The sequence below is a fragment of the Rhipicephalus microplus genome, chromosome 7 (genome assembly GCF_043290135.1).
Source record: "Rhipicephalus microplus isolate Deutch F79 chromosome 7, USDA_Rmic, whole genome shotgun sequence".
In the NCBI taxonomy this organism is placed as follows: domain Eukaryota; kingdom Metazoa; phylum Arthropoda; class Arachnida; order Ixodida; family Ixodidae; genus Rhipicephalus; species Rhipicephalus microplus.
The window spans coordinates 156,019,706-156,308,063 of NC_134706.1; the positions used below are offsets into that span (position 1 = coordinate 156,019,706).

General features: G+C 44.6%; 2 protein-coding genes across 8 annotated transcripts; one reads left to right on the plus strand and one right to left on the minus strand.

Moving 5' to 3' along the window:
* Positions 1-19,577: 19,577 nt before the first annotated feature.
* LOC119179631 (pseudouridine-5'-phosphatase) lies at positions 19,578-122,281 on the minus strand. Of its 2 annotated transcripts, none has more exons than XM_075868335.1 (9): positions 122,184-122,281; positions 120,824-120,999; positions 69,385-69,491; positions 66,781-66,893; positions 51,587-51,641; positions 46,337-46,450; positions 38,753-38,944; positions 33,321-33,553; positions 19,578-19,848 (listed from the first exon to the last, which is right to left on the minus strand). In XM_075868335.1, exons 3-9 carry the CDS (start codon positions 69,443-69,445, stop codon positions 19,603-19,605), a joined length of 1,014 nt encoding a protein of 337 aa, XP_075724450.1. In that variant the 5' UTR covers positions 69,446-69,491; positions 120,824-120,999; positions 122,184-122,281; the 3' UTR covers positions 19,578-19,602. The 2 variants fall into 2 exon arrangements, with proteins under 2 accessions (XP_075724450.1, XP_075724449.1); XM_075868334.1 differs by having other exon boundaries at positions 38,753-38,971.
* Positions 122,282-122,695: 414 nt separating this feature from the next.
* LOC119179633 (uncharacterized) lies at positions 122,696-230,994 on the plus strand. 6 transcript variants are annotated; one of them, XR_012885099.1, is made up of 6 exons: positions 122,696-122,787; positions 123,813-123,872; positions 137,882-138,095; positions 148,191-148,279; positions 224,236-224,324; positions 230,770-230,994. XR_012885099.1 is itself a non-coding variant. In XM_075869860.1 (3 exons), the coding sequence occupies exons 1-3, from the start codon at positions 160,838-160,840 to the stop codon at positions 230,892-230,894; spliced, it is 207 nt and encodes a 68-aa protein (XP_075725975.1). In that variant the 5' UTR covers positions 160,802-160,837; the 3' UTR covers positions 230,895-230,994. The 6 variants fall into 6 exon arrangements, 1 of the variants encoding a protein (XP_075725975.1); XR_012885100.1 differs by having other exon boundaries at positions 123,816-123,872; XR_005110832.2 differs by lacking the exons at positions 137,882-138,095; positions 148,191-148,279; positions 224,236-224,324; positions 230,770-230,994 and adding an exon at positions 130,591-130,803.
* Positions 230,995-288,358: the final 57,364 nt, after the last annotated feature.

Here is a 288,358-nt window from a genome sequence, read left to right on the forward strand (position 1 = left end):
CCTCGTTTTTAAATAGGTGTACCGTATGGTCCACTGTTACAGGAAACAAGCGAGCTCATGGGCAGTGAGCCATGTGGTGCTAACTGACAGCGGGGCTTGTGAATGGGACGCATGCGCATAGAATCGGGGTGCGCCCAGTTTTGTCTGCCATTTCTCCGCCTGTACGCATGACAGCATTGGAAAGCGTATCCGTATTTTAGCTGCGCAATTCATCTAGCCCAGTGCCTCCTGCTTCAGGGATTTCCTGTGAGCACAAAAAATGCATGATTTTAATCGTTGCTGCAGTGTTTTGCAAGTTGTCACCGTAAAGCACATCATATTTTTCGCATAATGCTCACTGCAACTGGCAAGTTTCGATTAACTCAAAATGCTGTTCAGGTCGGATGTAGCAAACATTTTAAGCTCGTTCTCGTGACCATGAAATATTGGTTTATTAAATAATGGAAGGCAGAGTTGTTATCAGTTAATTTACAGTGTGAAAATGAAAAGTGCGAAGGACCGTGCCTCGCAAGTAAGCCCCGAGAGCATGAGCAGAGAAGTAGCAGATGAGGATGCGCATGCGCTGCATTTCCGAATCTCACCAGCACTAGCGCTTGACGAACTGCTGGCCTTGCGCTAGCGTGTTCCTTCTGAAACAGGACTTTGGCCCTGTAAGCAAGTTCTTGAAGGGCATGAGTAAAACGTAGAATGGGCCCCCTAAACGCACCCATCCTTGGACAATTGGGCTTATGAATTAGTGCCCTTTTCAAAATACAACTATTCTGAGCACTAAATTGTGACAGAACAGTGCATGGAGTTTAAAAATGGGAAAAAAGTCTTTAAATGTCCCCTTTATACATAGTGTTCTTGTGATGTCACTTCTGCCGTTGTCGCCCTCTCCCGCCATGCCCGGGTAACTCTCTGGGTATTTACGGCAGTTCACGTGCTGCAGTGCGTTTTGTTGGGGGCTCGTCATCTGTTGCTGTGAACGATGTGGAAGCATTGTGGTTTTTTGTTGTCTTATTTAACGACTTCATTGGATCAGGAAGGCCTTGCTCGTTCACTCGATACAAGACCAGATAATCAAGATGTGCGACACATACATCAGCCACGGCATACACCGGCTGCCCGCCACAACATATGAGGGCCTATTATCTTGCTTTCACTACAAATTGCCTGGCCCAAAAACAAGTGAAAGCTCAAAATCTCTCGAGCCGCAATTTTAAGAGTGGATGTGCGAAGCGCAGCAGCTCCCATCGAAAACTAGTCGTGCAGAGCTAGGCAAGTTTACAAGAGATATAATATTATGAATATATTGTCGCGGCCCACGCCAACGAAGTAGCAATGCCCCCCCCCCCCCCCCCTAAGTGTTTTAAACACTGCTGATGTTGAGCTTGAGCCTCTTTGATTGCAATTTGTGGAAATAGTTGAGGAAAATATTATACAAGGCAGATAGCGACATTGCGTGGTGTGTGCCGCGGTAATGCCAGTAATCACTTTATTTTTCGCGTATGCTTTAACACACTTTTCACTTTGTATTTTGCTTTTGTTGTAGGCTAATGTACAGTGGAGTCACTGAACATGATATACCGTGTATAGAAATAATTGGCTAATTAAAAAAATCCTGACGCCCAACTTGAACCGATCGGCTATACTTCAAAGTGAACTAATATTGTTTCCCTTTCTTTACAGTTTGTTTCAATGCAATACCAAATCTCCGCGATCGCCATCACGATTTTAACCGCCTTCCTCGCCATCATGATTTTAACTGCGGACAAGTTTGTATGTACAGTATCTTGGTAAGCTATATCTGTTTGCAGGTATATACTTGGCTATGGCACTTACTTGTAATGAAGTTGCACCTGAAGATGCAAATATTGCAAAGTTTCTTCAAGTAGCTTTTCTTAATCTGCACCAGCCAAATACGCTGGTACTTTTAGGAAAATCGCAATGTGTGTTCTCAATTTTAGGTAATAACTTTCAGCGAAGAAACACCCTTGCTCTGCTCCTTTTTCGTAGACTACTAAATCAACTTGCCTCACTAGCAGCTCATAATTTCTCAAACTTGCATCGTGAGGCAAAACTAAACGGGTGCAAGCACGAGGAGACAACATGGCAGTTGTAGGCGATAGATTCGGTTGGTGCCCGGATATGTCGGTGGCGCATTTGGGAAGTGACGAAAAGGCACTGCGAGATGCACGTGCACACTTTATGTAGTTGGTGTATTGGACAGCAAACTTTTTTACTTATCTGGGCAGTTTTACCAAAGGAAGCTTCATCATATGGCGTGATAAATGAAGCGAATCCACAGTTTGAACCACATCATTGTCTCGCTGTGCTTTTGTACTTTTTTTAGTTCACAAAAGTTCTTTGTACATATAAGTGACAACTTGCCAGTAATAAGGCAGCACTCGTTTCTTTACCATGTGATCATCTCCGGTGTGCTGCTGCCTCAATATTTCAAATTCTAAGCATTTACATCATTGTATGCTAACTTTTCCTTCAAAGTGAGACAAGCCACATGTTTATCGTAGATCAAGAAGCATGCCAGTTTCACGTACTTGTAAGGTAAACTTCAGAAATGCACAGTTGATCGAAAATATTAGTTTAATGGTGCATCTACATAGCAGAGCACCTGTGGCACCAATTAAATCATTTTGCATAGCTTCCACGTATTCATTGTACATCTAAGACTACCAATTATTGTGCTGTTCCACATTGTCCATGTAGCTATTAGGCACAGAATAGATCACTGTTGCATGTGGCAGTACTTTGTATGGTACACTAGACAAGGTCTAACGAGCTGTCAGCTGCAGTGTGTTCAAGAAAAATCTATGCTATTTTGTACAGACAGTGCTATCACATTTCATCAGTGTGCAGTTTTATCGAATATCATTAAATATACCAATACATTCTTATTTACATTAGGCATATTGCAGAGAGCAATTAAAAACCTTTGTAGCATAATGTGAAAGATGTCAGTTTTTTTCATTTTTAGCACTCTATACACTATAATTTCTCTTTTTCATTCATGTAAACTATAAGCTACCATTTTTCAGTGTATGTTGCCATCTGTGGTTACAACATAACATGTAAGGCACTTGGTACCTCGTCTCATTATTCATAAACATTGAATTTTTTCTTGAAGTTTGAGGCGTCTTCTTTATTAGAGCTGCTCTGGACTTGACATGTAGTTCGTTATCAGTGAATGAACAAAATTGACGCGGTATCTTGGCTACAAACTTTACCACTTTGATTACAGCATGCCAAAGCTTTTTGCTGTCGTGACGTTTCCCGAAGAACAAGATAAAGTGGCCGTTGTGCCACTCTCGTGGCTAACGGAAGACTGGGCCCAGTGCCACTGGCCTCCAAAGAGAAGGGGTGTTCGGGTCGAAGAATTGGTTCGAGACCGGGTGGACCCAACTGCAGCCTGGCAAAAGTACCCAGTTTGTCTTGTGGCTCGTTGCAGTAAGTGAAGTTTCTGAGTTTTTTGTGTTTACCTTGGGCACATCAGACTAATTATAAAAAAATGAAAAACTTTTCACTTAGGAAAAACCGAAATTTGGGCACAATAACATGTGCCACCTTCCTTGTCCCTTAGTTTTCTTTGTTTTATTGTTGTGTTTCCTCTTCACACACCAAATTAGGCATGCCACTTTATCTCAGTATCTCTTCCCATTTTTTTTAATATAGAGCCCTTCAGGTGGTAAGGCTGTTGTATGCTGTCACTGTTGCTTGGCCTGACACCTGCAAATCTACATACAGCATATTGAGCACATGCTCACGCTTAAAAGAAGTCTTCTTCTTCTTCTCTGAGTGTTTTAACAGTGATATTAAGGTGGGACATTACTACTATGGCTAGGTGCAGCGATAATATTCTGTCTAACAAAGAAATGAGCCCTTAAGCGTACACCTCTTTCTTATCGCTCCACAAACTTGACATGGCAAACCATGTGTGAAAATTACGAGATGAAGCCGGCAAAAATAATAAGAAAAGGAACAAAAGGATACAAAGTAAAAGAAATAGAAACACAAAGATAAATACAGAAAAAAAGTGAGGAAAAGGTAGAGGAGGAAAAAAACCAAAGAGAAAAAAAAAGGCTCCACACTTCCTTCAGGCTTAGCAGCAGCAGGGCTAAGCTGCCTTAATTCTTTTCTCACCTCATTTTTCTATTTGCCCTTTCCTTCGCCCCTCTTGTTTCAGGAGGGCATAGAAAGCATAATATAAAGCTGCTATGGTAGGCACTTATGAAAAGAGACTGCAAGTTCGGCACAGTGACAACCACTGTTCATGGATATTTCACTAGGTACATAGTCACCTAACACTTTTACTTTCTTTGAGGCTCTAGCCGACGCCAGCTGAAGAACGGGGACCAACATTGCCAATTAGTCGTACATATCCCCCGAGACTGGCATGCACCATGCGTCTGTGTAATGCACATCCTTCTCATTCTGGCGCATGCAACTTACTCTATGAAAATTTTCGTGATGATGAATCCACGCTTTGAAAAAATACTGGGCTTGAATTCTTCAGAATATATATGAATTGGTTAAAAATTAATTTAGACACCTTGTGGCACCGACGTTCGGCATAGCAATAGCCACGTGGGAACAGAAGGCTCAAAACAAACAAATTATTTGGGTGACTGAACTGATGCCACTGTCATGAAGTCGGAGCTTCTGAGACTCTTGATCTTTTTTGTTGACACCATGCACATGGTCTACCAAATGGCCACCTATTATAGCAAGCAAGATGTTGCCATCAAGCAGTCTCTCTGCTTGACATGTCTACATGAGCTAGATTCAAACAGTCTATAAGAATTGTCTAATTGTGTTCGTTAAATAAAAGTATAAAGTACTTCAAATCGCACTTGAGGACTTTAAAAGGGTCGTTGTAAGGTGTTTGTAATGGAGCATGAGTAACATCGTAGTGGATGAAGATGCGGCTGGTATAAGCTGTCTTGGAATCATGACGAAGTGGCGGTACTGCGGCAGTAGCCATAGTAGTTCGCAGGCAATCGGCATAGCAGTATACTTCAATTGTACTTTACTTCAATTCTGAAGTAAACAATTCGCAAGGTACACAAACTGCAGTGCCAAAAACTAGCTCTGCAGACGAGCGCTGCGTGTTTTCTTTCAACGCTGTGTGAAGACCTAGTAAAACGAAAGGCAGGTGCTCGGTCCATGGAGTTCTTGAGAATTGTGCTCGTGACGCTTTTAGTTGTGCTGATATTTTGGGGGTGAAGTTGCTGCTGAAAATGTGTTGCTCTGGGTGTTTATTGGAGAGTGAGAGCGCATTGTGATAATCTGCTGTGGCAACTTCCGAATAGTTGCCTTGCACGGACAAACTATGTCTTAGCTTTAACTTGTCACCACTTGCTAGGTTTTCCGCCCGCTTTGCAATACTGTGATCTATCCTTACCTTGGTTGCAGTGCAACACAAAACAAAAGCAACAGGGAGTGAATTGACAGCACGGCACTGTGTTGTCGCTTTTCTTCCTGTTGTCCTCATCTTGAGCTTTGCTGTAATTTAAGTTAAAAAGTAATTGCAACCAACTGGCCCAGCACGCCGTCTACAGTTGAACCCCGCTACAATGAACACCGCTACACTGAGTACTAGCTTAGTTAATTTGTACAAATTGTTCGTGTTTCTAAACAGGTCACTTTTTCATTGATAGTATACACACATATTAAGATATGTACTGCAACATGACACTTCCATGGGTCATGAAACTGACTGCTAACAATATTTACGACTGATTACTTTTAAAGCATGTAGAAACATTTAGAACTGTTAAGGAGAGATGTGGGTCAAAAAACAAGAGTTTTCTAAAAAAATTACAACTTTTGTTCTCACCTGTTAAGAATAGAACCTTTACTGTACCGAAAGAAGATATATATGTCGATACTCAACCAAAAATGCTTTAAAATTGTGTCTAAAGAGCACAAGTTAGTTGTTAAAAAGTTGTTAGTGTGCAGTCTTTGAGCACCTTACCCCTGATAATGCGCCACCGCTCGCCATTGTAGATCGCATGAGGCAAAGAGCCAAGCCTCACTCTTCAAATAACTACTGTTTTCTTCACTGCTTCAGTGCAAGAAATAAACAGAAGCATGCTTTTACCCAGTTTTCTTTAATGCCGCGACTGGCTTTTATATTGTGTATTATGGATCGGAGATAACCACTGTGTGTAATGTAGAGCCTACTTGCGCGGTTCATGTCTCGTCAAGCAGCACAGTTGAAAGCTTTTCTTGTGTGTTTATCTCTGTTATGGACCCGGAAAGGTGTAGCTCAAGTGATAGCTGTGCTGCCAGTGGAAAAGCTGTTGTGGCAGCGCACCCTGTAGGAATGGGCTATGAGCAGTTGGTCCGATTTGCGGCAATTTTTGGCTTGAACTTTGGCCAATGCATCATGAGTCATTTACAGCCACCAGCTGGAAAGCCCGTGATTTGGCAATATACGTCGTCTGTGGCAGTCTTGCGAGGTCGAAAGGGCTCACAGTGAGAGACATTGGTGGGGATCACATTGTCGTTATGTATGATGGTATGTGGCACAAATGCGGCCACGAGAGCCACAAAGGTATCGGTATTGTTGTGTACCTCGACACTGGATTTTGTTTAGATTTCAAAGCCCTGTTGAAATTCTGCATAGCTTGCAGTGCACAAGGCTTTGCCAGATAGTGTTTGGGAAGCGTTTCATGGCTTTGTTTGTGAGCGAAGTGTGTGAGGAGTCTGCTCGAAAGAGCTTTGAGGGATAAGCTTATGGTGCTGGCGCATTTTAGTGGCAGTTGTCACTACAAGAAATATTATTGTTTTTGTGTCGAAATTTCATTCCATTTAATTGCATATTTAATAAATAAACAATCAGTTTTAACCGACTCGTTTTTCACAAAATAAATGTTGCCATTTTTTGCAATGTGCCCCTCTTTTTTCGGGTACTTCTGGTGCTTGGATTTCCATACAGTTCACCAAATCTGTTCCAAAGTACGAGAAATGCGGTTATCTTATTTCAATTTGAGTATTTTTTTATAGTAAAGAAATTAGTTCTATGTAAACTTTTACTAGGGTAGAATAAACAGAGACTTGCTATGTTGTAATTTTTCACGTCTATTACATATTTTGTATACACTTTCTAATTGGCTTTCTGCATTCTATACTTTATTTAAAATATTATGAACTATCAGTTAGTGGTGGAAAGAGGAGGGTGGGAGGCTAGAGGTTTTTGCTTTGTCACGTTGCGGGACTCAAAGTATGCAGCTTGCGAAAAAACTAATTATATCTTTAAAATCTCCATAAAAAGTTCTGCAAACAGCTCAAGTTTCATTGCTTTAAAACGGTTGTTTTGGTGTCATTCATCAGTTTCTGATCATAGCTGTGCCAGTTTGTTTTCAATATTTTTCAGGGTTGCAAATTTATTTCTAGGGACATTTGTCCTTCTGAGAATTAGACGGGCACTCTTTTAACTAGTTGCGTGACCCTATGTTGCCTTTATTATGATTTGCTCTAAAAAATCTTTCGTTCGCAGGCACTCTTGAGAATGATGAGCGCCGTGCCACTGGTGCACAGTACGGCCTAGCGGCAGACACAACGGAGCAATCAGGTAATTGCTTACATTCATTCTTTGCTTACATAAAATTGTAAGCTCGTGCCTGCTTACCATGCCTGGTAAAGAAGGTGAAACAAGTTTGGAAGAGATGATGACCACTTCGATAATTGAGCTAGCTAGGAGGTTAACCTGAAGGAACCATTCGGATCTAATTGGCAAGCTGAAGTGTAAACCAAAAACAATGTTTATGAATAATACAGTGCCTAAATTTCCAGGCTATTTGGAACCTGTGGTCATATAGTACCTTCCAATTCTTGATGCCCCAAAATGTGGTAGTGCTCATTGAGTCCAAGTAAAAAAATGAGGCTTCCATTACTACAGCATTTTATTTTTAAGGATACGTTATAAGCTTATTTTGCCACTTCATGCAACCTTAAAAGGTCCACTTATCTGTTTCATATTTAACTGTCGTTTAAAATAGATGTACATGCATAAACATTCTTTTTTAGGCAATGAAGACCACAATGAACTGGAGGCGGGATGAGGGGGGGGGGACTGCAGCAGATGAACGTAGGGTGTGTGTTTAATATGTGGAAAAAAATCAAAATTTTGGTGACTGAAATGGGCCTGACTTAGTGAGTGCGTTCATGACGAGAGTAAACACGGTTATTAATTTTTCAAATCTCTTTTGAAAGCCACGAAAGATCTGTATGTGGTGCGGCCTAACAGAAGGTCCATGAAGGCAAATTATGAATTCGTCGTTGTACGAAGGCCTAATTTTTCATGCGCACCATAAATAGTGTTCAAAATTTGATTGCATATGTTGTTTTCATCCTCGCTGTATTCCGTGCTGTTTATGATTTTAAAAAAAAAGTAGCACGCTGAGAAGTGGTGCTGCTTTTGGGCAACAGTTGAAAATGGCAGGATGCATGATTGCGGAATACTGCCATTTACACTCAAATGACTCTTGTGGTCACCTCCCACTGTTTGCAGCATGTTTTGTGTGTACACAGCTGTATATTTTCTAGCTAGAAAAATTTTATTTTAGGTGTTTCACGCCATTTTTCATGTAACTAGTCCACGATTACACACACTGATCAGCAGGCTTTCAATTGCGCTGAAGGACACAGGTGCCATAAAAATTCATAGTCGATTCTTTCAAGAAACCGCATGTAAAGGCTGAAGCTTCATGTGTACATACACACACACACACCATATTGTTTTTTGCACTTTATGAAAGCTGCCAAGGTCTCATGTGCCTCCAAGCGTAACCTGTCTTATTCATTCTCCATCACCGCAAAGGTTTTGTGAGTTTCAAATAAAAGTACTTTGCGCATGGCCACGTTTGGGTAATTTTTTGTGTAGGTGTTATTTGAGCAGCCTACAGTGTTTACTTTTTAAGCCTGTACGAATATGTTGCATTATAAGGATGCAGAATGTGTGTGGCTGTACAATATAGATGAAGTGTAAAAATTAAGTGTGTCAATTGTAGTGTTCTTGCAACCAATCTTACCCCCGTATTCTAGAACGTCCCTCCACTCAACGCTTCACCTTCACTTGAGATGGCCGATGGGAGCGCCGTCTCTAGGCAGAGAAAGTCGCTGCATGTCAGCAATAATCTGCTTTGATTCTCGAGTAGCGCAGCGTCGCTTTCAAACGAGCAGCAGCACAGTGCTCAACTCTGTCAAGTGAAGGGTGAAAGTCGAGTCGAGGAGCGTTTATGAATATGGGGGTTAGTTTTGTTGTCTTGTTAACCTGCCATTAACACTGGATTGATGCTACTTGCTCTAGCTGTACAGTGCTCTCCAAGGCACAAGGAGGCACCGCAGGGGGAAGGCTCGGAGCAAACCACGCGTGAGTTTCCTTTCATTGTTACACTATGCACGTATTAAGTGATGGACTTTAATGTATGCTATTTGTATTGTGCAAGTTTTTGGGGACATACAACTTCCAACACTTGTACGTTCTGACGAAAGTCACGCAAGAATGAGAGAAGAAGCTTGTGCAAAAATCATGCAAGAGTGTAAGAAGCTTGTGCAGAAGTCTGTGAAATGAAGTTTTGAAAATTTGTGGCAATGTGTCATTGTACAGTGGTCAACAGTCTTGCTCAGCATGCTTGACTGCAGGGCTCCCGGCTGCACAGGCGCATCTACGAAGTGCTTGATGCCTGATGGGCTATATGTCAGCCTGCACAGTCCGTATTAGCGCACCTGCTGGGAATTTTCTCTCTTTGCTTATCGTCCGGGCTTCAACACTGTTATGGCATTCAGAAGTGCTGTAGGCGATGCAGCACCACAGAAAAAAAATTATTGACCATCTCCCCGAAGAGAATCATGATGGGATGGGAAGCAGAAGTGGTATATCTGATGTTGACTTGGCTGAAACAGGCGTCAAGGCGGGCGCTGAAAGAAGAGGTTGAAGTGAAACTGTGTAACCTTTACTCGAGTAAACGTTTCTTTGAAACGCAAAGACACGGGAGGCGGTTTGGAGTTTCATCGCAGATAAAGGAGCCGAAAGAGTGTTTCCACTCAATGGGCGGTTGAGCATTGCGGGTGGTGGAGAGGGTGAATCGATAGAAAAGTCTGTTGCGAGTGGGTGGAGAAGCAACACCACCTGGGTTTTGTAGGGTTGAGAGCTGGGCTAGTTGGTGAGACATCATTTAACCATATGGTGTAGTAGCGCGAATTTGACGGGGACGAAGAGGACAAGAAAACACGACACTCGCTACACTCGCAACTAATTTTTATTTCAGAAGCAGCCCTTCATATATAACCCAAGACCCTAGCGACACAGAAAAGAACTACGAACACTGAATCATTGCCAACAGAAGCTTTTGCGCAGACTCACACGATAGTACACGGCAGTTAAGCTTAGACACTTTTAGAAGACATAACTAAAACAGCCCTGGGTAACATCAAATCAAAAAAACCAAAAAAACAAAAGATTATGCGGGAATTCACACGTGTTTGAAACAAAATTTTTGAAACGACAAGAAGGAGAGTATGACACATGCAAACACTGATCTCAATTAAGTCCTTCGAGGTAGCTGGCTTCTCGGTTACTTAACGAAACCGATGACTGACTAATGCATCCTTCTTTTCTTTTTTTAATGTGAAAGGCTTCGACAATTTCTCTGGTTAGTTTGTTTCCATGACGGAAGACTACGGTTGTGTCACTGTACAGTGGTGAGCAGCCACACTGGGAACAGTGTCTCTTTATGTGAGAATGAATGTCAGTTCCTAATGATTGCTTGTGTTCTAAAAGTCGGGTGTTCAAACAACGACCCGTCTGGCCGATGTATACCTTTCCACACGTTAGCGGCAACAATACACGACTGATAGGCTACACTTAACAAACTTTGTTGTGTGATTTACCGTACAACTACCAGCATTAGTGTTTACTGCTATGGAAACTTTACGGTCTAGTTTGGAACATATTTTACTAAGCTTGTTGGGCGCCGAAAAAACTAATTCTAGGACATAGCGATTACCTACGTTTTTTAGGTTATGGGCAATCTTGTGCGCATATGGAACTGACACTATCTTCTTCCTGTTTTCATTACTTGTCATTTTTTATGAAAGTTGTTGCGTACGTGACTAATCAGCTTGTTAGTTAATTGTTAATTGTTAATTGAGATCAGTGTTTGCATGTGTCATACTCTCCTTCTTGTCGTTTCAAAAATTTTGTTTCAAACACGTGTGAATTCCCGCATAATCTTTTGTTTTTTGTTTTTTTTGATTTGATGTTACCCAGGGCTGTTTTAGTTATGTCTTCTAAAAGTGTCTAAGCTTAACTGCCGTGTACTATCGTTTGAGTCTGCGCAAAAGCTTCTGTTGGCAATGATTCAGTGTTCGTAGTTCTTTCCTGTGTCGCTAGGGTTTTGGGTTATACATGAAGTGCTGCTTCTGAAATAAAAATTAGTTGCGAGTGTAGCGAGTGTCGTGTTTTCTTGTCCTCTTCGTCCACGTCAAATTTGCGCTACTACACCATATGGTTAAATGACCACCTGGGTTTGTTGGGAGCTGCTGCGGGTGAGGGAGAGAGTGATGTCAATGTGCAGCTGTGGCTTGACCTACTTGGCATCGTTCCAACAACTGCGGCTGGGCCACGCAGTGGGGCGCTTTAGCATGCAGACACGGATGGACAGGTTACACAGGCTGCTTCGCATCTAAAGAAAAAATGTGGAGTCACTAGACTTAGTGCCCTATGCAAGAAATCCTGCAAAGGTTATCTTCAGTCTGTAGTGTTTGCAGGTTTGCATAGGATGCGGGCCAAGGGGATTTCTCGTGTTTTCATTTCCTTTATTTGTGGTTTTGCTACACCGTCGGTGGCACCTCTGATGGCCTAAACAGTTGTAGCCATGACAAAAAACAAAGAGAGAATCTATGTGGCGTTCTTTATATATTGACAATGCAGCTCCGAGTGCAATGCTCTGGTATTTTAGAGAAGTATGTTAATGTCTGTTCCTATTCTTGAAATGCCCCCCTTAAGTATTTGAGTAGAATAAAAGCTGGGAAAATTCATATTGAGCCATTTATTATTTGCACGGTGACATCTTTGCAGGCAAGTTGAAAATAAAGTATTTTCATTAGTTGTGACATGATAAACTTAACTGTACCAAAGCATGACCAGTTGTATACTGCTGCTGTGCATAAAAACTTATTGTTCCTGCTGTAGTTGCAAGACAGCCAGTAAAGTTGGTATTACACTGAGAGCGATGTACCGAGAAACGCATCGGGGAGTGATTCTTCTCTATTAGATGAGGCATCTCTTATCAGCAGGGTACTACATATGCATTTTCTTATCAACCTGTATTTTACTGTAGGCGCACTGGTGCCTCTTATCCCCGTTTGTCTGTTACATCAGTGTCTCTTGTAAAAGGGATCAACTGTGCTACCATTTTTTTTTCGAATGTAATGAGTTCTTTTTCCAGATTATTGTTGTTTTAAGGTGGAGCCTCACATTTCAATCAAATACGGAAGATTCCATTTTTCCTTCTAGATGCTATGAAGTCACTCCTTGTGTTACAATGGAGTGAACACTGTTATGAGAAAAGCTGCATTATGGAGTTAACTAACTCTATGTTGACTTAACACACAGAATCGGTGAAAACTACACTTCATTCCAGCTGCATTAGAAATAATATTCATCTTCATACCTCTGTTTCTTTTGTTTGTTTGTTGGCTGGAGCTTTGGGGTATAGGGTGGCCAGAGGGCACTGTGTAGTCTTTCTTGATCTTCCCGATTTTGTCAACATTAATTGATAGGCGTATAGGGAAGCCAGCATGCTGAAACAGCGGTGCAAGCATGCAAGATGTCCACCATTGCATGCTGTCAGTCGCTGTGAGCAACCTACTGCATACAATTACCTGTGAGTGGTGAACTAATGGTGCACTATGTGTGCCTCCTGGAAAGCTGCAATGGTAAAGTGCCACAATCGTATAGTAACATTGATAAAATCGCAATTTTTGTTGAATAAATTTGCAACAGAATCAATGGAGTTATGGATAAATTTGTGTATCTGCCTGGTTCATCAAAGCTACAGAGTCAAATGCGGTATATACTCGCATATTATGTGTGCTTTTTTTTGTCGATCCGGTTGACCGTAATTTTTTTGTTCGTACTCGATTCTAACGCGCATGCGATTTATGAACTCGCTTAACCGAAAAAAAGGGGCGCGTTAGATTCGAGTAATTACGGTAAGATGCAGACAAGGAAGCGCGATGCCAACACAGTGCTGTGTGTGTCGCCCTTCATGTGTGTGTGTCCCCATTCCTTGTTCCAGTCTTCTATTGTGTTGTGTTCCCTCCGATATTTAACCAACACACCCAAGCTTCTATGCTAAGTCTTATTCAACGCACTCTTCTGCTGGCTCCCATACTGAATATTGCATGTTGAAGAACTCCACGCTGAAGTGCTTGGCGGTTGCACGGTTTCAGTTTTCTTCGGTAAGCTTTATAACAGCAATCTGCCACATATATAATTATTGTAGCCTATCACAAAGGAACGGTAAAAACGCAATGGACAAATGGCGAAACCGAAAAAAAAGAAAATGAGTGCGAAAACCTGCCTCATCTTGTTGATGTGACGGGTCCTTGCACGTGTCCAACATCTGTGCTGTGTCTCGGGAATACATTCTTGCCGTCGAAGAGGTGGGAAGATAGGAGGCAAACTTTTAAGCATTTCGGACTACACATAAACAGGTTTCGGTTTTCAAGTTCGATATTCTAGGAAAAGCATAAAAGTTTATGGAAGAAGGGACCTTGCACTCAGCCAATTTTGCGTAAGACTGCACTCGCCTGCTCGACAAGAGATGTGCCTGACCAGAGCATCATGAAGTCAAATGTGTCTGTGTGTGTGCTGGCAGGGTGGCTCGGGCTGGTTGGGGAAGGCAAAGTATGCGAGCAAAAAGTTTCTTGTAGTAAAGCAGGCTGGCTAGTTATACTGGTGAGCAAATTATGTGAGGATGCAAATTGTGCGAGTAAATATAGTATGTACTCTTGTATGTTTCAGCTCTGTTGCTACGGATCCTGCGGGTCCAACTTGGCATCCGAGAGCAACAAAGAGAGGTTCTGCAGGAGGTGTGAGAGCTGAAGCACGAGGTACGGCTCTTGTCCGTGCCTCACCACCCCCAGCCAGCACAGCCCCCTGGTGACCTTCCCCAGCTGCCTGCTGGTACAATTAGAGAAGTGGAGGCAGCAGAGGCAGCTGTGCAGAGTGAAGCTGTGGCTGCGGCTTTGGTCTGCATTCCTTGATTTTTAATATGCCTATGTAACATGCAAAAATTTAGTACTGCTTTAAGATACTGTGTTTCGGGAAACAAACTAGTCAGGTAATCTAATGAGCCACTGTACTACAGTCGAATATGAATTATTCTTACTCAAAGAGGCCAGAAAAATTGTTCAAATTAAAAGAAGTTCAAAATAATGAAAGTTACCTAAATGAGCGGAGGGCTCACCATGCAGTGGTGCATCTGCATGGGGAAGTTTTATTCACAAATTACAGGACATCCGTCAATACTTGAAGTAATCAATACATGTCTGTACACGTTGGCCTTGCAACGAGTCAACCAGATTTGCGTGCAGTTTGCAAAGCATTTGTACTTCGGCTTCAGTATTCTCCTGGCAAAAGAAGTTGCGCGCGGCAATGTCCAGTGCTTACACTCTTCGAAGACCACAACTGTGTTTCCACTGTTACGATCTGGTGGTAGTGGTTAGAAGATGAGAAAAGGCACCTAATTTCTGCAACCCGGTCGGGAGCACGGCGCAGTGCCGCAGTACGATCTGCGCTGCAGCCGGAGCGTGGCCAGCACATGATGAGAAAGGAGGAGCGTCTCCACTTGGAGAAAAGCAGATCGGCATTCGAGAGAGAAACACTCCGCGGCAGCTTTTTTTTCTCTCTTCATGCGCGGTGTTGAAAGGAGAAGGGTTTCTACATAGCAGGAACGAAAAACAGGAAAGCGTGACACCGGCGCGTTGCAGATCGGCATGAGAGAGAGCCAACTCTCTGTGACAGCTTTTTTTCCCTCGTTCTCTTCGTGCGTGGTGTTAACAGAAGGGTCTCTACGTGGCAGGGACGAAAAAAGCCGCAGCGTGGCACAGGAATGTCGCAGATTGGCATTTAACAAACATTCCACCGCAGTCCTTTCTTTCCTTTTCTTCATTTTCTTCAAGCACAGTGATGAGGCGTCTGAAGTGCCACCGCAGGATTGGGCGGGTGCTGAGAGAATTTTCGGAGCGCGGTATAGCTTTGATAGGACCACAGCGTCAGTTCGAATTAAGTGTGTAGGAATTAATGAGATTCGACTGTATTTACTATAGTCTGTGAAGTCCGAGTGAACTGTCCTAAGCTAGCAGACGATGTAGGCGGCATCGTGTTTTCGATGGGCAGTGACTAGCAATAGCCTGCTTAAAACAGACATTTAGTAATTTTGTTCATTTATCACCCTATTTCGTGTCTGCTGCGGCTCTCTCTACTTCGAGCAACAGTTCACCCTGCCTTGTGTTAGCTGACTTCTTACTTTTTTTAAAATCTAACATGCGCCCCATTTTGCAGGGTGAAGAAAAATGCACCTTTGTTTATTGTGATGAGATTTCTATAGCGACATGCCTCTTTGTTGGCTATCACAGAAAAATATAAACAGCAAATGGTGCGACCATCTAGTTCGACCTTTATTTTTCTATCAGTTTCATCTATGACCAAGATTTGGTCGCTCTAATGTTGCCTCTTAGTACGCCTTGATCATGTTCATTTATCTTGTTGCGCTCTGCTTACAATGCATTGATTAAAAACATGTCCAAGCTTCTTTTTGAAGTCCACATATTTTATCGTTTTTCACCTGTAGAAGCTACTCCTGGTCAACATTCAGGCAAAGACATTGTAACCTCGAAGAAAAGTGTATTGGAATTGGAGCACTCTGCAAAGTAATTATACTATTTCATAGCTAGAATCAATATTTATTAAGGGTTATAACAGTGTTGTATTTGATTTCATAACAGCAAAACTATGCATATCAGCGATGGACTCTGAAAGCTTCTCACACTGAGTGAGAGAGGGCTGATGTGGAAACCATTTTAGGTCAAGTGAGTTGAAGTTAGCGTAAAAACAATGAAATGTTTTGATGCCCAAAAATTCAAGTTGTTGTTTTCAGTTTCCTCTTGCAGATTTTTATCATGAAAACATTTCGATGTGCTGTTGCATTTACCCCATCTATGCTTCTTGCATTTTTTTAGAGCGCAAGCACCTCCTGCAGATTGGGGGAGATGGCCTCCGAGAAATTGGTGTGAATGCCATAAAGGCTGTATTGGCACATGACGTGCAAGTGCTGTAGAGCTTTCATGGCAGAAAAGGAAAAAGGGCCTTTGTGAACCTGAGGCTCTGTGGATTAGTGACAGGTTAGACTTGTTCATTGTTTTATGTGTGTGTACCCTTGTGTATTCTCTGTACTGCAGTGCTTCATGTGTACTATGGTATTTCTGTTCTTGTATGCAGATGTCATCTGCCAAAAAGCAGGGTGCGACCATGCGGAGGCCCTCAACTTTATTAAGAGGTGGCTGCCAGGGTCTAGTGACCGCTGTGGGGGCAGGAAGCGGCGCTTCAGAGAAGCCTTTGTTGTGGAGCAGCCCGATGATCCCCACTCTCAGAGTGGAGATTATCGGCTGCTCGCGGCAGGTGGCTTCCTGCCCAGCCACAGCGGCCAGAGCCTTGACAGCACCACTGCCATTGTGCCCCCAACACAACCTGACCTGCAGTAGAGCGGGCCCTTTTTAGTTGTGTATATAATTTTTTCAATGTATATATTTTTGTTAAACCTAATAAATAAAAAAACAAAAAATAAATGGTCTGAAGACTGTCGGTGGTGCACTGTTCAGCTAGCTTATGCTGAGTCAGAAGCACCATCACCATGTTTTAGTTACAAGAAAAAATGCTCTAAACTGTATGAATATTCTCGATTATCATGTGGGGGACATATGTGGGGATTGCATGTGGGGGACATATGCTTTCAGATTTTACTTCCTAAGGACTTTTTTCGATATGCTGCACCAAATACTAGTACCAAATAAAGCACTCGCTATTGCAAAAGATGGATTGGTAAGTAAATAAACTACACTTTTAGTGTTAGCAAAGGGAATGAGGTATAAAAGATGAAATAGATCGAGTAACTGCTTTCAGTTCTCAGCATTCAATTTTCTGTTGCCCCAAGTATACAGGGCTGCAAAGCTACAAGAGCGGGTCATCGAGGCATATTGTTTAATCTTCCGGTAAGAAAAAGTCTCTACTAATAATGGTTACATAATGGAAAGCCAATCAGTAGCCAATATTCGTCGTGCAGGATACATCGGTGTAATAACGGCATTTGATTGGCTGCAATGTAGCCCTGGATTGGTCCAAGTCGGTCATACATCGGTAGCCAATATTCGTCGTGCAGCAAACATTGGCATAAAAATGGCATGTGATCGGCTCAAATATGGCCCAATGTTGGCCGACCATTGGCAGCTTTGTCGGCAATACGATGGGCCTTCTTCGGCCCAATGTTGGTTGTATACTGGCTAAAACATCGGTAAAACGTCGGCCCATCATTGGCTTGAACGTCGGCCTGACATTGGAAGAAGTTGCACTTCCGACGTCGGCCCGACATCGGTGCCGATGTTAGCCGATGTTGGTCCAAGATTGGTCCAACGGCGGCGTGCTGTCTGGGTGGTAGCATGGTTGTTGTTGGAATACTTGATTTCTGCATTTATTTTCCCGAATGCCAATTTATAAGTTTGCGTCCAATAGGATATTTTAATCAACGAGAACGCCGCTGACGCGACAGATACATTTTGAGTGACTCAGAATTCATAACCGAAAATTTGCGAAGCCTATTGTCGTTATGCATGCACTGAGATATACAGGGACTCACGTGCGACACGTACCGGCATTCCTCGTAGCATTGTATATGGGCTTGCATCAAATGTGGCTGTGGAAAAAATGTCATTACGTTCGTGCCAGACAAGCCACGATATTGCGACCATTGGCAGCTTTGTCGGCAATACGATGGGCCTTCTTCGGCCCAATGTTGGTTGTATACTGGCTAAAACATCGGTAAAACGTCGGCCCATCATTGGCTTGAACGTCGGCCTGACATTGGAAGAAGTTTCGTTCTTGTCCAGGCGACGGAGACTAGATAGATAGATGTATAGAATGATATATATATATATATATATATATATATATATATATATATATATATATATATATATATATATATATATATATATATATATATATATATATATGTATATATATATGGATAAATAGATAAATGAATAGATAGATAGATAGATAGATAGATAGATAGATAGATAGATAGGGTGAACTTGCAATTAGACTTCTTGCAAACGTTTTGCGTTCAGTAGAGGAACTGATGCGCTGCCCGTACCACCTACTTTCTAGCGTGGGTAGCTCGACTGTATCTCGAGCCTCGAAGGCAGACAGCACTGGCCTGCACAGCTGTCATATTCAGCTGAGTTCATGTAATTGAACCAAGGAAAAAAAAAGATGGGTCATACGACTTGCTTACGCGGCCTGTAGCTGCCGGCATAAAATTGCAAAGTACCAAAGTATTTGTTTCGTTCTTGTTAGTAGAAAGCTGCGTGTTTCAAGTAGTGAACTCGTAGAACACATTTTCTAACCGTGGTTGAAAAAGAAGCTGTGACTTGCAAGTTCGCCTTGGTGGAACTTTGCCTAAGCTGCTTGGCTGCTGACCCGGAGTTCTTGGTTGCGATCTTGGCCGCGGCAGTTGCAGTTCAATAGAGATGAACTGGTTGAGGCCAGTGTACTGTGCGATGTCAGTGCATCAGATGGCCGAATTTCTAGAGCTCTTCACTAAGGCGTATCTCATTATGACATGCTGGTTTAGGGACTTAAAACCCAAGAAAATATTATAATATGTGATTTGCATAGTGTGGTGGCAGATGCTACAGTACTTATTATCTGGCCGGCCTTTGTTGTTATGACTTCAGTAAACGCTGTAGCCCATCGGAAACCTATCAGGTACCTCATTTGACAGAGTGTCGAGGAAGCGCTATACAAACAATTTCCAGTCTTTCAAAGAATGACCTATTCTGATAGCTGTGTTACGCAGCGGTGCAGTTCAGGTGGCCTTTTGTTTTCATGTCCCCCTCCCTCCTTTTTCTTCTAGGTGAGCATACGAAAGTGCTAGCGTAGTGTTGCCGCTGAAATATATACTGGTAGAGTTCATAGCACTCAGGGAAGCGTTCATCTTATAAGAATGTTTTTTCTAAGCAAAACGAGCACAACACCAATGAGTTATGGCTAATAGCTAGGTTAAATAAATATCGCTGGCAGCGTCATAGAAGTGCACCGGCCAGTTGGCGCTAACATGCTTTTGTCGTTAAGGAACATTGCCTAGTCGTGGCAGCCGATAAGCGCCGACACCTTTCCTTCACCATAGTTACAAACTGACGGTAGCTTTTTTTGCTGAATATGATTGACTACTACCCCGATGCTACAAGCACGTATCTAAGCAATGTACCTCTGGACAAAAAACATGTTTAGGGTTCTGTTTACCGCTAAGTTTATTGGCTTGGCGCTCGAGTGGCGCTAAGAAAATATGAGTGATTTCTTTTTTTCTGATCCTGTGCAGGAATTTCGAAACCTGGAAGGTCAAAGAGCTCGGGCTCAAAGTCGAGCAGTGAAGAAAGAGAAGTTGTAGCCAGACGCCGCTTCTCTTCATCGATGCGAGGATCGGGAACCATAACGACCTGCATGCCGGCAGCGATGGCAGCCTTGACGCCCATCACTGAGTCCTCAAACACAAGGACCTGCACGAACAGGGTGCGCCCCGACGGGCAGGTTTCCTTTCACTCATTTGTAAATTCATTTTGCGCTAGAGGTACTTTCGAGCGAAGCTACTTGATGATATCAAGGTAACGCAGGCAATAAAAAACAAATTATTTGAATTAGCACGTACGGTGAAATCGTGATGCTTACAGAGATAAAACGGTACTGCTTACTGAGATATACGCGCTTTTAAAGCAGACCTTGCGTTGCTTTTTTTTTTGCCATTTTATGGCAGATACTGCAGTAACTTTTCCAGTTATGAGAATTGCTCTCCACCGTCCGTTTCGCCTAAATTGACAAAATGAACTGCTTTGAACTAGATATATGCACGCATCTCAATAACGAAAACCGTCTCACTGCGATATGATACGTTTAACGAGGTTAAACCCGCCACATAGAGAACTCATGGTCTCTATAAGTTCACATATGAAGTGATTTATAGTCATCTGTGTTTCTTTTTTTTTTCAATAATGACTTAAAAGTAAACGCCGCATACGTCACCTAAAGCGCGAAAATCGACCATTTGTGACAAAAGATATAAAAGCCTTGATGATATGGTTTAGTCATAATATTTGTTATGACGTTACGAATGCTTCCGATCTGGGAGTCATAGCAAAACTACGTTCAGTGGAGAAACCTGTCGTTGGAAGGCAGGAGAGTCAGTATGATTGACTTAGCACAAGAATAAAAAGTGTATATGGCTTTGATACGTAAACACCATTGACGAAAGACTCTTAGGGAAAGCTCCAGCAAAGTGGGGCCAAAATCTCTGAGTAACTTCGTTATTTATGAACTGAGGATCAAAGTTGACAAAAACACTTTCTTTGTTTCACTTCACTCTTTCGTTGTATTCACTCGTCATTGTTTTAATGTGTCTTACGCTAATGCTTTTCCTCGCTTTTAATGAAGAGCAGAACGTTAATTATTGAGAAAATAAGATACACCAGAGCTGATAACAGCACTGAATACAATCAACTTCTTGAATTGTAGGCACAAAAAAAGACAAAGAAAACAACGGGCTCAATTGTGCACAAGCTTGTCGTTGTTTACCCGAATGGCTCAAGTACACAGAATGAGCGAGATGCTTGCTTGAAAAAATAATCAAAAAACAATGTTGGAGCTCTTCGCCTGAAGCTAGTGAAAACTTTTGCAGTGTTAGCGCAAGAATATGTGGAGCCTCCTCGTTCTGCAGATTATCACAAGCCATGGATACCATGTCATCCCTCTTCCGTCCTCTGATGAATGCTCCTTTGGTATTTCGCGCATTGGAGCCAACGCTTAGCAGCTTACGAACACGCTTGCAGCAGGTGTTTGTCTCATCAATAACCCAATGATTGTGAACCTGCCGAAGTGATGCATACCATAAGTTTTGGACATATTCGTTTCAGTATGAGACACATGAGACATCTCAGAGATTTGGAAAGCTACCCGGGTAGTGCACATTTTATTATCCTGCAAAGGTAATACAGATTATGCGTCGTATTTCTATGCTTTCCCCAACACCGGGTGTAATGAAGATCAGGAAAATATTCGTTCATAGTCGCCCAAATTAGTATTTGGAACAGAAAAGAAAGGTTCTTATATAAAGAGAGAAAGGTCTATAGCATAGTGTAATAGACCTTGGAAGCCACAGCGAACATCACTGAGAAGATGGCCCTTCTACTCTTGCTGTATTAATGGACAAATCCGAGGCTTATGACCAAGTTTTACTAATTTCTGATATTATACAGCACCGCTTCATGGTATTTCCGGGGAATAATATTCGTTTCATGCACAAATTTCTGAGGAACGAATTCTTCATGTTTGCCTCGGATACTCTGTTAGTAAAAAGAGGAGCATCGCTTCTCTGCTATTCAGTGTCGCTCGTGCTTGTCTTTCAAGTGCAGTTTGACGTCGGCGCTTGTATTTGAAAGTGTACATCTTCGCATACAACATCTGCATCTGTGTATCGGGGTACAGCCACAAACAGTTAGAACAGATAGCCCCAAGGTGAATATTATCAGATCAGATCTACTTGTCAACAATCGATCTGGCAGCAGAGACATCCTGTTTTGTTGTTTTTATCTACGCTACGATGAAAGGTGACGCGCTTGCAGTTAAACTTGGACAGTAAGGTGACACGAAAGGCCACAAGTGCCCCTTTGCTGGGGGTGACTTTGGACAACAGACCTTCATGCAGGGAAGCTGCTGACCACCTTTTAGAAACAAGCCTAAAGTGACATCTGACCCTGCATTGATTTGGTGGTGTGCACTGGGCCAATCCTTTCAAGTGCATGCTGGTAATGCATAGCACCCTAGGAAACATCCGGGTAATTTATAAAGTACCGCTTATGTCACAGAGGCCCGTTGTAAACAATTTTATCGTGTACACTGCAAATATATCCGCTTATCTTTTGGGTTTTCGAAGCGAGCCTCAAACAAGAGAGTCGTGCATAAGGCCCAGTCTGCCACTATGTATTGTGGCATCCCAAGCTCTACATACACAACTCCTACGACTGTGTTAATTAGGAGAGAAGCACATAACAGATCACTCAGAAACAGTAAGCAATTTATCTATTTGTAGCGTTAATTGGATTAGATAACGGACATTCTGAAATCCCCCGAAACTGGAGGACCGTTAAGCTTGTACTTAAGAGTAGGATGAGATAGCGATATTCAGACTTCAGTGCAAACTTCAACCATTTAGAGCATACTTTTTATTGTATAATGTTATTCGAGAAGCTTATATTGTTGAATACCAGAATTTACGAGATAAAGTTGAAAGTGGCCTGTGTCAGTGAAGATTTTGCTCATGGGTGTATTCTGTGTATGTGTGGGATGCTTTAAATTGTGCGCGTCTAATCTTTTCAACCCTCCTATGAATCTGCTCCAAGGTCTAAAAAGAGTAGGTGCAGTAACGTGTGTGCCGGTATTTCTGGGTTGCCCGTTTTAAATCATAACGACATTGTGATAAATACACAATCTGACACCCTGATGACAATGTGCGCTTTACCACGCAATGATACTGGGATAGTACATGTTGTATTGTGAAGCGTGTATACAGAACGCGTGTGATAGTAAAGCATGAAAGTTACTTTTACTGAATTCCCAAGAAGATGAAGTTAGTTTCAGCGTGTTTCTTAGCTTAAGTTAAGCTGTCTGGTGGAACACCTGCCCGCCATGCCAAAAACCTAGGTTCGATCCTCACTCAGACGCGGAAAGTAATATTATTATTTGTCTTATAGCCATCTTTCTCTAGTTTTGCTGATGCACAAGATGATAATTTTTCATTCCCAACCAATGACGCCCTGATGACAATGTGCGCTTTACCACGCAATGATACTGGGATAGTACATGTTGTATTGTGAAGCGTGTATACAGAACGCGTGTGATAGTAAAGCATGAAAGTTACTTTTACTGAATTCCCAAGAAGATGAAGTTAGTTTCAGCGTGTTTCTTAGCTTAAGTTAAGCTGTCTGGTGGAACACCTGCCCGCCATGCCAAAAACCTAGGTTCGATCCTCACTCAGACGCGGAAAGTAATATTATTATTTGTCTTATTGCCATCTTTCTCTAGTTTTGCTGATGCACAAGATGATAATTTTTCATTCCCAACCAATGACGCCAAAACCAACTCCGACGCCGGAATATCTGTGAAACGAGTTTTTTTTAATGCTATCACTTTAAAACAAGGCAACAAAGTAACCTGGCTTAGAGGCCCGAAGATTTTCTTTGCGACATTAGTATTCTAGCGCTCCAACCTAAGTGGTCAACAATTTTTACGGAAGTGAGCTGCCTGGTACTTGAGCATCTGAGATGAAGCATTCCAACTTCCTTGACGTATACTTGGACTCTTCCGTCAATATCAATATTAGCAGCTGTGCTGCAGAATATTGAATGCAATCTAAAGAAGCTTCATGAACTGGCCGCTTGGGCAACCTAATATTATTAACATTTGCAGGGAACACAGCCATTGCGGCTGCTCTTCGCGAACTGAAGGATGAAGCCGTCTATCTAGCTGTAATTCACTCGGACTGTGAGTGGGCAATTCTTATACTTTCTTGATGGACTCCCACAAACAATACTGCCACTAGCCTAGCATCACTGAAAGACGCTACCAAAAAAGGCATCAACACACCTTCGCAGTCGATACTTTTGCATGTTTATGTAAGCGAAAGCAAATGAGCAGATGCCATATCCAACACAACACTTTCAGTACAACCGACAGTTAGAGCTCATATGAACCAGCAACTACCAAATAGACAATCCCATGCCATTTTTGTTCTCTATGGAATTCTACCAATCAACCCTGTGTCACCACAGGCCGTAGTAGGGTCAAGCCAACTTTGCTACGCAGAACAAAAACACGATCGGCCTACACTCCTGCATTTATTTAGACTGAGGGGCACTCCACCCCTCTGTGCAGTGAATGCCATGATGTCACCAATATTCATTATTATCGCCCTTCATGAAAGCGTTTTTGATATGAAGGAGAGACATTGATAGACAGTATGGAGAAAGGAGAGTTCTACGACGAATGCAGTGAAGAAATTGTGTGTCCAGCAGATATCAGGCTGATCTGAAAGCAAGTGACTAATACCCCTGTCACACGGGCACTTAAAAGTCTTTTAAGTAAGCGGTCTTTTTCCGAAAAGGAGTTCCTGACAGCAGACACATGGCACAGAGCGAACTCCTTTTCAGAAGCGGTCTTTTTCGTAAACGGAGTTCGTCGATCTCTTTTACGGCTCCGAATGAGTAGCCTTGAAACCAGTGGGCGCCAGCAATTTTCGAGTGGTGGGAAAAAAGAGCGAATGCTTATTTTTCTGTCACCAAAACTTTTTGTAAAAACAAGTTTCATATCCTGCAGAAGGTTTAATGACCTCTTTTAATGGTTATTTCCTTTTCTACTCTCGTGAGCAGCTACAACGCGTCGGCAATATCACGTGGTGACGCTCGGTCTCGCGCCGCACCATTTTGCACAAGCGAGGAAAGCGTGGAATTCATGTGTTTGCCCGTCATTCAAGTGGTCAAGCTTGTATAGGGCATTGCCGACTCGCTTCTCAGGAGTGATGGTTTCACGCATGCTGGTGCACTGTCTTTCGAGCTCACTGCGCAAGCTCTCCACAATAAAACAAAAGGTGGACGGGTACCCTCGAAAAGATTGCTTGAATTTATGCTCACCGAGGTGAGGTACAGTTCCCCCGAACCACCTCTCGTTTCGTCTGAAGGCCCAGATTGATCGATCCCAGGCCTTCTCCGACAGCTCCAGTGCGCACAGCAAGGAATAGCTGAACAGCAGTTGCTGCTTGATCCTCTCCTTGGCGGCTTTTGCAGCGTCTGTCTCGCTTTCCAGAGCGAGAAGGCAGGCCGTGAGGCTTGCGATCCTCGCTTTTTCTTCCGTATGGTCGCCAATAACGTGTCGAGAGCAGTCGACAGCAGCGAAAAACAAATACGGTAAATAAAAGCCCAGTGGTGCCAGACGGACTTGTGCACGTCGCTAGTTATGGGAATGCTTCCTTAACTAGTGCAACAAACTTTCACATTGGTGTTTCTTCATCTCTTCTTCTTAAATTTATTTGAAAAAATGAGCAGTGCAACAAGTCTTTAATTTGTACATCGTGATACATCGTTTAAGTTTCATTGCTTCTCTTTTAACTGCTGGCGCCACGCTTTCGCTAGCGTCTTCGAACGAAAACACTAAAAGGAGATCGTTGCTGCCGTGTGTATGCGCCGAACGCCTCTTTGTTAAACGTCTTTCAACTGCGTAAAAAGACCGCTTACCTAAAAGACTTTTTGCGCGCCCTTGTGACACAGGTATAACATACTTTCAGGTTTTTGGCGATAGACGGCATTAAGTAATCTTTTGTGAGCCGATCAACATGGGAGTCGCACAGGTGCAGAAAGTGCCGGCCAGGTCTGCCAGCCTGATTGCACTTGTGGCGAAATCCCCCCCACCATCCCCACCTTAGTCTCACCTTTCATGCTCTTCCTTTGTTGCTCCATCACCTTCACTTTGTTTTGTTCCTTTACCCTTTACTGTACTACCTTCCTCCCCTTTTTTCTCACTCTTGCTGTGCTATCCATATGCTATGGTTACGACAGTTTTTACCCCTTAAAAAGGCCCTGAAAAACTTTTAGAAGTAACCATAGAAGGAATCCGCTGGAAGAGCTTATTGCCTCATGATTTCAATGCAACAAAAATTTTATTATTCCGCCCAGTGCGAGTGGAGTAAAAATGGGTGGCCGCTGCTGCCGTTGGGATCTTTCTTCTCTCGTCCTAACGAAAGCGCTGGAAGCTAAGCAGGGAGGGATGGCCGGGCTCCAAAAAAAACATCACGCAAGCCACGCGATCTTGTGCACTTTTTCTTTTTTTCTTCAAATGCGCGGCTTTATCTCTGTGATCGCGCGTGCACGCGGGAACAAGAAGCGGCCTCCCACGGCAATTTTTGTAACGAGCGAGCACGCCGTGTTCAAATTAGCCAATAGCTGACAGATGGGCTTGCTGCGTGTGATTTTTTGGTATATTGCGTGATTTGTCGCGGGAAGAGAAAGCAATTTTTAGCTGATTTTGATAATTTGTTGTGAATTCCAGGCCACATGCTGCGCTATAATATTTGGCTCACTAGTTGTTGGGAGCCTCTACCACCAATCGGCAGCGTTTACTGACCATGCTCAAAAAGAGTTGCAGGCCCTGTTTAATGTGACCTCTCCACCTGGCAACGCTGTGAAGATCGCTGCAGATGAACCAGTCTAAAGTTGAGCAATTATTTTTTTGTAAATTGCTTCCAGCACGTGTCATCCTAGGCTACCCTATGACGGCCACACAATTTTTGAGCGACCAAGATAAGCGAGAGCGACGTGCAACAGCATTAGCTGTCGCGGAGCGCCATTCGCCACATCAGGTTCAGAGAAAAGCAGGAAGCAATGCTTGTAGCACTGAAGTGAGTGTGACAACATGCGGCAACATGGCGGCACTCCTGATCCTCTTTTCAGTAGCAATTAGCTCTTGGTGCTTGTTATTAGAACTTGCTTCAAGGAATGCAATCAAGACAAGGATTTTTAGAAGGTGTTTGTAGTCTACTTGGCCAAGTTCGTAGATATCACGACCATGCCTTCACTTGCTGCTAGCCATGTCACCTGATTCCCGAGAAAGCGCTTCGAATGATGACATGGTCTTCCTAAAAAGGTGATCTCCAACCGGTCGACCCCTTTTCGCAGTAATGAGCTCCACACTTATCTACAGGAAGCATCAGCGCAGCATCACTTTGGTCGGCATACCATCTACTAGCGAACTGACTGAAAAAAGGTCAAACGAAACTGCCCAAGCCTAACTGCACCATACTGTAAGGATAGCAGATAAGGTAAAGCTGACTGGGATGATTATCTTCAAGCACCCGCGTACGCAGTGGAGACGATGGCACGTATCTCTGCAAGAATTTTCCCCTACGAGATCGTCTACGGTCAGCTTCTTTAACCGAATGCTACGTTTAGTTTGGACACTCCCATGAAAGTTGAGCGTTCCGTCGCACGCCAGACACGTTGTCGCAATATCCGTATGGACGCGCGTTGGAGAATTGTACATGCTTAACAGTCAAAAAAGCGGTGCTATGACCGACGCCACCGTCAAGCGCCAAAATATAGTGTAGGCGACGAGGTGTACCTGCATCGAAGTGCATCACCGTCTTAAAATGAACTGCGCCCTAAGTACAAAGACCCTTTCATTATTTCTGAGTGCTTGGGAGCGAGCACTCTGCGAGTATAGTCTGCGGCTTCTGTTAGGCGCACAGACAAAAACAAAATGAAATTACTTTGTGGTTCATACGTTATGGATGAAGAACCGCATACGTCGGCAAACGTGAGATTGCTTTGAGATTTTCTTACACGTATAAATCAGCTGCAGCGTGTCTTAGTGCATAGATGACAAGGCACCATTTCAACTGAAGCGCATACCTAGCAATAGGTCGAAGACGATGAGGCAGAAAATCAAACAGCCTGCCCAAGAACGGTTGATATTTTCCTTTTTGATTAGACTTCCAGATTAAACCAATATTCATAGCAGAATTATTTGCTATTATACTGGCACTACGAAAACTTCCTTTGGGCAAATCAGAAGCAGTCGTATTTACAGCTTCTTTTTCAGTATGTGCTGCTTTGTCTTCGGGAGCCAACCTAACACTCATGCACGTGTTTCCACAACTCATACCGACAAACTTGCAAAAACTGCAGCTGTTATGGGTACCAGACCATCGTGGCATATATCTCAATGAGATGGCGGATGCACTAGCTGCAGTATCTCTTAGCGGTCCCCTTATCCCGATTTTGACTGATACGACTTACGCGACAGCAATACGGTTGAGAAACCTCTTTTTGCATGCATTCGACTTCTACTCATTGTATAAATTTCAGAATTTCACACATCTAAGATGATGCTGAAATAGACAGTGGTGCACCACATGGCCATTGGAAGTTACTTATACCAGATTGCGTTGTAGACTTCCGCTACTAAATTATTATTTGCATAAAGTTGGTCTGAAGGCGTCACCTTTATGTCAAGTTTGCGAAGAAATTGAAACGATAGATCATTTCTTTTTATTTTGTCGCCGATATTCTTATCAGCGGAAAAGATACCTGGTAGCTCCGCTTGAAGGAATAAAATTAGGAATAATTGTGGCAGTAATTTTATCGCTTGGCAGCTATAAATTTGCTTACAGCCACAGGGACGTCTGCTCTGAGCTATTATATATATATATATATATATATATATATATATATATATATATATATATATATATGCTGTTGTGACAAAAATACGGGCTCGCTAGATAGAGACGACGAAGAAGACGTTTGTTGTGGCATAGGCTCGTGCTGCTGCAGCTGCTGCTGAAACCGCTGGCTGCTGTCTCGCTGCTGTTCAGCCCATTAAATTGTGGCATCACCCCGGCGTGGCGTCTAACAGTATTCTTACATTTGGTGGAGAGTGCTGGTTGTCTCAAACTGGAACTCCGTTCCTGGACTCTACCTCAACCCCCCGCTTCGCCAATGCCTGACGACATGACCCAGCCACCTGCAGTCATAATCCCATCCGTCACCTGTTCCGGAATGCCATGACAGCGAGATTCAGTAATTTTCAACGTGACCGACGATCAAGACGCTGAAGACTGGCTGTCCTAGTATGAAGCGGTAAGCGCCCACAATAAGTGGGATGACACCGACAAGCTTGCTTACCTTCATTTCTATCTGGCGGGTGTGGCAGAACTGTGGTTTATTAACCACAAAGCGGAAACACCCTCTTGGTCAACCTTCAAGACGCGCTTTGCAGAAGTCTTTGGCCGACCCGCTGTTCGCAAGTTCCGCGCCGAACAGCGCTGTGCGCGGCCGCGCACAGCGCTCTGGCGAGACCTTTACCTCGTATATTGAGGATATTCTGGACCTCTGCCGTCGTATCGATTCCCACATGTCGGACAGTGACAAAATACGGCAGATCATGAAAGGTATCGAGGACGACGCCTTCCACATGCTCATTGCAAAAAACCCGCAGACCATCGCCCAGCTTATTCAACACTGTCAGAGGTTCGATGAGCTGCGGAGAGAGCGCATTTATACTCGTCGTCCAAACCTCGACACGAGCTCTACATCTGCGTTAACCATTGGCGCTGTTTCATCAGAACAAAGCACCTTAATGAAGCAAATTCAGCACTTCGTGCGATAAGAATTAGCGCGCCAATTGTCTTTTCCGGCCAGTGCGCACACACTGACCCCAACGCTCCGCAAGACAATCGAAGAGCAAGTTTCTGATGCCCTGTCTCCTACATACCATCCTTCGCCTATCTCCGCCCCTCTCACTTACGCTGAGGCCGCCAGACGATCGCCGCCGTCGCTACCAAACGCCATGGATCTTGCTAGACAGTCGTCCCATCTACGCTGCAAGTCCCCCTGTCCGTCCCCACCCACCTCTTGTTCGCCACCCAGCACTACCATCATCTTACCATTGGCGCACTCTGGACAACAAGCCGATTTGCTACTTCTGCCATCTTCCCGGTCATGTAGCACGCTACTGCCGCCGTCGGGGTTATAACCCAACTGCTGGTGAGGCGACTTACGGCTATCGTCCAGAGCCACCACAGTCGTTTTCGTTCCCCCCCCCACGTCGGAACAGTCGCCGCCACGTCGCCACGGCTTCGACAGGGATCGGTCGCCCTCACCACGGCGCCGTTCGATTTCTCCTATGCTTCCTCGATCACACCCCCCAAACGAAAAACTGACCATCGCAGTTCCCGAGGCAGGAGCTGGGCATATATCGAAACTTTCAAGGCCTCCGTTCCTACTTGCTAATGAAATAACTGTGCATATTAATAGCGTACTGGTGCAAGCGCTCGTTCATACTGGTGCTGCCGTGTCTGTGCTAAGTGGTGAACTGTGCCGCAAGTTGAAGAAGCTTACACTGCCATTTTCCGATGTCTCTCTCCGCACGGCCTCTGTGCATCACATCCAACCTTCTGCGGCGTGCACAGCTCGACTGGTCACTAAAATATTTTGTATGTAGTAGAATTCGCTGTGTTTTCCCCATGTTCGGATGATATCTTCTTAGGCTGGGACTTCCTCTGCGCTTATCATGCCGTCGTTCACTGTGCGCGTGCCGAACTAGAGTTGTTGACGATGTCTGAACTGCCTTTGTGGGAAGCGCCGACGTCTGAAAGAGCTTTCAAGCCGTTATCTTCCCGAGTCTCCGTGGCCGCGGACACTCTCATTCCTCCCCTATCCTGTGTTCTTGTGCCACTCTTCTGCGATGACGCGCCCTCTGTCACCGCCCTCTTGCGGAAAAGAACTATTCAGTCACCGAGAAAGAATGCCTTGCCATTGTTTGGGCAATCACGAAATTCCGACCTTACGTATATGGCCGCCCATTTGACGTCGTGACTGATCACCACGCATTGTGTTGGTTCTTGTCATTAAAAGACCCATCTGGTCGCCTAGCTCGCTGGGCACTACGTCTCCAAGATTACGACATTCATGTAATTTATCGGTCAGGCCGCAAGCATTCGGACGCCGACGCTCTTTCTCGCTCGCCACTTCCCCACGATTATGTTACAGCGTCTGTTTCCCGCTACGAATGTTCTTCACTTGAACATGTCGACATGTCCTCTGAGGAACACCAGGATCCATGGATTGCGTCTCTCTTAAAGTACCTGTCTCAGACGTCTCCAAGTATCGACAACCGTTTACTTCGACGAACTGCTCGCCATTTTACCATCCGTGACGGTCTTCTGTACCGGCGAAACTACCTATCTGATGGCCTCAAATGGTTGCTGGTGATACCTCGCCACTTACGTTCTGACGTCTGTGCCTCCTTCCACGCGGATGCGCAATGCGCCCACGCAGATGTAGTGAAGACGTATGCTCGCCTACAAATTCGATATTACTGGCGCGCAATGTACTGCTTTGTTAAGCAGTACGTCCGTTCAAGCACCTTTTTCCAACGCCGGAAGAGCTCCCCTCGCACAACCACAGGAGCACTGCAGCCACTGCCGTGTCCTTCTCGGCCTTTCGGCCGCATCGGAATCGACTTGTGCGGTCCTCTCCCATACACACCGATCGGAAACCACTGGGTCATTGTAGCCGTGGACCACCCTACGCGTTACGCCGAAACTTCGGCACTTCCCGAGGCCACTGCGCGTGAAGTCGGCTTGTTCATTCTGCACAAACTCGTCCTCCAGCATGGTGCGCCCAGTGAGCTTCTTAGTGACCGTAGGCGTTCGTTCTTGTCGGAAGCTGTAGAAGCACTCCTACGTGAATGCAACATCGTGCATCGAACAACGACCGCATATCACCCCCAAACCAACGGGATGACCGAGCGATTTAATCGTACGTTGGGGGGCATGCTCTCCAGGTATTCGTTACGTACGCTTACAACAGCGCAATTCAATCTACAACTGGATTCTCCCCGTTCTTTCTTCATTATGGTCGGGAACCTTCACCGTTCTTGGACACTATCCTTCTATACTGCCCAGATTCTTCAGAATCGACGACTTTGGCCTAAGCCTCCACATATGCCGAAGAATGTAGGCAACTCGCACGTGCGCTTACTACGCACGATCAAGCTCTCCAGAAGGACTCCCATGACCAACGCTCATCTCCATCGTCATACGCGCCTGGAACAATCGTGTGGCTCCACGTGCCATCGTCTGCCCCAGGCCTTTGCTCAAAGTTCACACCCAAGTATGACGGTTCGTACAGGATCTTGCGCCAGACATCACCAGTCAACTACATGGTTGAACCTATTCAGCCACCTACAGATCAACGGCGCCGTGGGCGTGAAACTGTGCACGTCGACCGTCTAAAACTTCACTACGACCCACCAGTCGTCTCTGTGCCATAGGTCGCCAGGATGGCTCCTTTTGCACTGGGGAGTCAATGTAGTGACAAAAATACGGTCTTGCTAGAGACGACGAAGAAGACGTTTGTTGTGGCAGAGGCCCGTGCTGCTGCAGCTGCTGCTGAAACCGCTGGCTGCTGTCTCGCTGCTGTTCGGCCCATTAAACGGTTGCATCACAGCGGTGTGGCGTCTAACAGTATTCCTACAATATATATCATTCGTTGTAGACCCACAATTACCTCTGTCTCAAAAAATTGCATCTGATAGCCTGCATCGATCCCTGCTCCGATATACTCCTTTTTCAACATTTTGGGTTTTCTTTGTATATATATATATATATATATATATATATATATATATATATATTTCAGTCCAAAATTACTTTGTGTTTGTGAAACCATAAGCCTTCTACACAAAGGTCCTGCTGCCCGGTTCTTGGCCAATCCTCCTTTGTGGGTGTGCACCAGAGTAACAAGAATCATCATCATCATATGTGTCTCTGTCTCGTTCTCGTACATATCCATCAATTCTACAATTTATAGACTAGCCTATTTATACTCGCAGCTTACGCAGACAGTGAGGCAGCGGCCGTATTTTGTCGTAAATCACGTTATCGACAGTGTATATGGACGGTTTGGTAGCTAGTTTCAATATAACCTGGTCGCGTGAATTTGTAAAGTGCGTCGTATTGCCGCAACATGCGCTTCCAGGAACCTCACGAGGTCGCAGCACGTAGTACTGCCGCCGTTAAACCAAAGATTGCCTACAAAAAAAGTTGGCTTCCTTATTTCAAAAAGAGAGGCTGCTTTTATGGCTTCCTTATTTCACACAAGCCAATGTTAAACTTGGCATGTTGTTATCAGTGTGTCTTCATTTCATTTTCATTTTTTTGAAGTGCGCCGCCTTGGTCACCCTAGATGCATTTTCGCAATAATGTAATTTTCTCGCTGATGCTATTCGCGATGTGCTGAACAAGTGGTTAGTACCGTCGCGACACGACAACATGACTGAGCAAGTTTCACGCTGTCAATCGTTACTATCGCCCGATAATCGCCTGCATGTGGTTGAGCCTTGAGAAACTACGGGTATTTTTTCATGTTACCTTCTGCGGCGGTGGCATCTCGTCGAACCTGGACGCGGTGACGAGAAATATATCTGGGTGCGGCTTGCCCCGCCTCACATCGGGGTCTCCTCCCGAGCAGACCACGTGGTGGAACAGGGCCAGGAATTCACGGTGTCTTGACATCTTCAGAGTGAATGAGGCCGGCTTGGAACTGGTTGCAATGGCGATGGGGATGTCATGCGCGCAAAGGTGACGCACGAGCTTGTCAGCACCTGCAATTCGTATAGGTGTGGGCTTTTGCAAAGTTGCCAATATGGTATATTCACATGTATAAGACAATTATGTGGATCAGATTGAGCATTGTAAATATCAGCAAAATAAGCTTTTGTTTTGTAAATTCATCGACATCTTTGTGGTCTTCAGTATCTTGCATCCACACTCCCTCATCACGAGGTCATGGCCCTCTATCATCTCTCCGAGGGTTTTTCCAATTCCTCATCCTAACCTTACTCGATAGCAATTCTCCAAACCAGGATTCTTCAAACGGGGTTTTTTCCTTCGCGGGAAAGGTTGAATTGTTTTCTGCCCAACATTGAACCGCATTGCCTGAACTACGGAGAGGTGTACTGCTCATCAACTCATACATGCTGGTAATGTTTTGCGTTACGTGAACCAGAATTTAACAAAGCAGATGATTGCAAGGAAGGCCTACATAGTGGCGACTTCTAGGTTAAACTTCGCGCTCTCCAGGGGTTCTACGAGATTGCGTAAGGCCACATTCTTCTGGCCTTTTCGTTGCAATGCTCTGCGACTGCAAAATATTGCCCCTAAAAGTGGGCATCGCAGTTCCTCAAGACCTCAGTAAAGTCATCTGTCAGTCTATGCTTTTACTGTCGCCATTTATTTCTACATCTATCTTTGAGTTTAATTTTTTATTAGCAATATCTAGCAGCAAATTAGCCAAAGGATGTACAGTGGATGTTATTTTAAGTAAATTTAATGTGGATGTGAAAAAACTATGCATGAAAAGTTAACTTGTACTGGACTGCGATCAAACTTGCACCCTTTGAATAAATCGTCCGATGCTCTGCCAACTGAGCTACCATAGCGACTACCTCTCCGTTCAATGTATGGGGCATATATGTAAAATAAACGTGTGAGCGCCAGTCATCGCCATCAGTAGCCATGACGCCGAGTGTGGCATACTCTTTATCTGCCAGTTTGCCGTCACGTACCACGTGAACATATTACGGGCGAGCGAAAAATCAATAATCCCTCATGTACTATATACTTCGAGGCACAAAGTCTGCCAGAACAAGTTTCTCGCAAATGAATGGAGGAAAACAGTATAGATTTTAGGGCTCGATTTTTTAATTAGACCCAAGAGCAACGACATCTAATAGATAATAACACCAATAAACGTGTTGGAGATGTTATTAGTAGTGATAACTTGCTTCTTGACGTGTTCAAAACGGAGATTTGTAGTGCCGGAGCCACTAAGTCTTTTGCGTACGCACGCTCTTGAGCTTCTTCGTCCTCTGAGCCATATTCAAGGAAAACACAAACGAACTCATGCGATTAGATGTGCAAGGCACTGCGAGCGCACTGCACTAATTATATTGCACGACGTACCATCTATTACACCCTATTCAATCCTTTTTGGTGGGTATTTCTTAGTAAATTATGTCCAGACTGTGGTATGCACCACATTACGTCAGACTTCAGAATGCTGCCGCATGACCACCGTTTATAGACACACTGATTCTCGCATGAGAAAGATAGCTGAAGCCGTCGCTATGTGCAAAAATTTTGGCGCGTTCGTCAACGCATAACCGATTGCGTTACTTGGTTGCGAGTATTCGGACATGACGCAATGATATTATAAGTTTTGGGTTTCCTCACGTGCATTTGTTGCGTGCGCATGTTTTGTTTTTATTCTTTATTTACACTCACGCTAAAGAGCCATTCAGGCATTACAGTAGGAGGAAGGAGGTTACACTGAGAATTTGAAAATCATACATTTTAAGGACATTGGCGGTGGAAGAAAGAAATTTAAGCATGCTTACTATAGAGATGTAGTAACGTATGCTGTTATCCATGCATATAATTGACCTAAAGATAATGCAACCTAGACGAAGAGGAAAAGAAGCATAAAAATATACTATACAAGCATAAAAATACAAGATATATGTGACAGAAACTAAACTTTGCTTGAAGTTCGACTGCAGGTGAAGTAGAATGAGATGTCAAAGAGCTGACGCAAAAGCTTCGTTATCTAGTATGCTGATTGTGTCAGCAGGTAGAAATTTCCATTCAGAAACAGTTGGGGGAAATGGTGCTTTTAAAAAGATTAGTCGTGCAGCTACACTTTTTAACCTTGAGCTCACGATCTAATCACGTTGATATAAAATTAGGCTGTAGAATGCATTGATTGCGGTCTATTCCAATGTGCCCAAGATATATATTGTGAAAAAGCTTCACGCGCCACATTTGCCTTCTTTTTTCTTGAAGCTATAATTTAAATGTTTCCTTTGTAGGGGTAATGCTAAGATTTCTTTCAGAGCCAGGATAACATACCTTCAACCTATGTTCTGAACTGGCTCAAGCTTGTCGCAATCGACACTTGTGGAAGGGTCTCATACAGTGCAACTCTACCCTAAAATTATTCTGACGTAGCTGTTGTAAAAGAGATCGTGGGTCTGTTGATGAAACTGATTTGTGTTACGCCGAAATTAACCTAACATCCTACATCATTTACTGTGAAGAAATCGACATGTCTGCGCCAACACATAGATGATGTAGGAATTACGCAGAAGCACTTATACTTAGAAACAGTTTGTAACGGAGAACCAGACATATTTTAAAGTTCTGGTGCCATACGTTGTTTTGTGAAACGCATATGAACAGTTTTCTGCTCGTTTATTTGCATATGTATTCACGGCACCAATTTTCAATTTTTGCAACATCGTTTTGTAAAATAACGGTATCATCAACGCTTGTAGCTTCCCTGTATAGAATTATATCATCAGCGAAGCGTCTGAGGTAAGATGCGATGATGTCAAGAAAATTATTTATGAATAATAAAAAGAGCACTAGGCCCAAGACTGAGCCCGGAGGGACACCAGATGCTACGCTAGCCCTATCCTATTCTGCACCATTTACAACTACGTACTAATTACGCAAAGACAAGTATTCCCGATTCCATGTTATCACCTGTAAATAAATAATAAACCCACGTAGCTCGCCTAAAAGCAGCCCACGTTCTACAAGGTCGATCGGTTTCCTTAATTCAACAAGTATCGATTCAACACAAGAGCATTCATGTAATGCACTACACACTTCATGAAGAAACTCTATTATTGAGGCACGCAGTAAAGCCATTATCTAAAACGATGCTGTTTTAGATTAGGAAGATTTTGATTGATTATATGTGTCATTACATTGTTGCACAGGATGCAATCTATTATTTTGCAGGCTGTACTTGTCAGGGATATAAAGAATTTCGAGGACAGTAATAGCTCAAGGATATTGACACGTGTTTCGAGTGCAGCTACTGCATCCGCTGCCATCACTCCAGTATCTCTCTTTATTAGGTCTACTGCTGGGGGAGGAGTACTGGTGACCAAGTGGGAAAGTTTGACCTCGGCTGGTACAAATCTTTTCTACAACACTTTGGTGAGTGCATGTAGGCTTGCGTTACCGTAACACTTGCGTTACCTTGCGACACAGAAGTGTGCGACAAAATTTGTGTGGGGCGTATAAGTGAATTTGTGGATCCTCGTACAGGTGCTACAACGGCACAAAGAATAAAACCTATAAACTTACAGATGCGAATGAGAAGTCATGTTTTACATTCAAGGCTAATAAATGTTTTCGTTGACTTCATTTTTGTCATCCGTTAGCGTCAATTTCGCTAATGTCACACCCGTGGCGTCGATACCTTAGCGATGTTTTGATGAAGCATTGAATAAATCACTTCTTTGTTATAAATTAAACATGAAATTTCATAAATTCTTTTATGACAGAAAAAGTACTGCAGTACACACACACACACGAAACAGGTTATGAACTGCACACAGTATAAAAGTTTACAACTTCTTTGTTTCTATTATTACCTTCACACCCTAAAAAGGCATTTTCACAAATTTAAGCATACACCACTTATCCCGTAACCATCAGCATCAATAAATATCAGTAGGAATTGTAGGCTACCGCCAAGGTAATCACACACCGCGAATTTCCTCAGTGCGCATGAGGTGAGCATACGTACACAGTAGCTCATACCTCATTCCATAGAAAAAGACCACGTTGTAGGCGTGCTTTCACTGGAAAACGTTACACCGATGAGGTGGTACGTATATCTACGGTGACTACAACGTCAGTTCAGTACAGATAACTAAATTCCCGTTTTGCATCATTACACGAATTATATTCAGCAAATACGTGTCCAGTTACGAGGTACCGGTAGAATTTTCAAGCTGGCAGATATCTTTATCTACACCCACCTAATAATTTAGCTTCATGTTAACTTCTACAGAGGGTTAGCTATCATGCGGTACTCTGAGATATCACCCACAAATGCTTCGATTTACCAAAGCACACTTAGTGAAGGTTGTTTTATGCCAGTTCAAGTGGGCCATTTAGGTACATTCATAGGCAGTATGCTTTGAAACCATGAGTTACACATCAAGGTATCTGATGCTAAACTGCCTGATAGAATGAACTTGTAGCAGAGAAGAAATAGTGACAGAAAATGACCGTGCTCTTTCAAAGATGTAGAAGATAAAAATTGCAAATAAAGTTCACATAGAAGAGTGCCTTACAAGAAAATTTAAGTAAAACAAAGATAAGGCTAATTTCTCGCAATGAACGCGCAGAAGCTTTTTGAGAAGATGTTGTGGGTGACTACTAGCCAAAATACTTTCTGCTGAGACGCGGCTAACTATGTTCAGTGAACCCAAGCCGACCGGCATATATGTTCTTGCAAGTTGCAACACGCTTGCGTCACTTAGATTAGGCAAAGCCCTCGTGACCTATAATGCACTGCCCACAAGTACACATACCTCGCCCACTTGACGCAGGTGTCGGGTAATACATTTAGCCATATGCAAACCAAAAGGCCCCATGCCAAATGAACAGCTCACCACCACATTTTAGCAATTTTTTCATTGAAAAAGATGTGTTATCTTTGCCTGAAATCTGTTTAGGGGCGCGATGCGCCTTACGTGGAATGCTTCATAACAATTTATGAATAAATTTTCAGTTGAACAGATAATTAGTGTATTTCTCGATGCCACGAATCACAGCAATGCCAGCTATTTTCATAATCTAGTGCACTTTCTCAGGTAGTGTGGCATACTTGGAAGTGCAAACTTAAATGTAGGTTCTTCCGTTCTCACGTAGAGTATTCTCTACTACACCACTTACGGCAATTCGATTGCATTACAGAGCCTATGGAACATTGAACTTACCAGGCATAAGCTGGGCTTCGGGGAACGTCTCTTCAAATATGTGGTCCAGTGCCGCCATGTACTCGTGCGTTGTCAGGGGCAGGCCGAGGAAGTCGATGGTAGTGCGCGCTGCGTCGGCTTCGGGCGTTCCCATCACCCGCTTCTTCAGTTCCCAGGTAAACATTTTGCCATACCGCGATGCCACCGTCTCCGCTGCACGAGTGTACAAATTCTCCGTGTCTTCCAGGGTGACGCCAAGCGTGGTCAATGAAAGCAGAAGAGTGAAGACCCCGTTAACCAGTTGACTGCGTGGGTTTTGCGGCGACGTTCATCACTCTCAAAACTCTCGTCTTCTCACAACCCGAAAGGGCTTAGTTGACAACAAAACGAGCATTCAAAAAGTAACGAAGACTAAGTAGTTAGCGCTCATAAGTGATCACACAGGAGCCTACGAACATTGAAGTTACTGCTAAGTAGCTTCACTATGTATATACTAACATACCGCTGGTACTTATTATTCATTCCAGCTCCTTGTTATATTAAGTCTCGCAAATCTTTTGTAATGACACTATGAGAGCCTTTATCACAGCTTTTTGGTGCATGCTATGGTCATACTGAACAAATAAAAGTGCACATACGCACGCGCAACACACACGCAAAAAACACACTTGAAGACGTGCATGGTTGGCGGACGTTCATGTTTTTGTTTTTTTGCCCTTCGTAGGATGAGACAAGGACGATACACGAACTGCAGGATAGGCGTTGGGCAAACCTACAGCAATGATTTGCGCACCACCTGTCCTGAAGATTTTATATCGTTCTCGTCTCGTCATCCGCAGCACTCCAAAAAACCTAAATAGGCTGCCACTTAAAAAATTCTGAAAAATAAAAACAAGAAGACAAGCCAAGCGGCCCCTTAAATTGAATTACGCAGCGTTAACCCAGAAATAGACAAAGCAGAAGCGCAGGCTCACTCAACACAACCTAGGCATTCTAACAATCAATTTATCTTTTTTAGACTACGTAGAATGCGCCAGACGTATAGCTAAAACAACTTGTTACTTTATTTTCTTTTGTCTGGTACGCTTTCATAGACTGTCTTTTGCCTAAAATATTCATCTCTTTGAAGCGCGGCTCACATTTGCAGTCTTTAGACTCCGTGGTTTAGTTTACGCTCTCTGGTGTGCTGAATTACGTTTCAATGTCATTCTCGTTGAGTCTGGTATTTGGTTGATAAATTACGTCTCTACGCCAATGCCATCAAGGCCAGCAAACAGTTCTGTTAACACAAACACACACAAATCACATCAACTTCCAACCTAATTTCTGTTCTGCACATATCACATTAGCAAAGGAGGAAAAGGAAAACCTTTCCTCCTATTAGTTCATTACCCTTTTTATGATTCCAAAGTCACCATGCTTACCGCAATAACACGCCTGATAATCGCGAAAACGCACAATAAAATGTAAGTGGTGACATAGCCTTGGTACTCTCAGCAATCGTCGTCACGTCTTATCATTTGCTAACCTCTACATGAATTTACGTCGTACCTAATCGATTACAATGAAGTATCCTCTGATCGTGTCAGAGCCTTGACCAACCAAGTTCCACTGAAAATTGTGTGGGCAAATCTCGCCCTAATAATAAAGACTTGGTTTGAAATTCGTGACGTTAAACAAAGATATCTTGGCGCGAAATTACAAAATTGCACTTCAACCTTCATCATGGTATCGCGATTCTTCTCAAGTGTAAAAAAATCAAGGATTTACTTGTTTTTTGTTAACTGCAACCCTAGAAATGCTGGCGGAGTTATCATGTTAGTGAAGAATGACAATAAATGTGTTATTGTGGAAGAATGTTCCAGAACCACTAATGCTTTTGAGGTTCTCGTTGTCGAAAATGGCGCTAAAGTGTACAACATTATGTACCGTCCATCTCACGTGAGTGTGTGGAATTTCTACACATTTTAGAGGTATTTTAATGATGATGCTAGCACTGTCATTCTAGAAGGTGACATAAATATAGATTGCTTGCAAAAATCAACAATTAATGATCATCTTTTTTATTTTATTCTTGGACGCGAACAGGTTTATTATTGCAATCAGTTGACCTACAGCAGTACAACCAGCTTCTTTGACATTACTAGACGTCTTTGTTACGAATATTTCACCCCAGCATCGCAGTTCTGGCGTCATCAGTTCTGTGAGCGATCAGCTACCCATTTATCTACTATCGGCGCAAATAAAGCCCTCCACTACGTCACGACACCCGTTCACTAAGTCTTGAAAACAGATAAACTCTCGCACTTTGAAAGCCTTCGTTATCATACGTTTTGAACAGAATGGAGCCAAGTATTAGAAGCTGCTGAACCAGAGGCAGCGTGTAATAGGTTCGTGAATGTTTTAAGGCAGTGCATGAACAATATTTTCAACGCAAATCACGAAAACGAGCTCGGAAAGCTCGCAAGCCATGGGTCACAGGGCAACACCTTATGAGTATGGAAGAAAAAGACCAACTGTATCATATGTTTATGAAAATAAGAGCTTTTACAAATTTACTTTCTTTTAGGGCCTTAGGAACCAGCTGAACAAACAGCCCCAAGCAGCGAAACAAAATGATTAAAGCAATAACTTTTCCCCTGAAGTGCTCAAAAACCAACACCTTATGTGGAAACAATTGAACAGTGTGCTGCACTGTGACCCCAAGAAGAATCTACTTCATTTTATTTTATTATTTTATATGATACTTCAAAGGCCCTAAATGAAGTGGTTTTGCATGAGGGGTGGGCAAATCTACATTATCAGGTCTTTAATAATGCGTTTGAACGTGGTTGAGTCAGATTGAAGCACTGCTTTTCTGGAAAGCCCATTCCAGTCACCCGATGTCAGGTTGAAGAAGGAGAACGCATGGGAGACAGTGAGATCTTGAGAGGGGGATACGGTCTTTTCGTGGTTGGTCCGGCTTGAGTGGCGATGTGCGTGAACAATGAGTTCGACTTGGGGTGATTTGTAAGAGAACTTGTGAAAGAGAGAAAGGTGGGTGACTCGACACCGTGATCCAAGATTAGATTTGTGGGGTTTAACGTCCCAAAACCACCATATGATTATGAGAGACGCCGTAGTGGAGGGCTCCGGAAATTTTGACCACCTGGGGTTCTTTAACGTGCACCCAAATCTGAGTACACGGGCCTACAACATTTCCGCCTCCATCGGAAATGCAGCCGCCGCAGCCGGGATTTGAACCCGCGACCTGCGGGTCAGCAGCCGAGTACCTTAGCCACTAGACCACCGCGGCGGGGCAACACCGTGATCCAAGGCTCGGAAGGTTTGCTTGGGATTTGAAAATTTGATCAACTGGAGTTATAGAACTAGTCCAAAAAAATGAAACATATCTGTATGAATTCAATCATGGTGTTGTGGCTATGTTGCTAAATGTTGCTTATGACAAACGCATATTACAAAATTTGGCCTGACAAGAAAGCAGTAGGTTAAACGTTTGACTGAGGAGGTTGCTAATCGGATATTACGTGGCAAGAAACCAAGAACACGATTAGCAGAATTGCGCCCAGACGCGGTGGTATAGTGGCTAACGTACTCGGCTGCTAACCTGCAGGTCGTGGGGTATGATCCCGGCTGCGGCAGCTGCATTTCCGATAAAGGCAGAAATGTTGTAGGCACATGTGCTCTGATTTGGGTGAACGCTAAAGAACCCCAGATGGTCGAAATTTCAAGAGCCCTCCACTACGGCGTCTCTCATGTGCATACGGGGGTTTTGGGACGTTAAACCTTACACAACTAACGATTAGCAGAAAATGTTTTTCTGGTTTTGGGGCTGGGCCAAGATAGAATAAAAGTGAGGTTAATTTGTAAATACTTGTAGATATTAAGAGCAGATAATAGAGTTACATACGATATAATTACGAACAGGGTATGACTTCTTTCATGAAAAGTGAGAAGGTGGGTTTTTGTTGCGTTTACTGACATAAACCACTCGTGACACCGATGTTCAATTTTACTGAGGTGAGATTGTAAGCATAAAACATCATGATTAATTTTAAAAGGCCGGTATAGTACGCAATCGTCTGAAGACAATTGAAATCCGGAAGAAATGTTACTTGGAAGATATGTAATGTAAATGAAAAAGGGGAGGAGCCCGAGAATGTGCCATGAGGGAGCCCGGATGTAACGGGTACGAGAGCAGAAAAGTGTTCGTTGACGTATTTATTTGTTGGCTTTTGCACATAAAATCACGTATCCAATAAAAACCAATATGATGGAGGTTTAGATAAGACATTTTCTAGAACAGGTGGGTGTGAGGTACTTCTCAAAAGCTTTTTTCAAAATAAAAATAGCGCGTCATTGGTAGCGCGTCATCATTACTATCAAGGGCGAAGCGTTAACAGATGCGCGCTTGGCAAATTCCTTTAACGACTTTTTAACATCACTTGCGAATAATAATCACGATCCAAATAGCATTTAGTATTTAACAGCACAGATAAAAAAAGCGCATCCTTCTATCCAACTACAACGCCAAAAATAAACATCTGTTTTGTAACTAAAAAACGGTACGTGTACGGGTGTTCACGAATTGCAGATCTGACCTGAGGAATTTCTGACCAACATTATAACGCCAATTCTAGAACACGTCATTAAGCTTATGTTTCTGTTGGCACATTTGACGAACAACTACATATGTCAAAGGTAACTGTTATGTTAACAGACGGTGACATTAATGATTTCTTCAATTATTTCACAATGTTTATATATCCAGTTTTTTATTTGCTTTGAGAAATTGATGTATCAACGAATATATCTTTTCAAGCGACGTATTACATCATTACGCCTCGCCAGTTTTGTTTCTGGAAGGATTGTTTAACTGAGACGGCTGTTTTGAGACAAAAGAAGCCAATTTTAGAGTGTTTCGAGAGTCATCTTCGTACACTAGGCCTAATAATTCACTATTCGAAAGCATTTGACTTAATTAAACACTATTCTTTGTTCGTAGAACTGCAGCATTGTGGTTTTAGAGGGACTTTCCTGAAACTGATAATTTTTTTTTACTTTGTTCATCACCGCTACCAAGCCACCGTTAATGATTTTGCATCAGAATTCAAACAAGTTAAGGCTGGTGTACCTCAGGGTATCATTTTGGGCTCATTGCTTTTTAATATATATGTGAGTGAGATAGTAAATATTTGTGCTAATACAAAATTTATCATCTACGCTGATGAGACAAGTATTTTTATCTCAGGACGTCGTGACTTTCACACATCCCAGAAAAAAGAAACGTCGTCCTAAACGAAGTTCACACTAAGAGTATCACCATTTCTTTGAACAGAAAGGCAGCAAAAACAAAAGTTGTTATATTTCGGCCTCAGAAGAAAACACTGAACACCACAAACTGTCTTAAGTTAGGTACCTCAACTACAGAATTGTCACGCGATGCTAGAAGCCAGTGAGTCATTTTTGAAGAACATGTAACGTAGAGAGAACAAGTGAATGGCACACTGAATAAACAAAAAAAAACTGCGGAAACATCGTCCAAGTTTTGTTACGTCGTGCCACAGAATATGAAGTTGTTAGTTTACAAATCATTGTTTTCGTCAAACTTATCGTCACTTAGTCTGGCACACGACCACGCAATACCAGTGTTCAGAATTTACAAAAACTCTAAAATAAAGTCATTCGAAAATTGTTATTGCCGCATGTGTTGGCCACATGAAACCAATTTTCAAGGCTCTGAACTTATTTTCAGTAAAAGAGCTCTATCACGCAATTCGAAACAAGCGCTACAAGATGGGTATGAAAAATATTGACACCTTTTCCACAAAATTTTCATGGCCAACATTTGCGGAGTTTGAAGGTTTGTGAAGACTGAAGGTTACACAGAACTTGAACCAATTACGGAACTCAGATGCGCGCACAGAAGTTACGGCTACTACTCAATAATTCCAAGCAACATATGTAACACTTGAATTTACATGATTCACATCTCCGTGATGATAAACGCATTTAGTAATGTCTCCCCCCAACCATTTCCTCATTGTGTACATTTTTAAGTTTTCTTAGCTAATTTATTTATGTTGTTACAGTGACGATAACTGCCATGTGCCCATTTTCGCCTTACTGTATACTCTGTACGCCATGTTTCTCAAGCCCGGGGGTGCAAACCCTGTCAAGCCTGATCTATGGCTTTTTTGTCTGTACCCAACAAGCTCCATTTCCCACCAAGCTTTCAATAATGTCTTTGAAGCTAAGATAAATTCTGATTGATTGATTGATGTTCTCCTCAAGCTATGACGCTGAAATGAATTACGTTAGAGTTTAAAGAGTAAGAATTTGATCATAAGCCCTAACGCTGTTTCTCTGAACAGTCACCTTAAATTATTAACAACAAATAATGTCACCATGACAACAAGCCTAGAGCCACAAGCTTTCATAGTGTGAAGAAACATTGCAAATTATAATAATAACCCAGCAAGATTTTCAAGGTTATAATTGAATTATGACTTTACCCTTGGGGTTTATTGCCTCATGCATCATAATTTCTTCTCGCCCTTTGTGCTACGAGATAAGGCAAGCACAACAGGACAGATAGACGGCTACCTGTAGCATGCTATCTGTTTTGTTGTTCTGCTCTCAGCATCATTTTTTATTGCGAAGGGCAAGCGGAAATTACGGAAACCCACCAACTCGTCTGAATCACTGGTCTGCTGGTCGCAAAATATTTTTATTCGGTAATGCAGCAGTTGAGTTACAAAAATTTTTTCCGTGCTAAATCCAAGCGATATTTCATTCTAGTGGTTACGACGGTTACTCTGGAAGCTAGGAAACATTAATTCGGGAAGCAGAGAAATTGGTTGTGTTGTATGACACTGTGGCCAGAATCTACGCCAGCGCACATAATGATATTGATGGTCATGTTTTTTTTTTTTTACTTCCTCAACCAGTTCGCACGTACGGCCAGATGGTGACGAGTGCAGCGCAAGTACATAGCGGCTGGCCGTGGCACACTTGTGCAGAAAAAAAACCTTCTTGCCTGTCCATGTTGTTTCCTCGTACCATTTTCGCGCTGTAACTACAATATAACTACAAAATACACACACGTTACGGCACGTATTCTCTAAAGAAAACGTAGACGCAGCAGAGCAAGTTCGAAAACATCTCACATGGATGATTGCTCGTGGTTTAGAGCATGCTACCTCTTACACAGATTGCAGCCGCGTGGGAAAGCTTCATTTACAGAAGCCACCGTCATCTTTATCGATTAACTTGTATTAATCCATCTTTTCAACTTCTTGAGTAACATCATACAAAGAAGGTAATGAACTAAATGGTTGAAGTACGCTCTAGGTGCAGGTATCGCTACCGCTTTTAACTCTTAAAAGGTAAGCTTAAGAATCGCCCAACCTTTCTTGCCGCCAGAGGAGCTAGCAATATTCCACTGTTATTAAGAAAAAATTTTAATTATTTCCTCAGTCAAGTACAAGTGATCTAGCTTGCAGGTTCACTGGGGCACTGAATGTTGGTAGGCAGTGTTTTTTGGCTACGAAAACGTACTGCATAGCTAGTTTAACATACAACACCCCATTCGCTCTGGCTCACCTAAAAGAAGACCATCCATGTCAAAAATCACGTGAGTCACTGGCTTGAACCTGGATGCTGTGGTTGATCTCGTCTTCGCGCCAGCGGTGCTTCCCAAACGAAGCAGACCTGTGCCTGGAATCAGTGCAGTATGAGCACAAAACTGTGAATATCAGCACTCAACTTATGTCGCTTTATTTACTAATGATGATAAATAAATGCTGATTTATAGCAAAAGAGTTGCCCAAAAAAGAATTTTTGTTCCTATCTTACACGCCATATTTCTAAGAAACTTCACACAGGTGACCGAACCAGCTGTTACACTTCACGAATGTTTGTTTTGTGCTAGCTCTACGCATACAAGTCCTTCACTAATATAAACCAAGTGGGTTGAGGAAAGCTAATAAGACGTTCATTAATCTAAAACTTTTTTTCATAAAATTGTGCTTTTTATCAGTATGTCTTCTCTACAATAAATGTGCGCCGAGTGAAGTTCCTGACGCGCCCTACGAATGTCATACACTTTCAATTCTAAATTTTACTCGGCCAGCTACACTCTGAAACGACCAGGTACACTAAAGGTTGGATCATAAACTAAGCTATTTTACATTTCTGTGTGTTGGTAACGCTTTTTCATGAAAAAAACACGCGACTGATTTACATATTTACATGAGGCATGCACACTAGTCGTCGAGACGCGCCGTTACACAAGGCACACTCGTCCATAACGAGGGCCAGAGAGAGAGCGTTCACATTACACAGGAAACGCCTCACAGGAAACGCCTCACAAACATATGCGTAGGCTGCAATGCTGCGTCCCAAGCAAGAGATAGGAATGCTTGGTTAAATAACTGCATGTATAAACGATTGAAGTCCTGATTGCAAAATTTCATTCCACTACTATTGAAAAAGAGCAGGCTGCTCCTACCGGTGCAGCGTAACAGCTAACAATCAAGGTTTGTTCGGGTTTGGTGCGTCTTTGCTTAGTATCATTGTTACACGACTATGTTTATGTCGAAAAATAATGCTGCACGCTCGCCATTATGGCTACTGATGGCGCCGATTCGCACTGAATTGTTTAGATGTCCCTATATACCACGATAGGAGAACAAAGGAAAGAGGGTTATGACCACCACCATAGCTCGTTCCCTTTTCTGTAGGTCGTTTCCTTCTTTGTAGTAGTAGTAGTATGCAGCCACCTCTAGATTACGAATAGGTCGATAGATGGCGTTTTGCCTGCGTGTCTTTGAAAATATTATCACTGCAAGGCATCATAGATTTTCGTTCAGTTCACTATGTTCTATAGTTGAAGGACTGAAAAACAGACAGACGGATAGACCGACAGAGTCAGATGGAGGTAAGCACAAACGGATGGACGCAAGAAGGGACGGTCGTATGAAAGCGCGGACGGACAAACAAAGATTGATGGACGCGCGGATAGACAGGCGGACGGAAAGAAACATGCACGAACTGATGGAAGCATGGATGAACGGATGCACGGATGATCAGACCGCCAGAAAGATTGACTGACAGACGGATGGAAGCACGAACGGACAGACGGATGGAAATACGAACAGACGAACCGCCGGAAGCACGCAAGAACAGAACCACGGATGAACCAAGGAGGTTCTATACTATGTCTTCTGAAGTGGAGGCGCACCCCGATAAGAGACGCCGGTCGCCGCCATATTGGAAAAGGAAATACTCGGAAGCAGACGACAAAGTGCGCTTTGTAGCTCCGCCCTCGCAGTGGCCTTTGGAGACTGTGAGATGCTTTTGTAAAGCAGTTAAAGATTTTACAAGGCCATGGTGACTTCGTGCGTCACCTATGGCTGCGCAAATCGCATAAAGAAGACGCCTGAGATCACTTTTTACGTATAAGTATTCTGGCTTCATACATCGACAATCGCCTGTTTTTTCGCGTATTCTGTTAATTAGAAACAATACCAAAGGCACGCATGTGTGCAATACATGCGGACAGCTGTATGGAAGGTAAATTGAAGCTTCAATTGCTCGCTGACAGGACGTTGTTCATGAGTTTAAAGTTTATGGATGAAGCACTTGCGGTCTATGGCTGCACGTATAAAATATTGAAACGCGTAGGACGTCTGAATGCTCTTTTAATTCCAAGTTTTCTGGTGTTGTCTTACAAGGCGAGACTGATGGCTTGCATGCATAGTTTTTTGGCGAGTGAATATTGAATTCGGTGCATGTTTATCAAGGTATTCGCAAACGCAGAGAAGAATTCTATATATGCCGTGATTATCCGTGTTACAGGTTTTGAAAGACAGTGCACTGCGTTCTGCCGGGGAACGTGCTGTTCGAAGGAATAGTTGGAGGGCTACGGTGTGACTACCTCTGTTGTATTCACTTCGAAGAATGCTGCTTCGGCAAAACGGGGCAGACAACAGAGTGCGGCCTGGCAGTGCACTTTCGATTTTTCCTGCTTTCCGAGCGCATCTGCAAAAACCTGTTATTTTCTACCTCCTCGACATAGCTTCAATAAAATCTTGGGACCAAAGTAAGCAATTGCGTCTAAAACAAGATAAGACACCTTTGAAAAAAATTCTATCTTGCCAACGAAACCGAAAACCGAAACAACGATAGACGAAGTTGCCAAAATGATCTAGTGAGTGCCGTTATATCAAACATCGAGCTACCTCGTTTCTAAGCTCTCAAGGCTGCGCTTGCCATGACAACCCACGTCACCAATGTATGTTGATAAATATAATGCATAACTAACGCCACTGCAATCGTTTTTATAAATGGTTCATTGGGGGTACGTCTCCTGGAGTTTTGACGGTTAAACGTGACATTGGTGCTTCCGTTTTGGTTCCGCCTGTATATTGGTTGGAAAGTTAGAATTCGATAAATCTAAAAAAACTGATGACTTCCAGTTTACTTAATTACCAATTTTTTTCTAACTTTTGCTATAAATTATTTCAACTTCCTTATATATCTTCTCTAGTAATCTGCCAACACACACACAAGCACATATAAGAAAGAGGCGAGCAAATGACCCTTTCCCTCTTATCCTGAGTATCTGCAGGTACATTTCTTAAAACACCCAATATATAATTTAACCCTCTTGTACCGCAATAGTGCGCCAGCAAGCTGGAAATGCAAATCATCTCTCGACAACAGAATAATCTGAAAGCGCGCATCTGACAATGGGTGCATGAAATAATTTGTTTCATAAACAAGAAGTGGCATTTATTTGTTGGTGTAAACCAAAAGTGGTTTCCATCTCATTCTTTTTTATCGTTGAACTGCAAACCGACGCGCACAACACGCGTATTTCGTTGCGGTCTTTGACGGTTCCACCCTGTTTTTCCTCTAGCAATATGGCCACTGGCGGCTTCACATGCTCCCGTTGGCGGTGGCCGGGACTGCCACTCTAGAGGTTCTATAGGACCACCTTGGAATGGACGGAAGGATGCATGGATGAATGGACGCAAGTATGAAGGACGGACGAAAAAAAGCATGAACGAACTTTTCTTTATATTAAGATAAGTTTCCAACTTTATTGTGCGTAAGAGAAAAAGATGAGTCCTGAAATTCTGAAACTTCCGTTTTTGCTTTCTCCTTATTTCACGATGCATGCACTCATACCATTTTAAAGATGATAGTCTTTCTTGCGGACCACGAAGCAAAACTTTTTGTCGGTCTGTCTGTCTGTTGTCTGTGTGTGCGTCTGTCTGTCTGTTCAGTTGTCTGTTTGTTCACCCGTAACAGTACCGGGCACGTTGAACGGCACTAGCGGATACCCCAAACGGCTGACCCCATCCACAGTGCCCACCAATGTTGCCCGAGATTCAGTGTTCATACTTGTGCAATTGTCAATTAAAAAGCAATTAGCGCGCATATCTGAGCCAGCATAACAACACGTATATATTCTGCATGTCTGTCTTGCAACGCTTGCACGACCTTGCAACACTTGCACGAAAAGCCGAGTGTTTTCAAAGTTTTGCTAATACGAGACGGTGGTGGAACCTACCCGTCGTCTTGCTTTCTACACCTTATCACCTCTGAGATGAGCGCGCACACCTATCTCAAAGCCACGCACTTCCTTTTCCAAAAAAAAAAAAACTGCTAGATAGTGCTCATGTCTCACGTGTGACGTGACTTGGTGCACTCGTTCACCTCCGTTGCACGCTCAAGGCACGCTAACGCAGCGCCTCCAGAATACCATTAACCGATTTTCTTGCGCAGAACATCAAATAAACGTTTTGTTCAATCTCTCCGACGACATTTGCAGATTAGCATGTAGATACGGGGCCAATTTTTTATTCTCTTCAGCTTTGTTATCTTTCCTTGAAGCTCGTATAGAATAGTTTTGTAACTGCGTGTCCTTTAGTCGGTCAATATAAAGAAAACAGGGCTGCTTTGCAATCTAAGAATGAAACACACAGCTACAGCTCCCGATGTTGTGTGTTTTCTTTTCCATGTCTAAACCAGCACTGCTTTCTGGAAGCTACGCAACAAATAGCTTGTTTCAAGCCCTTCAGTCTTATTTAGTCGATATTTATTACAATTTTGAATAACAAAGCCTTTAGTTGTTCAAGCATTGACATTCTTTAGCCCACTGTCTTTTTACATACGTAGTATATGAGGGTTCTGTTAAGAGGGATGGGCCCCAAAGACAGGTGTACAAGTACTGCTACCCATTGCTATGTTGTTCTTAATTTAAACTAACTATACGGCTTACGCCCCCAAGCCATAAAGTTAAGTACTGCAATATGTGTTGAAAGGTTGAATTTCACTCGCGCCTTGATGGTAGCCACCGATCAACTTCTCCTTCTGGTTGTATGCTCATGAAAGCGCCCCCTTCCTATTATGTCACTCTATGTGGCTTACTGTGCACCCCCCCCCCACTAAGTCACAGCGCCCCTTTTTTTTGATATGTGAATGCACGGGGCCGCGTCAGTGACTCTCATCTTAAGTCACCGGATGGGAGGCCGTGCCTCCCCCCCCCCCTTGTGCGCACACCTGTGGTGCAAATATGGCGGGCTTAGCACGTAACTGGGAGCATGCCGGAGTGCGAAAAGTAGCATATGACCTGATTTAACCCAGCTCTAACGTAAGAGAAAGGACGTCAGTTTCATCGCGATGAATTGAAAGCTACAGAACCATGACTTGCGTATCGCATTTTCATTTTCATATATATTTAGTAGAACACATATATGGCGCATTTTAATGCGTTATTTTTCTGTGGCATTCAAAACAAAACAAAGCATTTCTTCGGAGCTACTTTCAGAGAGTGCAACTTACCTGCGTTAAACATGTTCACGAGTGGTCCGTTAACTTCAGTCATAGTTGTATCGTGCTGAAAAAAATAGCAATATAACAATTGCAGAGTGCGCTTCATGCTTACAGGAAAAAAAGATAATGTTTGTGAGTATTGACTTTTCTTCTATGATACCTTTACATTCGATGGTTCTTTAGCATTGAAGATTCTGCTGCAGCTAACGTCAGCTGCTTTTGTGACGCGAAATTGGGTATCGTTAGTTCGGCAGACCACAAAATAGGTGCGAACAATGTGATGATTCTTAGTGACACTGTGTAAGTACCACAAATAAAGTTGCTGTCAGCAGTGTTACGTTATTGCCGTCAATTCTCCGCTTGCGCGCTTCTCACAAATCTTCCTTTGTGTCTCGCGTCACTGGGTTCACTGTTTACATTAACTCAACCTAATTTCGCAGTTTTGCTTCCATTAGACGTCCTAAGTTATGTAAGAACGCATCGTGAGTAAGTGCTGAGAAGTAAGTCAGTGTCTCGATTATTGCAGTGTCCTTCTGTTGCAATTTATTCGTCACTATACTAAACGTACATAATTCCCAGTTCTTGTAAATATGGTATCTTGTACAAACCCTACCGCTTTTTTACTCCAATTCAAATCTCCGCCATTAATGTGTGTTTCCCTGCTCACTTTATAGCCTAGCTTCTTTGATATTATTGCCCCGCCGCGTTGGTCTAGTGGCTAAGGTACTCGGCTACTGACCCGCAGGTCGCAGTTTCGTATCCCGGCTGCGGCGGCTGCATTTACGATGGAGCCGGAAATGTTGTAGGCCCGTCTGCTCAGATTTGGGTGCACGTTAAAGAACCCCAGGTGGTCGAAATTACCAGAGCCCTCCACTACGGCGTCTCTCATAATCATATAGTGGTTTCGGGACGTTAAACCCCACATAGCAATCAATCATCAATCTTCGACATTATTTTCGATTTATAAGTTACTAAGTGTTCACTCATCTGACCTGCTTTAGTATTGTAGTGCCATCATCATCACCATCATTTTCTTGATCACCGCGCCGTGCCTCTCGCGCAGCTGATGCTAGCTCGAGCTGCGCGAGAATTAGAACGGGCTTCTGGCCTGGCGGTTTGGGGCGTGGACAGCCACCGCGGCTCCGCTTCAGGCGTGGAATAAAGTGGCGAGAGAACGACACGACCACGTTGGCCGCCGTCTCGTTTTCCTCTCCCGCTACATTGGTGACCCGGAGAACACGCCCTTCGCCGAGCGGCCCGCGGCCATGTTCCCGCAACTCTGCCCGCCAGTGCCGCCGTTCCAATCGACCTACCCCAAGGTATGGTTCATGCAACTCGATGCCGTTCTGGCGTTCAATGGCGTCACGGACCAGCCGCTGATGCACGCCATTCTTCAAGACGCCCTTCCGGTAGAGTTGCGTCATCTCTCTGGCACTTCAACCTCCAGCCAGCAGCCTTACGATGACCTCTGCTCGGCGGTGCTTGCCAGACATGGCCTCACATACCGTCCGCTTCCGTTTACCCGCACCAGGCAGGTTTCCCAGGCGTCGCAGAGCAAGGTACGAACCGGTCCGCAGCCCTCCATTGACCGCTACCTCGGTACCCCGGCTTCGACTACTTCTACACCTGATCCGGTCGCAGAAACATCCACTCCTGCACCTGATCACGACCACAAGGTAGAAGACTCCCCCACTGCGACTGACCTTCCCTCCGAGAGGTACATTCCCTCAGAGCCCCCGGGCGGAGCTTCATCACACGTGCCTGCCACCTGCACGTCTTCCGTGAAATCTACGGCACGTCACACCATGACCCTACCCGACTCCACGACGGCTACCTGGTCGCACGCCTCGGAGTCTGGCGCTGACGTCCATCCGCCTGCTATTCACCTCCCGGTCACGGAACCTTCACCACCCCCAATGTACGAAAGAAACTCTCTACCAGCCACAACGCTCTGTGCGTCCTGCCAGCAGCGACCAGCATCGTCCTCGCTGTTTCCCGCAGCTGAGGTTGAGGCCGCCAGCCATCAACCACGGCCAGGCTTCCAAGACGCTGCGACTGTGACTGACGCGCTTGAGGACGACGTGCCCGGTCAGTTTCGGACGGGGCTCACCAGGCATGCAGCGCCTGTGGTGGGGCAGTCTGGGGGGTGTTGGCTGGAGGCGGCCATCAATTGTGCAGACCTGCACGCCGGCCCTCCGGACTGCACGCGGACTGCCGGAGGTCATTGCACGAGCACAGGTGTTCCGTCCAGTGCTCCGGGCGAGCCCACGCTGGCTGGGTTCCACCACCGCCATTCCCCGGAGCCTTTGCCTCCGGACGGCAACGGCCAGACGTGTGTCCACAATGCCAGCTCGTGTGTCACAACCGCGACAGCACTCATGCCTCATGCGTGTCTGCCACCCGTTGCCCTACGTCGGCGATGACGGCGTGCTTGGCGTCACACATTGCGGCAACTTTTGGGCAGCCCTGCTGCGCAGCCACGGGTTGCGGTCACGGCCCTGAAGACGGCGCAGGCGCCTACTCGGCCTGTCCGACGCGGTGTCCCACCACTGGTCGTGTGCCCGACTGCCCACCGCGCACTTGGTGGTATTGTTGGGACACGTTCCTGCGGGCGTCGGCACGTCTGTCTATGCCGGCACGTCAGACGCCGTTCAACTTTGAGGTCTGTGTTGCGTCGACCCCAACGTCAGGACCCGCACTGCCGGCCCTCTGCTGACGTTGGCAGCATGACCTCGCGACACACGGTCCACTCTCGGCCTGTCCTGCCAGGTCACCGTGAGACCCGCTTGTCGGCTACCACAGCGACCCGGCACTTCCTCCTTCGTCCCTTGCGCTTCTCCCAGAGTCGCCCACCAGAGACCCGCTGCTTACCGATGGCCCATCAACGTTGACAACCTAGACTTTCCAAATGAACAGTTTATGGATTGTCGTTCATGTATATAGCTTTTGTCACTATTTTTTCTTTTTTTTCCGTATGCCTTCGAATAGCCCAAAGCGCTAGGGGGGGGAGCCCTGTAGTGCCATCATCATCACCATCATTTTCTTGATCACCGCGCCGCGCCTCTCGCGCAGCTGATGCTAGCTCGAGCTGCGCGAGAATTAGAACGGGCTTCTGGCCTGGCGGTTTGGGACGTGGACAGCCACCGCGGCTCCGCTTCAGGCGTGGAATAAAGTGGCGAGAGAACGACACGACCACGTTGGCCGCCGTCTCGTTTTCCTCTCCCGCTACAGTATTTTAAAAACATCAAGTACAATTGCGAGCAAAACAAAAGGGAACACTGAATGTCTTTCTTAAGGAATGACTAAACAAGAAGCGCAATAGTCACTTCAAAGGAGTGTGTTCCTGCTTTGCACAACTCATGGCATCAGCACTGCGCTTTGCAAATGCGTTCTGCAGCTAGGATCTTCTGAATAGGACTTTAGGGTTTTCTTTTATATTGTTCAAAAGTGTGCACTGGCACTACAGTAAATGTGGAATCACTGTTTCAAAGACTTAAATAAGGGCTCATCTGTCTCAGATGCGTTTTCGTTTTACTTTTTCTTACTATTGGAATACGCCTAAACATGGGTGGGGATCGCTAGGTGGCATCGAGGAGCGCGGGCGTGAGAACGTTGGCTCCCGCTTTTCTAAATGTTTTCGGTCATTTCTTTGCTCCAATATCACTTGGCTTTGTGCTTATTCAGTGGTTTTGTGCTTTGTCAGTGTGCTTTGTGCTTATTCAGTGTGCTTATTCAGTGGTTTCAGTGGAGTTGCCATTTTTGGCGGTGAGTGAACTCTCAGAGATATTTTTGGACTTCACCAGTTGCGACGCGGCGAGCGTCCTCGCTAACCCTAACCACACGTAGGCTGGGCGAGCAGGTTGCCATTACACGTAGCTAAGCGCTCGGTCAGACGCAGCAGCTACTGGATCAACCTCCGTACGTCACAGCCGACAACAAGGCACTGAAAATGCCTTCCACGATAACAGTGGAGGGAATGGAAGTAAGCGTGGATATCTTCGACGGACCAGGATGGGCCACTGCCATGGGACGCCGAAGACAGACGACTCCGCCGAACGAGGTGCTGGCCACTGGGACAGTCAAGCACAACAACCAGCCGAAGCACCCCAGGGGCTTCAACGAGTCACTCGGCACTACACCGTGTGGTATCCGCTTCCAGGCTACCCCGCCTACCCAAGTACAAGATCAGGATAATTATGAGACCCAGAGGAGGATTGGACGTAGCCAGAGTCGACCTCGTTTTGCTGGCGAGAGCCGTCATCAAGGCCGCCCAGATCACCGACGAACAAGCACGAGAGGACACGATCTGCCCCAACAATATGCAAAACATCATTGTTATTTCTACGCCGTACCAAAATAATGCTACATCATACGTGAACGTGCAGAAACTGCACACAAAGCAAGGCTCGTTCAAAGTTGCCGCATACGTGGCTGCGCCTAATAATACATGCAAGGGCGTCATCAAGAACATTGACTTCTCCCTTGACGACGCGAGGCTCAAACGCCTGATTGTGCACGACCGAAAACCCACTGCCATCGAGGCAAGACGCATTAAAAAGACCAAAGTCGTCGCAATCCTCTTTGACGGGTTGCGTGTTCCGAGCACAGTGATATGCGGAACCGCCATGGTTACCTGATCGCTCTACAGGCGACAGGTCGATGTTTGCAGAACGTGCGGAGGAATCAGCCATCGCGTCGATGTTTGCTGGCACACAAACGCAACGAGCAAGAAATGTCACAACTGCGGTGAAACGCTACAAGAAGATGGCGTGCATCACTGCAAGCCGAAATGCAAGCTTTGCGATGGCAATCACCCCACCGGAGATCCCGAATACAAAAGATGCTTCCACATTCTATGCATAGTGAGAAGGAGAAGAAGACGCAGAAAACAAGAGTGGCAAGCACAACAACGTCAAGACGCACCAACATCTGTCACGTTCAAGGAAACTTGCCACAACCAGGTGCCGGGACGAGAGAACGCCTCGAGCGTCCATCACCGTTCTCCATCCAGGGGGAGATCCCGATCCGGAGGGCGTTCCCGATTCAGAAGGCGTTTTCGATTCAGAAACCGTTCTCGTTCCGGAGGGCGCTCCTCGACCTTGTCGAGATTCGACAACCGCCTGTCCTCTCGGGAGTGCTCAAGAGCCCGCTCGACAACGAGACCAAGAGCCACGCAGCAGCAGCAGCCGAACAATGGCTCCTGGGCCAGCAGGGTTGCATGTGAATCACGAAGCACAAGTAGCCAGCCCAAAGGTAAGGCACAGCCAGAGCATGCTCCCGATTCTCGTATTGTAGTGCTTGAACAAGAAATCAGGGCCCCCAAGAAGGAACTTGAAGAGCTCCGGGCCTCAATTGCTAGAATAGAGAGCTGCCACGGAATTGAACTATCGAGCTCACCAGCACCACCGACAACACGCTCACAACAAACGATCCACACCACACAGAAACGCAAAGCCGTAGACAGTGACAGCGACACGACAGACGAGATCGAGATGGTCTCGATCGATAAACAAGCCCCACTGACAAATGTCGAGTCCGCGACAACTAAGCTCAACGACAAAATTGATACGTTGGCGAATAAGCTTGCCAAGTTTATGGAAACTTTTAAGACTTATACTGACAAAGCTGACCAGAGGTTCATGAGCCTGGAGAAGATGGCAGCCAACCCACCGGTGGCAGGTGCTCCTCCGAACCTAAGCGCGGAAAAACAAGCGGTTACGGCAAGCGTTCCGAGCATAACATCTAGAGCTAAAATCCGACCAGTCAGAGCACGCAATCTTGCGGAAATAACGAGCCGTCACGCACACAAACTACCTAGTCAAAATGGCCGCTAACCATAACAAGAAAAAGATCAGGCAGTTGAACTGTACCTCACTTCAGAAACGCAAAGCAGAACTAACACAACAATTGCTAGCCTGTAAAAAAAGCCGCATATAATATTGCTACAGGAATGCGGAGAAAGCTAAACTGCTAAAAGCATTGGTATATAATGGTACAAGGTAGACAGGCCGACCATGCACCCTTAGCAGAACAAGACGCGAGGAGTGGCTACCTTCATCTGGAAGGTCATAATGTTCGCTGAAAGGGACGCCCCCGTATACAAAAAAGGCCTGGAAACGGTCCTGGTGGAAATCTTACCCCACAGGGCTGTTAAAAGAATCATCTTTGTGCTCAATATTTACAGTCCTCTATTATATAAGAAAAGAGATTTCAACAGACTGCTTACCACGGCGGTGAAAATGACGCGTGACAAGCCGCTCATAGAAGCGGGCGATTTTAACGCCAGGAGCACCGAAAGCGGATCCTTAAAAAGTGAAGGCAAAGGCAACAAGTTAGCAGGAAGCGCGAATGCGCTGGACCTGCAGCTGATAAAAAACCTTGCCCTTCCTTCAAGAAGAGGTAATTCGGTACAGCGGGACACAAGGCTGGACCTAACCTTCACCAAGAACGTCAGAGCTACCTTGGATAACCAAGCCGAAGACCAATGTATCGACCACTGCATCTTGAAAATTACCGTTGAGAACGAGGCGAAAGCGCCAAGAAAATTCAAAATCACAGACTGGGACCAGTTCCGTAAAATACGGGAGCAGAAGGGCAATACAGAAATATCATATGAAGCCCTCCTAAATGGACTAAAAATGGCAGCGAATAAGGCAACCAAAGAAGTCGAGACTGATGAATCCATCCAAGTCACGGACTCTCACCTGGCCAGTTTGCTGCAAAGAAAGCATGACCTAAAAGAAGCTTGGCGTAAAAACAAGCTCAACAGACACTCACGCACAAATATCGCGGACCTTAGCCGCGAAATCAAATCCGACGCTGAAACGCTGTCTGCCCAGCAGTGGAACAACACATGTGACGAAGCAGATGGCAAAATGAGGAGAAGAAGCAAATGGGGGCTGCTCAAACACCTTATGGTGGACAGTGACAAACCCACCAGAGGCGGCACACAGCTGCAAATTGAACGATTGGTGCACAAGCACACCCAGGGTAGTGGTGGATCCCAAGCTCTCCTCAAAACGCTGGGCCAAAAAATATCTCCCACTGGAAAGCAAAGTAGTAGCCTGGGAAAACAAAAATCCCTCATATGGAGGTCGACGGCAAGAAAAGCTAGAAGAACCATTCAGCGAAGCTAAAATACGGTACGCTCTACAGCAACTCAATGACATATCGGCGCCAGGGCCATATGGCATCGACCATAAACTGCTACTGAATTTAGACAATAAAGCATTTGTAATCATTACTAAGAAGATAAATGAGGCATGGGAAACGGGTACCGTGCCTAAAGAATGGCGTTGTGCCAAGGTTTTGCTTATCCTGAAACCTGAAAAAACCCTGAGCATCGATAACTTAAGGCCCATATTACTGACATCTTGCGTTGCAAAAGTAGCTGAGCATGCAATACTAAACTGCATCACGGACCACATTGAGAACAATGGGCTCTTTCAACACAACATTATTTGGCTTCCGCAGGGCACTGTCAACACAGGATGCCATGTTGATGTTAAGACAACACATCACATGGCCTCCTCCACACGTTTGGGCGTGTGGAGGAGGCCATAACATATGTTATGGCCTCCTCCACACGCCCAAAGCCATATTAACCTTGGACCTCACCAAGGCCTTTGACACCATAAAACATGAACACACACTGGGTGAAACATCGCACATGAATTAGGGGAGAAACTCTACAACTACATTAAAGGCTTTCTGGCGAACCGAACCGCCACCATACGCATAGGAGAGCAATGTGGCGAACCCGAATGACTCGGAAATATTGGCACCCCACGAAGATCAATGCTCTCGCCATTGATCTTTAATGTGGCAATGCACAGGTTGTCGGAAAAGCTCGCTCATATCCCATGCGTCCACCATGCCACATACGCGGATGATAATACCATAAGGGTCCCATGTGGCCACTCATATGGTGCCTTGGAAGGAATCCTTCAACAAGCACTGACTACAACTGAAGAATTTCTCAAGCCAACTGGACTCGCACTGTCCCCCACTAAATCTACTCTAACGCTCTTTCACCCTCGACGAAAATCGGGCGAAGAGGAGCAGCAAGTAGTGCGCAAAGCTGAGAACAACCAAACAAAACCGCAAGTATATAGGGTCAAGGTACTAGGGCTAACGTTAAGCGCCAAGGAGGGCCTCAACAAAGAAGCACTCAAGTGCCTTGAAAAAAGCACGAACAATTTTTCAAGAGGCACTGCTAAAATCGCCAACAAGAGAGCAGGCCTACCAGAAGACAATATCGTGAAGGCGTATCACGCCTTTCTCGTAAGTCACGTAGCATACGCGTTCCCGTTTCTGAAACTTACGAACGCTGAAATCAAAAAGGTCGACTCCATGCTCCGCAAGGGACTGAAAACGGTACTCGGCTTGCCTGATAGCACGAGCGACGAGAAACTCGAGCAACTCGGTCTGCACAACACAGCCGAAGAAATTTTTGGGGCTCAGAGAGTGGCACAGATCACACGCCTGTCGTTGACGCAGGCAGGCCCTCTCATCCTACGAGACGCAGGCATTTGCCCAATTTTTCAACCAGAGAAAAGAACACAACTTGGTAATGACATGAGGAAACACATTAGGGTTGAGCCAATCCCCCGCAACGTTCACCCGACGTTCAACAAAGGGTGAAGGAAGGACAGTGCAAGGGCGCTCATAAACAAGGCAAAAGAACACAACTCGCACGCGCTATTCGTAGATGCCGCCCGCTACTATGGCAGGGAGGCGTTTGCCATAGTGGTGTTTGATATAGATGGAAACCTCATAAACGTGGCAACCGTCCGAAAAACGCCATGACCACGAAGCAGAGGAAATGGCGATTGTGCTAGCCTTGCAAAGCTGCCAAGCCTACTCCACAATATACACAGACTCTAAGACGGCGGCACCAACGTTCGCGGCTGGCCATGTAGCTACAAGAACTGAAAAACTCACCGTCACCGCAATAAGAGAGTACGAGAACAAAGAAACACTTGTTAAAGAAGATAAAGCTCAGATCTACGTACCCTGGTTCCCAGCCAACATGGGACAGTTACCGGGACTCTACCACTGCAATCCCAACGAAGAGGCCAACCCCCTGGCGCGTGAGCTCACATGCCGCACCGCGCACTCCGACTTCTCGATGGATGAGCGGTACGAGAACCACTACAGCCAGGACGAAGCACTCACATACCACGATATCACTTCACATTACCGGGGACAAAGACGTGCCTTTTCAGCACCGCACCCAAAACTTAACAAAGCACAATCTCTGACTCTAAGAAGATTGCAAACACGTATGTACATAACACCATCCACCTCACGCAGAGTCGAACCCGACACACCACTCACACGCTCCCTTTGCAACCATTCCTAATGCAATTTCGAACACATGCCCTGGCTCTGCCCTAACCACAGTGCAGCACAACTGTGTACCCAAGAGACTTGGCAGGAAGCCCTCAAGAGCAGTGAATACAAGCAGCAACTACAGGCGGTCCAGAGGGCCCGGGATATCGCTACAAGCCTTCGGCTGCCAGCGCCATCCTGGGCGGAGCCTCCAGGTTGAATTAAGGGTCGGAATGGCCCTTTCTCAGCCTCCTCAGGATATGTTTTAAATAAAGTCAATCTCTCTCTAAACATAAGTATTTATTTTCGGCAAACATCAATACCATAAAAGCGAAACGCATTTAAGCAGATTTTGTTTTTGATGCCGTGACAGTGGTCCTTGTTTATTGATCTATATTTTTATGCAGCACGTAAAAAAAACTGTATAAGAAGCAAAACTCACAGGCTGTATTTTTTCTTCTTTCAAAGTTACAGATAGCTTACTAACACGGGTCTTTCACACTCGTCATAATTTTGTAAATATAACGTGTTTTTGTATTGGAAGATCTTAGCGCTTTACAGCGCATTACATTTGGCAAGTTAGAATGGGCAGATGCCATCTCCTGCCATTGCAAGCATCGATCTACATCCTATAGTAAATATATAGGCTTGCCGTATGAGTCTTCTTTGTTATTTGCTTGTTCTCTAGGGTTCGAATCAGGGTCCACTGGGTGCCAGCCCGGTATTCTGCCACTTAGCCACACCAGGGCTTGGGACTTGTTGGCAAACATGCCTTAGGCAGGCTTGACGTCGAGAAAGCAATCGCGGTAATACGACTTAAAAAAAGTTTTTAAACAGCGAAAGAGCAACCGGTCGTCGCACAATGCGAATAGCGTAACGACTAGGTCGCGCAGTGCTCAAACCCATTACAATAGCGTGTTCTTGTTCCCCCATTAACTGTGCCGCATACCCACTTCAGCCATAATTCCTCATAGTCGTCAGCTACTGCATGGACAATCGGCAGAAAATTCTTTGCAAGTGTTTAGCGGATACCACGCTTCTAAAAATGACGAAAACTAGTGTAGCAAATGCCAGCCTATTACCCAGAAAATTACCACCATGAGACCAAGCTTCAGTAGAAGACGTGTATGAGCCAACCGTGTCGTAAATTCCGACCTGAAGAAGCCAGTAGACACCGGTAACACAAGGCCATGATCACTTCGGTGTAAGCAACGTTGATGTGGTTCGTTGGCTCATAATTTTCGAGGTGTCAGCAAGCGCTGTGTATGCGATCTAATTGTCATGCTAGCGAATGTTATAATTTATTGTTATCATTAGCATTATATTTCAGTGTGCTTTAGGACACAGGTTCCAAAAATTACCAAGGAACACGCTCACATTACAAATCTGTGGCTTTTTCGTCATTTATTTGGTCATCAGCTTGCTGCAAAGAGAAATTCAGAATGTTTGAGCAGATGATAGCCGATGACTAATTGACATGTTTTAAAGATGTGTTGGCCCTGTGATGAAAAAAAAACACAGCATATCCACGAATTGAATTATGATGAATGGCGCAAAGCGTCTTTTAGTCGTTCAGCGGATGTTCCAAGGACTAAACGTGACAAATATGTTCCTACTAAACAACTAAGCTTACTACTACTACTACAACTACTATTACTACTACTACCACTACTACTATATACATTGGGGACGCACGACCTATGAATTAAGGAGCTTCGCACCTAAAACGTCAATACAAGATATCCGACCCCGATCAGTTATGTGACAAATAAGAAGGAAGTGCTAACTGTGTGTTGAACCAGTTAGTGTTCGGCAATGTGACAAACATCGAGACAAAAGTAGAAGGAGCGTAGTACACGAGAAATGGCGAAGAAGCAGCACTTCTTAAGCAACGTTGAACACCTACACCACATGAATGCAATGTCTCCTTGATAAACCACCTCATGTCGTTTATCCAAATGCGTACCCGTTAGCCACAACCTCTGCGGTGAACTCAAAGTAGCGAGCCCTCCTGTAAACATGTCTGTGTGTTCTTTGACACCGACTTCTTCAGGATCCATCATTTTTAGCGACCTGAGTTGCACTCTATTTTATATGCAGAACCAGTTTTTCAGAGCTAGCGTCATGGTTTGCGGTGATTATAACTTTCCAGGCATCAATTTGGTCGATATCAATGAACCTTCGTGTCATTCCAGATTTTTTAGATGTCGTTCTTTCTTTCAAATTTGCTCAATCTGTTCGAATGCCAACTCGTAGCAGTAACACTCTCGATGTCGTCCTCAGTGAAATCCTGAGCTTACGCAATCATTATTTTCCATTCATGGCATTAGCGATCATAATTCAGCAATTTTCAACCTTGAAAGTGCCATTTCTTCGCGACAGCATTCAGCAAAGTACATTCGTGATTACAAGAAAGCAAAATCCTTTAGAATCATTCAATTATTTGCAGTATTTATTGAACACTTTGAACAATCGATTCGTAACAGGTCTACCGATGAAAAGTGCTCCTTGTATGAAAAATAGTCTCCTTATTAGTATGAGATGTAGCTTCAGTCTGCATTCATGGTGATGCCGGAAATGCATGGTTTACAAAATCAATAGCAAAATTCTACAACAAGAAAAGGCGACTATTCAAGGAAGCAAAGCAATCCTCTTCTGCATCTTAACAGGAAAAATACGTAGAATGTCTGAATGAATATACTAAATTGCTGAGGAGCACTAAACGCCGCTTCTATACCACAGGCTTACTTGATATCCCCCGAACTAATACAAAATGTTTTGGACTTCCTTAACTCTGGACCACAGTGGCTTGCATAAAAACTCTTTAGTAAATCAAAAGGGTTCTTTTGTTGGGAAGGATTTTCGTTCAAACGTTATGAATACCCACTTCACCTCAGTTTTCAGTTACGATGCGGTAGAAAATAGTCCCATACTGCACAATCCAAATTTTCCTCTTATGCTTCCAGGTAGCATGACATGGACAACACGTTGCTGAAAGTATCATTTTTGTCCTGCTGCAGTTGCCACGCAGGACGCATCGCTTTCTAAATTACCAGGCAGTGGCCTTGTGCGTTTTCTTGTTAATTTCTCATTTATTCTAGTAGCTTTTCAAGATGAAGCATTTCTAAGCGAGTTTAGACGACTTACCATATCTGTCTATCTATCCACCAACAACATTTAGCTATCCGGGCCGTTTGAATCATGGGAGCTACATTGAAATTTGTTTCGCATAATATGACTCTATGGCTAGCACAACTGACTAGTTATAGGATGAGAGTCTGGAAATGTATGTTATGAATGTGAAGTCTTTGTTTTCATGGTCTTGCTGCTGCTCTTGCGGTGGTTTCGTTCATGTGTTATATAGGTAAACTGGTATGGTATCACATGAATGCATGATTATTGTAAGTGATAGGCCCTGATGTGTAAATCACAACAGCATGTCATGGAAGTCAAGATTACACGTCGTGCTCAAGGTACACTCGCGGTCTTTTTGCTAGCTTCACCTATATAATATTTGGTATTACGGCACGTCAATAGATTTTGAACGCAAATTACACGTCCAAACATTTTATTAGTGGTATGCGCGTCATGTAACATGATTACATGCTACGCTCACAGAATGCTTGTGGCCAGTTTGCTTGGTTCACATATACCGGATTTGGTATTACGTGCCATGAATAAACGACGAAAGCAAATGGCAGGCGCGAACATTATAATCATGACATGGAAGTCGTGTACTGCATAACATACGTGCGCCTCGTAACATTGTGCCGACATAAAATTCACATATCAACATTCCTCACTTATGCTTTGTATATCATCGATTAACACTGCACGTTGGATATGCCGAATTTTTGTACAGCGAATAGCTGTTATCAAATCTGACAAGAGCCGGGTGCTTTCTGCGTACCAGAGGACTACTGCCACTCTAGTTCGTAATCAGCACCTCAGGGCCAGTCATCTCGTTTTCTGGCGCACCTCTGCTCTCCGTGGTCGTCATTCAGTGGCCGCACGAACACATCTATGCTTCAAGCTCAGACGATGTTGCCCTTATGCAGTGCACACCAGGGGTTTCAAATTGATGCATCTCTGGTGTTGGAAGCAAGATTTTCGAAGACGTTCTGGCTACTCAAGTTTAAGCCCTCTACAACAAGCTCTGGCATTATTGTAATAATTATTATTTCATTAGTTGGCCTGCAATGTAGGCATCCACTCTTCAGCACCATATACACAGAAGGAACGCGAACTCTGTTCAACGTAGTCAACGTGGAGAACCTTAGTCTGAGTGGCTCTAGGCTTATGGTGCTCCTCACAAATCTTTAGACAGTGAAGATTCCACAAAGACAAAGAAGATCAAAATGAATGCCCCTAATGGTCTCTTTAAAACGCTATTGTTCATAGTTTGCTCTACGCTGTTTGAGAACGTGTGTCAGTGGTGTGACAGCACATCAACTCTCTTCCACATCGCATTGGGTATCAACTGAAAACAGCCAGTTTATCGAAATGCGTGAACCCGAGCATAAACTTTAATAGCCTCGATTGACCTCCCTTAAGTGGAAGACACGTTAGTGCTCAGGCTTATATGAGCATTTCATGTTCGTGGACCACATTCGCTGAGCGCAGAAGGCCAGTGGATTCCTGAACCTGGCGCACCAACCAATTATCTCGTCAATTCAGTTTAACCACTGTTCATGAATTACCGATGTTACTTTCTCCTTCCTCTTTAAAAAGGGCGTCTTTATGCAGGAAGAAAACAAGATGCGATAAAAATATTTTTTAGCCATTACCTGTTCTTATATTACCATTACCTAATGTTTTTGATGGATGCGCCAATTCTGGAAGGCCACGTACGTAGATTTAGGTGCAAAATATTGAAGTCCAAGATGACAAAACTTCTGGTGCTCTCAATCAAGATGTCTGTCGTAATTATATCGTGGTTTTCATAGTTGAACCGCAGCAAACATTATTGGGTGAAAAGAAGATTACCCATTGGAACCGTTCAGTGGACTACTGAAACGTAAACAAGATTAGAAAGAAGTGTGCTTCCGGCCGCGATTCGATCACGCCCTCGAATTCCGGCATGTTTACGGTACCCTTTTATTGACATTCAATTGAACTATTGAAAGTTGCTACCAACCCGTTGTATATACAAAAGACAGCCTTTGTAATGGTTGTCAGCTTTTACCAGTTGCAAGCTACGCCCTGTGGTACGTGCGATGCATTAGCTACATTCACGAGACCTGTATACTATTGCCTTCCTGGAATCAGAGGGGCTTCCTGTATGTGCTACTTGTGTTTATTTAACTTTGAACAGCTACATAAAAGGACCCTATGTAGTTCTCTATGCGTTTGTCTTAGTCTAACTTCTCCAAGTTCATCCACGTGTTATTTCAGTCAGAGTCACGTTAAATCCTTTGGTTATACTGGCATTGTCTCCGTCGTACAGCATGCTCCAAAAAATATTGCAAATGTCACAAGCTTGCCTGGCCTAAAAAATACGCAATACATTCGCCCGTTCGGTGAGTCATCACTGCTAACACTCAGCTGCTTATTAGAGATCTAGGAATTATGACTAGATCAGTGACAGACTTCCTCAAAGAAGGCGCCAATTTTAACTGGGGTCACTCAAAAGCTGTCCTATCTCTCAAGCTCGTCATCTGCTCGCCGATTTCAATATGTTGACTAATTCAGACCTTTCAGCGCGTACCAAAGTCATTAATATTGTTACAAAAATGCAGTGTGTCGGTCTAACTGTAATGCTTGCAATATTACGTGGTAAATGAGTTAACTGTCTGCTGTCTTCTCTCAGTGATGTTTATTTATGAAGCTCGCATATCTCTCTCTATTGAGTTGTGAATTTTCGCCCTTACCTGCACGGCCGACCATGTAAGTGTATCCAACCACCACGCACTTTGTTGGCTTAACTTTCTGAGAGATCGTTCAGGTCGTCTCGTCGAATGAGCACTCCACCTGTAAAATAATCCTGCCAAGCAGTGTATAATACCCATCTCAGCCTGGATGTTTTACTTTCATTAAAATGAAATTGCATTCGCATCTGATGCAGCTGACGGACAAACGCAGCGATGTTTACATCAGTAAAAGGAAAATCTTCAGCGGCTCATTGAGTTTCAGAAAGTTATTGTTTTTTTTACTCAAGCTGACTGCGTTCTCACTGTCTTGAAAACAGAGTCAACTGAAAGATAGAGTGCCCTTAATTTTACTAGCATAAGAGCAATGATATCATGCATTTGCCGAGTTTTTAGACATGAGTTACTACAGCAACAAAAAATAAAAAAACACACTCTGCGTCGAGCTGTCACAAATAAATCTATTAACCTTCAGCTCATTGACGTCTAATTTGGTTGCTCGGACGCAAGGACAAATGCGTTTACTTTATTGCGCTACCCAGTCTAGTTGTTGCGTCCCGCTTCATCCTGCACCTAATGACAAAATCTTTTCTATTTGATATTAGGCTTTGCTTGCCCATCTATGAACACAGGACATCAACTGTTCTACTACTGCAATGAGCGCCGTTGTTTAGTGTTGCTTGATCAGCCATATTCCTTGTGATTACTCTATTGCCTGTTATTGCTGGGTACACTTTAATATATTTCAAAGAAGCAAATTTTACAATGCAAGCGTTCTTGGTGCACGTTTACACTGAAAATAGACACTCTACATATGTATATATTTTTCATGAATTTTACGGTTAGTTTCTCATTAAAGTATTTAACACCACCTAAAAGAGCAATTTAGGCATGCTGACAAAGTGTCGAACGGCTTCGCTGCTTCGAACGCCAACCTTTGTTAAGAACCATATCAAAAGAGCTAGAGTGTGCTTAAAATAAATGAAATGAAAAGTGCCTCGTGACAATATGTTCCTCAAAATTATAATCAAAGATTGTTTACCATGCAGTGGAAAATTTTGAAATTTCGACAACGCTCATTTCACAGACGAAAGTATAAAAACAAACATTGTAACTGAAATATCACTCTGAAAACTCCCTCACAAGCAAGTTAAAACTATTCAAGGCACGAAAGTTACGTGAGTATGAATATATGTATGCATGGTGAAAAGGCGATTGTGGCGAACCCTATTTATGAGTGCTCCCTACATTTTCAGGGATGTTTTACCATAAGCAGAAATGATGATCAACTTGTTGAATAATTTTTTAAATGCGCTGAAAGTATATTATATTGTTGTGCTGTAGTATTTTCTCTTATACATTTCTTTTATATTTTGCAGTATGGAACCTCAAATGATGTATATTTAACTTTTTTATCAAGTAGAGAAGTGTCTCAGTTTGAGTAACATTACACGTTTGTAGTAGCCTAGTTCGCATCATCCCTGTTGCCTTTTTTTGAAACGCATCTCGTAGGTTACTCAGTATTTTTTGTACAATAAAGGTTCCGCTTCCCGTGTTGGTCTGCAGATGAGCTCTGCTGCATTGAAAAATGGTTAAATGAATGAAGAGAAACTCACAGCCTTGGTAACAGTTGCGTCACCATGCTCTCACTTTTTATCTTACGAAATATGAACATTACCCAAATGAATGCATTCTCAATAGCATTTTAGAATGCTCTCTTGCCCGAGCCTTGCGACTTCTGAACGTGCAGATAGTCCAACAGTAACTCTGCGGCCAGCAATTTGTACTTGGCGGTAACTGACACTGATTATCAGCCTAAGTCATCAGCCATAATGTCGTTTTCCATGCTCTGATAGTGCATGGGAGATTTTGTCCTATCCATAGTGTATTAGCGCGTTTTCAGGCATTTTTCGAAGTTTACAAATATTACCAAACTGGAATGCAACACAGTCCTCTTACAAAAATTTACATACAACAGCTGGTACTATCATTTGTCTAAAGGACCTTTCATGCAGATGTGATGGCGCCGCTCTGTTTGCTGGAGAGGACATACGCTATTCTTAGGTTGCAGTCGTTACACTGGCAAAAGCCTTCCAAATACCACGACCACAGGGAGCGCGTTATCAATTTTTGTTAGCCCTTCACGGTTCAGCGCTAACGCACGATGATCCAGCGCCATGACCTCCTAAAGAAGTACCCAACGCCACACAGGTGCCTTCGTAGGTAAGCTAGTTCCGCTCTGCAACTGGTAGGACTCGAACGAAGTTGGAACATGTCCTCGGAGTGCAGAAATACCTGAGCGAACATGCACCTTGGTGTGCATAGGAAACATTAATGTATTATTAAGGGTGTGTTGCAAGGGGAGGGGGGATTTTCAAACATGCACGTTGCAAAGAATTTTCGTTTTCCCCGAGAATACCAATATAAGCTATGCGGTCATGTCCTGCGTGTTCTATTCTAGACAAGCAGCTTGGCTATAATGAATTCCGATGACTCAATATTCACCGGCTATAACTTCGGCTAAGCACACAAGCACAGTTAACATTTCACAGAATGAACGTGCGGAGACCATTGTTTGGGTATTCAAGTGCTGCTCTTTGTGCTCACCATAGTTTTCGTTGAAACCTTGAAGTTTTTCTGGTGCCTCTGCTCCCCGTTTCGCGGTCATTTTCGCGGGGCCTTCGAGGGGACCACCTGGTCCGCAGTCATCTTAGCTGAGCACCACAAAGAAGAAAGAAACTTCAGTCAGTGACGCCGAGGACACAGAGCTGTATTCGGCCGCCTCTGAAGGCAACTTATCTGATGATGATTACACTTCTGCTCGGTGCAAGAGGGCAAATAGGAAGATCATCAACGCAGCTTCGCCCACTCCTGCGAATACAGCTACTATGAAGTTAAGGCATGAGCATTGGCCACACGTCACCACCTTCGTTCCAGAATAGTCCTCAGGAAACCTGCGATTGCTGAACAGGCAAGGACTCTTCGTTTTTTTGATGGTCTTGATTGAAGCGCCTACTTGAATCAAGGCCATCACAGTAAATACGTGAAAACGTATATTTACTATGAACGTATACTACGTGAATGTGCTAGGACCACTTAAGCAAGGGACTGAGCTAGACGGCACCAAAGTGCGCCCTTTTACACCAATTTTACAACACATCTAAAGCCAGTGCGATATAGGATGTAGAGATGGCGATTCCCAGAGCAGAGTTGTCTATCGACATGAAACCGGCAAACGAGGGTACTGTCATCACTCAGGTGATGACAGTGCCTTTTGAAGTAACGCTGTGTGACACTGGTCTTCAATGGTAATTGCTAATCATTGCATGGTAAAGTCGGACATTTTGAACATTTTTTTCTGCCACTGTACAAAATTCATTTCATTGTCACCGGTGTTTAAGGTAGGTGACATAAAGCGCGTAAGACCGAACTCGCTAACGTGCCTCCGGTGCCTCCAGAAGATACCTTCAATCCACATTTCTTGAATTCTTCAACTTTATTGGCTCACACCTTTGCTCATCGAAAGACTGCTCCTGAATGAAGAACAAGCGCGTGGTGCTTAAGCAAATAGTCAAAGACAATTAGACCCACAGCGAGCCTGCAGAAACAAATCAGCGTCGTCGGCGCCTTCCTTGGACTTCAAAACCTGCGCAAGCTTGAAACGGCATCGTCCGCTCTACTGCGGCCCCATTGTTTCAAGCCGCAAAAAGGACCGACTAATTGAAAGAAGACTGTTAAGAGTAATATCTCTACAGAAGAATGGCCAATTCTTCCAAGTCGTCTCCTAGTCGTGAAGTCGCAGAAGACCACGTCAACTCTGGGGTCTTCAGCGACCGCTGATGACACAAATAAAGCAGATCGCAAAGTCATTACCGTGATTCGTTCTCTTACGTACGCCGTCCGAGATATCTTGTCGGACATAGGGGCAACGTCTGCTTTAAGTGCTCTCAAAGTACTGAGCGACCTGAGCCCAATATTTGAATCGATCGAGTAGAAGTATGGCTAACGATCACCATCACTTCCGAAAAGAAATTAAGGCAGCATCCATCATTCAGTCGAACGCTAAAAGACTGACACCGCATCTTTCGGACTTTCGTCAGTTAGTGCGCGTCAAGCTGTTCCCAGTCATGATCTTTTGTGAGCCCATGGTTTGTGCGTGCTCTCCTCTCCCTCACTTTCTCCTTCTTTGAAACTCCCTCGCCCCGCAACTGTGGTCTAGTGGCTAAGGTACCCGGCTGCTGACCCGCAGGTCACGGGATGAAATCCCGGTTGTGGCGGCTGCATTTCCGATGGAGGCGGAAATGTTGTAGGCTGGTGTACTCAGATTTGGGTGCACGTTAAAGAACCCCAGGTGATCGAGATTTCCTGAGCCCTCCACTACGGCGTCTCTTATAATCATAAGTGGTTTTGGGACTTTAAACCCCACAAATCAATCAATCATGAAACTCTCTTGTTGGGTGTCGTTCCGGTCGTTCTACTCTGGTTTCCATCCTAGTTTTCTCATTCCTTTCTTTCACAGAATGAATTTTGGTGGAGGTTTGTAAGATCAATCACACGACAGCAACTTTCGTGGGTGTCCTGGAGATTGTTTATATTTATTTATTTATTTGAAATAGTGGAAATCAGCTTTTTTGGCTGAAGCAGGATGGGCTCCACGTACAACGCAAAATTGAACGTAAGAACAATGTAGTGGTTGAACACAAGAAAAAACGAACGATAAAACTAACATGTGGTAGGAACATATATGATGGGGTCATTTCAAGTGAAACGTCCCAGCCCGAAATTCGACCAGAAGCGATTCCGCTAAAAACATTGAGCGGAAAAGTGACTTTTTGAGATTAGTTTTAGTGGAGCAATTTTATTCAAAAAAGTTGCGTGTCACGTGATCACCTTTCGAATGTGCCGGCGAAAAGGAAAACGTTAGGCGAGAATAAATTATGCGTACGCGAAATTCAAATAAGGTATGGCGACTTGTTGGGTTTTGAAAAAGCCTTATGTTGTCTTTGTTTTTACGTGACGTCACAACCAAAACATGTTACTTCTACGGCTTAAGTGAGCTTAGCAAAGAAGCAAGAAAACACACAGATTCAGGTTGTTTCTAAAAAAACGCAATGTTTCAGCTACCAAACCTTTTTGTGCGTTTTTAGCAGTTCACGTACTATCTTCTAAAAAATTTTCAAACGCCTTTGGGCACACGTTTAGTGAGAAAAATCTTGCAAAAATGAAAAAGGTGACTTTTGTGGGAAATTCAACCGTAAAGTTAGCTTCGAGGCCTTCATGCTCAAAATACACAAAAGAGTTTATTATGAAATCCAATGCCTTTTCATTTGATATTGCAAAGTTGATTCCTGTATATACTGTTGAAAACAAAAAAAATATTTTTGATGTGTACAACGAACGTGAGCGATGCGATGCGCGCTAGTACAGTGTGCACATATGCGCTGCTGCCAGTCTCCTTGTCGTATTCTCGTCTGCTACTTTTCTCGTCGTCTGCTGCTAAGCAGACGGCAGTAAGAGTAAATACACACAAAAAACATTTGAAGCCCCTTTTATATCGCTTTTGAGTTGTAAATTTGTTGAAACGTCCAACTTCGTTTTGGGGAGTTTTGTTTTGTTCTGCTTAGACATCTGTTTTCTCATTTGACAGAGAAGCGAAGTTTATTGAACGGGCAAGTCGACACACACAGGGAACAGTAGGCGAGGTAATCGTTGGGCTGCTAAGAACTTTTTCAGCAGACTTCCAGCTCAAAAGTGTCCGATATATTGTAGTAGGCGACAAGACTAAGGAGCACAACTTGATAATAGATGACCAAATGCTAAGTCCTAAGAAAAGCCTCTACGAGCCTATACCCTCGTAATCGAAAGGCAAAAAAAATGATGCCAGATCGAACTGGTAGTTTATGCGGGCACAAAAATTCAGCAAGATTGCTCCCACGAATCTTAATTCACTGTGTTTGTACGCTTGGATCATCCTGGAAAATTCATCCCATATATAAAGTATGCAAATTTTTGAAATTATTTATGTTTCCTTGCATATTCGTTTAGAGTTCGGTATGTGACCTTACAATATAAGCACTCTTGGAGCCTTTGCTACCATGAGCTGGACCAGAACTTGTGGACTTCTTTGGCACTTCACGTGGCAAAAGTGCATGCGATGATGTCGGTAGCACAATAAGACGTCTTGCAGCAAAAGAAGGCCTACCGAAGCCGTATGGTGGTCAGATTCAAACACTATAAAATATGATTCTGTGGTCTAAAACAATGAAAACGAAGCAATCTGTAACAACGGCATTGGTGTGGAAGACATACTCACCTTCACGTTAATCGAATTGGATCAAGTACTCTGCGAAGCACCAAAGAGACGTTACACAGTATCTTTGCAAACTTCAACATTAGATTTTGTTTCAGTGCAGATACGGTTCCATAACAGCTATTGTGCAATAGTGAAGGCTAGTTTTGGAGCCAGCGATTGTACAAAGATGACAGCAAAAACGTTATGAATGTGCGTGTCAGTACAAGCTTCTAAGAAAATTATGCGCCCAGTTGTGGGATTTGATCATTTTAAACCCTCGGCAACAGTACCCAATCAATAAACTGGAACGCATTGAAGAATTGGCAGCAAGACAGTTGCAGTCCGGAGCAGCCCTGCTAACAAGGGCACGACTAGAAACACTTAATTGGCAGGTGAAAGCATCCAAAGTTGAAATTTCTTTATCAGGCAGTAAGTTCTATTTGGTCTCCTCATTGTATTTGCTCCCACCTGGAAGCTATTCTCGTCGCACCAAACACTGCCTTGTATTTCTGGCCTATAACTGGCGAGCTTTTTTGGTAAGTATTCAAGTCTTGTGCGAATAATAGCTTAACGAAATGGCTTTACTCCATAAGATTTCAGGGGTGTTGATAGGTTGGCTACTTTTGAACAAAATCCGGAGTTGTATTTATCGTGAATACATTTTGCCAGTGTTCATTTTGCATACTGTGGAGTAGTGTATTGTATCTCACGATGACAAATTTAACTTTATTGCATGTGCTGAACCCATTTTGTCGCAGCCCGTATGACTTTGTAGTATTCAAAATAAATTTACCAATATTGCTTCAGTTGAGGTACACATGCTTTGGGACATTGTCTGTAGTGTCGGAGCGTGGCAATGTAGAACTTACTTAGCAACAAGTCCAATTTAGGGTTTCAAGAATTTTTTTGTGAAGTTATTAGACCGTGCCTGCTTCAACAATTTAGTTTCCTCACGATCAGTTGAGTACACAGTTGAGTACACATGCTTGGTTGAAACCATGAATAAAAGCACGGACGGACGAATGCACAGATGAAGAGACGGACAGATGGATTGATATATGCATAGATGAATGGAGGATGAAAGCATGGATGGACACAAGCGCGGATGGTTGGCTACATGGATGGACTAACGCACGGAAGGATGGAAACATGGATGGGCGGACGGAAGCACGGGTAGACGAATGGGCGGACAGAAGCACAGATGGATGAATGGATGGAAGGATGCATGGACGGATGCTTCACCCCACACATCATCCTTAACTCCGTGAATATACTGTGATTTTTTGTTTGATGTGACGAGTACGAATCAGTCTACTCTATCACCTTGATATGATTTGTCTTCGTTCACCTCTTACTCTACAATTAAACAGCTGTGCTATGCTAAGAGCTGCTTGACACATATCTGTTTCTGTGTCTGGAGAAATGCCGAGTCTTCCAGTTTTATCATTTTTGTGGATAACATCGATATAACCAGTCAAGTGTGGTTTTCTGCCGGCATGCGAAGGTGATAGCGTCACACACGCGTCCGCCAGGCCCAACTACGCCTACGGCAGCCGCCTCCAGAAAGCGCTACTGCACCAAGAGTGGCATAAAGTATTTCGTCAGCTGTGCTGAGCCCGGTGGCAATACCTTTGAGCTAGTGAGTAGCTGCAAATTAAGAGACGGTTTATGAGCACAGCACTTGATTCGAGTGTATCCATCACAAGATATTCGCGCAGTATGGAAACATTCATTTTCCTTTTTGTGACAATTCGTTCCACTGACAATATCAGGTGACTTGACAGGCAAGCTGTGTCTGCACAGATGGAAGCACTGGTGCCAAACAAAAGCAAAGCCGTCGAAGCGAACACGCGAAAGAATGTTTTAGCCACCGATGGCGTTAACCACGCGGCTACACTGGATATAGTGCCCAAGGTTACTGAGGCCAACGGCATGCAAGTCCACTCTCACGTACCGCAGGGAAAAGGCAGCACTGCAGTAATTTTTACTGTTAACTAGATGACTTTCAACACAGACTTGCCAATCCTGATCAAGCCCACTGCAGAAGGCATTGTCATCGCAAGTGCTTTTCATATCATCACGTCACGTTGCGTGAAGATCACAATCTTTGTGATACCTTTCCGCCACACATGAATGTGGGGCCCTTTCGGCAAGCAGTTCTTCTTTTCATGCGGAGGCCGCATCATTGCTGAAAGTGTATGAAGTTGGGTGACGTCGGCAGCCTGTGCAAGAACCCCACCGTTTGTGTCCAATGTACTGGACCCATACAACAAAAACGTGTCAGTCTCCTATGGTGAAATATTTGAATTGTGAAGGGTCTCAAGATGCATCTTCGAAGGACTCTCCCTGTAATATAAGGAAAATGGCAATACTGAAGAAAAGGGTTCGAGATCACTTGCCTTTAGGAGAAGTGGCTGCATCTATAACCGATGAAGATAACGTCACCTACGATGCTTCGAGACATCCAAGGCAGGGTTGCCTCGTGAACATTGCCTAAAGTCTGCGCTTCTGTCTCTCAGAAGAGGTGCAGTCCGGTAGAAGGGTAAAGAAGCCGCTAACATTAACACAGGTGACGCCTGGGTGGGATTCTTTAGCCTACACGCAACTGGAGAGTGTCATCATACTAGTGCAGTAAAGCACTACTCGTGCAATTCCTTTTAAACAACAGCTGAGGATAAATAAATCCTTGCCATGGTCTGCTCGCTCTTGGGCAATATTCGTGCGTTCGCAATGAGGGTACAAACACCAATGGCTTAAAATGCACTGCAGCTGCTTGATATGATCAGCACCGTTCTAGCATACCTTCAGAAGTACGCTGCTTAACAAGATTACCAGCAGAATCATGGCTTGTCAACGGCAACAGCGACTGTTCGCCGAAGATAACCGATCAATGAACTGTAAGAGGCGGGAGGCCCCGAATATCGGATTTTTGGCAGAGATTTTTTAAGGACCGCTTACCGATAATGGTACTCTGTGGGCCAATCTTACTTGCTATAAGAATGTTAGCTTGCGAGTCTTTCGTTTCAATAGCGAATGGAAGGAGCTGAAAGTTTATTGTTTACATTCGCAAGGACCCTACCTATTTCACCTATGCTAATCTGTCACATGACGAAAAGCCGTTTGTGTGCATTACTGCCAAGAGAAGGAGGTTGTCATTTACACGTAATTGCGCATAAATGTCACCTGCAAGCCCACTCGATTTTAAAAGACTAACGGACACAGCAGATATGCCAGTCCCTTATGTTATAATAGATCTCCATGCACTTCATCCGATATGGCGAAGCTTGAGGATTGGGACAAGGTATAGCAGCTCCTTCAACGTGACGCTGGTGTCGCGTTGCCTAAGTTCAAAAGTATGGTAGTTTACCAATATCAAAACTCGCAGTATTGATCTCATTCCTGCTTATGTGAGTATTGATGGCTAAATGACTTTGTCCTCGCTAGTCTCCCTGTATAGTGACTGGGCACTTTATGAATATCAAGTTGAGGACACGTGCACAAATGATTACTCGTGTAAATTAGAAGAAGCAATCGTAGATCTATTGCATAAATGTACGCGCCACTTCACAAACTCACCAACGCGTATGGAGTTCGGCATGAATTAGAAAGGGGTCAAGCTCTACGTAGATGTTCTGAGCGAAGGTGCAGACCTACCAAGTCGATTCTTATTCTCAGGGTAGCTATGAGAACTCATAAAAAGATAAAGCGCAGACTATACTAGCTGCAGGATCAAAGATGAAAAAACTTTGCGAGTCATGAGACCAACGCAAGCCACTGTTTCATGCATGAGAACTTTACAGAGTCTTCGCTTATGCACCCTGCCATATTCTTCCTTCAAGGCTTTTGCATTCTGTCAAAACCACCGTGAAATGGACGTTGCAGAAGATTTTTGTACGAACATTCTCAGTGCGACAGTTATAATCTCTGATAAGCTTCTAGGTGTTATCTCCCGTCTACAATATATAAGTATAATGATTTTGTGGGGTTCAATGTCCCGAAACCACCATATGAATATATAAGTATGGATGCTACACGTTCTTAGCAAGAGTTAGAAGCTACCATCACACTGTGTAGGCACTTTTTTTTACCAGAGCCCTATGGATTATTTTATATGTATCTGCTTCACCTAGTCCAAGCAGCTAGACGACAATGTCTATACCGATTTAATCAATTCAAAAATAGTTTGACTTCAGCGAGTTGATAACGGGACAGGCTTCAGCAAAATTTAGACAAAGACCATAGGAGACACAGAACACAGACGACTGCTGTCTGTGTTGTGTGTGTTTCCTATGGTTTTTGTCTAAAGCGAACTGAAGCCTATCCAACTTTTTAATCGATCATGAGAAGACGGCGTCGTGCCTAAAGAATGGAAACGCAGTCCTCTTGGCATACTGACATCATACCATCCTCTAGCTTTCGGCAGCTGTATTGGAAAACTGATTGAGCGCATGATTCTCACATGCTTAGAATAATTCCATGAACAGCGCAATATTTAGCCCGGGTACATGTCTGGATTTCGAAGGGGTAGTTCATCGATCGACAATGGCACTTATCTGGTGTCATTAATACGCAGCAGATATTCAGAAAATCACTAGCACTTGCGTGCTTTCTTGATGAAAAACAATGCGTGTAACCACGTTTCCTATTGAATTATACAAAACATGCTACTGTCAAATGAACTGGAAGTCGAAAGTTTCGATGGATTCGAAGCTACTAGACAGGAAGATCCTTTTTGTATGTACTGAAGATGGCCCGACCTCCGACCACTACACGTGCCGTGCCATTCTGCAACACGGTTTTCTAAGCCCGGTTTTTTTTCAACCTTTCCCTGCATGAGCTGGTGAAAGCTCCGCTGAGATCAGTCAGTGTTTTGATATACGCTAATGACATCTGTGCTTGGGCATCAACAGTAAAGCACCTACGGGTTAGAGCAAGGAGGCAGAAAGCAGTCTCGTAAGCATGTGACTAATTTTGAAAGCAAGGTCCCACAATATCAACAGGCAAATCTGCACTGGTGGCCTTCACGCGAAAAGCGACGATCACTTACCCGATATGCAGTATTGGCCAGCCAGTCTCTTGGAAGTGAAGTCATCGTTTTTGTGTCATCGTTACCCACGATCTATCTTGGAGCACTGTCGTGACCGTATTGAAAGAGAAACTCGTATTTATTGTCCGCGTCCTGAAATTTGTCGCTGCGAAAAGATGGCGTCCATCATTGACGTTCATACCACAGTTATACCAAGCACTTTTTTATATGTGTACTGTGCCACAGGCTCTTTTCTGCTTAATAAAACATGCAAGTCAAACATTCGAGCACCTGAAAGCGTTCAAGCACAGGACCTACGTGTTTGTCATGGCCTACCATGAACAACATAACAGCAGGAACACTTATAATGGCTCAGGACCATCCAGTTGAGACCTACATCAACACCAACGTGCTGAGATGAAAGTATATATTCGGCACATTTCATAGATTGCATCCACCTCTCTGGCGCTCTTGCCAAAAAAACGGCCCTCGGCATCGTTCTCTAATGTCGTGAGCTCCCACTGCACTGTTACTATCCGGTATCACACCCTCGGTGCGTTCATTGCGCGTTTTGTGGTGCCTACGACATCTCTACGTGCGCCTTGTAATCCCAGGAACAGGAACGAGAAAAGTTATTTTTACCTTGGCCTTCAAACAAGTAGCTCTCGAATATTTTCATTGAAATCGCTCTTCTAACAGAATTCTCGTATACGCGGATGGATTTGTCACCCAGACTACCTTTCCGCGTCACCGTCATGCCATCATGACACATTCTCAAAAGTTTCAAACTATGTTACGTGAGCACATCGAGGCATTTGGAGATTGTTGCCCTGGAAGTTGCTATCTGTTATATCAAGCAACAACCGACTAATCGACAAGCAGTATTTTCCGACTCGAAGGTGGCTCTTCAATGCCTTTCGTCAGCTCTACGTCGTGGTGCGTACGAACAACTTGCGCGGGAAATCAGAGAAACGCTGCCCTATGTGACCGAAAAAGGACCGAACGTTCGACAGAATGCCAAGTCATTCTCTGAATATGACCGAGTCATTCTCTGAATATGACCAAGTCATTCAGAGAATGACGAAGTCATTCTCTGAATACCTAGTCATTCTCTGGCTTTCTCCTCCCCAATGAAACTGCCAGAAATGCACAAGTACAATGGAGCCTTTTTTCATAAGTCAATCTAGTGTTGACACGGCCGAACGCTTAAGCAAGCTGAAAAAGACATGGCATTCCAGAGGCAGCAAACATTACAGTTCGAACATCATCGACTCTATTTTCTCTACCCGTATCTACGACTGCAGCTACACTCTGGCCTTTCCAGAGAGGTAGGTACAGTATTGTGCCAACTGCGTCTAAAATCTTGAATGAGTAGGCCTTGACCAAAGCCTACTCATTCAAGATTGGGATTACCGACTGCACGGAGTGCAAGAATGTGCCGTTTATGAGACTATTCAACACCTACTGTGTTACTGCCTGGCATACGCAAACGAGATGCTTTTCCTCCACGCTGTTATAAATCAACTTGAAGGAAGTGATTTCACTCTCAAAAAGGTATCAAAAATCATGGCGCTGCTCATCACAGTTCCGAAAGGCAATTTTTTTGTTGCACTTCCTCAAGAACACTTGTCTGTTTTATCGTTTGTGGGACAAACGTGAAAGTGTTACGCGTCGGCACAGTCAGTGACTTTTTTATCTTCTTTAAACTTCGTTCCCCCTCTCCGTTCCTCCGTGCAGAGTAGCCTACCGGGGCACTGCCCTTGTTAACCTGCCCGACTTTTTTCTCGCTCCCTGTGGCGCATACCAATCAAGTTTTCAGATGACTATGCGCCGTTTTACTCCAGCTTGAATAGCTTCACCTTTAGCAAAAGGGCCAAAAATTATTGAAAAGTTCAAGCTTTGCAAAGCAGTACTTGGAGAAAAGGAAACAAAAAAAAGCAAGTGAGATTTCAAGAAAATGGCACCAGATTGGCGTGTTACACTGCAAATGTCGTCGAAAGACGATAGTGTTGTGTCTGGAGAGCGTGAACAAAGCGTTTATTTGATGTTCTCCGCGAGAAACACAGTGAATGGTATTCTGGAGCCGCCACGTTAGAGTGCGTTGAGCGAGCAACGCATCGAACTAGCGCATGGAGGCACGTTAGTCATGAGCGCCACCTGGCAGTTATTTTCGACAACGAAGGAAGGCGTGCGCGCATGCGGAGAAAGATGCGTGCCATTCTTGGAGGTGATAAGGTGTAGAACGCTAAGCGACCGACAGGTACCACCACACTGTCAACGGACAGGTGCCATTATCACAGCGTCACGTTGCACTGTAATCGCAGCGTGATGAATGCTAAGTTCCTTAGAATTACTTGTGTGTGCCTTTTCTAGTATAAAGGCACACGTACAAAACATCGACGTGTAGTTATGGTACCTCCGATATGCGCAATAAATGCTTTTTAATGGACAAACGCGCAAGTACGAACGCTGCAACTTGAGCAATATTGGGGGGAGCTGCGGATGGGGTCGGCCGTTTGAGGTATCGTTAGGAGCAGACAAACAGACACATGTACAGACAGACAGACAGACAGAAAGACAGAAATACAGACAGAAAGACAGACAGACAGACAGACAGACCAAAATTTGTCCATCGAAGGTCCTCAGGAAAGACTATCAACTTTATTAAAAGTCGGCCTGGTCGAGGTAGAATGACTAGACCACTTGTGGGAATGTTGCGGGTCACCCAAGGCAACGGTGCCAAATATATACTGGATGGCGCCGTTACAAAGTAACGCCTCAGAGGATTCTGGGATACAAGTGAGGTGGTATCAGCATTCGGGTGGCAATAGGAACAGCCGTCGACGCAATGCAACTATTGTAGAGGTATGTCTTTATGTCAATCAAGCCGTGGCTGTATATAATTATGTTGAGATCAAAAGGGGTCAACAATTCGTAGGTAAGGATCGGCTGATATGCATCGGCTTCACAAAAGGTGGACGATCTGAGACAAAGGCCAGATAGACGAGTGCAGGTCCACAGATCATGCGTGGCGGAGCAGCTAAAGTATGCACGGCCCAGATGACTTTATTGCAGCTCCACGATGAAAACATTCGTGCACTCCCATCGGAACCTACGCTTAAGAACATATTCCTTGCAAAGACACACACGCACACAAACATGTGTTGGCCCATTCACAGTAGATGTAAAAAACGAATATTGCGATCAGGTTGTAAGCAGATATCACATGCCACCATCAGATATCTCACGGCGAACTTGCAGACCAGTAGCATAGATGAATTAGGTATTAACCATGGCATCTGAATGGGTGATGATACGAGAATAAACGAGAGCTTCTGAAACTGCGCCAGCTGGGGCCACTTGTGGCAGCGACAAACGTCGGTGAAAGGCAACCTATCAGAGCAGTGGATCAACGGGGGAGGTTTTAAGCCCGTCACCAAAAAGGCAAGCTCAGGTCCTGAAAGATACACTGGGAGGACTGGCCTCAGTGGGTAGCTGTAGCTCTTGGAAGGTGTAAGTGGGAAACCAGGTCCTAGTGTACGGTGTCAAAACGCGCGTCCAGTAGAACGAAGGGCTTTGCAGGAGGGATGGGATGACGCTGGATCTTCGAACATTGACGCGGCCAACGACGGCGCACCCAGTTTTGAACTTGTGCCTTTAGCTGACACCAAATGTTGCTCTGGAATGCAACAGACTGTGTACGGCATCCAACAGGCGTCTGCAAAGCGGAGTTGAATAAAAGGTCGAGGTGTGCTGGTTGAGGTATCAAGCACTAGCGATGTACTATCTGAAGTTAAGACGATGTCCGCCAGTTTGAGGGACGTCGACAAATTTCCGAGGGTAAGCAGCTCTGTTGCATTCTAGAGCAACATTTGCAACAGCTCTTCGTTAGGCGTAGACACGGCAGCGACGCCACTCAGAACATCAGCTGGAGAGTTGTTGGCGCTTTTGGCATAACGGAATATTCTTGTAAATTCCGAGATGTAGGAGAGATGTCGAGTGTCGCGAAGTGGATAGCAGGATGCCGATCGGTTCATGATTTGCACCCGGGGCTTAGGGTCAGTCAAGACACTCAACCGACGGCCATCTAGGAATTTCCGATAGTGATGGAAAGCCGAGTAGTTCAAGGACGAACACACCATAGTGGGCCTGTGCAGGCTTCAGCTTATGGTAAAGGAAGCGAGCGGATGTCATGTGCCGTTGGTAAATTGTTGCAACAAGGAACCAACGGTGTCACTCGAAGCGTCTGTCGTGAAAGCAGTTCGTGCATCTGGCTCTGGCAGTTTCAGCAGTGTTGCACTGGCGAAGGCAGGCTTGACACTTGTGAACGCGTGGGTGGCCTCTTAAGTCCACTGAAACGCCAGTTTCTGTTTGGAGCTTAGCAGAGCGTCTACAAGGGCCACAAGTCGTGCAAAATCGGCCGTAAGCCGTCGATAGAAATCGACGAACCCGAAGATTGGTGAAGCTTCGTCATCATAGTCGGTCGTGGAAAATCTTTGACGATGCGAAACTGGGACGGCAGTGGTCGAATACCGTTCGCATCCACAACGTGTCCAAGGAACCAGACTTCCATCCGGCCAATTTCACTTTTGGCGGCTTTGACGACAATTCCTCGACTGGCAAGGCGGGAAAACAACAACCGCATTGATTGATTGATTGATTTGTGGAGTTTAACGTCCCAAAACCACCATATGATTATGAGAGACGCCGTAGTGGAGGGCTCCGGAAATTTCGACCACCTGGGGTTCTTTAACGTGCACCCAAATCTGAGCACACGGGCCTACGACATTTCCGCCTCCATCGGAAATGCAGCCGCCGCAGCCGGGATATGAACCCGCGACCTGCGAGTCAGCAGCCGAGTACCTTAGCCACTAGACCACCGCGGCGGGGCAACAACAACCGCAGGTGTTGAACATTACATTCGACAGAAGTTGCGACAAGGAGGTCGTAGATAAAGGCAGCCATGAAAGCCAAGCTTCAGGTAACGGAGTCGATGCAACCCTGGAATGATTGGCACGCGTTCAATAGGCCGCGAGGCATGCAGAAAAAATTCATAGTCAGCAGCCGAGCGCCACGACCACTAAACCACCGAGGCGGGGCGATGCAAAAAATTTGAAAAAAGTCCGAAATGTGTGGTGATAGTGGTCTTCAGTGTGCCTTCCTTTGCGACTGGCAACTTATGATAGGCGCCAACAAGATCAGGCTTACAAAAAACATTCGCTCCGTGCAGCGCTACTCTTTGGTGCGGAATATTTGGAAATAGGTAGCGATCAGGAACTGCGATGTTGTTGAGTTACCGGTAATGACCACATGGGCGCCAATACGCAGTCTTCCCAGGCACCATGTGAAGTGATGACGCCCAGTTGCTAGAAGAAGGTCGGATGACAGCGGGTGCCAGCATGTGCTCAAATTTTGCGTGAGAAACTTTGAAATTTCCCAGGAGACAAACGCCGAGGTCCAAAATAGACCGAAGGGTTAGAGGTGACAATGTGGTGAGAGACGTTGTGTAGCACCAGCTGAGTCCAGTCCGGCTGGTGCGTCAGAATGGAGAAAGCGCGAGAAGCTCGTCGAACATTTCTTACAGCGTAGTAGATACCGGTGCGATTGGTGACGTGGTTGTTGTAGGGCCACCGATAATGATCAGGTGGGTGACAGTGTCGATAAGACGATGCTGTTTTACATCGACAAGGAGCCCAGAGTGGTGCGAGAAAGCAGCTGCGTTGAGAGCAAGTCGGACAACTGCAGTCAGAAAAATCCAGCGAAACGCTCTTCGGAAGTCGAGACTGAACATAACAGAACGTTATGCGTGAACTGGAATCCTAATGCCCTTGACAGCTGGCAAAAATGACACATGCGTTCATTTTTGGTCTGAGTGTTGAGCAGGAATAATGCTTACGTCCGCTCTAGTGTTAACAAGGAAATGGTCTCCTGTGGCCCTGTCCATGAGGTAGGAAAGGTAACATGCGTGCTGCACCGGGTCACTTGTCGCCACGAATGGTCAGCCGGCCTGTTCCTCTGCAACGTACGAAAATCCGGCAGTGACGAGTGTCTTCTAAGAGACTGTGACAGCAGTAGCAGACACCAAACGTTGGCGACGCGTCTCTGCATGTGCGTATCGGAGCGCGTCTCGGTTTGCTGAAACTTCAGTGGACTGAACGGCAAGATGACTCGCTGCAATATTCTGCGTCAAAGATGATGCGTTCGCGACGCTCACAAAGGGCGTCTAGCCGCAATCGCACTGTTGAAGACGGGCGCCCCGCCGCGGTAGTCTAGTGGCTAAGGTACTCGGCTGCTGACCTGCAGGTCACGGGATTGAATCCCGGCTGCGGCGGCTGTATTTCCGATGGAGGCGGGAATGTTGTAGGCCCGTGTGCTCAGATTTCGGTGCACGTTAAAGAACCCCAGGTGGTCAAAATTTCCGGAGCCCTCCACTACGGCGTCTCTCATAATCGTATAGTGATTTTGGGACGTTAAACCCCACATATCAATCAATCAACTGTTGAAGACGGGAGAGTTTGCAGCATGGCTCAACTGTCACTGGCAGTTGCTGTTGTTAATGCAATAGACGGCGTAACTACTTCCATCACCTCGTGGGCCAATGTGCAAATGCCGGTGAGGTCCGTGGTTCATTGATATGTGGGGTTTAACGTCCCAAAACCACCTTATGATTATGACAGACGCCGTAGCGGAGGGCTTTGGAAATTTTGACCATCTGAGGTTCTTTACCGTGCACCCAAATCTGAGCACGCGGGCATACAACAATTTCTCCTCCATCGGAAATGCAGCCGCTACAGCCGGGATTCGATCCTGCTACCTGCGGGTCCGCAGCCGAGTACCTTAGCCACTAGACCTGTAGCCCAATCTATCTGCACATTTGCCGGTAGTGAATGTAAAAACAACCTGTGTAGCAGCGAGTCGTCGATACATGTTGCGTTGTCTGAGCAGCTGCTTCATTCGGCGAGGAAGTTGACTGGTCCGTCGGTCATAGAGTTCTTCGGAGGACAGAAACTGCTGGATGTGAGAACGCTCTGAAACTGCCGTACGCTTTAGCAGAGTCTTCTTGAGGTTTTCGTAGACATTCGCCTAAAGAGTTCAACAGATCCGCTGCCTCGTCGATAGCGGTGGGCTGTAAAACAGCAACAGTGTAGTGGAAATTTGCAGTTTGAAAGCGGATACCAGCGACTTGAAGTTGTTATTCCACCTGAAGAAACCAGGCCGAAGGATATCGGTCGCTTTAGGCACCTGAAAGTGGACCAGAGGGCACGGGGAAGCTTTTTAGCCACCTCAGCATTGTTTGTAGCAATCGCCAGGAATACCAAGAAAATGAAACTCGCTGAACACGTGAAGACGCTGAAATGTCAGTGCCCTTTTTAGCGCGTTTTCAAAGAAGGCTTGCTTGGCGCTTACATAATCAGCCGTGGCCCCCTGCTTACGACAAAAAAACAAAGTAATATACACAGACAAGTCCGGTTTTGCTGCATCTACTCGCTCGGCTACGCAGTAAAAAACTTGGTTTTGCTGCGCGTACTTGATAGGCTGTGAGTTCTTGCGCTACCATCAGATCTCGTAAACTGAGTTGCCGGGTGTTTATACTGGGGAAGGCAGACAGAGATGGCTGAGCAGGAGGGCTCAACATGTTACTCGGGAAGATCTTGGTCACGAGAACTCGTACTGTCGGTCTCTTTCATGGTCGTTTTTGCCCCCAAAATTTATGGCCTCAATCACTGTTGGCTCACCAATCTGTGGTGAATGTGCGACCTTAGAGCATGGTGAAATCTAGGTCTTCCCAGATAGAGGCAAAGCCGGAAACGACCACTGTGATTAAATGTATTTTAATGACCGTCTCGAGCGCCCAGCCCGCGCAGGCCCGTGGCAGCGTCTGCTTCCTCCTGTAAGAGCGAGCGTTTTTATTTGCGAAGTAATTCTAAGTGAACTTCGGCGACATGGAGCGTATCTATCTATCTATCTATCTATCTATCTATCTATCTATCTATCTATCTATCTATCTATCTATCTATCTATCTATCTATCTATCTACGACTTCTAGCTCTCCTGGCCGTTTTGATATTGGTATCGATACCAAACTTGGTATGGTATGACATGACTGTATGACGAGCATAAACAACTAGTCAGAACATGAAAATCATGACACGTATGTATTGAACGTCCAGATTTACTGGACGTTCAATACATACGTGTCATGACTCTTGCGCCACCGACTGTGCCTCGTGTGCTTGGGCGAACAACCACAATGCGGAGTTTGCGCCCGCCGGGCAGGACGCGCCCTTCCTTAAACGCTCCCTTCGTTCCATCTGCAGAGCCCATATGCTGGACGGCACGGCTGTTATTATGAACGGCGATGACCTATTTCTGAAAGAGTTTGGAGAAGAACATGGCTGGCGCTTTGCCGCGGTGAAGAAAAGCTCGAGGCACACGAGCGCCAGTGCTACAGAGCATGCCAATGCCTGTGGCGGGAAAACCAGGGGCTATTTTAGTTGTACAAGAAAAGCTCTAAACTTGAAGAATAAAATTTTCAAATCATTGAGAATACCTCGACTTCCGAGCGAACATTGAAAGATTATCATTCGTCCAAGGGGTGGCTTGGATGTTGAGAGGGCGGACTCAGCTAGACTTGGCCGGGCAATCTCAGAGGCGGCTGGAATTGCACCCACGCTCCTCGGTCAGGATATCATCTGCCCGAATGCAACGCAAATTATTATAGTTATTAGCATGGCGTCCCGGGTGAGCACTGACTCCTACCTGAGGATGAGCTGCCTTGTACTGGGAATGAAGAAGTATGATGTCAACACTTACGAGGCTGCCCCGCATGAGACAAGCAAGGGGGGCATCCGTAATATTAACGCATCGGAGAGCCAAACGGAGCTGCAGAGGAGCATTCTCACTGAAAGAAGCCCGTCGGCTCTGAGAGTGAGACGTATTAAAAATACTGAAATGGTGGCTATTGTCGTCGATTGCTGCAAAGTTCCCAACTTCGTTTATTTCGGCATGGCGCTGGTCAGGTGCTCGCTTTACTATCGGCAGCATTACTGCTGCTACGCCTGTGGCAGACTAGCACAAGGCGGACGTCTGCCCGACTCCGGATGAAGCTGTGTGCAAGAGGTGCGGAATCAACAACCCTGATGAGAACCATCAATGTTCCCCGACCTGTGGATTCTGTGGTGGCCCACATGCCACGACTAATAAATGTTGCCTGAGGAGGTTTCAGCTTCCTTTTATTGTACCGAGGCGGCAAAGAGAGGGCCGCACGGAATCTGAGCGTCCTACTCAGCAAATGATACCTGCCAACGCCGAAGACGGTGTTAGCCAGCCTGCGCACCGCCTCTCCCGTTTAAACAGTAGTTCTGCTGCAACTGGGTTGGACAGCCATGAATCATCGCAACGGAAAAGCAGCCGGTCCAGATCCAGATCTTGGTCGATAAGTCGCTCCCGAGGTCAGCGAAATAGAACGTCGTCTAAAGGCCGAGCCATGTCCCGGTCCAGAGATTGTCGTTGCTCCCAATCTAGAGGCGCGGCGCACTCGAGGAGCTGGTCCAGGGACCTGCATGGAACAGTTTGTTTCGAAAGCGCACCCCAACCGCAGATGCATAGTGTCACCTTGGCTGACTGGGCGCGCAGCGGAGGAGGTGGAAAGGTAACGAGGGTACTGCGCTAGAGCATGGTCTAGTGGAGCTAAATCAGCTTAGGAAGGAAAATGCCGAAATGCGCAGCAATACTGAGTCGCTGGGAGCCGATATTGCTGAGCTTAGACGTACCAGTACACCTCAAGCTACTCGGTCGTCTGCTTCTCAGTTGGTAGGTTCTCCTTCTCCTCATCCCACGGACATTCCCATGGTTGTAGAAGCGGGCTCCTCGGGCAACCTAGCCAAGCGTTAAGCTGCGACTGCAGCTGAGGCTGTGCAGGCTAAAGCTAAATCAGAAATAACAAGACTTTGAATTCAATTCGCCTTGAGATTCAAAGACTTCTTGAGCGTTTTTGGTGGTCGATCAACGTCCCCCAGTTATTGATTTGAAAACAGATTTTCAACATGCCAGATTTCAATGTGTGGAGATTCAATGACAGAACGACGGCATCAAGGCGCAGAGCCCCAGTATCAGGAGAGCAACTAAGATTCACGCCAATTGCTTTCCAGAGGGGACGCCTTTATCGGCCCCCATTTCCATGAGTATCCCCAGTTGAAATAGCACATCTGCTTCTGTACAGAACATGATAGTAGGGTCAGGGAGCACCTACAATAATCAAGATGCCCTCGCACGCTGAATTTCGTATAAGGCAATGGAACAGGAGGGAGATCATTAGCAAAAGGGGCACCCTGCAGCAATTTTTCCGCTCTCACAGCTAGAAGCCGCAAGTGATCCTACTGCAGGAGATGCTGTTCGACAGTGCAACCTTCCCCGGGTACAAGGCACATACAGTGAAAGGGAAAGGCAGAGGATTGCCATGTTAGTCAGCAACAAGTACAACTTTGTGACACATGATCGGGGGGTACGGCCTAAGAAACGGAGCTCTCCTTGGTTGAGGTCATTCCTAGTGCTTCCAACCTTCCCAGTATTTTTATTCTTAATATATATAGTAGTCCTAGTGATCATAAGCAGCATTTTAAGACAATCATAGCTTAGCCAACCAGATTGGCTGGGCTCTGCCCTTTGGTTGTAGCGGGGTGTTTTAACACGCGTTTCCGGACATCGAACTACCCATATGATTTTGTTGAAGTGAGGAGCTGGTGGCAGGAGATGGGAGATTCGTTAATAACGTACCAGGCATTTCCTAATAGGCCCGGCACATCCATTTTCCTGGCACTCCAACCAGAACCTAGTTTTCGTGAAAAATGTTGGCTCGGTAGGTTGGGAAAATCTTCTGATGGATTTGGGAAGTGATCATTATATTACAGTTGCTAAATTACAAATGGAGGCAAAAACCTAAAATAAGTTTATTTACGTGGCTTGGGATAAGTTAAGAGAGTCACGCGGGCTTCGAGCGGATCAGAGTGAAATCCTGGGCAGTCCGGGGCAATGGACGGAAATGGTGCTCTAGGACGTTAGGGCGGTTACAAGGACCGTTGAGACAGAGGTACAGACAGAAAAAATAGACAGTTAGCTTGCGCATTTACTGGAGGCAAAGCAGTCGCTATTGGCCAGATGGAAGGGTCAGAGGCTTCATCGTAAGCGTCCAGCAGCTCATCCAGTGCCGCTGTAATTCCGGCTGCAGCAATGACAATCAAGCTTAAGTTGTCGCATATGACTACATCTACGGCATCAGAGCTTGCTGCTATAAGGGCTGCTTTACAATATCTCGTCCAAGAACGTCCAGGAAAATGGGTCATATTCTGTGATTCGAAGGCAGCGCTTCAGAGTTTGCAGTCTGCCATGCGTAGGAGGAGTCATGAACAATTGGTACAAGAAATAAGACATTCCCGTCATGAAATCTACCACGAGGGCATGATATTATATATCAATGGCTGCCTGGACATATCGGTATTACTGGAAATCAATAAGCCGATGATGCAGCCCGCTTAGCCCAGGAAAGAACCCGTGTAGTCCCGATTCCTCTATCAAGGAATGATGCAGCAACACAACTTTACCTGCTGGCTCGAGATCTCACACGCGCGTTCTGGTCGTCTACCAGTTTCCGAAGGTGTTAATTTTATGAACTGGATCCTTCGCTCAAGCTAAAGCTACCATCACAACTTTCTTGCTTCGATGCGACACTGTTATGCCGCCTTTGGTGTGGTGTTGCATTCACAAAGGTGTACTCCTTTCGCATTGGTATGGCAGACACTCCTACATGCGACTACTGCGGAGCTGAAGAGACCATCGAACACGTCCTGTGCAGCTGCGCTTGCTACGACACACAGCGATGCCAGCTCCGGATGGTTTTGAATCAACTTGACCCCAGACCATTTTGTGTGCAGAAGATACTAAGACCTTGGGCATCTGCCTGAGTTGCGCAGAAAGCGACTAAAGCACTGCTACTTTACTTAAAGTCAACAAACCTGAGCAACCGCCTGTAGACTGTGTGTGCTCCCCGAGTGTACTAGTGATTGTGTGTACCTTCTCATCTCTCTGCAACCTCTTTTCTCCCCTTCATCTTTTCCCCAGTGCAAGGTAGCAAACCGGATGCGCGTCTGGTTAACCTCCCTGCCTTTCTTTGCATCTTTATCTTTCTCTCTCTCTCTCTAGTAAGCTTCGGAAAAGATTGCGGAGTTAAATACACAAATTGAAGAACATTGCCACAACTTGTCGAGGCAGCAGTGGGATGAATCTTGTAACTCAGTCGATGGACCAATAGGAACCAGTGGTAAATGGAACATTTTAAACGCCCGCTTGACGAGTCGGGCACTGAATATAATCCGAGGGGGCTCCTCGCTAGAACACTGCATCTTGCTTAAAAATCTTCCACAGGCATGGGGATATACGGGTGGCTTGCTAAGATGTATCCACCACTATGTTTCTTTGAATTAGGAACCCCACTCCCAGTTCTCTTCTGTCTGCCAAGCCCCGATAGCAAAGGACGTGCCCATTCTGTAGCACAGTATAGGCCTGATCTGTCCTCCTAACCTCACTGAGCCCTATTATATCCCATTTAACACCCTCTAGCTCCTCGAATAATACAGCTAGACTTCTCTCACTACATAACGTTCTAGCGTTAAACGTTGCCAAGTTCAGGTCCCAATGGCGGCCTGTAGTCCAGAGATTCTTAGCACCCTCTGCTGCGTTGCAGATCTGACCGCCGCTATGGTCAGTTGCTTCGCAGCTGCTGGAAACTGAGGGCCGTGAGTTATTTGACGTATGCATGTGGGAGATAGTGGCCAGATACTGCACCAAGGTGGCCAATCCTTCTCTGGTGAGGGAGTGCGTTCTCGGCGGTGGTTACCGGTGAGGCCGCACCCCAGGCCTCTTAATGCAGTTCCATCAACACGCGGATTTTTGTTTTCCGGTTGGGAACTGCGCGGCACCAGGATTTGAACCATGGACCTCTTGCACGCGAGGCGGATGCTCTAACCACTACGCCATCGCCGCACCTGGATTGTTATGTTCTAAATGTAGGTTTCAGCGGTGTATCAGTCAAGTTTGTGTTTTTTTTGTGAAAATGTTTTAACGAAATGAGATTTCTGCTGATTACCCCCTTAATTAAGGGTCTAGAGAGTACAGAGTCAGGCCTCCGATTAGCCTATGGGGTGCTGTTTATTAATATATTAAGCGGACAAAATTTAAATTCGTTTGTGAGGTGATGTTTCCAAATTATTCTTTTTAGTGATTAGGCTTAATTTTGGTCACGAAATAGTTCCGGTACTATTACTCCTGTCCTAATGAAACCTGAGCGGCGACAGGTCTACAATTAGGGATTTGCACTGTATGAGTTAGAAGTTTCCCGGTAGGTTATTAGCAAAGTTAAAAGCGATCGTAAGGGGAAAAAAAACACGTGGTTCAAGACTTTGATCTGGCGGGCGTACCTTTCTCCCGAGCAGTGAGCCACCCTCCTCCTCTGAGCGAGGGAAGACACGGGCGCCACACGTTTATTAGCGGTTTTCGTTATATTTTTTCTAACTTTGTATCTTCCGGTTACCTTAAGCTATCAAAATAATTTTTACACGGAAAAAACCGGACTGTTGTGTTCTAAAAGAAGATATTAGCTAATTTTCGGTGGCGTTTGTAGCTCCTGTTGAAAATTTGTTTTAATGAAATGAGCTTTTTGCTGATTACTACCTTAATTAAGGGCCTAGAGTGTACCGAATTTTGCCTCCTGGTAGCCTATGGGGTGCGGTTTATTATTATATTAAGCGGACAAAATTTAAATGCGTTTGCGAGGTGATATTACCAATTTAATCTTTTTAGTGATTAGGCTTAATTTTGATTGCGGAATAACTCTGGAACTATTAAACCTAGCCTGATCAAACTTCAGTAGCGTCAGGTCTACCCTAAGGACTTTCAATTTTATAAGTAAGAAGTTTGCCGGTAGAATATTAACGAAGCTACAGCGATCCTAATAAACACGTGGTCCGACTGTTGTTGTTTTTACACAGATTCACACTGTTTTCCGCTCCTAAATTTTAAATTTTTCCTTTGTAACAGCAGTATTTGTAGCGGTTGAACTCCTTGTATTTTCACAAAGAAATAGACACCACTCTGACTCTCCTAGAACCAAAATTGCTAAAGTTATAGGTAGATATCTGCAGAGCTCACTTACCCGGCTGCTCCCGTGGCGCCACTCCCCCATGGCAACATAGAGGAATACTATAGCTATAATGAAAGGGTAGTAGGTACTGTAATTAAACTGAATAAAAGATACAAGATGAAGGTAGTACAGGCTTACGCGCCTACATCCAGCCATGATGACGCTTCAGTTGAAAGCTTCTATGAAGACGGGGAATCGGCAATGAGTAAGGTAAAAACACAGTATACTATAGCGATGGGCGACTTTAATGCAAAGGTAGGGAAGAAGCAGGCTGGAGACCAGGCAGTAGGAGATTATGGCATCGGCACCAGAAACGCCAGAGGAGAGCTACTAATAGAATTCGCAGAACGCAATAATTTGCGGATTTCGAATACCTTCTACCGCAAACGAGAAAACCGCAAGTGGACATGCAGGAGCCCTAATGGCGAAAATAAGAACGAAATAGACTTTATAATGACTACACACCCAGGAATCGTGCAGGATGTGGAAGTGGTTGGCAAGGTATGATGCAGTGAATATAGAATGGTACGGTCTCGAATTCACCTAGACTTGAAGAAGGAACGCCAGAAACTGATACGCAAGAAGCCAATCAATGAACTAGCACTGAGAGGGAAAGTACAGGAATTCAGAGTGTCGCTGCAGAACAGGTACTCGGCTCTTAGTGAGGAAACCAACCTTAGCGTAGATACATGCGCTCGATGCGCTCGATGCTATCATCGTCTTGCAGGAGCGCTGGGTCCGCTCGCCACCCATGGTCATCAGTACGGAGTCCAGGAGAGCCGCTAAGCGTAGGGACAAGGGGGAGGTGATCTGATCGACTCGCTAGGTCTGCCGGAGGGGAAAGGACATCGCACGCCACGAGCGAGGAAAAGAGTAAGTCGGAGAAATACGTCCAATCTAATAGACTAGCTGTGAGGTGAGAGGCTTGAGTTGCGACAAAAAGGTCGCCGTGCGCGATCAGCCACGCGTCAGATAACCGAAGGTGTCGAAGAGTTTTCACGAGCTCCCTAGCATAGTACGTGGACCCCCCTCGGCCTGGTCCCCTGACGTCACGCTGCGAGTCCACCACACAGTTGAAGTATCCCAGCAGGGCGTGCGGGACGGGTTCCGAAAGAAGGTCGTGCAGCTGTTGGAAGAAGGTGTTTGTGTTTTTTTGAGTCGCCGGGGCGTACACGTTCACGAACCGAATCCGTCTTTCGCTAATGTAGAGGTCCAACATGAGCGACCTGCCGTCAGCACCGCAGATGCAGAACGCCTTTTGCGGAAAGCGTCGCGTAGTAAAGACCACTCCCACTCCACAGGCGCTTGATTTAGTTAGGGAGAAGAAGGCATCCACCTGGAACTCGCGTCTGAAGGTTGAGACCTCTAACGGCGACCAGAAGTTAATCTCTTGTAGAAAGAGCACATCGATACCCTCTCCATGGGCGAAGGTCAGAATGTCTCGCTGTTTCAATTTGTCACGAAACACGCGGACGTTCCAGGTGGCGAACTTGAGAGTTGACATGATCTGTTCTAGTGGGCGTGGTGAGAGGACTTGGGGTGAAGCAGGGGGTGCGGGGCGACCGCTTGGGCAGGGGCGGCACGATCGAAGGTGCCGAGCGTAAAGGCGCGGGCGGCGCGGTTGCTAATTGGGCTAAAAAGCCCTTCGTGGTTTCAGGGATGCGTCATAGGAGCTGTGGCGCTGATTAGTCGCAGGGTCAGCAGGCAGCTGTGCAACAGATAAACATAAACAAAAACCATTGCCGTGGCTTCGGCTGGCGAAAGAAGCAGAGGGGGAAGGGGACTAGGAGGCGTGGTCACCACTGATAGCAGAAACAAGCGTGGGGGAGGGGGTGTGGTGTCATGTTAGAAAGAGCCGACCATGCGCGAGGAGCCGGATGGGAAAGTGGGACCGTGTTGCCGTGTCGCGGTGCCCGCTCTTGTGTTCGCCTAGAAGCAAACACGCAGAAAAAAAGAAAGGGAGGAAGCTTTGGTCAAGAGCCCATTTTTTCCGCTTGCGCTTGAGGGCAAGTGCTCTATCCCCGTCGGTAGTGCGTTCAATTTCTGCGACTTCGCAATGGGAGGGGCATCGCTGTCGCTGGAACAGACGGGTGCTTTAGAGCGCCGAGGCTTGTTTTCAAGGTTCGCTGGTAGGCTCGACGGCACGCCGGGTGGCTTCTCCTCGTCTCCTAAAGGAGACCTTGATCTCGAACGCTCGCGCCTATCGGTAGGGGCTGAGTCGGCAGTTTGCATCTCGATGGAGGTGCATTGGTATGTGCTCAAGTGGTCAGTATCCAGCAGGACGTAGTGGCCACAGCTTGCGACGGGCACCTCCTCAGGGTTGGGGGGAAAGCCGTCGGGGGTGGAAGTGGTGGGAAACTAATCTCGTCAAAACCAAAGAATGCAGGTTCGTCGTTCTCGGGACTCGGCGCCTGAGTTGGCACTTCTTGTTCCTCGCTTGCAGGTTGCGACAAGCCCCAGGAGTGGCGGGTGGATACAGGAGAGCCGGATTCATGACCGCTCGACTCGTCCAGGTCGCCATCTGAACTAGTATTGCTCGTGTCGTCCCTCGCTTTGGAGCCTGCGTTCCAGGGAGCTGGGGTCACTGGTACGGTGCGGGCGTCTTCCGTCCGCCGGGGTTCTTCGAACTGCCAGTGGTCTGGGACATTCGTTGTCGTGTGGGGCCGAGTCCTGGGTCTTAGGACCTGAAGCCCTGATGTCGGTTCAGTCCCGTTAGGCGGGCGAGATGCGCTGGGGTGGTTGTTACCAGTCTCTGGCCGCGCCTCGGGTGGAAGGCCCCGTGCTGCCGCGAGGTACGAGCGTTTGCGGAAACCCTCGCGTGTCCCGTGCCACCCGCCGCATCTCCTACACTCCTCAACACACCGTTCGGTGTCATGCCCGAATAAACCACATCTCTTGCAATAAGCGGCTGCACACGCCGTGGCCATGTGCCCCGGTTGGTTACACCTTGCGCACGCTCTGCGCATACCGCGGTATTCACACATGACATGGTAACGCGCGACGGTTGTGAAGTTTGGGACTGGCCTACTCATTTCCATGCGCACTACTCTAACCCCATTAGGCTTGTTTTGTTTGTTAGAAACAGATGCAAAGGAAACACTTCTTATCTTGCCGTTCTGTGAAAGAGTGTTCATCACGACCCCGTCTGGTATAGGATCAAGACCTCGTCCGGAAAGCGGTATACGATAACAAACATAACTGGGGGTCCTACCGCTTCTACTGTAAGGTGCTCCCGGCTAACCTTGAAGCTCTGTCCGACCATAAGCTTTGTGGCCTGACTCGCGTTTCGCGTACACACAAGGAACTTTGCGCCCCCAATGTGTTGCAGGACTAACACACTATCAGGTCTCGCTGTCTCTTCTCTGAGCTCTGATTGGCTTAGGGTGGCTACATGGTCGCAAGTTTCTGGATCTTCGAACAATGACCCTGGGCTGATGCATGACGGTCGTGGTCTCTGGCGCAACAGTTGTCACATTTGCCACAGTCGAGGTATTCACCTTAGACTTCCGCGCCTTGTCTTGTTGAGGCCCATATTCGGTGGTAGAACTTGCTGCCAGTGGCTTGTTCTCTGCTCCAGGTTGGCGTGCGTGTCCCCTCTGCGACGTGGGCTGGGGTCACCGCTTGCCGGGGGCGTCCGGCACATGAACAAAACAGCACCTCCACCATATGTCACGAGGTTCTAGCGTGGCTGAACGCGGGAGACTGGATGGTCAGATCAAACTCTTTATTTAGGCGAACCTGTGTTCAAAAAAAAGTCGGGTTACAGTAGCACACCTGCACTGATAGCGGCAAACGCAGCGCCGGCCGTCGATCAACTGAACAGCGGCGAAGCGTGTCGGCATTTATACACTCGTCATCGAACATTCTAGCGTCATGAATAGCGGTGACCTAAAATCGAGAATATTCTGAAATGCTCACGAACTGGGCGTGCTCACGAAGGGGCTCGACACTTCTGGAAGGATGTCATGCTTACGGCCTTTGCTGTTTCAGGCCACTGTTACCTGGGAAACATGCTGTGGGTTGCTGGGGTTCTCCTGGCCTGCTTCTGTTGTTGCGCCTTGCCCCAGTCCAACTTTACCGTGTTCGACGCCCATTCCTCGCGCAGTGAATGACTTCAACTGCTCGCGAAAGGGAAACGCCTCTTGGCTAAGCGACCTCAGCTGTGCTGCGCACAGCGGAGCTTCTGGCTCGTCTTGGCTGGTACCCAGTTCCTGGCCTCTGGAATGGCGACAGGTCACGCTCGGCTTTCCAAACATGAATGGAAACGACCTTCTCACCTGGCAACATGGCTCTTCCATCACGATGGCTGGACAGCGCAGTGCTCTATTTAGGCGTCAGTCTGCGACTTGCTGGTTTGAGCTCGACACCGCTGGGAGGATGCCATGCTTACGGCCTTTGCTGTTTAAGTTGGTTACTTGAAAATGCTTCTTGCATAAGAAGTAGCAACCGTTGCTTCCTTACGGTGTCGTGCCCACCTGAGCTTAGGAGTGATTTGAAGCAATTATTATCTTGTTTGTACGTATATGGTACCATGCGTGAACTTTTATTAATCCTGGCCGGTGATGTGGAATCAAATCTCGGTCCTATGAATAAGATGGAGGCCCACGCATTCGCTCTAGCTTTTACTGAAATACGCGGTTTGAAGGAAAGTTACGAAGCTTTGCTCTCAAAACAGCTACCGCCGAGATTAAAATTCAACATCTAATGCGCAAAGCAGAAACGCTTGAAAAAGCCAACGCTGTTCGTATTGCTGATGGGCTGGTGCGGATGCGGACACCCTTTGTGCCATGTCGAACGAAATGAAAGCAGCAGCCAGCGAAATTAAAAGCTTGAGTGCCAAGGTGAATTCACTAGAAGAAATAGCCGCTACTCGGTCTGTGACCGCCCCTTTTGGCTCTGTTGACGCTTTGCGCGATGTGACGAACCAACTGTCAAAAATAACGAATCGGTGCGACGATGCAGAAAATGGGTTACGTTGGTCTTACCTTCTGTTTTTCTACATGGAAGATGACCCCAATGAGAACTGGGCAGTCTCAGAAGATAAGATAGTGAAGTTTCGTTCAGACCACCTAGGCGCTTCCATAACTAGTCCAAAATTAGAGCGCGTGCACAGGCTGGGCAGATTTAACACAGATAGACGAAGGCCAATTATTGTAAAGTTCACATTTTTCAAAGACAAAGAACAAATTTTGTGAAATTCGCGTAAGCTTAAGGGAACTAATTTTTACATACGCGAAGATTTTTCATGAAAACGTGACAAGCCCGCTGAAAACTTCTGGAATACGCAAAGGCTCATAACAAACGCTTTAAGCTATCCGTTGATAAAGTTCGCGTTGACATTAACACCTACGTTTTCGATCACTCTAGCAACGTAGTTGTGCTGTCTACGAGATAGGTAGAGGCTAACACGAGCACGCGTAAGCGGAGTCAGTTTAAGTCGCCATCTTTTTCTGCGTCCTTTACTTACATTCGAAGCCTACTTCCCAAGAGGGATGAGTTGAGTTCTTAATAGATGATAGTGATGCCGACATAATAATACTCACGGAGACTTGGCTCTATCCTGAAGTAACCACCGAGGAACTGTTCCCATGTACACAACTATAACATATATCGACGTGACCGTGTCGATAGAAGAGGAGGAGGCGTCTTTATAGCAGTAAAAAGGCAGTGTCATTAGTTCCCCTTGATACTTACCCCTCAACAGAGATAACGTGGACTACATGCGTTACAACGTATGCAAAAATACCTATAGCAGCATGTTATTGTCCACCGGATGCCCATTCCTCTTTCCCCAAAGATCTACGTGACAACACATAACGAGCTACGCAACACTATTCAGCTGACATTATATATTTTTTTGGCAATTTCAACTACCCGCTCATTGATTGGTCTGCCATGACTACCACATGTCACGCCTCATCAAATTTTCACGATGTAACCCTTGATTACAACTTATCACAAGCTGGAGCGATTTCTTACATAGAAGGATTTAGCTACCACAAGCTCCTTCACTTCCAAATCAACCTACCTGTAGCTTTCACAGGCTCAGTGCGAAAAACAATCTGGGATTATAACCGTGCTAATTTTCATCGATTCAGGAAGGAGCTAGAAAATTTTTATCAGGAACTTTTTTTTGTCGTCGTTTGCCTCACGAACAGTGAACAAAAATTGGATTCTTTTTAGAGAAAAAATATTAGAGTTAGTTGACCAGCTTGTGCCACTGATCTCTGCATCAAACGATAAAAAGAACCCTTGGTTTAATAAACTTCTTCGAACATTAGGAAATAAAAACAAACGTTTCTGAGATACTGCATAACGCACTAGCTCTGTGTCCTACTGGGATAAATACAAGGTCTGCTTACAAGACTATTGTAAAGCCTTAGACACACCTAAGAAGAAATATTATTCGCAGGAGTTGCCGTCACTTTTTAAAAATAACCTCAAAATGTTCTGGCTAACAATTTCACCCTACAACAAGTCTCCTAATCAAATTACAATACACGATAATGAACTAAAACTAACGCCGCTTTCTGATGAAGCTTCCGCCATTGTTTTTAATGAGTACTTCGCTTCTGTTTTTACACAGGAAGATTGTTCCAATGTGCCATTTGTTCCTGATCACTCTTTCGCTTTAATGGCCCCAATCATTATCACTGCCGAAGGTATAGCCCAACTCATCATGAATCTTAAGGTTTCTACTTCATCAGGTATTGATAACATTAACTCTAAAATACTGAAGAACGCCAAAGATATTTCAAGCCGCTTCCTCTGTCTCCTATTTAACCAGTCGCTATCATCAGGTGAGCTGCCCAAGGATTGAAAGATTGGTAAGGCGATTCCTGTATTTAAATCCAGTGACAGGCACTCGCCCCGTAATTATTGACTCATTTCACTTACATGCATCTCTTGCAAACAACTTGAACATATCGCGGCTTCTCATATCTACGATCACCTTGAATCACACAAGTTCTTCTCCCATCAGCGTGGCTTTAGAAAAGGCTACTCATGTGACACCCAGTTATTCGAATTCATGACTGACCTTCACTTTAATATGAACGCTAACAAACAAACCGATTGCCTCTTCCTTGATTTCGCCAAGGCATTCGATACTGTCCCTCATTGTCGTTTAATCTCTAAATTGGCCACACTCTGTATTGAATCATTAATCCTGTCTCGGCTATGAAGCTTCCTCTCTTCGCGTGAGCAACTTACGGTGATCAACGACATTTCATCTAACCTTTGCGACGTCACATCCGGTGTTCCCCAAGGCAGTGTAAAAGGTCCGTTACTTTTTTTAATATACAATAATGATTTGCCCGATAACCTTTCATCCACAGTTAGGTTGTTCGCTCACGATTGCGCCATATACCGCAACATAAATGTTTTAATGATCATTCCGCTCTCCAAATTGACGTTGACCTAACCTTCCGGTGGTGGGAAACTTGGCAGATGTCCCTTAACGTCTCTAAATGCAAGTTAATCTCGTTCACTCGAAGGCATACCAATTCAGCATTTAACTATAACATTAATAACTGACCTAACCTTCCGGTGGTGCGAAACTTGGCAGATGTCCCTTAACGTCTCTAAATGCAAGTTAATCTCGTTCACTCGAAGGCATACCAATTCAGCATTTCACTATAAGAATAATAACGCCGTTGTGTCAGCTACACCATCTTACAAATATTCAGGCGTTCACCTTACATCGGATCTATTCTGGTTTACGCATAAAGCAGCTGTCTCATCAAAAGCATCTCAATCTCTCGCATATCTCCGCAGAAACTTGCGCAACGCTCCTTCTAACGTATGCGCAATATCATATATTACTTATGTTCGCCTACAGCTGGAGTATGCATCATCCACATGGTCACCATATCAAGATTATTTGGTACGTATGTTCATAACCGTCCAGAATAGGGCAGCGAAATTCATCTCCGAAAACTACGACTATCATTCAAGTATTACCCTAATAAAACAAGACCTTGCTTTTCAGTCTCTAGAAATACGCCGCAACATTGCTCTTTTATGTCTGTTTCATAGCTATATTTGTAGTAACGAAATTCATCGTTTGCCACTTTATTCTCCTGCGCGCACTTCCCAGCGCATTCACAATACACGCAGTTTTATGCGCATTCATGGTCACACGCAGGCATTTAACTTATCATCACTACCTCGAGCCATTGCATATTGGAACGGTCTTCCGGATCATGTTGTATCCATTTGTAACCGTGAAATGTTTCGTGAAAACCTGATTTCGTTGCGCTCTAGTACTCCATAACGCTGCTGCACCTTGATCTTTGTAATCTTTATATATATATATATATATATATATATATATATATATATATATATATATATATATATATATATATATGTATATATATATATATATATATATATATATATATATATATATATATATATATATATATATAGGAAATAAATATATTTATCCTTGTTGACAACGCTCCCGTTGTGCCATATCCCATATATATATATATATATATATTGTGAGCATCATTACTCGTTCCATCTTTTCATCTGTACATACTCATCATCACCACTCCAGTTTAGGTTGTGGGGCACATACTCGAGACAATAAATAGAAGAGTCTTGAGGGTACTGGACGCCATCTTACAAGTGGTGGAGAGTGCTGCCTGATTCCCGCGTCCTCTCGCGCTCTCGCACAACCCCAGCGTCTTCTAGAACACATCCCTGGAGCTCTGTTCAGGCCGCCGCTTAAACGTCCTGGGCGCGGTAATGTCGCAAGCCGACCAGCCCAGCGCAGCTACTGCGCCACCGCTCCCACTGCCAAGAAACCCTTCTCACCTGGTCACCAGCCCTCAAAAGGATCTTCCGCTGTTCTCAGGGCTTCCGGGTGAGGACGTGGAAGACTGGCTCGAGGAGTATGACCGCGTGAGTGCCATCAACAACTGGGATGAGCCTGCGAAACTCACCCACGTTGCTTTCTACTTGAGAAGCGTCGCAAAAACGTGGTTTTTAAACCACGCTACCGATTTTTGACATGGCCCGCCTTTATGTGCCAGCTCCGCCAGATTTTCGCCAACCCGTCAGTGCGCTCTGATATTGCCAATAAAAAGCTTGGTGCACGTTTTCAATGCCCCGGCGAGTCTTACACTTCTTACATTGAAGATGTTCTCGCCCTTTGCCGCCGCATCGACAACCATATGGCGGAAAACGACCGCGTGCGCCACCTGTTGAAAGGCATTGCGACGGTTGCTTTTAATGCGCTTGTGGTGCAGAATCCCCAGAGTTCGCCGTTGTTGTAGCTACCTGTCAGCGCCTCGAGGAGCTTGAAACCACTCGGGTGCAACCTGACATGCCTGATCTCAGCTCGAGTCACGACACCACAGAGCTGCGTTCATTGATCCGCTCTGTCATCCGTGAGGAACTTTATGCACAGGCTTCACCTCGCCACCTTGATATTCGAACGACACCACCTGCTACTAGTTCACGCGAGGTCGTGAGGGAGGAACTGGCCTTGATCACAGGCACACCAGTTCCGTGCTCAGATCCCGCGCCCATGCCAAGCTATGCTCACGGTGCTGCAACGACGCTTGCGCCCCACCAAAGCCTGGCCTCGATGACTGTCACACCTGTTCCGATTTCTTATCCTGTGGCCATGCCAACTTATGCTCAGGTTGCTGCTAGGACACCTGCACCCAAGCACAGCCCAATGAAGCTATCAGTGCCCGATGTGCATGGCTCGCTCAACTCGCGCGCACCGCGACCATCTTCCCAGCCTTACAACACCTGGCGCACTACACGACCGACTTGCTTTTGCGGCATCCGTGGTCATATTTCAAGGTATTGCCGATGCCGTCAACAAGACGAAAGACGAAGCTACGGTGACTATGAACGGGACGACTTCTACCCAACTGCACCACCCTATCGCCGACAGTATCAGAACATCACACGCCGGTCGCCGTCTCCGCAGAACATTGCCTCAGTTGGCCGTTTCCGTTTCTCCCGTCGTCGCTCACCTTCACCGATGCGGCGTTCCTCCTCTCCCCTTCGACCTTCTACTTCGATTCCCGACCGCCAACTGGAAAACTAAACAGTGCAGCTTCGGGAGGGAAAGCTGCATCTTTCGAACTGTGTCAAACTCCTCCAGACCACCCATCAAATGTTTTATTGGTGTATGTTGAAGGTATACACACAGAGGCACTAGTAGACACAGGCGCATCACTTTCCGTAATTCGTGCAGACTTTTGTGCCCGCTTGAAAAAAGTTAGGACGCCTTACGATGGCCCTCCCCTTCGTTGAGCAGATGGAGTCCCTATTCAGCGTTCAGGTGTTTGTACAGTCCGCGTTTTCATAGATGGCATCCTTCACCACATTCAGTTTCTTGTACTTCCTTTGTGCACTCACACAGTCATTTTAGGATGGCACTTTCTTTCTTAGGCATCAGCTTTCATATCGTGTTGTCAGCGAGTAATTCATATGTCAGCTAATGAGAGTTCATCTGATGTCGATCCATACAGCTTCCGTTTCGTTGCTGCCGCGGATTGTTTCATTTCGCCAGGAGATGAACAAGTTCTCATGATCGCTTCGGACACCATAGTTAACGGTGACGTGTTCATTGCTCCATCAGTTCCTTCCAAACCTGCGTGGCTTACCATTGCACCCAGCCTTGTGCGGTTTAACGACGGTAAGGCATTGGTCACCGCCTTGAACCCAACTTCATCGCCAGTGATGCTGCCCCAGGGCACTGCTGTGAGCTGCTTCGCTGACAGCGAGCCTTTTTCGCTGGTTCCTCTTCACGCAGAATCACCGCCTTCGTCTGCTACAACCAATACCAAGGCAACCATTGCTGCTTTAAGTGCAACCATAAGTCCTCACCTCACTGCTGAGCAAAACAGAGACCTCTTAGACCTTCTCCAAAAGTACAGCCTTTCGTTTGATGTACATTGCAAATTTCTGGGCCACATCTCTGTTGCAGGTGGGAACGGCGGAAGAGCAGGTGGGAACGGCGCTCAGATGTTGCTCAAGGACTGAGGCCTCGGGGTGAGGCTGGCTCTCGGAAACACGATCTGGGCGAAATACACTTAAAAAAAGCGAAATGTCCACCCAGCCACAATTGTTATCGGCGTCGGCCCATCGTCTTTAGGCATTTTTAGCGAACAAAATTCAATCGGAAAATATCAAATAACCAGATAAAACATTTTCAAAATTGGACAATGTTTGCAGAACTGTCCTAATCAGCATTTTTTTTCTAGGCTGTAAACTTCAATCCTAAATTGATGATGGCATCTTTTCGACTGATTATGCGGTGGCTTAGGGTACTTGTCTTTGTTAATGCCAGTCTTTTTGTCTTATATCTGAAATAACATTTTCAAGCGCAAATTTCTGCTCAGAGAAGACATCGCTCCCTCTTTTGCAGGTTTTTAATCTCAGTGCAGCAATCGCCTCGCTTATAACGCCTCAAAATAAAACTTGTCACTCGGTTCTGTATTCTCTCAATGAGCTCAGCCAAAGGCTTTTGTTGCGGATTCTACAAACAACACGCCTAAACTGAAATCGATTGAACGATTGAAATATAGGAAGTATTTTCTGAAGCAACACGTGAGGATCTCTGATTTAGCTGAATGAAATTAAGAGCTTTGGCAGCTTTCGCAGCCACGACATGCACATTCGCATTCCAAGACCGGTCGCTCGCAAAGGTTACAGAAAGCTACTGATACATTGGTTGCGGATAAATGACACCACCGTTAAGAAAGGCAGGTGTTCCATTCATTTACTTGTTTAGTGAACGACACAGAAACACATTTTCAACGCTGAGTTGCATTTCCCAATTATCGCATCATTTCATATTGTTGTGAAGGTGGTTGAGATTCAATGTGGTCCTGTTCATTTTATTTTTTGTATGCAACAAATTCATTGGCAAATAAACGTATTTGAGAGAATACTCCATCAGGACTATCAACAATGTAAGCTATAAATAGTAGAGGCGCTAAAACAAATCCTTAAAAGACACCTGTTTTTACTTCTGCAGAGGTTGAAGTAACACCATTCAATTTTAGTGCACAAAGATTTTTGCATTATTTTCATATGTACCCATCAATGAAGTAAGCTTCATCGTGTCGAATATTTTGGAAATATCAATGGCAGGAAATATGATTTTCGACATAGTTGAAGGCATACAGGAGGAGCATTGGGCAGGTCACCGTCAGGTACTATACTGAATACATGGCAGAATGATCCATTCAATTATTGCATGTGCAGTGCAGTGCTGAGGAATAAAAATATTTTGTTCGTCTCCTAGTGTATTGCTTAAAGAAGGGTAGTAGATGATGTGTAATTGTTTTTCAAAATTGCCTAGGATTTTTTCGGAACTTATCAGGTAAAATGGAAGAATACAAAGAACGTTTGGTTTCAGGTGCGAGAGCATCAGAGTTATTTTCTGTGCCATTTATTAACCCCACGCGTACTAGGTGTATAAATTCTTATCGGAGCGAAACTGGCTCTTCTTTTTATATTTAAGACACTTTAGTGAAGCGTTAAGCTATGGAGATGTTGTCCGTATTGTAGTGGTGACAGTGAAAACGTTAACTTTTATCAGGTGCTGTAGTTTGTTTTTAAATGGGTATCGGTTTGTTTTGACAGTGCGCGAGAAAAAATCTGTTAAAAAGGACTCGGAGAAAGTTGCTACTTTATCGTTTAGAGCTGCGTAGTTGCCCTTAACGTATATTGGCATTGTTCGTTTAATTATCTTGGGATTAGGTAAATAGCCCTGAAAGGTTGTGTAAAGAGAATTATCACTAATGGCCGATATATTACAGCGAAAGGTGTTATGAGATGGCAACTCAGGTCACGCGCAGTTCTCCGCCACCACCGACGACACTGGCACCACCGCCACCGTTGTCCGTAACCACATCGCGCTAAATTAGAAAAAAAAATACTTGCAGTAAAGACGCAGTTGGGCTCGAATTCAGGTACGCTAAGCGCCAGCCTAGTATTCTACCACTAAGCTACGCTGGTTCTACCGACTTGTTGGCAAACTTGCCTTAGGAAGGTATGATGTTGGGAAAGCATACGTGTTATTACGATTTATAAAGCGTTTTAAAACAGCGAAACAACAACCAGTCGTCGCACAATGTGAATAGCGTAACGAGTGGGTCATCCATTGCTTCAACTCAATACAATAGCTTGTTCGTCTTCTCCTATTAACTGTGGCGCATACCCACTTCTGCCATAAATCCTCATCGTCGTCAGACACTGCATGAACTATTGGCGCAAAATTTTTTGCAAGTGTTTAGCGGATAGCACGCTTCCCAGAAGAATGACGAAAAAGAGCATAGCGAATGGTGGCCTACTATCGAAAAGTTTATTAATAATGCCCTAGTAAGTATCAAGCAAGTGGGCTTGCTGTAGTTACCCAACGGGTGTTTTGAAAAGGCTCTGAAAGGCAGATCTTCTAGCTTTCGCTGGACTGAGCTGCGCCTTCCGCACAAGCCTCGTGGTTTTATGACACATTACTAAAATTCTCTGTGTGCAACGTCGGCAATGGGTCTGCAATGTTGCATCAGTTAGCTCTTTGTCGCATCGGTTTAGAGATAAGTTGTGATAGGCCGAATGCAAAACAAGAAGCGTGGCGTTTCGCGCTAGTGGCTATGACAGGACGACTGTTTTAGCAGAAGATCAGAACAACGAAAGATGGACAACAAGAAGACGAGCGCTATGTTTTCTCGGCGCTTGTCCTCTTGTTCCTTTTTCGTCGTTCTAATCTCGCGCTATAACGAAATGCTAAACAAGAGTTTAGCAAATAGTTTTATTGCTTTGTTTTGATGCAGCTAGTGCTACATTTCACCGTGTTATTGCGGAGAAACTAAAATCACGAAATATAATTTATAGGGCTTTGAAAATGCAATTTTTACGAATAAATGACACCATGGAAATGAATTGTTGGAGACGTATCGTCTTCAAGTGCGCAGTACCACACGTAAGTTATAACAGGTGGATTAGACGCTTGTATACGATAGTTTAATTAGAGCAGGACAGTCATTTGTAAATCATTATTCCACCCGCGTAAGGGGAAGGTGTTTGAGACGATCAGCTATTCCTGTTATGCCAGCGCACGTGCGTTTTGAGAACTGCATTGACATGACTGTTCTACGACAACTTGCAGAAAACACCGCTCGTAAACTCGTATAGCCATCAATGACTTCAACGTTGCGATCATTTGATAATATAACCGCATGAGGTGGTTGAGTCTTTTTTTTTGCTCTGTAAATATTAGCCTTTCTTTACCTTCATTCATTTTCATAGAGTATACTATGAACACGCTGCTAATTTTCGTAATGCGTCTATACAGGTGCCTATGAGTCCAAATATATTGTTACCAGAAAGAAATTGCTGGACTCGTCGGCATATACACTGTGACATTGCACTAGTATTGATACATGCATTATTAATATATAAAATGAACAACACGGGAACTAATATGCTCCGCTGTAGAACTCCGCAGTTAACTTTTTATTTTATTTAGTTTACTCTCAATTGCACATAGCTTTACAAAAGAGAGTGGGTTGCAGAAAATCAACTATAAAAACAGAAAACGATGTAACATCAACCTATTAAAGTTACAGAACGTAAGATTTTTTGTTAGGCAATACGATATACTACAAGTGTATACGACAATGATCACAAACATATGGCTAACAAATTCAAAGTAATATATATATATATATATATATAAATATATATATATATATATATATATATATATATATATATTTATATATATAGGCAGGCATTGCGGTTGAGTGGCCGTAGCGTTGCATATAGTCCAGTAGATCCTCCGTGAGCGGTCACACCATGGTTTATTTCGACGTTTCGGCCTAGAGTCTGGCCTTCATCAGGATTAAAGGTACAGTTTGTGGGTGCTCAGCTTTTTACAATCTCAAATCAGTGGGAAAGGAAAGAGGAAAAAGACAGAAAAAAGGGAAAAAAAGAAAAAAAGAAAAAAAAAGAATATAAGGTTGACTCCCCTCGGGCGCCCCCCTTCCACTCTTCCTTCTACTTCCCCTTCATCTCTCTCCCCTTTCTCCCCTTCACCTTTCTGATGTCAGTGGTCTGTGTATGCTTCCTTTCACTAACGCATTCTTCCCGACCAGACGGCGCCTCCTGGCACTGGCGGTTCTGTGTGGGGCAAAAAAGAGCTTTCCTAGGAAGTTCTAAGCCTTTAACTACTCGGAGCCCGACATTTCGTCATAGAAAGAGGGTACCGCGTATTGGGGCAGAGGCTGGTAAGCGGGCATTTTGGGAAGTTTTAAGCCTTTAACTACTCGGGGTCCCGTCAACATTTCGTCGTAGAAAGAGGGGTTCCGCGTATTGCGGCAGAGGCTGGTAAGCGGGCGCCATGCGAATTCCTTGCCCGCTTCTAAATTACGCGTGCAGTTGGGGCCTCCCGGCTGTGCCAGGAGGCCCCCACTGCACGCGTAATCCTTTTTAGCACGCGTAAGCTTTTAATTTTTTTACGCGTAAGCACGCGTAAACTTTTTAACCATTTTTAGTTTTGTGCCTTGAGGGGCACGGATAACGTTTCAACGTAGGTGTCCAAGCGTAATGTTGCTAATAGAAGTAACATAGCTAACCTAATGTTTCCAGGTCGTGTCAGCTGTGGTCCGAATCTTATGTATTTATAGGAAGTTACAAAATCTGGAGCAGCGGGATTTATAGCGTTGTTAGCAGAAGGTGCCGTAGATGGAGAAATGCATAAAACTTTACACTTGTTAGTGTTGAGGTCCATGCTCTAAGTTCTGCAGCAGAAAAAAATACTATGAACATCAGTGCGCAAAGAACTAGTGTCGGAGTTAAATGCGATTTCCTGGTAAACAACGCAGTCGTCTGCGAAAAGGGAAATCGAATTGCTACGTCGGGTAAGTCAATATTATCATAGGCAATAGCAAGGGGCCCAACATCGAGCTCTAGGGTACAGCAAAAGTAACAGGAGAAGAGGGTGACCTGTAGGTATTTGAAAAAAAAAAGTGTGAAAGATCAGATCTGAAAACCGTAAAGAACTAAGAACGCCACCATTATATTAGCGCTCATAAGCTTCTGTAGTAGTAGGTGACTTAGGATAAATCTGGTCAAAAGCCTTGAGAAATCTAAAAGTATTGCAATCCACCAATGAACCTCGATCGAAAATGGCAAGTAAGGAATAAGTAAATCCAAACAGCAGGGCTTCGCATAAGAATCACTTCCTAAAGCCGTGTTGTGGTGTGCTAAACAACGAGTTTTATTCTAGAAAGATGATTAAGGTAAAAAAGATTTTGTCCTCAAAAAGTTTACATGGTATAGAGGTTAGTGAATAATGTTGGTAGTCAGTGACAGAATTCTTGTTTCCACGACTATTTTATTGGCTTCAGTCAATATAGCAGACATTCATGAATAATGGCGCATTGGCATGGCGATGGCAGCAGGAGCAACTAAAAAGTTGTCAACAAAAGTGTCGTAAAGACGGGCTGCACACTTCTTGAAATACACTGAAAGGCTGTCTGAGTCAACAAGTACAATTTCACTGTCGTTAGTATTTGAAACACTTTCCCAAAACTTTTTTCGGTTGCTAACAAACATTGATCCCAGAGTGCTAGAAAGTTAGTTTTGGCATCGAAAACTACTGAAAAATAAACTCGCGCAAACATTCATAGGCACACCAGTGTTCATCTGTACCCTGCCATTTCGCAGCACGAAAAAAGCGTTTCTTTTGTTGAAAGCACTTGAAGTATGTAGACGTCCAGGGCGAGCAAGAGCTGACAGGAATGAATTGAAGCGGGTAAGTTCATGAATTCTGTTAACAAAGAAATTGCACTTTTTTTGCACGGTTCTATTACAAAACCTTTTAGGTAATGGTCTTAGAATATAGAACGTTTAAGGTTGATTACATACAAGTTTTGCACCAATATATTTCTAAATTACCTTCCGTTTTCTAGTAGCAGTTGGCACGCTGATGTGCATGTATAAATGTAAAAAACAGTGATCGCTTGGGCCAGGATGTACGTTGCATAAATGAGCGGTCTTTAGCATTGCTCCAAGAATCAAATAAAAATATTTGATGAAAAACTGGTTAAGCTAGTTGGGTGATTTATTGTTTGCGTAAACTTTATTATCTTACAAGTATCAAGAAAACATTCGCTGTTTGTACAAAATGGTACAATTTGTGGTAACGATGACGTTCACATCATTTATTGTAAGAAGAATGAAGTCGCCGGGAATAGTTATTAAGTCTGATGGGTACCGCATCGGAATTTCACAATTTTTATTGTGTAACTCCTATACAGAGTTATGTCGGTATCTGGGGGGTAGTAGCAGACACCAAAAAAACCCGCGTTATATTACTCATGACCACTGCGCGTCATATCACTTCCAATGTAGTCGTCACTTTTTCTCACTGCAAGTGCGGCTTCAAAGTTCTGTATAGTGATTGATGTTGTTCAATGCTCCTATATGGGACATCACTACGAGAAACGTCAATACACAGGCGTCGTACGATTTCGCGTCAATTTAAATGTTGCCGTCCGGCCAGAATCCAAGTACTCAATATGCTAGATCACTATGCTATACGTGTTTTTGCCTGCGTTATGCCTCGCGAAGACAGCATACAACCGCACGTGGCTCGAAAATACCCACAGCGGCCAATTTCGCTACTTTGATGATGAAATGCTTGAAACCTTAATACGCTTTGTAACAACGATAATTGCAGACTTTTTTTATAGCTTGTGCTGAGATTTCTTGGTGTTTTCACAAGATACAATCAATGTGGAATATAAAACGTATTATTCGGCGTAACTTACACGCTACTGCGCTGCGTAACCCATCGACTATTTGAATAAGAATGACTACACAAGCAGGGGGAGAAGACGTGGTGAAACTGGTACGTGCTGTATGCGTGAGTTTCGCCAGCAGCCAACAATCATAAAGGCCTTGAGGTGTACTATTTGAAGGCTATATTCTACTTACATTGTATTTTCTGAGCTAGCTGAACATAAATCATGCTGGTTTTGTGTTATATGCCTTTCATGAACAAGGTTTTGCCCATAAATCCGTACGTAACACATGAAGCGAGATTTGATTACAGCATTTCAGACGCCGCCTTTCCTTGAAAAGAAATACACGCTCATAATTCGAGCAGATGCAGTAAATAGATTTTCACGTAACAAATAAAAAACGTTGGTGCAATGAACTGAGGCTGACAAGTGAGGCTACAGCTAAAAAAGAGGCCCACTAATTCGCATGTGGGTGTTTCCAACTGAAAAGGCCAGCCGGCTATTCGAACACCATAAATGCTATTAAAAATTCACTTCAATGTAACTGTGTGAGGGTTATTTCGTAAAGTATTTAGGTAATGAAGTACGTTATTACGTGACTCCCTTTGAGTTTTCTAGCTAAAAGAAAATTTATACGGAAATAAATAGAGCGTAGACCCTATAAAACCACTTCATAAAAGACACATTGCGTTTTAAAGCAATATACGGTCGTTTTTTCTTGTGAGACACCAGACCTAAAACTACAAACTGATTTTCCGCTTTATATAGGCTTAGCAAAAAGCAGCCCCGCCGCGGTGGTCTAGTGGCTAATGTACTCGGCTGCTGACCCGCAGGTCGTGGGTTCAAATCCCGGCTGCGGCGGCTGCATTTCCGATGAAGGCGGAAATGTTGTAGGCCCGTGTGCTCAGATTTGGGTGCACGTTAAAGAACCCCGGGTGGTCGAAATTTCCGGAGCCCTTCACTACGGCGTCTCTCATAATCAAATGGTGGTTTTGGGACGTTCAACCCCACATATCAATCAATCATTAGCAAAAAGCAAGGAAACATACAAATTTAGACATTTTTCGTGAACGTGGCGGCACTGTTTGAGCCAAAAAATCTTTTAATTTGCCAGTTGAAACAGCACGTGAGTCTCTTATGATGAGGATGATGATGGCGAAAATATTTATAATTAACGGAAGGGAAACGGGAAGGGTCCCTGGACATCTATGACAACCTCAAGGGTACCATCACGAAATTTGGCTTCCGGTAGCTTTGAGGTATGTATGGCTGGCCTGAAGGATAGGTGAAAACAGGGGAATGTAGGCAGCAGTGCACTTTACGGCGGCATTAAAAGTTCTAGGAATAGCGTCACAACCTGGACTTGCATCGATATACCTAGCAGGGTAAATTTTATTCATGTAATGGAGCTTAGAGAACGTTTGGTTCTGCAGCCGGCGAAGTACGACAGCCTCCTCAAACTGGAGGGACTCTAGTGAGAGTTGACATTGCTGTCCTTGGCCTATGTACTGTTGTGTCACTTTCACATATGAGAGAGTTGGGGAAACCAGTTCTCGTTGACCGCGTTGCGCGGGTCTGCTGAAGCGACTCAGGGGCGTGGGAAGAAATATTTTTAGAGGTGGGGGATCTTCTTGATGTTAGGTGGGAGCCGAACGTGTGTTGAATGCCATTTTGTGTTTTAAATGCCATGACGAGAAAAAAAATCAGGGAAGGTACATGGGCCCCTTGTTCCGCCCTATTGCTGTGATTGCAATAGTGAGAAAAGGTAAATGTTCTCTAGCTTCACCCGTGTACTTTGTGCACTGCAAGTTTCCCCTTGACAAGCCAAGCCTTACATCCTCCCAAAGTGAGTATTATTAAGCGACACCATAGCTAATTGCGATAAACGAAAGGTCGGGTTATGTATAACAAACTGTAGTTGTAAGGCCGCATATGGTTTTGCGCCCTAAGGAGTCCGGCATGTTCCCTTTTTCTGGATAAAGGGCAGTGTTATTTTGTGTGCAGATGGTGGCTGCTAGGATTTTTTTCTGCGTAGCGCGCTAAAGGCGAGAGTTTTTTTGCCCAAAGGGAGCAACCGCGAGGTTGCGGAATGCCGAGAGGGTTTGATTTCGGGGCAGATGCCTGTGTCACGCGCTTCCCGCTGCGTTTGATGTGCAACGCGGGCAGTTGTATCGGCTGCATGCGAAGGTGCCACGTGGGCAGTCGCCTGCCACCGCTGCTATGGCGTGGAGTCGGGGCCACGGTCGCGGCGGTCTTGTTTTCAAGCTCCGGGAAGACGCTGCGCCTGGTCAAGTGATAGACCACCCCGGGTGGGTTCGAAGCACAGGCGCAGCTGATGGAGGGTGTAGCGTCATCATCATCGCCATTCATCGTCATCGTCATTTTTCTAGCCACCGCGCTGCGCCTCTCGTGCAGCTCATGCGATAGCTGGAGGCGCGAGCTCTGGAGATCGAGCTCACGGCCTGGAGGTTTGGACGTGGCAGCCGCCGCCGCTCCGCTTCGGCAATCGCCTTGGATAATGAAGTGGCGAGAGAACGACACGACCACGTTGGCCGTTGTCCCGTCTTCCTCTCTCGCTACAAGGGCATCAGCCAGCGACGGTGAACGCTGCAGAGACATGCCCCCCTTTCGCGTTGTCTCGTCCCTTTTGCAGGCTAACGATGTCGTTGAAGAGCGGAATGTGTGAGCAATATATAGCGAATGTGTGACATCTGCTACTGGCACTGTTTCTATCATTTGTTGATGAGGAAGAGGGAAAACCGTTGTTTTTCTTGGTATACTGGCTTTCCGCTTTGGCCCAGCCTGGTGGGCAGTGGCCTACGAATATTTTGGCTCTAATTAGCCGCCGCGGTAAAGGGTGGGCTAAAATACGGTCACGTCCCATTTTCATTGTTTCCAGCACTATATCTTGACGTGCACGCTCGTGTCTGGGCAGTCTTGGATGAAATAAGCGGTGCTGATAGATCAGTGAGGCTCCGTACCTTGTACGTTGATAAAGCCTGGGATGCAATCAGGACGCTGGTAAACTAGTGAGGCTAGAAGCAAATACGATTTAGAACAGTCTTTGCTCTAAATTTCAGTAAACATCGAAGAGTGAGACTCTGCGTTTTTTCTTTGTTTGTCTTTATAACTTGTAAGTTCAGTTGTATGAATTATTTTCCGTTCCCATAAACGAAACGGTCTATTCAGCCTCCACTGCTGCCTGCGTTTGAGTTGATCATCGTGTCCGATCATCGTCCAAGATCTTCGTGATCGACGAAGAACCGTCCGTACACTACTGTAGAATTATTTAGCTTTAACCACAACGTACAGCTGGGAGCACGCAGCTGTGAGCACGCAGCTGTTTCTATCTCCGGGTCACTGCGCTGAGTCATGTATGCACCGACAGGCACATATCACTATGCATGTATGCAGTGAGACTGCAAGTGCTGTTCTCACAAATGCCAGTTTAAAAACTAAGCATAAGAAAAAAATATTTACGCAGTTTCAAATGATATTCCATTTGCAAGGTAATCCTTCTATCGTGGCAGTGAAGGCCCAGATATTTTTTTATTCATGGTCCCTTCATATAATGGAGAGGCTTGTCAAAAGATAACAAAGTGAACTCGTCTATTTCAAACTGTAGATTACCTTGTTATTGTAATATAGCAGTAACGGTTGTAAAGATAACGATTTTTAAGAGAATCGAGGCAGGCCCTCGGTAACTAAATATCGGGCTAATTGTTAGGTCAGAACAAGAGCCTTTGCGTAAGACGATCGACAAAGAACGCAGAACAACCTAAGACAAGCTTTTGTTGCCCGTACATTCGGTATTCGTGGTCCCCAGTTATGTACTACCACCTTTGTCTTGACCATGGTGTAAAATGTTTTACTGATATATGCGCCAACAAAGTGTCTTTATGTTATTTGTTTCAGTTGCGTGTACAATCCAAAACCAACAAACGTTTTACTGCAGTACAGCAGGGCTCATTCGAAGCTTGTCAAGCAGGTCATCGCAATCAGCTCTTTGAAGTGAGCTCCGTATTTTCTCAGTCATAACTCGCAGCCATGCTGTTTTCTAAATATAATTAACTTACAGTTAATAATTAATACAATTAACTTACAGTGCGGTTTTACATCCCACAAAAACGATACGTTATGAAGGACGCTGAGAGAAGGGCTCTGGGAATTTCGTTGATATGCAGCTATTTAACATTCACTGCCCATTTGAGAAAGGTTTCTGAGGCCAAGCTTTCCAACTATATTTGGAGGTTCCCTATCTCACTCGAAAATCTCGTTATTTATGTGTCCTACTTTCACCAATGCATTTATGCATTTTTGCGTCAAGCGTTCATCACTTGCTACGTTTTTGTCAATGCTTGCCCAATGCGCTATTTCAATGCGCTATTTCATGCAAATTGACCTATAGCTAAATTTCACGTAGACATGATTTGTGAAAGCAAACTCTGAGCAATTATGGCGAGTGTACTTGCACTGGTATTGACAACATAAGTAAGCTGTAGGTTGAGCTTTGCGAAGAGCGAAAGTTTGGGTGTGGGTAAACTCAAATGAGATTTGAATTCCAAATAAATCAAACAATATTCGAATTTATTTTGAAAATATACCAATACTTTGTACGAAAGAGAAGTTATAGAGTATCTCTAAGTGTATTTACCAAGATAGCGTTTCGATATGCTAGCTTAGGGTCCGCGGTGGTGAAGAAGTGGTTATGGTGCTCGCTTACTGATTCGCAGGTCACGAGCTCGATCCTGGCCGTGGTGGTCGCATTGAGATGGAGGCGAGATGCTAGAAGTCCGTGTACTGTGCGATATCAGTGCAGGTTAGAGTGCTCCAGATGGTCGAAATTTCCGGAGCCGAACACTAGAGTGTCTTTCATATTTATATTGTGGTTTTAGAACGATACAGCCAAATAATAATAATAATAATAATAATAATAATAATAATAATAATAATAATAATAATAATAATAATAATAATAATAATAATAATAATAATAATAATAATAATAATAATAATAATAATAATAATAATAATTCAGAATAAAGTAGTATATTTTTGTTAATAATGTTGCAATTCGTACTATTGTTATCAAGGCTCAGTTGGTGAAGCATTGGAGAGCTCGTCCAAAGACGCGTCTGCAACAAGTCTAATAAATACAAAATTCAGTGGCCGCGCTGTTTTTACACTAGTTTATTTCACAACATTTCACACGTTGGTGCAAGCGTGTAAAAAACTAGTGTCAAACTAGCTCTTTCACGTTAAAATGTGTCAAACTAGGCGACCGCATAGACGATTCCTTATTGGCACCTCGTGGACCGTTTCAGGGCAAGCGGCCAGCTTTGGGAATATGAAACTGTGCTGCGTGCTGCCACATAGTGATATGGGTGACGTAACGTGCACTATTGCCCACCAGTTTCGATAACCTGATATCTCGAAATTGTTCTGGTTATAGGCGTACTAACGAATATACTTTTTTCAAAATGTTAAAATCTTCAGTGGCTTTACATGTATTCATTGTAAAAAAACAGCGTAAGTAAACAAAAGACAACAGAGCAGGTATTTTTTCTGATGTTTGACGGCGGAATTATTTTAGGATGAATTCAATATCTCACAGATTTTATGGCACTCAGACGAAATTGAGAAACAAGTTTCAAAAAATGATTTGATTGTTTAGGACACCGAGAACACGATTGCAGTGGTTTTTAGAAACAACCGACTACCAGTGGCTGACGCAGTCACATCGGCATCCCAGAATGGCAACGGAGCGAATGCCGTATAACATCGCTACAACAAAACTTCATAGTGCAGAGGATTTTTGTTTTTATAAGGAATATATAAAATTCAAGTTCTGTTAGAACAGACTTCTCTGCAGAGGCGGACTGGTTACGTAATAAATGTGGAAAATTATAAGTCACAAACAATGTCGAAGAGCCGAGTTAAACTGATTGCGGATGCCGCTTCCGTATCGCTTATGGTCTAGATATAGACTGTAAAAAATTACTCTGAAGTCAGAGGGAAACGCTTGTACTCTAGCGTCCCCCCTATTCAAAGCAATTTTCGGTCCGAACATCCGGAGCAAAAACATTGCTCCGGCTCGTCGGAAAAATTGCGTGGTGCACCAGGAGCACTATTAACAGATATTTCACTCCGACCGACCGGAGCGAATCGCGTTGCACCAGCGGAATACTTTTTACTGGCATTTTCCTCCGGCTAGCCGGAATGATTGCGTGGCACCTCCGGAGAATTTTTCGCGGTTTTTTCACTCGGGCAATCAGGAGCTTTTGTGTGGTACCTTCGGAGTATTTTACGGATGTACTTACTTCGTCAAGACAGAATTTTAGAGAAAAGGATCAGTACTTTTTTAAAGTGTTTGCTCCGCTGTTTATCGTGTGCTGATAGTTGCACGCATTGGTTAGATGAAGGAAGTCCCAATTTTCATTCAGGCACTGCAGAATTACTGTGTATTCTTTTCCACAGAGCTCTAGAAGATGAAATTCGAGAAAGCATTCAAGTTCTCACTGTTTGATTTATTGAAAATTAGCTGCCATTTCTGGATGACTATCCAAAATTTGGGAAAAGGAGGCAAGCACAAACAAACATGCAAAAGGCCACCAAAAACAAAACACAATAAGACAGATCCCATGAAATAAACAACACTCAAGTTTGAAGAACGCGCTTTAAATTGAAGGTCATAATGCTGCAAAACGATCGTAGACAAACGATACACGAACCGAGAACAACTTTTGAACACCCCCGAAGCACTACCTATGAGATTTATTGATGACCCAAGGGTTCAGCTGAATGCCTTCTAAATTATCAGGTAAAAAAATCATACATCAGTACAGCAAATTATGTCAGAGGCACGGAAACTTAGAACACTGAAGCCAAAGACACTCGAAAAAATCCTATACAGCCTGTGAGTCTAAGAACACAAAACTGCTATAACTTTCCACAAAAACAGACAAGCACGCACACACACGCACAGACACACACACACGAAGATAGCATGAGCATTCAATATCAAAAAGCGCATCCGACGTAAACCGGTGTGAGGCAGCCGCAAGATGATAACAAGATACCTCCTGACGTGAACAAAGTTCGAAACTGGCCAAAGTTTTCTATACATTTCTAAATCGACATCTCTACTTTTGTTGAAACATTCAAAAGCAATGTTTGATTAAATAATCCTATTTTGGTACTCTCGAAGACGGCATCAAGATTTCCCCTTCCAATCATTTCCTAATTTCATCAAATAATAAATCTGAGCTTCACAGTCACATTTCAGTGCGTGCTTGTCGTCATACATCTGGCAAAGTGGACCCTTACAATCTGAATGGTCACGGCCTGTCTTTAAGGAAAGCCTAGCTTCATCTCCTTTGGAAAATAAACTTTCGAGGTAAGTTGGCATTGTTTTAGTTTACACAGCCGGCTTAGCCCTGAAACTCTTCGTTGTGAATATTTTTTCAAAGTAGTTATTCTATGAGCATTTATTTCAAAACGAGCAGCTTTAAGCATGGAATGAAAAAAAGTTTACTACAACGTAACAAAATAAGTAAGCAATGATGGTCACAAACGACACGTCACCTAAGCCAACTGCATTTCATAGAAATAAGGGAAGGCCGACCAGTTTACTCAACCAAAAAGTCTATGCAAACGTTCTGAGGCCACATTGGGTGATGCACGTGGAAGCGTCACGACGTGCCAGTGCCTCCTCTTGAAGAAAGTTTATTTTCCCTTTCCTGCTTACAGGCCAGCGGCTTTGCAATGGGTAGGCCCAAAATACGTCTACGCTTTCTTCGCAGTCCCGTCTTGCACATACAAAAAAAAGAACTCCAGTGACAGCCACGGCGGTGCGGTTGAAAAGAAAAAAAAATAGCCCCGTATCTGCATTCAATCTGCAAATGTCGTGGAAAGACGATAGCCTTACGTGTGGAGAGGGAACAAGACATTTATTTGATGTCCTGTGCAAGAAAATTGGTAAATGATATTTTGGAAACGGTGTGTCCAGTGCCTCGAGCGTGCAGTGGAGGCGAACAAACGCCTCAAGTCACGTCACACATGAGACATAGGCGCCATCTAGCAGTTTTTTTTTAAAAAACAAAGTGCGTGTCTCCGAGATAGCTGTGCGCGCCCATCTCAGAGGTGATAAAGTGTAGAACGCAAGGCGAAGGGTAGGTCCCACCACCGTCTCGTTTTAGCAAAGCGTTGGAAACGCTCGTGTTTCCGCGCAAGCGTTGCATGGTCAGCGCACCGTGATAAGTGCTACGGTCCTTAAAAATACTTATGTATGCCTTTTCCAGTAAAGGGCTTACATACAGAATATGTACGTGTTGTTATGGTGCCCCAAACATGCGCGATAATTGCTTTTTTATTGACAATTGCAGAAGCATGAACGCTCAACTCAATCCTCAGCAACTAAAGTGGGCGCTGCGGATGGGGTCAGCCGTTTCGAATACGCGATGCCGTTAAGAGTTGACAAACAGACAAACGTACAGACAGACAGAAAAAAGGCAGAAAGACAGACAGACAGACCAAGCTTTTTGCGTCGAAGGTCCCCAAGAAAGAATATCGTCTTTAAATATGCAGCACCAAGGATAGTAATCTCTCCCATCATCATCAACACAGAAAATACAGCTAGTTTTTTGCAAGGGTGTCTTCTCCTTTTGCTCTTTCTTTCACTACAATGTCTTCCCTGTCTCAGAATGTAAAGCTGGGTTGTCATACGAGTTAACTTTACTACCCATCCCGCCCCCCCTCAAAGAAACGTCTTGCGCTGCACGACTCCTTGTCCTGCCAAGCAACCAGTTTTTTTTCTAAATTTCTCGTCTCTAGTTTTGTCGTCTTGTTTCTCCCCTCTCTTTCTTTTCGTGAAAGTACCACTTCCCGCGAAGGGTACAGTATACTTCTACATTTATATCTCAGATACTACTTATCCAATCAAAAAAATTTTCACAAGTATGAGTGCGTACATGCGTTTTGAAAATCTCTACCAAACACATTGCCCTACCTCAATTCAATACATATATAAATAACTCAAATTTGAGGGCACGTTAAAGAACCCCAGGTGGTCGCAATTTCTGGAGCCCTCCACTACGGCATCTCTCATAATCATATGGTGGTTTAGGGACGGTAAATTTCACGTATCCATCAACATTTATAAATAATTAACACTGATTTTAGTTATTCAAGTTTTATTACTTCAACTTACATATTCTATCACTATAAATTTTATGCAGTGGTGGACTTCGACCTGACGATTATTGATATGGAAAGCGGACAACTTTTATCGTTTTTGTGTACTTACAAGAAAAAATGTATTTTAACCAGTGAGGTTTACCTATAGCAATTATTGACGTATGATAGTCAACCTAAAACTATATTTTCTAATGTTGCCTATCTAATCAGTGCTCCAAATATTACAGCAACTTGATTGAATTACCGAAGTTATTATGGCGTAAATGCAGCCCAAAAAAGGGCGAGTACAAGAAAGTGAACAAGCACAAGCGCTTCTGGTGTTCACTTTTTTTATCTCATATTTTTGTTGCGCTACATTTGCGCCATAATGAATTTGTATCACCTGCTCGCCTGCCCATTCGGTTTACCGGTGTTATGTTAAAAAAAAAACGTGTAGTGCAAACAACGCATTATCGGTATTTCACGGAATCTTCCCTAACGTCTTGTGAAATGAGCCTAATATTGAGCACATGTTTCGTTTCTCAAAGCAAAATTATCCAATCTTAGCAGTACCTGACAAAAATGGCACAAGTAATTCAAGGAGAGTTTGCTCACAATTTTTTCACCGCACCAGTAACCACCGTATCTATGAACACTCACGAGATCACAAGGAGTCGTTCGCTGCCAGGAGCCACCACACGATTACAGTTCGCACAACTCCCTTCTGTCGTTGATAACTTTTTTTTTGCTGCTTGTCGCTTGTGATATCCAGAAGGTGTTCAGAATGATTTCCTTTTCGTCAACGCATCAGAACGCTTCGCACAATGTTCACTGCACCGCCTCTGTCTGCGCCATGTTGGTTTGCCGGGAATGGCCTCCCTGCGGCGAGGCTGCCTACGTCACTCCTCGAACAGCCAATCAATGCCGCTTAGCGATGAGCGGAAGCAATTTGGTCGCATCCATCGGGGCAAAAACAATGTGGCGGAGCGTTTCCGGAGCCCCCGCAGGAGCATATCCAGGGGATTGGCCCTGTTTTTTTCTCCGGTTTCCTTCGACTGGCGCCCACCGGAGAAAAACGGTGGAAAATAAATGTATTTGCTCCGATACAATCCTGTTCAAGGGAGGCCACCAGAGCAGAGCTGAGGCACCATTCACCGATTCCTAACAGCTGGGAACATTTTCGTTTACAGTGTACAAACTACAGGACATCAAATATTTATTTCATTGATTAATTGATATGCAGGGTTTAACGTCCCGAAACCACCATATGATTATGAGAGACGTCTTAGTAGAGGACTCCGGAAATTTCGACCACCTTGGTTTCTTTAACGTGCCCCAAAATCTGAGCACGTGGGCCTGCAGCATTTTCTCCTCCATCATAAATGCAGCCGCCGTAGCCAGGATTCGATCCCGTGACCTGCTGGTCAGCACCCGAGTATATTAGCCACTAGACCACGGCGGCAGGGCAGGGGAGAATAAATGATAAAAAGAGGACTTGGAACAAATAAAAGAAAGGAAGGAAGGAATAAACGCCTAATTTCCGAATGGTTTAGCGGTGTAGGTTCCACGTTCACCTTAGGTGGGAGGTCTCCTCTTTCCAGGAACCCTCGGGCCTTCGCTGCCTCTTTGGCCTTGGCCACGAGACGTCGTTGTTAGTCCAGGTCTTCCAAGGTGAGCTTGGCCTCCCACGTTTCCAGAAGGTGTTCGTTTTCTTTACCAGCGTCGCAGGCGTTAGGCGGAGGCGATAGATCTGTATTTGTATTGCATGGACACTCGGGGATCAGGTGGGCCAACGTGACAGGTACAGCGCAAATTGGGCAAACGTATGCGAAACTACAGCAAAGGTTGTGTGTCTACCCAAGCAATTGAGATATTGAAGCGCCGAAGCAATCCGATGCCGTTCACCTGTGTGACATGGGTTCCTGGGCACAAAGGCCTAGAGAGAAATGAGGCGGCTCCCGCCGCAGCCGGCGATCACGCCTACCGGGCAACCCTTTCCCGCTTTCTGGACGCCAGTACTGTGTGCGCGGAGGCTGAGTCTGTACCTAAGACTTTCTCTGCAATACTGCAACAGCATAGGCTGGCACGCAGAGAGTATCCACACCACACTCGAAGCTCAACAAAGAGGACAGCACCATACTGAGAGGACTGTAGAGCAACACATATGCACACGGCATACTTATTTACCGATTGTACCCTACATTACATGAAATAAAAGAAAGAAAACGAAAACTTTAGAAAAGGTTGGAAGGTTAAAGAACAGGAAATACAAAGCTAGAAACGAGAGAGACATATAGTTAGAGTGAACGAAAGCAAAGACTGGAAGGTGGAAAAACCAGTAAACACAGGAAAAGAAACGCACACAGAAAAGATTTAGAAAAACGCAGTAAGCAACGAGATATAAATATGCATCCAGATCGGAACGAAACTAAAAAAGAGCATATAGAAAGCAAGGAAGGCCATGCAGCTTTGCTGTAGGTTCCTTGTTTTACGCCAATACTGCAAGTCGTGCAATTTTCAACAATTTGTTTACAGGCTTTGATAAGCCTTGGCTTTAAAATATTTGGTATGTGTTTAAGATTTTTCTTGTGTAGGAATCAAATAACTGTTCGGTTAAATATGTAATTATTGCGTGACTTATATCTGGTGGCTTGTGAACTACAGGTGGACATCCATGAATTCCAAATAAATTTTGACTGAATACCCTTGCATGACAAAAGGAACACTTTTCGAGACATTCAGATGTCTAATACTTATATTTAAAATGTTAACCTGCTGAGCATGCACAAAGTACAAAATGTATTTGACAGCAAAATACATAACATGCCTTAAAGCATGATATTCACTTTGGAACAGTGTTCACCTAATTTTTGAAAGAGCGAGATTGTAATTGCTATTATATTTCGCTGTGAAACCAAAGAAGATTCCTCGTACCTTGTATGACTTGCGTCATGCAGTATTGAAATGGTGATCTCAAAACTGAAAACTTCTAATAGACTTCCTAACCAAGTTGTCAAAGCCACTATGTCAAGTGAAATATTGAACAGTTTATATTTTGATGCAGTGGGGGTACTTAACTCATGCAGAATGTTTCAGAGCTCTGCTATGAATCAACTATTTTTTGCATGGCAGTTCTCATCCTTTTCCATTGACCTCTATGTGTCCCATATGTCACAGAAATAATGCAATATTCTTGGAATAGTATATATTCAAAGTAGTGTCGCACACATGCCTGACACAAATGGTATAGGGGATGGGGCACAGCTGTGACCGCATTCATGCATAACCTTTAGTGTAGGATGCTGATAATGGAACTTTAAAATATGTTTGATCTACGAGTGTTAAAACAGTCATGGTAAGGAACTGCAGCGCAAAATGGCAAAAGAGCACGTGTATGATTAATGTCACATTTGCAATAAAAATATCAATTTTTTCTTTCAGCCTATGCTATATATACTCAAATGTTTGCTTGTTTCACAAGAAATACTTCGCTCGTCCGTGAAGAAGTGAGGAAAAATACGCAAAGAGCTGAAAGAAGGTTAGTGTCTTTCAATGAGGATGAATAATGGATATCTAAGTATGCTTGTAATAGTGCATGCTTACGGTATGTAATAGATATTAATTTAGACAAAGGTTGCCCACATCGCAGAGCAAGGAGAAATAGTTATGCCAATTGAAAAATAGAAATCGCGTATGTGAAGCAATATGCCCATTATCAGGAGTGACTATTTTGCTGAAAGACCAGAATTAGTGATGCCAGATACGGAGACGTGACTTACGGTTATCCTCGATAGACAAAAGTAAAGCTTTATGAATTAGAGCAGATGTGAAATATTCATGTTCTGGTTTAATCAACAAGAGGTACCGAACCAGATTGGGCAATAAAAGATGCGACGTAAATGGCTCACGAAACGTGCGTTGTGGCAGAGCAGCTAGTACATTCCGCGCACAGTGTACCTACACTACCTTAAGATAAGTACTTTTTTTCAGAGCACATATTATCAGCAGCCAGCCAATAACCAAGGTTTATGTTCATCGAATAGTCGGCGCATTTGTATAAAACAGACTTTTATTGACCTTTCGAGGAACCACTGGTTTAATGAGTGTGTCGATTTTACTTACTCATATTATACAGAGAACTACATGGCTATTTGCAGATAAACTGAGAGAACCTCACTGATGTCAGTTATTTCTAACGGGCACAACTCTTTGCATAGTGCTTAAGCGAATAAGATTTCACCACGACGAGAACAAAATTGTAACGTCAAATTTATATAACGTGTCGTATGAAATGCAGTGTGTTTGTGGGCCTCTCGTGGTATTTGTATATTTATTACACCTATTTTGTTGCGCAAGTACCAAGTAGAATTATGTGGTGGCACGTTTGTGGATGTTCAGAAACAGGTTACTGATATTATTGTGCCGTATATTACGACCACAAAAACTATTTGTGTCAGAAGACATTGACGCTGACTGTAAAATGCTTCTGCTTTTCGGCAACTATCATAGTATCAATCGAGGATTCGAAGACACAGGCTTATGTCACTGCTAACATTATTTCAGAAGACGGCACGAAGATGTCACCTCAATCGGGACTGTTCCTGTCCGCGCTTTCAGCCGTGGGTAAGTCAAACAGTTCGTATACGCCTCTAATATCAATAGCTTAGTAGAAATATGTTTTCTATGAATAGAGCAAGAAGAGGTATATATATATACATATATATATATATATATATATATATATATATATATATATATATATATATATATATATATATATATATATATATATACATACATATATATATATATATATATATATATATATATATATATATATATATATATATATATATATATATATATGATCTCTCTTTCTCTCTCCATATATATAGAGAAAGAGGGAGAGAGAGAGAGAGAGAAGAAACACAACTTAGCCGTGGTTTCGACTGGTGAAGCGGTCTTCGTCAGGGTTTGCGAACAATTTTGATGCAATGCAAACATGCCCCATCGACATAGTAGTGTAGAAAGGAAACGGGAGAGAGCGACAAATTAGTGGTTTTTTACAGTGATGACATATGCTGTGCTGAACAGTGATCTTCATCTCATTCGCTGGAGCGAACCAAAAAGAACCAAAATAAATAAGAGGAAGAGAAAAAAAGAACAAGGAGGAGGAGGAGAAGAAAGAAAGAGAAGAATAGGGCGGATTTCGCGACGCGTCTTTGAAGGTCACGGAGGGACATTGTGGGTGAGCTGGGGTGGCAGGCAATTACTTGTAGCGAGACGAGGGACTCCAGCAAAGAGAGTGCCCGACCCGGCCCCTTCTGTGGTCAGTTAGATAAAGGAAAAGAGAAACAGGAGTTTCATTTTTGCTGAAACTATACTGACACATTTCATATGGGGGGGGGGGGGAAGGAGAGACAGACTTCTGGGCAAAAATGGTGAAAGCGAAAAAGGCCGCTTGTAAAGTAAAGCCGACTTCTAGGGCCGGAGGCACAGGTCGGCAATATGACTGCATGCGTGTGTCCAGCTCTTTTGTACCACTCCCCGTAGCGCTTGTGATTGAATTCCGCTGGTGGTGGTTGGGCTCTTCCCCTTACAGATAATAAGGCAAACATAATTTAAACAGAATGGCAAAGAAAATATAAAAAAGGTGATCAGTGAAAATAAACACATAATAACAACCCTAATGGATTTGGTGATTATGTGCGAGTGATATGTGCACAAATCTGTAAACTCAGGGAAATGCAGACAGACAAAAAGTAACACAAAATTGGAATAATATTAATTTTAATATTAATAATAAATAATAAAAAAATTATAATCACACAACATAGGTACATATTCGAACAGACCATCGAAAATTTTTTTTGGTTATTCCATTCTTCCGATAACTTTTGGGCACCTCTGTTGAGAATATCAAGGGATAATATAAAATAATAATAATAATAATAATAATAATAATAATAATAATAATAATAATAATAATAATAATAATAGTAATAATAAAAGAACATTTATTGTTAAAAATGAAAGATATAAAAATTTAAAATCTAAAAAAATCATTTGAAAAATTAAAAAAAATGAACATTACGCCAAACTTGATTCTTGTCCTATATCAACGCTGCACGACCTAAGGAACGATTGGTTGCCGATGCTTTCATTGATGCCATGTGTTGGTGTTCGGAATTTGTGGATGAATTGTGACTTCCTTTGTTCCCGTTCACGCCTCGAGCTGAAGCGCGACTGGAGGAGGGTGACTCGTATATTCTCGTATGAGTGCTCTGGCAAGTGTAGATGCTTGGAAAAAGGCAGATTTGGCAGACTGCGTGCGGGGGCTCTGTGATTATTGTAACGTTGTCTCGATGCCACACCAGTCTGCCCGTTATACAGCTGGCCACAGATATCGCAATACACCATATATATTACATTCTGGCTGTCACAATTTAGCGAGTCTTTAATTTTGAATGTGAATTCTGAGGACGAAGTCTCGGGAACAGAGGTAGTCATGCCTTTGCAGACTTGGCAGCGTCGTTTCCCGCATGGCTTAAAAGCCCATTCACTGCTTTCAGACTCGGTCTTTTTGCTCTAACCATGATGTATTTTATGTTCCTTCCGCGGTGGTTGGCCACTCGCGGCGGCTCCAAGAAAATCGAGGATAGACGGCACTATGCTGTATAGCGTTAAAATGTTTTGAAAGGATATTGTTGAGGTGCGGTAGTGTAGACGAGTATCTAACGACAAGGTTAGTTTGGTTTTTTGAATGACGTGGTGTCGAGCCCAACAAAATTTCGTTCCTATCTAAACTACGTGCCCGGCTTATAGCATCATCAATGATTTGCTCTTGGCACTCTTTTGCCACAAGGGCTGTTTTAGGATCCTTGCATGGCCTTAGAAATCTGACACGTACGAACGAATTCGGCGTTATCGGTGCGCTTGCGAGTATGGGATGGCTGTCTTGCAGAGATGCGGAAGACTACTCTTAAAAAGTAGGTACTGATGGCGATCTGTTAGTTTTTTGTATATGTCCGTCCGAATTCGTTTCTCATTGATTTGAACAGTTAAATCAAGAAAGTTTATAGTTGACATAGATTAGGTGTGGGTAAACGAGATTGATGAGTGAGTTGAATTAAAATCATCTATGAATGACAGCAGACTTTCCTTTCCGTGGTGCCAAATGTTGAATACATCGTCCTTTTGTAAACAAGAGGCCGTAGTGTTCTGCTCTCAAGAAAAGGTTCTTCAATAGATGCCATAAAATTAATTGCTTAATTAAGAGCCATCTTTGTTCCCATAGCTGTGGCGTTTATCTGGAGAGTGTGCTCATTATGAAACTCAAACCTATTGTGGCTGAGTACCAACTGCATTAATGTCGACAGCGTGTCCTCATCTATGCCCACCGGAACGCTGGCCTTCTTGAAAGCTTTGACTGTCGCGTCAATGCCATCTGACTGTGGGATGTTCGTGTAAAGTGACACTACATTTATTGTAGCTAGGATGCTATCGTTGGGATCCTCGAGTCCGCTGATTTCACGGAAAAAGTAGTTAGTGCCCTTAATGTAAGAAGCGATAGTTGGTACAATATCCCTAATTATGAAATCTAGTGTGCTTGACAATCTTTCTGTTACTGTGCCGCTGTTTGAAACAATAGGACGACCAATGTGGCTGGCTTTGTGTATTTTAGGGAGAAAGTAAAACCGGCCTGGAGCAGGCTTAATCGGTTGCATTCCCTTGAGCATATCAGCCGTGATTTTACATTCTTGCGCAGTGAATTTAGTTCACGGGCTGTTTCTGATTCGAATAATTTAGTGGGGTCATCTTCTAGTTCCGCATAGAAGATTTTGTCCTCCAGTTGCCGAAAGTCTTCTATCAGGTACTCAGTTCTATTTAATATTACTATCGCACCGCCCTTATCCGCATGCTTTTTTACCAAACCCGCTCGATGGCTTAGAAGCTCCAGTGACTTCCACTCTTCCAAGGAGAGATTGTTTCTATAGCGCCTTGTTTTTGAACAAGCCAATAAGATGTCTTTTTTACTGCCGATATATACATGTCTAAGTGTCTGTCCCACTGTTCAGGTGGTGACCACGTTTTTCTGAAGAACCAGGGAATTCTGCTCAGCTCAGTTTATGGTCATGGAGAAACTTACTTCCTTAGGCGCATATTTCTAGCAAAGTTATCTAAATCCTGACGGAATTGGAATTCACTAATTTTTCAACTAACCGGACAGAATGTGCGGCCCTTAGAAAGCAGTCTGATTTTGGTAGCAGATAGCTGTGCTGAATAAAGTATAACTAGACTCGGAGGCGCTGTTTCAACATCCCGGTTGACATTTATTGGTGTCGCCGGTATAGCGTCCTGTGTAGTAATTGTCTCAGCTACTCCATCCCGCGGTAGTTTCCGCTATTTTGCCACTGCTGTTTTTTAATTTTCATACTTTTCGAAATCAATAATGTCCTCCTGGCTGAGATTAGACTGATGTCTAAGCGACAGTTTTTTCTCTTTAAGCTCACGAGATTTTCGTTCGCTGTGCTGAATAATAATCTGCATGAGCTGCAACAATCCATCGTGAAGTGTTTTCTCCCACAGTGCTTGATCTTCATGATTTAATATTGTCATTGCGGGATTGAGCTTGAGAAGTAAGCCAAACTAAAGAAAAACCAAACTAATATTGTTGTCACATACTCGTCTGCACTACTGCACCTCAACAATATCCTTTCGAAACATTTTAACATTATACAGCATAGTGCGCGTCCATCCTCGATCTTCACGGAACCGCCGCGAGTGGTCTACTGCCGCAGAAAGAACATAAAAGACATCGTAGTTAGAGCTAAAACGACCGAGTCTGATAGCAGTGGATGGGGTTGTAAGCCATGCGGTAAACAACGCTGCCAAGTCTGCAAACACATGACTACAACCTCTGTTGCCGAGGCTTCGACCGCAGACTTTACATTCAAAATTAAGGACTCGCTGAGTCGTGACAGCCAGAACATAATATATATGCTGCATTGCGATGTCTGTGGCCAGCTGTATATCGGTAAAGCTGGTACGGCATTCAGACTACGTTTCAATAACCACAGAGCCCGCGCACGCAGTCTGCCAAATCTGCCTTTTTCCAAGCATCTGAATTCACCAGAGCGCTCATTCGAGAAATCATGAGTCACCCTCCTCCAGTCAGGCTTCAGCGGGACTCGTGAACGGGAACAAAGGGAGTCATACTTCATCCACAAATTCAAAACACTAACACACGGCATTAATGAAAGCATCGGCAACCTATCGTTCCTTAGGTCGTGCAGCGGTGAGACGGGACAGGAATCGAGTCTGGCGTAATTTTCGTTTTTTTTTTATTTTCAAACCTTTTTATTAATTTTTAAATAAAATTTTTAATTTTTCAATTTTAACCGTAACTGTTATTTTAAAGTTAACTTATTCAACCGTAACTGTTATATTATTGTTACTATTCCTGGCTATGCTCAACCGAGTTGCCCATTAGTTATCGGGCAAATAGACCAACCAAAAATTATTTTCATGTTCTCGTTGTGTATGTACCTTTGTTGCGGGATTTTTATTTCTTCATTACTTCTAATACTATTTTTATTATAAATATTTTATTTCTGTGTTTTTTTGTCTGTCTGCATTTCTCTGAGTTTCCAGATTTGTGCACATATCTCTCGCACAATATCAGCCATGTTTGTTAAAAGATGCTTCATTTCGACAGATCACCTTTCTTGATATTTTCTTTGCCATTCTGTTTAACCTATGTGTGCCTTATTATCTGAAAGTGGGAGAGCCCAACCACGACCAGCTGAATTCAAACACAGGCGCTTCGGCGAATGGTACAAAAGGGCTGAACACACATTCACAACGCGACCCTTCCGGCCCTAGATGTCGGCTTTACTTTACAAACAACCTTTCGTGCTTTCACCATCTTTGCCCCGAAATCTTCCTCCTCCCCCAGATAAGAAATGTGTCAGTATAGTATCAGCGAGAACGAAACACCTGTTTCTCCTTTCCTTTTTCTAACTGACCATAGAAGGGGCCGGATCGGGCACTCTCTCTGAGGAGTCCCTTGTCTTCCCACAAGTATTTGCCTGCCACCCAAGCTCACCCACAATTGTGGCACCTTGAGTTGGTATGGCATAATGATAGTTAGAGCGCGAGAACAAAACGACGACACAGAGACAAGAAGGACACGAAAGACACGAGCGCTCGTGTCTTTCGTGTCCTTCTTGTCTCTGTGTCGTCGTTTTGTTCTCGCGCTATAACTATCCTTCTCCACAATGTCCCTCCGTGACAGTCAAAGACGCGTCGCAGAAGCCGCCCTATCCCCCTGTTTCTTTCTCCTCCTCCCCCTTGGTTCTTTTTAGTTTTTTCTCTTCCTTTTTTTATTTTGGTTCTTTTTGGTTCGCTCCAGCGAATGAGACGAAGATAACTATTCGGCACAGCATATGTCCCAACTGTGAAACACCACTAATTTGTCGCAAGATCCCGTTTCCTCCTTACACCTACATATTAATGACGCTTGTTTGCATAGCGCCGCACTTGTTCGCTAACTCTGACGAAGACCGGTCGACCGGTCGAAACCGTTCGTAATGAAATAAGACAACCGCTAAATTGTGTTTCTTCTCTTCCCGAGTACGTTTAGCCCACTGGTAAAAATTCTTAAGTATATATATATATATATATATATATATATATATATATATATATATATATATATATATATATATATATATATATATATATATATATATATATATATATATTTGGGATATGGCACAATGTGATTGTTGTCAACAAGGATAAATATATCCTTGTTGACAACGCTCTCGTTGTGACATATCCCATACCTTCACGAAGACTAACTGGCCCATTAAATTATTACTCCCACTATATATATATATATATATATATATATATATGTATATATATAACTGTTGTTTTGCATTTATTTACCACAATATTTATCGGATACTTCTGGTGTTGAAGCTTGGAAGTACTAAGTCAATGCAATCAGTATTGCTCTTAGCAGGTTCGCGGTTGATGTAGAATACGAATTTGACTTATTCAAGCAATGAATGCTACCTAAAGTTTCAATTTTCTTCACTCCTATAGCCTTTGATGTACAGTCTATTTCCAACAAAAAATGTATAGCTACAGTCTGTTCTACCCTTATTATCATATGAGTGTTCGAGGTTTCTGTAAGCTTCTGGGTGTAGTATTGAAAACAAAAAATAGGTTTTCTGAGACTAAGCATGAGTATATTATTCTAGGCTGAATATGCTGAAGCAATATGTTGACTCGCAAGATACCTCAGAAAAAAAAACACTTTTTTTTGCAGTTATCCTACTCATATCTGCTGCTGATGTGAATGCTGTCTTTGCTCTGAACTACGGCTCAGAAAAGGCCAAAGAGTTCTGGGAAAGCCAAGGCCGTATGGATGCTGAATGAAAGTTTAATTACTAAATAGAGCTCACACTGATGCGGTGAACAAAATAAAAACATGCTGCCTTTCCACATTAGACAATAAAATTGCACAAGATATTTTTCCTCATCTCGATACAAATAACTTATTTTGCTAACATGTTCCTATCATCGACTGAATGGACGCCCATAGCACTGCCAAATTGAGTTCACTGTTTCTGCCCCATGCAAAACTTCATGTGAAGAATGCAGTGCCCTTACTAATTTTCCATCACCAATCAGACAAGAAAGTTCAGTTACCTTGTATGATCGAAGCCTTTGTCACAACACAATAAGCGGGTGTGGCATTTATTTGGGTTCAGAGGTGTATTTTAATGAGTTTGTCCTTTTTCTTATTTTCTCGATACGAATAATGATATGTATTCTAATTTAGGCCCTTTCCACAAAGGAATACTGTTACAATGTACCTCATATTGCGCTACTCATTCCTTATTGATTTCAAACAAGGACATGATGAGTGTTAGTATCGCCCTTCTAGAGCTATTGTTCAACTTTTCCGAGTACAAATCCAGCAGACTCTTGTGCTTGCGTTTCATTACAGTGCTTATTATTCTTGCGCATATGTCTTCATCGTAACTGACATGCACAGTGTCTGATGTGCTCTGCTCTACTCGCGCACCCTTCCTCGTCGACCGGCGAAAGTCAGCTTCTGACCATCAAGACCTCAACGCCTGTCACGTAGATCCTGTGCGTCACCCAACAGATATTCTTGACATCAAGCACTTCTCTGCCACGGAGGATGATGATTTGCTACGTGGGTGCGCCAATGCGCGTGACACCGAACCTATAGAGATACAACGCGGGTTTTGACAGAATTGTTTCTTGTCAACTTTGTTATTTGTGTTGTATCTACAGGGACTAGAATTCAAGTTGGAGGGGAGTTGACTCGGCTTCTGCCTCTGTTTTGGTAAGCGAGGAAAACACGTTGAATAGTCATTACCAGCAACGATGTTTGCAGGTGATATAGTAATAATAGCCGGGTACAAGCAATATCTGCAGAGATTAAGAGGCATCTGCGGCAATGAGTTAGATTAGTAAGCAAAAAGTTCAGAAGGTGAAAATTGGCATCATGACTCTTAATGATAACGATTGCAGTGAGCATAGAGTGCCAGAAGTCACGCTAAAAATAATGGATAAATACATACATTTGGGCGCATGGGTAAACAACCGGGCTGAGTACCTAAGGAAACACGAAAGATACGTAATGACTAAGGATAACGGAAATGCAGCTGTATTGAAAAATTGGCCACTGTGGAAGTGCAATAAGTTTGACGTTCTCAGAGGGATTTGAAAAGGTGTCTTGGTCCCGGATCTGACGATCAGCGATTTGGCTTGTGCATGAGATCAGAGGATCATGCAAGAATTAAAACTAAATAATGTGGCATAGGTCGACTTGCTTCGGGAACACACGGGAATACTCCCAATCAGGGAAAACTTCGTTCGAGTGCTGGGAAGCTAGCAGCAAGATGTAATTCAAGGAGCAATTGAGAAATTGGGAGAAGAGCGTTGGGCTTTGAAAGCTTTCAGCTACTTGTACATGAAAAATATTGATACTAAATGAAGAAAACGAACTCGAAAATTGTCAAGGAAGTATTTAGACAAAGACAGAATACCAAGCCAAACGGAAACATCGGTTAGAAGAAGATGAAGGAAATAGAGAGGAACATGCGGAAGATTTAAAGGCTTATGAAATTATCACTGGAGACATACCAATGTTTTAAGAAGGAAACTGCTAATAAAAAGATATGCAATAATTGTCAAGGTATATCTCTTCTGTTCGAAGCCAGAACGGGAATTTCGCCAACCAAGACATACGAGCCAAATATAAAGGCACAGACATAATACACGTTGTGTGTGAAAAGGAGGAGGAAATGACTGAACATATGACAATGTTCTGTTAAGGGCTTCTCCTCAAGTTCAAGATAATGACACTGAATTTTTCAAAGCAATGGGGTTCATGGACAGTGAAGGCAAAACAAACTCTAAACGTGTCAAAATAACCAGGAGAAGGCTGACTGATTGCTGGCTACATTTCAGGCCCGAGTGAAATTCAATTCCTCAACACATAGTGATAGTACATATCTTTATTTCTAGGCGGCGTGAGCCACCACCCCATTTAAAGGACACAGCCGGATACTCTGATCCATTCACTCATCCCCTTGTCGTAGCACGCATTACTTGTAATGGCTGCCATCACTCGGCCGGCTTCATTTGGCCGCTTTCAAACATGACAATATTTAGCAGTGTTATTTCCAAATCTTGAGGCTTGCGCACGCTACACAATGCGCTGTCCACAGAGGGCGAGATTATCCCACTGCCTAAATTTTGTATTATCCACACTGTTTTCTAACCAGACAAACTAAACGCGATACAGCGCAAGAATCAAAGGGCACAAATAAACCCAGAATCAGGCTCCGAATAACCCGGGCGTAAACAAGAGCAAGTTATTCGGACTGTTGGGGATGCTGGCAGTCAACTTTTTGGTGAAGTCTGAGAAGCAGAAACATGTACGTGCCGACTAAAAAACAACAAGGATATCTGTTTTGGTGGTTCGTCTTGACTAACAGAACGTAGAAAGCTTGGCGCGTCAGCTAATGCAACCCGTTATGCGAGGTCGTCATATTCCATTATCTGAAAAAGTAGCTAGAGATACACTTCTACTCGTGAAAAGAGTAATTGCGCTTCACTGAACGATTGTCGATAGGAAGGGTACATTTGCGAAGACTTAGTTATCGCTACGGTTTTCGAAAACCTTGTTTTGACCAGCTAACCATTGCTTTAGAAGTTTTCTACTCAATCTTTCATTGGTTCATGGTGTAAAATCCACCAGAACAGCCTAGGTTGACTCAGTGTGGTTTTGGCGGTAACGTTGCCGCCAAAAGTGACTCCACGCAGTATTTTAGCCGAATGTCCAAGTGTGGACGTAGCATTAGGTTTATTGTGTATCTTCTATTATATTTCGCATTAATTTCCATCTTTGTTTTTCGGCAGTAAAGAAGTTTCATTTGCTTCTTCTAGGCATGTGGTGAACAGCATTGAAGAGATCAGGTTTAATTGTCTGCCGCTTTTCTCGATCGTAATTTCGTGGCTCAATATCAGGCGCAGGCCTAAAAAGACAGACCTAATGAAGTGAAAATAAAAAAGAGAGCATTTTTATCGTATTTCATAAAATAGACTTTTTTTACCTATCATTTTTCTATAAGTAAGAATAAATTTGAACTGCAATTTGTGCGGCTGTTAACGTGCGGCGATCGCTTTTCCATTGCTTGCTTAGAAAAGTGTAGGTGCTGTTTTGCAGGTGCAATTCACACAGAGTTTGGAGCACAGAACAACTGGCAAGAAATAAATGATGTGAAAATATATCATTTTGTATGTAGTGAAGTTGAATGACCCGATCGTGCTCTGTTGGCGCAGATGTGATGTTCGAAATATAGCAGCAAGATGAAATGGAACTTGCGATGTGCGATTACAAAATTATACATGCACACACCTATGGTAAACGTTACAACACTTGGAACACTCACGCTTCGAAATAAATATCAAAGAATAATATTTTTGTAGAGGTTACATATAAGAGTTATAAAACAAATGGGGCAAGACTGCCACCGTGAAAAGTGAAAAAAGAGACACACTTTTTTATAGAAATATTGTATATAACATTAAATTTAGCCAGTTTGTCTGTGGCGAGAAACGCTGAAGCCGACGTCATCGACCGACATGCCTCAGCGTGGACAATTATGTGAAATGTATGACGGCAAGCTCCTGTAATTTCTACCATCCCGTTCGTCCTCTTCTAACATGTCGCCACGGACCAGGCTTTCCGTGAACTCACTAATCGGCTGCCCCTTGATACCTCCGCGTAGCTCTTTGTTTATGTACTTACGTCGTAGCCGAAAACACTACCGAACGTCAGAAGAAACTCAGCTGGGCAGCCAACCAATAGCCACATAGGCGTGACAGTACTTCAGCGTTTTTTCAGCTACAAGTACTGCGGCAATCTTGTTTTTATAACATGTATGATCGGTATTCATAATATCTTCGTAACAAATTTCGCACGTCCCCCTACCTTGAAGGCACCGCGGAAAAAGTAAGTTGAGGGCTCGTAATACTTCTTTGCATTACTGGTATTGAAGGACTATGCTTCGAAACTTCAATAAATTTAAACTGGGGAATTGTTTGCCTAGTCTGCTTAGTTTGCGGTAGCTTAGAAAGAAATGATGACTAATAAGAAGTAGCCTTGCTTGCTTTTCAATCTTCGCTTTTCTATAATGAATTCTTCAGATTTTATTCGTCACGTGCCCTCTTTTAACATGACCAAATAATGAATCCGTGAAGAATTCAGACAAGCCTGCATGGCGTCACAAGAGTCACCTGACAAAGACAACAGCCGGTAAAAAAAAATGGAAGGAGCAAATCCATGAAGAGTAATTAGTGGTGGTTTGAGCGCAAATACGAAATATGGCGATCACAAGAAGCGAAAATGTGTGCGAAAAAGCTGGCGGAATTATAATTTCAATTGATATGTAGGTCAGCTGATCCCAAAGCATGAAGTGAATGCTTGCCGTACGTCTGAAAGATAGCTGCATATTTTTTGAAGAGTTTTACCAAACACTCATTCACCAAAGGCAAGAGCTTGACTGAACCTGTAATAAGACTGACCTAAAGGCGTGCAAAGGGTCCTTGTATAATCATTGAGGAGAATTCCAAGTTTCTCTCCTGCTTTTCCTGAATCGTGCATTTTTAACCATAGTTTTTATTTCAGGATTATTCCTCGAAACATTTTAGCAATATTCGCGGCTAAAAACATTAAACATCCATCTGAGGAAGTGTTTGCTTGTCACGCCTAACCCTGGAAATGTGCCAAATAAAAGCAGATCGTTGTGAGATGCATAGTGTCTATCACTTCATTTACTCTTTAGAGTAATTAGAAAGCTTGTTGCTTTTTCTAAAAGGAACGGGGTGCTGCGGTGAAAATTAGCGCCCTTAATAGCTGAACGACTCTGCGCACCTGAATAAGACATTGTTTTGTTGTAGCAATCATCCTCTTTCTGCAGGCTCACTTGACATTCACTAAAGACAAGTCGAAGATAGAACTTATTGTATTTTTGTTTTTCGTTAGATGATGTATTGACGCTGCACTCCACCACTCATCGAAAGATTTTTGCACACAGTGTGATTTTTCCATGCCTTAGAGATCAGTGGCACTTCACCTGTGGCACAGGCTCCATGGTGTGAGCACTTTTGACCAAGGTACAGTGTCATTATTGTCATAATCTTGGTACATTACGCCATGATTAATTTGAATTTTTTTCGATTTTTGGCGTTATCGTAACCACATATTGCAACATTGTTCCGTGATGATGACTTTTGCATCACTCGTCGCCAAAGGGGTAGACGAAGCATGCCGATGGCCAAATTTTGAGTTCGAAGCCTGTCACATAATACTGTCCTCATTTGAAAATAATGACTTTCTGATTGAATAAATTTTTTTGGTCTTGAGGAGAAGATGACTCATAAGGGGCCCATCTGTGGAAGGTACCCATGAAAGGACCGGAAGGTTAAACTCGACGGTCCGGGTCATGAGCCCTCCTGATGGCCCGAACTTGGTAGTCCTAGGAGAAATTCGGGAAAAAATATCCTGGCCCTTTTTCGGTGGTTGGAGACTCGCCGTTTACGCGCAACTTGGGGCATAGCGACCACATAAGTTGCACCAAGATATTTCACACCGGGGCATCCCCGTCTTAGTTCGATTATGATTCTCGCGTAAACGGCTGGTGAGGAATATGTTTTTGTCTCCAGGAGATGGAAGGCTAGTGCTTCTGGCCCTATGAGTCGATGGTGCGGTAACAGAAACTCTCACCGTTTGAGACGATTGTGCTGAAAAATTTACTATTGCTGTGCATTTGGTTCCCGAGCCATTTTTCTCCCTTAGTATGTGGGCCACCCTCTCTCCTGACACGGCGAGTGAGGTCTAGCACCTGGGAGTGAGCAAGTTCATTTGCGTTTGGTACGATGTGCTGGGCGTCAGAACCTATATGACCCGGAAACCAAATAAGTGTTTAGTGACAGCTTACGCCGCACGCGAGAGGATGTGAACTACCTTTTTACAGACTGAGCCAATATAGAAGGCCTAACTCAGGGTTAGGGAATTGGTGTAATTTGTATAGCGAGTTGTGTAAAACGGTTGCTACCTGTTCTGCGTGGTCTGGGTACGAGTTTCGGAGCGCAAGTGCTGTGATATGTTTTTTGTAGCGAGCTAACAGTGGCTACATAGGGCTTAAGGTTGGGGTATTTTGCGGCATCTACAAAAGCGACAGTGCTGGTCATGGCAGCTGCGGTCTTTAGTAGTGCGGGGGCGCGTGCTCTACGATGACCCTTGTTGTAGTCCGGGTGCATGTTACAAGACAGTGGTACTAGAATGTGGTTGCTCATCGAGATGGGCAGGGTGCGTTCTCATAGGGTAAAAGAGCGGGACGTGAGGTTCATGTTTGAAAATTACAAGGCGCACTGATAGCCCCACCGCGGTGTAAAAAGTGCTTTGTGAACAGAGGGAAGATTGATGCCCATCCTAAATATTTTGTCCATCGTTATAAACTGTGTCAAAAAAACGTGCTAAGAGATCTTAAGACACCTGTACAGGTCGGCCCAAAGGAACATCAACGCAGCATCACTCATATCAATATTCAAAGCCCGTGCAGTGTGTTTTTCTTCAAGTAATCATGATCGCATATGAATTTGTGCAGAAATTAAAATAATGACATTTGTCACCCATAAACTGATACCCATCAACAAAAATGGCGAATGATTCACAGATGCAAGCAGTTCTTGCATCTATCCACGTACATATGTATATATATGTATGTATGTATGTATATATATATATATATATATATATATATATATGTATATATATATATATATTGTGGGCGTTTGTTGCTAACATTGTCCTCATCCCTGCATAATCACAATCACCATCAACCGCTTGTCTCTTAGTCCTCATTGCCACTCTGGGTCATCGTTATCGTCTGTGTACTGGCTCTGCCCGTTAGTTTTGCGAGGTTTTTCCTCAATTAAACGCTGTCGCAACCAAGACTACCAAGACTTCATACGTGGTGTAGGTGGATTTTCAGTCCTCTTACCTCCCGCAGCCCGCTCTACCCGCTGGAGCTTCGTTCAGGCCGCCGATTGCGCCCATTGTCAGGCAGCATGTCCCAGACCGAGCCTACCGGCGCTGATGTCATCAACCACGCAACGACGCAAGCTGCCTCTCCTATTTACATACACGGACATCAGCGGGAACCCCCGCTCTTCGCTGGTTTTCGTGGAGAAGACGTAGAAGACTGGCTCGACGACTACGACCGCGTAAGTGTCGCTAATTGGTGGGACCCTACTGAAACGTTCCGCATATACGGATCCGTACATACGCAATTATTGGACTACGGAAAGCCGCATCATGCGGAAAGATGCGAACATCCGCAGCTTACGGAAAGCGCCATATCATGCGAAAAGATGCGGACATCCGCAGCTTACGGAAAGCGCCATATCGTGCAGAAAGATGCGGACATCCGCAGCTTACGGAAAGTGCCATATCATGCTAAATTACCTGATAAGCAGCTTACGGAAATCAGCATAATGCAGAAACCATGCAGCTATCTGCTACATCTTGCAAAGATCAAATGGACATCCTAGATCTCGAGTGAAAGCAATTGGTCATTCACGTACGTTGTTTGCAAAAGCAAGTACTGTGTAGAAATATATATGAATATTTCATTCTTAATATGTTGCATGAAGGTGAAATATGTTTGCTACCTGAAACAGCCTTGATGAGTAAACAAAAGCTTGAAAGAAACAAATGTGTTAAGAAGCTACTTAATGAGGGATTGAATCATCCGCATCTTTCTAATTGTCGTAATGCAGAAGCAAAATTACCTTTCAAATAAAATACATTGCAAAACTACTAAATTAACCTGCTAGCGATCATAAATGGAGGTTACATTGCAACACAATAATGCAGTGTTCTATGCAAGACCTAAAGAACTTATATAGTTATTATTATCAATAGAGAAGGATTATTATACACACCAGCCCTGCTACAATCAATATTTTTTTTTAATTGTCTGTATGCTGCAGCTGTGAATAGTGACATTGCAGTGTTGATGGTACACAAATGAGGTGACTACGCCGTAATTTCACGAGCTCCACCTAAACCACAGGATGGTGGCACAAAACACAATGTAACATCAATTTTAGAACGAAATGTTTAAACATAAATAATAATCATAGCACTGTGAAAGTGTGGCACTGTTTTTGTCTCATGAACGCCTTGTGCAGATCGGCGAAATGCTGCTTGAGGCTCCGGCACCACTGTAAATTTGGAAGGTCACTGCCATAGAACTTATGTGTCCTTCATAGGCACCTGGAAATGAAAATAATTGGCACAAATAATGTCAGAGACACATGTTAGCACATTAGTTCACATGCACAAGAAATATAACACACAGAATGAAACTGAAAATGTAAGGCACACAATCCTTCATGTTATGCATATGTGAATAATAGAAGAAATGAGTGTATTAATTAGTTCTGCCACATCAAAGAAAACAGCATGCTTATCACAGTGAAAATAACTAGGTTGTCACGATTTTCCAGGGTAGAGATAATCGATTATTATGTCCTTATGAAATTATGATTTAAATGCTTCCTGCACAGTAAAACTTTAGAAACTGCAAGTTAAAGCTCTCAATGTACATTTAATAGTATGTGCATGTACATCTGCTGCCTTTATACTATACAGTTTGTGCACAAAATTGGCATCTTGAACAATTTTGAGAGGTAAACCTATGCAAATTATGAAGGTTAAAATCACCATGAAAGCATGCAGGATCAGGCAGGTGCCATTAAAAATCGGTGCAAGCCAGACAAATATAACCGAACTGCACAAAAGTAGGGGAGCAAGAGTAACAGAAAAATTCGGCAGCTGACCCGCAGGTTGAGGTATCGAATCCCGGCTGCATTTCCGATGGAGGCAGAAATGCTGTAGGCACGTGTGCTCAGATTTGGGTGTACGGTAAAGAACCCCAAGTGGTCGAAGTTTCCAGTGCCCTCCACTACGGCGTCCCTCATAATCATTTAGTGGTTTTTCGGACGTGAAACCCCACATATATATCAAGAATAACAGAAATAAACTGCCAACAGAAAAGTTGGGTGCATGTGCTATCTGTAAGTGCTTACACCTTACTACATACAGCGTGCTCATTCCATTTTAAATACCGATATTGAAAATAACTGGTCTATTAAGAATGTAAAAGGTAAGGTAGAACTGAACGACTCTACAAAAAGTGACCCTATTATGACATCACGTTTTCTTATAACAAAATTGACTAAGACTCTGAAATATCATTATGCAAGAAAATATCTTCAAAAGAACAATCAAGTTTGAAGTCATATATTTTTAATATGGCTACTATGACTATAACCAAGAAATCGACCTCAACATGGCTAATGTTAGTTTTTAAGGCCTATGTTCACTATACAATGAACTATACCACAAAAAGCACAGCGTTTAGGCAAAGCACCACACAAAAAAAGAAAGCAGTCCTTTTTGTTATTACCTACAATGCCTTTAAATGGTATTTTTACTTCTACTTTCCGCTTTTTATCTAAGTAACTGGTGTGAAACAAGTTACCTGAAAATGCACTGTGCCTCCAAAACCTGTTGGTTGAATCTGATTTTTTAAAAAATGGCGAAGCTTGCACTAATTTAGGCTCCACAAGCCTTGGAACAGCGAGACTGCATGACTCTTAGGACTACTTTGGTTACTTGTGTTTTGTTTCTGGGCCTAAGCATAAAGACAAGGGCTTAACTGAATTGCTGCTAACAAACAAATGCTTTCGAAATTGCCCGAGCGTCAAAGGATGCTCAGACATTTGTTGTTTTTCGCACTGGGCTATTCTACACCAAACATACAAACCATAATGCCTGGCGACCATCACAGATGTATATTTTAAAAAATGATGGTAATTTACTCTTCTGAAAATGGTTATTTGCAGAAATGTTTTGAAGAGAAAAAAGTAGTGGTCACGTGGGTACCTTAAGAATTTCGCAGAATGTCGTGCGGGTGTTATTTGTGAGAAAATTTTCGAAGTACTGCTTTTTCTTGCCATATCAAATTTGATCTACGTATTAAGTATAGGTGCTTCTTAAAGTATTTGAAGCCGAGCAAAATTAGTGCAATTTTTCCGCTACATAGGCTTTGAATCATTCAGCCAAACTGTTTATCGTTTGCATTTCTTGTATGGCAATACTGCATTTTGTATGAATATTTGAGCCACATATACTCACTGCACAGAAGTTATATTTCACGAAAAAAAATAATGTTAGGTCCAGATTACAAATATCACTATATAATCGTTTTTGTCTACATTGAGATGCAACTTAAGCTGTGTGTTTGTCTAATTGAAAATTACTTTTATGTGTAACTTGAAAGCAAATAAACAGTTCTTGTTGAATGGCAAGTGTTATCATTACAATTTTTGTTTAAATGAAGAAAATGATTTTTGAAGTCTCCTATTGAGGGCCACGGGGAACTTCGGAACGGAAGCTGTCGTATATCAAATGCAGAAAACAGCCATCATAAGAAAAATTCAAAAATTCTTTTCTACTTTAAGACAAAGTGTAATCATATAACTTGCCCTATAAAGAGAACTGCTTCCTTGCTTTTAATGTGGCAAAAAAATGCACTAATATTACTGAGCTTCATGCACTACACACAATCACCTTTACTTAATACCTAGACCGAATTTGGTGTAGAAGAGGCAGTATTTTTGAAACACTTTTTACCTTTTACAAACAACACCCAGACGACATCCTGGGAAGTCTAGAAGGCACCAACGTGGCCTAATATTTTGTTCTCTGTGATATATTTTAGCATTTTGCTGTTTTCAATACAGTAAACGAGCACAATATTTTTTTTTCAAAACACATTTAGGTAGGTTGACAAAATGGCTGGAATGTTTGATGTTTAATTGCTTCACTGCCAGTATTTATTCTTCCGAAGCTCAAGCAATCACCTCTCTGTTACTGCCTCCCTCACATACAATGCCTGCATAGGAAAGAAAAAGAAAGGCAGGTCCGACAAAGTTCGCAAGGCAAGATATTTTCATGTTGGATAAATTCATTACCATAAACAGCAGCAAAATAACATTCATTTTGAGTAGTCCAAGACACAAGCTAGATACCAGCATACTAAGAGCCAAGCACAAACTTTTCATTTGAACATGTGTGGTGATAGACAGGAAGCACTTATTGCAAGACTGATCAGTCTGTAATTCACTGAATGAAGTCCAATGCACTGTTCAATCCAACACCACATAGGCATCTTTGCTATAGCAAAGCCATGTGTCAATGATTCATGCACTAGATGGGACAATGCAAATGTAACAAAAAAGGTGAAAAAAGAAAACAAGGGAAAAAAAAGAAGAAAAGGGGGGATGCAAAGTAGAAGCAGTGTAGCACTACTTTTACTTTGCATCCCCCTTTTCTTTCTTCTTTTTTCTTCTTTTCTATCATTTATCTTTTTTTGCTTCCCTTACCCCCAACCTCCGACAGGGGAACACTTTGTATCAGCGCAACCTAACTTGAAAAGAAGGAAGGGCTGCACTCTTCTGCGTTATAGGTTTTTTTTCAGACAAACATTTCCAACACGCACACACGCCGACACCAAAAGATGATGTCATTACTGACCCCATTTAAACTAACATGCCAAGGATGACAAGGTAACTTCTAAAAAATAGGTCCTCCTATCGCAACATCGGCCAGCCTGTCTGAGGCACTTCCACTGTTCACCCTGATTACCCCACTAGATGTTTGCATCTGTCGACTAACATCTTCATTTTGGATAACACTAAGACGAGCTTACATTGATGAATACGCACGAAAGTTTAGTGATGTATCATGTATCAGATTAAGCAACTCTGTTAAAAAATTATTGATAGCTTGCTTCCAGGATTTTTATACTGTAGCCTGAAACTTCGTAATGTCTTCTATGCACATGAACCAGATTGACAGCGTAATGCACAACATGCTTAAGAATACTGCGAGGAACATGATAACGACGAAACGACCGGCCACCCAAATTTTTCGCTGTACATGTTTATAAAATGTTCATGTACACCCAAACGAGGTGCTTATAATACAAGCCGAAAAAACCTACAAGTAGGGCCTTGGAGCCTTCTGGAAGTATATGTGTTGCATTTTTTCTGTGGAGGGCTCTACACCCATAAGTGAGGAACAAAACTCCTGTATAATGAAGAATGTTGGCAGCTATCAGTTATAGAAAAACCTAATGCAGCTAACCTTCCCCGACACATCTGTACATTTAGAGAGTTGACGTAGCTTCTGTGATTGTGGCAGTAACTCCAACAGGACCAGTGCGAAAATTGGCACTACTTGGCTAGACAAATGTCCAAACATGCCTCCCCGACTCCCTCTAGCCATCCCGGCTGAATCTGACACATGATTTCTTAACTGCTGGCTGGACAAAACCAAAACCACTGAAGCACTCACAATACACAGCGTGAAGTTCTTCTGGAGTGGTCAACTTCGTCTTCTGCGATGAAAGAGCAGCACAGTGTACTGATAAGGCACTCCTTGCAACGGTTTTCAATGCCACACAGTGACCATGCTGTTCCTGTCGAAGAGAGCTTCGGGAGCTTGGAGGGCGCTTGCTCTTTTCTGGGGGCTGCTGCCGCTGCTCGTTTTCTGCTCAAGGTCAACCTGCACAAAGTTGTAGACGAGGCTTTAAGAGTTGTATATAATGATATGCATATTTTCCCTGAACACACATTTCCTCGTGACACACTGAGGAATTTCTTATAAAACTTAAGGCATCGCATATGCAAACATTTACAATCGATCCGAAGATGCACTCGACTCTAAAGGAGCAAGTTTGTTATGTAGTGTATATAAAAAAGGTCATTCTGCACAACCACAACTACAGTTGCACACTAAAACGACATTTTACACGATCCAGTTTATTTACATGGTCCATTTTGTTTTATTTACACGGTCCATTTTATACGGTCCTCTTTTACACGATCTGGTCTGCATGAACTCTTGAACCGGGCACCTTATAGATTGAAAGACACACACAGAGTTTGAGACAAACCTAGTTTCCTGTGGAGCATCCTCTTGCACTATAACAACACATCTCAATTTAGTTAGTTGGTCAGAACGAGGTGAAAACAGCTCGCACTTGAAAAGCACGGGCAGAAGGAATGACGCCTGCACCCTGTGCTCCCTGTACATTCTCGTTTAGGGTGCAGTTTTCACCTTATCCTTATGCAATTTCGCATCTATAACATTGTTCGCTGCATAATCTTTGTGGCATTAAAGTGTGTGATACCGTCATGTGTATCCCATGTAATTTATAAAAATAGAATACAAGATAGCTTGATTCAAAAATAACAAAGTGCATCCAGGGCCATGTCCTATAGCCATTCTTTAGGCAAGTGGCAGAATGATTCATTCTTCAAAACATATCCTACTTGCAACCACTACAAGAGCTAACTCGTACACTGGCACATTCTGTTTGCCTCTTCAGATTATAAGGTACCTTTTTTACACCAGAAAGTCTTCAAGAAGAATAGAAGTGTATAATTGTGAAGAAAGAAAAGTAGAAGGAAAAAAAGATAACCTGCCCTTTACAGGGACCGAGCCTGCGAACTTCGAATAACATGTCCGATGCTCTATCAACCGAGCTACCATGGCGGCTTTCCCTCTTCCATTTTGTACGGTATATATGTGCATTTATACATGGACGAGTCAGTCAGCACTGCCTGTTACCATTATGGCGAGTGTGGGACACCTTTTTTTGCCTACTGGCAATTACATTACGATTGCAATTACGTTACGATTACTTCCAATATCCCTATACTTCTTTGGCAGCATTATGCATCTGTCAGTTATCAGAAAATCTGCTAGTCACAGGAGGTGGCAATGGTTCGCCCTCCCACCTAAATGCATGTACTTGAACGCATGCACAACTGATCAAAAAAAAAGTCACACACCGCTAAGATTACTGAGATTCACTGTTTCAGATTCATGAGTAAAGGAAAGAACTATAAATTTAAGGGTTTGTTGTCTTTGTTGAACACATTACAATGCGAACTAGCAGAAAATGATGCCAAACAAACTATAGGGGATGTTATCAAAAATAACTTTAACAAAATTGTGAAAAGAAAAGTGAACAAAAACGTAACTTGGCAACGTTTTTTGACAATTGATTTGACATTACTTTTTATAACATCCCTATATTTTACTGGGTAATGTTGTCGGGTAATTCTCATTATTAGAGTGGTGAGTAGGCTGACAAAGAAAGGATATGGCATTGATACTTCTTTTGAACACCTAATAGTTTGAGGACCTTAAAAGAGCGGAAGCTACTTTGAGTAGACCAGAATATTTTATTGGAGCGAAAAAAAACGTACACACATTTTTACCAGGCTTTTAACACATTTTGAGAAAGAAAAGTGTATGCTGCCATTAATGTTAAGTACCATTACTTTTGTCACACTATGCACTGTAGCAGGTGTAGTTAGAGTGGTGATGGTGAAGGAATAATCAAGCACGCCACCAACTGCGTTCACATCAATCGTCGTGTATTTTAAAAATAAACCTGCTGTATAATACAAAAAGTTTAGAGCATTTATGTTTTTATCCAAATCAAGTTAAACCGACTGGGTAAGCAAACCATTTGCATAAAATCAAAAGGCATAGAGTGATTCATGTATTATAACTATGTGAACAATTTCAGCAACGCAGGGCAAAGTGAAAACAGTTGCATTAAAAACCCCTCTCATTATAACATGCATGAAAAGCACCACACCAGAATATTTTATAGTGCATGTAATATCGAGACTACTAGACTGTCTATTGACCTTTTAGAAGAAGGGTATCTCCTTCACGTTCAAGGGGCAAGCACTTAGCTTTTTCCTGAGCTTTTCTGTGAATATTTCCTGAATTTCAGATATCTTTAGGACTGATTTAGAGTGAACAGACTTTGCTTACGCGTTGAAACCTAGTTCAGTATGTAACTGCAATTATGGGTGCCAAACCACTTCTAATTAATTTTTATCATTTAACTTATTTTTTAACTGCAGCAGCACAACCAGCTATGGGTGCACAAAAAGTAGCTAGAAACAATGCCTTTACCTCTTTGAGCCTTTTGGAAGTGTTCAGCTTCTCAGTGCTCACCTTACAACATTTTTTAAAATACGTGTTTGTGTGGCCACTACTCTTGCTCCTTGTACAGTGAGGGGGAGCACATGGCAAGAAGAGACAAGAAAGAAGCATAGCGAAAAAAAGCGAAATAAGCGAGGACCTCTTTTGTATCGTACAATGTGTGTAACATTACTATTGCGACAAGATATAGACAAATTAACACGGCTATGCATTCATTGTAGAGTCATACACAGCTGCAACACCACGACTAAATTTCAACCTTGTGTTGGTTTAGGATCCCTTTATAGTGGCAGGCTAATGATATCTGCGTTTGTTCGGCACATTGAGATGCAGCGAAATGTGATATGGTAATCTCATTTAGAATGCACGTCATGTGGCTTCATTGTATATGTGGCCACAAGTAACTCTGGTTGCAAAGCAATATGGCAGAGCCTAAACAGACGTCACCGACCACTCCAATCTGAACTTGCCTTTGCTACTTGCCCATTATCATCCCAGCAAAAAATGAATAATTGAATCTGCTACAGATATGTGCTAGCTTATGCTAAGGACCAACTATGAAGGGTGTTTTGTCATTATTGAGATCAGTTAGTTGTTCAAGAACACTTGCTGTCAAACACAAATACATTGCTGTCGAAGCATCAAGACTCAAATATAAAGCAAAAAGAAGTGTCTCTTTAAAAATATACAGGCCACAAGGTGCAAGATAAATATTTGATATACTTGGGATGTAAGGCACGCTCAAGAGGTGCTGCCATATTATACTTTTCCTTGTGTTGAAACCTGCTTGCTTTACTCACCCAACACATCTGTAAAGATGCCGTGAAAACACCAAGGAGCTGATGCAGCAAAGTTGAACACATGTTCAGGGATTCCACCATTCTTAAGCAGCCCTACAGCCTCCACAGTCCTGCAACCATTTGTAAGATAAATATAGTTCTACCCAAAGTTCTTGGCTTACAGACACACATGCAAGACGCATAACCACTCTATAGGAAGTTTGCATGATAATGTGCTGGGTAGCAAAACGGATGCCAATATCAAGTATCCCGGCCTGCCGCTTCTTTCTTTCTATTCCTAATTAATCAATCCATGGTTAATAAATGTTCCCCCAATGTGAAGTGTACTGGCAGTCCGGTGAAGAATTGCAATATATTTCAAACACAGTCCAAATCATGGCAAGTAAGCATACAATAGCGTTTTGTCAGCTGTTCGAGAAAAGAGCATGAAGTTTAGCTAAAACCCATGTTTTTTATAAACACCATTCAATTTGATATAAATGTTGTGAGCATTATGTGAAGGAACACGGATTGATGTTTAATCAATGATTTCTTATAAAGTACTGATATGAATGCAACTAACTGAATATAAAACGATAATTTTTGCTTGAGAATTTAGAGTTATGAACACTATCGCACTTGCCAGCTGCATCTTGTCCAAAACAGCAGCAAGATAGGCTAGTTTCTGTAGGTGAGCAGTAATGAGCAGTGCAAAGTAACAACAAGAAACACCAGTAACAACAGTATGGTGCAAGCACGGACTGCCAACTGTATAATTTATTGCACAAAAGTTCGCCTGAATATCAGTCAGACAACTCGTGCAAATGAAGGTCCAGTTGGGAATGAAAAAGTTACGAAATCAACAATGCCTGCTTTCACTAACAGGACCCTCATTCACATAAAGTATGCAGCGATAGGCCCCTACCGAGGTACGTCACAGCATGATGTCACTGGCACATGTAAAAAGTGTGGCTGTAGTGGCTCAGCCCGGTACAGTCGTGCGGTGTTTGGGGCAAGTTTTAATTTTTCAAAGCTTACACTTCACGTTACAATGTCGATATTAGCTGTAGTATGTGTCAGCAAACATCTAGCTGTGTGGTAAACTGTGTGGTAAAATATTTGCCACGCTGTCTGTTTATCTTGAAGTGAACACACGTGGTGGCCTGTGCGAGGAACAGCGGCATATTCTTCAAAAATGTGCACTGTTGATTGCGGCATGTAGTGTGCGTTGAAAGGTATTGAGAATATCGGTTCAACTGAGAATATTGTGTTTGGTGTGTGCAGTGTCAATAACAATGTGTTTTGTTTGCGAAGACGTTAGCACTCATGGCAGGGACCGGTCGATGAAAAAATTGATTCGACATTTTAGTCAAGGTAAACATGCACTTGACGCGCATATCTGCAAGTGGGTAATCTCGGTGTTTGCGCTGTGTGCAGAAAAAAGTGCATGGTCACCGGGCTGGAAGATACCATTTGCTGAAGCTGCATGTATGAATCGCCCCGACGAGTACACAAGCCCAATAAAGGTATAACTCGTTTTATCGAAGGCCTCATATGTCTTCATGTAATAAGCGGAAATTCTTGTTTCACATGTATTCAGTACCTTTACCGCTCGATATTCATGAAGTGACAATGCAAACAACAAGTTTATGTGTTGGGTCCTAAGGGAGCAATGTGAATATGCAAATAAGTTGTAGGTGTCAGATGCAGCGATGTAACTGCGCAAAAGATTACGTATATATTAGGCTACAGGTTTAGAATCGCATACATCTCAGTGGTCTATTAGGAACGTCACAAACAACTTCCTTGCCAACCAGCCCTTGCACAGAGGGAGGGAATGGCTGGCACGGTGCTCGAAGTGACGTCACACTATTTGCAAACATAGAGAGGTTTCTTACTTAGGCAACATTTTGCACAATATATTTTTTAGATGCAAGACTGTACTCGTCCACATTGATCATACTGATGTCTTTTGTTGTTACTTTGTGCTGTGAATTACTAGGCATTTATTCACCATGATCTTTAAAAGCTAATTTCAGTGTTCTCTCTCATATTGCTGACAACTGTGTTGTTGCATAAATTGGGCAAAAAAGCTACACAGAAAGGCTGTCACAATAAATACACCAACATGGGTATTCTCCTGCAAACAAAAGTCGGCACTGGTCCTGTCATTACCCGTCTTCCTTCTCTCTTTGCCTTGTTTGTGCTGAAACAGCCAAACACCTGATGAGTTAGATGAGAAATATTAACGCATCAAAACTATAAGTGCTTGCATCAGCAACTACACAACAGCGTGATAACCGCACCCCTGCCACACAGCAGCGAAACATATTTTGAACATAGTGGCAATGTATTATTTTATAAAAAGCAACTCTGGCAGATTACAAAATCTCACATTGTGCATGCAAGTTTTCTTCAAAGTCAGGCGTACAATGTAGGTGCTGGCCGGTACATTATTAGTTACAAGCAAAAGCGTCTTGCAGGTACATATGCAGATTGCACGAACACCTCTCTCTCTCTACACTAGGCACACACATAACGCTCTACCGTGAACGTACGCTAATCAACGCACTTAGGCGGTTGGCTAGGTGAATCGAGCCAAGTTACAAATTGTATCGCCCGCGAACGTAAACAAAATGCTGCTTTGCTTCAAATGGCACTGCAGGCTTCGTTTAATCAGCAACGTAGCAAGCGCCGTGTGCGTCTTCCTCACTACATTGCCCATATGAAAAAATCGATCACCATACACATGCATGTTGCCGCAGTTGTCTCGAATTAGCTCCAGTAAAGCTGCGCCGATGCACCTTGGCTCTGCTGGCGTTAGCGTTCTCAAAGCGAATCGGCAACCGCACTCGCAAAGGCGCGTAATGTTGCCGTTTCATGACGCCTCGTTCGAGTGCAGCAACACACACTTGCACTGAGTGGCATACTTGGTCTACATAAAAAAGTGTCCCCCTTACCTTTAGTTTCTTTCACACTGTCCTGAGGGAAGCAACTACAGGCGTCAGCCGTCACCTCGGAGTCCTTCGAGCGCCCGCCCAACCCGCCGATTCCTTGGACGACTCGCACTTGATCCGCACTCTAACAACCGCGGGAATAGGGCGCAATCTTAGCACATAACACGAATGAGGAACGGCGCTTCCTTGCGTAAATTTAACATTTCGTGCTCTCGTGTGTAGCAGCGCGAACACATGAGAGACGCACCGACACGGCATCCCCACGGAATTAAAGACAAACAACATGTGGCTTTAGCTGTGAATGAATTTGGCTTGGATATCTGTGTGAGAAAAATAAAAAAAAACATCTGTCGCTGCTCTAAACTGAAAAAAAATGTATGCTATCGGGAAAAATAACTTTAAAAGTGATAAACGGTTATTCAAAAAACAAGTTACAACTTCTGAATATTTTCGCAGGTCTTTGTTTTGTTTTTGTTCTAGCAGACGACAGCCTCCTACTGCTTCTACGACAGACGTAGTGCGGTTTCACGTTCGGTGCGTGTCGCCGACGCAAAGCTCTACAGCAGTGATATCATAGTTATCAATCTCAATGAATCATAGGATGGCTACAAAGCAGTAACATTTTGACATAGTGCAGTACGCAATCTTTCAAGGTATGACATTTCTTTGCTCTGAAGCAAATCGAAGCAAGCGGGCCGGCGCAATCAGCTGATGTTGCCACTACGCGAGGCATGGTCGTGCGCAATAGCGTCGCGCCCCGCGTTCGATTTTTCATCAAGCGATAGAGCTACTAAGTGGAATACAGCTAGATGCAGGGAATAATGGCGTATCACTCTAATTCCCTGTGGTGGCCGACTCAATCGCAAGAGAGCCCCGGGAAACAACCTTCAACTGCTCAAGCTTGTGTGTGGGTGTAAAAATACTTGTTTTTATCCGCGGCGGGGCAGCAATCTATAGTTGAAAGACATGCGAAAAGCATGTGACGTATATACAATCACAAAACATATGCACACAACAATAGATACGATCGCATATCGTACATATATATGCCAATACATAGCGTGTAAAAAGGAAATTTATATACATAACTTAAACTCACTTACACTGTTCAGCGTGAATAGCTTAGCAAGTTAACGCACTCAGTTCACGTATGCGTGCACAACTAAGTGGCGCAGGTTTGAGTCCCGCCAAGTCTAAATTTCTTTTTGTTTTTTTTTCAACGTTTTTATTGTACTGCTATCTTTTCTAATGCCTTAGGTTCTAAAACAAAATAAAAGCGATATTGCGTTCAAGTACGTATATGGGACTGTGTTTTTTGCGCAACAGTTATTAGTATTTTTATTTTCATTATTGATTTTTTGATTTATTTCATAATATAACATAATTAAGGACTAAGGGGAACATTGGGTCTGCTTGATTGTGAAGGGACTCGAGAAGTGAGAAAACTCAAACCAAAAAATTTATTTGAGAAAAAAACTGAGCATTTCACAGCTGGACCAGTTTCTTCAAGGGTAGGCCCTAGGTATGCGCGAGACTTGCTATATGACTCATCTCAAGCTGTGGCAGCTAAGGGAAGGCAATATCACCGAGAAGCAGTTCCAAAATATATTTTGGTTGATGTTTTTTGATTCCTCCAAAATAAGGGCTGCACAATTGTGATCGAGCCAAACCAAGAATTGCGGGCACCAAGTCATGAGACAGAAAATGAATAATGTTGATTGTTTGAAAAATTGCCCTTAATAAAAGGAAGAGTTTTGGAGTGCTACGTAGCTTAACTCGAAGTAGGAATTTTATATATACATATAGATAGTTTAAAATGGACAATGTTGCACACACAGACATTGGTTAAATTTCTTTGCAGCACAGTTGAAGCATGTATATAGAACTGAAGCATCAAGAGAAGCTCATGCGTCCTCACTTTATTGCGCTTTACATAGCTTGTATGGGTCCATGCAGCCATGATATGATATATTTTAAAGCATTTGTTTAACCTATATTCTTCTTATTCATTAATTGATTGATTGATTGATTTGTGGGGTTTAACGTCCCAAAACCACCATTTGATTATGAGAGACGCCGTAGTGGAGGGCTCCGGAAATTTTGACCACCTGGGGTTCTTTAACGTGCACCCAAATCTGAATACACGGGCCTACAACATTTCCGCCTCCATCGGAAATGCAGCCGCCACAGCTGTGAATCGAACCCGCGGCCTGCGGGTCAGCAGCCGAGTACCATAGCCACTAGACCACCGCGGCGGGGCTTTTTATTCATTAAAGCTGGCCCATAAGCTGTGTCTTATGTAGCGCTACAATTGAAGCGTAATCTGCATGGTGGTCTGAAACAATGCTTTTGAAAATCTCAAAACGACCCAGCTCTATACACGACCATCCGTGCATCAATGATAAGCACCATTATGTGTCCATACATATCATTTGTGCTCTCATACCTAATTATTTTTCTGACCACTCCCTCTGCCCCTACCTGGTTTCTGTCGTGAAGCTGTGGCAAGTTGTGTATAGCTGTATTTATATTGTAGGAGCACATACTATCAATAAAAAATTATTTTTAGGCTACATGCAATTAGTTTTCATAGATTTTCATTTCTTTTGTCGGTGCTCAGGAGAGCTAAGCTCATGGTCGATATTTTAAAATGACATTTCTCTTTGCCAATGTTAATGAGAACAGTTTCATTATTATTGACAAGTTCATTCACATTGAATTTAGTTCTCATTATTATTGTTTCTACCAAAAAACGAGCCCTTGAAGTTATGCATTTCTTGCTTGATTTGTTTTCGTGTGACAGCATGCAAGTAAAATGACAGGTATTGTCATTCCTTGTGAATGACACATTTTCCATGTGACAGACTTTAGCACCTGGTCATCTGCAGAAGTTGTATTCATTCTGGAAAAGGGCGAACAGCAGTGACTGACAACACAGACTAGCCTGCGTTATTCTTTTCTACTATATATGTCACTGTGCATTTATTTATATCTTTATAGAGCTCGGATTTCCTGCTGAAAATGTGACAACAACTGTAGAGTTTCCACATTTTTGCAACAATCCACGTGCCTTTCATACACTATTGCACATTTTCGTAAGCACCTTACAAAATCTGTATATTTCCGTAAGACCTTACATTCTGCATTTTCCTTATGAAAGCTTCTGTACACTCCATACAATTTCCTTATCCTCCCATATCTTCCATATTGAACTCTCCGTATGCTCCATAAGTTTCCTTATCTTTCCATATTTTCAATAAAACTCACTCCATCCGCGCCATAGAACTTCCTTATCCTTCCATATACTCCATAAAAAGCCTTCCATATATGCCATACATTTTCCTTATTTTTCTGTATACTCCATAAAAACCTTTCCGTATACGCCATACAGTTTCCTTATCCTTCCATATACTCCATAAGAAGCGTTCCGTAAATGCCATGCAACTTCCGTATATTTCCATAAAACTCCATATTTTTTCCGTATGCAGCATAAGGAAATGTTATGGAGTCCATATATTTTCCGTAAGATTTCATACGGAACTTTTCAGTAGGGGAGGAGGTCGCCAAACTGCGTTACGTCCCTTTTCATCTGACCGGAGTTGCAAAGACATGGTATTTTAACCACGCCATTGACTTACCCGACTGAGCTACCTTCCAGCAGCAGCTGCGACACGTTATTGGGACCCCGGACATTCCATCCGCTGTCGCAAAGAGAACATTTGATACCGGCTGACAACATCCCGGTGAATCGTACACTTCATACTTCGAGGACGTCCTCGCACTGTGCCGGCGTGTCAATCAATGCATGCCGGAATCATACAAAGTGCGCCACATATTGAAAGGCATTGGGCCTGTTGTTTTTAATGCACTTGCTGTGCAAAACCCAGCTACCACCGCGGATGTCGTGACAAAATGCCAGCGCCTTGATACGCTGGAATCTGCTCGCGTCCAACCGGACATTGACCACCACCACTCTACGTCTCATGGCCACCTGCGTGACCTCATCCGGGACATTATACATGAAGAATTGCGTTCTATGGGCTTCACACCTCCTACACCGCGTCCTACACAGTCTTCGGGAGTGCCCTTGCGTGACATCGTAAAGGAGGAACTTACATCGCTGACCGGCTTTGCGCCCGTACAGCCACCTGCTTCACGCCTCATATCCACGTACCCTGAAGTTGCAGCCGTGCCTCCCAGCGACGCCCACGCGACATTGCTGCGTCCATCCTACGCATCAGTTGCTGCCGCTCCCCCAGTAAACTACCATTTCGTGCTCCCTGACTCTTCGGCCTACCTGACCGCGCTATTCCCAGGTGCCCCGAATGCCTCCTATTCCCCACCGAGGCGCTCGTCTCGCCCTGTATGCTACTACTGTGGCTATTGCGGCCACATATCTCGTTTCTGCCGAAAGCGCCAGCAAGATGAGCGTCGGAACGACGTGCGCGAACGGGATTCGTACACTGGGGCGTCTTATCAAGGTCGGCGTTATTCGTCTCCCCCACACCGGTCTCCATTTCTTCCGGCATCGACTGCACCACGAAACAGCCGAAACACGAGACGCCACTCGCCTTCACACTTCCGCCGTTCCACTTCTCCACTTCGGCCCGCCTCATTCTCATCTGATATTCATTCGGGAAACTAAGTGATGCAGTTTGTGGAGGAAAAACTGCATTAGAAATTAGAACTGCAATTTCTCCATCAGGCCCGTGTAACACGCTTTCTGTGGAAGTGGAAGTAGTGCGAGTCGATGCTTTGGTGGACACAGGTGCGACGTTGTCTGTGATACGTGCTGATTTGTGTGAACATTTTAAGAAAGTAATGACGCCTCACGATGGCCCCACGTTAGTTGCTGTCCAGGGGACGTCATTCGTCCTTCCGCGTTTTGTACTGTGCGTGTTTTCATCGACGGCATCCGCCATCATGTCCAGTTTGCTGTCCTGTCGCGCTACTCTCACCAACTAATTTTAGGGTGGCATTTTCTATCATCTGCTTCCGTGGCGATTTGTTGTAGACAACGCGTCGTTAACCTCGCTGACACCGACTATAAGCTTGACGACGACAATCAGAAGCCACTTCGTCTGGTTTGCTGCAAAAGACATCGAACTGCCGCCACTACAAGAGCAAATTATCAGCATTACGTCCAACGACATCTATCACGGGGATGTATTGGTCTCACCGTCACCACTTTGCGTTCGCCAAGGTATAGTTCTTCTGTCCGGTGTCATTCGTTTTTTCAATGGCTCGGCACTTGTCACCGCTGTCAACTCTACACCGGAGAAGATCTTGCTGCCACAGGGCACTACTGTGGCCCGTGTTGCCAACTTCGAGCCTGTATTTGTCACGCCACTTCAGGCCATCGCATTCAAAGAACCTTGCCTCGGTGAGCATGTTTCTTCCTCCGCCCTTACCATTGCTATCAGCAGCGAATTGACATATTCACAGAGGCAGCAGCTGCTCGCATTGTTACAGAAACATGGAAATTCTTTCGATATTTGCTCGTCTAAGCTGGGCCGCACTAATACTACAGCACATCGAATTAAAACTGTTGGGACATTTATTGTACACCGCCCACCCTACCGCGTGTCTCTAACTGAAAGAAAAATTATAGAAGAAAACGTTGCGGACATGCTTAAACGGGAAGTCATCCGTCCCTCATCTAGCCCTCGGTCGTCTGCTATTGTTTTGACCCATAAAAAGGATGGCTCTGAACGGTTTTGCGTGGACTACCGGGCGCTCAATAAGATGACACGCAAGGACGTGTACCTTATACCACGCATTGACGACGCCCTTGATTCCCTACAAGGCGCGGAATTCTTTTCAAGCATCGACTTGCATTCTGGGTACTGGCAGATCCCCATGCATGAAAACGATAAGGAGAAAACGGCATTCACAACCCCCGACGGGCTATATGAAATCAACGTGATGCATTTCGGGCTCTGCAACGCACCCGCGACTTTTGAGCGCATGATAGATACCGTGCTGCGCGGCCTGAAATGGAAAGTTCCCTTTGCTACCTGGACGACAATATTATCTTTTCGTCAACGTTTCCTGAGCACCTACAACGATTGGATCAAGTTTTGACGTGCCTTGCCGGCGCCGGGCTTCAAATAAACACTAAGAAATGCTCTTTCGCTAGCAAATCTATCAAGGTCTTAGGACACGTCGTTAGCAAAGATGGCATTCGGCCCGACCCTGACAAGATTTCTGCAGTCCTTCAGTTTCCGCGTCCCGAAAAACAAAAGGAGCTTCGCAATTTCTTTGGCCTCGCCTCCTATTTTCGCCGGTTTATCCAGAACTTCGCTTCTATTGCTGCTCCATTACACCAATTACTTGCTTTTAACGTCCCCTTTCTGTGGTCTCAAGAATGTGAAACGGCAATCGACGTGCTGAAGCGGGCACTCACGTCTGAACCTCTGCGCTGCCACCTTGACGAAACCGCACCGACTATCCTCCATACCGACGCCAGCAGCCTTGGTATAGGAGCCGTTCATCTACAATGCAACAAGTCTTCCCTAGAGAAAGTTGTTGCATATGCCAGTCGCGTACTCACCCCTGCCGATAAGAACTACACTGTAACTGAGCAAGAGTGTTTGGCTGTGGTTTGGTCGGTTCAGAAGTTCCGTCCTTATCTTCACAGCCGTCACTTCACAATCGTTACGGACCACCATGCCTTATGCTGGCTTTCTACACTGAAGAACTTGTCCAGACGCTTGGGTCGGTGGATAATACGCTTGCAGGAGTACGACTTTGACATAACTTACAAGTCAGGCAGAAAACATCAAGACTCCGACGCTTTATCTCGTTGCCCGCTTCCAACTACCCATATCAGCGTTGGTGAGAACTCAACCACCACATCCACCAAAGTCCATACGCTCGCATCAATAAGGCAACCCTCTTCGGACGACGAGCCAACATTTATTTCCCACCAGCGGTCCGATTCATACTGCAGACGCATGATGGACCACCTTTCGGGATTTTCTCATCCACGCAACGCGCGACTCCGTCGTCAACTCCTGCACTTTAAGCTGGACAATGGGGTTCTCTACCGCTACGTCTATCATCCTGACCGTCAGCGCTGGGTTCCTGTACTGCCACGCTCTCTTCGACTTCAGGTGCTCGAAGCCTTCCACGACGACTTGACTGCTGGTCATCTTGGTTTTAAAAAACTCTTGACAGTATTCGATGTCGTTATTACTGGCCTGGCCTTTCCTCTAGTGTAGCGCGGCACGTCGGCTCCTGCTACCCATGCCAGCATCGTAAACTCCCCACGTCTGCACCTTCTGGACCTCTATAGCCACTTCCGTGCCCTTTTATTGCCGTGGAGGTTCTAGGTGTTGACCTTTACGGGCCTCTCCCCGTCACATCTGCTGGCAAACGATGGATAGTGACCGCCGTGGATCACCTGACACGCACGCTGAGTCTTCTTCTGTTATTACAGGCTCAACTGTGGAAGTTGCAGACTTCATTCTTCACGCAATAATACTGCGTCATGGGGCTCCTCGTGTACTGCTTAGTGACCGCGGCAAAGTGTTTCTGTCACAAATGGTAAATGTAATACTGCGCGTTTCTGTAACTACTCACAAGACAGCTTTAAGCTACCACCCTCAGACAAATGGTCCCACAGAAAGATTTCACCAAACCCTTGCTGACATGATAGCCATTTACGTCTAACCCTACCACAAAAACTGGGATACTCTTTTACCGTTCCTGACATTCGCCTACAACACCGTCGTTCAGCGAACAACTTGCTACTCACCGTTTTACCTCGTGTACGGAAACACCCCGACTACCTTTCTTGACGTCCCCTTCTTTAACAGCCATGGGAATTCATGACAGTCTTCTAGCAAAGAATACATTTCCCGCCTGGCCCAGTCTCTGCCGTCAGGCTCGCATCAATACTGAAGCGAGACAGCACGAGCGGAAGATCATCTATGATGAATCCCACCGCGTTGTGTCTTTCCAACCTGGTGACGAGGGGCTGCTTTTGACTCCTATTCGCACTCCTGGTCTTTGTGACGAATTCGAACCACGCATCACCGGGCCATACATTGTTTTAGAACAGACTTCGCCAGTTAATTATCGTGTCACACCACTCGTCGCCCCAACAGACCGCCGCGACCGCAGCACAGAGATTGTCCACATTTGTCGCAAGAAACCTTTCACGCGACGTTCCCCGTCACTTTGACTTACGGCGGCCAGGGTGTCCGCTTCCAAGTGGGGGCAATTAGTGTGGGCATTTTTTATTTACATCGTCATCATCCCTGCATGATTGCAATCACCATCGCCAGCTTGTCTCTTTGTCCTCATTGCCACTCTGGGTCATCATCATCGCCATCGTCTGTGTACTAGCTCTGCCCGTTTGTTTTGCGAGGTCTTTCCTCAAATAAACGCTGACGCAGCCAAGAATACCAAGTCTTCATAATATAAATATCTTGGAAGATCTGGGAAGAAGCATCAAGATGCTGATGCTCTATCGCGCTGTCCTTTGCCCTGCGGAAGCCACTCACCATCGATACTTCAAAACGACAGCACTTCTCCAATCGCAGCGCTAAGTTCATCACCTGCAACCCTATCTGTCCTTGTTTCACAACAACATGTCGACCCATACTGCCGCACCATTGTTGACCGCTTGACCGGCTCTACTACTCCTCCAAACGCCAGACTCCGTCGACAACTTAAACAATTTAAGCTTGTCGGTGATACTTTACGTCGCTACATTTACCACATCGATGGCAACAAGTGGGTACTCGTCATCCCACGTTCCCTGCAACGTAAAGTTCTGGAAGCCTTTCATGATGATCCAACCGCCGCTCATCTAGGCTATCACAAGACTTACGACAAAATACGAAGTCGTTTTTGGCCTGGCCTCTCTTCAACCGTCCCTAAGTACGTCGCCTCCTGTGTCCATTACCAACGGCGAAAACGACCGACTACTCCTCCGACTGACTTAATGCAACCTCTTCCTTGTCCCGCCTAGCCTTTTGATGTCGTTGGAATCGACTTGTATGACCCTCTTCTTATATCATCCTACGGGAATCGCTGGATTGTCATGGCCGTCGACCACCTTACCCGCTACGCAGAAACAGCTTCTATACCATCTGGGACTGCCACTGAGATCGCCGATTTCTTTCTTCGCCACATCTTTTTGCGTCATGGAGCTCCACGCATTCTCCTCAGTGATCGTGGCAAAGTCTTCCTATCTTCTATTGTCGAGCAAGTTTTGCGTGCCTCGGACACTGTTCACAAGAACACTTCTAGCTACCACCTGCAGACCAACGTATTGACTGAACGGTTTCATCGGACCCTATCGGACATGATCGCCATGTATATTCACCCCAACCACACGAACTGAGATGCAATTCTACCCTTCGTCACATTCGCCTATAATACGGCTGCTCAACGCTCTACCGGCTTTTCTCCATTTTTTCTCGTCCATGGTCGCTCGCCGAGTTTCGCTCTGGATGTCTCTTTCCTTTCGGCCCCTGCAGCCTCGACGGCCCCTTTCTCTGAAGAATTCCTATCTCGTCTCGCACACTGCCGTCACCAGGCCAGTGTTAACACCGGCCTTTCTCAAGACACTCGAAAATCTCGCTACGACTCGTCTCGCCGTGTTGTGAGTTTTTCCCCTGGTGATGAAGTTCTTCTATGGACTCCACTATGCGTCCCCGGCCTATGCGACAAATTCATCAGTCGCTTAATTGGGCCGTACATGGTGGTCGAACAGACATCTCCTGTCAATTACCGCGTTTCTCCTCTTAGCGCTAGTCCTGATCATCGTTGCCGAGGAACAGAGATAGTGCGCGTATCTCGTTTAAAGCCTTATGCGCGACGAATTTCATCATACTGTCAAGCGACAAGCGGCCGCTTTCACCGCGCGGGGGAATTAGTGTGAGCGCGACAAGCGAATGACTCTTTATTCTCTGTGATATCATCATCACCTGTACATATTCTTCATCTGAAAATATCATCACCAGCGTGATTTAGCTTGAGCCTGCTGAATAAACCGGTTCCTCACAATAAATAATTATATATATATATATATATATATATATATATATATATATATATATATATATATATATATATATATATACAGGAAATTTTAATGTTGGTCTGTAGTAGCTATACGTCGCTTCTGTGCCACCTTCATTAAACGGCTTTAGTGTAGGTGAAGTCGCAAATCGGTGATAGGGCTTAGTGGGATGTTTGCAAGCAAGGACGTAGTGGCAGTTTGCAAAGGTGCGACTTGGCGGCCAGGTGCAATAGTAGTACAGACTCATTGCTTTTGGAGCTTGCCCCCTAAATACTTTTCAGCTGTTCAGTGAAGTTTTACTTGGAGCTGGTGCTAGAATTTAACGATGCCCTTAACAAAAACGGATTCAGTTCATATCTCTCGTAGCGATGTCTGCAACAAAATTTTTGATCTTTACTCGCATGTATACCTTAGGCGTTACCGAAAAGATAGAGTTGGCTTTTAGCTCAGCCACAGAAACAACAGCAAAGCAATATAATCTCCAGAAATCAGTCTGTCAAAAAGCAGCAAAGCGGTATTATCACCGGAAAAAAAAATTTTGTCAAAAAAAATTGCCAAGCGATATGATTGCCGGAAATTATTCTACCATGCAGCCATTTCACAAAAGTGTGAAACGGCTTCTTACTCGCTCAGCCGTTCGAAAACGTTTGCTTATAGTGATGTTTTTTCCTGCCTTGATTGCCTTCGTCTCCGTATCGTGTTACTCGAAATAATGCATTATTTTCAGAAGAACCGTAATATAGAGGATCTCGGAAATATGTCACCGCACGTGGAACCCCCCCCCCCCATGCCTGTAACATATACGGTAACAAATACATGGGCTGTACCCACTAGTGCAAATGCACCAGGATTGACATAGGTCTCTTTAAAGTGTTTTATTATTCCTCTACTAATAAAGAAAACAAAAAGGTGAAAACACTGTGGCATGGTCTGTGACAGAACATAATAGCGAAACAACACATGTATGATTAAGGTCGTACCGTCCACAAATGAAAAAAAAACAGGTTTTCGAACGTTGCGCTATATATTCCGGACACTTTGCGCGAAGCACTACAGCTCGTTTGACCACCGTTAAGAGGACAAAGAAGAACATGGTCGAGGCTCCAAAAGGAAGTCAGTTTTTTTTTTGCTCATTTCCGCATAATGCAATGATAACATCTAAATTGGGACGACTCGCCTGTGATTACATGCTTTAACCGTTTACGCACAAAACCTGGCCTAAATGTTGATAAACAGAATTCAATAATACTTGACTTCAGTGATTGAAAGAGTTTATGCTTCGTAAGAAACAATTCTGTTTCCTTCGGGCGCTAATTAGGATGGACTAAGTGCAAGTACAAACACATATACGACAAGCGGAAGTTTTTCAAGGGCTCAGGAATGGCAAGAGCGACATTCATGAGGCAAAATTGTTTTGTTAGTGTAAATTCTCAGTACTGGATATCACCTAGTATTTATTAAAATATTTATTGATTCTACAATTAGGCATGTAGCGTAATCACGAAGAAAATTGCCGTTGCTTGCACTGGAGGCGCAAATTTAAGCGAGAACAGAAAAAGGTGACCAAGCTGGCCCAGGCCCTGCTGTTTTGTAAAAGTTAGTGAATTTTTTTTCTTTTTTCATGTTCCTTTGGTCGGGTGCGTTTTCGTCTCTTCGGTTTGTTTCGTTTTTTTTTCAATCTTTCTACGATTATGCATTTCACTTTCACCTTTTCTATCGTAGCCACTTGCTTGTTTTCATCGGCCAACAACACCTCTCTTTTTCTCCTTCTGTTTCTGTTTACGTTTCGTTCTCTCCGTATCTATATTTCTTTCTATGATAAAATTCAATTTATTGTGTCTTTTTCTTTCTACTTAAGCTTAAATTTGTAGTCTGCGTGATCACTTCTTTTTCCTACCTCTCGCTTTACTATACGGCAGAAGGTTATGATGTGCTGCTCTAGCGCGTCTACATAAGCGAGTTTACGACGTTCGGTTTCGAGCTGTGGTACTTGGGTTCCTATGTTACCTGGCGAAAAGTTTTTACCATACATTTTCCCTCTTTGTCTTTTATTTTCTGTTTTTCTTTTCGCTCTCTTTTTGTACTACTCGTCCCGACCATCAGAGTTATTGTATACCGCGCTCAAGGTGACATACGTGTTCTAGAAGCGAAACAGAGGATGAAAACACCTTGACACTGAACGGAACGATAAAGAGGGCACGCGCCAGTTCATGATGTTGATCCATCCCCCTTCGTGGGTGAGCGCCATCGAAAAGAGATAATGATATTCACCTTCATCATTTGTGGTCAAAACTAACGGACTTACAGCCGCGTTTAGCCGCTCCGCTTTCACAAAATAATGAATTCTCCCACTCTAACTACACACACAACTTGTTTGTCATTTAATTTAACTCAATAATGAATCACGCTTTTGATGTTCTTGCCAAAAACGGTGGGTAAATAACTCATCGAGAACTGCAGTGCCTACAGTAATATAAAAACTTTCTGCAACACGTATTACATAGGTTCATTCAAGGTACATGAAAGCACACTCAGTACTCACAACGTCCAATTCCTCCAAAAAGCAAAGCCACTTTCACTCCCAAATATTTGAAATCAACTGCGGAAAAAACATTCTGTGAACAGAAACATGCACACTTTGTCCAAAGACAATAATTTGAGGTTAAAAACATTCTCCTGCCATGTAAAAGTCATATGTGCACAACAAAACATAATACCATCAACCCATCAGAAATGAGACGTACTCAAGCTAACAGAGAAAGTATTCAAGGTTATCAGAGAAATGACGGCCTTTTGAGGAGGGCATAAAACAAATTAGCCTAAGGATCACGTAGTTGTACAACTGAAACTACGCCGCTTATTTCCAACGTACCAGGGTTCAATGCTTCAAAAAGGTCTGAAGCGTTGTGTCTTCGTAATTTTGCTATGCATTTGACATGCACAAAAGCATAGTGTTGTCACAAACTGAACCTATAAAAGTGATATCAACAAGTTGAAATGTCTTTTGAGTAAGAGCAAGCAGCTCGACACTTACAGCAAGCCGCTTGAGCACACAGAGCACCAGGAAGAACACATGCACGACCAGCTCGACACTCTAAGTGCGCTGCACCAACCCAAAGAAAGACGCATGAAAAGAACGCACAGGTATAAACAGCACAAGCGCCAACCACCACCTGCCACATTGTCTAGCCTTTTGTGTTTAGGCAGAACGCTGCACCGCAGTACTGTCATGACTATGATGACGAGGCCCATCAGTGCAGTACTATCATTAAAGAGAGGGGTCAGTAATAATACCGATGCAGCTATAGTGACGGGCTCTGTTACCGTAAAGCAATGACTATTGTGAGAGGGCTCGTCACTGTGGTGTAATGGTAAAAATGAGGGACCCGTTGCCGTAAGTTTGTAGTCATTTTAGACGCCACAATCTTTTTCTGCCAGTGGTGTAGTGAGTTGATGCGCAGTTAGGGAAGGGGTTGTGCTGCAGGTCATCAATTCAAATGCCGTCTCAAGTAACCACGGATATCCGGTAAGCATACAACGGGACATACATTTCGGGTATCCTGGACATCCATCAAATGTCTAAGAATTTACAGTGTTCGTTCAATGAACGTACACTGTACGTCCAGATGTACAAAGGTAACAAATTTGTACGTTTGCTCAACATCCCTCTCTAGGACAGCCAACATAAACATTGACTGACCTGTCAGCTAGGTAAAACGAACTTGCCCATGCTTTAGCTATGCCAGCTACCAACTTACTCTTCCCGCAAACGTGGCTGTTTCAGAGAGTGAATTTACCTTCGTGTGCTCCATAGCATAAACATATACTTTGAGGTAGATGTACAACACGTAGGAACCTACCCCGCTGGAGCACGACAGCAGATGACGGAGACCACGCCCTGTAAAGCCAAGTACACGTCAGGCGAGCATTTCAACTATTGCGAGACACAAGTGCAGTGAGGACCATGGGAAGCTAGGGTTCCCCGATGCCCACGCCCCAATCCCCCAATCCTCCGCTTTGGAGGGTGGAGACAACCGCGTTCTGCTGCGGAGCCCGCCGTTACGATGCCTTCTTCGCAAGCCGTAAATAGCCATACTGACCAGCCAACGAGTGTTGCGCCGCTGCATACAGAGTTCTTTTTTGTGGTATTACGTGTGGTGCTTAAACAACATGAGAAAAATACGAAGTTCTTGTATCGGAAGTGAGAAGGTCTTAGATTTCTAGTGTCTAGTCTTCACTTTTAAAGCGACATTAGCAGTTAGAGTTGCTCGCAACAGAAAAATACTGTCGACTTCAGCCACGTTAGCACCTTCAAATAGTCTCTTTTTGGACTAGTCAGTAACTATTTATACAAGTTAAAAATGCGAAACACACGCACTTATGTCGCAAGACCCCTCATTGCGTCTGTGTGTTGTGTGCCTTCCAAAAAAGTGTAAAAACAGTTTGGCGTTTGCCAACCGGCTGAAAAAAATGAATGAAAAACACGTGTTGTATTGAGAAAAGAGAAACATCACAACATACCTGATGGGTGTGGCCAAGCACTCATGCGTGGTTCCGTCCGCGCGTCCGTTCATGCGTCTTTCCGTTCGTTCGTACGTGCGTTCATCCGTCCGTCCATTCGTGCATCTATACAGCATGCCCATGGAGCACAGCATAGCTCAGACGGACAAACGCTTCGCGCCACTCATCATCAATTGGGATGATGAGTGGGTTAAAACATACGTCCGTCCTCCTTCCGTCCGTCGGTTCTTGCTTACGTCATTTCGTGGATTTGTCTGTCTGTGTATCCGTATATATTTCACTCACACTACAACGACATGTTGAGTGAGTTATACAATTAGGTGGTTATGAACCGGTCACATATATGCATGGACAAGTCCACGGCTTTAGAAGCTTTGCCCCTAAAACTGTGATTGCGTACCATAATTCGACATACTGTTTTTGAATCATTCATTAGCTACCTCATTTACATACACACCCTGAAACGCACAGTATATTGCACAGGAGTGGCGATATGGGCTTGTTGGTGATGCATTCGAAAGAAATTATGTAGCCCGAGGCGAAAAACAGACACAGGAAGGAATAGACTGAGAGGACCGAGCGCTACTAGCAACAAAATGTTTATTCTCGACCTCGAAGTCGCTTTTAAGCCATATTCGTAAGGCAAGCAAGCAGATAAGCACGTGTGTTCTGATAAATGCACGACAATGTCATCTACCTACCAGAAAAAAACGATAAATAAGACAACACAAAAACCTCACAGATAACATCATGTATCGCTGCGTACGCAGGAACCCCAGTTCCTTGGGTGACAAAGCAATTGAAAGCTTGCTGATACATACATCTCCAAGAGCATCAATATGTTCGGCTTCTGTGATCAACCGAGTCATTTCATCCTTATGCCTACCAAAAATAATTGTACTCTGGAACAAAGGCCGGCATCCACGCGCATGAATGTGAAGAGCGAGAAAACCTTCTGGCGGCAGTTTATCCGCCTTGTATTTGTGTTCTCTCAGTCGCTCATTCACACACTTACTGGTTTGGCCGGCATATTTTTCCCCACATGTGAACAGAATAAGGTAAATAACGAATGAAATGCACTCCAAAAATTTGTTTGTATGCCTTTTTGTGCACAACAACCTTTCCCCACGCGATGGATTCGTCAGCACACATAATTTCCCAAGTTTATCACGTACTGAAAATAGCATCGTCATATTGTCCCTAAGTGCCACTTTGTTTACGTTATGTGACAGCTGGTGAACACATGAAATTATGGCCGTGCGTCTTGATTGTGCCGGTTAATCGACTTGAACATTAGATTGGCTTGAACTTCCACGAATCCTTTTCAACTCTTTTTTCCGCAACTGACACTAAAACATGATCCGGATAGACCGATGCTTGCAAACGTGTGATCCGAATATAGAAGCTCTGCTTCATGAGGTGCGCACGTGACTTGTTCAATGCGTTTTTGAGGCAAGTCGTCGCGATGGCTCTCTTGGTTTGTTTGGATTGACCGGAATGAATTGGGAGTAAAGCTTTCTGAGCACGCGGATCATAGCCCCAGCAGAGCTTGTCAGAACCCTGAACACCTAACTCTTAAAAAACTTATTCGTTCGTCGCTAGGCCATTCTACTGCCACTTCAAGGGGCTCAAGACCATCACGAAACACATTCAACACACTAGTACTTTCACTTTGGAACTTTTTTCCCGAGCTGTCAATAAAAATAATAAAATCATCTACATATCGGAAGACTTACTTAGTCGTCTTCTCTGCGAGACGATATGCCACAATTTTATGACGTTCTGCCAGAAACAGATTGCTCAAGACAGGCGCGATGCAAGAGCCGATACATAAACCCTGCTTTTTCAAAAGAATATCATTGTTCCATTTGGTGAACGTCGATGTAAGATAAAATTCTAACAAGGTATGAAAATTATCAGCGGATATACCTGACTCAGAAGAAAACCTAACAGCACCAAATTCATCAGTGCTACTTCAAACACATTTTAGCATTTGTGGATGGGGCAGTGAATAGTACAGGTCTGTCAGGTCAATTGAGAAGGCTATTAGCCCTTCATTCTCATGAGCTACCATGAAACGTAAAATACTATCGAAACTCTTGACTAAAAATGGATCTCGGACTTCGAGAAGTAAAAGTTTGTCTAACAAAAAGCAGCGAGTTTTTTCTGCCAAGTACCTATTTCCGAGAATATTATTCGAGAAGTAGTGTTAATTTTGTGATTTTTTGCTTAAAAAATACATGGTGCCTATTCTTCTTACTTTTATAATGCTTTTTAAAGTTCCAACTACATTCATGTTTTTGCACAATTGGATAGCCTTTGCTTTTACTTTGATCAACGATACACCATCTTTTACAATGAACACCCTAGAAATAGAATCATTAGCTTTTTCTAAGAAGCATGAACACGTAAAAACTGTGAAGCCATCTTTCTTATCTCCCTGCAAAACACACAACGAATTATTGTCCAGGTACGACAAAACACGCCTAACAGAAATGTGAGAACACACATGTTTACAACGCGAAATGGCGTCTACTCCTTCAGAGGTAATTCTTTCTTCCTCGCCTTCAGTCGCACGACGTGCCACCTGACGAACGAGAGTCAGGAGTTCAGGATTTGTGCTCTCTCTTTGAAGCCCGAACTTCAGCCCTAACTCTAGAACCTGAATGACGTCATCAGGAAGCTGGAGGTCTTCAGGAACATGAACATTTCTCTTGGCCTTCCGTCGAACACTGGCGACCCGCTCACAATGATAGTGCAGCTGAGGCATCCAAAGACCTTCGGTAGCTTGCCCAGTCAGTTGCAGGTACCTTTTCAACAGGAATCCAGCGAGAGTTGAATCAAAGGAAGTAAGAAGATGTGCACAAAGACGAATCCTGTACAAAGACGAATGCACACAGGGAGTGCGAGGCTGATGCACGTTGCAGCGTATATAAGGCGGAGAGAACAGAGATTCACCATCCGATGACGTCGGGAAACCGCCCTGTATACGTAGCGAGGGTGTAGGTAGAGCAGAAAATTATCATAGCGGCAATAAGCTAAGCGCAATACGACACAAAAAAACACAACGGCCAAAAACGTACGGATACAAATTATTCAAGCGAACCTACGAAGATAATATAGAGAAAATCAATCACTAGGCGATTTCCTAGGAGCATAGCAGTACAATATTTCGGCTCTACAGAAGCCTTACGCCTCTAATGATTAGATATGTGGTTTTCTTTTAAGAAAAAGTAATAGCAAGTGGCACAGAAACAAAGAGAGCAATAAAATACACGCAGGAATTGTGAGCGTTTTCTTATCATTACTAAAAACACTGGTAGTAGCAAAGACAATAAAGGGCAAAAGGAAAGCACTCATTCTAAACTCCTATTGCCGCGCCAATTAAAATGCAGAACCGGCAATTTCAGCAATTGAAAACATCAAGAACACCTTTAAGGTCAAGAATATAGTTATAGAGTATAGTGGCAGATTTTTTAAAAACATGGAATATCAGCCAGAGTAAAAGCGAATAACGAAATAGGGAATATATAAGTATTCATGGTACTATATATTTTTGCTTTGCTGATTTCAAAAGATTCATCACCCACCTTCAAAACAAGCTCAGCGAAAAGATGGAGCGACCTCACTATATGAATTTCATGTCTGCACAATGACAATAAAACGTCGGAGGTGGTAAAACTTAACAGAATAGCGACCACAGTTGCATAAAAATAGTTATTGAAAACTTAGAACTGACAGGGGTTTATGAATTGACCTTTAAAGGTCAAACGAAGCTGATATAAAAATTAGAAAACGACTGATATCTCGAAGTGGTCAGAAACAAAATAAATACGAACTAATGCATCCAAAAATAACCATTATGCTGTATCGAAATCAGAAACTAAAGTACAAATTTAGTAAAAAGAAAAAAAAAACACCAAACAAAAATTTGAAGCGTTCCGGTCAACAGAGCTAGATATAGAAAGAAAGCGAGTTAGGGCACTTTTAAGAAGATATCCGAAGGCGAAGGGGGATTCCAGAAAACAATATAAAAGATGAATACTACAAAGAACATGTCACAGAGAATAACATCATAGGATATGCTAACAACACAAGCTGGAAATCCTCTGTACAAAAGCTAAGAAAATGTTGTGTACTTTAACATAAAAATATAATACAAAAAATAAAAGCAGCGTTACATTCAAGAGCATGACTAAATAAAAAATTCCGAAAACACTTCGAGAAATAGTAGTTTATAAAAATTTATTTGCACCCTAACTGGACAGAAAATCAGGACACAGGAGAAAGGCACGTAGGCATAAGGGGCCCCAGGGGTCATCCAAACTTTTGAAGTTCATTCAATCGGTCAATAGCGCCCAATTGTATAGAAATAAGTACAATTAGCAGCATGCGCATTTGAATACATCAAGAGCAAACGCTATTTAATAAACTAACCAAGAAAAGCTACCAAAGAACATTTGCTCTGAAAGCACACCAATGATCCGTGAGAAATTCATCGTCGAGCCCAAGAATCAACGCCACAACAGAAGTCGTGTCTGAGGCATCAGCGAAACGCATTGTCTGTGCAGGAAACAAGACATTCGAGTCGCTCACAAGACTACGTCCAGCTGCTCTTGCTGTATTACCAAAGATCATCCACTGAGAGAGACAACCAAATGAATTATACAGAGATTGCAAAAAAACACTTAGTACGGCACGCGACTACTTCAACGACCAATTAACCCGACCGACCCTACTCGCGCCTATGCTAACCACACGATCCTTTGTTCACTGCCTCTATTTTTGCGCAGGGTCCTGTGTTGAAAAGCGTAAACGGTGTAAACAGTTCGTGCGGTCGGAATACCATCTGGTAAATGAGCGTTTATGCGACTGCCCTGTTATTATTGTATTACGCACTGACGGAAGTGCCATATGCGGAGCACTTGTTAGTATTTCTCGGGAACGTAAGCAAACGACCATTCTTGTTGTTTAGGTCGCTATACGTGAGCCAACACTTTTCTCGCGTATCTGTTAAAAATTAGCAATGATGATCTTATGTGTGGTGTCTGAAACATGTAGGGATGTCTAATAACTGCTCTGGGGTGGGGTGTTCAGCATCTAGAAGTCGCCAGCAACGCGCTTTCACTTATTTACCGCCAAGTCTTATGCGAAAGAGTGACGGAAGCAATGAATTGCCACAGCGCATTGGGATAGACGAGCTGCTCTAACATTAGGCGAAATAATGCGTTGCTTCATGTTCTCAACCTTCCGTTTTGTCGTATCGGCTCCTCACCAATGAACTAGTTCATGTTGACACCGGCAAATGACGAAAGTTAGCGTAGCCTAAGCATGTGTTTGATCCGTTCGACCACCGTGAAAGAGCACTTTTCTCGATCATTCGGCATTTATTCTCAAATAAAGACTGAGCGATGCAGCGATGGTTGATTTAGAAAGATCAAGCACTAATTTAGACGTCGCATTTGTAATCAAAACAAATCGGATGTTCACCACAAGCTCCACCCCATATGTGGGCCTTTGTAGGCTGGTCTGTGCGAAGCTCCTGTCATATTCACCAGCTTGATGCTTGACTCCACGTAGACAGGAGCTCTGACGGTTCGTTCATCTTCGCAGTAGAGGGTGATCACGTGTCTCCTCGGCGACCCTCTTCAAAACCTGTCACTGCTCCTAGGGCGTGGTGGTTTTAGCTAGTTAGTAGGACATGACGATTGCTGTAGCACGAGCTCAGAAGGACCAAAAATCGAGAAAAACATATTCTTTTCCCATTTTCACCGTTCTGAGCTCGCGCTATAACAATCGTCAGCTGCTAAGGCGTCGACTATTCATAATTTTCAACAGTCCGACTGACGACACTACATCATCCAGCACGTCTCCTCTGGACGAATGAACTACGCTATTACTTGAGCAGAGAATTTACCAACTCTCGCCTCACTGACTGACTCTCCGGGCCTCCATTGCCGCACGCTTGGACCCTGGCCGGGAAGCTTCTGCATGATTTGTGTTTGCGTAGCAGAGTGAAAGCTGGTTGGAAAGCGCCACATGTGGCTCAAGGATTTTTATGTCAAATGAGATGATGCCACTTAAATTTGTTCTTGTTTTCCCGATATTTATTTCATTCACTTGCAATACTGCAAGTCTCGACTGAGACTATAGCAATTAAATACATTTTACAGATGCTATGACAGTTCCTCATAGTACAAAATATCATTACAAAAATTAAGAGCAACATCAACCCTGCACCTTGTATAACACGAATATTTACCCAGAATTACATATAAAACAAACATAAGTGCATACAAAGTGGGAATTTCAACAATAAGGCTGCTTACACGGATACTCACATAATATTCAAGTGAAGTACTGGCTTGAGAGGAGATACAACTGTCACAATGGCTCATTGTTAATGATGTCAGGGGCCAACATGTTCCATTCACGGATGGCAACCAGAAAATTCATATTTAAGCACGTGAGTGTTGAACTTCTATTGTACTTATGCTGTCTTATTTAGTGTGTCTTGTGGCTCGTGTTTCTCAAAAGGACACGTAATTCAAAATGTCTATTTTAAAGTAATTGTGCAGGGAGAGAGAGAGAGAGATAAATAGAGAGGAAAGGCAGGGAGGTTAACCAAGCTTGGCTCGGTTGGCTACCATACACTTGGGGTGGGGGAAAAGGAGAATATTAGAACGGAAAAAGACAGAAAAGAAGAGGAGTAAGAAAAACAAGCATAAATAGTCAGCTCGAGACTACACAGCACGGCCTCGCACAGTTCTTTCACAAGCGGTCGTGAAGTTTGGTGGTCCTTAAAAAGTACAAGAGGGCTTTCGTGGCTTTGCGCGTATGGGAAGCCGTTGGTCAAGGTCCCAGGATCTTCTCTTCTGTAATCGGCCGTGAATCCAGCTGACAGAGCTTGGCTTCCATAATACGTCGTTCGGTCTGGTATGCTGGGCAATGACATAGAATGTACTCAAGCGTTGCCTCGCAGGCGCAGATGTTGCATGCCGAAGTGCTCGCCATTCCAAGGAGACGAGAGTACGAATTCGTAAATGCCACGCCCAACCTCATGCGACACAGTAAAGTTTCAGTGCGTAGTGGGAGCCCGGATGGCAAACGAAGTTGCAAGTTTGGGTCGATTGAATAAAGTGCGTGTTGGAGAAACCCTGCGTATTCCATTGTAGGAGAGATATACGGCGAGCAAGTGATTCTAGTAGCCTTGCAGCGTCCGCTCTCAAGAGTGGTATGGGCGTGCGCTGGTCTTGGTCATGAGCCGATTGAGCAGCTTCATCCACGCGGTCATTGCCGACGATTCTGCAATGACTGGGCAACCACTGAAATACAATATCGTGACCTTCCGCGAGCGCTTCGTGGTAGTCGTGCCTTATCTGATATACTGATTGTTCATGTAAACCGTGCTGCATAACAAACCGTAGTCAATGTAAGGCTGAGCTGGAGTCGCAAAAGATGGCCAATCGGTTAGGTTGCTGGCGAAGAATGTACTTTACTGCACCTTGAAGTGCTGCGAGCTCTGCTGCTGTCGACGTCGTGGTGTGAGAAAACTTGTACTGAAGCAACACATTTTCAGATGGAACAACCACTGCTCCTGAAGAGCTGTTGGAATTAGTGGAGCCATCAGTGTAAACATGTATGCGGTCGAAGTACCTTTCGTCCAACAGACGCAAAGTCAATTGCTTCAAGGCTAGCGTTGACATGCGTGCCTTCTTAAAGATTCCAGGAACTGATAAGCGCACGTCAGGTTGACGAAGACTCCATGGCGCAGTTGCTGGATGCATTGCAAGTTTGAAGCCAGGCGGTAGTATGTCCTGATGTTTTGTCACGATACCGCAGTACGAAGAATGGGGCCTTCGAGCTGTCAAACACGCTAAATGATGTGACGGTAGCCGTGATAAATGCCGAATGTGCGCTCTCAGCGTCTCGACAATGATGTGCGTTGTGACCGGTTGTTCTTGTGCAATAACAATAGTTGACACTATCGATGAGCATCTTGGAAGGCCAAGGCATGTCCGAAGTGCTTGGGCTTGAACGCTTTGCAGTGCACGAATGTTAGTCTTGCACGTGTTGGACAGGACAGGAAAGCTGCACCGGAGACTTCCGAGAAAGAGGGCTGTGTACAGCTTCAACATGGAGTGCACGGATGGGCCCCATGATTTTCCCGCGACGAACTTGAATACATTCTCAATGCCAATGAGCTTTTTCTTCAGGTATGTGACATGCGGGCTCCAGGTTAGGTCACGATTTACGATGACGCATAAGAATCTATGATTACTCTTATATGAGATTGATGTGCCATCGATGCACAATGAGTAGAAAGACATCGGTTTGCGTGTAAACGCCACCGCTGCGCATTTTTCTGTGGCGATTGTCAAACCTTGCTGGCGAAGGTATGTCGATGTCATTGTTGCCACTTTTTATTTTATTTATTTATTTATTTATTTATTTAATACTGAAAGCCTTTCTCAGGCTCATACAGGGTGGGCGAGCAAATATACACAGTCGCGTACAAACCAGGCAATATCGCACATAGCGGAAGAAACAGAATCACAAGATGATGGTGAAAATAAAACTTGTACGATGAAAGCAATTGTACAAAATCATGGACAGGTCACAAAACATCAAGGTACCAGCAGGAGGTACTGTGATCAGTGTGTTCGGAAGCGCTCACAAACATAAAAAAACAAAAGTTGCTTTTAGCCTTCATAAAACAGGCTTTCTACATTCCGAACAAATGAATCTACAGAGGAAGCGCTCACAAACATAAAAAAAAAGTTGCTTTTAGTCTTCATAAAACAGGCTTTCTACATTCCGAACAAATGAATCTACAGAGGAATGATTAACGCATTCACGTGGCAATTTGTTCCACTCTTCCACTGCTGACGGGAAGAATGAATATTTAAAAGTGTCACAGCGTGACATAAATGGTCTAATGCACTTATTGTGGTTGGTACGACGGGAGTGATGGTTAGGCGGCTTTATATAGTAGTCTTTATCTATGTTTAAACCGTTGTAATACAAAAGAAAAATAAACTTTAAGGAAGAGACACGGCGACGGGCTGCAAGGGTCGGCAAGCATGCCCGCCTGCGCAGCTCAGTGACACTGTCATGCCTCGAATACTTAGAATAGATAAAGCGAAGGGCCTTGCGTTGGACCATTTCTAATTTGTCGGAAAGATATTTTTGGTGGGGGTTCCAAACAATGCTGGCATACTCGAGGATCGGCCTTATGAGAGATTTATATGCTATCATCTTTACATTAGGAGGCGCCAATGCAAGTTTTCGACGCAGGAACTCCAGCTGGCGATAGGCTTTTGTGTATGTGCTGCTTATATGTGCATCCCACTTCAGTTTACTTGTAAAGGTAACGCCCAAGTATTTAACAGCGTCGTTTCTTGCAATGTTTGTGCCGACCAAATTGTAACTAAAATGCTGGATTGTTTTTCTGCGAGTTATGCTAAGGCAAGCTGTTTTTGACACGTTAATTTCCATTCCCCACTCAAGACACCAACATGCAATATTAGCTAGTGTGGTATTAAGTCTAAGCTGGTCATCAGTTGTGCGGATAGTGGTGTAGATCACGCAGTCGTCAGCGAATAATCTCATTTTAACGTTAGGCTCAAGGCACATATAGATATCATTAACATATATTAGGAACCAGGTGGGTCCTAAAACAGAACCTTGTGGTACTCCGGAAAAAACTTCCAATGAATCAGAGGCTGTGTTGTGTACGGTTACATACTGGCTTCGATTTGATAGATACATTTTTATCCATGCTATTATGTTACTATTAATACCAATAGACACAAGTTTGTCAATCAATTTACTGTGAGGCACCTTATCAAAAGCTTTGGCAAAGTCTATAAATATGGAGTCGGTTTGCAATTGTGAGTTAATAGTAGTTACGAAGTCATGCGTTATTTCCAAGAGTTGAGTAACGGTAGACAGGTTTTTACGGAATCCGTGTTGGTTTGGGTGCAATAAGTTGTTGTCTTCTAAATAAGTAATTATTGCCTTGTTGATTACATGTTCCAATAATTTACAGCAGCAGCTAGTTAGCGAGATAGGCCTGAATGTTTCTATGGACAGCTTGCTCCCGCCTTTATGAATTGGAATAACCTTTGCACACAACCAGTCGGCAGGTAAAGAAGCTGTTAGCAGGGATGCTTTAAATATTGCTTCAAGGAAGGGACATAGTTGCTCTGCGTAGCGTCGAAGGAATACATTTGAAATATTGTCAGGACCCACTGATTTCTTAACATCGATCTGCAACAGCAGGTTCAGAATACCTACCGTAGTGACAACGACATCGGGCATTAAAAAAGGATGCACCGGAGCAACAGGGCTGCTTGGTGCGCATGCTCGTGTAAATACCGACTGAAAATACCTACTAAAAGCATTGGAAACGGTCTGCGCGTCCTTTACGATAGTACCCTCAATTTCTACTTCAGTTGTTGGGTTTTCAGGCCGTGCCAAGAAACGCCAAAATTTTTGCGGCTGATCCGTCATGAAGCGAGATAACGTATGTGAAAAAAAAGTTTGTCTTGCATTTCTAATTTCCGCCTTAAACTGAGATGCAAGTTCCTTTAAGATGATTGGATTCCTCTTTTTCTTACGCATTCTCTGTACCCTTCTTTTAAGGTGAATAATACGGCGATTGATCCATGGTGTTTTTCCTTGTGTGCGTTTTAGTTTCGTTGGGATAAAATTTTGTTCACAGTACGTAATTATTTTTTTCAGTTGAATCCACATACCATTAACACCCTCACATTCCTCTAGAGAAAAAGTCTCTAGTGCTGTGTCGAGGTAATAAATAACACAAACATCATTAGCTCTAGTGTAGTCTTTCACGGCTATCCGTGAATTTGTGCCATCGGGTTTGGTATTTAAGCATTCAAGGTTAAAAGTTATGATTAACATTTTGTGGTCAGATATTCCATCTTCTACAGTGGCTTTACCAGATAGCTTATCGGAAAGAAAAGCTAGGTCTAGTATGGAGCGAGTGTTTCCTTGAATTCGGGTTGGTTCCTGGACCAACTGGGACAATAAAAAATTGAACATTAAATCGTATAATAGCTCGCTGTTGGCGGTATTTCTAGTACTTGTTAAGTTTTCCCAGTCAATAGCGAGATTGAAATCTCCAGTATGTATCAATTTAGTACGGGGGGTAACCTTATCAACCAGATAGTCATGTATTTGTAAAAGGTAATCATCAGACGCATTTGGTTTTCCGTAGATGCCACCGATCAGTACTGGAGCATCGTGAGCAAATATTGTGCACCAAACGCTTTCGTGATTCGCGATACCCTTTTCTCTACGATATTGCAAACCACGTTTTATTGCAATGGCGACCCCGCCCCCGCGACCGTCACGATCTGACCGAAGTAGGCAGTATGAAGAAGGAACAATTTCAAAATCAAGAATGCCTGGGTGCAGCCACGTTTCAGTTATCACGACAATTTCTGTATTCTTGCGCGCACTGGAGGCCGTGTCACGCCGGACGCCCAATTGCAGATATCGTCAGCGTAGAGAGATATATAAGCCGTCTGTGGCAGCATTTCAGTGAGCCCCACGAGAACCAGGTTGAAAAGTGTTGGACTCAAAACACCGCCTTGTGGCACCCCACGACTTGTGAAATACTTATTCGTAGACCCATCTTCAGTTAAAACGAACGTGGATCTCTTTGTGAGGTAGCTTCTTACCCATCGAAAGACACGACCTCCAAGTTCAGCTGCTTCAAGAGCATAGAGAACAGCCTCGTGGGTCACGTTGTCAAAGGCACCCTTGACGTCCAAGAACAGAGCTACCGACAGCCGCTTCTGAGCTTTCTGATGCTGAACAGAGGTCAATAAGTCAATAACGCTATCAACTGAGGACCGACCTCGTCGAAAACCAGCCATAGCATCAGGGTAGATGTTATAATGTTCCAGGTACCATTCCATGCGTGTAAGCCGCATCCTCTCCATGACCTTGCCAACGCAGCTTGCTAGCGCTATAGGCCGGTATGATGCCAAATCAAATGGAGACTTTCCGGGCTTCAGCAAAGGCACCAGGCGACTACACTTCCACTCATAAGGCACCATTCTACAATGCCAAGACTTATTGAAAATGTCCAGGAGACAGCGCTGTGCCTTCAGGCCTAGGTGACGTAGGGCAGTATAGGTCACTCCATCCGGACCTGGGGACAATCTGCGTGTGTTCAATGCCGCATGAAGTTCTTCCATGGTGAATGCAACCTCCATTTGCTGATCTCGTGTGACTGGAACATGCTGTGGCAATAGATCGATCGGTATAGAGATGTCACCGGCAATCTTTGCACAAAATTCCCCAGAAACATCAAGCTGTGAGCGACGTTGATGTAGCGCAAGAGCGGCGAAGGAGTGACGCTGTTGCGGATGCGAGTGAATACCTCGAAGAGTCCTCCATACGGGAGACAAGGGCTTTCGAGGGTCTAGCGAGTCACAAAAATTCTTCCACCGTTGTTAATGAAGTTTGTGCATTCGACGCTGGATTTTTTTCTGAATGCGTCTGGATTCTTTGATGTCAGAGATAGATTTCGTGCGTCTGTATCGTCTTTCGGCACGTCGGCGGACCGCTCGAAGTTGTTCCAACTCTTTGTCGAGTGCCGTGCGTCTCGATTCTTTTGAACATATCTTCGTGTAAGTCTCCATTGCACAACTAATCACTTCTTCAATGGATTCTGGTGGTTCGTGCATTCACTTGCTCTCCACTGATATCTGAAACTTTTCCCAGTCAATAAGTCTTGAATGTCCAGGGGAAGGAGAATCGCCCAAACCTCTTACTGTCACGTACGTGGGGATATGGTCGCTGCCATGTGTTTCAATACCTGTGAACCATTGGACTTTCGTGACAATGCTATGCGACACTAATGTCAAGTTCAGGCACCTGCTGTAAGTTACTCTTCGGAGATAAGTAGGGCTGCCGTCGTTCAGCACCTGAAGCCCGTGCTCTGACGCGAGATCAACTAGGTCCGTGCTTTTTCGATTTGTCCTGATGCTTTCCCACAATGGATGATGGGCGTTGAAGTTACCCATCAATATCCAAGGTGCTGGATTCGTCGCAAATATACCATTCAATATCTGTTGATCTAGTTGACCTGATGGCGCTATATATGCGCCTATCAGCGTAAACGACAACTTCTTCTTTTTAACATATAGACATACGTAGTGATTTCCATTGTGAGACTCTACTTTTTGGAGAACGTAAGTTAGTTCTTTACGGATGTACACAGCAACTCGACTTCGCTCAATGCACGATGAAGAAACGAACGATTCATAGCCCGACAGACGAGGTATTTTCGAAAACTGCGGTTCCCAAATGATGATGATGGGAAACCTATTTTCGAAAATGAATTGTCTGAACTCCGGCATTCTTGACTGTAGACCTCTTGCATTCCACTGAATTATGGTAGCACGCTTGACTTTTTCTCGGAAAGGCTGATGTGGTCTATGGTGCGCCATCTTGTTATTGAAGTCCGGCAGGAACTGGTTCTAGTGTGTCCAAGATTTGCAGCGCGCATTTAGCGGCAGGGATCTATAGACTATCCTATAGAGTGCGAATAACACTCGTGAACGACCTCAATACAAAAAAGAATTGTACCTCTTGGGTGGACAGACTGCCTGCTGGGGGAATATTCGTTGTTGACTGTCGATATAGTGGTTCTGTAGACACGTGTACCCGCGGTAAAGTGGGCCAGTCAGAGCCGGATGTTCTCTGTAGCGCCACAGTGTCTTCCGGCACCTCTGGACGTACCCCACCTGGTGGCGGGGTTGAGGGAGGTCTCTGTGGTCGTGGCGGCGGTGGTGGTGGCGGTGGCGGCGTTAGTGAAGGCACCTTTGGCACAGGACTGCTTTTTCTTTTCTTCGAGCACCGCCGTCGACGGAAACGCCGTCATTGAACAACCGTTACCGCTTCCTTTCGTGAGGATCCGTCTTTAACCATTTGTCTCAAAATGCTCCTTTGTTTCTTCAGTACTGGGCAGTCTTTGGACGAGGTCTCATGGTTCCCGTTGCAGTTGCTGCATTTTAGGAGAGTTGCTTGGCAAGCCTCTGCTTTGTGGTGTCCAGCACAACGTGGGCATGCTTGCTTGTTGTTGCACACAGCACTAACATGACCCAGTTTTAGACAGTTGTGCCACTGTAGTGGTCTTGGGATGTATGATAGGACAACGTGACGAAAATGACCAACCTTTACATGTGATGGGATGCAATCACCTCTGAAGGTCACCTTGATGCAACGGGATTTGCCAAGCCGGCATACTTGCAATATGTCCATTGCCCCAGTAGCTAGCTTTATCAGAACAGGAAGGTCTGCGTTCGGTATGGAAACATCAACGTCATAAATGACGCCTGTCGTCGTGTCACTATCCTGCGGAATGTAAGTTCTGAGATAGATGCCTCCAAGCTCCGTGACAGTTGGCAGGGTATGTAGCACAGCCGGGTGCTCAACGTCTATGGCCAAGATATTCCTCCGTGGGTTGAGTCTAATATCCTTTATCTCATTAGGCACGATAGCTTCGAGACGCGCTGATATCACTTGCCTGTTCATGTTCTTCAGGTTGATTTTTGCAGGAGTTCATAAATAAATCATAAACGTGCCTACTTTGCTCGTGTTTTTAGCGTGTGAAGTTCAGAAAGAAAATATTAGTGGGTGAGTGTTCACGCTTATATTTGTTGTGCATGAATCGTATGGCCTTCCTCTATTCTGGTTAAATTAAAATTACGTTTGTGCGGGTGTGAGCCAATCACACTGTACTTCCGTACTAGAGCATTGTATGGTGTTGGGGCTCGAGGGTTAGGAGTAACTCACTGCTGCCTCCAGTACTGGGACTGGGTCCAGCTGGTGTCGACTGGTAGCTGGCCCTCGTACCCATCTTCCCTATCTTTGTATAGAAGAAACATACTCTTGCAAGACAGACAGAGGTTCATTTACGTGTTATCAAGATAGAGAAAAGAAGGAAGAGAGGGTCGTTCTACAGTCTTTGCCTTATATCTTCCGTCGTCGGACAAACCTGCCACTCATTTTCCGGAGCTCCCACAAAGTGGGTGAGTCGACGACCCGGTGGCGAGGATATGAGTACGACAGGGCAAAAGGGGTAGGAAGGCTGTCGCTAAGCTCCAGGGATGCAGGTGCTCATGCGGAATGACCTGCAAATGGCTTTGTACACATGAACTGATTGCCATACGCCTTAAACCTTTCTTTGAATGACGCCTCAGCTTTGCAAAACATTGGACTAAATCTGCTAAGCGCGCACTTTCATTCAGGTATCACCCAAAAGGAAAGTAGTCCTGAAAAATATTGTCTAGAAACGTGTACATAGTCAGTCCGCTAGCTGCGCCGATAATGTGAAACAAACAGGGTGCAACGTCACGATGCAGTTTAATTGTTTGCGGGAGCGCTGGTAGAGATGGTGCGCTCACTGTGCTCATCGATGGCACAGGGTAGTGCGCGGCGAGGGCGTTGAAAGTGGTAGGTCTGATGCCCTTCAGAAGGCGTCAGACACGACCACCTTCTGGGATGGTGTCGTCAATATGGTGGCGAAGTGTAAGCACATCCTCAATATAAAAAATTGATGCGCAATCCGACGAGTTGCGCAACCGATGTGGCGGACTTTCTGGTATATGATATTATTTTAGTACACGGAGCTCCACGCCAACTTCTCACTGACCGGGGCCGCACCTCCCTATCAGCTTTCGTTGATGAAAACCTGCGCTCTTGCTCTGCCAAGCACAAGTTTGCCGCTTCGTACCATCCGCAAACGAACGGTCTTACGGAGCGCCTCAACCGCACCATAACCGACATGCTTTCTAAATACGTAGCAGCCGACCACCAGGACTGGGATGTTCATTTGCCATTTGTGACGTTCGCATATAATTCGTCACGTCACGACACTGCCGGCTATTCACCATTCTATTTTCTATACGGCCGAGAACCCGCCCTACCATTTGACACCTTGCTGCCCTCGGTCACGGAGTATGCCGGCGAAGCCATCGCGCGAGCCGACCACGCACGCCAACTCGCCCGCAGCCGCCTGCAGGCTTCACAGGAGCACCAAAGACAGCTCTACGATTCCCATCATCGAAACGTGCACTTTTCACCGGGTTCCCTTGTCCTCCTCTGGTCCCCCACTCGGCGTGTAGGGCTTTCTGAAAAACTGCTGTCACGCTACACTGGACCGTACCGCGTCGTTCACCAGGTGACTGCCGTTACATACGAGATCGTTCCAGCCGATTCAACGTCATCATCGTCACCTTCGAGTGACATCGTGCACGTAGCTCGACTCAAGCCTTATCACCCTCCTTCTACCGCATCCGAGTTGCTCAAGCACCGAGACGGTGCTTCTACCGCCGTAGGGTTATGATACGCAACAGCCGGCACAGCCTGTCTGGAAGAAAGAGAAAGACGACGGTGGTGGCTGGTTGTTGATGAACTGTCGCCATCTTGTTCGCCGAGCAGAGTGCATCGTATTTAATTTATTAAATAAGTTTCCCGTAACATTATGTAGGACTGACCGCAATGTTGGACACGTCCAGCCAGTCCAGCCAGCAACCTTCGAACAAACTGCCGGTGTGCCAAAAATACGTCGGAGCTGGTCTTTGAACGAAGACCAGTCACAGAAGTCACTATCGTGATTTAGTAACCACGTCTTGGCAACCTGAGGGATGTAAAACTTGACGCGTGCTAATTTTGATGTCTTATTCTAGTTTTTGTAGACACCCACACGGTCACATTTGCAGAGCCAGTTTTTGACATCTATACCAGGCAGACAGGAAATGAATGGAGGCTCTCGTGGGAAATTGGCGGCGGGTGGTTGGGCCAGTGGGTAATTGTGTCAGGCTTGCTCTTGCGACATAGTGCTCTAGTGGCGGAAGCGACGTTCCGAACGGAGCTCCAGGATCTCGTTTGGTTGGAGATAGGTTGAACGGATTGAGATGTCGCTTCCACCACTTGAAAAACCACGGTTCAGCTGACGCTTCATTCAAGCAAGAAATAGATGGCGCTGATGACAAAGAAGAACGGCGCGAAGATTGATGATGGTTATTTACAGAGGAGAAAAATAAAGTCCGATAAATTCTTACAATATATAAAAGGGTATAGAGCAAATGGTAACAGATGTATCACCAGCACTATACAAAAGAAACATCATAATTAACAAAAAGTGAAAAGCAATTCAGAGGCTACTTTTGTTATTATTAACAAGATCCTTGAAATCAACATGAACCCTTTCACTAAATTGTTTCGCTGAAATGCAACCACTGCATTTGACAGTTAAAAAAACGAATTGCACCTACTCAAGGAAAGAAATATTATTTTACTAGGCAATGTGTAGTGTATACAGAAAATGCAATCATGAAAAACTACTATCAATAGCAAGACTACCTAACAAATAATGAAGAAATACCACTTGGAACAGCGGAAGAACCGGCAGAATATCAAATATATATGGATGGATCAAAAAGAAAAAGACACACACGTGGCATTCGTAAAACTAGACAACAATATCCAAACGTAGTGAAATTACAAACTGCCAGAACATTCTAGCAATTACAAGGCCGATATCATAGCTATTCAGAAGGCGGTCGAATACATGCTATCTTCAATAACTCGTGCTGAATATAAATTATTCACAGATAGCCAATCTGTACCTATGGCCCGAAAAACCAGGGTAACACAATCCAAGTTATTTGCAACATCAAAACGACAAATAATCAAGCAGGAATTAGGAACAATAACTTAAGTTAGAGCACTTAGTAGAAATATAGTAATAGAAAATGCAATAGCAGATAAGCACTTAAAGGTAGCAACTAAAGATTATGAGGAGTTCCTATAAGAAAAACAATATTATCAAAAAATAAAGAAGAAATAAACGAAGATTGGTTAAACAATGCAATGAAGAAGGTCGGAATACTTAGCATATTCATGAATAAAAAATGGGCATAAAGACCGATAGTGAAGAGGATACCTCGGCTTTCACTTCCCACGGGCACTGAAAGAAGACGCATGCATTGCGAAACCATGAAACCAAGCAGAAATGAAACATTAATGCACAAAATGGCAAGAACAAGGCACACAGACACAAAAAGCCCAAGTTGGTTAAAAAATAAATTTCAGAGAATAAAAAACTCAACATGACAATAACAACATCACCAATGATGCCTAACTAAAAAGCAGGAGCACCTCAAAATACAAAATACCCTAGTTTTACCAGCTCTAGATCGAAACCCATTGAAATATGCCATTCAGAATCTAGGCCCAGCTGACCATAAAGTCTCGACGCCTAGAAGAACAGCGAATTCCGGGTACCGGATACTGACGAACAACGAGCCTCCTCAAGACAAGGCGAAGCAAGACTAAAGAAGCGAGAGAAAAGGCAATGAGAAGAGTAGTTATTGTTATTTATTTATTTTGATATTTAACACATACAGCGGACACAAGGTCTGTGTAAGGTAGGCAAAACAAAATAGAAAAGTAAACAATCTTGTTAGTGTAAAAAGTTACTGGTTCAAGTCTTTAGCATACATTTTTACGCAACCTATAACATGCAATACAAGTTTGCAAACAAATGGTACAGTGTGTTAGTTGTTCCAATCATTATTGGTGTGCGAAAGAAAAAGAATATTTGAATTGGTCAGTTCGGACGAAATAAGGGATTAGAGCATTTGGTTGATGTTGGGGAGCAGGCATCGTCGATAGTCCACTCAAATATTCTGCCGGATCGAGTGCTAGTTCATTATTAGGTACGTGCGATAGAAAATCAAGCCGCAGGTTTTTACGACGCGATTAAAGAATGGCGATATCATTCTACTGCATCAGTTTAGTTGGTGAGTCGAAAGTGCAAAACCTGTTAAAAACTAATCGGATAGCCTGTCTTTGGATTCGTTCAATGTTTTTTATGTTACATTGTGTGTAGGGGTCCCACGCAACGCAGGCGTACTTGAGCTTCGAACAAATTAGGTGATAATATGCAAGAAGTTCAACAGAGGCCGGAGAATGTTTAAATTTGCATTTAGCAATGCGTAATTTTCTGAAGGCAGAGGCGGGTATATTATGAATACGAAGGTTCCAGGAAAGGTCATTGCAAATTGTGACACCTAAATATTTATAACTAGTGACTTCTTTAGGTGAAGAGGAGCCCAACATGTAATACTAAAGAAGAGTCGTTTTCTTTCGAGAAATTGATAAAAGAACACTTTTGTTATGCATTCAAGTTCATTTTTCAATGAGAGAATCATTGTCAAATGCGACTGAGGCTTTCGATAAAGTCAGAATGTCCCCACCGCAGGTGATTTCTTTAAACAACACACTGTGTTTAAACAACACACATATAAGGGTAAAAGAATTGATCTACTGTAATTTACCCTTGTCTGCAAAACAACTTTATTTTTCTGTTTCTTTTTTTCTTAAGTTTTTAATGAATGTCCTCTGACCCGATCCGCTCTCGGTGGTGGTTGCTGGTGGTAGTCTTTTACTAATCTTTTTTCTCTATATAACAATCTCGTACTTCGTTTTGTTACCACTTTGACACCCTTTACACTTTCTACCTTCCTTCAACCTGCGATACATTAGTGGTAGCTCTGAGCACTCTAGCCCTTCTCCCATCCTGTGCAGAATGTATACAGTGTGGTAGAGCTCTACAAGGAGATGCGCTGGGAAGGGCTCGTAAGTATTAATTACCGCTTGGGCACATCAGAATATGTCTCTTTCAATATATGTATAACCTTAGTTCATGAAGTTTGCAGCCTGATAGAGTTTATTCCCTAGAAATAATTCCTAGTACGATATTCAGGACTAACCCAAGGAATCTATATTAATTGCTGTGGTAGTCTTTTATACGACACTGTGTGTAGAAAAAAGGCGTTTTCTCTGCTCATATGTGCATCCTACCCTGAGTGAATGTGGAGAGACCGGCGTCCACCTCAAACAGCGTCAAGCTTAACGCGTGACCTTTTTCCTGGTGCTTCCGGTTAGGAGTCACTATCGCGTGAGCTTTCGAGTGATAAAAGAGGTAAGTTACGGGTAGAACATAGGTGAGAGACCACATCAGCAGGGGTACCGTGACACCACACGCAATGATAACAATGTGACTCAGACCAGAGAGATCGTTCAGCAAGATTACACCATTATAGTCCAAATGCTAGAGAAGTCTCGACGTTAGTACCACAAAATGTCACCTAATTTTGCCTAGCAACATGGGAAACAATAGTCGAATGCCGGAGTTGTGTCTCCCCCGCTCACACTGGACAAGAGAGAAATGGGGCATCAGTACGCGCTTATTTGCTTCAAGAGGCAAAGAAGGGTCCTCCATTAGTTTACGGCACCATAGCGGAAGATGAAATATGTTGCTTTCGATACAATTCACAAATAAGGAGCAAAAGTGCCTAATGCTTGTCCACCAGTTGTTCAGCCTCGAGAAAGGTGTGGTGACAACAGACCGCTGGTAGTTTTTTTTTGCGGTGGCAGGTTTGTCATACACGATAAGTTCATTCCACAATCGCAGCAGCTTTATATCCGCGTGCTCCATCGCAAGGCAGCACACTGCTCTGAACGTCACAAAACTTCTCGTCAAGCACAGCCTCGCTATGCTTATTAGCCATCCATGTGCCATACTCGCTTAACCTGACAGAACCCTGAAAGGTCACCAGATTGGGAGCGTGGAGATCATTCAAGACACCGTGACATAGAAGCTGACATCCCTAACCAATGAAGCATTTTCTAAGTGTCTTTATGACAAGAAGAAGTGTTGGAAGCTGTGTAAAGACTCCAAGGAACACTAATTCAAATGTGTGCAGTACAATTGATTTCAATGTTTAACGTAATTTTATTGGACTCAGTCTCGGAGCTTACGCATGAAGGTTGTATATATTCAGGGAAAACAGGCAAGTCATGAAAAGTGCGAACAAAGTTTCACTCATTTTTCACACGGCGAGGAGGATTGGTCTGCGGACCACGTGAAGGTCAGCCTAAAACCTAAGATCACGATTTTGCTGAAATTTTATGGAAGGTGGTCCCCCACGGTGTCCGAACTCTAAGACACAATTGCTTTCAAAACCTGAGTTAGTATTCCCTGCAGTTAGAGCCTCGGAAAGTCCTGTGAGTACTTTCCGAGGCTCTAATGAAGAGTTGTGTTGAAAATAGTTCGTCCAAATGGATACCTTCTGATCGCCAGTGGTAGTTTGGGGGACACGCGATAGCCTTTAAGAAAGTCATGGGTATATGTATCTCATCGTTTTCTTTTAGAGTACTATACGGAGATGTCTCAGCATGCTGCTTTATTTGTGTACGCACTTTCTGCCCTAGGTAAGTAAGATCTGGTGCATAATTATATATTTTGCAGACAACATACTAGTGCACTAGTGCTGTGTTATGGCTGCGTTATAGAAATAAAGTTTTGCATATATATATATATGTGTGTGTGTGTGTGTGTGTGTATATATAGTTAAGGCAATTTAGGAAGCGTGTTCAATATCGTTATGTGCCGCTCATCTAGAGGACGCAGGAGTGAAGGACTAGAAGCGCCTGCTCTCGCCATCTCGGTTGTTTTTGGCTGCACTACTGCGGGCGATAAATATTATATATAATATAAGCCGACTAAGTCCGCCAAATTCTCGAAGACATTGGTTACGATGCCTTTCACTTGCTTGTGTATAAAGACTGCTCCACCATTGACGACATTATCAGGGAGTTCCGACAGCTCAAAGACAAAGAGCCGACGACTCCCGCACCAACTTGTTCGGCTCCCTCTCACTGCCGCCCCGTCATCGTGCGAAAACGTCGAGGTTCAGCCGCCACCTAGTACCAAAAACACCCTGCGTCTTGTGCGGCGAGGAATCAAAGCAGTAACTCCATCTGCTTCCCAGGCTCGTTCTCACGAAGCAGCGCGTTCGACTGTGTCACTAATCGAGGCCGTTCTGCATGAAGAACTGGCAAGTGCAGGCAGCCAGCCAGTATGTGCCCTAAGTCCTCCCACGGTTAGCTTTGCTTCACACTACCGGCCACAACAGACGTATTGCAGGTACCGTGATGCGAACAAGAGGCGCACGCGTGATGACAGGCTGACATGTTTCAACTGCAATTGCGTCAGCCACATTTCCAGCTATTTTCGCTATTGTCGGCCATTGTCCTTTCAGTCATCGTATTGTTCAGTTGAAACTTGATTCTTCTATTTGCACATCTATGAGGACATACCGAGCCCTAATGCCTGAGCAATGACCCCGCGTTACGACCGCTCCCAGCCGCCGCCCTCCTCCCTGACCCAGCGACATTCTCGAACACCTATGCCACGTCCTTCCTCTTTGCCTTTCCCACGCCGTCCCTCCTCGGAAAACTGACCAGTGCAGCTCCCAGAGGTAATGCCGCATTGACCTATGAACTCAAAAATCCTTTGTTCTCTCGGGCAACTCGGCAAAACATTTTGGACGTAAAAGCAGATGGCGTGACTGTTCCAGCACTCATCAAAACAGGTGCCCTAACATCAGTCATGAGCGCTCACCTTACTCATCGTCTCCGTCAAGTCCTACACCCACCTCAACATCTGTTGTGCGAGTAGCTGCTGGCCGTACACCTACCATCCTTCGAACGTATTTTGCATGTGTGAGCTTCGATGACCACAAAAACACAGCTCTTTTTGCTCTTCTGGAGGAGTTCCCTCATGACCTATTACTAGGCTACGACTTTCTGAGCACACATTCAGCCCTGATACACTGCTCGTCTGCTTTTTACAGTAAGAAGCTCCTGCTATGCCTGACCTAATTATCGCGTCACCACCGCGCTTATGTGTCGTACAGTTTGTCCGCTTGCATTCAGGTACCGTTGCTTACATCTCATATACCGCAGACACACAAGTACGTGAGGACGACTACCTGATTATCCCCTCCTTGGACGTGGTTCTGACGCATCGAGTAGCTCTACGTCCCTCTCTTGTGACTGTTCGTGGGAACAACGCTTGCATACCTATCCTTATTTTCGGACGCTGCGCCGGGCCTGGACCCTTCTCAAAGACTGGGCCTTCTCCTTTTATTGGATTCATACCACGGCGTTTTTTATTTCGTTTCACCAAAACTTGGACAAACATCTCTGGTGACCCATCGAATTGACACCGTGGACGCAAACCTATTGATCGACGTCTTCATCATGTCTCGGCGACTGAGCGCAGCGTCATTCAAATGGAAGTTTACAAGATTCTCGCTAGGGACATCATCTAGCCATCTTTAAGCTCTTTGGCGTCGCCCGTTGTACTTGTAAAAAGGAAACATAGCACCTGGTGGTTCTGCGTCGACTACGGGCACCTCAACAATATCACCAAGAAAGACGTTTGCCCTTAGCCGCGAATAGACGACGCCTTTCGTTTCCTCCATGGCGCACGGTACTTTTATTCTATCAACCGTCGTTCAGGCTATCGGCAAATAGCTGTTGATAAAAATCGTCGGGAGAAGACCACCTTAATTACACCTGATGGTCTATTCCAGTTTAAAGTCATGCCCTGTGGGTTTTGCAACGTGCCAGCAAGATTTTAGTGCATACTGGTTCGCTACTGGGGAGTTTCAAGTGATCCATAAGCCTCTGCTACCTAAACAATGTCGTAGTTTTCTCCCCGACGTTCACCAGTCACCTGCAACGCTTGTAGGCTATTACGCAAGTACTTTGCATCGCCGGTCTTCAACTGAACTCTACAAAATGCCACTCTGACCGCCGAGAAGTCACTGTGCTGCAATCTTGGCCACCTTGCGGGTATACGACATGATACCATAAATACGCGCTGTCACCATCTTCCCTATTCTACGTTCTTCCAAGGACGTTTGCCCGTTCTTCGGCCTGTGCTCGTATTTTCACCGCTTGCTAAAGATTTCGCAGTCAATGCGCAACCCCTTACATGTATTTTGAAAAAGGATGTTCCTTTCTCTTGGGGACCTGAGAAAGACAAACAGACAGACAGACAAAGAACAGTATTGGCTCCTGAGAAACGCTACTTTTTAGAGCAACGTCGCGGGCCGCTCCCACGTAGGAACGGGGAGGTCTAGCCTCATCGTCGCATCGTGGGCTCTCTGGACAGCCCGTAGTGTTGGTAGCAACTGTGAACTTCGTAAGGCAGAGTACCAATCTTCTTCTGTGAGATGACTTGGGCCCTGTAACGAGGGACACTGCCAGAGCATATGTGTTAAGTCACTAACTCACTGCAATCCGGAAAAGTAGAATCAAAAGCCTCTGAGGAGACTATGCTGAGGAAAAGTAGGCTTGGATAGCACCTGTTCTGGAGCATTCCAAATGTGATGGCCTGAGGTCTAGTGAACTTGTTGTGCGGATTAGCAAATGACCGCCTGCTCAACTGGTAGTGTTCAGCTAATTCGCTCAAGTAAAGCATCTCTGAACACTTCACTGCCAACCTGCAGACCTACGTCCTTCCCAGCGCGGAGGGTTAGTGCGCGTACCCAGGAGTGAGCAGTGTCATTCAGGTTTTCTTGAGAGTCCAGTAGGGGTTCGACATGTGCAGGAAACCACGTATTGGTTTGCGGAGAGAGTGTCCTATTTTCAAGTAGCTTGAATACTTCAGTACAGATGGAACGAGAGGCGAAAGCCATGACTGTTGACCTTGAGTCAGTTAAGATTTGCGATCTACTGTTATCCAAAGGGCAAAAGCTACAGCCAACTGTTCGGCTCTTGAAGAAGTAGAGTCCCTAACTGACGCAGCATTAATAATAGAACCCATATGATTGATGAAAATAGCAGAAAACCTAGCTAAGTGGTCATACTGAGTGGCATTGACAAAACACACTGATTGAGAATCGTTCCTGATGCTCTTCAGAAGTGTGATGGCCCTTGCCCGGCACTTTCCTACGTTGTGCTGAGGATCGACGTTTCGCGGAAACGGAGAGACCTGGATGACAGTACACTGTTCATCCGGCAAATGAAGACGGTGATCCTCTACGAGCGCTGGACTGAGGCCTAGGACGGACAGAAACAGGCGCATTAGCTATGCAGTCTCTTGGGCTTCAATGATCTAATCTAGGTTGTTATGAACTTCTAGCTGCATAAGCCGTTCAGTGCTTTTTTGCACAGAGATGCCGAAGACCCTCCTTATGCTTTTTCTGATCAGAGTTTCTAGCTTCTTCTTTTTGAATCCATACCCAGAGTACATGGCAGCAACGTACGTTATATGACTCATAAGTAATGCATGAAAGAGCCTAGTAAATGGTCCTCTCTGAGTCCCACGGTTCTGTTCGAAACCCTATTAATCAACCTGATCATGTTCTTGGTATTGGTTGAAATTTTAGCGATGATTGTCTATTGTACCCGTGCGAATATATATTCATGCCCAGCAATCTAACAGCGTCCAATCATGGAATGGGGGCGCCACTTTTGGTGTGAAGTACAATGTCTATCTCTGATAAAGGCTTCCAGTTTTCTGGCCTGGCTCCTTCTCTACTGGGCCTGTGTCAAAGCAGCTCCGATTTGCTCGAGGATAGTCTCAGCCATGTGCCAGCAAGGAAGAGCTCTGTCTGATCGATGGCTTGCTGGAGAGCAGTCTCGACTTCCCCTTCGCTACCTCCGGGTCACCAGATGGTAATATCATAAGCGTAAAGCGTATGACTGATGCCCTTTACGTTAGATAGCAGTGTGGACAACTTGCATATAGCGATGTTAAAGAGAAGCAGGGATATCATAGCTCCTTGTGGCGCGCCTTTAAAGCCCAGTGTGATGGGAGAGGACTTGAGGTCTCTGATATTGAGTGTGGCCTTCCTGCATTCGAGAAAGGAGCTGAGATATCTGTGGAAGGCTTCACCCACTCCAAGCTCCGAAATGGAGCTTAATATGTGCGCGTTGCTGATGTTCTCAAACGATTTTTTTAGCTCAAGAACCAGGATGCCTCTTAAGTCCCTTGTGTTCACGTCTATGATTTGATGTTTGAGCAGCTTCATTGTGTCCTGTGTGGAGAAAGACAGACGAAGCCTAGCCATGTTGTAAAGAAAGAGACCTATCTTCTTGATGTACTTAGAGACACGATTGTGAATGACGTGCTCCGCCACCTTGCCGACACAGGACGTTAGCGATATGGGCACAACATAGCCGAAACCTGGAGGTCGCACCGGCTTTAGAATGAAGACAAGCGACGCCATTTTCCAAGAGTGTGGGACAGAACCTTCTCTCCATATGCGATTGATCTCATCGGTAAGAAAATTGATGGATTCGTCTTCTAGGTTCCTGAGGGCCTTGTTAGAGATATCATTCGGCTCTGGAGCGGATCGTTCATTAAGATATTGAAGAACTTCTTAAATATCGCTGGTGGTGAAGGGCTCTTCAAGTTAAGTGCAAGGGGGTCCTGTGTAAGGCGGATTGTCTGAACAGCTCGAGGAGCCAAAGGGTAAATATCTGTGACCCAAATCTTCCAGTATAGCGTCCTCAGAATTAGACTGTTTGGCGGCATTTATGAGTTTAGCAATGGCTCGCCTTTGATTGCTCCTGAAATTCACCTCATTCAAAAGGTGCTTTAGCAAATTCTCTTTCCCTTCTATTCTCATTTGGTCATCACCATAATTGCACACCTGTTCCCACTGCTGCCAGAGAGGATCTGGCAGTGGTCCTCGATGGTTCGGTTGAGTTCTGCAATTTTTTTCACGGAGCCGACGGAGCCTCTGCCCCTTCCACCTATTGAGTAATAACTTCTTGGCCTCTAGGAGGTGCGCAAGGTGGCTATTCATCCTATCCATTTCCAAATCCGTGTGTATACTTTCGTAGCCTCAGTAACGTCTCCATTCAGCTGCTTGGCCCATTGATCATGACTGGGGGTTAAGTCTTCTGCTTGCGCGCGTTCTTTTCTAATATGCTTGAAGTAATCCCAATTTGTGAAACTAAACTCTATTACGGGTTTACCCTTTACACTGATATTGGTAGCTAGGACATTATGGTCACTACCCAGATTTACGTGCAACTTCTGCCAAGTAGCAGATTCAGCACTATTTTCAAAGGTAAAACCTGGCGTGGTGTCCCTCGTGGAGGATTAACCATCCTGGTGGGAAATGCTGGGTCCGTGGCCAGGGTGCGGTTCAAGTTCGCCGCTGCGTGCCACAAATCCTCGCCTTTACGGGATGACTGCAGATAACCACAAGACTGATGAGAAGCTTTAAAATCACCCGTAACTACAAGCGAGGAGATACTGGCCCCGGCGGCAGCCCTACTCAAGAAGGCCGCAAACGTTTGTCTCGAGTCATTTGGCGAACTATAAATATGCAGGATGAGAACACTTCTCTTAAAATGACTCCTCAGAATAATTTCGGCCAATGAGTGTTCTACCTCACTGTTCATAGAAAGATCACGCGAGATATAGGTGTATCTCTTAGATACGAGCGTGCAAATGGCCCCTCGTCCGTCTCCATGAAGCTCGTGAGATATGTAACCCAGCGAAATCACAGAATCCGAAAGCGTCTCCTCAAGCGAAATTACGTCTGAACTGCAAAAGAGCGACTAAAGTGCTGAAGAACGGCCTTCTTGCGAGTAAACTCTTAGCAGTTCCACTGCCAAATCCTGAATTCTTTAGGTAGACGCGCCCTTGTTAGGCTCGAAAGATATGTGCCTCTGTTCGTGCACGTTGACTTTCGCGTCCGAAGCACAGAAGTTAGCGTCCGACGTCTTGACCTTAGCATTCAGTGCGCTGAACTTGTCCGTCAAGGTATCGACCTTAACATGAACCAATGCCACTGTTAGGCTAAGCGACTGGAACATGTCTCTGATAACCATTTTAAAACTAAGCAGTTCTTCTCAAGCGCGGGCCTCGTCAAAGCCCTCTTTTTAGCACTTTCATGGGCGTTTGAACGGGCGTCTCCGCGGATTTTTCCAGGGGCGTTTATATGACCATTTTTATAGTGTTTCCACTGCCGTTTCGAGCCTAGTGACCAGAGGAGGTTGTAGAGCCTCATATTTGGCACTATTAGCATATATAAGTGGAACTATCTTGGCTCGAAGGTGCGCAATCGCCTCCTTTAGAGCAGCGTCTCCTTTAGTCTCTGGCTACCTGAATAATTTTACCATTGTTCTGCTCTGGCAGCATGCACCCCGTTACCTGTTTTGGATTTCCTTTGACGCGGTCGGCTCACTCGGTCGCTGTGGCAGCAGGCACCTGAAGGCTGACGGCTGGGCCCCGTGATCGGGAACAGCTCTCGGACTGGGAAAGGCTTGTGGATCGGGGACCACTCCTGTATCCGGAGCACCCCCTGGAGCTCGTGGAGTGGGACCTGAACTTTCGGGTCAGTTCGGTCAGCTCATGTGTCGGTGGGAAGTCCTTGTCAAAGTCACGTCTCTCTCTTCTGCGCGTTCTTACGATGTAAGGTATCTCGAAACTTTGTGTACATGTTCTGCCGGCCATTGGATGAGGCCCTCCACAGAAGGTACCCTTCGGTGAGCAAATGTGCTGGTCACTGGGGGAGATCATTCCGCAATCCTGGACAGATAACATTTCCTGGAGTGGGGCACACATCGGCTCTGTGGCCGTGTCTGCCCCAGTTATAGCAGACATCCGTCTTTTCCAAATCGATGTTTCTGATAATGCCCTTGCATGTGTTGTCGCACGCAGCATTGTAAGAGCTAACCTCATACCACCCTCCAGTATTAACGCTGATGGCCTCTAGACTTGCGTAGGCCTTGGCGTTGGCTTGCAATGGCGTACTTATCACAACAATGTTCTGCATAGCGTTAGGAAAAATGATGTATTCTGTGATATCCGCAGCGGAGAGATGCACCGCTGCCATGCGAGCTTCAGAAATCCGGACGTTACTGTATATTTTAACGTTCAGACCTCCCCGAGGCCTAACAATGATACAAAAATGCCCCTTTGTTAGATGAGGCAGCCTTGACTCGTTGACGAGGCGTTTCCTCGCGTTGGCGGGAGGTCAGGTGGCAGCGTTCTTGCCGTACGGTAGGCATTTAACTGGACTGCCCGCCACGGGTGGTTTAGTTGACTTACGCTTAGAAAGCGCCGTTGTTCATTCAGAACACTGGAATTCTTCGAGATAAATATCCTTTCCTTGCACAGTGACTTGCACAGCCATTTTGATAGCTAAAACGCGCTATGCCTAGCGTTAGGCTTAGCTAAGCCTAACCTTAGGCCTAGTAGGCCACGGTGATGTCGAGCAAGAAAGTCCTTCAAAAGTGGGTAAAAGATCCACCCGCCATGACATAATTTTTCCACGTGGCCCTCAAGACTTCAGGCGTCGACTTGAGCAAAAAGCACCAAATATATAGCTAACTTTCACAGAAAAAAAGTGAACAAGCAGGAGCTGATGTTTAGACTACCGCATTGGACCTGACCAAGCATCGGCTTTTTCTCATCTCGTCGACCGACTCATGCCAACCCCTGTGTTAGCGCATTTCGACGACTCTGCGTTTAACGAAGTACACACCGACGCCAATTGTCATGGTATTGGCGCTGTCATCGGTCAAAATCAACGTGATCACGGTTTCATCATTGTTCGCGCCAGCCGTCTCCTCTTTGCAGCTGAGCATAACTATTCTACAACTGAGAAAGAGTGCCTTGCTTTTATTCAGGCTGTCGGGAAATTTCGTCCCTATCTCTACGGCAGACCCTTCACCGTTTTAAGTGATTGCCAAGCCTTATGGGGGCTGTCTTCACTCAAATATTTCGCTGGTAGACTTGGTCGTTAGGCACTACGACTTCAAGAGTACACGTTCACTGTTGTCTACAAGTCGGGTCGCTTGAATTAAGAAGCCGACTGCCTGTCCGGCTAACCAGTCGACCCACCAGACTTTTCGGTGAACGATATTATTCCGTCGGTGCTTGCTGTAACTGACCTGTTCAACATTTCTGCTGAGCAATGACGAGACCCGGCTCTTCGTAACAATATAGACCACCTCAACTCTACAGCTTCCGATTCATTCCTTCATCTCTTTGTGCTACGCGATGGCAGTTTGCTACGTCGCAGTCTGATACCCGATAATCCTGAGCTCTTGTGATTCCGGCACATCTTCGTTTGGCTGTTCTGGCCCAGCTTCAAGACGTGCCGATGGCAGGGCACCTCGGCTTTTCCCACCCCTACGATCTTGTTCGCCGTCGGTTCTACCAGCCAGGAATGTGTAAGTCAGTACGTGTTTACGTGACCTTGAGCGATCTTGACAGCGTCCGACCTAGTCAATATTTCCACCTGCCAGCTGTCTTCAATCACTCGACGTCCCATAAGAACCATTTCATCGGGTCGGCCTCGACTTTCTTGGTCCGTTTGTCAGGTCTGTCTCGGGAAACCGATGAATCATCGTTGCCACGGACTATGCCACACTGTTTGCAAATACTCACGCACTTCCCACCAGCGGCGCGACCTACATAGCAGACTTCTTTCTTCCCAGCGCCATCCTTCAGCACGGAGCACCACGGCAGCTTTTCACAGACCGGTGAAGGTAGTTTTTATCTAGGGTCATCAAAGATATTTCAAAATGTTGCTCGACGAAACATAAGCTGTCGACGGCCTACTATGCGCTGAAAAATGGCTGAACGGAGCGGATGAAGCGAACCATTACCAACATGCTGAAAATATACGTGTCTACCGACCACCAAGATTGTGGTGCAGCATTGTTTCTTGTCATGTTCGCCTACAATACGTCGCGGCACAAGGCGGCTGGCTATTCGCCTTTCTTTCTTTCATTCGGCCGAAATCCAACGTTGCACGATGATGCTTCCTTCGACGTACCCACCCACTGAAAGCGCTCAAAAAGCTATAGCTCGCACCGACCATACACGTCAACTTGCGTGCCTTCGGCTACCTAACTCGCAAAGGGACCGAAAGTCTCTATGCGACAGTCGTCACCAAAACGCCCACTTTCCTCCAGGATCTATTGTCCTCCTGTTGTCTCCAGCACGCTGTATTGCACATTCTGAGAAGCTACTATTCCCCTACTCAGGACCATACTGTGTGCGCCGTCAGGTGACTTACGTCGAGTATGAAATCGAACAATTGCGTTTGTCCTCGTCAACGCAACCCCACACTCATATCGTTCACGTTGTCCGTCTGAGGCCTTATCACACACCGGACTTTCCCAACACCCGTATATAGTGACCGACGTATGACCTTGTTTTTCCGGCTGCACCGAGTCAGTGCCTTTGCCGCCAGAGAGTAATGTTATGTGCCGCTAACCTAGAGGACCAAGAAGTGAAGGAATAGGTGTGCCTGCTCTCGCCATCTTGGTTGTTTCTGGTCGCACTACTGTGAACGGTAAATACTGTAGATAATACGCTCGTTTTCTGTCATTCCCCCACGTAACGATATTCTTTCAAAAATCAGGAGAAGGCGCTATTACCTCGGTGTTCACAGTTGCTTTTATGTGGTGGCAGGCATCCTAAGATAGTTGAAGGTATTAAATAAAACGGTAATCACGAAACTTAAAATCATTATTATATAAGTGCAGCTAGGCAAATGAGTCTATTGGCGTAATTGCAGTCCTTCATGCGAAAAACCGATTGCCACTTTAAGATTTGAGAAAAGCGGCTTCCAGTAATAACTGCGAATCCCTGAAATTCTCCCCAAGCCTGTGGCAAAATGCGTAACTAAAATGAGGAAGCGTTAATCAATCAACTGTCAACCGACTTCGTTGCGTGTGTGTGTGGGCTGCGCTTGAAATTACTACCCGCAAGGCGCACATACGTTATCAAATGGGGAAGAACTGCAGCCCGGTGAACGCTGTTTTCAGCAGTGACATCATTGTAGTTTTCTGAGTAGAATTGATTGTTTTATTTCCAGAAGGACGAAGATTCTGGTGAATACCATCGGCTAAAAGCTGTTGTCAAACAGCTTGACTCGCTCAATGGTTTGTTACAAGACATATGTGGCAGTTGTAAGGAAAAAAAATAGCAACACCGCTACAATCTAATAAAAACTAAATGTTCACACGAATGTACAAAACATCAACTAAAATAATGAAAACAATGAAAACAAACGTTCTATGCACAAGAACACAGAAAATCATACACAATTTGATATTACAAGTGAAACATTGAAAACAATAATGGCGACAACTAGAAATACGTTTAGTCATCACCTGTTAACAAAGTGCGGCTTGATTTCGTTCGCTGAGAAGCAATTAACATGTTGATATCGATGTAAAATATGAGGCAAGTTGTGCCGAGATGATTATAGGCAATAATATTATGAAATCTAGAAATATACCACTTGTAAAATTTCTGTTATTGGCGCAAGTGAGTTTAGGTGTCAATGATTCAATAGACGCAAGAAATTTATTAAAATATCTTTTAGAGAATGAAAAAATAATGCACGCGAACTGAGTAGTGATGTTCTACTTTTATATTTTTGAGATTTAGGAAAGCTGGGCGTGTTTTCTACAACATACCCTTAATGTTAATGTGCCGAATCATCCTCTTCTGAAATAAAAATAATTTCATGATGTTCGTTTTTTCAGTAGTCCCCCAGACTAAGCCACAATACCTTAATTGGAAGATAACAAAGCCTAATAAATGTTAGCTATTGCTTTCGGCTGAAGCAGATACCTACATCTACATAAAAAACCTGTGATAACTAACAGTTTCTTGCAAATATTTTCTGTTTGTATATCCCAAGTAAAATGAGGAGAAAAAGTACGCCTAGCAATTTATGTTCATCAACAATTTGCAGTTCTTAGCAAGCATTACAGTTTGTTGGCAAGTCCAGATATGCTTGTCACGTCCTTCGGTCTGCTGGTTTTGGTTCGCTGCAATATTCGGGAGAAATTCAATAATTCGTACTTATTACTAGAGCCCGCTTTTCCATAATCTCAAACTGGCAATAAGTTTTCGCTTTAAGAACTTGAATTCTCTTATTTACCGTGACTGCTCAACTCCACTAATGAAAAGATGTTTATTTAACCTTCATTTTTACCGTTTCAAATATTGTCTTCAAGCTTCGCAAGATGTCTGCGGCTACGGGAAAAGCAATTGTGAAGATAGAGAGCAAATTGCGTTTTTTGCTGATTTTTAAACAGTAATGCACGCATTATATATATATATATATATAATACATATATATATATATATATATATATATATACATCTATATATATATATATATATATATATATATATATATATGATGCGTGCATTACTGTTCAAATATATATATATATAATATATATATTGAAACGCGCTAGCGAAGATTCGACGAAGAAGAGGAAGAGACTCGATTGGCTCGCGAGCGACGCTGTGGATCCTTCGCATAGCTACACCTCTGCATTATCCATCTTGTGGATAAACGCCTTCCATCGTCACAATTGTGGTGGAAGGTGCTGGGTAAGCTAGCTACTACCAAGTGATACCGGAGAGGCACCGTCCCCTAACGACGGAACCGCTACACGAGCTTCGCCGCAGCCGTCGACTAGCAGGCTTGGCACCATTACCTCAAGAAATGAGCTCGGACGGAGACAACCAGCAACCAGCCGCAAGGACGTCGCCCTACCACTACAGGGAGCCGCGAACCTTCACAGGGAAACTCGGCGATGACGTGGACGAATGGCTGAGCCACTATCAGCGGGTGAGCCGTTCGAACGGTTGGAATGCGGCTAGCCAGCGGTCTCACGTGGGGCTCTTCCTCGATTTCAAGGCGCTGGTATGGTTTGAGAACCATGAAGACACATTGACAACCTGGGACCAGTTTGTGGAGGAAATTAAGAAATGCTTTGGAGACCCAGCAACGAAGAAGAAACGTGCCGAGTAGACGTTGTCGCAGAGGGCTCAAGTCACCGGTGAAACATGCAGAACCTACATTGAAGAGATTTTGAAGTTGTGCAAGTCGGTGGATGCCCACATGACTGAAGAAGACAAAGTGGGCCATATACTCAAGGGCATCGCCGATGACGTCTACCACTTCCTCATTGGCAAGGAGAGCCTGGAATGCGTGGCCGACGTGATTAACCACTGCCGAACCTTCGAGGCTCTTAAAACTCGTCGCAGCACATCGAAGTTCGGACGTCTGGCCAACGTCACGACTGTTGCCACCGTTGATGTCTGCCAGAATTCTCGACCTGCCGACCTTTCCTCCACCATTCGTCAGATTGTACAGGAGGAACTGCGTCGCCATGTCTCTGTTCCCATGCAAGCTGGAGACCCGCAGTGTGATACACTATCCCCAAGCATCAATGCTGCGAGTTTCGACGAGCGCAGTTACTCCACCCGCAGTCCACGGCTGAGGGCTCCGCCACCACAGGCTACTTACGTCGAGTCGTCTTATGCGCCCCGCAGCAGTTATAGCTATGACAGCCAACCACCTCCGTTTGTGTCCGAGTGGCAACAGTTCCCTGAGCATCCTCTCCACACCGCAGCATTCAATGTGCCTCGGGAACGCCCCGTGTTCTACCAGTGCGGTGTTCGCGGACATATCGCCCGGTTTTGCCCATCGCGACGTCGCCCACGCACGACGTTTTCTGACCGACCAGCGATGTTTGCACGGCGAAGTCAACAGCCCGATTATGCCTACTGGCCTTCGGATTCAACTGCCCAGAAGCACGGGCACCGGCCAAACATCCGCAGTGACTCGCCTGCCTCTGTGAGGAGCTTGACGCCACCTACTACGCGCCAGCGACGGTCCCCATCTCCCCGTCCCCGGCAGGGGCTTTCCTCTCCGCCACCGGGAAACTAGTCGGCGTGGCCGATGGAGGCGAGGTCGCTGGACGTACCGCTTTGCACACAAGTATGCCTTTATTAGTTCACATGCTTCACAACAAGGTTCATGTATTCATTGACGAAGTTCCCACGATGGCTCTGGTAGACACCGGTGCAACAGTTTCTTTAATGAGTTTAGTTTTCAAGGAGAGACTTGGCCGCAAGGTTATGTTTTATTAGGATAAATCTTCTACTTTTCGAGCAAGTCAGCGAGATGCTAACCTCTGGCGTAATTCAAGAATCGTCAAGTCCCTGGGCCGCACCTGTTATCTTGGTCAAGAAAAAAAAATGGGTCCTGGAGGTTCTGCGTTGACTACCGACGTCTCAACTCTATAACTAAGAAGGACGTGTACCCGCTTCCTCGCATCGATGATGTCATCGACTGCCTGCATTCAGCGTCCTATTTTTCATCGGTGGACTTGCGATCCGGGTATTGGCAGATCCCCATGGATCCGGCTGACAAAGAAAAGACGGCCTATGTTACACCCGACGGTCTGTTTGAGTTTAATGTTATGCCATTCGGCTTATGTAATGCCCCCGCCACATTTGAAAGATATATGGACACCGTTTTACGGGGCCTCAAATGGGAAATTTGCCTGTGTTACCTGGACGATGTGGTGATTTTTGGCCGAACAATTGAAGAACATAATCATCGCCTTGACCTCGTTCTAACCTGTCTCGAGGAAGCTGCGCTTACACTGTACTAAAAAAAATGTCGCTTTGGAGAACGTGAAACCTTGGTTCTGGGACACCTGGTGGATAAAAATGGCGTGAGACCGGACCCGCAGAAAGTCGCCGCTGTCAGCAACTTCAAGCAGCCGCAGTCCCCCAGGGAGTTGCGTAGCTTCCTGGGCCTGTGTTCTTACTTTCGTCGATTTGTTCCGAATTTCGCTGATAAAGCACAACCACTGACTGACTTGCTGCAAAAGAATGTCCCTTTTCACTGGACACCGGATTGCGAAGCAGCCTTTAAGCAGCTTCGGTTCATACTGACTTCAGGACCGGTACTTCGCCATTTCGATCCTTCTGCTGAAACAGAAATTCACACAGATGCAAGTGGAATCGGTCTTGGTGCAGTGCTCGTTCAGCGCCATGACAATGCTGAACACGTGGTCGCTTACGCGAGTCGTTCGTTGAGCAAGGCAGAACGAAATTACACAGTCACAGAACAGGAGTGCCTCGCAGTCGTTTTCGCCGTGCACAAGTTTCGCCCATACATTTACGGCCGTCGCTTCTCGGTAATCACCGACCATCATTCTCTATGCTGGTTGGTAGGTCTCCGAGACCCATCTGGACGACTGGCGCGATGGGCTTTGCGCTTACAGGCGTTCGACTTCACAATACGCTACAAGAGCGGTAACCGGCACGCAGACGCCGACTGCCTATCGCGCCTTCCTCTACCGACGACGGAGTGCGACGCTGACAACTTCGACCAGTATATCGGTGCTATTGCCTCTGAGTTCCCTGATCTCGCGATTTTCCGGACAGCCCAACAAGAGGACCGCTCCTTAGATTTTCTGTTCGCCTCCGCAAATGAACACGCAAACCCAAGCTCTTTTGTGGTTCATGACGGCGTCCTTTACAAGAAGAATTATTCCGGACTAGGCGCCCGTCTGCTTCTAGTTGTTCCACGCACTTTACGGGCTCACGTCTTTCGGTCCTTACACGACGACGCAACCTGCGGCCACATGGGCTTCGCCAGAACGCTTCAACGAATCCAGCAAAGGTTCTATTGGCCCAAGATGCGACACGACACGGAAAAATACGTTGCTGGATGCGAACAATGCCAACGACACAAACGTCCCACGGCTACGCCGCCAGGACTTCTCCATCCTGTTCCACCTCCTAACTCTCCCTTCGAGACTGTAGGTGTCGATCTGCTCGGTCCATTTCCACGATCGAGCAGTAATAATCGATGGGTCGTCGTCTGTGTTGACCACCTAACGCACTACGCAGAAACTGCTGGAATACCTGCTGCAACGGCCATGCACGTGTCGCAGTTTATGCTTCGCTGTATAATTCTCCGCCATGGTCCTCCACGAGTTGTCATTAGCGACCACGGACGTCAGTTCGTTGCCGACGTCGTTGAAGAGATCCTGCGTCTGTCTGCCTGCCATTTCCGCCATGCCACACCATATCAGCCGCAGACCAATGGTCTCGTAGAGCGCACGAACCGGACTCTCACGAACATGCTGTCTATTTATGTCGATTCTAAGCACAAAAACTGGGACGAAGTGCTACCTTACATCACGTACGCGTACAATACCGCGAAGCATGAGACTACAGGTTACTCTCCATTTTACCTGCTGTACGCTCGCTCCCCACGATTTTGTCTCGACACTATACTACCTTTTACACTAGACGTGGAAATCTCGACAGCCGAGACGCTCTGCCGCGCAGAAGAAGCCCGTCGCATCGCACGCCTCAACCTTGGCATCCCAGCAGCGTTCTATAGAACGTTACGACGCCTGCCATCGCTTCGTATCTTATAGTAAGGGCGATCTTGTGTGATTATGGACACCAGTCCTCAAACGTGGTTTGTGCCAGAAGCTCTTGGCTCACTATTCTGGTCCATTCGTCATTCTTGACCGCCTCAGCGACGTCACGTACGTAATCTCGAGCGTCACAAGCAATGGTCGCCGCTCTAGCAAAACACAACTGACACACGTTGCGCGCCTTAAACCGTGCCACCATCAACCATCTGAGTGACTCGCCCAGAGGGCATCGTCTGCGAACCGGGAAGTGAAACGCGCTAGCGAAGATTCGACGAAGAGGAGGAAGAGACTCGACTGGCTCGCGAGCGACGCTGTGGATCCTTCGCTGAGCTACACCTCTGCATTACCCATCTTGAGAATAAACGCGTTCCATCGTCACAATATATATATATATATATATATATATATATATATATATACATATATATATATATATATAATAAAGGGAAAGAAGTGTATACCTAAGGGCTCGTTTTTCCGTGTTTTAACACAATGCTAATAAGATCAAACAGACAGTAATGCCAAGAAATGTACAGGGGAAGTTATTAGAACCAATGGAATGTGAATGAGAAGAACAAAAAGTGGAAAAGTGGATGAAAAAATAACCAGCCAAGAGCAGGAAACGCACCTACGACCTTCGAATAACGCGTTCGTTGCTCTAACCACTGAGCTACCACAGCAACCTTTCCTCCATCCACTTTTTTTGGGTTTATATGTGAATTTAGAAGTTGGAGTGACAGTCAGCGCCATCTATAAGCCAAACGACGAGTGTGAGAACACTGTTATGCGCACGTTTGGCGTCACGTAGCACGTGAACTTATTATGAGCAGGCAGCTGATTAATTGTCCCTCTTATACCACCTAAACACACCAAGTCTGCCAGTACGAGACCGTCGTTCAATGAAATAAGGGAAAGAAGTGTATACCTAAGGGCTCGTTTTTCCGTGTTTTAACACAGTATTAATGAGATCTAACAGACAGTAATGCCAAGGAATATACAGGGGAAGTTATTAGAACCAATGAAATATAAATGAGAAGAAAGAAATGTGGATGAAAAAATAACCAGCCATGCTCATGGCTGGTTATTTTTTCATCCACTTTTCTTTCTTCTCATTTATATTCCATTGGTTCTAATAACTTCCCCTGTACATTCAATGGCATTACTGTCTGTTAGATCTCATATATATATGTATATATATATATATATATATATATACTAAAAAGTGGAAGATGGGCAAAACGAAAACTTTTTATTTTTCCTACGTTTCAGCCGGGGACCGGCCTTCACCAGGTGAAGGCCGGTCCCCTGATGAAGGCCGGTCCCCGGCTCCCGGCTGAAACGTAGGAAAAATAAAAACTTTTCGTTTTGCCCGTCCTCCACTTTTTGGTATTGTTCCACTGGATCCAAGGACACCTTCTTTCACACACACACACACACACACACACATATATATATATATATATATGTGTGTATATATATAGATTTACTCTGACGAAGGCAGGCCCTATGGTGTAGTAGCGCAAATTTGACGGGGACGAAGAGGACAAGAAAACACGACACTCGCTACTCTTGTCCTCTTCATCACCGTCAAATTTGCGCTACTACACCATATGGTTAAATGATGTCTCACCAACTAGCCCAGCTCTCAACCCTAAAGGCAGGCCCACCTGCCGAAACGTTAGTAAAACTTGTGTTTTCGCACATTTGTCGACCTCTTTTTCTACCACAATTTCCACCGGATTCATTGAATTTCACCTCACCATATATATATATATATATATACATGTGTGTGTGTGTGTTAGAAGAGAGAGACAGAGTTCCCTAGCCATCTTTAGCAAGAGTTTAAAATATACCAACACGCTTACTTCCGACAACACCAAATGCATGTTGCTGACCATTGCCTGAATTTAGTCAGACCAATTTTTGTGTTCTAAAATATTGTTTAATTAGATCAATTTACGACACTAATTTTGTAAGGAACGAAGATAGATAAAAAGTTTCAATAAGAACGTATGAGTCGGTTAGCAAAACGTTCGTATACACAAATTTGAACAGCCTCGCCAGTCATAATTATTGTTTTTCTGCTATATGCAAATCATCGTGAGATACAAAAAAGGCCATGTGTCAAACCCGCTGGCGTCCCTGCGCGCGCCGTGATTCTGGTGCTTTCTAATTTCTGCTCAAAGACGACACAGTTCTCTCGCACGGGTTCATGACAGCGATAAGCAATAAGAGCGATTATCGCTTTTGTGGCTGATATCAAAACGTGGTTATTGCAAAGCCACCGCCGTTGTTCTGGTCCTGTCAAGACAGCACAATGAGGTAAATGCCATTCGTACGACGAATGCTAAGGAGCACTAAATTCATGACGTATGAAGCGATGGTTGGTAGAGGCCGAGAAGGAAGAAGTGCAGAATATAATAGAATAAACATGGCCTATGAGGCAGACCACGTCTCCCAGTCATCATATATATATATATATATATATATATATATATATATATATATATATATATATATATATATATATATATATATATATTTATTTATTTATTTAATTATTTATTTATTTTTATATATATGATGACTGGGAGACGTGGTCTGCCTCATACGCCATGTTTATTCTATTCTATTCTGCACTTCTTCCTTCTCGGCCTCTACCAACCATCGCTTCATACGTCATACGATTCCCCTCCTCCCGAAAGAATTTATGAATTACGAACAAGAAAAAGCAAACAAGGAGAGGTTGAAAAGTCACAAATGTCAAAATTCACAATTGGTTCTAAGCTCCAGAGGAGTTCCGTACACTTTAAAGACTTCAGGAGAAAGTGCAGCAGTCCGGTTAACACAGGAGTTCAGGTGGGCGAGGCTGACTGTGGCATTCTGGAAAAGATAACCACGTCTTGCACAACTGCACTGACCATGACATGGCTTCAGCAGCTGCGAAGAACGAACGAGGTTGGACGTCCTTGTAGCCTTTGAAGGTCAGACATCATATGCGCCTAATTTTCTGTCGTGGAGCTGTATTTTTGTCGTGGCTGAGACAGAAACATTGCTTCCAGCTGGCGTTTGCGAGAACCGAAGTTGATGATACGATGTCTGTGTTCCTGCATTTTGCAAAGGTAACGTTTAGTCTGTTTCGTGGTTTTCTGTGGTAGTGTCTCTGTCGGCAGATTTGTACATGATGCCTTGATATCTGGTACAGAAGACTTGCTTGACGTTTTCTTCTACGAATATGGCTCAAATGATGACTTGGTCTTTCCTTTAGTTGGTGTCGTTCCTGACGACCATCATTAAGCCGCAAATTCGCTTGTGATCTTATTTTGGTTTGTCGTAGTGCTTGATGTAACTGCCGTACTTTCCAGAGTTCTTTGAGTTCTTGATGGCACTACTGATGTAGTGGAATCGGTCGAGGTGGTACTCCTTTAGCAACACGAGCCTGTTTTTCTTTGATAGTTGGTGTGACAAATAAACAGTTGGTAGTCGTTGGGTTGTCGTGATTCTAAAAAAATGAAGGTGGTGCACTAAAATGAACAGAAAGGTCTTTGGAGGCTTCTTCTGCACTGTTCACTATGAAGGGCTTTTGCACTTGGCAGCGTATGATGTTCGATTTGTCTGAGCCTTCTGCTTTGTTTTGACTGTCTAGTGTGTGTGCACCGCATGGTGATGAATAAACCCGTCGGGAAAGAGCAAGGCTTGGCGGGGTATTTTCGCGAAGCGTCAGGTCGTCTACCGTGGTCAAAGCGTCCTTATGAGGCAAATGGTAAGCGATAGGAGTGCTTGAAGAGCTGGGTGATGGAAACCCGCGTGGTGGACCGCGTATGTGAGGAGAAGAATTAAGAGAATCAGGTCGGTGAGCAACGCCTCGCTTCATATGCTGGAGCGAGGACTTTCGAAATGCTGACTTTCGTGTAGAAGGGAGGTGCGCTTGATGGTTAGCTTTCCCCAAAACACGCATTATCTTCTGAAAGTAAACTCATGTGCCACTTCATCTTGTGGCAGTTGTCGATTCGCGTTGGGCTTTCGAATGCTTGAGCACTGCTTAGGGAATTGACAACAGTGTGCGGTTTTCTCCAGATGGTCGGCAATGAGTAGGTGTTGTTAATAGTCGTTAAAACGAGTGAACATCTCTTCTTCAATCTTTTGCCATGACTCGTTATTTTCAAAAATGTGGGTGAGGTAAAACTTAAATACCTCATCGAAGATGTAGTCAGTGAAGTTGATGATCATCTCCCGTTCCAACCAGGATGCAGCGGTGGCGTGGAGCTCGAATAGATTGAACCAGTCCTACAAGTCCATCGTCCACTGATTCCGTGTACTTTGGGATGTCGAGGTCAGTCGATGGTTCTGACATGATGCTGGTCAATGTGTACTGATAGGCGCTTGTACAGTAGTACATTTGAGGTCAGGGTGTCATGTGAAGAACTGCGTAGATAAAGAGCGACTGATGAAGGGGCAGGCAGGTCTTCATCCTGTCGACTCGTGTGACGCTATGATGACTGGGAAACGTGGTCTGGCCCATACGCCATATTTCTTCTATTCTGCACTTCTTCATTCTCGGCCTCCACCAACCATTGCTTCATACGTCACGTTCATATATATATATATATATATATATATATATATATATATATATATATATATATATAGATCATTAGCTCGACAACGTCCACTGCAGGACAAAGGCCTTTCCCATGTTTCGCCAGTCACCTCGGTCCTGTGCTTGCTGCTACCAATTTATACCCGCAAACTTCTTAATCTCATCAGCCTACCTAACCTTCTGTGTCCCCCTAATCCGATTGCCTTCTCTGCGAATCCAGTTAGCCTTAATGACAAGCAGTTATCCTGTCCACGCACTATGCGCCCGTCCCATGTCCTTATCCTTAACCCTCGTTAACGATATCCTTAACCCTCGTTTCTTTCTTGATCAACTCTGCTCTCTTCTTGCTTCTTGCCTTTTAAGGTTACACCTACTATTTTTCTTTCCATTGCTGGCTGCCTCTTAATATATATATATATATATATATATATATATATATATATATATATATATATATATAACAGACAGTAATGCCAAGGAATGTACAGGGGAAGTTATTAAAACTAATGGATTGTAAATAAGAAGTCTGTTGGATCTCATTAATATTGTGTTAAAACACGCAAAAACGAGCCCTTAGGTATACACTTCTTTCCCTTATTTCATTGAACGAGGGTCTCGTAATGGCAGACTTGGTGTGTTTAGGTCGTATAAGAGGGACAATTAATCAGCTGCCCGCTCATAATAAGTGCACGTGCTACGTGACGCCAAACATGCGCAAAAGAGTGTTTTCACACTCGTCGTTTGGCTTATAGATGGCGCTGACGGTCCCTCCTACTTCTAAATTCACATATAAACCCAAAAAAGTGGATAGAGGGGAGGCCGCTGTGGTGGCTCAGTGGTTAGAGCATCGAACGCGTTATTCGAAGGTTGTAGGTTTGATTCCTGCTCACGGCTGCTTATTTTTTTCATCCACTTTTCTTTCTTCTTATTTACAATCCATTGGTTCTAATAACTTCCCCTGTACATTCCTTGGCATTACTGTCTGTTAGATCTCATTATTATTGTGTTAAAACACGGAAAAACGAGCCCTTAGGTATACACTTCTTTCCCTTATTTCATTGAACGAGGGGCTCGTAATGGCAGACTTGGCGTGTTTAGGTTGTATAAGAAGGACAATTAATCAGCAGCCCGCTCATAATAAGTTCACGTGCTACGTGACGCCAAACATGCGCATAAGAGTGTTTGACACTCGTCGTTTGGCTTATAGATGGCGCTGACTGTCACTCCTACTTCTAAATTCACATATAAACCCAAATATGTGGATGGAGGGAAGGCCGCTGTGGTAGCTCAGTGGTTAGTGCATCGAACGCGTTCTTCGAAGGTCGTAGGTTTGATTCCTGCTCACGGCTGGTTATTTTTTCATCCACTTCTCTTTCTTATTATTTACATTCCAATGGATCTAATAAATTCCCCTGTACATTCCTTGTCATTACTGTCTGTTAGATGTCTATATTATTGTGTTAAAACATGGAAAAACGAGCCCTTAGGTATACACTTCTTTCCCCTAAATATATATATATATATATATGTATATATATATATATATATATATATATATATATATATATATATATATATATATATATATATATATATATATATATATATTTATATATATATATGGTAAGGCAACGCTTTGGCAGCAAGACACTTCTTTTACTTGCCGAGTCTCTGCCCCACAAAACAGGTCACACTGATGGCGATCAGTATGAACAAATGATAAGATGACAAGATGACGGGTATGCTTAATGCTCACTATTATTTTTTTAACCATGCGTGAGCAGCCAGCCCGGACGCGTCTTAGACGTAAACGGAACGTCAAACGAATGGCTTCAGACGCAATACGTGGACAATCTCCGAACCACGACAGCGACGATCCGAAGAAAGGTCGCTGGGAGTGACACGGTAGTTCCCTGGTGACGTTTGTTCATTGATTGTATAGGGTCGAATGAAGCGTGACTGAAATTCATCGCACAATCCTGGAGTACGAATGGGTGTCCAAAGCAACACTTCATCCCCAGGACTAAAGGAGACGTCGCGCTGAGAGCTGTCGTAGCGCTGCTTGCGATCTTGCTGATTGGCTTCTGTATTAAGGTGAGCCCGCTGGCGACATTCCTTGAGCCTTGTGCTGAACTGCTCTGATACGGTTACCGAGGCGTCAGTTTGAACATTTAGAAAAGCGACGTCGATGGTGAATGTCGGTGGACGGCCGTACATGAGGTAGACAGGCGAGTAGCCAGTAGCTCTTTGAACAGCGGTGCTATGGGCAAACGTCACAAATGGCAAAATTGTATCCCAGTTGTCGTGGTTTTGTGCGATGTACATCGACAACATGTCTCTTCGTGTCTGATGAAATCTCTCTGTTAGCCCATTAGTTTGGGGCTGTTAAGCTGACGTCGTCCTATGTACTGTGCCACAGGTTCTGAGCAGGCTTTTAATTATGGCAGACAGGAACGTCTTGCCGGATCACTCAGGAGGACGCGAGGTGCACCATGACGCAATACAATGGCGTTGAGAAAGAAGTCTGCGGCGTCTGAAGCAGAACTTGTGCGTACTGAAGCAGTTTCTGCATGCCGTGTCAGGTGATCGATAGCGGTCACAATCCAACAATTACCTGCTGGCGTGATGTGGAGATGTCCGAGTAGGTTTATGCCAACTATGGGGAAAGGAGTCTCGGGACATGCCATCGGTTGCAGGAGGCCACAGGAGATGAATTTGGCCGCTTCCACCGTTGACACAGATGGTAATATGCAACGTACCGGGCCACAAATGTAAGGATGACAGACCAGAAGAAATCCCAAGTGGCCTGCACATGGGTCGTCATGAAAGGCTTCGAGGACTTGATGACGTAGAGAACGCGGAAGTACTAGAACCCAGCGGTGTCCATCAGTAGTGTTTTGAGTGATTGATTGATTGATTGATTGATATGTGGGGTATAACGTCCCAAAACTACCCTATGATTATAAGAAACGCCGTAGTGGAGGGCTCCGGAAGTTTCGGCCACCTGGGGTTCTTTAATCATCAGTAATGCAAACGTAACGATGGAGCACACTGTTATCGAGCTTAAATTGCCGTAGTAGTCGGCACAATGTAGCATTAGGAGCAGGTGATATGCCATTTAAGCAATAGATAATGCGATTGCAATATGGATCATCACGATGGCGTTTAGCAAATTCGGTGTATTCATTTGAAGCCGGCGTCTCGATAACCGCAAGGTGAGATAATGTGAGGGGTGGCACAGTGTCTTGCGCACCAGACGAGCAATCAGCTGACGTACTCGATGATGACAGTGGAAGGGGGCAGCGAGAGAAAGCATCTGCATCTTGGTGTCTTTTCTCAGACTTATAGATGACGCCGAATTGCCCTCTTGTAGGCAGAGCACCGAGTGACCGAGGCGACCAGACAAGTTTTGCAGTGACGATAACCAGCACAAGGCGTGATGGTCTGTAATAACTGCGAAGTGGTGTCCGTAATGATACGGGAGAAATATTTGTATGGCCCAAACGACAGCGAGGCACTCCTGCTCAGTTATGAAGTAGTTCTGTTCAGCAGCCGTAGGAGCATGACTAGCATACGCAATAATTTTTTCCCATGAAAAGGCACCCCGCTTAGAACTGCACCAATGCCGTGGCCACTCGCGTCGTTGTGCGGACATGTAGGTGCGTTCTCGTCGAAATGGCACAGAACAAGATCGTATGTTAAAGCATGCTTGAGGGCTTGAAAGGCACGCTCGAAGTCGTCGTTCCGAGCGAAAGTGGATCCGGATGTCAGCAGCTTGTGCGGTGGCGACGCGATGGCAGTAAAATGACTGATGAAGCGGGTAAAGTAGCACGCCAGGCCCAGGAAGCTTCGTAGGTGTTTCTGACTTTCTGGCCGAGGGAAGCATATCACCGCAACAAGCTTGTCAGGATTCGGCTAAGCGTCATCTTTGCTGACAAAGTGGCCCAATACCTTGATATTCTTGTTGGCGAAATAGCATTTTTTGTTTAGCTGAAGTCCATCAATTAAAATACACGTCAAAACTTCCTCCAAACGATCAAAATGCTGACGAAAAAAAGAGGAGAAAATTACGAAGTCATCTAGAGACACGTTTTCCATTTTAGGCCGCGTAGAACTGTGTCGATCATGCGTTCAAATGTGGCAGGAGCATTACATAAACCGAATGGCATGACGTTGAATTCATACAGCCCGTCTGGTGTTGCAAAAGCAATTCTTCTTTGTCCGACTCTTGCATCAGTATTTGCCAATACCAAACCGTAAATCGAGGCTGGGGAAAAATTCAGCGTGTTTGAGAGAGTCAAGAGCGTTGTCGACTCGTGGTATCTGGTACACGTCTTTGTGTGTGATCTCAATAACTGCTCAATAATCGACGCAAAATCGCACTGAACCGTCCTTCTTTCGGACTAGCACTACAGATGATGACTACGAGCTGGACGAAGGCCAGATGACATCTCGTTTGAGCATATCAGCAACGTTGTCTCGGATGATTTTTCGCTCTGCGGATGACACTCGATATGGGCGGCGACGTACAATTGTATTGCCTTCCGTTTCAATTCGATGCACGCCGACGGAAGTGCGACCTAAAAGCTTGGAATTGACATCAAATGAAGCGCTGTGTTTTTGAAGCAAACCCAAATGTTCTTTTTGCGCAGACGTGAGATCAGGATTTCTTGTGACTGTTACAGCAGCCGTTGTAGCATGGTCATCAGTACTCGTAGAGAAAGATGGCGAATTTGCGTGAAGGGGCACCAGAGAAATTGGTTCGGTATCTGTGAAGCGAACCACCCTGGTGCCCTGGGGCAGTGCTACAGGCAAAGTATATTATATATATATATATATATATATATATATATATATATATATATATATATATATATATATATATATATATATATATATATATATATATATATATATATATTCATGAAAGAAGTGTATACTTTAGGGCTTATTTTTAAAACATATATAAATTTCGTACTTCTAAGATGTTCACTTCCGGAAAAAATAATAGCGTATTCTGTATTCGAGAGTTCTTGAGCGCTCGGACGCGCACTCTCCGGCAAATTGCAAACTGCGCGAAAAAGGGTTCTCGGTCCCATTCTTCGAACGGCAAATAACGGCATACATGCGCAAAAGAAGCAACCGCGCACGGCTGTCTGAGAACGTCAAACGTGCAACGACCAAAGATGCTTGCCGCTAGCCTAAACCGGCTCTTACTTGTCCTCCTGGTCAGATTGCGCCACGCTCTCACTTCGGACTCAGAGCGGTCGGGGGCGCAACGAGTCAGTGCTTGGCGCTCTCAAAGAGCCAACCAAAGGTAGTCCAAACGCTCGAATTCTACCAACTGAAGGCGCATCAAATTATCAGAGCACCCCAGATACTCAAAATCGGAATACGCTATTAGTTTTCTGGAAGTCGATAACTTAGGAGCACGTATTTTTTCGCACAATAAAATTGTATCGATGCTCATTCACCTACGTCCTCCTACAGCCGTTGATGTTCTTCCTTTGTGAGCCGTGTCAGGTGAGCTGTGTCATCTGCTATCGACTCTCCGCATCGTCTGCGTCGGCCGACACTACGAGCCGCTTGCTTCTTGCTCTGCAGTTTTCAGGCTGTAATGAACTAATGCGTGGTTCTTGCAGAAGGAGGAAAAAGACCTTATTTTTCTCTGCCTATAGATCACACGGCACAGTGTCTTGTAAGGAATAGGAAAATGGGATAATATAAAGAAGGGAGAACACTTGCCACACAGGAGCGGCAGTAATAGAGACGAGATGTGATAGATGGGAGACGGTCAACGCAGTCGAGGGAGTCCGAGGACAGGGCACTTCTCAGGAGATCGTGTACGGTGAGCCGATAAGTTAAAGCTACGCTGGCGTCGAAGATTGAGGGCGACACAACCGCTGAGCTCGAAATCCAACGGGCGAGTTCCATTAACGCTTAAAATTTGGATGTCTTACGTGTTATTCTCAGGCTTGATTCCAGCACTTCATGTAGCGTTTAAGCATCTCCAGTATTCACAAAAGGTGCAGCGTATAACCAAACATGTCCCATAGCTGGCACCCGGACAACTGGCGCCAGTGGTCTAGGATTAGAAACAACTAACAAACTTGTGATTGATTTCTGGGGTTTAACGTCCCAAAACCACCTTATACCCTACTGAAACGTTCCGTAAGATGCGGAGACCTCAAGTACGGAATTATAGGAATATAGAAGACGTATGATGCGGACTCCGCATAAGACGTATGATGCGGACTCCGCATAAGACGAATGATGCGGACTCTGCATCTTATGGAAAGACGTATCATGCCGAAATTACAGAAATGTGTGCATGTTACATCTCAATCTAGTGCAAAGGAATATAATGTGTAAATTGAATAGACGTCCACATCTTGAGTACATGCAATACTGTGTACAAATCACAATATTTCTTAAATGTGCATGATGAGGGATTGAATCATCGGCATCTTTCTAATTGTCGTGATGCGGAAGCAAAATTACCTTTTAAATAAAATACATTACAAAACTACTAAATTAACAAGCTAGCGATCATAAATGGTGGTTACATTGCAACACATTAATGCAGTGTTCTATGCAAGACTTAAAGAACTTATACAGTTATTATTATCAATAGAGAAGCATTATTATACACATCAGCCCTGCTACAATCAATATATTTTTTTATTTGTATGCTCCAGCTGTGAATAGTGACATTGCAGTGTTGATCGTACACAAATGAGGTGACTGCACCGTAATTTCACGAGCTCCACCTAAGCCACAGGATGGTGGCACAAAACACTTTGTAACAGCAATTTTAGAACGAAATGTTTAAACATAAATAATAATCATAGCACTGTGAAAGTGTGGCGCTGTGTTTATCTCATGAATGTCATGTGGAGATCGGCGAAATGCTGCTTGAGGCTCCGGAACCACTGTAAATTTCGAAGGTCACTGCCATAGAACTTATGTGTCCTTCATAGGCACCTGGAAATGAAAATAATTGGCACAAATAAATTCAGAGACACATGTTAGCACAATAGTTCACATGCACGAGAAATATAACACACAGAATGAAACTGAAAATGTAAGGCACACAATCCTTCATGTTATGCCTATGTGAATAATAGAAGGAATGAGTGTATAAATTAGTTCTGCCACATCAAAAAAAACAGCATGCTTATCACAGTGAAAATAACTAGGTTGTCACGATTTTCAATGGTAGAGATAATCAATTATTATGTCTTTTTGAAATTATGATTTAAATGCTTCCTGCACAGTAAAACTTTAGGAACTGCAAGTGAAAGCTCTCAATGTACATTTAATAGTGTGTGCATGTACATCTGCTGCCTTTATACTATACAGTCTGTGCACAAAATTGGCATCTTGAACAATTTTGAGAGTTAAACCTATGCAACTTATGAAGGTTAAAATCACCATGAAAGCAAGCAGGACCAGGCAGGTGCCATTAAAAATCTGTGCAAGCCAGATAACTATAACCGAACTGCACACATATAGGGGAGCAAGAGTAACAGAAATTCGGCTGCTGACCCGCATGTCGCGGTATCAAACCCCGGCTCCATTTCCGATGGAGGCAGAAATGCTGTAGGCACGTACGTGTGTGCTCAGATTTGGGTCTACGCTTCGTGTGTGCTCAGATTTGGGTGTACGTTAAAGAACCCCAAGTGGTCGAAGATTCCAGTGCCCTCCACTACGGCGTCTCTCATAATCATATAGTGGTTTTCGGACGTGAAACCCCACATATAAATCAAGAATAACAGAAATAAACTGCCAACAGAAAAGTTGGGTGCATGTGCTATCTGTAAGTGCTTACACCGTACTACATACAGCATGCTCATTCCATTTTAAATACCGATATTGAAAATAACTACCCTATTAGGAATGTAAAAGGTAAGGTAGAACTGAACGACTCAACAAAAAGTGACCCTATTATGACATCACGTTTTCTTATAACAAAATTGACTAAGACTCTCAATTATCATTATGCAAGAAAAAATCTTCAAAAGAACAATCAAGTTTGAAGTCATAATTTTTAATATGGCTACTATGACTATAACCAAGAAATCGACCTCAACATGGCTAATGTTAGTTTTTAAGGGCTATGTTCACTAGACAATGAACTATACCACAAAAAGCACAGCGTTCAGGCAAAGCACCACACAAAAAAAGAAAGCAGACTTTTTTGTTATTACCTACAATGCCTTTAAAATGGTATTTTTACCTCTACTTTCCGCTTTTTATCTAAGTAACTGGTGTGAAACAAGTTAGCTGAAAATGCACTGTGCCTCCAAAACCTGTTGGTTGAATCTGAATTTTTAAAAAATGGTGAAGCTTGCACTAAATTAGGCTCCACAAGCCTTGGAACAGCGAGACTACATGACTCTTAGGACTACTATGATTACTTGTGTTTTGTTTCTGGGCCTAAGCATAAAGACAAGGGCTTAACTGAATCGCTGCTAACAAATTCTTCCGAAATTGCCAGAGCGTCAAAGAATGCTCAGCCATTTGTTGATTTTCGCACTGGGCTGTTCTACACCAAACATACAAACCATACTGCCTGGCGACCATCACAGATGTATAGTTTAAAAAATGATGGTAATTTACTCTTCTGAAAATAGTTATTTGCAGAAAAGTTTTGAAGAGAAAAAGTAGTGGTCACGTGGGTACCTTCAGAATTTTGCAGAATGTCGTGCGGGTGTTATTTGTGAGAAAAATTTCAAAGTACCGCTTTTTCTTGCCATATCAAATTTGATCTACATATTAAGTAAAGGTGCTTCTTAAAGTATTTGAAGCCGAGTAACATTACTGCAATTTTTCCGCTACATAGGTTTTGAAGAATTCAGCCAAACTGTTTATCGTTTGCATTTCTTGTGTGGCAATACTGCATTTTGTATAAATATTTGAGCCACAAATACTCACTGCACAGAAGTTATATTTCACGAAAAAAAATAATGTTAGGTCCAGATTACAAATATTACTATATAATCGTTTTTGTCCACATTGAGATGCAATTTGAGCTCTGTGTTTGTCTAATTGAAAATCACTTTTATGTGCAAGTTGAAAGCAAATAAACAGTTCTTGTTACATGGCAAGTGTTATCATTACAATTTTTGTTTAAATGAGGAAAATGATTTTTGAAGTCTCCTATTGAGGGCCATGGGGAACTTCAGAACGGAAGCTGTCTGTTTTGGAGCTACCTAAAGCCTGCAAAAAACAACAAAAGCAACACACCCCCCGAAAAAGATAACCCGATCACTGCAGACAAAATGAACAACTATTTCAAGTCTGTATTCACTGTCGATGACGGAAACATTCCAGACGTCGACACTAGTGCGGAAGGTACCCTGGAACCGATTATTGTCAATGAGGCCGGTGTCATAAATCTCTTGTTAAACTTGGACACAAAAAAAGGAGCAGGGCCTGACAACATTCCTAACATCTTTCTTGTAAGATATGCAGAGGTGCTAGGTAAATATCTGTGCGTCATGTTTAACAAATCACTATCAACGTGCTCTTTACCTGTGGAGTGGAAAAAGGCCAAAGTTGTTCCTGTGCATAAAGGAGGATGCGGAAATGATATATCTAACTTTAGACCTATATCCCTGACATGTACAATCTGCAAAATCTTGGAGCACATAATTCTTAAACAAATAACTGTTTTCCTAGAAGAAAAACGTATGTTATCTCCCTATCAGCATGGCTTCCGCCGAGGTCTTTCAACCATAACTCAATTAGTGGAATTAACACATGAGGTATCCCAGAGTATTGACAACCAAAAACAAACTGATCTAATCTTCCTCGATTTTGCCAAAGCATTCGACAAGGTATCACACAAGAAACTACTTCAAAAACTTGAGGCCACCTTAGGAAATTCTACTGTTCTTAACTGGATCAAAAATTATCTTACTGATCGTACACAGTATGTGGAATTTAACGATGAAACCTCTGCTACCACCTCCGTCACATCTGGAGTTCCGCAGGGCTGTGTGCTGGCGCCAATTTTGTTTCTTCTCTTTATTAATGATTTGCCTACAAATATTAAGGAAAAAATCAAATTATTCGCGGATGACTGCGTGCTATATCGAGAAATAAACTCAACGGAGGACCATGTAGCTTTAAATAGTGCTTTACAAGATGTTTCCTGCTGGTGCCGTAAATGGCAGATGTCACTTAATGCAAACAAGTGTACAATTTTATCAGTAAGTCGAAAAAAAACTAGGTCAAATTTTCTTTACACCATTAATGACATTCCCATAACTAGAGTAAGTCAGCATAAATATCTTGGAATTATTATAACTGAAGATCTAAGATGGGATGCACACATAAGTTACGTTACTTCAGCTGCACTACGCCGCTTGTTTACACTCAGATACCGGCTTCGCCAGGCCCCGCCTTCTCTAAAACTGCTTGCATACACTTCCCTTGTGCGATCATTACTGGAATACGGTAATAATATTTGGTCACCATTCACAAAACAGCAAATCACGAAACTGGAAGGAATACAAAGGAAAGCTATGAGGTTCATCTACAACAAGTACAGACATACAGATTCTCCGACTAAACTAATGAAAAAAGCTGGATTACTTACTCTAATGAATAGAACAAGGTTAGCACGTGCAAAATTCATACATGAATTAATACATGGTCATTTAAACATTGATGTATCCGCCTATCTTACGTTTGATCAAACTAGAAAAACACGCCAAAAACACCCAATGAGACTTAACGAATACTCCTTCAACACAAACTGCTTTAGGTACTCATTCTTTCCGTTAGCCACTAATGAATGGAATAAACTGGATCCGAGTATCTCCAGCACTACCGAATTAGCAAAATTTCTAACCCTTGTCGAAAATGAACTTTGTAATATGCAAACGGAATCACCTGGTTGATTTTAATATGGGTGTTCGTGTGAACAATGTACGAGCGAAGTATCATGTCATCATATTTTTTCTTTAAGCAATTTTTAGTACTGAATCCAGGTGAAGAGAAATCGCCCTGTTGATTCTTGAACATGTTTCTGTTTTTCAGTGTGTATAAATTTGCCCTTCCTTGAAATACTTCGCCATATTGTAGGGTAGTTTCTTATTGCTGTAATTTCTTGTTGTGTTTCTTGATGCATATGCCAATATGTCAACCAAAGTGTCAACCTAGTCGCGGCATTTATTTTCTTCTGACAACTTTTCTTTACACTAATGTTTTATGCCTTCTTTGATCTGAAATTGTTAAATGATCCGATTCTGTTAGTTTCATTCTGTACTTTATCGCGATGTATGTCTTTATTCTGTACCTATTCGAATTTTTATGTTCACGCCCTTCCTGCTAAAATCCCTGATGGGATTGGCAGTATGTCAAAATAATAAATAAAAATATCAAAGGCAGAAAACAGCCATCATAAGAAAACTTCAAAAATTCATTTCTACTTTAAGACAAAGTGTAATCATATATCTTGCCATATAAAGAGAACTGCTTCCTTGCTTTTGATGTGGCGAAAAAATTGCACTAATATTACTGAGCTTCATGCACTACACACAATCACCTTTACTTAATACCTAGACCGAATTTGGTGTAGAAGAGGCAGTATTTTTGAAACACTTTTTACTTTTTACAAACAACACCCAGACGACATCCTGGGAAGTCCAGAAGGCACCAACGTGGCCTAATATTTTGTTCTCTGCGATATACTCTAGCATTTTGCTGTTTTCAATACAGTAAACGAGCACAATATTTTTTTTTCAAAACACATTTAGGTAGGTTGACAAAATGGCTGGAATGTTTGATGTTTAATTGCTTCACTGCCAGTATTTATTCTTCCGAAGCTCAAGCAATCACCTCTCTGTTACTGCCTCCCTCACATACAATGCCTGCATAGGAAAGAAAAAGAAAGGCAGGTCCGACAAAGTTCGCAAGGCAAGATATTTTCATGTTGGATAAATTCATTACCATAAACAGCAGCAAAATAACATTCATTTTGAGTAGTCCAAGACACAAGCTAGATACCAGCATACTAAGAGCCAAGCACAAACTTTTCATTTGAACATGTGTGGTGATAGACAGGAAGCACTTATTGCAAGACTGATCAGTCTGTAATTCACTGAATGAAGTCCAATGCACTGTTCAATCCAACACCACATAGGCATCTTTGCTATAGCAAAGCCATGTGTCATTGATTCATGCACTAGATGGGACCATGCAAATGTAACAAAAAAGGTGAAAAAAGAAAACAAGGGAAAAAAAGAAGAAAAGGGGGATACAGAGTAGGAGCAGTGTAGCACTACTTTTACTTTGCATTCCCCTTTTCTTTCTTCTTTTTTCTTCTTTTCTATCATTTATCTTTTTTTTGCTTCCCTTACCCCTAACCTCCGACAGGAGAACACTTTGTATCAGTGTAACCTAACTTGAAAAGAAGCAAGTGCTGCACTCTTCTGCGTTATAGGTTTTTTTTTTCAGACACACCTTTCCAACAGGCACACACGCCTACACCAAAAGATGATGTCATTACTGACTCCATTTCAACTAACACGCCAAGGATGACAAAAATAGGTCCTCCTATTGCAACCTCAGCCAGCCTGTCTGAAGCACTTCTACTGTTCACCCTGATTACCCCACTAGATGTTTCCATCTGTCGACTCACATCTTCGTTTTGGATAACACTAAGACGAGCTTACATTGATGAATACGCACGAAAGTTTAGTGATGTATCATGTATCAGATTAAGCAACTCTGTTAAAAAATTATTGATAGCTTGCTTCCAGGCTTTTTACACTGTAGCCTGAAACTTCGTAATGTCTTCTATGCACATGAGCCAGATTGACAACGTAATGCACAACATGCTTAAGAATACTGCGAGAAACAAGATAACAACAAAATGACCAGCCACCCAAATTTTTCGCTGTACATGTTTATAAAATGTTCATGTACCCCAAACGAGGTGCTTATCATACAAGCCGAAAAAACCTACAAGTAGGGCCTTGGAATCTTCTGGAAGTAGACGTGTTGCATTTTTTCTGTAGAGGGCTTTACACCCATAAGTGAGGAACAAATCTACTGTATAACGAAGAATGTTGGCAGCTATCAGTTATAGAAAAACGTAATGCAGGTAATCTTCCCCGACACATCTGTACATTTAGAGAGGTGACGTAGCTTCTGTGATTGTGGCAGTAACTCCAACAGGACCAGTGCGAAAATTGGCACTACTTGGCTAGACAAATGTCCAAACATGCCTGGCCGACTCCCTCTAGCCATCCTGGCTGAATCTGACACATGATTCTTTAACTGCTGGCTGGACAAAAACAAAACCACTGAAGCACTCACAATACACAGCGTGAAGTTCTTCTGGAGTGGTCAACTTCGTCTTCTGCGATGAAAGAGCAGCACAGTGTACTGATAAGGCACTCCTTGCAACGGTTTTCAATGCCACACAGTGACCTTGCTGTTCCTGTCGAAGAGAGCTTCGGGAGCTTGGAGGGTGCTTGCTCTTTTCTGGGGGCTGCTGCCGCTCCTCGTTTTCTGCTCAAGGTCAACCTGCACAAAGTTGTAGACGAGGCTTTAAGAGTTGTATAAAATGATATACAAATTTTCGCTGAACAAACATTTCTTCGTTGCACACTGAGGAATTTCTTATAAAACTTAAGGCCTCGCATATGCAAACATTTACAATCGATCCGAAGATGCACTCGACTCTAAAGGAGCAAGTTTGTTATGTAGTGTATATAAAGAAAGGTCATTCAGCACAACCACAACTACAGTTGCACGCGAAAACGACATTATACACGATCCTGTTTATTTACATGGTCCATTTTATTTTATTTAGATAGGGTCTGCATGAACTTTTGAACCGGGCACCATATAGGTTGAAAGACACACACAGAGTTTGAGACAAACCTAGTTTCCCGTGGAGCATCCTCTTGCACTATAACAACACATCTCAATCTAGTTAGTTGGTCAGAACTAGGTGAAAACAGCTCGCACTTGAAAAGCACGGGCAGAAGGAATGACGCCTGCACCCTGTGCTCCCTGTACATTCTCGTTGAGGGCGCAGTTTTCACCTTATCCTTATGCAATTTCGCATTTATAACATTGTTCGCCTCATAATCTTTGTGGCGTTAAAGTGTGTGATACAGTCATGTCTATCCCATGTAATTTATAAAAATAGAATACAAGATAGCTTGATTCAAAAATAACAAAGTGCATCCAGCGCCATGTCCTGTAGCCATTCTTTAGGCAAGTGGCAGAATGATTCATTCTTCAAAACATATCCTACTTGCAACCACTACAAGAGCTAACTCGTACACTGGCACATTCTGTTTGCCTCTTCAGATAATAAGGTACCTTTTTTACACCAGAAAGTCTTCAAGAAGAATAGAAGTGTATAATTGTGAAGAAAGAAAAGTAGAAGGAAAAAAAGATAACCTGCCCTTTACAGGGACCGAGCCTGCGAACTTCGATTAACATGTCCGATGCTCTATCAACTGAGCTACCATGGCGGCTATCCCTCTTCCATTTTGTACGGTATATATGTGCATTTATACATGGAAGAGTCAGTCAGCGCTGCCTGTTACCATTATGGCGAGTGTGGGACACCTTTTTTTTGCCTACTGGCAATTACATTACGATTGCAATTACATTACGATTACTTCCAATATCCCTATACTTCTTTGGCAGCATTATGCATCTGTCAGTTCTCAGAAAATCTGCTAGTCACAGGAGGAGGCAATAGTTCGCCCTCCCACCTAAATGCATGTACTTGAACACATGCACAACTGATCAAAAAAAAAAACAAGTCCCACACCGCTAAGATTACTGAGATTCACTGTTTCAGATTCATGAGTAAAGGAAAGACCTATATATTTAAGGGTTTGTTGTCTTTGTTGAACACATTACAATGCGAACTAGCAGAAAATGATGCCAAACAAACTATAGGGGAAGTTATCAAAAGTAACTTTAACAAAATTGTGAAAAGTAAAGTGAACAAAAACGTAACTTGGCAACGTTTTTTGACAATTGAATTGACATTACTTTTTATAACATCCCTTTATTTTACTGGGTAATGTTCTCGGGTAATTTTCATTATTAGAGTGGTGAGTAGGCTGACAAAGAAAGTATATGGCATTGATACTTCCTTTGAACACCTAAAAGTTTGAGGACCTTAAAAGAGCGGAAGCTACTTTGAGTAGACCAGAATATTTAGTTGGAGCGAAAAAAAAACGTACACACAATTTTACCCGGCTTTTTAACCTATTTTGAGACATAAAATTGTATGCTGCCAGTAATGTTAAGTACCATTACTTTTGTCGCACTATGCACTGTAGCTGGTGTAGTTAGAGTGGTGATAGTGAAGGATTAATCAAGCACGCCACCAACTGCGTTCATATCAATGGTCGCGTACTTTAAAAATAAACCTGCTGTATAGTAAAAAAAATTTTAGAGCATTTATGATTTTATCCAAATCAAGTTAAACCGACTGGGTAAGCAAACCATTTGCATAAAATCAAAAGGCATAAAGTGATTCATGTACTATAACTATGTGAACAATTTCAGCAATGCAGGAAAAAGTGACAGCAGTTCTATTAAAAACCCCTCTCATTATAACATGCATGAAAAGCACCACACCAGAATATTTTATAGTGCATGTAACATCGAGACTACTAGACTGTCTATTGACCTTTTAGAAGAAGGGTATCTCCTTCACGTTCAAGGGGCAACCACTTAGCCTTATCCTGAGCTTTTCTGTGAATATTTCTTGAATTTCAGATATCATTAGGATTGATTTAGAGTGAACAGATTTTGCTTACGCATTGAAACCTAGTTCTGTATGTAACTGCAATTACGGGTGCCAAACCAGCTACAATTAATTTTTAACATTTAACTTATTTTTTAACTGCAGCAGCACGACTAGCTATGGGTGCCCAAAAAGTAGCTAGAAACAATACCTTTACCTCTTTGAGCCTTTTGGAAGTGTGCAGCTTCTCAGTGCTCACCTTACAACATTTTTTAAACACGTGTTTGTGTGCCCACTGCTCTTGCTCCTTGTACAGTGAGGAGGAACACATGGCAAGAAGAGAAAACAAAGAAGCATAGCGAAAAAACGCGAAATAAGCGAGGACCTCTTTTGTATTGTACAATGTGTGTAACATTCCTATTGCGACAACATATAGACAAATTGTCACGGCTATGCATCCATTGTAGAGTCATACACAGCTGCAACACCACGACTAAATTTCAACCTTATGTTGGTTTAGGATCCCTTTATAGTGGCAAGCTAATGATATCTGCATTTGTTTGGCACATACTAAGTGAAATGTGATATGGTAATCTCATTTAGAATGCACGTCATGTGGCTTCATTGTATATGTGGCCACAAGTAACTATGGTTCCAAAGCAATATGGCAGAGCCTAAACAGACGTCACCGACCAGTCCAATCTGAACTTGCCTTTGCTACTTGCCCATTATCATCCCAGCAAAAAATGAATAATTGAATCTGCTACAGATATGTGCTAGCTTATGCTAAGGACCAAGTATGAAGGGTGTTTTGTCATTATTGAGATAAGTTATTTGTTCAAAAACACTTGCTGTCAAACACAAATACATTGCTGTCGAAGCATCAAGACTCAAATATAAAGCAAAAAGAAGTGTCTCTTTAAAAATACAGGCCACAAGGCAAGATAAATATTTGATATACTTGAGATGTAAGGCACGCACAAGAGGTGCTGCCATACTATACTTTTCCTTGTGTTGAAATCTGCTTGCTTTACTCACCCAACACATCTGTAAAGATGCCGTGAAAACACCAAGGAGCTGATGCAGCAAGGTTGAACACATGTCCAGGCATTCCACCATTCCTAGGCAGCCCTACAGCCTCCACAGTCGTGCAACCCTTTGTAAGATAAATATAGTTTTACCCAAAGTTTTTGGTTTACAGACACACATGCAAGACGCATAACCACTCTATAGGAAGTTTGCATGATAATGCACTGGGTAGCAAAACGGATGCCAATATCAAGTATCCCGGCCTGCCGCTTCTTTCTTTCCGTTCTTAATTAATCAATCCATGGTTAATAAATGTTCCCCCAATGTGAAGTGTACTGGCAGTCCGGTGAAGAATTGCAATGTATTTCGAACACAGTCCGATTCATGGCAAGTAAGCATGCAATAGGGTTTTGTCAGCTGTTCGAGAAAAGAGCATGAAGTTTAGCTAAAACCCATGTTTTTTATAAACACCATTCAATTTGATATAAAAGTTGTGAGCATTATGTAAAGGAACACGGATTCATGTTTAATCAAATATTTCTTATAATGTACTTATATGAATGCAACTAACTGAATATGAAACAATAATTTTTGCTCGAGAATTTAGAGTTATGAACACTATCGCACTTGCCAGCTGCATCTTGTCCAAAACAGCGGCAAGATAGGCTAGTTTCTGTAGGTGAGCATTAATGAGCAGCGCAAAGTAACAACAAGAAACACCAGTAACAACAGTATGGGGCAAGCACAGACTGCCAACCGTATACATTATTACACAAAAGTTCGCTTGAATATCAGTCAGACAACTTGTGCAAATGAAGGTCCAGTTGAGCATGAACAAGTTACGAAATCAACAATGCCTGCTTTCACTAACAGGACCCTCATTCATATAATGTATGCAGCGTTAGGCCCCTACCGAGGTACGTCACAGCATGATGACACTGGCACATGTAAAAGGTGTGGCTGGTAAAACACTCCCGCTGGTGGCTCAGCCCGGTACAGTCGTGCGGTGTTTGGGGCAAGTTTTATTTTTCAAAGCTTACACTTCACGTTACAATGTCGACATTGGCTGTAGTATGTGTCAGCAAACATCCAGCTGTGTGGTAAACTGTGTGGTAAAATATTTGCCACGCTGTCTGTTTATCTTGAAGTGAACACACGTGGTGGCCTGTGCGAGCAACAGCGGCATAGTCTTCAAAAATGTGCACTGTTGATTGCGGCATGTAGTGTGCATTGAAAGGTATTGAGAATATCGGTTCAACTGAGAATACTGTGTGTGGTGTGTGCAGTGTCAATAACAATGTGTCTTGTTTGCGAAGACGTTAGCACTCATGGCAGGGACCGGTCGATGAAAAAATTGATTCGACATTTTAGTCAAGGTAAATATGCACTTGACGCGATTATCTGCGAGTGGGTAATCTCGGTGTTTGCGCTGTGTGCAGAAAAAAGTGCATGGTCACCGGGCTGGAAGATACCATTTGCTGAAGCTGCATGTATGAATCGCCCCGACGAGTACACAAGCCCAATAAAGGTATAACTCGTTTTATCCAAGGCCTCATAAGTCTTCATGTAATAAGCAGAGATTCTTGTTTCACATATACTCAGTACCTTTACCGCTCAATATTCATGAAGTGACAATGCAAACAACAAGTTTGTTTGTTAGGTCCTAAGGGAGCAATGTAAATATGCAAATAAGTTGTAGGTGTCAGATGCAGCGATGTAACTGCACAAAAGATTACGTATATATTAGGCTACAGGTTTAGAATCGCATACATCTCAGTGGTCTATGAGGAACGTCACAAACAAATTCCTTGCCAACCAGCCCTTGCACAGAGGGAGGGAATGGCTGGCACGGTGCTCGAAGTGACGTCACACTATTTGCAAACATAGAGAGGTTTCTTACTTAGGCAACATTTTGCACAATATATTTTTTAAATGCAAGACTGTACTCATCCACATTGATCATACTGATGTCTTTTGTTGTTACTTTGTGCTGTGAGTTACTTGGCATTTAGTCTCCATGATCTTTAAAAGCAAATTTCAGTGTTCTCTCTAATATTGCTGACAACTGTGTTGTTGCATAAATTGGGCAAAAAAGCAACACAGAAAAGCTGTCACAATAAATATACCAACATGGGTATTCTCCTGCAAACAAAAGTCGGCACTGGTCCTGTCATTACCCGTCTTCCTTCTCTCTTTGCCTTGTTTGTGCTGAAACAGCCAAACACCTGGTGAGTTAGATGAGAAATATTAACGCATCAAAACTATAAGTGCTTGCATCAGCAACTACACAACAGCGTGATAACCGCACCCTTGCCACACAGCAGCGAAACATATTTTGAACATGCTGGCAGCGTATTATTTTATAAAAAGCAACTCTGGCAGATTACAAAATCTCACATTGTGCATGCAAGTTTTCTTCAAAGTCAGGCGTACAATGTAGGTGCTGGCCGGTACATTATTAGTTACAAGCAAAGGCGTCTTGCAGGTACACATGCAGATTGCACGAACACATCTCTCTCTCTACGCTAGGCACACACATTATATCTTTTAACAAGCACACGCCACTGTTTAGGGGCATAATAACGCTCTACCGTGAACGTATGCTAATCAACCCACTTAGGCGGTTGGCTAGGTGTATCGAGCCAAGTTACAAATTGTATCGCCCGCGAACGTAAACAAAATGCTGCTTTGCTTCAAATGGCACTGCAGGCTTCGTTTAATCAGCAACGTAGCAAGCGCCGTGTGCGTCTTCCTCACTACATTGCCCATATGAAAAAATCGATCACCATACACATGCATGTTGCCGCAGTTGTCTCGAATTAGCTCCAGTAAGGCCGCGCCGATGCGCCATGGCTCTGCTGGCGTTATCATTGTCAAAGCGAATCGGCAACCGCACTCGCAAAGGCGCGTAAGGTTGCCGTTTCACGACGCCTCGTTCGAGTGCAGCAACACACACTTGCACTGAGTGGCATACTTCGTCTACATAAAAAAGTGTCCCCCTTACCTTTAGTTTCTTTCACACTGTCCTGAGGGAAGCGACCACAGGCGTCAGCCGTCACCTCGGAGTCCTTCGAGCGCCCGCCCAACCCGCCGATTCCTTGGACGACTCGCACTTGATCCGCGCTCGAACAACCGTGGGAATAGGGCGCAATCTTAGCACATCACACGAACGAGGAACGGCGCTTCCTTGCGTAAATTTAACATTTCGTGCTCTCGTGTGTAGCAGCGCGAACACATAGACGCACCGAAACGGCATGCCCACGAAAACAAAGAAGACAAACAACATGTGGCTTTAGCTGTGAATGGATTTGACTTGGATATCTGTGTGAGGAAAATAAAAAAAAAACATCTGTCGCTGCTCTAAACTGAAAAAAAATGTATGTTATCTGGCAAAATAACTTTAAAAGTGATAAACGGTTATTCAAAAAACAAGTTACAACTTATGAATATTTTCCAGGTCTTTGTTTTGTTTTTGTTCTAGCAGACGACAGCTTCCTACTGCTTCTACGACAGACGTAGTGCGGTTTCACGTTCGGTGCGTGTCGCCGACGCAAAGCTCTACAGTAGTAATATCATAGTTATCAATTCTCAATGAATCTTAGGATGGCTACAAAGCAGTAACATTTTGACATAGTGCAGTACGCAATCTTTCAAGGTATGACATTTTTTTGCTCTGAAGCAAATCGAAGCAAGCCGGCCGGCGCAATCAGCTGATGTCGCCACTCCGCGAGGCATGGTCGTGCGCAATAGCGTCATGCCCCGCGCTCGATTTCTCATCAAGCGATAGAGCTACTAAGTGGAATACAGCTAGATGCAGGGATTAATGGCGTATCACTCTAATTCTCTGTGGTGGCCGACTCAATCGCAAGAGAGCCCCGGGAAACAACCTTCAACTGCTCAAGCTTGTGTGTGGGTGTAAAAATACTTGATTTCATCCGCGGCGGGGCAGCAATCTATAGTTGAAAGACATGCGAAAAGCATGTGACGTATATACAATCCCAAAACATATGCACACAAGAATAGATAGGATCGCATATCGCACATAAATATGCCAACAGATAGCGTGTAAAAAGCAAATTTATATACATAACTTAAACTCAATGCACTCGTCAGCGCGAATAGCTTAGCAAGCTGACGCACTCAGTTCACGTACGCGAGTACAACTGAGTGGCGCAGGTTCGAGTCCCGCCAAGTTTAATTTTTTTGTTTTTTTTCAACGTTTTTATTGTACTGTTATCTTTTCTAATGCCTTAGGTTCTAAAACAAAATAAAAGCAATATTGCGTTCAAGCACGTATGTGGGACTGTGTTTTTTGCGCAACAGTTATTAGTATTTTTATTTTCATTATTAATTTTTTATTTATTTCATAATATATCAAAATTAAGGACTAAGGGGAACATTGGGTCTGCTTGATTGTGAAGGGACTCGAGAAGTGAGAAAACTCAAACCAAAAAATTTATTTGAGAAAAAACTGAGCAATTCACAGCCGGACCAGTTTCTTCAAGGGTAGGCCCTAGGTATGCGCGAGACTTGCTATATGACTCATCTCAAGCTGTGGCAGTTGAGGGAAGGCAATATCACCGAGAAGCAGTTCCAAAATTTTGGTTGATGTTTTTTTGATTCCTCCGAAATAAGGGCTCCACAATTGTGATCGAGCCAAACCAAGAATTGCGGGCACGAAGTCATGAGACAGAAAATGAATAATGTTGATTGTTTGAAAACTTGCCCTTAATAAAAGGAAGAGTTATGGAGTGCTACGTAGCTTAACTCGCAGTAGGAATTTTATATATACATATAGATAGTTTAAAATGGACAATGTTGCACACACAGACATTGATAAAATTTCTTTGCAGCACAGTTGAAGCATCTAAGTAGAACTGAAGCATCAAAAGAAGCTCATGCGTCCTCACTTTATTGCGCTTTACATAGCTTGTATGCGTCCATGCAGCCATGATATGATATATTTTAAACCATTTGTTTAACCTATAATCTTCTTATTCATTAAAGCTGGCCCATAGGTTGTGTCTTATGTAGCACTACAATTGAAGCGTAATCTGCATGGTGGTCTGAAACAATGCTTTTGAAAATCTCAAAACGACCCAGCTCTACACACGACCATCCGTGCATCAATGATAAGCACCATTATGTGTCTGTACATATCAGTTGTGCTCTCATACTTAATTATTTTTCTGACCACTCCCTCTGCCCCTACCTCGTTTCTGTCGGGAAGCTGTGGCAAGTTGTGTATAGCTGTATTTATATTGTAGGAGCACATACTATCAATAAAAAATTATTTTTAGGCTACATGCAATTAGTTTTCATAGATTTTCATTTTTTTTTGTCGGTGCTCAGGAGAGCTAAGCTCATGGTCGATATTTTAAAATGACATTTCTCTTTGCCAATGTTAATGGGAACAATTTCACTAATATTGACAAGTTCATTCACATTGAATTTAGTTCTCATTATTATTGTTTCTACCAAAAAACGAGCCCTTGAAGTTATGCTTTTTTGCTTGATTTGTTTTCGTGTGACAGCATGCAAATAAAATGACAGTTATTGTCATTCCTTGTGAATGACACATTTTCCGTGTGACAGACTTTAGCACCTGGTCATCTGCAGAAGTTGTATTCATTCTGGAAACGGGCGAGCAGCGGTGACTGACAACACAGACTAGCCTGCGTTATTCTTTTGTACTATATATGTCACTGTGGATTCATTTATAACTTTATAGAGCTCGGATTTCCTGCTGAAAATGTGACAACAACTGTAGAGTTTCCACATTTATGCAACAATCCACATGCCTTTCATACACTATTGCACATTTTCGTAAGCACCTTACAAAATCTGTATATTTCCGTAAGACCTTACATTCTGCATTTTCCTTATGCAAGCTTCTGTACACTCCATACACTTTCCTTATCCTTCCATATCTTCAATCATGAACTCTCCGTATGCTCTATAAGTTTCCTTATCTTTCCTTATCCTTCCATATACTCCATAAAAAGCTTTCCATATATGCCATACACTTTCCTTATCTTTCCGTATACTCCATAAAAAGCCTTCCGTATGCGCCATACCATTTCCTTATCCTTCCTTATACTCCATAAGAAGCTTTCCGTAAATGTCATACAACTTCCGTATATTTCCATAAAACTCCATATTTTTTCCGTATGTAGCATAAGGAAATGTTACGGAGTCCATATATTTTCCGTAAGATTTCATACGGAACGTTTCAGTAGGGTAATTATGAGAGACGCCGTAGTGAAGGGCTCCAGAAATTTCAACCAGTTGGTGTTCTTTAGCTTGCACCCAAATCTGAGCACACGGGCCTACAACATTTCTGCCTTCATGGGAAATGCAGCTGCTGCCGCCGGGATTCGAGCCCGGGACCTGCGGGTTAGCAGCCGAGTACCTTAGCCACTAGACCACCGCGGCGGGGCAACAAACTTGTGATACAAAAACTCTGAGATTCAGGAAGTTCTATAAGCCTACATTAATCATTTGAGCATGGCTCTCAAAAACGGTGCAGAATCAATTCGAGTACTGTGTTGTCGAAGCTTAAGGACAGGAATCTCAAGCAAAGGAATGCATCAGTTGTGAGCTTACATGCTACAGAGCGCACGGCAGCCACTTTAATGATTTGACGTAGCGACAACTGGATTCGGAAGAGCGGCTATGTTTGTCGCAGGCAGAAAAACCTCGCCGTCGTAGCTTCCCGTACACTTCGAACAACTCGCCTGCGGACTGCACCGGCTGACGGCTTATGGAACCACACCGTCAGGGCAGAGTTGCTACTACTCTGAGTAGGCCCTAACGTGACACATGCCGGCATATGACGTAGGCTCTGGCATGTGAGCCATGCAAGTGAAGAACGCGAGCGGGCATTTTGGGAGGGGCATCGTCTGGTGCACGCTACTTCGTGCACGGGCATTGTAGGTGGTGTTTTTGAGCGTGCGTGGGGTGAATTAACATCTACGAATCCATATATGCACCTTGTAAATAACGAGGCGGCAAGCGCAAAGGCGGAGGTACCATCCATGCTGTCGCTACTGCACCTCACAGACAGCCTCGTGGTTTGTCTTGAGGTTAGCTGTTCGGACAAAGACAATCGTAAGTTTTACGTGCTGACCTGACAAGGCTTTCGCTACATACACGCATGTGTTGGAGAGAGAGAATGTAGGAAATGTCGGACGTATCAGAGATATCCGCTGAACTGGTCGGCCCCATTTGTTGAGAGGGCGCGGGCAAAGCATTGTTTACCTAGTAGATTCCCGCACTGGCTAGACAATGGCACTACAGCCGCGCTGCTCTTGGCGTCCTGAAATCGCCGACGTAGTCGTATTCGATTGGTACGCTGCCTCTCGCGCTCAGATTGCGAGCAGCATCTGCAACTGGCGATTCTCAGTCGGAGGGCCAGAGCAGCCAACAGAATAAGCCATGATATTCGTGCGCATTTGCTGGTTTAATATTCATAGCAGCCGACGGTGTGAGTAAACAGACTGAAACAATTTTAACTAACCCAAAATGTATAGGCTGACTTGGTGTTTTTTTTCAACTAACATATTGATATACGTAGGAGTATTCAGGGGTATAACTTACCAGGCTAATATAGTGAATTTAACGTTATTATATGTTGCTGTAATGATCTGTTAGCTAACTTTTGAATGTTTTTTCCGCGCGATTGACAATTTTGTGAGTTAAGTTTATGCTGTTATTGTTGTAATGTTAACTTGTATTTGTTAAAATTATTGGTGTTCAAGCATCTCATCTATATGCAATTAGGAGTTCAAGGTCTATCAATCACAGGCTGCGTACTACGATGACCAGAAAGTAATTTTACGTGGCTCAGCAGAGCCCGAAATACACGGACGCCATTGTTTCTTTTTTATACAAAAAAAGAATAAGTACTCTTGAAAGGTATTTTTGGATATAGATTTAAGAGAACTACAGAAAACAATTCATTTCTTTCGCAGTCATCATACTGATTTCTGCTATGGATGCGGACGCCGCTCTCGCTCTCAACTATGGATCACAAAAAGCTAAGGAATACTGGGAAAGCCAAAGCCGTGCAGATGCTGTGTCAAAGCTGACGACTTGAAGACTGTTTACACCACTGGAAACAACAGCAACAACCACAAACAACAAACATACCTGCGATGTTTTGGAAAGCTGGTAAATAAATGTCCTTGGGGGGCTCGTTTGATGATTTTTTGTCGACAAATGGCTGAATACAGTAATTCACCTTTATCAATTCTTGAATATTTGTACATAGGACTCCACAAATAATCCTCCTTAATGCTTTGATTAGACACCCCGTAAGTCGGGCATCGCAACAACGTGTATTTCACATAATGAGGACTAAACAGCGCGTTACCCCAGTCATTCCAACATCTGTGTAAACCTTGAAGCTTTCTCTCGCGTGAGAAGCCATTGCCTTTAGAGAATAAGTGAAACGTATGTTTAACAAATTTTGCAGATTACCTTACTGTGTTGCTCCCTGTCTACTTTCTTCTTTAATAAACACAAAGGCTTATCAGAATTTATGAAAGCTTATATTCAATTTGCTGGATATGCTTTTCTCTATGGAAGCTATTCCTGACGTTGTTTTCTACTGCATATCCGCCCTATAGAGAGTGTTTCATTTTATAGAGTCGCCCACTCTAAAGACACTAAGTCACATTTTTAGATGCGAAGCAGCTCTTTGATTAGCCTCTGTAAGGGCACGTTCACGCCAGTGGCAAGCCTGCCCTAACGGCGCAGCGCCGTGCACCGTCGGCCGCCGCCGTCCACGGGATGACTGTCCAACGTGAACAGCAAGCTTCGCCGGTGAGGCATTTCAGCCTCCGACAGACATGGCTGCCCTTCCGAATGCCATTCTAGACCACCTCGAATCTATCAAGCGGTCGCGGTGCGCTTTGTAGCTTGTAAGCTCAGAACTAATGCTTCTGTTTGCTTTAAACTCATGTCTTTTAGCTTCGACTACACAGTACTTGAATAAATGGGGCACCTTTATTAAGAACCATGCTCAAATAATTGATGTTATAGGCTTAAGCAAGCCTTTCCAAATATCGGAGGGCAAACATTACACTCCTGTTAGTTGTTGCTAGCACTTTAGAGTTGGCGCCACTTGTCCGAACGCCTGCTTTGGGAGACGTCATTTTAACTGCTGTGCGCTTTTTTGAATACCGGACAAGCCTAAATGCTCTATTCTGTGCTAGAACGTAGTCTCGAAACAACACGTACGCCATAGCGTACAGTGATTGGCTACGTCGCTGTCCGGCAAACGGCAAATGGTGCGAAAATTTGGTCTCAAACCCAGTTTTCGAACGGCAGAAAATGGCGGGCCCCACGTACAGTGGCAATAGATGATATGCGAAGCACGAATGAAGAAGGTTGATATGTTACTTCCAAATCACCCCAACGTAACGAGGTGGAGGTAAAATACGCCGTACACGACTTCCGTGCCATGATTAGCATGGTAAGATGTGTTGTGTAACTTCGTCATGTCACGTGATCGTCGTCACGTCACGTCACGTGACGTCACGCGTTCGTCGTCAGTCACCTCACGCATTCACGTCACGTGATGCCAAATTTAGTATATTTGGAGCTAGAAAAACGGCCGCTAGCACACCGCGAGCGTGGCATGTTGTCATGTTGTTACATGACACGCGTCTTATGATTATAATGTTTGCACTAGTCATATACATTCGCAGTTCATTGACGTCACGTAACACCAAATTTAGTATATGTAGAGCTAGCAAAATGGCCTCGACTGCATTATGAAGGGCTCAATATACTCCAACGTAACGTTGACGCTTGCGGACGCAGCGCACAGTGACGCTACGTTATCCAAATGCGAGCACTCTTTAGTCTAACGCCAAGCGCGACCGGTGCGATCAGCGTTCGTTAGCGCGGCCCGACGGCAACCGGCGCGAAATGCAGCATGCTGCGTTTCACGATAATACCTTACTCGAACAGAACTGCGTCTCCTTCTTTTCGTGACAGAGGGTCGCCGGACGCGCTGATACGCGCATGCGTCAAAGCAACGCAGCGCGCACCTAGGAGTATATGGCAGGACCGGCACCTGGCATGGCAACGCCGGCGTGACGCGACAAAACGAATGCCGGCCCGCGTCCGCGTCGAAGTGTATAGGCACCCGGCAATGCAGGTACTGATGGTAGCGCCAAAACACACAGCCTAGCGAGTAGGCGAACCTGCAAGTGCATATCGCGAACTTTCAAGTGAAAATCGAACTTGCAAGTGCATATCATTTTCTTTATTAGTTGTGAGCAAGGGGCTCACGGCTGATTATGTAAGCGCCAAGAAAACGTTCCTTCAAAGCGGGCCAAAAAAGGGCGCTCACACTTCAGCGTGTCACTGTGTTTCAGCGAGCGTTCAATTTTCTTAGTATCCCTGGTGGTCGATACCAACAAGGCTGAGGCGGCCCAAAGAGCTTCGTGGCGCCATCAGGACTACTGTCGGGTGCCTACTGACACCTTGACTGTGGCATGTAGACATGTTCTCACATCACATGCATCTCATGATTATCATGTTTGCACCAGTCACATGCTTTCGTCATCCATTGACGTCACGTAATACCAAATTTTGGCATATGTGGATCTAGCAAAACGGCCGCGAGCGCATCATGTGTGAGGCATGTAGTCATGTTGTTACGTGACACGCATGTCGTGATTATCATGGTTGCATGTGTCATTTAACTATGTCGTCCTTTCGTGTCACGTAATACTGAATTCAGTATATGTGGAGCTGTTGAAACGGCCGCGAGCGCATCATGAGCGCAGCATGAGTCATGTTGTTACATGCCACGCATCTCATGTTTATCTTGTTTGCGCCAGTCTCATACGTTCGTCAACCATTCACGCCCCTGAATACCAAATTTCGTATAAGTTAAGCTAGCGAAACGGCCGCCAGCGCATCATTAGCGTGGCATGTAGTCATGTTGTTACATGACACGCATGTCATGCATTTCATGTTAGGGTCATTTGCTTGTGTTTGCCATGCGATGATGTTATACCATACCAGTTTTGCAACATATCATGTGAATGAAACCACCGCAAGAGCAGCAAGACTATGAAATGTAATTCATGGTACTCATCACATACATATGATGATTTTAACGTTAAGACAATATAAATATGCTCGTATATACTCATGTTATTCCATACCAAGTTTGGGATCGATATCATTATCCAAACGACCACGAGAGCTGAAAGTCGTAGGTGGCTAGATAGATAGATAGATAGATATGCTGAAAGTCGCCAAAGTTCGCTAAGAAATGCTTCGCATGTAAAACGGCAGATTTGCGCGAAGGAAACAGCCTCGCACGGCTGACTGAGAACGTTAAACGTAAAACGGGGAGGCCACAGAACACCTGCCAGATTAGAGAACGGAAACTGTACGTTGGTGCTGTTGTATCAAAATAACGTGCAAATACGTAGCGGTGGCATACTGACCTATATAATACCGCGAGGCGAGATGGCACTGGTAGTACTATCATCATCAATAAAAAGACGCATTTTTAATGCAGGTGTGGGGCTCGCAGTTGGCTCACCCTGCTCACTTCCTCTGGCAATTTTTTTTTTGTTGCTAAATCACGGTTCACGTCTGTATATAATACCATGTGATTTAACTGGTCAACACTGGCAAAAACAACGTCAGTCAAGTAAGATCTGCATCGTTTATTGCGAGTGTCCAAGCCGGTACAACCCATGTGTATGGTCGGGTCCGAACAAGACAAGTACTCATACATATCGAAAGCTTTCAACCCATGCGTAAATACACTTGAAAACTAACAAGCATAAGCATATAACTGAACATCGAGATCGTTGAATGAACGTTGCTCTCAATGTGTTGCGGCGTTCGAGTTTAATAGTGTGACTTGAGGACAGGGTTCGATTCTGCCCTCAGATGCGGTGCTCTCCCTGTGGTGTTGTTCTTGAAGTGAATGCGTGATGTGGAATCGGGAAGAAAACTTGCACATTCCAGATAGATAGCTCACGCAGTCAGGGCAATGTAGTTTTCCAAACTTTAATAAATAAACAATTGTCGATGCATACAGTTCCGAATATTTCTCGTTCTGCAATGCTACATTGAGTACTTCACAATTGTGATATGCTGCGTCGTGTCTACAGGGTAGGCACTAGTTTTAGTTCTCAGCCGTGAGCCGACATCATAGGTAATATGTATTTAGGTGATGTGACTAAAATATTTCAGGCTTGCTACATTTAAGGTTTGAGTTCAGTTACACATATACTACAGGTAGAATTTCTCGTCGCAGGTAATGACCGCTCTGCTGACTATGCAGCGAAAATTTGAGCTAAAGAAACAGAGTTATGAGGTGGGTGCTTTACAGATCGAAAAGGCCCAATTCTAAAAATTAAGCTTTACCTATGCATTGTACATTTTTGTTGATTACATCTTTGTTGGTGCTCTTACAGTGCACTATCTGCTCAGCCCTTAGAACAATGCCCTTTTTGCATAGACATATCGATAGAATCTGAGCACTCTCTTGCGAGCAAACATACCTGCAATAAATTGGTCGCACATGATGTGAATTTGTCCGAATACTGGATCAATAAAGGTCACATTTATTACATGTTATTGTGTAAACTTTTTCACTATACTTGTGCTTGAAACGTGAAGTTGTTTGCTTCCTGCTACATTTAGAAGTTAAGGCTTTCAATACAAACTATCTTGCAGTGTGGCTGTGGATAATTCAAGGTGAAGTATGTTTCAACTACCTCTGCGATTTTTAAGAATTTTTTCATAACGGTAATGCACAGAATTTCACATCGTAGGTGTAGACACTGTAGCTATGACAAATAAATTTAAACAGAAGCAGATGTGCTCAAACAAATCTGGGACGTTTCACCGCTATATGTATAAAGAAAAAACAGTACCACACTCAATGAACACAATCTTGCTTAAAACGGCAGAAGTTACGTATTTGAGGAAGCTGTGCTGAAAGTGCTCATCACCATTCCTATTTATCATTTGAGGAGCGCATTGAACATATGTGCAAAGCTAAAGCAATTGAGTGCAGCCTTATAAGCTCTGGCGTCTCTTTTTGTACACTTGTACAAGCTAAACACAGTTAAATGAAACAAACAGTTCTGGGTGTGGTTAGTATACTGTCGCTTGGCACAACTAAAGGTCGGAAAGCCTGCTATTGTACCTCGCTGCGGGGGTGTTCATTTAGTAATGCAATTATTAATTTCTGAATATTCACATGCCAACTATGAATTGATCGTGAGTTGTACAGGAGCGGGCAAATTTTGATTGATTCTCGCTTTCAGGGGTTAAAACAACTGACATTGTAGCCGCACAGCAGACAAGGCTGCTTGTCGAAACATTTGTTCTGACACCTCATGTTCACAGATTTTCATATTTTCAAACTTCCACCTTTTAAGGTTCAGTTTAGTTCATCCGCATCAATAAAAACTGGTTGACAGCTGTGCATGAAAAGTTCAGAACTTGTGCAGCAGGAGTTCAGCAGTGCGGCATCACAAGTGAATGACAAGGTGGAATCGTTATTTTGTTCGTTTAACTAATTGAGGTGCAAACATCCTGGAAAACACGCTGCGTTTTAAGAGGTGGGTATGGTACCTACATATAATGCTATGTTGTTAGTTAAGCTGTGCGTGCAGCTGCACCAAAGCAGCGCCTTCAAAGTAAGAGATGCAGGAAAATCATGAACTTGATTTAGTTCTGTACCTCTGCTGCGCTTTTTGAAATGAATAGCAGGATTTGGAAGATGCCATCGCTGCACTACTGAAACGCCATACGTTTCAGTATGGCGAGGTGCAAACTTTGTAAAACGGATCTTGTGCTCCAGGCAAATCAAACAAACCCTTAGGCACGCAAGCGTCTTAGAATTTCACCCTTATCAAAATATCGTCATTGTGGCTGGGATCAAACCTGTGTTGTTGAGCTCAGCATTGTCACACAAACTAACGAATTGTGTAGCAGTTTCTATGTTATTGAAGTGTAGATTCCATGCCACGGTAGGCAGCCAATGCTCGTGGCCAATTTAAATCACCCTCCGTGATATGCGTGGCAAAACATTCACAAATACAGCATGTGAGGTTCGACATGACATGTTGTAGTGGACGTTCAGATGTTACAAGGTGCTTGCACAGAGGACGTTCGGGGGTAGTAATCCTGTCGTTGCATGGCACTCTGGAAAAACGAGTAACATCACCAGATATCTATGCATGAAAACAATCTATACTCAATGCATGAATTTTTCAAAAGTAAATGAACTCAGGCAACTAGTAAGCAGCAGAATTTTGTACATATAACTAATGGTACCTCATAACACATGTATCACTCGGGGCTGCTTATCACAAGGCATGTCATGTAGCAGGTTCCTTGCCGATTGTACACAGCTGCTTCTATGTCAGGTAGGCCATGTAGCTGTGGCAGAAAAAGGAGTACTTCTCATTCATGTAACGCTTTCTGTGTCACACTATAGCAAAACCACAACAATTATTACGAGATGCTTCTCAAATGTGACTGCGGTGAACTATTCACTCGTATGTTTTTCGCACTAATATGTAGGCTAGCTACGAAGATACACGCGAGGTGACAGCGATGTATTTGCCTTCTTTCATCGCAGTGGCCTGATTTGTGTTTTCTGGCAATGGAATTTCAGAACTCACTATTGAGTCAGCGACTTGTTCCCACGTGAAGCCATGCCGCAAGTAACGCACTTTTTCCGGTGACAGATTGAGACAAAGAAAAATTTTAAAATTTAATATTGCAACGCGCTGCCCCCATGTGACGCCTACGCAGTCATTGGAAAAAAAACTACATATATAGAAATAAAACATCTAGCCCAGCAAGCAACCGTCCTTAAAAAACCGAAGTGGTTTTCTATTCACCGGCCCGTAAATCTCGGGCTTCCAACGGGTGTTCATCCGATGAAAGCTTCAACGATCGCTTTGTTCCCCGGAAGTCATTTGAATTGCCTTCGCGAAAGCATTCGAACGAGTCAAAATAAACAGAACGAAAAATAGTGTGCCGATCAGCAGTGGCTCGAAATATTTGCAGCGAAAACAAACAATTGGAGACACATCCGAACGTACCGTGAGCCCTTACCCTCCGTCGCTGCCTTTGGCCGCCGTATATTTTGAAATGAGGATAATGCTATCGATAGGCTGCTGCTGACTGCGAGTCACATGGAGTAAAACATAATGCAATAAATTGAAGACGCAGCACATGTTTAAGAAACTACTTGCTGTAAAAACAATTCGTTTTTAGGTGTAGCAGTACGCACAAATGCAGTATTTAATCATTTTAGCATTAAAACTTGGCCTTGACGAGGGTGCCCCCACAAAAATTGTAATAGCGCAAGGGACAAGAGAGGTTATGAGATAGACTCTGGGTGTTTGAAGCAGAAACGCGCCGCAGTTGATTTTTCGCCTTCTACAGGTGATCACTTGAACTTGAGAGTTTTCGGGGCATGGCAAGGCATGCTTGCCGCGAGCTTGGTGACACTAAAATGTAAACCACTGGCACGCGAATGCTCACACCTACGCGTCAAAAGCGTCAAATGCGCCTCTCGGCGTCGGCGTCAGGGGGGCATACGCGAGGAGGCGCGAGGGATTAAACTAGGTTTTTATTTTCGCCACGCGTACACCACATCACCACGCGCACAGTGGCGCCAACACACCAAAGGTCGCGATGCCTCCGAATGCTGTGCCTAATGACCGCCGCTTTGAGAGCACGGCCGAATGCTGTAAACACGCACGGTAAATACTCCAAACGTTCCTCAATTATCACTTCGTAATTTAGAACAACGGCACGATCAACGACTGCGAGTGCTACCAGCGTGACGCGGTTTCGTGCCAGGTTCGAGCGACGCCGAAAAATCCAGCGAAATGCCGGCTGGCTGTGCTTGCGCCACTCCTGACTGCGATCGTCGGCTGAGCGAAAACTGGAGCATCTAGGTGTACGTGTGGTTTAATCTATTAAAAACGATAGTCTTTCTTCGGGACCTTCGAGGCAAAAACTTTGCCGGTTCTGTTCATTTGTATGTTTGCCCACCCTTAACGATACCGGATATTCTTCACGGCACCAGCTGATACCCCAAATGGCCAACCCCATCCGCAACGCCCTCCAATGTTGCTCAAGGTTCAGCGTTGATGCTTGTGCGATTGTCAGTCAAAAAGCAATCGTAGCGCATATCTGAGGCACCATAACAACACGTATATATTCTGTATGTGTGTCTTTTACTAGAAAAGGCATACATATGTAATTCTATGGACCTTAGAGTTTATCACGCTGCACTGATTATGCAACGCTTGCACGAAAAGACAAGTGTTTCCAATGCTTTGCTTAGACGACATGGTGGTGACACTTACCCGTCACCTTGCGTTCTACACCTTATCGCCTCTGAAACGGGCGCGCATGCCTGTGTCAGAGCCGCACGCTTTGTTTTCGAAGATAACTGCCAGATAGCGCTCATGTCTCGCTTGTGACGTGACTTGATGCGCTCGTTCGCCTCCACTGCACGATCGATGCAGTCTAATGTTGCGCCTCCAGAATACAACTCACCAATTTTTATTTGCGCAAAACAATAAACAAACGTTTTGTCCACTCTCTCTAGATGCAAGACTATCGACTTTATACGACATTTGCAGATTAACATACAGATACGGGGCCAATTATTTTCTGTGCTAAGAACTACTGCAAACAAACTTCGGAGGTTCGAAGCTTTGAGCGTCAGCCCTCGCGTACCCCGGAGGCAATTCAGAGCGGTGTCGTCTACATCCAGCTTAGGCCTCTACCGTCAAGTTTGTATGGACCAGCTATTGCGAAGAACATCGGCTGAAAAAAAATCGGCGGTAGTTTCCGCCGCAACATAGACACTATATACGGCGCCCGAAACATCACGTAGTGCATACAGAGGAGTTTTTGACTGTACTGTGCTTGTTTTCAACACCGGTACTCACCATCGTTGAAAGCGAACTTCGCACTATCCAACACATTTCGATGATGTAAAATTGTGCGTATTTACATAAACATTCTTTGTGCGTATTTACATAAACGCTGAATTATTCGTTGGCTTCGCTGCAGATCGTTTTCGTGTGTTGCCAAGCTAATAACAAGCGTGTGCTGGTTGGTAGCGGTGTCATGTGATTTCATATCGGGTACCAGCAACGCTGAAACGTTCAGCTGTCAGCGGTCTCATTTCTATTCATGTACAAGATAGAAACTCGAACGTGCGTTGCTGTGATGATCGAAAAAGAAAGTTGGTCTAGTGGCTAAGGTACTCGGCTGCTCACCCGCAGGTCGCGCGATTGAATCCCGGCTGCGGGGGCTGCATTTGCGATGGAGGCGGAAATGTTGTAGGCCCGTGTGCTCAAATTTCAGTGCACGTTAAAAAACCCCAGGAGGTCACTTAGGTACTGCTGGTACCTAATCACTTAGGTACTGCTGGTATAGCTTGCTATTTCACTTCTGCTTGCTCTGCTGCCCTGCACATATGTTCTTTGGCATAATTCCAACACACACATTTCTAATTTCAAGTTCATTCTGATACTCATATCTATAGGCTTACAAGGCACTTCTCCGTCGTTTTACAGTTTACTATATTACAACACGCGTTTTGTTTACAGCCGGATAGATAAGTGGAAACCTGGTAAAAGAGGAGCACTTGAATTTCAATGAGCTGCACGATGACCCGATAGTAGGAAGAGAAGGTCACCATATGTATGCATAGAATGAATGAAGGTGCACTAGTGCTGTGCTGCACTTTGTTTAGAAGCAATGCAAACAGTGCCTAATCGGACTTATGAGACAATTAAGAAATATGCATGTGTTTATCTGTTCCTTCAAACTGTAATGTGCTGAAAAAGTTATTAGATGGTCTCGAACATTGAATCTTTGTATGTGTTTAACAGGACTGCTTCATTTTTGTTCAGTTTTTTAGTATACGCATTAACTGGCACTATATATGCATGTACCTAAGCATAGTCAAAATATCAAGATATTCAGCTTAACTATGTTAGAAAACTTGCCAAGGCTTCTGTACAGTGCTCTGGCGCAATCCAATGAGCAGTATCTGTCGTATTAAAAATTTTAGGCTACTTTTATTGCAATATAGAGTTAATTTACTACTGATGACATGTGAATCCCTTCTACGCAGTGCTTGACTTCAATTTCAAAACCAATATCTGTCTCATCAAGATGTGTCAGATGCATTCTGTAGATGGTAAAGGAAATTTACACTGCCAATAAATTTCAAAAGCGTTCAACACAGCACTGATCTGCAATCACAATGCAGCCTAGAAGGCATTCGTCGCGCTCTTTAACGAGTTCAAATGAAGTTGTCAAACACTAGAATGGTCTACTTGGTTTGGTTCGTTATACGAGTGTGTCTGACAATGTTTAGGCACTTGTTCTATTTCTCTCATTTCTTACCGGGCTCTGCTTAGGAGGTAGTGATATTTGTATCCATTAGCACATTTATTATGATGCTACTGTTTCAATGCTTTTATTTTGTATGTCCATCAATCCTGCAATAGCTGAATGCTGGGCTGCAGTATTTGAAAATAAATAAATACAAATATACCATCTGAAATTGTTCGACGCAGTGCTCTGTTCCAATCTTATGACTGATATCTGTTGCATCATAAAGTGTCGGGTGTGGTTAATTCAATGGAGAACATTTTGGCTCCTGACAAAGTTCAAAAGCCTTCCGCAGTATCTTAAGAGCAATATCTGTGACTTCATAAAGTGTTGTATGCGATTTGTGTTTTTAGAGAATATTTTGACTACAGACAATGTCCGGAAGTCTTCAATAGCAGATTCAGTTGCAGTCTTTTGAGCGATATCTGTCACACCATGAAGTGTCAGGATTAGTTAGTTGCGTTAGAGCATATTTCGACTAGAGACAATGCCCAAAAGCATATTACACAGTGCTTGGTTCCTATCTTATGTCACTATCAATTGCATCATTGCGAGCCAGGTGTGATTTTTGCCTTAGAGAAAAATTCTAATACGGATACCATCAAAAGACTTCCATAAAGGATTTATTTGTAGTCTTATGATCAATATCGGTGACATCACGAAGTGTCGGGTGTAGACCTGAAGTGTCGACTGTGGCTTCTTGCATTGGAGAACAATTTGGCTGCAGACAACGTTCAAAAGCCGTCCATACAGGATTAAGTTGCAATTCTACGATCCACATCTGTGACTTCATACAGTGTTGGGTGTGATTTGTGTATTTAGAGAATATTTTAACTACAGGGAATGTCAAAAAGTCTTCTATACAGGATTCAGTGGCAGTATTATGCACTGTATCTGTCACATCATAAAGTCTCAGGCACACTTACTTGCGTCAAACCATATTTCGATAACAGACAATGCCCAAAAGCATTCTACCCAGCGTTTGGGCCCTATCTTGTGAGCATTATCTGTTGCATCATTAGGATCCAGGTGTGTTTATTGTATTATACGAAATTTTTAAAACACACATCATGAAAAGACTTCTAAGTAGGGCTCAATTGCAATATTATGACCTAAATCTGTGTCATCATGAAGTGCCATGTTTTATTGCAATGGAGAACATTTTGGCTGCAGAGACGTTCAAAAGCCTTCTGCACAGGGTTCAGTTGCAATCTTACGATCGATATCTGTGACATCGTGAAGTGTCGGATGTCGTTTGTCATTTTAGAGAATAATTCGACTACTGACAACAAGAAAAGAAACCTGCATTACAGGGTTCAGTTGCAATCTTACGATCGATATCTGTGACATCGTGAAGTGTCGGATGTCGTTTGTCATTTTAGAGAATAATTCGACTACTGACAATAAGAAAAGAAACCTTCTATACAGGGTTCAGTTGCAATCTTGTGATCGATATATGTGACATCACAAAGACTCGAGCAGAGTTTGATGATTCGGAGAATACTTTGACAACAGACAACGTGCAAAAGTCCTCCATACAGAATTCAGTTGCAGTTTAATGAGCAATATCTGTCCCATCATAAAGTGTCAGGCACAGTTGTTTGCGTTGGAGCGTATTTGAAACACAGACAATGTTCAAAAGTAATATATGCAGTGCTTGGTTCCCAATTTATGGCCGATATCTGTTGCATCATTAAGATCCAGGTGCGCTTTTTTGCATCACAGGATATTTTAATACACAAATCATCAAAAGCCCTCTATACAGAGTTCAGTTGCAATATTATGACATAAATCTGTGAATAATAATGTGTGAAGTGTGGTTCATTGCATAGGAGAACATTTTGGCCTCAGACAATGTACAAACGTCTCCCACACAGGGTTCAGTTGCAATCCTATGAACTATATTTGCAACATCAACAAGTCTCGGGTGTGGTTTGTCACTTTAGAGAATATTTTGACCACTGCAATGTTCAAAAGCATTCCATAGAGGGTTTAGTTGCAGTCTTGTGATCGATATTTGCGACTTCATAGATTTTGGGTGTGCTTTGTGGGTTTCGAGAATATTTTGACTACAGAAAACGTCCAGAAGTCTTTCATACAGATTTCAGTTACATTATAATTACCAATATCTGACATATAATGAAGTGTGAGACAGAGTTAGTTGTGTAAAAGCGTATTTCAACTAAAAAGAAGTGCCAAGAGCATTCTAAGCAGTTTCTCTTCTATGACCAATATCAGTTGCATCATTAGGGGCCAGCTAAGGTCTGTAGCATTAGAGGATATTTCTATTGCAGACAGTATCCGACAGCTGCTTAAATAGGGCTCTTTTGTAGTTTTGTTACCTAAATCTGACACTTCGCTAAGTTTTGTGTGCTATTATCTAGTTAATGAGTGCTTTAAGTTATGAAGTGTAAGCGCACTGAATGTCCCAAGATATTAGGAATTATAATAATGAAATTTTTAGTGTAGGTAGAGCAACCTGGCACGCCCCGCCCCAGTGGTCTAGTGCATGTGGTAGTCGGCTGCTGACCTGCAGGTCACTAAATCAAATCCCGGCTGCGGTGGCTGCATTTCCAATGAAGGCAGATATAATGCAATTCAGTGTGCTCAGATGGGTGCACGTTAAAGAACTCCTTGTGGTTGAAATTTCTGGAGCCCTTCACAATGACGTCTCTCTTAATCATTTGGCGGTTTTAGAACTTCAAACCACACATATCAATCTATCACGTATAACAACCAGGCATAGGCGTATCAGCCGGGGGGCAAGGGAGCGCAAGCCCCTTCCGCCCCCACTGAGAAAAGTTGGAGAGGCCGAGCCCCCAACCCCACTTTTGACAGTGGTCACTATCGGCTGCACACCGGGGAAAACAAAAACTAAGGCGAAATTTTCCTTCACCTGTGTAATCACTCAATTAAATTGTAATGAGGAAAAGAATATATTACGAGGAAAAGTTACAATACAGTGATGATTTCTCAACATTTCAGGAGTGACGATTTTCTCGAAGGCTCTTTGCGACGCTCCACATCCTGTACTTCAGCGTTGAAGAGTAGGCTAGTGCTGAACAGGGGCTCGATACTACTACATCACTTCTTCATGTTTTTATTCTATTCCGACCGGCCAATGCAGTTAACTACGGGAACGAACAAACTTTTTATGGACCAGTGAAAGCATTTGCTGCTTAAGAATATTCATTTTCTTTCATCGAAAAGCATTACCTTCATTGCTCCGTTGTCGAAGCTGCTGTGAGCACATGATAGCGACAAATTTTTTTCTAAATATTTTAGTTTTGCCCTACTGGAAGTTTCAAGATGGGTTTCCTATTTAGTCTCCAATAGATTTTATCAGCCTTGTTTATGGCAACATAAAGCGACGGTGGCATGCTTGCAAAGTGGCGAAGAATACAGCAGTGGACTCGAGCTCAGTGGGAAATTAAGTAGATAAAAATGCTCAATATATTTTTGGTTTCTTAAAGATTTCTTCACATTCAAACACTGAATTCTATTTAGCTGTCTTCAGTAAAAGTAAAAATTTAATTGCATGGAAATGTATTTGCTGTTGAGGAAACTACCATCAACCTAATGGTATTCATGCGCAAAGTTGCGAGGTAACCGTAATGCATCAAAATCCTCACGAGTAATATTCTTACATGCATGAAAAACATATACGTGTTTTCCCAGTGCATGCTGTCTAAAACTAAGTGTCCTTTTTTCACGCAATTGAACAAGCGCTATGCCTATGAAAAATCTCATGAAAGTGCGAGCGCGTCAAAGAAGTTTTTTTTGAAGAGGTTTACACCTAACGCATCGATTTTCCGTGTTTTGACCCAATACTAATAAGATCTAATACACAGTAATGCCAAGAAGAGTATAGGGAAAGTAATTCAACCAAATTAGTATGCATATGTGAAATTAAAGTGGGTGAAAAGAACTTGCCGGGGCAGGAACCAAACCTGCGACCTTCGGATTATCGCAGGCTTGAATCCTGTCCACGGCAAGTTATCTTTTCACTCCCTTTTCTTTCTTCACATTTACATCACAGTTCTGTCTAAAAACTTCACCTATACTTTTCTTAGCATTATTTTTTACAAGATTTCACACACACACACACACACACACACACACACACACATATATATATATATATATATATATATATATATATATATATATATATATATATATATATATATATATATATATATATTGTCATGACCAAGAAAGACGCTGGCGCTTCGGCGCGCGGGTAGCTAGAGAAAAGAAGAGAAGGACGAAGTTAGAGTAAGTACAGAATAAGAATTACTACCTACATAAAGCTGAACTAACAGCATCTCCGTTGTGTCTCTTTTTCAAGGAATCGGAATCAATAGATCATTTCTTTTTATACTGTAAACGTTATGCTTATCAAAGAAAAAGATACCTGGTCGAACCAATTGAGAAGCTAGGTTTAAAAATAAACGGGGAACTAATTTTATCCTTCGGAGGGATTACATTAGGTTATAGCCACAGGGAGGTTTTCTCTGCTGTGTGCGAGTACATAAGGGCAAAAAAAGAGATTATCCTGTTAGCCTATTGTTATTATTTACAACTACGAGACTACCTGAATGCCAGACTGAACACACTTGATGATCCTGCCGCCCGGTTCTTGGCCGATCCCCCTTTGTGGGCGAGTGCCAGCAAAGATGAAGGTACATCATCATCATCATCAAGAACAGCTGGCCCAGGATCGGGCGTTGGCTCTTGTTCTCTGTCTAGTACGTGACGATGGCGCAGTCGACGAAGAAGTAGTCTTACGTCCCGGCTTCGTCATCCAGGACAGCCGTGATAAGCGCCGCTTGAGGACGGTGTCAAGGCCTCCTCGGCAGCTGCAGTACGCAAGGGACGCCGTCCACGCGTCCTTGGCTATGAATTCTGCCTTCAGCGCAAGCCGTAAAGTGAACCCTTTGCGGGAAGCCACCGTTACGTGTCTTCGTGGTTCATCGGCATATCGGCAACGCGGGCTTCTCAATCGAGGAACGCCGTTCACACTTCCTTGGCAATGGGGTCCCACCCGCCGCTTCAGCTACCCTTCAGACCACCAGTGGACGGCGTCCAGGCCTCCACTGGGGTTTTAAGGCATGACCTTATTGACACCCTGCCACCGTTTAACGGCAGGGTTCCGCACCGGATCCTGTCCTTTGGGAATGCCGATCACGCTTCCCATGGCCTACATTCCCGTTGCCGCATTCTTTCAACAAACGAGCCGCCACGGAACGCCGTCCCGGCTTCCCTGCTCGCCGACTTCACCGGGGTGAGTGCTGCAATTGCTTCTTACTCAAAGACCACGATCATTGACTCTTCGGGCTTAACGCCTGACAGCACTGTGGACCTGCGGCGTACCATCGCGCTACTACGCGTCGAGACTAACGAACTGACAGCGTTGATCGCCGAGCGAGCTCCTACAATGTTGCCAGCATTGTGTGACATTAACGCAGTGTTGGGTGTAGCTGCCTCATACGATATGAGGCAAGCACACCGGAGCAACGCAGGGAGCTTCGGTCTTCTCTGATCGAGCTCTCACACCAGCTCGACTGCTTCGCGTCGGTGATCTCTGCGTTGCCAGCTGCCACCTCACAATCACCAGCCGTGTGCGAACTACCGGAATTCCACGGGTTCCGGAACGACGCCGACAGCTGGGTGGCAACCATCAACGCGATAGCAATGCGTGAGGCCTGGACGGAATCTCAGAAATGGACCGTGGCTGTAGACTGTCTTCGGGAAGGTGCAGCGGCGTGGCACCGGTATGAAGGTTGGAAGCAGCAGTCATGGGCGGAGTGGAGCTTCAAGCTCATAGCTGCCTTCGGCCAGACACTCTCCGATCTCCCTTCCACCACCCAGTCTAACCTGACCGGTACCGAGGATGGAGTTCAAGAACGGTTCCGTCTCGAGTCTCCAGCTGAGCACTCCAGTTCTCCACATGAGCTTCCAGACTCGTCGCTGGTACAGGACCCAAATTCGTATCAGCCATCGGCCACCCCGTCCTTTTTCGTGGGGGGAGATACAGAGGGGCATGGGGTAGCTGGACCCTCTGAACCCTCTGTAACAAGAAGAGACAGAGATGGCGGCGAAGAGGCTCCTGCGTCAAATCATGATGCCCAGGCATCGCAGCCTGTCCAGAACGCCGACGGCAATGAAGACCAGTGCCCCAAACTGTTCCAATGGAATTTCCAATGTTCCAATGAAATGTTCCAATATAATGACAGCTTCACAGAATGTCCTGCCGCAGATTGCAAGACCGGCCGTGAGTTATGTTTCCCGCCACACATCACAGAAGTTGCGTACCCACTCTCGACACCAGTCAAGGCACCTAGCGCGTCTTATGGGATACGCTTTCGGCAACCCTCGTCCGGCATTTTACGTCAGCCGCTGATTTTGCGGCCCGTCCGAAGCGCGCTGTCAGGTGCATGTTTAGCTGCTTCCCACAGAGAGTCTCTGCATGGCCGAGACCAACCACAACGATGTAGCCAGTGTTGACCTTCCGATAGACTTGTGGCAGACTCCGGCACCCAGTTCCAGCGTGGTCGAGGCCGACCTCCGAGATGCAGCCAGTATCGACCACCAGATCTACTTCTGGCAGATACCCGGACCAAATCGCAGCATGGCCGAGAGCGTCGGCCGCAACGGGGCAGCCAGTGCCGGCCGCCTGAGTCCACAACACTTTATCAAGAGGCATCGTGGCGTGCAAAAGAGCGACCAGCTCGAGGCAGCCAGTGCCGTCCACCAGAAACGCTTCCCCCAAACCGTCGCTCTATGTTGCATTGTAGTCCGGGCTGACTATCACGATGCAGCCAAGCCCACCCTCCAAACATTTTGCGGCCAGCTCCGCGCGCGCAGTCATGGCCGAGTGTCATGGCGATGAAAGACGCTGGCGCAGGATCGGGTGTTGTCTCTTGTTCTCTGTCTAGTACAATATATATATATATATATATATATATATATATATATATATATATATATATATATATATATATATATTGTAGTGAAGAGGAATGCCCACTACTGCAGCGACATCGACACGTGGGCGCGAGGCACGAGCTAGGACTGCCTGATTGCTGCTGCGACGCTGCCCGTATACTCGGCCTGCTCTTGCTGCTTCGGTACCGACGCCGCTACCGCTGTTTACCTTGCATTTACATTATATTTTGGTGGAGAGTGCTGCGGTCTTCCCCAGTCCTGGAACTGCGTAGCCGAAAGCTGCCGTCCGTCATGCCTGACGGCGCTGTCTTCACACCCCCACCGGCTTCGCCACGCAGGAGGTGTCCCGGTGCACAGCTCTTGCGAGAACCCGACATCTTCAGCGGCACCGACGAGAAAGACGTTGAGGATTGGCTGGAATCGTATGAACGAGCCAGCGCTACTAACAAATGGGACGATCCCACAAAGCTTGGCACCGTGATGTTTTATTTAACGGATGTTGCCAAGCTGTGGTACAGAAACCATGAGGCGGATATCCCCACCTGGACTACCTTCAAAACCTGCATCGCAGATGTTTTTGGACGCCCTGGTGTGCGCAAACTTCGCGCAGAACAACGCCTACGAGCCCGGTCCCAACAAACTGGTGAGACATTCACCAGCTACATAGAGGACATCCTTGACCTCTGCCGGCGTGTCGACCGGTCGATGGCCGAAACTGACAAGGTGCGACATATCATGAAAGGCATTTCCGACGACGCCTTTCAAATGCTGCTCTTCAAGAACCCTGTCACTGTCTCTGAGGTCATTGAGTTGTGTCAGAGTTTCGACGAGCTGCGACGACAGCGTCTTCTCACTCGACGCCCTGACGTCCCAAATGACACCCTCTCCAGCCTGACCACCACATCTGACCTTCAGTCGCTGCTATCACAGATTAAGGAGTTTGTTCGTGCTGAGGTCGCTCGTCAGCTATCGCTGCTATCAACAGCCGGCCAACCAGCGTCACCTCTGCCAGCAAACATTCGCGAGGTCATCCAGGAGCAAGTTTGCGCGGCTCTGCCATCTGCCCGTGACACTTCACCCTTGCCGAGCCCTGTTGCCTGTGCCGAGGTAAATGCACCTCTAAGCTATGCTGAAGTAGCGGCTCGAACACCTCTTCAGACTTTTACGTCGCTTCCCTCAGCCGTGCCGCTCCGACCCACTCCTCGGTTCGCTCAGTCAAGGTCCGTCCAGAGTAGTGGACAATGGCGTACACTCGACAATCGCCCAATATGCTTTGCCTGTGGGCTACCTGGCCACTTGCGCGATACTGCCGTCGGCGCGTTCCTGTCTACCGACAGAGCTACGACCAGACCTTCGAACCTGCCCTTTATGTGCCACCGCGCCGTTCGTTCACAGGCTCTCAGCCACCCGACCAGATGTCATCGTACGCCAACCACCGCCCTCCTGTTAACCGCCGCTCGCCATCACCTCGACGCCGCTCGCCATCGCCGATGCGTCGTCGTCCTTCATCGCCGGAGCGGGAAAACTAATTGCCGCAGTTCCAGAGGCACGAACTGCGTCGCCAGCGAAAAGACCAAGGCCTCTCACTTCACCAACGAATGTTCTGGACGTACATGTGGACGGCGTCGCTGCACTCGCTCTTGTCGACACTGGTGCCGCAGTTTCAGTGATAAGTGCTAGACTCTGCCGCTTGCTGAACAAAGTTATGACGCCACTAGCTAGTATATTACTTCGTACAGCCAGTGCAGATCACGTCACACCGGCCGCTGCTTGTACTGCTCGCATCGCGATTGATGGCCTCATTTTATGTCGTTGAATTGCTAGTGTTGGATTCCTGCTCCCATGACCTTATTTTGGGCTGGGATTTTCTCTCCGCTAATAAGGCCGTCATCGATTGCTCGCGCGCTGAGGTGGCATTTGAAGTGTTTGACGACGCTCCATTATATGATGCTCATGAAACCGGGGACAAACTATTTGTTGCTGAAGACGTCATCATACCGCCGCACTCTTTTGCCCTTACCATGGTGTCTTGCAACTCTCTCGCCGAGTCTAGTGTCCTTTTCACGCCATCTGCTCTTTTCGTTCGTCGCAAGTGTTCGCCGCTACCTTATGCCCTTCTAGAACTTCATGACGGCGTCAGCAGACTACTCATCTCGAACCTGTTGTCATGTCCTGTAACACTACTCCGGGGTGAGTGCGTCGGGCGTGTTTACAGTCTCGACCCTTCTGCAATTATCGACATGCCGGCTGGTCCTTTCGCCGAACACGAAGTCGCCGGAGTGACCTGTGCCTCTTCGCCGCAGACTACTAGGCCGGACGTACTGAGCAGCTCCATCGCCGACACGTTAACCGTTTCGCAACGTGCTCAGCTTCTACAACTACTGAACAAGTTCCGTTATTCCTTCGACTGCCAGCATACTCCCCTCGGCCGCACGTCAGCCGTGTGTCACCGCATCAACACGGGTACCAATGCGCCATTGCGTCAAAGACCCTATCGCGTGTCCGCAGCCGAGCGCCAGGTTATCGATGACCAAGTAGCTGACATGCTCAAGCGTGGCGTCATCCAGCCTTCGAACAGCCCCTGGGCATCTCCAGTCGTTCTCGTTAAGAAGAAGGACGGGTCAATTCGCTTCTGTGTTGACTACCGTCGTCTTAACAAAATAACTCAAAAGGACGTTTACCCGTTACCGAGAATCGACGATGCCCTTGACTGCCTCCAAGATGCGGAGTTCTTCTCTTCTATTGACTTACGGAGTGGCTACTGGCAAGTCCCTCTGGCACCTGAATATCAGCCTAAGACGGCCTTTGTCACACCTGATGGCCTTTACGAATTCTGTGTCATGCCTTTTGGTCTTTGCAACGCACCCGCAACATTCGAGCGGATGATGGACAATCTTTTGCGTGGCCTGAAGTGGAAAACATGCCTGTACTACTTGGATGACGTGATTATATTTTCCCCGGATTTTCCAACGCATCTCCGCAGGCTAGATGAAGTGCTGCAGTGCCTAACTGACGCCGGCCTTCAGCTCAACCTTAAGAAATGCCGCTTCGGCGCAAGTCAGCTCACCATCCTCGGTCATGTTGTATCTAAAGAGGGTATTCTTTCTGACAGAGCCAAGCTTCGGGCAGTTGCAGAGTTCCCTAAACCTTCGTCTCTGAAGGATCTGCGCAGCTTTCTTGGCCTCTGCTCCTATTTCCGCCGCTTTATTCGGAATTTTGCTATGATCACCGCCCCCTTGACTGAACTTCTACACAGTGACTCGAAAAGTTACGCTTGGTCACCCGCTTGTGACGATGCTTTCGAAAAGTTGCGCCGTCTGTTAACCTCGCCACCAATCTTGCGTCATTTCGACCCGACTGCTCCGATGGAGGTACACACCGATGCCAGCGGTGTTGGACTCGGCGCCGTGCTCGCGCAGCGTAAATCGGGATTCCAGGAGTACGTAGTCGCATACGCAAGCCGTACCCTCACCAAAGCGGAGAAGAACTATTCTGTGACAGAGAAGGAGTGTCTGGCAATTATATGGGCTCTAGGTAAATTTAGACCATACCTATATGGTCGCCCTTTCGACGTAGTCACCGATCACCATGCGCTTTGTTGGTTATCCACGTTGAAGGACCCCTCCGGCCGTCTAGCTCGCTGGGCTTTGCGGTTGCAAGAGTTCGACATGCGTGTTGTCTACAGGTCTGGCCGACGTCACACTGATGCCGACGCTTTGTCACGCTCGCCTATGTCCGCTGAAAGCTCTGCATGTTTATCTGCCGTGGACGAAATGGTCGCGTTCCCAGATAACTGTCACATGGCGTCTGAGCAACGCAAGGATGACTGGATCAGCTCTGTTCTGTGATTCCTTTCAGATCCGTCGACTTCTCCATCTTCTCGAACGTTGCGCCGTCAAGCGGCTCACTTTGAGGTCCGTGATGGCCTCCTTTATCGCAGGAATTACAAGTCTGAGGGCCGAAAGTGGCTACTTGTCATACCTCGCCATCTTCGTGCTGCAATATGTTCAGCTTTCCACGCTGACCCTCAGTGCGCACATGCGGGCATCTTCAAAACATACGCTCGGATTTCCTCCCGGTTTTATTGGCGAGGCATGTACACCTTTTTGCGCAAGTACATTCAGTCATGCCCGCAGTGCCAACGACGGAAAGTTCTGCCTCATCACACCTCTAGTCCGATCCAGCCAATTCCTTGCCCAGCCAGGCCTTTTCACCTCATTGGGATCGATCTGTACGGGCCTCTTCCATTCACGGCTTCCGGAAACCGTTGGATTGTTGTCGCATTCGACTATCTGACGCAATACGCAGAAACAGCCGGTTTGCCTGCTGCCACAGCACGCGACGTATCTTCTTTTCTCTTGCGGCACTTCATTCTTCGTCACGGCGCACCGCGCGAACTTCTCAGCGACAGAGGACGTGTGTTCCTTTCTGAAGTCGTCAACGCACTCCTTGCCGAATGCCGTATTATTCACCGGACTACCACCGCCTACCATTCGCAGACGAATGGATTGACGGAAAGATTCAAGCGTACCCTAGGGGATATGATATCAAAGTATGTTGCCTCAGACCACTCCGTCTGGGACCTCATTCTGCCTTTTGTGACATACGCCTACAATACTGCTCCACAGGCGACTACGGGCTTTTCACCATTTTTCCTGTTATATGGCCGAGACCCTTCCACCACACTAGATACCATTCTGCCCTACCACCCCGATTCCTCCGAATCTACGCCCATCTCTGAAGCTGCCCGCCACGCCGAGGAATGCCGTAAGCTCGCCCAGTCGTTCACAACTATCGACCAATGGAGACAAAAATCTCGGCGTCACGATAACCACCCGTACCCCAACTTTGTTCCGGACACTCTTGTGTGGCTTTGGGTTCCCGCTGTGCCTACAGGGCTTTCCTCGAAGTTTTTATCAAAATACCAGGGACCCTACCGCATTGTCTCGCAGACTTCACCAGTTAACTACATCGTCGAACCCGTTACGCCATCCACAGACCAGCGCTTTCGGGGACGTGAAATTGTTCACGTACAGCGGCTGAAACCTTATTACGACCCGCTCGTGCTCTGTTCACCGTGAGTCGCCAGGATGGCTCCTTTTCCGACGGGGGACAAAGTGTAGTGAAGAGGAATGCCCACTACTGCAGCGACATCGACACGTGGGCGCGAGGCACGAGCTGGGACTGCCTGATTGCTGCTGCGACGCTGCCCGTATACTCGGCCTGCTCTTGCTGCTTCGGTACCGACGCCGCTACCGCTGTTTACCTTGCATTTACATTATAATATATATATACATACCTTTGTTGAGGCACGATAGCATCCTGGTCTATCATTCAATAAACTAACAGCTACTATGCTACTATACTAGAATCAGGTTTCCCTTCCAACTATGATAGCGAACTGCGCGAGCCATTTTTGATACACAAGTTCAACGCAATCTTATCCGTTATAAATGAAAAACCAGGCAGACTGACGTTTCTTTCAGCGCAAAACTAAGCTAGAGTTTCATCTCAGTCTGTTCATAAACACTGTACACGCAGATTTTCACTACACGTTTTCGGTGCAGGGAATTATTTGAGTTTATGTTATTGATTCTGTTTGTGCCCCAAGAAATTCTTAGTAACGCTTCTTGTTTCATTCGAACGTTTTGTGCTATACTTTTTTGGTTTGTGCGTGTGATTTGCTCTATAAGTTTGATAGATTTATTTTTTGTTTGTAGACATTACCATGGTTTCAAACAGCTATTCATGTGATCTACTTGATGTAAACACCATTCATGCATTCTCATAATTTTACTTTGACATTGCTTTGACATTCTCTGCTAACCGTTTATTACTCACCACATCGCAGTAAATAGTGTAGGATAGTGATGGTTCACTTGTCAGGGGCCCCTGATATACCATGCCTATTTAAGAAAAGCACATTTTTGTATCGTATGTTCCCTGATTAGGGTCGGTCCTCGGCTGAAACGTAGTAAAAATGAAGAAGTTTTCTTATTGCCCGTCCTCTACTTCTTGGTATTTTTCCACTGGATCCACGAACACCTCCTTTTTCATATATATATATATATATATATATATATATATATATATAAACCGGATGACGAAGCTTTGCCCCCCCCCCCCACTCGCGAATGAGTTGGTACGCCACTGCAACCTGATGATTTGTACAGCTTGATTATTTATAAACCTGAGTTCCAGATATAATTAGGAGGCGGCAGCACCTGGGTCACCGAAGAGAGAAAGCACAAAGTCAGCTCCATAGATTATTTAATAGGGAGGGGGGCGCTAAGGCAGCTACATTGACATATGAATAAGAGGCGTGCTGCGTCGATCATCTCCTTCCCCCCTGTTTAAGATGAACTTGGCGCACGCCTAAGCCAGACGCACACAAAGTATTTTAGACTTAAACTTTTTTTCGCGGGAGTGGTGCACGCATCGATGTTGATTTCTGGTGCACATATCTGTAGTTATTTTGCTGACTCGATGTCAATTACTTCTAGAATGGTCAAAGCTTTGCCGGGTGAAACACTATCAATATTTTCATGCACCATCATATCTTAGGCATTGTACGAACCCACTCCAGTTCAGAACGTGTCGTTCTGTGCTGAACTCGGAGAACTTTAAGCGAAAAGATCAAGCAACACTGGGCATCTGCCTTGGACACGTGAGCGTCAACGCGGACGACGCGTGCCAGTGGTTGCACGCCCTTTTCCTCCACAGGCGTGATTAGACGCTTTTGACGTGTAGGAGCGAGCACACGCGTGCCACTGATTTTCACTTAAGGGCTGTCACGCTCGCGGCAAGTCAAGTAGGTCACGCCCCCTGCTGTGAAATGACGTCACGTATCCTCGCAGTGCGCGCTGACGTCACTTTTTCTCTCAGGTTCCGCGTGCTTGTCATGACGTCAGCAGCTACCGCCTCGTCCATTCTTCCACATCAGCTGCGAAGACCACCGCTCCATCCCTCGCTACAGCACCAATGCAAGCCCCGGAAACTCTCAAGTTCGAGTGATCACCTGTAGGGGCGAAAAAATCAACCACGGTGCATTTTTCCTTCAAACACACACAGTTGATTTACTAACCTCTCTCGCCACTCGCACTACTGATTTTTTCTGTAGAGGCGCCCTCATCGGGGCCAAGTTTCCCTTCTTATTTGATCAAATACTACATCTTTGCGTTTCGTTACGCATAAAAAAACAACCTGTTCCTATAGCAAGTACTTCTTTTTAAACATGTGCTGCGTCATCAAATTTTGTAATGGTTCATGTTCCAGCTGACGCGAGGTCAGCAGCAGCCTATCGACATCATTATCTTCTTTTCAAAATATACGGCGCCCTACGATTGCGACGACCGGTAACGGCTCGCGGTACGTTCTGATGTGTCTCGCACTGTTTTGTTTCGCTGTAAATATTTTCAGCCTCTACCGACCGGCACACTCTTCCTCGTTCTGTTTATTTTGACTCATTGAAATGCTTTCGCGAATAGAATTCAGGTGACGTCCGGGGAACCAAGCAACCGCTGAAGCTTTCTTCGGATGAACAACTGGTGCAAGCCCGAGCCGGAGAGTAGAAACCACTTCAGTTTCTTAAAGACAATTGCTTGCTTGGCTAGTTGGTTCGTTTTAGCACATGTAGTTTTCTTTTTTTCCCATTGACTACGTAAACTTCACATGGTAGCAGCGCATTTCAATATTAAATTTTCAAATTTTTAGACATTTCAATCTGTTGCCGGAAAAACGTGCGTTGATTGCGGGGTGGCTTCATGTGGAAACGAGCCACTGACTCGTTAATTCTGAAATTCTATCGCCAGATAACACCAACCAGGCCGTTGCGATGAAAGAAAGCGAATAAATCACTGTTGCCTCGCATGTGTCTTCGTACCAAGCCCATATATTAGTGCAAATAATCAACGAGTTGTTAGTTTACCGCAGTTTCGATTGAGAAACATCACATAATTGTTGGTTTGGCTTTAGTGTAGCAAAGAAAGTGTCACATAAATTGGAAATACTTCTTTTTCTGCCACAGCCTCCTGGCTTACCTGACATGGAAGCAGCTGTGTACAATGGGCAAGGAACCTGATACATGACACGCCCTGTAAAAAAAGCCCAGAGAGATACATGTGTTATAAGGTACCAATACATATACGTATAAAATACTGTTGTTTACTAGTTACCTGAGTATATTTGTCTACTTTAGAAAATATCATGCATTGATATCTGGCGATGTTACTTCTTTTTCGAGACTGCCATGCAACGACCGGAGGAGTACTTCCGTACGCCACTCTACAAGCCATTGAACCATCTGAATGTCCACTGCAAGAGGTCATCTCGATGCTCACACACGCAATGCTGAATTGGTGAAGGTTTTACCACGCATATCGTGGAGGGGTGCTTTAGATTGGCCACAAGCATTGGCTGCTTACCGTGGCCTGGAATTGACACTTCAACAACGTTGAACATGTAACACTATTAGTTTGATAGTGTGGCGCTGCTGAGCTCAACAACACAGGTTTTATCCCAGCCACAGTGGCCATATTTCGATGCGAGTGATATGCTAAGACGTTTGTGTTTAGGGGTTTGTTCAATTCACCTGAAACACACCATTCATTTTACAAAATTTGCGCATGAGAGGTACCGCAGCAAAACTCGTTCATAATTCTTTTTGTACCTTCTACTATGACGGTGCTGGTTTGGTGCAGCCGCACGCACAGCTTTACAAACAACATAGAATTTGACGTAGGTACCATACCCACCACTACAAACGCGGCGTGTGTTGCGAAGATGTTTGCACCTCATTATATTAAGCGAAGAAAAATAAGGATTCCACCTTGTCGGCACCTTGTCGCTCACTTTTGATGCCGCATTGCTGAACTCGTGCTGCAGAAGTTCTGAACTTCTCGTGCACTAAACTGACCCTTAAAAGATGGAAGCTTAAAAATATGAAAAATCTATGAACATAAGGCGTCAGAGCGAAGGGTTTGACAAGTAGTCTTATCTCCTGCGAGGCTAAGATGTCATTTGTTTTAGCCCCTGGAAGCTAGAGTCAATTTAAATTTGCCCACTAATGTACAACTCACGATCAATTCATAATTGGCATGTGAATTGTCAGAAATTGTTAATGGCATTACTAAATGAACACCCCCGCAGTGAGGGGCATCAACAAGCTTTCCGACATTTAGATGGGCCTTGTGACAGCTGACGAACAACACCCAGCACAGTTTTGTCCTAATTGACTGTGTTTAGCTCATACAAGTTTACAAAAAATATCCCAAAGCTCAAAACGCTGCGCTCAATTGCTTTAGCTTTGCACATATAATCAATGTGCTCCTAAAATAATAAATCAAGAAGGTGATGAGCACTTGCAGCACAGCTTCCTCAAAGACGTGAATGTTGTCGTGAAGAGCAAGATTTTGCTCATTTGATGTGTTACTGTTTTCTATTTTTATTCATATACCAGAGAAACGTTCCAGATTTCTTTGAGCACATCTGCTTTTGTTCAAATTAAGTTGTCATAACAAGAGGGTCTACCACTATGAAGTGGAATTCTGTGCACTACCGTCATAAAACAAATCTAGGAAATCATACAGGTAGTTGAAACATACATGATCTTGTCTTATTCACAGCCACACTGCACTGCAAGATAGTACGTATTTCCAGTCATCACCTCTCAAAGTAGCACGGAGAAAACAACTTCAGCTTTCAAGCACAACTGTACTAAAAAATAAACACATTGCTAAGTGTGTAATAATTGTGACCTTTTTTGATACAGTATTTGTACCGATTCACATCATGTACAACCAAGTGATTTAAGGAGTGCTCGCTTGCAAGAGAGTGCTCAAGTTTTATCAGTATGTCTATGCAAAAAAGAGGTTGTGCTAAGTGCTAAGCAGATAGTGTACTGTAAGTGCACCAACAAAGATGTACAAACAAAAATATTGTGCAATGCAAGCCTAAACCTTCTTTTCTTAGAATTGGGCCTTTTCGATCTGCAAGAACACACCTCATAACTGTTCCTTCAGCACAAAAGTGCGCTGCATACTCGGCAGACCGGTCATTACCTGCGGCGAGAAATTCTAGCTGCAGCAACTGTTTAACTTTACTCTAACAATAAATGTAGCAAGCTTGAACTATTTTAAGGTCCAATACCAAAATACATCTTACATATGGTGTGGGCTCAAGGCTGAAAATAAAACTAGTGCCTACCCTGTCGACACGACGCGACATTGCACAATTGTGAAATACTCAATGTAGCATTGCAGAGCGAGAAAAATTCAGAACTACTTGCTTATATAAAGAATTATCAAAACTACATTGATCTTACTGCGCGAGCTATCTATCGGCAGTGTGCAAGCTTCGTACCCGATTCCACATCATGCATTCACTTCACTTCAAGATCAACACTCCAATGCAAGTGCCGCATCTGACGGCAGAATCAGACCCTTGTCCCGAAGCCACACAATTAAACTCGAACGCTGCTACACACTGAGAGTGACGTTCATTCAGCGATCTCGATGTTCAGTTATATGCATATGATTTTTATCTTTCAAAAGTCTTTACACGTGGGTTGAAAGCTTTCGATATGTATTAATGACTTGCTTTGTTCAGACCTGACCATATACATGGTTGTACCAGCCTGGAAAGTTGCATTAAACTATGCAAACCTTACTTGATTGGCGTTGTTTTTGCCTGTCGGGGCCAGCTAGGTCACCTGGCGATAATTACACACGCGAAGCGAGAGTTAGCAACGAAAAAAATACCAGAGAAAGCGAGCAGCGCGATCCAACCGCGAGCTTACCACCTGCTGAAAAAAAAAAATTCGTCTTTTTATTGATGATGATAGCGCTACCAGTGCCATCTCCCCTCGCGGCATTGCAGATCAGTGCGGCGCCGCTACGTATTTGCATGTTTATATATATATATATATATATATATATACAACAGCCCAAAGGTACAGTTTCGGCTCCCTAAACTGGTAGGTGTTCTGTGACCAACGCGCAATAAACCTGACGCACGCCTAACGCACGCGTTGAAACGTGTCTGTACGCGTCATTTACCTGACCTACGCCAGCCACCCCTTCAAACGAGTCTTCCAACGCTCACTGCAGCTTCCGCGATTGAGGCGCTCAACCATGCACCCGTAGGCAACGCTGCTGCTGCGTATCCTACAAGGGAATCCTCTGGGAAGATAGTGTAATTATTTTAGGGGCGAAACAAAGGGAAGTTTATTGCACTTGTGACAAGTAATCAAAAACATAATTCTTCTCCGACACTTATCACGGACACACGCGGTAAACACACCGATAAACAGAAAAAACACGTTTAGATTGTACACTACAACAGAAGCGCGATCATTCGAGCACTCGTTATACAAAGATTACAAGAGCGCCGTACAGCCCGCGCGCAAAAGAACCCATTTCTGTTCGCAGACGAAAAAAGAGTGCGATAATGGTCGCCGCTGTTCGGGCTTCAGAGAACTAAGGGGTTAATCCGTACAGAGAACAGATTCGAGACACATCATTATACAATTTTCAGGAGGGGTTGGGCTTTGGCACTTTTCGTTTGCAGGTCAGGAAACAGTGGGACGCAGTGGCTGGCGTGCGCTTAAAAAAGGGGTTATCGGCAGGCGTAACTTGCCTTTTTGCAGTAAAAAAACCTACTATGCCAGCGGCGGAGAAACTTTTCCTCGCCACTGGCTTCAAGTTGGTCTGAGAGGTGCCACCACATCACGTGGCGGATACGAGCTACGGTCGGGAAGGCCGCTCTGACCGGAGAGCGACTAACCTCAGCGAAGCAGCGTCACTTCGAGACCGTGAATATGGTGCAGAGGGCCACTAACTTTACAAAGGCGCCTTTGTTTCTGTTCACGGCTGGGGGAGGACGGATTTTAAAATCTGTCGCAGTCAGGTGCCAAACCAGTTTGACAGCTGGGCACTCAAATATGGCATGCGCCAGAGTCTCATCCGCGCGACAATCGGGACAGCGGGGTGTAGGCGTGATGCCAAACTTGTGGACGCGCTGGCGGGTTGGGAGGACGTCCTAGTTTTTGCTCCATGCAAAGTCTTGGGCGGACGAAGGGATGGCACACCCATCTGTTTTGCCTTTCCGCTTCCAGGTCCGCGACCGTCACCTCTCCTCGGGGGTTATCTGGTTGCTGGCGATTTCTTCCACAATGCGAGCAGGCGGGGTCTCATCTACGTCACACGTAGGGGCTTCCTTTTAGGGGCGAAGCTCCTTAGGGCGTGGGCTGTGCGTCCCCTGTAGCCTGTATGTAGCCACCTCTAGTTTAGTTCTTGCAGTGTTCACTAGATGGCGGTACCGTCCCTTGTATGTAGCCACCTCTAGTTTAGTTCTTGCAGTGTTCACTAGATGGCGGTACCGTCTCCTGTATGTAGCCACCTCTCGTTTAGTTCTTGTAGTGTTTACTAGATGGTGGTACTTGTAGCTGATGATGAAAAGATGTAGGATGTTATAAACTAGAAAGCGGTACTTGTAGTTGATGAAAGACGCCAGATCTTATAAAATAGGAATGATGTCACATATGACGCGTGTCATTGGTTGAAGGCAATCGTTCGATTTCGTGCGGCGACGTACGCTAGGGGGAGCGATGTAATAAAATCGAGTGGGCAAAATGTACAGAGGATTCATGGTTTACCAGGTTTACCTCCGGAGCTTCGCCCACTCATCATCATTCACTTCGTGGATATGGCGGAATTTTTCTACCATGCGCATGGTGTTTGCGGCTGCCTTATAGAACGCGGAGGGAGTCTCGGCGAGTGGGATGAGCGGCCGGTCGCAATTCAGGAACGAAGCGTTTGTACTGCACCAGTAACGCATTAAGGGCCTCCCCGCGTAATCAGGTGCGGGAAACAAAGCCCTTGCGGTCTTCAAAGCAAGCACTTTGCTCGCCGTGAGGACATGCGTGAGCCCGAGGCCGCCCTCTGAAGCTGGGAGTGACAGGAGGGTTCGACGTAAGGACGCGGGTTTGCCGTCCCCCTGGTAGGCACCGATCATACTTGTCAATTGCGTCGCAGTCTTGGCAGGCATCACTCCTATTCGGCTTACAAAAAAGAAAAAGCGCAGATGGTTGTCATTGTGGCTATGGCCCTCTCACGAAGCGTGAGATCCTTCGGTGGGGGCGTGCTATTGCATCCTGTGCCCGTCCGAGCGCTCGTTGCCAGGTTAGGTCGGCGACGCCACCGCAGCAAAAGTATATGACGAGCACCCTGACGGCGTCGACCCTTTCCAACTCTCCCAGAGTGCCATGAGGGAATGTTCCAAATGGTAAGGCCTTGCTCTTTCTCGTGTTCGAGGCTGCGCCTGAGACGTCAGCATAGAGTGCGAATGGTCGCCAAAAAGCTTGCAGGCCTGCCGGGTCCCTGACAAACAGGGTTACATCATCAGCGTAAGCAAGGACCTTAATGTCGGGCTACCCCGTTAGCGGAAAGCCTCTGACGTGCGTGTTCCGGTCGATGGTCACCAGCAACGGCTCAAGCGAGAGTACGAAGAGGGAGGGCCCTAGCGGGCACCCTTGGCGGATCCCTCTCTCGTATACAAAGTTACTCGTCGGGGTGCCGTTTACTACTACGTGGCATGTGCGTTTGCTGTACAGGATGGCGATGGTGTCTACGAGGCATGTCGGGAACCCGAACTGGTGGAGTACCTCGATCATGTATCCATGGCGCACCCGGTCAAACACCTTTGCCTGGTCAAAGGAAAAAAAGGCTCCGGACAGGGACTTGGCAGACATGTATTCGAAGGAATCCTTTGTTACGGTAATGTTGGCAAAAATTTAGTGGCCTGGAAACGCACAGGACTGCCAGGGAGCGACGATGGATGGCAAGAGGAGCTTAAGGCGGTTGAACGTGGAAGCAACCACGTTCAACAGGGTTATGGGGTGCCACGCCGACAGCTCCTCCTGCGGGGCTCCCTCTTTCAGTGGGAGGACAATCCTCCCCTCTCCAAAGGATGCGGGTTTCAGTTGCTTCGTAACCAGCATGTTCGCCGGTGCGACAAGCACTCCCTCAAGATCGTCGAAAAAAGTGGCGTAGAAGTTGGCTGTAAGGCCATCAGTGCCGGAGACTGAGTTCGGGGGCATGCTTGTTATCGCGCCCCTAACCTCTACTGCAGATCCTTCCGTGCTCAGCAACGCAATCTCCTCTCCTCCCAGCCATGGGAGGTGCTGACAGACCTCTCTAATCTTGCTTCCGCAAGTTTCTTCATCGCTATCGGCGTCCCGAAAAAGGGCCGAGAAGTACTCGCAGAAGACATCGCGGATTGCCTCTGGTTCAGTTGCGAATGAGTCGTCCGGGCGTTTTACTCGGATCATTCGTATGCTGCCATTCCCAGTTGTGTCACTGGAATGCGCTCCGAGGTGGTTAATGGGTGCGCCCCGCTCCCCAGGTGGTCTGCGCGCGCGCAGTTGAAGCAGTCGGGCATACTCGACCTCCAGGGTAGTCAGATAGTCGCGCATGCATGTCGTCATCGTCTCCGCCCCACTAACGATGCGTATTCTGCGCAGAATCTCATTCAGTTTATCGGTTATGCGGTGATTCCTGGCCTTGCCTTCGTTTTGAAGGATTCCCTTCCACTCCGCTTTCAAGGTGTCCCACGACGATAGTTATAGCGCGAGAACAAAACGACGACACAGAGACAAGAAGGACACGAAAGACATGAGCGCGTGCCTTTCGTGTCCTTCTTATCTCTGTGTCGTCGTTTTGTTCTCGCGCTATAACTATCGTCATGCCACACTAACTAGCCCAAGCTGCCACACTTCTAAGGGTCCCATGAGCGTGGGGTTAGGTCCGGGGCGTTCGCCACGGAGGTCAGCAGCCGCGCCCTAATGCGCTCGATGTTGTCATCGCCTTGCAGGAGCGCTGGGTCCACTCGCCACCCATGGTCATCAGTAGGGAGTCCAGGAGAGCCGCTAAGCGTAGTGACAAGGAGGAGGTGATCTGATTGACTCGCTAGGTCTGCAGGAGGGGAAAGAACCTCGCACGCTACGAGCGAGGAAAGGAGTAAGTCGGGGAGATACGTCTGATCCAATCGACTGGCTGGGAGGTGTGAGGCTTGAGTTGCGACAAAATGGTCGCCATGCGCGATCAGCCACGCGTCGGATAACCGAAGGTGTCGAAGAGTTTTCACGAGCTCCCTAGCATAGTACGTGGACCCCCCTCGGCCCGGTCCCCTGACGTCACGCTGCGAGCCCACCACATAGTTGAAGTATCCCAGCAGGACGTGCGGGACGAGTTCCAACAGAAGGTCGTGCAACTGTTGGAAGAAGGCGTTTGTGTTCTTCCACGTCACCGGGGCGTACACGTTGAAGAGCCGAATCCGTCTTTCGCTGATGTAGAGGTCCAACATGAGCGACTGTGCCGTCCGCACCGAAGATGCAGATCGCCTTTTGCCGGAAGCGTTGTGTAGTACAGAACACTCCTACTCCACAGGCCCTTAATTTAGTTAGGGAGAAGAAGGCGTCCACCTGGAACTCGCGCCTGAAGGTTGAGACCTCTAACGGTGACCGGAAGTTAGTCTCTTGTAAAAAGAACACATCGATACCCTGTGCTTGGGCGAAGGTCAGAAGTTCTCGCTGTTCCGATTTGTGACGAAACCCGCGGACGTTCCAGGTGGCGAACTTGAGAGTTGACATGATCTGCTTTAGTGGGCGGGGGGAGGGGGCGATCACTTGGGTCGGAGCAGCACGCTAGAAGGAGCCAAGCGTAAAGGTGCGGGTGGCGCGGTTGCTAGTTGGGCTAAAAAGCCCTTCGCGGTTTAAGGGATGCGTCATAGGAGCCGTTGTGCCAATTAGTCGCAAGGGCAGCAGGAAGCTGTGCAACAGATAAACATAAACAAGAACCATTGCAGTGGCTTCGGCTGGCGAAAGGAGCAGAAGGGGAAAGGGAGTAGGCGGCGCGGCTACCACTGATAGCAAAAACAAGCTTGGGGGAAGGGGGAGTGGCATCAGGTTAGAAAGAGCGGAGCATGCGCAGGGAAGCGGAGGGGGAGAAGGGGGACCATGTTTCCGTGTCGTGTCGCGGTGCCTGCTCTTGTGTTCGCCTTGAAGCGAACCCGGAGAAGAAGCGAAAGGGAGGATGCTTTGGCGAAGAGCCTATTTTTTTCGCTTGCGCTTGAGGGCGAGTGCCCTTTTCCTGTCGGGGGTGCGTTCAATTTCTGCGACTTCGCAATGGGAGGGGCATCACTGTCGCTGGAACAGATGGGTGTTTTAGAGCGCCGAGGCTTGTTTTCAAGGTTCGCGGGTAGGATCGACGGCACGCCGGGTGACTTGTCCTCGCATCTATTAGGGGACCTTGATCTCGAACGCTCGCACCTATCGGTCAGGGCTGCGCCGGCAGTCTGCATCTCGATGGAGGTGCACTGGTCCGTGCTCAAGTGGTCAGTATCCGGCAAGACGTAGCGGTCACAACTTACGATGGGCACCTCCTCAGGGTTCGGGGGAGAGCCGTCGGGGGTGGAAGTGGCGGGAAACTAATCTCGTCAAAACCAAAGAATTCAGGCTCGTCGTTCTCGGGACTCGGCGCCTGAGTTGGCACTTCTTGTTCCTCGCTTGAAAGTTGCGACAAGTCCCAGGAATGGTGGGTGGATACGTAGAGCCGGATTCATGGCCGCTCGACTCATCCAGGTTGCCATCTCAACTAGTATTGCTCGTGTCGTCCCTCGCTTCGGAGCCTGCGTTCAAGGAAGCTGGGGTCACTAATATGGTGCGGGCTTCTTCCGTCCCTCGGGGTTCTTCGAACTGCCAGTGGTCCGAGGCATTCGTTTTCGTGTGGGGCCGAGTCCTGGTTTTTAGGACCTGAAGCCCTGATGTCGGTTAAGTCGCGGTCGGTGGGTGAGAGGTGCTGCGGTGGTTGTTACTAGTAACTGACCGCGTCTCGGTTGGTAGGCCACGCGCTGCCGCGAGGTACGAGTGGTTGCGGAAACACTTGCGTGTGCCGTGCCGCCCGCCAATCTCTTACACTCCTCAACACACCCTTCGGTGTCCTGACCAAACACACCACATCTCTTGCAATAAGCGGCTGCGTACGCCGTGGCCATGTGCCCCGGTTCGTTACACCTTGCGCACACTCTGCGCATACCGCGGTATTCACACATGACACGGTGCCCCGCGATGGTTGTGAAGTTTGGGACTGGCCTACTCATTTCCATGCGCACTACTCTAACCCCATTAGGCTTGTTTTGTCAGTTAGGAACAGATGCAATGAAAACACTTATCTTGCCATATTGTGGAAGAGTGTTAATCAAGACCTCGTCTGGTATATATTCAGAAAAGCGTTATACGTTAACAAACGTAACTGGGGATCTTACCGCTTCTACTGTATTGTGCTCCCGGTTGACCTTGAAGCCCTCTGCGACCATAAGCTTTGTGGCCTGACTCGCGTTTCGGGTACACACAAGGAACTTCGCCCCCCCCCCCCGTGTGTTGCGAGACTGACACACTATCAGGTCTGGCTGTCTCTTCAACTGCATCTATAAGGTCGTCAATAGACACGTCCCCACCGGGCGCAGTGAGCAGGAAACAGTTCTCCCTTACCGGGAGGATGCTTGGGCTTGCCATGTCTGAAGGGGGCGTGTCCGCTGGTCTCGCTGGCGCTCAGCTGGCGTGACTACGGAGGGCGACTTGTTGGTCTGGTAGTGTGCAGATTTCTCTGCACTCTCGTGCCTAGGGCGGCTCAGAGACCGTTCAGCGTCATGAGGCACCAGGGCAGAAGGCTTCCCGGGCAGCAGACGGCGTCCGGGGACCTTGCGATGCCCGGCATGGGGGTGAGAGAGGGGCTCCGGGTGGGAGGCCCTAGTCCAGGGGGCCGCGGCCGCTCACGGTAGGTCGCGATGACTCTGCCACAGGTTGATTCCTATTTCCTTGAAGGGGACCGGTGGGGCAACGTCAGCGTGACGTGGCCGCGGGTCCGGCTGTGCGACTTGCGCGGCCAAGCGGCTTGCTCGGACTTCGATCTTACCCAAAAGGACTTTGATCTTAGCGGCACCTGTTCGTCCCTAGTAGTCGTAGTCGTAATGTGCAACCAGTGTTAAATTTTGACCTGCAAGCTGGTGCCAGTGGGAGATTTCTCCTGTGCTTTGTTGAACAATAAAAAGTTCGTGGTGTGCGCGTTAACTAAAAGCCATATGCTCCTGTCTCTCATTACCCATTAGCAGCCATTGGCATGTATATTGAGCCCTATCTGACAAGAAAGGGTTGCTACGTTATACTAGCTGGGTGTAACCTTCTTAGTTTTAGAAATGTTTAGCGAGCGTTGGGCCACTGTGCCGCGAAAACAGTTAACTAGTATATACCATGAAATTGAGGTGGTTAAAGGTGGGAAGTAGACCCGAAGCGCAAGCCTTAAGAAAGTGTGCGTGTGCCACCTCTCGTTTAGTTCTTGAATTGTCTGCTGGATGGCGGTGCTTTTATATGGGAAATATATGATGATAAACTGCGAGATGGTGGTACTAGGAATGTTGAATAGATGGACGAACGAAAACAAAGGCACATTCATGGACGGACGCACGGATAGCTGCAGGGACAGATGGACGCATTGACGGACGCAAGGGTGGATGTACGGACGAACCCAGGGACGGACGCACGAACAGACGCACGGACGGTCGGGCGGAGGGACGCATGGACGGTCATACATACGGACGCATATATCATGAAAATATGAAAGATGGGGGTCTTGGAGTGTTGACTAGATGGACGAACGGGCACAAAGACCGATGCATGGACGGATGCACGGATGGCTGCACGGAAGGGTGGACGCATGGATGGACGTAGAAGCGGATGCATAGTTGAACGCAGGGACGGACGCATGCATGGACGTGTGGGCGCACGAACAGACGCACGCATGGACGGTCACACAGGCGGACGCATGGACGGATGGAAGCAAGAACGAAAGAGCGGACGGATGCTTCGCCCCACTCTGTATCATTAACCCCGTGGATATGCTGCCATTTTTTTCTTTTGCCTTTTAAAAGCGAAGAACTTCTTAGCAAACTTCGGCGACATTGATCGTATCTATCTATCTATCTATCTATCTATCTATCTATCTATCTATCTATCTATCTATCTATCTAGCCACGTACGACTTTTAGCTCTCCTGGCCGTTTCATTATTGGTATCGGTACCAAACTTGGTATGGCATCACATGACTGTATGAAGAACATATTTCACTAGTCCTAACATGAAAATCATGACATGTATGTCATGAACATAGCGATTTACATTTCATGGTCCCGCAGCTCTTGTGTGGGTTTCGTTCACATGGCATGTTTCATAACTGGTATGGTAGGGCATGATTGCATGGCGAACACAAGCGACATAATCTAACATGAAAATCATGACATGCGTGTCATGTCACAACATGACTGCATGCCATGCTCATGATGCGCTGGCGGCCGTTTTGCTAGCTTTTCTTATACCAAAGTAATAATATACCTTTATATTACGAGACCTAAATGGTTGACGAAGGTAGGATACTGCTGCAAAGATGATAAACATGAGATTCTTGTCATGTAAACACATAACTACATGCTACGCTCATGATGCGCTCGCGGTCGTTACGCTAGCTTGACATGTACCAAACTCGGTATTACGCAACGCGAACGGACGAGATAGGTAAATGACACAATGAAACATGATAACCACGACATGCGTTTTATGTAACAACATGACTACATGCCACACTGATGATGCACGCGCGGCCGTTTCGCTTAGTTCACATATGTGAAATTTGGTATTACGCACGTGATGCCAATGGATGACGAAGGTATATGACTGGTGAAAACATGATAATCACGAGATGTCAGTCATGTAAGAACATGATGTATACATGCCACTGTCAATGCATCAATACATTTCGACGTGACGCGGTGCGCGTACTCGCCGGCGTTTTTTCTTCGGGTGACGCCGGCGTTGCCACGCTGGGCGCAGGTCCAGCCATATACTCGCTGGCGCGCGCCTCGCTGCGTTGCCTTGACGCATGCGCGTTTCTGCGCGTCCGGCGTTCCTACGTCACGAAAGTGAGAGACGGAGTGTTGTCTGGGTAACGCATAGGCGCGAAAAGTAGCTTGTCGAAATTCGCGCCGGTTGCGCCTAGCTCCAGACTATTGAGTGCTCGCGTTTTGCTAAAATAGCGTCGCCGTGGTCAGCGTGCATGTGTGTCAACGTTATTTGGAGTATATTGGGCCCTTCATAATGTGGTTGCGGCTGTTTTGCTAGCTCGACATACACCAAATTTGGTGTTACGTCACGTCAATGGATGACAGAAGTACATGACTGGTGCGAACAGGATAATCCTGACGCGCGTGTCATGTAAATACTTGACAACATATTACGCTCATAGCGTGATCACGGCCGTTTCGGTAGCTCCACATATACTAATTTGGTATCACGTTACGTGAATAGGTGACGAAAGTAAACTACACATCCAAACATGATAATCATGACACAGAAGTCATGTACGGCATCATTTGCCTCTACCACGTAACGTTGTGTAGATTTTAAAGTGACATATCAACATTTTTCATTCTTGCTTTGCATGTCATCGATTCCCACTGTAGGTTGAATCTGCCAGTTTTCTTTTTTATTTTGTTTTCTTTGATTTTTTGCCTCGCTGAGGTGGTCTAGTGCCTAAGGTACTCGGCTGCTTACCCACAGGTCGCGGGATCAAATCCCGGCTGCTGCGGCTGCATTTCCGATGAAGGCGGAAATATTGCAGGCCCGTGTGCTCAGATATGGGTGCACGTTGAAGAACCCCCCAGGTGGTCGAAATTTCTGGAGCCCTCCACAACGGCGTCTGTCATATACAAATCGTGGTTTTAGAACGCAAAACCCGAACATCAATGGCTTCCTTTTTTTATATCCATTAAAAGTTGATAACATGGCCACACGCCTTTTATGTGCTATGTGCGAGCGAAATCTTGCGAAGTATTCAGAAGGGTGTGGCAGATGCAGAGTTTAAATGTACCATTCGTCTCCTAAAGTCATCTGAACATAAAGGAGTGCTGGTGGGGGAAGAAGCTATAGGGCCCGCACCGCTTGGGCGACAACAGTGAACTTTGACAACAAAACTGTTCTGTATCTAGTTCTTCAACAATAACTATCCCTAGAAGAAAGGAATGAGTGGGCAAGTCATGCAAAACTTTCTGCTGCCTGCAGTCGTCTATATAAACTGGGCGAGAAACACCTTGGTCTATAACCAAAGCGGCAATTATTTGCTACAGTGCATGTCTTCACGAATCCTCCAGGAAATTTTTGACAGCGTTAATTTGTACTAAAGCCTCGTCAGTGTCCCACCCTAAAAACTGCTATAGTAATTTTATGAAGATCAAAGTGACACTAACCTACAACAAAGCTCTCTGTTTTGTGAAAGACACTGCTACAACCCCATATATAGTTCTATCATAAATTACTTCCTAGCATACATCGTGATCATCGTGATCAAAATATTGTGAATTACTTAAAACAAGTGTTGCTTATATTACATGTGTTGCTTTTAATGTGTTGCTTATAATCTGTTGGTTGCTTAGCAAGAGGTATTGCTTGTAATAAATATTGCCGTGCTTCGGGACAAATAAGACGGAAATGAAGCGGAAACTTACAATCATTATGGTGGAGACAAATGCAATTCGAAAATGTACTTCCCATAAAATTTACACAGTATTAAGGAATACTCTAGTGTGCCAGTGAAATCTCAAACGCTAGAATCAATTTATTGAATTTAATTGATTTATTATATGGTTAAACTTCATATTGTTAAGATACTCTTGAGGAGGCTATGGTTCTGGACCATCATATCACCCAACAAGAACGCATGTAGTTACGTGGTGACCGCTGCACAGTACGACTCTACTTTATGATTTATATTTCTACAAAAGTAAAATAGATGCATTCAGGATTTTAGCAGAAGTATAGAATTTGTTTTTTTTTCATTATCAACACTTGTATTTTCTGCAAGAAACATCGTACGAAGAAAAAAAATAATGGTTCACTTTCGAATCAGAGCCATACGTTCCGAGAAAATAGGGGTTGGCAGGAGTTCCGGAAACTCTTCTCCGCATTGCTGCTTCTTTTGCCAAACTGCCTCTCTCACGATGCTCCTCCAACCTCCCGTTTTCTTCTCCCCAGTGCTCGTTCGACGAGGGAACTCATGATGTTCTCTCATCACCCTTTATTTCTTTTTCACAGTGACTAAATAACATTGTCGTCTTCGTCGACTTCGCCTAGTCGTTACCAGCGACGCATGACAGGTGGAGGACACGATATGGCCATCACGGACGTGTAGTGGACGGCTCCAGAAAGTTTGACCACCTGCGGTTTTTTTAACTGGCACTGACAGTACACGTGTCTTTGTCACCTTGCCTCCATTGAAATGCGACCAATTAGCCCAGAATATAACGCGCAATTGTTGAGACAGTAACCAAACATACGGTAGTGACTGTAGATAGGATGATTTTATTTATGCCCGTGATTTCGAGGAATACCACTTGAATCTTAGCCTAAAAATATCCAGCACGCACCTCTGTGATGATGAAATAAAATTATTCGATAACCCCGCCGCGGTGGTCTGGTGGCTAAGGTACTCGGCTGCTGACCCTCAGTTCGCGGGATAGAATCCCAACTGCAACGGCTGCATTTTTGACGGAGGCGAAAATGCTGCAGGCAGGCCCATGTGCTCATATGTGGGTGAACATTTAAGGGCCCTATGTGGTCACAATTTTCAGAACCCTCTACTACGGCGTCTCTCATAATCATACGGTGGTTTTGGAACGTTAAACCTCACAAATAAATCTATCAGCACAGTCCTTGCGTTGGAAGTGAGAATCGCGAAAAAAGAAAGTTTGGCGTTGCCGAGGCGGGATGGCTGGATCACATCTGGGAATGTAGTGGGTCACGCTCTGTGTGTATGTAAAAACATTTATTTATGGAAAGTTTGCAGGTCCTTAAGGGCCTCTTTTTATTCCGGGACTTCTATGGATGTGGCCCGCGCCCGTTGGACTAGTGCTGTTTGAGCCGCAGCCCTGAGCCGCAGAGAATTTAGCCCCCGTTTATTCACTGAATTTAAAAAATTGAGGCTGCGTATAAACGCCTGTTCGATACGGAAGCTCAATCATCACCAACCCATAAGCATAAGCAACGCAAATCTGCTGCCGCGTCCTCTCAGCACACGGAGCAGGCAAACAGCCCACAATTGGGAGTTTCCACTCCCACAATGACCCAACAGGGCGAATTATATTATTCGACAAAATCCCGGAAGAGCAGGTTAGCCATCTCTTTTCGGAAATCAAAATTGATCTCATATCAACATATGGCAGTGGAATTGAAAAACATCACAAAGAAACACTTTCAATTGGCCGCCTACATTCAAACCTCCGCTGAACCACCTCATACAATGGCTCTGCAGGAGACGTTTCTGTGCCTTTCTCTCTGCAAGGATATCAGGTGGCATCGGTAACATCGCGCACCGCTATTCTTATTTACAAAACCCTTACATTCATAGATCGGACCACTACGAGAAGCTCTTCAGAGTAAGGAACTGAGTACACTGCTCTTGAGGTAATCCCGTCGAATCCCACGTCGGGCAAATCACTCTTGGTAATCATCATATACAGCACCCCAAAAGATAAGGACAATGGCATACCCGAAATTTTCGCTCAAACGGGGTCCAAACATCGCAATATAGTACGTGACTTTACTGCACACCACACTGCATGCGGTTACATAAGTAACTCACCGAAAGGTAACCTTGTACACAACGCCATGATGCACCACGCACTTACCTTAAATACTGATCCTACTGTGCCAACGCGAGTACGCACTAGCACCACCAGGGATACCACGCCTGACCTCACAATGATGGGTGCACATGTAATAGTAAAAACACATGAGGTTCTGCCGGATACAATAGGTAGCGATCATCATGTGATTCAAACTGTCATAACGCAAAATTTCAATATTTTCCGACCTAGAATCCAGACCCTCGTTGACTTGGATAAACTCCGCACATATATCGCCGCGGGGAATACCACTCCGCAATCTATAGAGTCCCGGACTCAAAGGATACAAGATTCTGTTGATATGGCTGGTAAAAGATTGAAAACATGCAAAATTTGCCTCAAGTTGACCCGCGTTTCCTCCATCTGTGGGAGGCCCAACGAAGCCTTTGTAAACGATGGAAGCGTCAGACACTAAACCGGAGACTTCGCCTACGTATTGCTGCAGTCACAGAAGAGGCTGCACAGTATGCCGCCCAGTTAGCGAAAGCAAATTGCGAAAACGTTTGCGGGACACTGACAGGAACACTTGGCACAAAACGTACATGGAACATCCTAAGGGCCCTTTTAGATCCCGCGTTGACCAAAAACCACATTCACATTGCTACCCACCGTCTCATTTACCTAGAAGAGCGATAAGGCCCAGGCATTATGACGCACCTGAAAAACATTCCTCAGCCCCTACCGGCGGATCCGAACGCACTCCCTTTATTACCCTTGATCCGGACAAAAAATGGGATGCAGATATCACGCTTGCAGAGGTAAAACAGGTGATTGCTTGTATTAACCGAGACACTGCCCCAGGGGCAGATCGTATAACATACAAGGTCCTCCGAAACGTAGATGGCGTGTCTCTACAGGAGCTCATGGATCTCTTTAACGAGCACAGGAGCAAGGGCACACTGCCCTGTGTTGGGATACATGCACAGACTCTTGTGATTCCGAAATCGGGCAAATTACTACTTCTCAAAAATTTACGACCCATCTCGCTCACGAGCATGTTGTTCTCCGTCGACTACAGCCACATTTAGAAGCTAGCAATTTCTTTCGCAACACCCAGTGCTGCTTTCGCCCAAACTATCAGCGCAGGATGTCCTGCTGCATGTTAAAGAGACTCTGTTTCATCCCAAGCGGCAGACAGCCCAAACCGGAGCCATTCTCACATTAGACATACAAAAAGCTTTCGACAATGTAGGTCACAAAAACATTCTCAAGCCATTGGGCACAACTGGCTGTGGCTGTAGGACCTTGCATTATGTCAAAGCTTTTTTAGAAAAGCGCACCGCTGAGGTTAGATTAGGTACACTCACATCCGCCACTTTTTCTCTCCCGAACAGGGGCACACCCCAGGGAGCTGTCCTATCGCCACTCTTATTCAATATAGCCTTGGCCCCATTGGCCAAAGAGCTTGATGACATTCCTAAATTACAGCATGCATTTTACGCCGATGATATGACTCCGTGGGTGTGTCATGGCTCTATTGGGGAGTCACAAGACGTTCTGCAAACTGCCATCAACGTCATCGAGCGGCATATTAGTAGAACGAGCCTCCGCTGTGCGCCAGAAAAGTCGGAGTTACTTACAATCAAACCCCCATTCTCGACCCAAGCATTCACCTGCACGTGCATGGTCAACATGTGCCACGAGTACAAAAAATCAGGGTATTGTGTCTACACACAATTAAACTTAGACGCAAGCTACAGCTTGAACATTCTTGATAAGCAGATAAATCAAATTTCAGGACTAATCCACCAAACTGCGTAGCGCAATCGTGGTCTATCTGAAAAGGACACCATGCAAATTGTTGAAGCTTTGTTGGTAAGTCGCCTCGCTTATCATTCTTCATAACACCACCTCACTCAAAAGCAAATGGGACGGGCTAACAGTCTAATCAGGCGGCCGGTTAAACCCGCGATGAGGTTGCCGATGTGCAACGAATCTACTCTTCTCTTAAATACTAATCTGTATAATAGAGTGCAAGAAAAAATACAGGCACATAGAAACAACTAGCTCCTTCACCTTTCTCGGACACCTACGGGGAGGAAACTTTTCCGAACCCTGGGGCTTGATACGGCGACACGATGCTTAACGAAGAAGCATGGTCACCTATTTTAATAAGGGTCGCGGCACACATGCAACTCAAACCACTGCCGCGCAACATGAATCCACAACGCCATCCGAGCCGACAAAAGGCACGCGCTTATTATTACATGTGGCGGTACAAAAATCGTGAAGACGACTTCTATGTCGACGCTGTGGTAGGCCCACTTCAAGGTACGGCCACGGCTGCTGCTATGACAGAAGACGGGCGCATTGGCATTTGCCGCGTCCATTAAAACAGCACGCCCCGACGTGGCTGAGGGGGTTGCACTAGACCTAGCAGTGGTGCATGCGGCCGCACATTCTGCCATTACAGAAATTTGCACTGATCCCAGAGCGCTTATCCATACTTCCGTCAAGGCATAGCACCAAAGGCAGTCTCACACATACTGAGCAACATTCCTTTACTTCTCCATTCGGTGGCTATCACGTGGGTGGCTGGCCATGAGTGTATCCTTGGAAATAAGCGCACTCATGCGCATGTCCGAGACCTTTCCATCCGGACCTTGAGGGCTCGCTCACCCGCACCCGTGAGAAAACCACAAAGTGAATCCGCACCTACCATGAGTTTAGGAGGTATTACCGAAACGTCAGACGAGATTTTCCTGCCCCAAACTTCTCTCTAACCAGAGTTCAGTTTAGCGCCAGCTGCAGACAAAAGCATTAATTTCTTCCTATCTGGCACGCCTATTTTACCCAAATCTTCACCAACCACATTACACCACCGGCGGGTCACCCCGGGCTGATCTTTTCCACTTCTTGTGGAACTGCTCAAAGCCCGTGGCGGTAGACCCTATACCTAACCCTTCCCTTTCCTCGTGGGAGGCCAGTCTTCGGGTCACTGGCTCTGACAACCAGTTGTGGCTGGTGCACCGAGCCTGTCTAGAGAAGGCGGCCAGGGGGCTCCTGGACGTCCAGGGTCCTTCCACATTTACTTTGGGTTTTTTTTTCGCATAAACTTGTATCCTCCTCCTCCTCCAACGGTGCCACGAGCGGAGGAAAGCAAATAAAGTGAGGACGGCACGTTTCGTATACGTACACGTTACGTGATGCGCTGTACACTGCCAAACTTCCTCCATCGTTCTCCCGTTTGAATCCTTCTTTAAGAGTGACAGAGGCATGGGTGTAAGGCAGAAAAGCCCGAACTTTTCGAGCAGCCAACTTTGCTCCGAGCTTCCTTGCGGTGGCCGTGGCATGAAGACAGTGCGGAACGCGTGACGGCAGCGTTGTTAAAAGTGGCTACACAGACGCACGCGGTGTCGGAAATGCATGTGGGACATTGTCAGTAATTATCGGAAAAAAACACCGCGTGAGGGCACGTCATCGCCGCCACTCACTGAGCGTTTTAGCAGTGCATAGACGCCAGCGTGATTGCCGTGCTGTATTTTTGCCAATTCACCACGCGCCTCCCACAGGCGTTTTCGTGTGCGCATGTCCTCTTTCACGCAGGTTCTTGCGTTCCACCTGAAGCATGAAAATTTCCACTATCGAAAGCAGCAAGGCTGCAAACGCAGCACTGTCGTGCTGCTCGTTTCGCTTCTATCAAGCATGCCGGATAATTGTAAGGACGCGATTATGAAACGCCGAGTGCATGTCACAGCGTTCGTGTGCGACGTGGACCGCGTGTCTTCGGCACGCTGGTGCGCGTACCTTGCAGTGCGATCGGGAGTGTTTCAGCGCTCTTGTGGGAAGCAAGGAGCGTTCTCGCCGACGCGCACCACTCGAGAGAGCTCAGCTAATGGGTGTCTCTTGCACTGTGACTCTGTAGAAGCTTAACGCTCGCTGGATGATGCGACGGACGCGAATCACATCGCTTTCGGCTCAAATTCATTTTCAAGAAGACTTTCTTCCTGGAGACCTGTTGCAATAATAGGAACTTGTTTTTAGCATGCGCTGTCAAGCGTATACCGGACTTCAACCTGTGAGTGCGCGTTTAAACGTCTTAACGCTTTCGATAGTTCTTAGGCGACGTCCTCCTCGCTGTGGTTTTCTAACGTGCACCCAGATCTGAGTAATTGGGTCTACAGCAATTTCGCCTTTATTAAAAATTCAACCGCCCTAACCAAGATTGAATGCTGCGGCCTGTGGGTTAGCAGCCGAATACCTCAGCCACTAGACCACCGCAGCGGGGCATATTAAATACTTTGTTCAAAGTTCAACACTTTTGGATAAAAAATTCACACGTTTCGTCTGAATGTAAACGGTACAGTTTTACCCTTATATGCAAGGCGTGCTTGACAAGCGTGAGTGGGGCCCAGTGTTTCATATCCGATACAACGGCATCAGGCGCCCGAACGGTGAATTGTTTCAACCAATTTCAGTATATCTAGAGGGTTTTCTTACCTTTGAACCGAGTGTTACATTCATCCGTATTACCACGCTCTTTTCCGAAAGTTTTGTTATCACCCCGTTACACTACGTTCAGCCCCAACCGCACCTACAATTTTCGAGAGGCTTAGAGGCTGTAGTGGATCGTTTTGTTGAGATTACGCCCACTTCGTGAACAATACATATTATTCGAGAACCCACGTTGCCACTAGCGATAACACTAGAATACTCGATGGAATTGAGATAAATGCCGACACGCTACGTCGCTTGTCAGTTCATCGACGACGGCTGACGCTCTGCTCGCCGCTACCAGTGCCAGTGTCTCGCTGTAGTCTAGCTTTCCTTTTACGTGGCCACAAGTTTAACCGGAATAAGCAGTTTATTAATTAATTAATATTTTATTTATTTATCTATATTGCCTCAAGACCCCCTTTCAAGGTGTCTAACCTGAGAGGGTAAACAGTTCACAAACAGTTGATTTGTTGGATGGCTTCTATGAAATAGACGATGCTGGAGTAGAGCGCGACGTCAGCAGGAAGATCGTTCCATTTTATTGATGTTGGCACAAAAAATGAAGAGGGATGGGCAGTGGTATGCACACGGAGTGGATAAACCGCTTTCGATTGGCTGATAGGACATGAAAGACGATGAGCTGGAACGATAACATGGTTTAGGTGCAATGCATGATAAAATTTATGATACAAACACAGTCTGAAAACTTTGCGGCGCGAAGCTAAGGTAACCATTTTAGCACGAGATTTTAGATCGTTGACGTTACTGTGATAGGAGTAATCCGAATAAACGAATCTGGCTTCACGATTTCGGATGGATTCAAGTGTTTTAAAAGGGTGATTTGTTGGGGATCACCGATGGCACATGCGTATTCTAGCTTCGGGCGAACTAGAGTTAGATAGGTTAAAAGTTTTGCAGAATGCGGGGCTAGACGTAAGTTTCTTCGGAGATAGCCAAGAACGCGGTTTGAGTCAATATTGATGTTCGCTATGTAGAATGACTTGGTGAAATATGAAGTTAGAGTGATACTGAGGTATTTATATGAATTAGCTCCTGTAATTTCAAAATCATACAAGAAGTATTTTTAGAGGAATAAGATTGTCGGCGAAGGAAAGAAATGACATAGCTTTCTTTTTGTTAAGGGACATCAGCCAGTTTTTGCAGCATGATTGAATCACAGGAAGATCATATTGTAGGATGACAGTGTCGCTTTCATTGTAAACAGGACTATAAATGACACAGTCATCTGCGAATAGACGAATGTTAGAAGCTAAGTTCTTGGGGAGGTCGTTATATAGATTAGCAATAGCAGAGGATCAAGGACGGTGCCTTGAGGTACGCCTGAGGTTACAGCGGCTAGAAAGGAGCAATAATTGTTAGCACAAACGAACTGCTTACGGTTATTCAAGAAGTCGCATATCCAGTTAAAAACAAGACAATTAGAATAAGACGTGAAAGCTTCAAAAATAATCTATTATTGGGAACGTTGTCGAAACCTTTTTCGAAATCAATGAAAATGGCGTCAACAGGTATGGTAATATCCAGGCCGAAACTTAGGTCGTTATTGAACGGGCGAGTTGAGTGTCACATGAAAGTCCTTTTGGAAACCGTGTTGGTTAGGCTGAAAGGAATGTACTGAACGTAAGAAATGTACTATGTGGGATTAAATTATGTGTCCCATTAACTTAGAGCACACACTTGCGATCGAAATGGGGCGATAATTATTCGGTGAAGGTGAAGCACCTTTTTTTGGGACGGAAACGATCTTACCAAGTTTCCAGTCCTCCAGCACCACTCCACATGAAATGAACTGATGAATTATATATAAAAGAATAATGCTTGTTATAGGCTTAGTGTTTTTCAGTATTTTGGAAATAATGCTGTCAATTCCCGCGCATGACGTCCGTTTCAATTCGTCAATTAGTTTCGCAATTCCGTATGAATCGAATGTAATGACTGGCATCACAAGATAATCAAGGAATGGGGAATCTGGAAGCGGGGTGCAAGATTCAAGAGTAAATATGGAAGAGAAGACAGAATTTAACAACTGAGGAATAATATGATCTGGAATCAGATCACCGTGTTCGTCGAGTAAAGATAATGATTTTGTAGGATTGGGGCAAATGGCTCTCTAAAATTGTTTAGGTTTATTGCTTAGCATATTAGGCAATGTAGAAGAGAAAAAATAATGCTTAGCCTTCACAGCAAGCGATTCAAGTTCCTTTGTTCTTCTGCGGTGCCTATTCCAAGCGCTCGCGGTGGTGAACTGTTTAGCCAAGCGATATATTCGCTTTTTCTTACTGTTAAGACGCTTTGTAGGTGTGTTAAACCAAGGAGAAAATGCCTGTTCTGTAATTGTAATTGTGCGTATAAACCCATTGAATAATTCAAGTATATTGCACTTGAACAAAGTCCAGTTAGTTTCAAGAGGGCATTGGAAGAAGTTTAAATACCAGTCGCAAAACATAGATAGTTCGTTGGTAAGGGCGGCGTAGTTATGCTTTTTGTAGAGTGTTATTTTTTTGGAATGTCTTGGGCACGTTAGTTGATTAGAAAACGAAGCGTGAAGTACTGCGTTATCTTTTATCTCAGGGAAATGAACTAGCGATACAAGATTGCCAGGGTGTGAATTGAGAATGAGGTCAAGAATATTTTTGTGCTAAGTAACTCGCGTTCGGAAGGAAACAAGCTGAGATAAACCAAATGTTAGGAACGTGTTAACAAAATCGCTTTTCACAGTGTGTTTAGATATCATGAGCCCAGGGTTAGACCAGATTATACCTAGGTAGTTGAAGTCACATAATAAAATAACCGGTATGTTGAAATGAGAGGCATTCAGAAAGTTAAGAGCACTGTGGAAATTTGCGATAAATTAAGCATCTGTGTCAGGGGGGTGGTAACAGACTCCAACGATAACAGGAGGATATTAGTTTCAACAGCAGATAAACAATAATTCAAGGCTGGAAGGTAGGACCACTGCACAGCAATTTAATCGACTATGAACAGCTATAAAAATTGCACCACCACGCTTAGCATCACGATCTCATCAAAAACTTGTAAAGCCTGGAAAGCATGGCGTTAATTCGGAATCGCATATTGAAAGGTTTAGCCACGTTTCAGTTAAGAGAACAAGGTTGCATTCAGCCGTGCAGATAAGATTAAAAAGTGAGTCGCGTTTCGGCAAGAGGCTTCTACTGGTAATATGTACGATTGACAAAAGTTCAGTGTTTTTTTTAAGATTTGCTGAGCTAGGAAGTGGTACTAGCTATGGGCTGAGGGGGATTTCTTTTTCTGAAGAGCGACCAAAAACGTAAATAGTGCCATCAATGATTAGCTTGTTGTGCTGAAGTTTACACGTCTTGCGAGATACTTTACCAAATTCAGTGAGGTGCTTACGAGCTTTCCGGGTGTAGGGGGAAAGATCTTCACTAATGCTGTAATTGGAGTCGTTTAGTTATTTAGCTTTGGACAGCACTAGGTCTCGGGACTTGAAATGGCAAAAGCGGACAATGAGGGGCCTGTTTTTGTTTGGTCAAAAACGCCCTATGCGGTGAGTGCATTCGATGTCTCTAGGTTGGATTGAAACTTCAAGATTGACAAGACATAGATCGATGACGTACTTCTCAGACTGTGCCCAAGCCTCGTCACTGACATCTTAAAAACCGTAAAAACAGGGTTGCATCATCGTTGTCAGTCCAAAGAGTCGTCCATCCTGGCGAAAAAGCTAGCGATATCGCTGCAGTTTTGCTCAGTTAGTGTCTGCAAGCCGTCGACCTTTTCTTTTACTGCGGCTATTACTGAACAGTTGTCTTCAATTTTAGAGTCTTTTAGCAATTTCGTCAAATTTCTCCTTCTCGAATCCCGGCTGCGGCGGCTGCATTTCCGATGGAGGTGGAAATGTTGTAGGCCCGTGTGCTCAGATTCGGGTGCACGTTAAAGAACCCCAGGTTGTCGAAATTTCCGGAGCCCTCCACTACGGCGTCTCTCATAATCATATGGTGGTTTCGGGACGTTAAACCCCATATATCTATCTATCAAGTTTCTCCTCGTGTTTCAGCAGCGTAGAACGAATAGATTTCAGTTCGTTAAGAATGGCTGCCAGTCTGGACTGGATTTCGCTGAGGACAGACATAATGTCGCCAGAGGTTTCAGCATTGACGAACCGAGTGGCAGGGCCTGGGTTAGTCTCGATGTCACCACTTAATAACAACACTCGCATGGCATGAATACAACTACAAACAATCTCTAAGCAACAGTTGGGGATTGGCAGCACTAGCAAACTAGCGTATTTCGTGTGCTTGAAAAACAGGGAACGGGCTTTTTTTACCTGCACAAAAAGCAGCCATTGCAAGTGAGTGCGGGCCATCTCTAGGGTGCTGCCGAGCACACTGAAGAGCGCGCGGCCTTTGGTGAAGCTTTTATCATAGCAGTGTGACGTTCGTACTGGTTCCGCGCCTAGCGACTATGAGGGGAAGGGCAGCAGCAGTGACGGAGGCACAGGCGGGAACATTGAAGGGCATTTGTGCGGCGCGGGTGGCAGGGTATACACGGCACAAGGCAGACGATGAATCCTGGCTGATGAGTCCGAAGCGTGCAGCGGGTGCTCAGCCTGGGGGCCGGGCTCCGATGTACCGCGTACTGCGGACCGCCGGGGAAAGATTGAAGAGTGGCCGCGAAGAATATCTGCCTGAAAACCAGGCGTTGAAAGTGAGTGCGTGCCATCGCTGTGGTGCTGCCGAGCCCACTCGAGCAAACAACTCTTGCTTCTTATTTAATTAGTCGACCTGCGGTCTGCTCCCTTCATCCATGTCACGACCCCGGGACATCTGGTGTAGGTGCTCCCCGTCCAATATACCGTACGTCCCCCTCCAGTCGAGAGCCAAGCCAAAACCGTGAACTGAACATCCCCGTCAACCTCGGTGTGTGAGGAAGCCGCCGGCAACATGGGCTACCTCCAGAGTACGGGGCTCTACCCGATACCAGTCACCAGCCGAAGACCACCACTACTACTGCATCAACTATGACAGCCCTGTACCAACGCCCGCCATGGTGGTCTTGCAGCAGCCAAAGGAGCCACCCATCTCCACAGATCTTCATTTGAAGAACCGGAGACCTGGCTCGAGACGTACGACAGTGTAGCAGCCTTGCACCAGTGGGACCCGGAGGAAAAGCTGCACCGTGTCGACTTCTACCTGGATGACGCGGTGAGAACCTGGTTCGATAATCGGAAGTCTGCACTTAGCTCCTGGGATCTTTCGCGGCACATTTCTGGTTAACATTCACGATCGTCTACCGCAAGGAAAAGGCCGCTGCTTTGCTGGAGACCCGGGTACAGCTGCCAAGCGAAAGTGTCACCATCTTCACGGAAGAGATGACTAAACTGTTCGGCGAGCCGATCATGCCTTAGTTGAGGATAAGGAACTCCGATTCCTCATGTGAGTTGTGAAGCAAGAGTTGTTTGCTGGACTTGTTCGCAACACGCCCAAGACTCCCTACGAATTTCTCACCGAGAACACGACAATAGAGAAGACGCTTTAGATGCGCACAAGGCAAAATGACCGTCGCTTTTTACCAGCCAACTACGCCGAAGCCCACGCACTCAGCATGGATGACTTGCGTGAGACGATCCGAGAGATCGTGCGGGGCGAGATAGGGAGCCTCTTGCCTTCTTCGCAGCCACAAGTGGATTGGATATCCGACACTGTCCACAAAGAAGTTCGGCAATCGCTTATAGTTTCCGAAGCTCCGCAGCCTCAGCCGCAAGCGATGAGTTACGCTGCTGAAACACGATGCTACGCTCCCCCTTCATGCCCACGTCAAGAGCCGGCACCGTCGCAGTTCCATCGGCAACTACCGCCTCCGTCAACGCCATACCATCCACCCACCAGCCAGCGCAACGCTTCCAGGAAAACCGAAGTGTGGCGTGCCCCCGACCACCGACCTTTCTGCTACCACTGCGGAAAAGCATCCCACACCTACCACCACTGGCAGTACCGTCAGATGGGACTGAATGGTTTCGCCGAAGATGCGCCGCGTACAGAACGTGGGAAAGAACCGGTTACATCACCGACTACCTCGCAGCAGCACAGTGGACACCCCGAGGAACTTCCCGTTGGCCGTCAACTGGCCGCCACACGTCGACCCCCTGGCGGTACAATAGCCCCAACCGGGGCCGGTCTCCTAGCTCTTATCAGGGAGACTAGGGCAGCAACTGCTGAAGCTACGGTTGCTGTGCGATGAACTACCGATGATCCTCCGACGACGCCGCCGCGATGGTACTCTCCGAACACCACGGAACCAGGCAAACCTCTCACGACGAAACCCCACGTACTGGTGACGACCTAACGACGCAATAAGGAAGCAGCGGAACATAGCGACGCACCCGTCACCAGACGCAACGACATAACTTCAACGCGAGAAGACGAACTAGCGACGTCGACGTTCTTATCGGCAGCCACATTGTAACAGCTCTCGTCTACACAGGAGCCGACTATTCGGTCATCAGTGGAGCGTTCGCTACAAAATTAAAGAAAGTCAAGAACACCTGAGAAGGCCCTGAATTAAGGACAGCTGGAGGCCATCTAGTAAAGCCGGAGGAAATCTGCGCGGCGAGAGTCTGCGCTAACAGTCGTATTTACGCCGCAACCTTCGTAGTACTACACTGTTTCTTGAGAGATGTGATCTTTGGTATGTATTTCTCAGACCTTCATTGTGCAGTCATCGATCTGAGATCAAAGTCGACAGCGCTATGTACTCAACAAGCCCTACAGCAGCATACGCCACCAGGGAAGCAGGCCTTGAATGTACTGGAAGATCGAATCACTATTCCCTCTCGATCCAGCATCTACATTTGCATCGGCTCTCACAAATCAGAATGCATGCAACGCGTTGTTGAAAGTGACCAGCAGCAGTTGATATCGTGAGATTTCTTTCGCAAGAAAAATAGCCGAGCTAAGAAGGGGGGAAGCAATAGTGATGCTTGCGAACTTCAGCAACGAGTACAAACACGTGAGCAAGGGCACGACAGTTGCCAGTTTTGAAGAAATTGTCAAACCAAGCATCGTTCTCGGCCTCGCGGAGTCTACTGAACCTGCTTCATCAAATCGAGGTCTCCATCGGAATTTTGACGTAAATCCGACTTTTCCGATGCGTAAGCGAGAACGACTGAAAAGCCTGCTCTTGCAATACGAGGACTGCTTTTCATCATTGTCGAAAATTCGGCAGACACCGGCAGCAAAACGTCGCATCCTAATAGAGGAAAATACCAGACCACTCCGTCAGAACCAGTACAGAGTTTGGACACGAGAGCAGGAGGCAATAAAAACAAGTAGACGAAATGCTACGCTATGACATCGTACAACCTTCCGAGAGTCCGTGGGCGTCACCTTGGTGCTATTAAAAAGAAGGGTGGCACTCTACGCTTCTGTGTCGATTATCGTCGCCTGAACAAACATACAAAGAAGGATGTGTATCCTCTCCTACGATTAGACAACAGTTTTGATAGACTCCACAAAGCGAGGTATATTTTTCAATGAACCTCAAGACCGGCTATGGGAAAATTGAAGTTGACGAGAAAACCGAAAAAATCCGGCCTTTAGAATACCAGACGGCCTCTTCGGATTTAAGATGATGCCGTTTGGCCATTGCTTGGCACCCGCAACTTTCCAACGCGTTAAGAATACCATACTGGCTTGATTGAAGTGGAAGACTTGCCTCGTGTACCTAAACGACGTCGTCGTGTTTTCATCAAGTTTCGACGAGCATATCCGGTGCCTTGAGCTGTACTTCAAGCAATCAAAACCTCCGGACTCTACCTCATGCTATAGAAGTGCCACTTCGCGTAAGACAAACTTATGTTCTTGGGCCACGTGGTATTCAAGTCCGGTGTACGCCCCGACTCGCAGAAGATAAGCACCATCGCTGCATTCGCTCCACCCACCGACAAGAAAGCCGTCCGTCAATTTCTAGGCCTATGCGCTTATTAGAGCCAGTTTGTCCTAAACTTTGCCCGGATTGCCGAGCCTTTCACTAACCTTACTTGGTCTGACGTAGAATTAAAGTGAAAAATGACGCAACGGGAAGCATTTAAAGAACTAGAACGACGCCTGCAGAAGCCTGCATTGCATGCGCTCTTCGACCAATTCGCCGAAACAGAAATATATATGGATGCAAGCAATGTAGGACTCGGCGCCATTCTTGTGCAGGACACTGGCGGACAGGAAAGGGTCATCAGTTATGCCAGCCAGTCGCAAAAAAAAACGTACAGGCTAACTATTCCGCAACAGAAAAGAAGTGCCTTGCCAACATTTGGGCTACCTCAAAGTATCGCCCCTAACTTTACGGTGGGCCGTTCAAAGTTGTAAGTGACCACCATGCCTTGTGTTGGCTGACAAACTTGAAAGACCCTTCGGGTCGTCTCGCAAGATGGAGGGTGAGACTGCAAGAATTTGACCTTTCCGTCATGTAAAAGTCCGCGGAAATGCACTCTGACGCCGACTGCCTGTCTCGTGCCACCATTGACGCACCACCACAGGATGACCAGGATGACTGCTTCTTAAGAACCATAAGTGCTGACGACATCGATGAACGAAAACGAGCCGATCCGGAACTCAGGGGCCTTATGGAATACCTTGAGGGCAATGCTGCCTTTGTCTCGTAGGTATTCATGCGAGCAGTCACGTCGTTTGTTGTACGAAATGGTGTTCTGCAAAAGAAGAACTTCTTGGCTAGTCGAGCCAAGTACCTTTTCGTCCTGCCTTTCAAATTGTGACCAGAAGTACTCCAGGCCCTGCACGACGAATTTACAGCTGGACATCTGGGTGTATCCCGCACGCTCACCAAAATACAGCCAAAGCATTACTGGCCTCTCCTTGCTGCCGACGTTGCTCGTTACGTGATTACTCTCCGAGATTGTCGGCGACGGAAGACACCGCCGGCTAGGCCAGCTGAACTTCTACAGCCCATCAAGCCACCATGCCGTCCATTCAAGCAAAATTGGCAAGAAGTTTCATTTCCTGCTTCGACTTCTGGAATCAAATGTATCATCGTCGCTACCGACTACCTCACACGCTACGCCGAGACAGGGGCCCTGTCTAGGTGCAGTGCATCTGAGGTAGCCAAGTTCCTTGTTGAAAACATCGTTCGACGTCACGGCGAGCCGAAGGCCCTCAACAACGACAGAGGTAGAGCCTTTACGGCGGACCTAACGCAGGCGATCCAGAGGTACAGCCAGTCTTGTGACTTGCCGAAGACAAGGAGAAGAACAAGAAGACAAGGACACAGAAGAGCGCGCGCGTTCATAAGCAAAATAAAAAAAAGAAGAGTCTCGCTGTTCGTTCGCATCAAACGTAGTCCACGCTTGTCTCGTATACTTTCTACGACTGCTGCCGTGACCAGGATAGCGGCTTCTCCTCTTTCCATTGGCCACGGAATACCAGGACGAAGGACAGGAGACAAAGGACGGACGAAGGGGAGGCTCAGTGCGAGCCTGCGGCATCGAGACGGGACATCGCCACCTGAGAGAGTGGCACAGACACGGAAGATGATAGAGTCACGGATGAAGATTCGCCGCTGATATCTGTAAGTGAGCAGCCATTTCCTCAATTATTCGAAATTAACAGGGAAGTAATTTCAAAGAAAAGCAAAACGCTGACGACGCGAATACCTCACTTAGTGAGAGAAGCAAAAATAAGCTTCATGAGAATGAAGACCCTCTGGGAATATTGCTGATATTTAGCCAGATTAGAGGCATCGCCGACATGTTAAAGAATGTTGACGAACAGATGGCACAGTTCATAACGCCAGAAACAGCCGAAGCCGAGTTTGCGAGGACCACTAAGTGCGAGCTAACGACGATTGGCATTCTACAGAACATCAATGCCTACCTTTGTCGACAAGAACGGCGTGAGCCAGTGAGGGAACATGTCACATCAAATGACAATGCCAGGCAAGCGCCACCAGCAAATGCAGTAAAGCTACCAAAGGTAGTATTAATGAAGCTTGATGGAGACAGGACGAAGTGGCAGAGATTCTGGCATCAGTTCGAATAGGCTGTTCACGTGAGAACAGAAATAAACGAGAATAAATGTTCACATACCTTCTGTCATCGCTAAAGGAGAGTGGCAGCTGCCATAGAGGGACTTCAATATTCAGACAGCAATTATGTGAAAGCTATCGACTTGCTCAAGCAGCGATACGGGAAAGACGAAGCGCTTATAGATATGCAAATGAAAGAGCTAACTAACTTGAGTACAGTAGCTAGCTGCAGTGACTTTGAAGGATTGAAAAGACAGTCAGACAAGGTACAAGTGCATAGACGCGGGCTGGAATCCTTAGGCGTGAAAACTGAGTCTTATGCGTCGATGCTACTACCATCATTGAAAAATCTTTACCTTCGGAGATGCACATAGGGTTCCAACTGAAACAAAGAGAATCGGCCGGTAGCTCCTCAGATCAAGATCAGACTGCCACTAAACAGCATGAAGAAGCTCTGAAGCGCTTGATGAGGTATATCGGAGACGAAGGTGAGTGCAGAGAGGAATTGGTAGAACGCAAGAAAGGCATGGGCAACAAATTTGAGGGTAAGCAACAGAAAAGAACGGTTAATTTTCAGAGCACTGTGGCAAAGTTTTGCATATTTTGTGAAACTAATACCCTCTATTCCGATGACTGCAGAAAGAATATGCTATATGAAGAAAAGAATATGAAGCTAAAAGCATCTCATACAAGCTTCCGTTGCACGAGGCTTCACCATACCACCGAAATATTCAACCCTACTGAAACGTTCCGTATGATGTGGAGACCTAAGGTACGGAATTATTGGAATATGGAACGTATGATGCGGACTCCGCATCTTATGGAAAGACGTATGATGCGGACTCCGCATCTTATGGAGAGACGCATTATGCGGACTCCGCATTTTATGGAAAGACGTATCATGCAGAAAAACTGAAATGCGTGCATGCTGCGTCTGAATCTAGTGCAAAGCAATGTAATGTGTAAATTGAATAGACGCCCACATCTTGAGTACATGCAATACTGTGTACAAATCACAATATTTCTTAAATATGCATGATGATGGATTGAATCATCGGCATCTTTCTAATTGTCATGTTGCGGAAGATATATTAGCTTTTAACTAAAATACGTTACAAAGCTACTCAATTAACATGCTAACGATCATAAATGGTGGTTACATTGCAACACACTAATGCAGTATTCTATGCAAGACATAAAGAACCTATAAAGTTATTATTTGCAATAGAGAAGCATTATTATACACATCAGCCCTGCTACAATCAATATATTTTTTATTTGTCTGTATGCTTCAGCTGTGAATAGCGACATTGCAGTGTTGATGGTACACAAATGAGGTGACTACACCGTAATTTCACAAGCTCCACCTAAGCCACAGGATGGTGGCACAAAACACAATGTAACAGTAATTTTGGAATGAAATCTTTGAACATAAATAATAATCATAGCACTGTGAAAGTGTGGCGGTGTGTTTATCTCATGAACGCCTTGTGGAGATCGGCGAAATGCTGCTTGAGGCTCCGGCACCACTGTAGATTTGGGAGGTCACTGCCACAAAACTTATGTGGCCTTCGTAGGTACCTGGAAATGTAAATAATTGGCACAAATAATGTCAGAGACATATGTTAGCACCTTAGTTCACATGCACAAGAAATATAACACACTTAATGAAACTGAAAATGTAAGGCACACAATTCTTCGTGTTATGCATATGTGAATAATAGAAGAAATAAGTGTATAAATTAGTTCTGCCACATTAAAGAAAACAACATGCTTATCACAGTGAAAATAACTAGGTTGTCACGATTTTCAATGGTATAGATAATCTATTGATATATCCTTATAGAATTATGATTTAAATGCTTCCTGCACAGTAAAACTTTAGGAACTACCAGTGAAAGCTCTCAATGTCGATTTAATAGT

Coding starts and splice junctions, on each gene's coding strand:
- LOC119179631 (XM_075868334.1), bottom strand. CDS start 69,445: ATGACCGCGAAACGGGGAGCAGAGGCACCAGAAAAACTTCAAGGTTTC. Junction 46,451..51,586: donor CGTGAACATGTTTAACGCAG/GTAAGTTGCACT, acceptor CACTGATTCCAG/GCACAGGTCTGCTTCGTTTG. Junction 33,554..38,752: donor CGAAGCCCAGCTTATGCCTG/GTAAGTTCAATG, acceptor TACGAATTGCAG/GTGCTGACAAGCTCGTGCGT.
- LOC119179633 (XM_075869860.1), top strand. CDS start 160,838: ATGGTCGAGGCTCCAAAAGGAA. Junction 160,860..185,531: donor GGTCGAGGCTCCAAAAGGAA/GTCAGTTTTTTT, acceptor GTTTTCTTTTAG/AGTACTATACGGAGATGTCT. Junction 185,592..230,769: donor GTACGCACTTTCTGCCCTAG/GTAAGTAAGATC, acceptor TTTCTTTCGCAG/TCATCATACTGATTTCTGCT.